Below are 288,358 nucleotides of genomic sequence, written 5' to 3'. Positions count from 1 at the left end.
AGAGGTCCCCAGAAGTTTTCAGTGAACTGAAAAAAGCAAGAAGGGGAAAACAAAATGGGAAAACATCAAGTTTGGAACCAGGCTGGTGAAGAGACAGGTTGTTGTGTGCAGTAAGAAGACAGATTATTTCTGCTGCCATTTTAAATCAGCTGAAGGATTATTTTCAGTTTAGTTAGACTAAGTGTGATTTTCCTGCTTAGACTGCTTCTCCTGTCAGTGAGCCATTACCTGACAACATCAGTCATGCCTCGCCATAAACTTTTCATTTGGTAAGGGACCCCATATTTGTCGCACAGTGCACGGACCCTCGGGGCAACCAGGTGGTAGTTGTGCCTTGGCATCGTTGGAAACAAACTTAAAAAAGAAAATTAGGAAACGATTAGAAGAGTCAGAGTCTGAAATAAAACCAGTTAACCTGTCAAATTAGAGCTTCGAATTTGATATTTTTTTATATCCAAATCTATTATACTGCATGCTGAGGAATGGACTTAAAAAAAAAATTTGCATGACAAAAAACATTCAAAAAACACAGCAAAAAGTGTTTATGGAGATTGTACCAATTTTCTGCCATCTACAATGTCTGGCAGATTCTTTGGTCTGAGAGTTAAGAGGTCAACAGGAAAAAAGGCAATTTTTATAGTACCTCTAGGTAGATTTGTCTGGCAAACAAGAGAGACGAGCATCCGTTTAACATGTAAATAAAATCCATTATATACAGAAAAGGTACTGTAGACTACTACAAATAATGCAAATATGAAAAATGTTGGTGCAAACATCACAGCTCAGTTGACGTGTGTTTCAGTGGCGACTCTATGGGAAGCCCTGGGGACAATGCCCTACAGCCCCCCAATAAATATTAATTTGTACCCAGGTTTGATGTGTTTATTAACATTTATTTATTAAAAACATTTATTTAGGCTGACAGTGAAACCACAGATTTACCACCACTACATTCTCACTTTTTGACAGTAAATCAAACAAGACATTTTCTTTTAGGTCAGCAAGGATTACCAAAATTATTTCTGTTTGCAAAATGCCAGAAGAGTGACAGAATTTTTCAAAGACATGTTGAGCTTTCTTCAAATCAACAAATGTTATTACCGTATGATAACTATGCCTTTTCACAATTTAGAAAAGTCCTAATGATGTCATGGCTTTGCAAGCTTCTGATAGTTTAATTCATAACAACAGAGTTAAATGGAGGCCCACTTGTGTGTGTATTTAAATGCAACACCTAAAACATACTTCCTTCCTGTGTTAAATCACGGAAACATCCAAATAAATTAACCAATATATCTTGATGAGAACTGTGGACCTCTTTACGTTTGGTTCTTCATTAGGTCCAATTTCCAGATATCTGAAGGTGTCATGTTCATCAGTATAAACAACTGTATGGAAGTCTGAACATGATAGGAGTGTCCAACCATCACACTGTTTAGGATAGAGATTGGGTTTTGTGTCCCAGAGATACGCAGGTCTTAGTGCAAAACATCTACATAAACCTCAGAACAAACACAACGCTGCCTGAAGAACCTGCCTCAAGCTGGTCAGAGAGTGTCATTATTTACAATGAACTGAGTCCTGTCCCAACAGAAGCTGGAAGGCCACTCAGAAAGAAGAAGTCATCACTCCGAAAGCAACAGAACATCAAATCATAGTTTGTAAATGCACACTGGGGTAAAAACTTTAATGCAGACACTTCTTTGGTTACAGCGCTCCAAAAACACCGTTTATTCATAAATCAAACTTTAAAAAAAAGATTTGTCTATCCACAGAGCCTATCTATGTGAAACAATTTCTTGATTTCTTTATTTTTGGTGTTTAACATTTTAGTCATTTGGACTTACTGGTGTTCGATTTGAAAGTTGAGGTGTCCGCTGAACCAGTCGTTGAAGAAGGACGGCTCTATGTTACACGTAGCTTGTAACTGAAAAGGAACATGACACAAAAGCATCAGTTTGTTAAAGCTGCGCTTCATTTAGATGTGGGGTTAGAGAAATGAGGCATTTAACATTTCATTAATTTCAACACATAACTGACATGTTTAACATGTGTCCTTTATATCCATCAAGACATTTCTGAGGACCATAGTGGAGCATTTCCATAACTACCGTGTAGCAAAATGAAATTCTGATTATTGATTTGAATTGGCCTTTTACGGGGTGACGGTCCTGTAACTGGAGGACTGCCGGTTCGAACCCCTGCTCTGACCATCTAAGTTGGGCGGTCCTTGGGCAAGACAATTCACCTGCAATGTCTACTGTTGTTGGTCAGAGGGCCCAGTGGTGCAAACAGCAATGTATGCAAGGCTGTCATACATCAGCAACGAGGCTACTTGGATGGAGAATGTATGAAAATATTAATTCTCATATCTTGCCAAAGTCTTAAATGGATCCCCATTTGTATCCTAGCACAGGAATATGCTTTGATCAAAGCCACTGTAACTGTGGTTGTATGTTTGCTGTGGATATACTGCTGAAAGAGGAACCTCCACCCCAGTTTGAAGTAGCAACTGCTAGCTTTTCTTCCTAGATTTGACTGTATTTAGCTCCATTCATTGTTCCATCAACTTCAATCTCCTTCTCTGTACCTGCTGGAGAAATTTATCCCCACAGTAGGATGCAGAACAAACAGTTTCCCTGTTGACAGATTCTTCCAGGTGAGCTGCAGCTCCTCCAGAGTCACCATGGATCTATTGGCTGCTTCTTGGATTATTGCTCTCCTTGCCCAGTCTGTTAGTTAAGATAGGCAGCCATGTTTCAGTAAATTTGCCGCAGGGCCATAGTCTTTCTCCATTCTTGGATGATGGATTGAATGAGATGTTAAAGCATGGGGTATTGTTTTGTAAACTTTGAATTTACCTCTCACCCTGTTTGTGTTACAACATCAATGCTGACAGCAACACCAAATCAAACATACTTCTTCTCTATTTGACCTTTGGAAACAGTTGGTTTTAGACAATGCAGGCTGTTTTGCTCTGTCCTTGCCAGAGTAATTGTGTTTTTGTGTACATTCACATAGACAACAGTGCAAGTTACTGGTAAAAATCTATCTAATCATGGTATAAATTTGAGTTGGAAAAACAAAAAAAACAAAAACAGATACCTGCATGGTAAGCCAGTCTCGGTGCTTTTCATGATCTATATTCATTGGAAGATGGTTCATCTGAGTCACCCACACAAACCAGTGACTCTCCAAAAACCTGCAAAATAAACAATTATGAAAATTATATGACATCTAAAGGTGATGGTCATTTAGTACATTGGCAGCTTTTGTTATTTTAGATTGAGACTTGTCGTCTACACGATGCCTTTTTTTTTGCACTTGTCTTCTAGTAATAATGTACACACTTTGGTAGCAGATGACCTGAAGTAATTTTTTAATGTCAATTCATAGTGTCCTGAATGGAAATGGGGTTATACAAATCCAATAAATACCAACAAGGTGTATCTTGTTGTCATAGTTCACTTGGTTTTTATCAGGGGTTAAATCCCTTATTCGGTGAGAACTGGTCTGTCCATTCAGGACTATCAAAAGATAGGGTCACAATCAAAAGATAGGTAATATAACATAAAATCTTTCAAAACTTGACATCACTAACATAACTTGTTATATTAAATCATTACTGAAAGCTGGGCATCATCATTATTATGGTAACACTTTACAATGAAGCTCCCCTTATATATGGCTAATAGTTTATACGTTTGTTATTAATTAAACCACAAACACTTCGGAACGCATTCACAAGTGTTTATTAAGAATTAATTAAGGGTTAGGAAGAGGTGAAACAAAAGTTTCTTACCGAACAAAGATATTGAGAGCCACAGAGCCAAAAAAGCCATATAGGGGCACGTAACAGAAGAAGTATCGGGCGTAGAAGGACAAATACCAAGCCAGATCCTTGAAATGACAAAAAATAAATAAAGAAATTAAACAATTTGTTTTAATGAAAAGTTGTTGTTTTATTTTACAACACATTTAACTCCATTCCCAATTTCCCATCCCCAACCCCAATGGATGTTTGGAGAATGGCAATGGGAATGGCCCATGTTCAGGACCCCTATTGCCGATGCGGCTTCAAGGAGCTGTGGCATGAACGTTATCAGTGCCTGTCACTGTTTATTTGTTTAAAATATACAAAGAGTACATTGAAAAAAATGTGTAAATATGCCAGCTTAGCCAAATGGGCTAATTTTCAGATGAGGTTTCCGGGGCAGGTTGCTGTGGCAGCAGGAGGACCCATTAGTGGACATCAGAGGTGATGTAAGCCGTCAAGATAAGAAAGAGGCCTTTAAGGTTTGGTTGTCTTTGGGGAACCAAAACAGTGGCATGGGAGGAATTTGGAGATACTACTGAGACTTTTCGTTGTTCTCAAGAAAGTTCTGGAAAATTGTTTGGCAACTCATAAAAACAAACAGGGACCATATTAAGCTTTGTATTTTCGAGGGGATATGTGGACTCGCACTGAGGACATCGTCGGGTGGAGTAAGGAGCACTTTGAGCCTTATGACTCAAGCTTATTTTATATTATTTAATACTTTTCAAAATTATGGAATGTTTAGACTCATTAATTTTATTTGAAAATGTGGATATGCAAATTTCAAATATATTGATTGTTTTAAAATAGCTAATGGGTTTCAGATGAAGCACAGATATCAGATTTAGAACAATATTGATTCACATTATTTTGTTAGCAGAATTTTTGGAAGGTGTCTTGAGAAACACGTATTTGCACATATACAACTTTTCACAAAAGAATGAAATTATTTCTGTTTTCTATGAAGAATCCATGAAGCCATTACTTTTCTTTCTAATTCACCATAATGCATATGGTGAATTGGAATATATCATAAAATGCAATGAGGTTTGTGACTGTAATGTGACATAAAAGCGTACTTAAACTTTTACTGTATGCTCACTCTAAAAAAGGAACAGCAAATATTTTCATGCACTGAATTTCAAATCATGACGCCCAACATCTTACCACCCAGTTTCGGCGAGAAATCATGACGTGCAATACTTGCAGGTTGAAGACAACTGGGACGAGCAGAGGCGGCCCCACTGAAACAGAGGTAAAAGATTTTTCTTTCATGCAAAAAAGTCATCGTTGTTCTTCTCCTTTCTCAACCTCAATGACCTCTACCAAACATACACAGAAAGAAGTACTGGTGCTGCCGATTGTAGGGCATGTGTTTGATCTTCTTGATGCCGTACTGCGAGAACAAAAGAAGACAGGAGTGTGAGCAGTTGGGCTTAATGGATTTCTTGATTGGTTTTGAAACAAAACTGCCTCTAGGTGCTTGCCTCCACAGGTTGAACAGATCCGAGAACAAAGATTCCCGACATGTTGACATCAGGATCCTTGCTCAGGACGTTTGGTTTGGCGTGATGATTGTAATGGAGGTGATTCCACCAGCTGGCAGCAGCTCCCTGTGAAAACCAGACTCTTAAAAACTGATACAGTTGATCACAATATTCTCCTGCAAAGACTTTAGCAATCTGTAGGGATTAAGGGGAAAGCATTAGGCTGGTTTAAATCTTATCTATCGGACAGATTCCAGTTTCTTCATGTTAATAATAAATCTTCCTCAAACTCTAGGGTCACCTGTGGAGTACCACAGGGTTCAGTCCTTGGACAAATTCTCTTTACGATATATATGCTTCTGATTGGCAAAATTATCAGACAGCATGGGATTAATTTCCACTGTTATGCTGATGACACTCAGCTATATTTATCCATAAATCCTGATGAATCCAATCAACTACTTCAACTACAGGCATGTCTTGATGACATCAAAGGCTGGATGACTTTAAATTTCCTGCATTTAAATTGAATGCAGGACAGAAGTTGTAATCTTTAGACCAGAGTCCTCAAAAAATAAAGTTCTTAACCAATCACTTAATCTGGATGGCATTAACTTGGCCTCTGGTAATAAAGTAAAAAATGTTGGTGTTATTTTTTAACAAGACATGCCATTTAAATCCCATATTAAACAGGTTTCCAGAGTTTCCTTTTTTCTACCCGGAATATTGCCATAATTAGAAATATTCTATCCAAGGGTGATGCTGTAAAACTAGTCCATGCATTTGTTACTTCAAGGCTGGACTATTGTAATTCTTTACTATCAGGAACTCCACGAAGTGCAGTTCAAAGCCTTCAGCTGATCCAAAATGCTGCAGCAAGAGTTCTGATGAAAATCAACAAGCGGGATCATATTTCTCCAATTTTAGCTTCCCTTAATCGGCTTTCTGTTAAATCAAGAATAGAATATAAAATTCTTCTTCTAACGTATAAAGCCCTTAATAATCAAACTCCATCATATATCAGAGCTCTGACTACCCCGTATGTTCCTAACAGAGCACTTTGCTCTCAGACTGCAGGTCTGCTGGTGGTTCCTAGAGTCTCTAAAAGTAGAATGGGAGGCAGATCCTTTAGCTATCAGGCTCCTCTCCTGTGGAACCAACTCCCAGTTTTGGTCCATGAGGCAGACACCCTGTCTACTTTTAAGACTAGGCTTAAAATGTTCCTTTACCCAAAAAACATTAAGACATCAAATATATAAAGGTAACAAAGGTAACATTTTAAGGGTTACCTTTAAATGTCCAATGACAAACTTGTGGGCTAGGTGGTTCCACTTGGACTTCTTGAAGACAGAAAGGTGACCAAAGTCATGCTGCAGCCATCCAGCCTGTGCCTGGAAAAAAAAATGTTTAAGAGTCATTTTTTTTTTATCTAATGCATTAATGCTGTGACGGGCAATTTAAGATGTCATAAATAATGTTGAACTTACTTGAGATGTCGCCAACATGACAGCGCACAGTAAGGTCAGAGTCCAGCTCGTCCCCCAGTACCAGACAGTCAGCCAGGCGAGGGCCTCCAGCAGCAGGATGTGACCCAGATGGAGGCAGAAGAATAAAGGTTTGGCTCTAAAAAGACCTTCCTTCTCCACCTGGGTGCGAAAAGTTTCTAAATCCTGTATGATGGCTGCCTAGGAGCAAAGAAAAGGGAAGCTGTCATGATGTTACATTGATGTGACGTTCGTGAAATGAAAGAAGAAAAGTGGCATCAGAGGAGTAATCTGAAATCCATGTGGGACGTGAACCCTCCTTACATTTTTGTTTCCGTCCTGACTCGGCTCTGTCGCTGCCAACTCTCCAATAAGCAGAGGCTTCAGAAACTTCTGCACAGACTTTTGATCAGGATGAAAAGCTGTGAAAGCTTCCTGGAAAATAAAAAAGAAAAATACATATTGTGAGTAAACCTTAGAGTAGAAAAAGCATCTGCAACACAAACTAAATAAAAAAAAGTTTAGACAATATTAAGGGGAGTTTGCATAATGCAAATTAGTTCATATGACTTTCCAAAAGAGGATGAAAGAGTCAGTGTCATCATAATCACAAGACTAAGGCATTGAGGCATCGTGTAAGTTGGGAAAACATTGTTTGCTGCCTTCACTATTTCTATATTTGTTCCTGTTCAGTTTATTAAAAATAAGAACATTTATTTTTAATGGACACATGTACTTCCTTTTATCCACCATCAAACAAATTAGTACATTTGCAATGAAATTATGAATTAATTGCAAACATTTAAATACATTTAGAAGCAGCTCTGTATAAAATAGTAAAAATAAAATGTTTGCCAAAAATACAGATTTGACCTTAAATTTTTAATAACCTGATTATCTAAAGGTTTATATTCAGAAATTGTTTTATTTTTGTTATCATAAACACTTTGCTTATGCAGAGCATGCAGCCTAGTATGATTGTTAAACCCTGACATTATTTGAGTGGCAAAAAATTATAAAAATCACTGAGCAAAAATATTTACCTTTACTAAGTTGTATTGACAAACTGTAACAAGAATATTACATGAGGCTTTTATGTAAATTTCAGAGTCATGTGAGATAAACGTTACATGACAATCATTTATAGGATTTGACATCACCTGTTATGTTTTGGAGTAGCTTAGTGAGACACAAATACGTCCCTCTGGGGGACCTTATTGAAAGAAAAGGATGTCTCTGGCTGATCTGTGCTAGCTTTCTTCATAAGGGCCGTGAGCTAAAACACTTTAGCCTCATGAAGTTGTCCCATATGCCATAACTCTAGCTGCAGTTTTGGCCTTGTCAAAATCTATGCAAATTTGGCCATTTTTAGCTTCTGTTTTGGCCTCTTTGCAAAAACAAATGTCGGCAAAAAAAAAAAAAAAAACCTGATGACTAGTCTTCACCACAGTCTGTGATGTTTTCACCCCGGAGGTCACTGTGTTGCCTCTCATACAACACCTGAATGTTTCCGGTGCTAATCAGTTCTTCGCCCTTCATTGATCCTTTATTACGACGCCTACAGTGATTATGGGACCAATGCATCAAGTCATTTGAATATTAGTCTCTCAATGTTCTTGTTGGTGTCCTTGCTGCCAAAGTCTGATACTAAAAAGTTTCTTCACGACGTAGCCTTCTGAAAAAAAAAAGTTTTCCCAACACAGATTTCTTCTGTTTAAACTTTTTGTAACAGTAAAATGTTTCACTTCGGTATCACCAAAAGAGCGTTCTGCAAATATTTTCAAACGAGTTATGTAAAAAAAAAAAAAAAAACTCTTAATTTTAATTTTAAAGAGGCGGAATATTTACTGTAGCATCCTCTCCTGCATAGTGCCCGATGACATGAGACCCTCCCGGGTGCCTTTTGGACCACTGAGTGATGTTGTAAACCTTTCGATTGATGACCAACCATCGATCATTCCTGCTGCGGTGCTTCTGCACCTCTTCCCAGGTGTAAACACCTGCGCCACCCCCGCTGTCTGGCTCCGCAGCCTCAGTATGTCGCCCTCCGCCTCCCATCTCCCCTGCTGTAGATGCAGGAACCTGAAGCCAGCTGGACGCTAAAGGACCAGTTCGCCAAACCTGAAGTTAGACAAAAAAAAACAAATAAGGCGCAACATGAACATTAATTGCGCACAAATTAAAAGCGAGTTACAAACGACTGGTGCATCTTAAAAAGAGTAAGTTGCGCAAAGGAAATAGTCAGTTGTTGTTGATGCCTCTCAAATATGCATAATATATTACTTATATTACTACTATTGCGAAAACAGCCTGGATATTGAGATAAAAAAAATCTAACTTACCCACAGCTCAAAATTCTGTTTCTTTCCCGGGGCTTCAGTCACATCCGCAGACCTGTTCACGTTATTTGCTCGCTCGGCAAAAACTAACTTTTAATTTAGAAAGAAAAAAAAAATCCCAAATAAGCAACCGGTTTGGTCCCTCTGTTTATTCACCCTCCGTCCATGCAACACGAACTTCGGGCAGATCATTCGAGCTTTTCGGACCAATCAGCGCGCAGCTTTCACACATTTCGGGTGGCTCGGTCGCGGCAAAGGAGGCGCGATAAACTTTACAGGGTCGTCTAATGGAGCAAAGGGAATCAGTCAGCAGGGGGTGGGGACGTGGTGTGTTTCATGGGTCTGAGCAGATGCTGGAGATTTCACAGAGATAAACTAAAACGTGCTCCGTAGGGCAGAGCGAAGTGCCTGTGTATTGTTCTAACATCTTCAGCCACCCCCTTTTATGCTGCGTTCGCTGACAGTGAGCTAAAATGCAGATAGTTTGCCTTTTAATCTAATGTTTTGTGGGACTTCTTATTCATTCGTTCTTTTCATAAAGGTTTGATGATCATGCGCGCAGAAGAAAAATGTATAAAACCTGATTACACTGTCTTAGTGATTATCAGAAAGAGGCTCAAAGCCGAAGGATCTGTCAAGTCTTGGCTGAAAGAACTGCAAACCTGGGAATTTGTAGATAAATGAATAAAGATAAACAGAATAACTTGCATTAAACTGCTCTGCAGATTTATGATCCTTTTTCTCACAACGCTAAAGCCAGACGCATCTATCATCCTGCACTTCTTGTTACTCTAATACGGTCAAAGGGTTTAATACAATCCTGTGGGTCTGTTTATGTGTTAGATGGGGCTTTTAAGTAAGTTTGTTGGATGTTGTTTTACATCAAGGTGGCCAGAACTCTGACCTCTTAAAACAACTCAAACGCAGCATAATCCAGGAAGAAAACCTTTTGAAGGCTACACAACACTTGGGAATGGCACAGATGTTCACCTTCCAACAACAAAACAACCCTAAACATATAGCCAGTGCTACAATGGGGTAGGACGTTCATGTGTTTTAATGGCCTAGTCAAAGTAGAGCTCCAAATCATTCAGAATGTGTTGCAAAACTGGTGATCACAGATGCCCTGCTTTCAGTTGGTCTTAGCGTGAGCATTTTAGCTAAAGAAATAGGTAGAAATTTCTGTCTGTATAGGTGCAAGGCTGCTTGAGACACAGCCCATAAGACTTGCTGCAGTTGACTCAGCATAGATGAGTACATTAGATAGATAAATAAATCACATATCCTCTTCCTTTGTCTTTAAACTATGCCCTACTTTTTTGCTGGCAGGAACAAGACAAAGTGAGTTCATGGGGCAAGAATACCTTTGCAAAGTTAAAACGTATATTGTTTGTGAACAACATATTCTTATGAAGGGATCAAAGTTTTTTTATTGTTTAGGGGGCAATCATGTTTCACTGGTAACAGAAGTCTGAAAAAGTTAAAAACTTTAATTTATTATTTTCTAAATGTTTCAACTTCTTGCTAACTAATTATGTATTTTTTATATTTCCCAAATACAAGTTTTCTTTTTTCAATGATCCACTCTAAATGTGTAAAGAATCACATTTCCCAGGACCATTTATCAAAATCTTTGGAAAAGTCTTATTTGAGCGGTGACATTATCAAGTGTGCTCCTCTATTCCAACTGTAGAACTGTCATACAGCGCCCTTCTTTTCTTGGCAAGGTCATACTTTCTGTATACCTGCCAAGTACAAACTTGCCAAGCACACAAAAACATACTTGGGTTTGGAAAGAGCCCATGAAGTAGTTCATTTGGATAGGACTTAAGTCCGAATGCACAGGATGGTGTTCGATCAACGTTTCTTGTGTACCCTGCATGATGCCTGTGACCCCATCATGTAATTTTGACAGTTTGTTCACTTGTTTATTCATTCTTTGAATTTGTATTTAAAGCATCAAATCCACATCCATAAATTTGCAATTTGTATTTATAATCATTTCTATTTGTATTTTCACAGATCAAATGCAAATTTCACCACTCATGTTGGATTTGGCTGTAAAAGAAAAAAAAATGAAATCTTATGTTTATCCACATCTAAAGAGTAACATTTAAAAAATTACTTTTATTTATTCTGTATAGGTCTACGGTTTTCATTGACAGAAACCGTACTTTGCTTTGAAGATGTTTTGCACGCAGTGCTGGCAACAAAGTCCAGGACAAATTAAACAAGGAATAAAATTACCTCATCCTGCCATGTCACACTGGACCTTAAGAAACTTCTTTAACAGATCAGAACTTTGTCATGCAATACGACCCTGAACTCAAGCACACCTTTATTCTGTGGAAAACTTTCCTGGAGAAAAAGGAGATAAGGGTGTTGTACAATCAGTCATGCCATGGCCACCAAAGTCTCCTGATATTAAGTGGACTCTTTGCTGTCTGAGCAGGCTGTCCACTCCTAGTCTACATATTTCCAATAAAAACATTAATACTGTTGTTTCTATTATTGTCCTAGATAGCTGATAATACCTTTCGTATTGTTTCTGCCGGCTGAATAAATATCGGATAAGAAAAAAACTGCAAAAAGGGATCTAAAAGTAATTAGCATTTTCTTTAAATGAGTGTATTTATCCTTGATTTAAGCAGGCGAGTTTAAATGATCTGCCAACAGATTGCTGCTCTTAAAATAAGAACAACTCATCTCCATCATCTTATTTCAAGTGCAGTATATCCAATTACCTTATTTTAGGGTTAAAAAGATTCATTCCATTGGCAGATAATCTTCTTTATCTGGTCAAATTAAGGACAAATGCACTTACTTTGAGAAAAATGTACTTACATTTAGTTCGCTTTTTGCAGTGAACATATTAGCTTTGGAACAGGTTTGTGTTTTGAGTTTATGTCTTTTGTATATGCAAGTGCAAGCACAAGCAGTGCGACCAACATGTCTGAGCCTGAGTGTATTTAGACAATTCCTCCTCAGTTTACTTTTCTGAAACTAAATTAAGTACTTTATAATATATTTTAACAGATTACAGTATTATGCTATTTAATTTTTTTTGTTAAGTTTCAAAGGCTCCTTAACCAATATCTACTGCAGGACCAAACTCAGACTGATTCCAAACCATTTAAAGCTAATTAAAGGTCAAAGTTGATTCCAGTTTGTTGACTTATTATCATCCTGCTTCTTTAAGAAAATGACCAAACTTTTTAAACGAGGTTGAGATTTGGGGAGGGTTTATTGACCACAAGCCTAAAAATCTTAGTACAATCTTAAAGTCACAAAGTTTTCACATTTGCCTTTTGAGGCAATGGTAGAAATAATCAGAATATGTGCTGGGCCAGATAGAAGACAGGTTTCTGGGAGGATGTTAGGGTCAAGGTCCTTGTTCATTGCAGCATTCTTCTGCTTTCCTTGATGAGAAATAATCTCACAAAGAGACATATTCAGTGCTGACAACACACAGGACTAATTACAGTGCTTATCCTCTCTTCTCCGAAGACATTTCTATTTTGAAATATTCAAAAGCATCATTAGGAGACAACACATCAGCACCAGTTTTCTGCCAGACTTTTTTCTTTCTTTGATGTTTGTGTTCCTAGATAGATAGATAGATAGATAGATAGATAGATAGATAGATAGATAGATAGATAGATAGATAGATAGATAGATAGATAGATAGATAGATAGATAGATAGATAGATAGATAGATAGATAGATAGATAGATAGATAGATAGATAGATAGATAGATAGATAGATAGATAGATAGATAGATAGATAGATAGAGGATGGCTGGAGGGATGATGAATGGATGGATGGATGATATATGGATGGATGTGAAATGTCATAACTAAATCTAAATTATTTCGCTGCCAAAATATTTGAAAATAAATCAGCATGCTCAGCCACCAGGAAGTGATTCTATAGGTCATCAGCAGTAACACTGAACTGCTGTCAACAATGTGCTTCTATTAGCTTGGAGTCTTTCAGCATTAGCAACGCAGACACGATTTTTTTTAATAACTAAACAGAACAAAACGAGAAGACATTCATTGTGCCATGAGTACTGCCCAATGCATCATTTTGTATGACAGTTGAAAGGAAAGAGAAGATACTGTACAGGATTGGTCAGCATTTTACTGTTTATTTGAAGATCAAATAAAGTCACAGATGAAAGTCTGACAGAAGAAAATTAAAATTGTATGTTTGATAAAATATTTTTATGTTATTCAGATTAAAAAAATCAACTTTTCTTACATTGCTCTTTCACAATAAAATACAATTATTTACATTAAGGTTCACCTAGAACATTTCACTACTGTTAATCAAAAACAACAACAACTAATAAATGCCCTATAAATGTAGCACCCTGTTGGGAAAAAACAAACAAACAAAGTTATAATTTTAACACCAACAAATCAGAGTTTTAATTGGATTCTCAGCAACACGGATACAATCAGATTGTGATGCAAGATGGAGAAAAATCTCCATCCATTTATATACATTTCATCATTTATGGAGGTATGCATCAAGCCACAGTTCCCCCGAAGTTTTCAGTGAACTAGGAAAAGAAGAAAAAAAGTGGACAAAAGATCAGTGGGTTGCAAAACATTTTGGGTCTGACAAGCAGCCGGTCACTGTTTCACTGCTGTCTTCACAACCTTTGCTCATTCTGCCTGTGAATTCTTACCTGACAACATCAACCATTCCTCGGCACAAAGATTTGGTTTCATAAGGCACTCCGTGCTTCTCACACAGCGCACGAACCCGCTGGGCCACCACGTGATAGTTGTGGCGAGGCATCATGGGAAAGAGACTAAAGAAAATGAAATGCATAAGAGGTCTGTAAATTATGTCATCATTAACCATGTCTCAGCATTTTTCACATTTGTTTTTTAGTGGATTTTTATTCATTTATTTACCTAACTGATGCCCCATTCCCTCTTTTTATCCTTTACAAAAAGCATATTTATCTATGAGCACATTAACCACTTAAAGTGTTGTCTTGTAACTTAATGTAATCTAATACATTGGATTTTTGTTTTAATTTATCCTGAAAACAAAATATGCAGAATTCAAATAAAAAACAAATATTTCTTCGTGGGAATTATATTGTGTCAGTCTGTAGCTTTTGGTAACTAATTTTACAATAGTTGCCCCCCATACTGTCTGAACCTTTTGGACCTCCCCCTTTTAAAGCTTTTTGATGTTATCTCTGGTCTCTGTCAAAAATCTGGCATTGGCATGCACGAGCAGTGTGTTTGAAAGATACTTTGGTCACTTCTCCGACAAAACCCATTGACTTACTGGTGTTCGATTTGGAAGTTGAGGTGTCCGCTGAACCAGTCGTTGAAAAGGGACTGCTCAATGTTACATGTGGCTTGTAACTGAAAGAGATCAAATGGGGAAAGAATCTGGATAAAGGAAAACATCCTTTGTTTTGTTTCATCTGCTGAGTAGCTGGAAACTACAGGCTGCATTAAAGCCAACGATAACAGAAAGCAAATTAAACACATCAACCTGAACTAAGCCAATATTTAGAATCTACAGTTCTTGTTTGGATTACTTCTCAATGACCATGTTTTGCTGTTTTTTTTTTTATTTGTTTTTTTTTTATCTTGAACCTGTAGTGTACAATAGACAGACTAATGAGCACAGCACACCTCTGGGTGGATCTTGTCAGAAGTTTACTATCCCATATAGTTTCCTTTCTTAATCTGGTGGGAGTAGATTTATTACCTGCTTCCAAAACGGCACAGAATATAAGGCACACGTTTTGTTGCTTAAAGTATTGGTTTAAACATCCAAATCATTGAATCCATAGCTGCTGGTGAATAAAATGCAGCACCTAGCTACGCAGACTACATCTACAAACGAGGAGCTCAGTGAATTGCCATGTGCAACAAGTCCAGTTGTGAAATATCGTCGGTGCTAAATATTCCACAGTTAGTGAGAGGCATTAGCTACTTATCTGCAAACTTCACCTGGCCTTGGGATGCAGTGGTGTAAAGCATGCAGCCACTGGTCTCTAAGGAAAAAGTTACCTATGAAGGGAATAATCTTTTTTTGTTTACAAAATTATGCTATTAATGACATCAATAACTATGCTCACAGAGCAAATGTACTGAAGCTTTTTGAAACCTATGCTTTATTTATGTAGAGAGAGTAAAGTAATTAGAATATTTAAATTAGTAATCCATGCCTTCGTGTTTCCCAGGGGTATTATGATGAAATATACATCGGATGTTCCTCTTGGCTCCTAGCTACTCATCTGAACCTGCTGGTATCTACAGCCAGAGCGTTGTTTTAACAATTTAAAACACATAAACTGTATCATGATCTGTTATTGTTATACAGCACGGGGGTGAATAATGTAATATTATATTTCATATAATACATTTCATTCATGTTATTCAAATATTGTTAAAGCTTCTTCAGGACTTGTTCTAATTGTTTATAAATGAACAATAAATACAGCCTTCAATTCTTTGGTAAATTAGTCCTCAGAGCCCCATCTTTCGAGTTATTAAAAAGATGATCTGTCCTGTGAAGCCGCTCAGAAGATTACAAGCACAAAATTGTTTAGGGGAAGTTGAGTCCTGCAGACAAGCAACGTCAGCAGGATAAAATCCTTTTTCATGACAGCTTTATGTTTTTCCTCTTTTTTTTATAAACCAGGTTACCTGCATGGTCAGCCAGTCTTGATTCTTCTCATATTGAATCTCCATCGGTAGGTGGTTCATCTGAGTTACCCACACAAACCAGTGACTCTCTAAAAACCTGCAACAAAAGCAATAGCAACCACATATGGTGTTAGATCATTTGGTTTAAAAAGAACAAAATTAATCATTCTTTTAAAACGGCAAATTCTTAGTAGTAATAATCAAATTTAATAATGAAATTAGATCAGTAATGGGACATATTTGTGACAAACAATGGGTTGTGATATCCTGCCAATGTTTTAGCTCTCTCACGATCAACTGAAAACAAACATGAAAGCAAATTCCATGCAATCCTTTTTTCCCCTTTTCCTTTAGAATATTTACCTGACAAATGTCATGAGTGCCAACGAGCCAAGAAAGCCATACAGAGGGGTATAACAGTAGAAGTAGCGGAAGTAGTACGAGAAGGACCAAGCCAAATCCTTGAAAAAAAGCAAAAGAGTCATATTATTTAAAATCTTTTCTGCTGTAAAGATTAATTTCTCATTCATCTGGCGTGCTGGCTAAATATGCAATTTTATGTAGGTTTAAATCTAAATCTGATATCCACTCATGAGACAACTCTACACCACATGGCGTCTGGCATCTTACCACCCAGTCGCGGCGAGTAATCATGGTCTTCATTATCTGCATGTGAAAGTAAATGGGGATGAGCAGCGGAGGTCCCACTGCAAAACAAATATGAATTATTTCCGGAAAGCTATTATCATTTTCTAATTAGGTTTTAATGACTCCCAACAAGCGTACCGAGAAAAAAGTATTTGTGCTGGTGATTGTAGGGCATGTGTTTGATCTTCTTAATGCCGTACTGTAACAGAGGGAAAGACAGAGATGGGTGAGCATCTTTATGACCATTTGCATGATTCAGAAACTTTTTTTTTTTTACTTTAAGCTACTTGCCTCCACTGGTTGAGTGTTTCCAAGTACGAAGACGTCCAACATGTTGACATCAGGGTCTTTCTTGAAGATGTTTGGTTTGGCATGATGCTGGAAATGTCGGTGGTTCCACCAGTTAGCTGAAGCTCCCTATGGAAACACTCTGTGAACACCTGTACAGAGTTTATTGAAATAAAGAGATGAAGACGAGGAAGGTTACCTTTAAATGTCCAATGACAAACTTGTGAGCTAGGTGGTTCCACTTGGACTTCTTGAAGACAGAAAGGTGACCAAAGTCATGCTGCAGCCATCCAGCCTGTGCCTACAAAGAACAAAGTAAATGAGCATTATGGGATGAAATATGTCAACAACAGAAAAAATTGCTCATGTTTAAAGTACTTGAGATGTTGCCAGCATCACTGCACACAGTAATGTCATCGTCCAGCTCGTGCCACAGGACGTGACCATCAGCCAGGCCAGGGCCTCCAGCAGCAGGATGTGACCCAGATGGAGGCAGAAGAATAAAGGCTTAGTGTGAAAAAGGCCTTCATTCTCCACCTCTGCTCGTAAAGACTCAAAATCCTTTACGATCGCAGCCTGGAAACAGAGAATGAAACGGTCCTCACAAGCTGAAAATGTAATATTGAAATTCAGCAATGTTGCAATGAAGTGAAGGTTTCAGCTGAAACTTTTAAAATTTTAAAATTATTTATATATATATATATATATATATATATATATATATATATATATATATATATATATATATATATATATATATATATATGTTTTCTCGAACGAGGTCATGATGCAGCGAAACATACACGCGAACTGTAGGCTCCTTCTCAGATCAGATGTTTAGCATAAAGACTTACATTTTTTTCCCCGTCCTGACTTGGCTCTGTCGCTGCCAGGTCTCCAACCAGTAGAGGCTTCAGAAACTTCTGCACATGCTTCAGATCTGGATGAAATGCAGTGAAAGCCTCCTGTAAAGCAAGAAGAACATATGTACTCAACCCACAGCTAAAGAGGAACAGAAAAAACCCCAGATATTTTTACACCATTATACTCCAAATAGTACCAAAATAAGCTCACTTTCTAAGCACTGACGCCACAGACAGTTAGATGTGCTAATATTTAGGTTGTGCGATACGATAAGATTTTGATTGGTTTCCTGCTAGCCACAGCATTAGTTTATTTTTTATTTCAGAAGCCTAAAGGTAACATTTGGACAGACAAAAACATATTGGACAATTATTGGAATTCTCCAGTTATTGTCTAAGAATATCCAACATGTACCATATCATACTATATCATTGTTGCACTTAAAAAAACAAGTGGTTGACAAAAGTTCTGCACAACAGGTAGTTTAGTCTGAGGTCATGGTGTTGAAAAGTCTGTTGTCCAAAGTTGTTCTTTAATAGTTTTCAATGTATTGCATTAATAAAAAAAATCTTGAGATTTCCAAAGCATTTTTTTTTTTTTACAAAAAACATGACTTTTGTTCACTGTGCATTTCTTAGAAACAGATGCATGCATGCAGAAAAAAAGAAAGACACAGATGCATGTAAAATATTTTTGATCAAAGCAGAAGATTTGAAACTCTCTCAGATAGTAAGCCAATAATTATTTTTCACAGAACCGCGTGTATTTGTAGTTCAGGATTTCACAGACAAAGTAAGAAGTTGGTCTCTGCTTTGTGTGTACTCCGCATCAATGATATCACAAGAGGCGCAATAACAGAGGGAATCAGTGGTCATTGGCGAGCTCTCCAGAAAGAATACAAGGAAATCCCTCTAAATCAGGAATTTGTCCAAAAAAAATATGTGAATAAAATGGACAAAGAAAAATATAGACATACCCAAAAGAATGCGTATTAGTTGCTTTATGCTTTCTATTTATACAGATATGTGAAAATTGGGAGTATAGATTATATTACTCAATAATAACAAAAAAGGGAACTAAATATAATTAATTGCCATAACATCTTGTTCGAAGGTGACAAACTATAATTAAGTTAAATTAAACACATCAGTTGGCATTCTTTGATGAGCTCTTTTATTTTAGTCGTCCATCTCTGTATTTCCCCATGTCATCATTGAAATCTGATTAGCTAGAATGGCAATAAAGAATAGCATAAACAAACCGTGATATCTGCCATGATGGTGTGGGGTGATGGGTTTATTACAGTTCACACTAATGCTCACGTGAAAGCAACGGACAAAGATCAAACTCGATTCATTCAGGAAGACGTCTTGGGAGTGAACTACAATAACCTCCAAAAACCGAAAGAGATATGGAATTACAACATCAGGGTGGCGTGGCATGGAGGCAATCAGCATGTAATGTTACTAAGGCCTGAATGTGACCTAGATTGCTTTAAAAGTAGGCCTTAGCTTGGTCTATCTCTTGACAAGACCCTTAGATCCTCAATGGGGTTTAGATCAGGAGGTTTTGCAGGCCAATCAGGCCACGGTGCTTCACAATCCTCTCCAGGCTGCAGTTACACTTTTACTGGTATACCTTTTTTTTCCCACACTTTTCCTTCCACTTGGCTTTCCACGAATGAGCTTTCATGCAGCATTCTGAGAAGAGCTAGCTTCTTCAGCAATGAATGATCTATTGAGGGGAGGTTGAGCTAATGACAGTCTGCTGGACAACTGCTTAGTCGGCAGTCTACCCTATGATCGTGTGGGCCATAACATTGACAAAACAAGACATTTCTGCACTAGAAACATTTATATTGGTTCTATGTGATTTCTATTTTTGTGACAAACTGATTTTTGGGTTTTCATGAACCGTAAGTATGATCATTTAAATTTGACAAATAAATGTCATAATATAATATCACTCTGTGTGTAATAAATTTATATGGTGAGATTATGAGGTAGCAGTGTTGCCTTGCAGCAAGAAGGTTCAGGGTTCAAATCCTACCCTGGGTCTTTCTGCATGGAGTTTGCATGTTCTCCCTGTGCATGTGTGGGTTCTCTCTGGCCACAGTTCAAAAACATGAGTGTTCGGTTGATTGGCTTCTCTAAAAAATTGTCCTTAGGTGTGAATGGTTGTTTGTCTCTGTGTTGCCCTGTGACAGACTGGTGACCTCTCACCCAGTGAATACTGGAGATAGGCGCCAGCCACCCCCACGACTCCATGAGGGATTAAGCGGGTCAGAAAATTGATAAATTATGACTTTGCCTCTTTGAAATGAAATAATTGTTGAGATGGACCTGTATCTAAGATGTTTGGCAACTGGATGTAAACACCTTAAATAGCAATTGCAATTGGTGTTTAGGATGAAAGTTGCAATGACTTAAAGAGTATATGGTGAAACATTTTTATGTTGCTCTTTTTAATACAAGTCTTCTTCTTGTTTTTGTCTGGATTCTATGTTGCATGTGTCCAAGTGCATTGTGACTTGCTGTCTTGACTGCAAACTCTGTAAATAGTAAATATTTTATTAGATATTTTCTTGGGACAACACTCAAAATATGACACTTGGATAAAAGTAGTCAGCATACAGCTTGCATAACAATGTCAATTTGCTGTCCCTTCAAATCAACTCAACACTCAGCTAAGAATGTCTAACCGTAGGCAACAAAAGTGAGTACGCCCTCAAGTGAAAATGTCCTAAATTGTGCCAAAAGTGTCAATATTTTGTATGGCCACCATTATTTCTGTGCGCCGCCCTAAGCCTCCTAGTTGCTTATTAGAGCTTCGCTGGCTGCCACTGGACTCCTCCTCCAAGCCTTCATGATGACATCCAAGAGCTGCTGGATGTCAGAGTCCTTGTGCTCCCGCCACCTTTGTGTTTGAAGAGGCTCCTCAGATGAGTTTAGGTCATGCTTGGTCAGTTCAGTACCTTTACCCTTAGTTTTCTTTAGCAAGGCAGCGGCCATCTTGGAGGTGTGTTTGGGGTCATCATCAAGTTGGAAAACTGCCCTGAGGCTCAGTTTCTGAAGGGTGATGCTCTGCTTCAGTCTGTCATAGTACATGCTTGCATTCATGGTTCCCTCAATGACCTGCAGCTCCCCACAGGTGGCAGCATTAATGCAGCACCAAACCATGACACTCTCTCCACCATGCTTGACTGTAGGCAAGGCACTCTCGTGTTTGTACCCCTCAATTGGTTGCTGACACACAGGCTTAAACGTCTATTTTAATTGGTTCCGCTCATATCTCTCCGACCGCACTCAGTTTATTCAACTCAAATCTTTCACATCCCACCCTTCCCCTTTCACTACTGGTGTCCCTCAAGGCTCAGTTCTTGGCTCCCTCCTCTTCATCACCTACCTCCTTCCCCTTGGCAGTATTTTTCGCAAATTCAACATTCATTTTCACTGTTACGCGGATGACACCCAGCTTTATTTATCCCTTACTAACTGCTTACTTGAAATTAAAGACTGGTTCACCTCAAACTTCCTAAAACTAAACAGTGATCAAACCAAACTCCTCCTCGTCGCCACCAAACCCACCCTATCCAAAATCAATAGTTTGTCACTACCCATTGACAACTCCTTGGTCTCCCCCTCCCCTCAGGTCAAGAGTCTGGGTGTCATCCTCGACTCCTCCCTATCCTTTCAGTCACACATAAATAACATTACCCGGTCTGCATACTTTCACCTTCGCAACATAAACCGCCTCCGTTCCTCCCTTACCACTCACACTGCCTCTGTCCTTATCCACAGCCTTATCACCTACCGTCTTGATTATTGTAATTCTCTTCTTTTCTCCCTGATAAATCCCTCCATAAACTCCAACTTCTTCACAACTCAGCAGCTCGTGTCATCACCAGAACTCCCTCTTTTCACCATATTACCCCCTGTCCTTCACCAACTCCATTGGCTCCCAGTTCAATTCAGAATACAATTTAAAATCCTTCTATATTATTTCAAAGCCATCCATATCCTTGCTCCTCCATATCTGTCAGACCTCCTTCACATTGCCACCTCCTCCCGCTCCCTTAGATCCTCCTCCACCATCCACCTCATTGTACCCTCAGCTCGACTCGTCACCATGGGGAGCAGAGCACTGAGCTATATAATACACTGGAGTGTATTTGTATTTTCATTTTTATTCTCTGTAAAGTGACCTTGAGTGTCCAGAAAGGCGCTGTTAAATAAAATGAATTATTATTACTATTATTATTATTATTATTATTATTATTATTTTCAAAAGACATGCTCAGTGTGGATGTGACGCGGAACACGTTCACTCAGCCTCTTAGATCGATCATGACGAGGCCTGTCCTGAGTGGAGCCTGTCCAGTTAAAGCGCTCTATGGTTTTGGCCACGGTGCCACAGCTCAGTTTCAGGGTGTTGGATATCTTCTTTTAGTCTAGGCCATCTTTTAGTAGGGCAACTATTGTTTTGTTTTTTTTAGACTCTCAGAGAGTTTGTTGCCACGAGGTGCCGCGTTGAATTTCCAGGGATCGGTATGAGGGAGTTTGATAACATCAAATTGACACTTGAGACCTTGTAACACTACAAGTCGCATAACACCAGGGAAAGAAAATGGCTAATTTGGCAGAATTTGGACCTTTTCATTTAGGGGTATAGTTACTTTTGTTGCCAGAAGTTTTGACATTAATGGCTATATGTGACAGCAGATATACACCGTTGAACAAGCTGTACACTGACTACTTTACATCGTATCAAACTGTCATATTTTCAGTGTTCTCCAATGAAAAGATATAATAAAATATTTACAAAAATATGAGGAGTGTACATACATTTGTGATATTCTTTGTAAAAATGTAGCAAAATGTAGCAAATGTTAAAATATAGATCTGATTTAGTACAGCCAGAGCAGGTTTTGCATGTAGGCATGGTCAATAGTTTGAATGAGGTCAGCCCGGCCGCAGATAAACAAGACATGACATTTTACACCTTCTCATTATTTATTTAACAGAAAACAAAGCCAAGCTGCCGACGCTGTGTATGGGATAATAAAGACACCCCTTGCTGCATTCAAAGGAATGAGAAAATGGACAGCCACAAGCTGGGTTGTTATCTGATCAGTAACTCAGAGCAGGTATGAGCTCATTCATGAAAGCAGAAGTCTCGGCAGCACAGTGCTTTCAGATGAGCATTTAGATATGTGTGGTAATGCCATGCGTGGGTGAGAAAACATCAGGAATTCAATCATTTCTTTCATACAGAGTAAAAAAAATAAAAAATACAGTAAGAGGGATCCGTCAAAATGGAAAACAGGTTTGTAGAGCTCAGGGGGGGGGGAACTAACAGGTGTCTGTTAACGTGAAAAACGTTAACGCTCTGTTTTATCAGGAAAACAAATCTTCTCTGCATGAAAAATAAGGAAGGATCAGGTCAGAAATTAAGATATTGATGCATGATGAAGAGGGCTATATTTGGTGAGAACCAAATGAAGCACATCTGCACAAACACCTCATAACCATACTCAAGCACAGCAGTAGAGGGGTGATGATTTTGGGCTTGCTTTGCAACCACGGGACCCGGGGTACCTTGCAGGTATTGAGTTGATTGCAAACTCTCCTTCACATCACAGTAGTTCAAAGTCAGATGTGAGGGTGTCTGTTTGACACCTAAAACTTGGCACAATCCCACGCAGAATTCTGCATTATAGTTTAGCTTGTATTGATTAAATGAATTATGCATTTCTGTAAAATGTCATGTATTATTCTTATCTGATGCCGTGTTTGTCTGCTAAGATAAGATTTAGTGAAGGTCATATTATTTTTCATGATGTTTTGTTAAGCACCTCATTGAACCTACAAACAGCTGTATTATACATTTTTATTTGATTCTTAAAGGGGTTAAAATTGTTACCGTTGCATCCTCTCCAGCATAGTGGCTGATGATCCGGATCCCTCCGGGATGCCTTTTGACCCACTGGCTGATGTTGTAAACCTTCCGGTTGACCACCAGCCACTGGTCGTTCCTGCTGCGGTGCTTCTGCACGTCCTCCCAGGTGTAAACACCTGCAGCCTTCCCGCTGCCCGGCTCTGCAGGCTCGGTCTGCTGTCCTCCACCACCCATCCTCCCTGCTGCTGCTGCTCGGACTCACCTGAAGCTCCGGAAGGACCACAGAGTTTCACACCCGGGTGCAGAACGCCGTCCTGGATAAAGTTAATTAAGACAGTGAGGCAGTAACATCCGCGTGATGAATTTAGGATTTAACCCTCAAACTAATTTATACAGCAACCGGTCAAGATTTATCATAAAATAAATAAAAAATAAACTTAAAATTACCCCCCCCCCCCCCCAAAAAAAAAGAAGAAAAAAAAAAAGATTGTTTTTCCTCCCTCAGATTTTTCAGCTGTCATGCAACAACATAAACAGGACAAATGTCTAAAACTTACAGACTCCGGATCTAGCTATTAATCGGATTTGGATGAGGTATCTGTGTCGCTGGGCTTTTGGTCTCATCACCAGAGCGGTTTTGTGCTCCCGCTCGGCACGAATCCATTCCTAACATCAAGCATCATAAAACCCATCCTCCAGCTGTCTCTCCTCATAGGCTGCGTCCATCGTCTCATTCGCCCCCTCCTGCTGCACGAACTTCGAGCGGATCATTCGAGCCTTTCTGGCCAATCGCGGCGAAGCCATCAGGAACCGGACCGCTGGTCCCTGCGCGATAGGCTCAAAGAACTGCTTCTCTGGATATTACCGGGTCTTTGTGATCGCGGAAAAAGTCTCTCACTCATGCACCGCCTCGGTAGATGCGGGCGGATTCTCAGAAAGCAATGAACAGATGCTTAGAATCAGCAGATCCTTCAAGCTTGATACCCTTGTCTCCAGTTAATATTGGAGACAGATGATTCCCCAAAATAGCTAAGTGAACTGACAGATGATAAAACGTTTAAAATTAAAGTCCACCATATGTTTGGAGCCTTTTTAAAATAAATAAATAAATAAATAAATATCTGTTTGGTCTTTTTGTGTGTTTTTATACAGTTTTCTTTCCTTCTCAGCATCATCTTTTGAATTTTTATGTCCCTCATTTCTAACCTTCTTTTAAATAAAGGTCATATATCGTGTTTTTTTCTTTTTCTATTTTATGCCAAATTGTATTCAGGGTGCCCTGCTATAGACTGGCGACCTGTCCAGGGTGTACCCTGCCTCTCGCCCATTGACAGCTGGAGGTAAGCACCAGCCCCCCTCGCTACTCCAGAAGGAATAGACGTGTTAGAAAATGGATGGATGGATGTATTCAGGGTTGCAACTCCCAACAGCTATGATATGTTACATTTCTGGGATTGGTAACTATTTACCAAAAATATTGTAAGTAGCTAAACATGTGAAAAGATCGATTGGAGAGAACACCTCTTGAGTTAGCACAATCCACAGACATCAGCAGATGATTTGTGCCGACAGACAAAACATAAAAAACTCATAAGTAAAAAAAAAAAAAAAAAGCTTTTTCTTACATGATTATATTTATGCCCACAAACATCAGATCTGATCGTCGCATTGGTCTGGCTGTTGAGGTCCAGCCGCTCTGGATTGTGTGTTTTTCCTTCAGCCTGAGGTTGTTCTTGCCCTTAAAACCATGGTTTCAATTGTTTCATGATCCTGGGGCAAAAAATGTTTCCAAGAAAGAAGCAGTTTTACAGTGTATGATGAGAAATTTTGCCTCTTGACTTGTTAGATCAAAAATACTTTACCCATGCTTGCAGTATAGACGAAAGTGCTTGCTACATTCTGCCCTGCTGCTATCGAACCTCTACACCTCTATCCTACACATTCCTGGTAGAAATTGTCTTTTTTTGTAAAAAAAAAAGAACTAGTCCATGTCCCTAATATGCCAAAATTTCATCAAACACTCCAAATGACTTGTCCTCATCCATATATGGTATTCACATCCTATTTATCAAAAAGAGAGTGGCGACTAAAAATGATTGGTGATTTTAAAAAAGTGTTTTAAAAATACTCATCCAGTTTTAAAAAAAAATCTGTTATGAAAGGATTATATTTTGTTAATATGTTATGTATTCAATGATTGCAAGTTCCAAATCTCTAAAATCTGATATTTGTCCTTCAATATTCCAGGTTCACATCAATTCCTTTTTATTATTTTGTTTGAACAGATAAAATTAATACTGTACACACAGACACGCAGACACACACCTTTGACCACCAGACCTGATAAATGTAGTAGATGAGTTTATAAAAAGATTTCCATGAACGGTTACTGTACGCTTTGAGAAATTGAGTAATACTCCTAATCTTTTAACAGTGAACCGTCCTTGATATTGACGTAAGTGTTACTTTGACACCTATGTGTTTGTTGGCAGGGCAAGGCAAGTTTGTTTGTTTAGCACATTTCAGCAATAAGATAATTCAAGGTTCTTTACATGATGAAAACTCAGGTAAATTGATGTGGCATAATAAGGGAAAGTAACAAAAAGTTAAACTACAGAGTGAAATTATTGAAGTTTCAATTAATAGTTTACATAGAACAGTCAAAGGCAACCCTATACAAATGGGATTTTAAGCTTGATTTAAACGTACTCAGGGTTTCAGCACTTTTGCAGTTTTGTGGAAACGTGTCCCAGATTAGTGGGACATGTTTCCACTAAACTTTTCCCACTTGATATTTTCTGTGGATGTGGAGAAGACTTGAACCAGAAGACATGTGTGGTAATGGGAGGGTGTTAAGACAACAAATATTTAATGTATTTTGGTGCTAAGCCATTCAGAACCACAATTATGTGCCAGGTATGTGTACATTTATGAGGAATTTGACAAAATTGTACAATGCTCACAATGTGCTTACTTATACAATAATTGAATAACACAATAATGCAGTAATACAAATCAAACAGACAGTGATTTATAAACTAACAGAAGTTTTTAAAGTATATCCTTCTCCTCACCTTGGACACCCAGACCACATACCTCTGTTTCTGACACATGCTTAAAAGCCTCTCATCTGCAGATTAAAGCCACAAGATAATGCACTGCTAGACTAAGAGGCCACATTATCTCTACAGGACAATTTTGAGGACACCACAACGGAGCTTTTTGAAGATTCAGATATTGAGCTTAATACATCCTCTATCCTGTCATATATTAACTTCTACACAGACAATATAATGACAGAGAAACAAATTTAATATTCTCCTAAACAAAATCCCTGGTTTAAGGACACTGTCAGGTCACTCAAGGTCAGGCATACAGCACTGAGGTCTAGAGACAAGTAGGTCTATAGAAAAGTGAGAACATACCTAAATGAAGTCATTCAAGTAGCTAAAAACAAATATAAAGTACAAATAGAGGTCAACTTCTGGGAAAACAACCTCTGCTCCATGTGGCACAGCACACAGAATATAGTAGACTATAAACAAAGATATAACACCCCCTCTTCTGCAAACAACTCTCTCCTGGATCAAGTTAACACCTTCCTCTCTAACTTTGATAGGGACTCCAGACAGGCAGAGGACACACTGCTGACAACATCAGAAGGTGTTCAGCCACTCATCCTCCAACAGCGTCAGATACCACCCTTGCAAAGCACCAAGCTCCTATGGAGTACCAGGGAAAGTACTGTAATCATGTGCTCATCAGCTTACTGCAATGTTTACAACCTTCTTCAACCATTTGCTGCAACAAGCGGTAGTTCCCACCTGCTTGAAAACTGCCATCGTAATGAAAACTGCCAAATGATCACTGGCCTGTATTACTTTCACCAGTAATTATAAAATGCATGGAGGTACGTGTGCTGCAGCATATGAAGACCACCATATCACCTGGTTTTGACCAACATCCATTTGCTTATAGGTCTAGTAGATCCACAGACAATGCTATTGCCCTGGCCCATCAGATTGGTCCCAGACCCTTGGATAACCCAAACACATAAGTCAGGGTGTTGTTTGTTGGCTTCAGGTCTGCATTAAATTCCATCAGCCCCAGGAAACTGATCAAAAAACTGCAAAAACTGCACCTGGGAACCCCCCTCTGTCTGTGGATTAAAGGCTTTCTCACAAACCGACTTCAGCATTTGAAGATGGACACTTCTACATTATCCAACAATGTTCTCAACACTGGTGTGCCTCAGGGCTGTGTCCTTAGTCCAGTTCTGTTCACACTGTACCACTCACTGCTCCAACACTATGATTACATTAGCTGATGATACAACCATTGCGGGACTAATCTGCCACAATATGAAGGCACCGTACAGGGAAGAGACCCAAACACTGGCAGCCTGGTGCAGTTGCAACCTTAATATTAGGAAAGCCAAATAAATAATTTTTGATTTCCAGAAATCAAGGTTCACACTGCACATAGAACTGAACATCAACAGAGAGGAGGTGAAGTGTGTTGCAGACTTCAAGTTCCTAGGACATTGTTTGGAAGACCTGAGTTGGACGACAAACTCCACCCAATAATTATTTTCACTGGGTCAGACAAAACCTTAGAATTAGGACTCAATTATTCACGAGTATTTGTTCGATCAACATTGATCAGAAAACACAGCCAAAAGGTACATCAAGAAAGCCCAGCATTGCTTGTTCTTCCTGAGAATGATGAGGAGGAGCAAACTGCCTTCAACTCCATTGAAGAACTTCTAGGGGTACCCAGCCCCCAGACATGGGAGGTGAACCGCATCATCAGGATTGGACTTCTCTCTTCTTTGTATTGTGCCAATTTAATACTCTGTTTTTTTACGTTTTATGTCCTTTATTAAAAATAACTTTGTTATTTAATTTGCAAAAAAGTTGTACAAAACTAACTTATTTCCTTTTGAAGTCTGACAACGACTTAGATTGTCCTGACATACAGATGCCCAGTGTGGTATGGAAGCTTCTATTCCTGCATAATTAAGTGTGGTATGACAGCTGCTCCACAGCAAAAAAGAAAGAGCTGCAGGGGGTCATTAAGTGGGGTCAGCGGATCATCGCCGACTTCAGCGCCTGGATGAAATCTTCTCAAGCTGTCTTTGGGCCAAAAAGATCCACGACTACCCAAGTCATCCAGGACACTCTATTCACAACCCTACCCTCTGATACATTGAGAGTAATATGAGAAATAGCAAGACTTACACCTTCTTCCCCAGAGCAGTGAAGAGGTTGCAGCAGGAAACAGGCTAGTCACCCCAACCCTTCATCTTCTCCACGCGCATACCCTTCAACAGGAATGACACACAAAAGCAAATAGAACACAAAAAGCATGCATACACACCCAGCCATTATTATTATTATTATTATTATTATTATTATTATTATTATTATTATTATTATTATTATTATTATTATTATTATTATTATTAATCTTCACTCAGTTCAATTTCAATTAAGCTTCTCCTTGTCACTAGTGCCAGTAAGTGTGACAGTTGGAATTTTTTACATTTTCTTTTCTTAAGGCAAATTTTTGTTTCTCCATTGATAAACATACTCTAATTAAAGTTGTGATTATTTATGTTTTATTTTTATTTAATCCAAATTTTAAATCCAATTTATTTATAAATCACACTCAAGATTGCACGATCAAACATTCAGAATGTATTTTAATGCAGTAAAAGGGGGAATTTATTTCAAGGAATTTCATGTGTGCCAATAGTGTGCAGGGTTTTTTCTGAATGCTGTTTTGATGTCTGTAGTTCCTTTAGCTACCAGCAAATGCTGATAAGCTACTTATCACGCCTCTTATCTTCATTTAACCCAAGGCTGCACAGCAGCAAAGATTTTTTTCCAGCCTTTGTCAGCTTTTTTCATTATCTATTTTATATGCTGAAAAGAGCAATCAAATGGCAATGTGTATAATTTTCTTTTAAGAACTTCATGCATAATAAAACCAAGATAATTTTGTATTTCCTTTCTTTTCTCCCATATGCTTCCTTTTATGCCTGGGCCATGCAGTACTTCCAAAACACATTAACCTCGGCAGCTGCGTCCTTTCGACACCCAAGGTCTCTGTCTGTCTGTCTGCCTGCCTGCCTACTGCTTCCAGTCCATTGTGTCATTTCAGGGTCGCTGGAATGCAATGCCAAAATCTGCAAATCAGCTGTTTTGGTTCTCAGCATATCAGACAGAATCATCCTCAAGCAGAACGCTGGCCCATGCCCCTGTTTGTCCGCTTCTTCTGCCACGGCTCATCAGGCTGACAGAAGTCCAGAAAAATCTGACCCCGGCAGCTTTCTTTAGGCTTTTTATCTTATCTCAGCCAATGAAAAAGACTGTCACCCAGAAAAACTTGTAGTCCTTTAGCTGAGGGGTCCAGTAGAAGATTGACTTACAGTAAAATAAGTTCCATTTTACTTTAGTACTTTTAGAAACTTTTGGCTTTTACACAATCACATCTAAAATGAAAATAAAAGGGAACATCTACTCTGGTGGTTCGAATGGGTGAGAATTGCCTTTTCTGGAAGAAACTCAATTACGATTGGTATTTTAGATTAAATTATCAGCAGTTTTAGAAATTTTAGTCAAGGCACAATTCGAATAAAATTTAACCTTAGGTTATTGATTTTCAGCAACTTTTACACAAAAACAGATGCGTTTTTCTCAAAGTATGCAGACTTCGAGGTTTGAAATAACATCAGTTCCTTAATAACTCCTTAATATTTGTACATCACTGTTAATTTGTTTAGTTTTAACTGTACGGTTCAATGGTTTGTAAGATTTGTGAAAATTAATGTTTTGTAAGATTAGATTCCCTTTTAACATGCAGAGAAATAATTATATATATATATATATATATATATATATATATATATATATATATATATATATATAATGTTGTATTCCTGTGCTGTATTTCAATCTTGAAAGTGACAAAGTAATTCAGATAAAGAGCTTGTAGGGGAGTTTAAATGTAATTGTTCGTCCACCAGAGGGTACTGTCGGGATCTAGAGCAGATTGGATGATGGGTGCGTGTTGTATGAATATCCAGCAGTAAAGTCTGGGGAGAGAAATACCCTCATGGTTAAGAAGAAAACAATTGATGGCTAAACACTGGTTGACTACAAGAAAGCATCCAGTTAAAAAAGTGTTGGAACCCTATTAGGAGAGGAGTAGGCAGGGGAAATCAGAACTGGCAGTGTTACTGGAGCACATCAGATAAGGGCGGGAATTGATCTAGAATTCAAGAAGACAGAGCAAGTGGGTTTTAACACATTCAGAATTGGGCACAAACAGCTGAAAAAATGTCTACATTCAATTGAGAAGCATCAACCTGGTTATTGTAGGTTTTGACATAAGGATGAAGCTGTGGGTGATGTGTAAGTCTGGGAGTCATAAGAGGGATATGTGTAAAAGACTGAACAAGCAGGGAAATCCTTCAACAACAGAGATCCTCCTCAGATGTGGTGAAGAGGAAAGACATTTATTTTTTTATGTATCTTGTCTAGCAGTGTAGCATTAAGAATCGCCGTCTTAATGCCATAGAGAGACCAACAGGTTTTACTTTCACAAGTGGAGCATTACTGCTGCCATAGAGCTCAGCTTTATTTATATGTGCAAAAACCTTTATTTGATTTTATTCTGGGACTATTTCATGTTCAATGGACACAGAAATGGGAAGGTAGAAGAGGAAAAAAAAGAAGAGAAAAAGATGAGACAAAATGCTAAAAGGGAGAAAATGTGAAAACATAGAGGAGAGGAAAAGGAGAGAACAAGATAACATCCTCAGAATCTGCTTCTACACCTGCAAAGAGAGATATAAAAAGAACAGCAAAACCAGCCAACCATAAAGTATTACAGGTACAAACAACCAACGCCTTGATGCCATCACTGAAAAATAAAGATAATAATAGGGGTTTTCTGTATAGAAGTGAATCTGTAAGCACCTGAATCCAAGCACCTGTAGGTGTTTGTGAGAGTGCACCTGTGTATATAAGGTTTAGCCATAAGAAAAATGCTCAGTAGTGGTTGTGGGGAGCCAACAAGCAGCCACCCAGAGCACCGAGGCAGACGCCGGGAAAACCAGAACCCCAGATGCTTGAGGGCACTCCCAGAGCAAAGGTGCCCAAGAGGGACCAACACAGGGATAGCTGTCTCCTCCATACCAGGGAAGAGCAAAGGAGAGCCCCAGGAAAACCCCCTAACAGCCACAGTGCCAAAGCCCCCAGAAGTTGCGTAGACGAGCCCGTGGGCTCCGCTGGCAGTCAGCTACACCGAAGCGGATCCAGCCATAGGCCCAGATACCTGAGGCCCAGGGGTGCCCTGCCACCCAGTGTGACCCCTACGGAGCCACAGGGCCAAGGCCCCGCGAAGCAGCCACCAGGAGTGAGCTGCTAGCCCACACCCGAGCACCCAGCCCATGGGCTCCACACTTGGTGGAGACTTGAGATGTCCCAGGAGAGCGGGCAGTTCAAACCCAACCTGACAAAAAGGCAAACAGAAAAGCAGGTACACATTCACATTCACATATCAAAAATTCATATTAAAAATCACTTTGTGATTTCATTTGCAAAAAGTTGCATATAACTTACTTATTTACTTTTGAAGTCTGACAGCGATTTAGATTTTTTTTTTTACAGTGATATCGCTCTATCAAACTTAAACTAAGCCTTCACTGTACCTTTTGGCTGTGTTTTCTGATCAATGTTAATCGAACAAATACTCATAAATAATTGAGTCCTAATTCTAAGGTGAAAATAATTATTTTAACAGAGTGCCATTTTGGTGCTAAATTGTTCAATGATTTATAAACAGAAGTATCTTAAAGTCTTTTCTCTGAAATACAGAGAATATACTTTCATGCCTATACTTTCTTAGTTTTAGTGAGGATGAGACCAGCAGAATTCTGGATCAGCTGCAGCTGTCTGATTGACAGAGATGCAAAGACGCTGTTGCAGTATTCAATTAGCCTGGAGATAAAGACATGGATGAGCTGGGATAATAGTCCTGGAAATTTCCTTCAGGTGATTTCAATTTGTCTTCACGTGCATCTGAAGGTTCAGGTCTGAGTCCATCATTACACTCATTGTGGCGGATCTCAGGCCTGATTAGTATTTTCCACCTCTAATAACTGAAGCTATGAGCTGGTTAAAAATTAATTACTTCGATTTTGTTTTCATTTATCTGAAGAAACTGTTGGCAAATCCACACAATGAATTGCCCTACAAGTCAATTGCGTCATTACTTGAATGGCAGTAAAACACTCCAACAACCTGACTTCTTCCTCCCTGAGTTACCGTTCAGCCCATGTGTGTACAAGACTCATTTTACTGTGAAAAATTATATTCTCTTACTAGCTTCAGTCTGCATCTTCACAAGGCCTTTTACTTTTGCTGTGGGGTTGATACTCACATTTCACAACAAAACAGTTGAACACACCAAACCGTTCTCCTTCCTTAATGGTATTTTGGCTGGATTTTGATGTGGCCCTTACCTGCATATGATTGTTTAACTAAATGAATATAACACTTTCAGACACCTGGAAAAAAATGTATGCTTGGACCACAGTCCTGTTTATGAGATCTGGGTAGAGCTCATGTGAGTTTTCCAAGACGGTACACAAGGAAGCAGCATGTTTGAGGTATTTCAGTCAATCAGTTAAGGGTTTACTCAATTTAATTTAATTAACCTATCAAACATTTAGCTTGATTCAATGTCAGACAGTGAGAAAAAAATCGGTGTGTTTTTAGACAGTAAATATCTTCAGCTGTACATTTAAGTACAGCCAAGCCTAACACTTTTTATATATTTATGCTTATACTTGTATTATTTCTGTAATGTCAATAAAGACTTTTCCATTGATCAATGAAAAAGACATTTATAATTTCAATAATTCTCAATAAAAACAAATACCTCATGTTTCTTTTTTTTAATATTGATACTCTTCTTATATAATTCTAATATTTTTTGAGAGATGGGTCTCTCATTTCCTATCATAAACAGACTTATTGGTCGAATTAAAATAATGTTAAATCAAAAGTGTCCATGGACTATAAATAATTCTGTGCTTAACTGTATAATATGAATTTTATTTTCCTTATTTATGTGCATGAAAACATGATCTGCATTAAAAGTAATAATTTTTCTAAATGCAACCACATAAACACTACTGTAATTTATTCATGAGAAAGGTAATAATAATAATAATAATAATAATAATAATAATAATAATAATAATAATAATAATAATAATAATAATAATAATAATAATAATAATAATAGCAATAATACATTTTGAAAGTGCTTTGAAAAGTTTTTTAAAGTCAGCTCAAAGTACCTGAGTGTCCTTTTTACTCTAGCTTCCCTCACACACGCACAAACTGACCATGTGATGTGGATGCCCCCTGTTCGGGTTACAGAGAGAGGGAGGCTTCTGCTGAATACAAACCTTCACACTAATGGAGAGAAGCAGCCAACATCGGGAGCAGTCCCTCAGTCACTCGGTGAGCGTGCTGTAATTTTCCAACATGCAATTTCTTCCCCAGCGCGGATAATAGCTACCACTGGGAGACCCCGGCCTGTAATAGGGAGCAGCTGCATTAACTCTTACATGGAATTCACTTTGACTTTTTTTCTTTGCCGCCGGCCAGGTCACTGAGCGGCGCACCAACTCTGCGTTTATCCAAAGACAGCTGCAGGCAAGATAACAGGCACAGAAGAACGACTCCTTCGTCTCCTAAAGGGGGGGGGGGGGGATCTTTCTTCTCCTGATCACATGACCTCAAATATGCCGGATTCTTTTTTCTTAACAGCCCAGAGGATGTGAAAAAGAGGATGGTAAGACCAAGAACATAAAATTAAGTCAAACTTCATGCAACCCTATCATCATTAATTCTACTGCTACCTTGTTGTTTTCATTCATTTTGCCAGAATGCACCACCTGATAATTTTCTGATAAAGTAGTGGAGACGGGGACACTTAAGAGCTGCTGTTGCATGGCTGTAGAAGTGTCGATTGGCCCGGACCATGATGCTGTTTGCAGCCTTTGGTTTCACATGCGAAACAACAGTAGCTTCCAAAACTGACAGTTCACTTGTCACAGACACTGCCTCTTCGAATGACTCCGCTCTGACTCACGTCAGAGTCAGGGTCTGCTTGGCACAGCATGGGCAACTCTTCCAGGAAGGGCGAGGGGGAAGAGGAAGAAGAGGGGACAAAAGATGGTGAGGAGGAAGAGGACACAAAAAAGGAGAAGGAAGTTGAGGAGGTAGAAGAAGAGCTTCCGCTGGGGGTGGAGGAGCTGCTGGAGAGTGGCGATCCTGTGTTGGACCTGAGCTACCGCAAATTCAAGCGACTACCTTCTCGCGTTTGGGAGCTGACGTACCTGGAGAAGCTGTATGCTTGTGGGAACAGACTGCGCACGGTGCCTGATAGCATCTCCCAACTGCAAGGTCTGCGGATGCTCGCCCTTGACTTCAACAAGTTGGAAGACGTCCCCTTAGCAGTGTGTGAGCTCACCAACCTCACTCATCTATACCTGGGCAGCAACCGACTGATGATCCTCCCACCTGAGTTCACCAACCTGAAGAGTCTGAGATGCTTCTGGATGGAGAGCAACTACTTCCAGACATTTCCACGGGAGCTCTACGAACTGCCAAACCTCAAGTCCCTACAGATGGGGGACAACCGGCTGAAAACACTGCCCCGTGACTTTTGCCGCATGGAATCTCTAAAAGGATTGTGGCTGTACGGAAACCGCTTCGAAACTTTCCCCAAAGTCCTGCTGGGCATGGAGTCTTTGGAGATCCTAGACTTGGACCGTAACAAAATAACAGAGTTTCCCAGCCTAAAGCGTCTCCGGCCACTCCACCTGTTTTCCTACGACCATAACCCTGTCAAGGAACCTCCTAAGGTGGGCCAGGAGGTCATTCTGGTTGGGGAGGGGGCGGCTGAGTTCATGGAGGTGCGTGAGGCCAGGAAGGAGAGACGACGAAAGGCCGCTGAGGAAGAAGCTGAGGAGTTGGCTCAGGCTGAAGAGGAACCAGTGATCCATGGAATCCTAAAGAACAGCAACTCCAACTCCAAACCAGCAACAGACGAAGCTGTGCTGGACATTGAAGACTCAGATGTTAAAGACGAAGAAACATTGGATAAGGAGGAGGAGCAGCAAGACGGCATGGAGCTGCCAGGGACAGAGTACGATGGTGCCGATCTTGACTATGACGAAGAGATGGTTGAATATGAGACAGAAGAGATCATATGTGAGGGAGAGGGGTTTGAATACGAAGGAGAGGGACTGGAGTATGAAAACATTCCAATGGACTATGAGTATGAAGACGGGGAGGAGCTGGAAGACACAGGGGGACAAGACGAGGGGGCATAAAACGCCCCCTCAAACCGCAGGATGTTTTGGTTTCAGGCGGAAACATGTGACGGACAGTACAGCAGATATGTGAACACAACATATTCTCAGACGTGCTGCTAATTAACCATCGGTAATCAACTGTGAAAATGGACTACCTTGATATTCTATTTCTGTAAAGCAACAACACCAGTGACATCTCTCTCGACTGCACATTATCAGGTTGGCTGTAACTTATTGTCGGTTCCTTCCTATTAAACCATTCAGCTGAATAAAGCCGATGCCAGTCCTTTGTCACGGAAGACACAGTGTGTTTACTCAAGAGTCGTTCCTGCTCATCACAGTCAGTACCTGTGTTATGTGCTTGTCAGGGCTATTTCTGTAAGGCAAGGCCATCTGTGCATTTAAATGAGCGTGTTGGTCAAAGATTTAAAAAAATATTTACGACATGGGTGTCAGTTCCAAGAAAGAGTGTTGGAGGGGGGAATAGTTGAGGTGCCTGACCATAAAAGGTAAGTCCTTAAGGAGGCTTTAAACATAAAGTGGACATGGAAAATGAAGAAGCACAATATTTTTTTTCTTCTCCGACAAACCCGAAGAACCCTGCCGGGCAGGAATTCTGCTCTGTCATGAATGCCGTACACTTCTTTTTGTCCCCGACGATGACGTTACTCTTTTTACAAACGTTAAGCAGGCCAGGCCCTGTTCTCCTCTCATCTATGAACAAATTATTCATGTGGGGCTCATGCGTAATCCGGCCCTTTGTGTCTGCACAGATCTTTTTCCTCGTATCTCATTAAAACAGTGAAATACTGATCCCAGCGTTAATATTAATGCTTGTACTCATGTGGCTGTATCTCGTTACTCATACACTGGGGACAATGCAGAACATACACAATTATATTTAAACATTCTGGTGTGCTGATAGTTTCTTCCTCCATGTCTAATAATAATGGTAGTATTAATAGATGAGACAGAAGAATGTGAGAAATGAGGGCCAAACAACTCCTAATAGTCTCCAAATTTCCCCTTGTGGGAATCTGATGGCATCTGTGGGAAGTTACCCATAACCTCACAGCCCACAGGACCCAAAGGATCTGTTGCTAACAGTCTGCTACCATTTCTTCAGATGTTTGTCGCCTCTGTTCCGACTGGTTAGATGTTTCTCAGTGTCATGAGAAGATCAATGTTCTTCTTAGGTGCTCCTACAAAAGTATTCTTAACCCTTGAAGATTGTTTACATTTTTGCATTCAAACAAGAAACAAAATGAATGTATTTTATTGTAGTTTGATGTGATATGAGGATGGATTTGTTCAAATAATATTTTGGAAGCAAAGAATGCATTTCGCAATCAAAGAACGAGTTTCGAAAGTAATTTACAGTTTGTATGCAAAAGTTGAATTGACACTTTTGTGGTTGGCTGTTTTTTTTTCAGATTTTACTTGTTTATTTATTTATTTTTGGTGTTTTTGGATACTATCTTGTACAAATAGCATTCTTGTCAAAACACTTTCTATAGATTGCATTCTCTGGGTTTCTTGTCTCCATACCTCCGGGGGCGGGGCTTCACCTGGAGGGTGGAGTGAAAACATGTATCTGTTGGTCAGCATGGATGTTAGCGATTGTATTTCTATTGGGCCATGTGTCCCAAGCGTGTGTGCGTGTTTCTATTCAGCAGCATGGACACAAACTGGAAAACATTTTTCTCAATATCCCAGTAAGCAAAAACTTTCTTGTGGGTTTTGCGTAAATACAGTTTAAATAACGTTTCTTGTTATTACAGTTGTTGACCTCATTTGGTATGCTTGATTGGTCATCTCTTTTCACCCCTCTGTGTGCTCAATGCCTTTTACCAAGAATAATGGCACTGTTTCTTGAGTTGAAACGGTTTTTGCTTTGTTCTTCTTGTGTTTGATGTTGTTCTTTGCTGTACTTGGAAAAAAAGGAAAGTAAAACCCCAGAAATCAATCATATTTTTTTAAAAAGGAAGCAGTATGATAGTTCTGCAGTTGGAACAGGGCGTATTTGATGGTGTCACTGCTCAGCTTAGATCTTTCCGGGAGTTTTAATAAATGGTCCTGTTTTATTTTGGAATGCGATTATTTTCACAATTATAATGGATAGTAAAATAAGAACCAATCTTGATTTGGCAAATACGTATCAAATATTTATAACCGTTAGGAAGAAGCGTCTCCCTTTTAAAATAACAGTAATAATAGTTAATTTTTTCTTTTTTGATTATAAAAAAGCATCAGTAGGTAAATAATGATGGCTTACAATGTTGTGGTGAATTCCGTTGATCTATCACAGACAAACACTAAAAAAAAATACATTTAAAAAATTGCAGTTTGTAGTTGCAGTGTTACAAAATGGGAACTAGTCCAATGTCTTGATGTCAGCACAGAAGATGTGCAGTGGTGTATAGATGTATTATGTACAGTTTGCCATGCCTGGACGCTGTCACGTTATTCAGTCCAGACTTGTTGGTCGCTTCTTGTCCTGCCGCTGTGGGTGGCACAGCAGCTTGACACTCTGCAGAGGTTCATGCAAATCAGCCTGGTTCAGTCTGAGTGGAATCATTTTTCACGTTAGTATACAGTCTTCTCATTCTCTGTAGGTCAGCGGGAACGAGGGGCCTATAAAGACTCTGCATCAACCTCTTCAGGCCTGCAGCTGATGGGCTTTACAAGTAAGCGAAAACCAAATGCAGTTTTACATATTTTCTTGTTGTACATGTGGTATTTATATTCTGCCAAAAACATAAGCAAATAAGTACCAAATAATTGGGTTACATAAGGAATTTTATTTTTTTTTTTAGATGAGAAGACGTGGTGAGGACAGCTAACCTCTTAATTGAACCTGTGGAATAAAAAAAAGGATGTGTGAGTTTTAGAAATTAACTTAATGTGGTATTATCCATGTATAAATGTGGGGATACCATACATGTCTGTGTCTCGATGGTTGTAGCTGCTGTCCACTGTCTGGGTTTTGCTGATTATTCCTGAGGCAGAAACAGAGTTCCTGTCCTTCTGATAGCCATGACAGAACCTTGAAAATGACATAAATCTCATTAAGTTAAAGTGCTCTGCTATGTATAACAGAAAGACATTCTTTCAGCTGAGATAGCAAGCTATGCCGCCTTTTACGGGATTGAACAACACATGGACCAACACAAAGTGGCGTGTATTTAAGAAGTTGTGGGGCAAAAACATGCTTTTGAAAATTCTTTGAAAATTAAAGTCTAAAAATAGCATTTGCATTCAGTCTCACTGATTCTATAGCTCTCTAGTTTAGGCAGCAAAACATTTTAACTTTGTCTCTACCAGATTAGCAGGTTTTCCTTCAAGATTGCCCTGCATTTAGCTTCACAAATCTTTCAATCAACTCTGATGGGTTTTCCTGTCCCTTTCAAAGGAGAAGATCCACCCATTATGATGCTGCCATCACCATGTTTTACGCTAACCGTGGAATGCTTAGTGATGTAAGGGGTCAGTTTTCTGACACATACTGTATGTTGTTTTGCATTTAGCCTCTGCCAAAATGTTCAGTTTACACCTGCTTTCCCATGTTTGCTGTATTCCTTACATGATTTGTGGCAAACTACAATTGAGCCTTCTTATAGCTCACGTTCAACAAAAAATATTGAACTAAGGGCCAAGAGGGGAATGAGCAATTTTTCAGTTCAACTCAATTCAAAAATACTTTATTAATCCCAACGGGAGATTACATGCTAATGTAACTCAGCAAAAAAAAAAAAAAAGACACACTTACTTGCTCTGATAGTGTGTGGTGAAGTGTGAGGTAAAATTGGGTCCTTTAGGTAAAAATTCATTTGGAGTATTTCGTATAAACCCTGTGAGCTCCTAAAGGCAAAAGCAGGAACAGATGGGCATAAGACAAAAGCTCTAATCAAAGAGAGACGATCCATTACACTAAGAAGATTTCAAGGTGCAAAAGTTTGACCTTTTTTCCAATAGTCTTCACAACTGATATGTTGCTTCCAGTTTCTAGTGATGGCAGGAGAGAGCTCTGAGATATAATAAAACAATACGTTATATAAGTTTGTACATTCAACATCAGTTTATAAGGAGATATGGGCTGCCGATGATAGAGACTAACCGGGATGGCTAAGGGAGCGATGGCGCCTCTTGTATATCCTGACTCCTGGCTGTGTACACCTTGTATGTTATCAGAAACCTGAAATAAAAGGGAGAAGAGACTTAAAGATTGATATGAAAACGTATTTGTTTAACATGAAAGGATTTAAAGTGAATGTGGCTCAACCTGCAGAGAAGACGGAGGCAGAAAGTCGTTCTTCATCACTGAGCTGAAGGTCTGACGAGGTTCCACCTGGAAATGGGCCACAGTTTGAAAGGGAAACGCTCCATAATTAGATAAGGCCACATTTGGTCTTGCAGTTTGTTGCCAAATCATTGCAGCTAGGAAAAAAAACATGGTAGCTTATACAGGTACAAATCATTCTCAATATCAGTCAGCTCTCTTAGGTTTGAAAGGACCAGAAGGAGAACAGAGAGGAGCTGAAAGATGCTTCTTTAGACAGAAGGTGACGTCAGACTTCGGTTGAGGGGAAAAAAAGATGAAAGCGTCTCCTTGTTAACGAATAAATATAAACGACCATATACATTTTATGATCTTATTTTTTGGCAGAGAATAAAGAGGTAAAAGTAAACGTAATGAAATGTAAACAGGGTGCCTTGCAGACATATTCACACGCTTTTATTTATTCATTTATTTTTAGATGTTGTCTCATTACATCTGCAAACAGCAAAGTATTTCGAGGAGATTGCATGTAACAGACCAGCAGACATTTGTTTAAACTGTGAAATGGAAGAGAATTGTTCATCTTGCATATACTTCCAGCTACCTTTCATTATGAAACATTGAAGCAGGTATCTGCAATCAATTCAACAGTCATGTAATTATTACATACGGCCTTTTTAGACAAATTAGAGTAAGTAGTCCAAGAGACCTGTTTGTCAGATTAAAAGTGCCCTTTGAAAGTAACAATATATATATATATATATAGCATATCTCAAACATACTTTTCATCAAGCCCACATTTCTGTATTAAAATATCCATTTAAATTGGTTTGATGTAATAGTCTATGCGCCCCATATGTTGTGTTTTTATTAGCTGTAAGCAGAAAATCATAAAGGCTTGAAAACATCTGTTTCAGTCTAGGTTTTTAACTCAGTGAACCAAGTTACTGAAACAACAGGAACTTTTAAATAATTTATTGAATCTGACCATGTTAAAATAAAAATATATAAAATGTAATACTTTCTCAGTATAAATGCAGCTGTTCTCTGTAGGCCACAGAGGTTTGTTAGACAACATTAGTGAGCATACAGCTCAGGGAACATATCAAATATATATATATATATATATATATATATATATATATATATATATATATATATATATATATATATATACATATATATATATATCCTTTTTCTTCCACTTCAGAGCCATGCATGACTTGGTGCGGCTCTATCACATAAAACCCCAGTAAATACTTGGAAGTTTGTCATTGTAAGAAATTTGGAAAAGTTTACAGGGTCTGTATAGTTTCACTGTGTTACAGTAATATGCAATGAATTTGTTTTAAGCAATACTCACTGTGCAGCTGTTTTTGTCCTTAAAAGTGTTCAACTGCAGGTTTGCTCCTTGAGTGAATCCTGTCTCCTCCTTTTGACCCATTTGCATGTAGTTAGAACCTGCAGCAAGGATAAGGGTTACTATTTCAACAATGTCTCATTTTATCATCTGTCTGCAACCTCAGCTTAAGTTTTTACCTGAGTGAGTGAGACGATGAGGAACGAACAATCTTTGGTACTCTGACTGAAGAAAGAAATAAGATAGAAGGCTTGTGTTTGTTTCATGTCCGTTGAATTGTAAGGATAAAGGAACATTTGCAGTACCTTTTTGTCCACAGGCTCTGTTTCAGAGAAACTCACATGGTGGAAGCCACTGACACTGGGTTTGTTATGGATGCTCGGCAAATGTCTAGAGCCTTTGGAGTGGTTGGGGGGCTGGTATTGCTGCTTAGTTTCAGACGTGAAATTGTCAAATAATAAGAGTCTGGTAACAGAAAAAGAAGAAGAAGAAGAAGAAAAAACACAACTATATTTTAAGAAACACATCAGAAGAAATGGCTATTTATTTAAATTATTTTGGGTAACTGAGTTAGAATATAGCAACAATTTCACCAAGAACATTATCTCATGTGGATTTCTTTAACAGAGATTATGCAGAGCTGGGTGATGTTTCATGTAGGGATTTTCTGATCCTGCTTGATCTCTGGATCCCGATGAAGGATCAGAATTCCCTAGTCCTTGTTTTGTAAGCTGCATTCCCCTTGCAAGCAGGGCAGCCGCCCTTTCTGCAGCCAGCCTTTAAAAACCATGACCTATTTCTGTGTGAACAGCTTGCAAAACTCTATTCTCGGCCATTCACATTAATTTGCTCACCTTATGAATCTGGATTTTTCCAAACAATCTAATCTAACAGCTTTACAAGCAAATGGTGGCAAGAAACCAGTTTCTGTTAGGCTGAAGTTGCGTTGAGAAAGCAGCTGAAACACCAGTGATTAAACTGTTTGGGACTCAAAGCAAAGTGTTTAGTTTATGAAGCAGGAGAAGAGCTTTTTTTATAATAACCAGAGACGTCTACGTTACGATTTGGCATTTACTAGGTCTACAGATGAAAGGTGTTTTTTTTTCTGACGTGCTTTTACACGCCTATCACGAGATTAACTGTCAGGTTTATTTAATTTATATTGTAAAATATGAGAAAAAGAGCCCAATGAACTGGATTTGAACTCAAAGCCCATCAGTTTAATCAGATGAGGTACATAACCATACAGATAACAGTGTGCTAATGAGTACATAACGAAATACGTTCAGAACAATTCACATGTACCACTCATAGTGGTATGTATTAATGACTTAATGTCTTTTTTTTTCTTTAGCAAACATGTTTAAAACTCTTTTGCTCATTTACTTACGAAATACTCTCCTAGCATTGCACCAGCTATGTTACAAGGGAACTCGATGAGTTAACTTCATGGACACAGGAGTGCTGCCTCTGTGCGACACCGCAGCAGTTCTGGCTGGAAATTATAGTTGAGACTGAAAAATTGACATTTTACTCTTATAAGCTTGAGAGTGCAACATCTGTTGTGTCATTAGTAAGTTAAAAGGGACACAGTCACACCAATGTTGCCCGTCTAATAATAATTAAATGCTGTTGATTTAACAGAAGTATAAGACCGGTTGGTAGAAGTGTAGGACTGAGCAAATCTCTCTTCCTAAATGCTGTGGGACTGGAATTGGGTTTCTATTTACGGAGGTTTTTTTCAGGGAAAAGTTCTGAAGAGAGCCATTGTATCACTTGGTTAGAGTAAGAGTGAGGAATAGCTTGCTTTCCCCCCCCCCCATGTGTGACTCACATCTCTGCCTGAGTGTTTCACAGTGGACAGTGATGACATCGGACAGTGAAAGCTGACACTGCGGTGGACAGTTCTTACCTGCCCTGACACTTACCCAAACTGAGGGTTGTCAATGAGGTCCAAACTGGGCCCGTAAAATATAACGGGTCTTTGGTTTGACGTAAAGCCGGACTGGTTGGTACGTCCGAGGTGGGATGTGAATGTCATCCTGTCCAAAGCTGCATCGGGAGATTGTTTGTTTTAACCCAACAATAAATCTAAAACAGTAAGATTCAAGCAGTTTGCCCTGGCCCTTCTCCTACTTAGCCTACTTTTACTCCCTCCAAAGGCCACGCTGTGAGATTTACCGGAGGGTCTGAGAGTGGCTTCGTTCAGTCCTCCCCGCCTGTCAGTTGCTCCAACAGGCTACGTGACAACCCTCGCCTGCCCATCCATCTGTGTCTGCTGTAATTGAAACCTCCAGTGACAACAGCGATGGATGGAAAAAAAATCCTGCAGGCACGTGCACACTGCAGTAATCGGAAATAAAAGCAGAGAGTGCATTTTTTTTTTAAGCTTTCACAGTCAATTAGAACAAACAGAATAACTAACAGTAAAAAAGAACTGAAATCTCCCCTCAGGTATTTACAAAAGCAGCATGAGTGAGCAGAAGTGACAGTAATAGCACTCTAACCTTATATCCCCTGAATATAAATTAGCTACAAACAGAATATATGGAGAGAGAAAGTAAGCACACAAAAAAAATAAAATAAAATAAAGCTTGGCACAGGACATACCTGCAATGCTAAGTTGTTTGTTCACCTCTCTGTCCTGAGCCGGTTTGTAGGTAAACACGATTCTGTTGCTAGGAGATTCAACACAACAGTTGAACATTACAGGCTGAAGAGCATAGAAATGATTTCAGGCGTGAGCGTAACGCTATTCCACAAAGACGCATTGTTAAGAGTCTCTTTCTTCCTTCCTGTGATTTGTTCAGTTTGGCTCCTTTTCTGCAGTTTGTAGTGTAATAAAGCAAAAATACTGCAGACGGTTCTTGGCTGCATTGGACCATGAAAGGCCTCTTGGAAGACCTCAGAAAGGAAAATGAGCATCATTAGTGAGTAAAAAAAAAGGAAGAAAAAAATAGGGACACGTGTAAGTATTGGAATCTGTAAATATCAAAGGTGAAATTAAAAGAAAAGAGCAAAGTCACTCATATGTTGTGTTTTACCCGTGAATTCTGCCTCAGTCACCCAACATGATGAAAATATTGCCTTGCTGACTAAGACTGACATAGTAAAAAAATATATATTATTGTGGACATAACTAAACATAAAGTAATAATGAAATAGCACTTCACCTATTCATTTATTACTTAGGCATACATATTTACAGTTCAGGTTCCTGTATGAAACAATATTACAGTAATTTGAGCTGTTTTAAATTCCTTTTATTCAAGTTACATTTCAGCACCAATCAAAGTGATTGGGGTATATAATTTATGCCATTTCTCAGCAATATTTGGTCTGTAATTTAACTTATTCCTCTAACACATAAAGTAAATCATATTTTTGCTTAAAATAGTAATAGCGAGGAACTTATTCAAGATGTAAAATCAATTTCTAGTTCTGTTTATGTGTTTTTTTTATTTGAAAGAGTTAATACATATATTTAGGTGGCTTTAGTACATTTGTGAATATTGTTACTTGACATTGTCTTTAGGAGCTTTCTGTCTGGTTAAACTAAAAAAAAAAAACATTCATCTGTTGCAGGACTTGAAAACTAATATTGTCTGACAGCTATTTTCGGAAAAATAGTTACAATTTCAGTTCTTACACTTGCAAAGCATACTCAGAAAGGCATGTAGCTGTAACAGTGGGAAAATATGCTGCTACACAGTGTTGTCTCAAAAAGGGAAATACAAATGAACGCCACACTTCTGAGATTTCTATGTGAAAAGAAAACAATATTTCTTGTACGCTTTCTTTCTATTTCACAATTATGAGCTAGTTTATGCTGATTCATCACACAAAATTGATTTTGGTGATTGTACCAATGGCAAAATTGGTTAAAAAAAAGTCAAAGGAGGAGGAGTACTTTCAAAAAATACTGCATATAGGTGGACAAATGTGCTTCAAAACAAAATGCTTTCAATTGATCAGCCAACAACATGCTTCTGCAGAATGCCAAACCCATTTGTTCAGGTTTATTCATTCCTTCGAATGTGTTGCAGCAAGGATGAACTAAAACAAGCCAGACAAAGAGCTCCAGGATGTAGAAAAGCTTGCATGCAGAACTGGTCTGGGCTGTTCCTCCTCGCGTCCACTGGATGGCATTGTGATTCCACCTTGGCTCTGACTTCACTCTAAGCTTATATAAAAATGATGGATGGTTTGAAATCTGCATGACACCTTGATAAAAATGTCCATCCAGCAAAGGGTACGATCATTCATCGCTGATAGCAGCCGAGGAAGGTCCAAAGATCATCCACACAATTAAAAACACACATTGATGTGAGCTTTTTTTTTAATTAAAATCAGAATTTTATACAATTTATTTAAACCTGGTGAGATAGAAGTCAAAGAAACTTACGTCTTTTAATTAACAACAAATAAAAAATCGCTCCATTCAAAATGTTGTGTTTTTAGTAAAATCTTGCACAAATCCTATATCCTAGTGCATGACATCAAACACCATGGTGCTTTATTCAGCTTTTTTTATCAGATTGCGCTTGAGCATCAAAAGACAATGTTTTAATGACAGTCTGCTCCCAATCACACCACTTCCACACTTTTCCCTTTAATTCTCACCTCCCGTTTCTTTTCGTGCCGTCTAATTTCCCCGGCCTCACACAGCTTTTTTTTTTCCCACCTCTCTGCTACATCACTTCTTCCTTTCCTTTCCTTTCCTTTCCCTTCCTTCCCTCCATCTGCTGAACACCAGCAGTACATGGATAGAGCCTGTCTTTACCAAGCTGTTGCTCGCATTTGCTGTTCTGCAGTCTTTCCTGCTTGACATCCTGTCACGCCAAGCTTGGAACTGTTTATTATCTCCTCCAAAAAATAACCGCGGGTAAACGCTTGCATCATTGAAACTGACATCTCATTTCCTGCTTCTTTTCTTCTAAACACAATGCGCACATTATTGGCATCTATAATTATAAATTCAACGGGGGATCCACACAGCAGGGTCAGACCGGATGCCTATTTTCATTCCAGTCAAAGATTACACCAGATGATTCGACTTGTTTGAGCAACTTCAATCTGACAGTCAAGAGTGGGGGAGCGGATGAAAACACCTGCTGTCCTGTATTTGAATGAGAATCCAGAGACTCTCAGCTTCCCTTTGATTGTTCATCCTGAGAACGCAGCAGCCGGTGTTTGTTCTTCATCTGCATAATTCACACATAACGTGACTGCTCCGGCGAAACATTCGGTCGCAACGCAAGCTTTCGATTCCAAAAAAATATTCAAGACAAACAGGACACCCTCCTGCATTTTGATGCACTTTGCACCTGAGGTAACAGGCTGAGGACAGAGAGGTGCAAAGACAAAAAGGGAGATCATGCAGTTGTACTAAAAATAGGCTGAGGTGATGCAAGCAAGGGTCTCCCGTCGTGATGATGCACTCGGCTTGCCTGCGGCTGTCTGTCGAGTTTCAGACCCTCAGTCCTGTCTGCAGGGGCTCACCTGTTCCTCCTGCTGCTGATAGTCTGCAGCCCTGGGAGGCGGCTCTCTCCGAGGTTTCTCTGTCAGTTCAATAACCCGCTCTCTTTGTCTGCCGTAAAAAGCATGGAATTAATGTTTAAGGATATAAAGAGCCTGCTCAGGCGCTCAGTCCTGTCTTTGTGTTGCCGGGGCCTTGGAGGCGCTCCCTCTGCTTCACTTTGCGAGGCTTATCTCCTTACAGCCTTCTTTTTTTTTACTTCTGTACTTAATGGACAAATCTTCCATGCATGGTTTAGAGCAAATTGCACTGTCATCTCTTTATGTTCTACGTTTCACTCAGCTTTTGGTGAATGCGCGCGGGGTGACCAGAATGGGGTGTGGAAAATTAAGGCATGAAATAAGACATTTCAAGTGAAAACAACAGCGTTTCTAACATCTACAAGACAGATGGTTAGACACACATCTGTGGAAGCTGAAGTGCACGGGTAGCTGAGATGCTCCTGAAGCACAAAACGTAAAGAGTAAGACAACCTGCAACATAATTCACCACCGAATTACAAAAATCATTTATCATCATTGCTGAAAAAGGGGGAAAAGTTCTTCCAGACTGCAGCATGAAACTGCGTGATTCATTTTCTTTCGTGCTGACTAATGTCTTGCTCAGAGCCAAAGCTGTCCACCACACGCTTTTAATTGGTCTTGAAGGCTAAAGCAACCTTTGCGAATTCACATTTCCTTCAGCAAATGATGTTAAAACTTTTTTGCAGCAGTCCCCATTAAATCAAACTGATTTTCCTCCAAACATGAGCTTCAGTGACATAATTGTTTGCAGGAATGCAGAGGTTTGCAAAAGCATTCATAAACCTTGACCTTGTTTTTTTTTTTTTTTTTTTTTGCATTTTATCACATTAAAATCAAAGCCTTTAATGTAATGGTTTGTGACAGAGGGTTTTCTGTCAGAAACCAACACAAAGACGTACGTAATTAGGAGTCCTAATAAAATCAAGTGTGGGGTTATAACATGACAAAAATCTTGAAATGTTGAAGGGGTAAAAGAACCTGTATGTTTGTAAACAAGCCTGAACAAAGATGGTACCTCTAACTTAATATATTGTTGTGCAAGCTTTTGAGGCAATCACTGCAGTCAAACAATTTCTGTAACCGTCAATGAGAACTCTGCACCTGTCGAAGGTATTTAGGTCCATTCCTCCTGAGCAAACTGCTCCAGTTGTCTCAGGTATGAAGGGTGCCTTCTCCAGACGGCGTGTTTCAGCTCCTTCTAAAAATGTTCAACAGGATTTACATCAGGGCTCATAAGAGGCCACTTCAGAATAGTCGTATAGCCGTTCTTAGGTAGTTTTGGGTCATTATGCTGTTGGAAGACCCATGACCAACAACTGATACCGATCGTTCTGACAGTAGGCAGCACATTTCTCTTCAGAATTCCTTGATATTCTTGTGATTTCATTGAACCCGGCACTGATCTGAGACATCCAGTGCCAGATGCCACAAAGCAGCCCATGAACATAACCGAGCCTCCTCCAGCTTTCACAGTGTTCTTTTCTAGGAAGACTTTTTTTTTTGTCTGTGAACATTGAACTAATGCGCCTTGTCAGAAAGTTGAAGTTTAGTCTGATCTGTCCAAAGGACATTGTGCCAGAAGCTTTGTGGCTTTACAATATGTGTTGTGGCAAATTCAAGTCTTGCTTTATTATGATTTGCTTTCAGCAGTGGAGTTCAGTTTGGCTCAAACAGTGACGGATGGCGTGATCTGACACTAATGTATCTTGACCTTGAAGTTCACCTTTATTTGGAGTATTTATTTGGAGTTTGTTCTGGCCTTTTTGATTACAATTCATATCTTTCTCTTCAATTTGTCATCCATTTTCTACCTGTAGCCACGTCCAGTGTGGTTGGCTTCAGTCCTGTGGACCTTAAACCTCTGAATAATATGTGCAACTGTAGTCACAGGAACATGAAGCTGTTTGGAGATGGTCTTTTAGCCTTTACCTTTAACATGCTTGCCTATAATTGTCCTTCTAATATACTGAAGTAACTCTCTCCTTCGCTTCTTGGTGTTATTTTTGACCAAGACATGTCATTTAAGTCCCTTACTAAACAGTTTTCCAGGGTTTTCTTTTTTCACCTTTGGAATATTGCCAGAATTAGACATATTCTGTCCAAGAGTGAAGCTGAAAAACTAGTCCATGCATTTGTTACTTCAAGGCTCGACTATTGTAATTTTTACTATCAGGAAGTCCACAAAATGCAGTTCAATGCCTTCAGCTGATTCAAAATACTGCAGCAAGAATTCTGATGAAAATCAACAAGAGGGATCATATTTCTCCAATTTTAGCTTCCCTTCATTGGCTTCCTGTTAAATCAAGAATAGAATTTAAAATTCTTCTTCTAACGTATAAAGCCCTTAATAATCAAGCTCCATCATATATCAGAGCTCTGATTACCCCGTATGTTCCTAACAGAGCACTTCACTCTCAGACTGCAGGTCTGCTGGTGGTTCCTAGAGTCTCTAAAAGTAGAATGGGAGGCAGATCCTTTAGCTATCAGGCTCCTCTCCTGTGGAACCAACTCCCAGTTTTGGTCCATGAGGCAGACACCCTGTCTACTTTTAAGACTAGGCTTAAAATGTTCCTTTTCGACTAAGCTTATAGTTAGAGTGGCTTAGGTTGAGTCTAGCCGGTCACCAAACAAGATATGAGGCAAAATCACCAGAAACCGGAACTGAACAGTGTTGCAGCAGAAATAAACCAGATACTTAATAATGTAAAAAAATGTAAAACAATAAAATAAAATTTAAAAAATACTTTTTCAAAGAACCAGGTTTATATTTACATTGTAAAAAACTTTTTGTATAGACCACATCCATTAAAAAATTCCAAAATAATTGCACAATTAAATCAAGGTACGTAGTTCTGTAACTTATATTAACACATTTTCCAAGAGTTGTCTTGTCCACTGGTTTGATATAAAAAAAAAACGACTACTTTATTGTATTTTTTTTTTCAAAATGGATACTCAACTGCCTACTACTTATTGGTTTTGCCATTATTAAGGAAACTAAAACATCATCATCCTCTTTTATTTTCTGCTTTTCATTAGGAAGAACACGCACTCGTACTCATCTTCTGCTTATCCAGGACCGGGTTGCGGGAGCAGCAGACTCAGCAGAGACGCCCAAACTTCCGTCTCCCCAAACACCACCTCCAGCTCTTCTGGGTGAATCCCGAGACGTTCCCAGAGTAATTCAGAAACAGTCTCTCCAGCATGTCCTGGGCCACCCCTTGGCCTCCTCCCAGTGGGACATGCCAAGAACTCCTCCCAAGGGAGGCGTCCAGGGGGCATTCAGAACAAAAGCCCGAGCCACCTCAGCTGACTCCTCTTCCCGAATGGTCAGGCTCCTCATCCTCCTTCTAAGGGAGTGCCGGGCCACCCTGGGGAGGAAGCTCATTTCAGCTGCTTGTATCTGAGATATCATTCTTTTGGTCATGACTAAAAATTTCATGACCATAGGTGAGGGTAAGAACGTAGAACGATTTATCGAATGGTCTACGTTGTGCTGCAGACCTTTGCCTTTTGGCTCAGCTCTCTCTTCACCAGAAAGGACCGGTGCAGCATACACATTACTGAGCCGGTGGCCCTGATCCCTCCATTGATCTACCGCTTATGTCTCCTATTACTCATGAATAAGACCCTGACATACTTAAACTCCTCCTCTTGAAGCAGGAATCTTATACCTGTAAAAGTATAAGTAGTGCATGTACAAAACCATGGAAAACCGCCTCCCACCCAACAAAAAGAAAAAGACTGGAGAGAACCTGTCGAGATCCCTCTGCATTCCATTCCAAAAAAGGTTTCCAGGTATACTGAACGTGGTATAAAGTATTTGTCTTTTTATTGGCATTGTGTTTTTGTATTGTGACAACCCTATTGCCATGCTTGTAAAGACATACCTCTAACGGACTTGCAGCTGTAATCACATCAACGCTGGTTCTAGAAAGCATTGCCTGAGGGATAAAAATGATCGCTACACTTTTCAAGATTTTGAAAACCGTATATGTTTTACATACACTATATAATTACTTCGTCCTGTTCAATCACACAAAACCCAAAAAAAAGTTCAAAGAAGTTTGTCTTTGTAACTTTACTAAATCTTTGCTAAATCTTTGCAAAGCACTGAAGGCTTTGAAGCGATGAAATTTGCAGCCAACAGCAGATTTATATTCAGTGAGTCACACTTTATTGGCCTTTAATAGTTATTTAAACGTTAATGACAGTGTGTAGTTGTTGGGATGTATCAGTAATTAAATGCCTAATGAACAATCAAAACCCTTGCAGATTGAACGATCAGATAATCAGCCGCTTTCAGGTGCCGAAGCAGCATAATTGCTGGTTACAGAACAAGATGTTAAGCGGGTATTAATGTTCTGGATGCCGTATGCTGAAATAACGCGCGAGACAGATCAATGAGGCGCTGAACACATGTGTAGCAAAAAAAATGATTCTTTAATATGGAACAACATCAGAGCTCAGCTCCAAGGCTCCGTCCACCCAGCACACTGTGTAACACTGACGAGTGGAGGAGAGCGAGAACAGAAAAACAAAAATTAACCAGTAAGATCACAGTCTGCTCGGCCCAAAAAAAACAGGAGAGGCTGAAAAAAATAAACATGGAACGCAAAACCAAAGTGCTACTGGGCTCTTCTTCTGAGACGCCCTCCCTCCCTTTGCTGGGTGCGACCGTAAGGACACGCCTCTCCGCTGCCTCCCAGGGCTCTCCCAACCCCTCCCCAATGTCTCACCCTTCTGGTCCAAACCAGGGGGAGTTCAGAGAGGAGGTGGGTCAGAAGGCCACAGGGAGTCGGGTGCGGAGGTGAGGCGGCTTTGCGGCCCTTAAGAGGGACACGACCAAGACATCTCGGTTAAAAATTATCATGGCTCCAGTGAAGACGTCTGTGGTTCGGTCCTTCTCTTTAGCTCCCAGTGAAATCCAATGATCTTTTTAGTGGCCGTTTGCTCCGGGTTCAAATGGAATGTTTGAAGTTTTCTTTTGTAAGGACAATGAGACGAGAACAGGAGGGGGAGGGCGTCTGCTGAGGCCGCCCAGTAAGAACCCTTGACTATACCAGTACGGGAACGTTAACAGAAGTACTACACAGATATGTACAGAGCAACCAAGCAGCACGCTGGAATACCAATTAATAAAGGTGGTGCAGGAAAGGGGAAGGTTACTACAAATGTACACATCCCACTACGTTTTTTTTTTTTTTTATGTGTGTGGTTGGTCCGATCTTTAAGGCATTTTTTTTTTCCCTCTCGCTTTTGCTACACACAGGCAGTCGTGAAGCCACCACAACATAAACTAGACTCTCACGTCTGTGCTTGACTTTAAATATGGCTGTTTTGTGTTGCTGCACGCTGAGCCGATACCTTTCCCGATCCTCTGAGGTTGCAGAGACGGTCTGACCTGGGTTGAGGAATATGGATCTCCTTTTTTTTTTTCTTTTTTTTTTTTTTTTTTTTTTTTTGCTTTTTAGATCATTCTCTGGTCCACAGAGCTGTGTAGAAAAAGTAATGTGAAGGGTGACGGATGGGAGATGCAAATGGACAAAGAATCTAAGATAGATGATGGGGGCGTTGGATGGATTACCAGGAAATTGGACTCTGGTGGTGTGTGCATTATCATCTGAATGGGATAGTAAATGAACAATCGAGCAGAGGAAGTGAAAATCTATACCTAGTGGAGGATTAAAACTAAGCGGCGTAATGAAGAAACAGAATAGATGTGAGGAAAAGAGAGAAGGAAGGAGGGGCATCGGCTAGACTCAGCACACACACAATTGTCCCGCATCTTAATGAGCGATCTGCGTAAGAGAAAAAGAGGGAGGAGGGAGGCACTGCACAAAGAGCACTAAGCACTACGATGGACGCACACCTAAAAAACACGCACAAATGCACAGGGTTCCAGTCTGCGTTCCACTGCACTCTCCTGGCTGCCAGAACCTTGCTGTGTCTTGTAAAATAAAAAAAAAAAAAAACAAAAGCAAACAAACTAAACAAATGGACAGAAAATGTCCCACTGGCTACAATAAAAAAAAAAGAAAGCAGGAACTTAGAATATAAAAAAGAGCCAGTGGCATCGGGTCTTACAGAAAACAAATGTTTGTTTTTTTTCCTCAGTAACTGGCTTTTGAACAGCTCTACGCTTTTTCTTTTAGTCTACCAAGTATATACTATTAACCTTACCAGGCAGCTAAAATCTATACAGTACTGTCATGGTTTGTATATTTATAGATATTTATACACTGTACAAAGTTGGCAAAAAAATACATAAATACATGGAATCAGATTGTACACATCACAATTGTGTGTTTAAAGTTGGAGCACTCTTTGTTGAAGAGGTGGGCCAAGGCAAGTGGAGAAAGGAGTTGGGGGAAAAAAAACCCAACTGAAAAGGAGGAGTGTTACCCTTGACATCCCTCAATGCAAAAAATAAAATCCCTCTCAGTTTAGATATACTTCAGTAAATCAGCTAAGAGTATTGCTTATTACCTCCCTGATTAAAAATCTCTGTAGAAATGGCAGGATTCTGATGCCGCTCTGCTTGCATCTCGTTTAAAACCAGCGACAGATTGAGTTCAGAGGGGAAAGTAACTGGACTTTATTTTTGGTTAGCCTGTGGACCGTCACAGACCTCATGGGACTCCCTCTGAGGGAGGGTGTTACAGGTGAAGGCAGAACTGCATCCACTGTCCTTTCTGGAGACAGCTGCCAACACTATCTGCTAAACCGTGTCACGTCAGTGGTAGAGACGCTCCTGAAAGAAACCCAAAACCGATAAGCTCCATCTCTGTAGAGTGCAGACGCCGGGCCGGATACATGAGAGCGTGGCATGTGGAAAAAACCAGGGGAAGTGAGATTTATACTTGACAAAAGTCCTGGTTTTACCAATGTTTTATAGCTTGCTATGAACATTAGGCAAAGTGATTTTATTTCTTCATTATATTAAAAGTAAATAAAGAGATGCATGCATGATCTACGAGACACACCCAGAAAAAAAAACATCAGGTGTCCAAACTTGGACTATTTCACAATTGTTCCAGCCTCAAACTGTGATTGGTTGATCAAAAGATCCAGTCTCTCTTTGGCTCAGAAAACACACCATACAGAAAAACCATGCCTCAAGTGCCACCAGGTCACACTGACAAAAACTCTCTTTGGTTTGGAAGTTGTTACTGAGCAAAGATAGCCATTTTCAATATAAGCGAGGCATCTAGAAATGAAGACAAAGGAGGCACAAAAGTTGTAAAAAAAAAAGAAAAAAGGGAGCTATTATGTATAGAGATATCAACAAGAGAAAAACTTAATGTATTGCAGTAAAGTAAATCAAATTCTCTCTATCAGGGAACATGCTGGATTTGACAATATTTGCTGTCTTCACAGCTAAGGTTGGTTTCTACCCACTCTACAGGGAGTACACAGGATAACTATTGTATACATTTTGTAAAGCTAAGCGAACTAATCATGCTAATTGTGCTACGTTCCGAACGCAATTACAAAGGTGCTTTGAGATGTCTCCTCAATATTTAAGGCGCAATTTGTTTTTATATAATTGTAAAATTTAATTAAACTGCAGAGCTGCGTAACACTGACTGCTCTATCTCACACACACCATGTGATGTTGACTTGTCTCCTAATATAACTGAGTAACGGTCAAGTAGCACAGACAGGTTCCTTAAGCATCATCTAAAGTTAGAAATAAATACACAAATTAACAACCCAACACATCTAACAGTATGTTGTAGAACTAGTCTTGTAGACTTGTAGGAAACCAAGGTATATCTTATCGTATGGCACAGCTAAAATCTGCCTTGCAGGAGAGATGGTGAAGGTGTTTTTATTTGAGTTCAGCACATATACCAATAACCTGGAAGTTTTTAATGTATTAGCAGATTTGCATTGATCTCTATAATATCTGGTTATCATGGAAAACATTAACTTTACTATAAACTTTTTTTATTTAGACAGCTACATTTTCAATTAAACTGGAAGATACAAAAATAAATATCTTTTTAAAGATATTATTTCTATTCCTTAAAGAGAACTCAGAATTGACTAAACGCTGCATCGGCAGGTCAAAGCTTTACAAAATCAGAAAGCGGAAGTCGGCAAAAAAAACGTCTCTGATCGGTGCATCTCCATTAAGGTCTTTTATATAATAATATGGCAGTTTAAAGTTCAGGCTGTCTCTCTAATTCTGGACTGTCCTTGCTGGAGTTTGAGAGCTTTCGCAAATAGTTTACCGAGCAAAAGACGACTTATTTGGCAAGTTCACGTCAGTCCACTTGGGAACAATGAGAGGCTAAATAACATGCATGCAAATTGCCCGCATCGATCCGCAGGATGATGGAACCCATTTACTCCTCCGTACACACCAGTCCTCATGTATGGCTCCATGCACATCGATAATGACTCCAAATTCAATGAGGAAGGCATCACGGGTGTCAGGACAGGGTCAATCCCGTCTAACACAATGGCATTTCAGTAAATCCCAGAGCCTGTAAGCTGACAGGGGGGGGGGGGGGGGGGGGGGTGTGATGCCAAGCGACTGGGTTGGAGTGACTCAACAAGGAGGCGTGTGCTGTTTTTCACACACTGCAAAGCAGGCTATGCAAATGCAACGATGCTTCATGGCTACAATTTGTGTCGCTGCGAGTTACCTGGAAGTATACGGGGACTTATGGCAGTGTTGCTACAGAGAACCTGGAATGTGTCGGGTACCACTCCTTCCCCGCCGCTTGTCTTGCCTTGACCTCACAGCACCCCCAACAAAAATACAGCAGACATCAAAAGCCCTTATTCAAGAAGGGCATGTTATATTCAGCTTCATTTTCATCAACATCACCATCGTTAATCATGTGTATCGTTGTTTTCATCATCGCCTTGAGTGACAAGCGAAAACTCGAAAGTACAATAAATGTTCATTTTCACCAACAATATTTACATAAAGTTTTTCTTTAAAAAAACAAACAAACAAACAAACAAACAAAAAAAGGATTCTTCTTCACAATGCTCTGTAAAGAAATAAAACACGAGAACACCAAGCACACACATATATGTACACACTAACCAACAGTCAAATATGAACAGAAAGGAAATTATTACTCGTTATTGTTTTTCGTATTCGTGTAGTAGCTATTGACACAACCCTGATTGGGAGGAGTCACACTGGTTTTCACCAGATGCTTAAAACAATTGAAAGGGTGAGTCGGGGAGGGAGGAGAGGTCTGTCGGTGCAGGGCGGGTCCCTCGCACAGACTCACACGACAAACAACAAAGGTGAGCCAGATGATTCTTTATCTTAGTCAGCCATCACAACATGATTCAGCAGAATGAAGCACGGTTTTCCTCCAGGACGGGATTACTACAGCCTCACTTTAATTCACACAAACACACACACACACGCACACACACAGCCATTAAGGTCTCCCAGAGAAAGAACACCCCTAATTTAATTTTGCAATGACTACGGCAGAGCAGGCACCTTTCCAATAGAGTGAGTCACCGATGCCTAACTTAAGAAATCCATCAGGGAAAACTCCTACAGAATAATAAGGGAAGGAGGAAAGAGACAAGGACAGACACCATCATCAACCTCATGAGAATATCAGGAACAGGTGAGACCCCTTCACCTGTGATAGATGGAAGTTATTTACGCAACTTAAGTAAACATGAGTACATTAAAAAAAAAGGGTCTGTCGATGAAAGTGATGAATTAGTGGCTTCACGCCCATGTAAAAAAAAAAAAAAAAAGAGTCAAAAGATGAAACTTTAAGGGTGAATTTTATACTCTAGGACACACAGTTAAGTCTTAAGAAAAATAACTAAAAATCAACTCAGCGAAGACAGTTTTACTTAATCTCGAGAAAGAAAATAATTGTCTCTGTTGAAATCTCTTCCAAAACTGCACATCTTTGGGGAACCATGATTGTCTGTGTCAATTTATCACCCAATATTTTATAGTAAAATAAAACTCCGTCTCGGTGAAAGCATCATACAAACAATAATAACTCTTTTGAATTTAAAAAATAAAAACAACTGAAACCCTTTTTTTAAGTTAAATCTAACTTTGAGGTTGATTAGAGCATCTATTAACTTTTAAGAAGTAATTGGTGACAATTTCTCCCCACTTAACAAATGTGCTTTAATTGAACTTTAGACTTTTATATATTTTTCAAATGCAACAATGAAAGGTAAATTTATTTTAAAGATTTTAGACAATGTGACTGGGGTGAAAATGTGTCTGGAGGGAGTTTATATTCAAGAAGTCTTAATTTATTGTTGAAAAAAAGGTAACATTTACAGCTGCAGTGCAGCAAAGTTGTGGGCAGAATTAAATGTTTTTCTAATTTTTTATTTTTCGCTGAGACTCATCTGCTCATTGGCTCTGTCAGGACCTGAATATAATGATGAGGGACAGCACTGAGGCTGAACGAACACACTGTGTCTGGGGGAGAAATGTCTTGACTGGGAACATCTGTAATGCTGTCCTGGTGTATTCATGAGCCCCGGCTTGGTGAAGGTCACTCCTGACATTGTTGGTGCCAAGAAAGCACAACACATTTAGAGGTGTGAGGCAGGTGGCATTGCAATAAAAAAAAACAGTATTTGAGAGCTGATTTCTTTATAATGTTTGGCTTTGAGCTTGCCATCTGTTTTATTGTTGTGTCTGTTTAGCAGTGAAAACATAATGTTAGGGGCTCCTGCTGATTTCATAGAGAAAAGCTCTCTAGGGGACTTGTACACTGTTTTCATAGTAAATACAATGTGAGGGCACAGGCCTTATTGCAAACAACTGAAAACAGCAGTTCTTATTCTATTTTAAAGGGAATTAAAGGAAATTCAGCTGAATGTGGTTTTGTACATGACCTACTTATACATTTCCAGGTATAAGATTACTGCTATGCTTCCTACAGAAAAATGTGCCCCATTTTGTTTGTCCCATTGATGCCATTATTCCTAAGTGCAAAAGTAAAGTTTTTGGTCAAAAGAAAAGTTCTGGGTTTTCCAGGGAGCACTTTTTAGCTCTGTAACTTGGCAACACTGACCAGTGTGAAGTAGAAAACATATCAGTGGATTTTCATTTAGGAGTTCACCTAGATTAAAAAGCAGTCGGTTCAGACTTCTGAAAGTCTTCGCTGCTTTCTGCCTTCTGGGATCAGTGGTTTCACACTCGTGTTACTAAAAATAAGGCTGCATCTCCGAGTTTACAGGGTAAATGATGACAGGGCTTTATAAAGCCTGGTAGCCAAGCCACCTGAAGAATATGTAACTCAGTTAAAGAGAGACAGTTGAGAAACTGCGTCGACATAATAGGTGCACACTTTGTTTTCACACCTTCAGGAGTGATTGCACTAATTACTTTCTGTCTTTGCCTGACAAGCCAGGCGGAGCAGTGGTTTGCACTGACAGATAACTGGAAAAGGGAGACTGCTTGGTCACCTGGGGGCCTTTCTGTGTGCCGTCCACAAACATCCATTGTTAGGCGTTGACTGTCTTTGTGTTAGCCATGTGATGGACTTGGCCACTGATCAGGGTGTAACCACCCCCTTGCCTAATTCTACCTGGGAAAAGCTCCAATATTCTCAAATATAAAGCAGGCCGAGCAAATGGATGGATTAAAAGGCATTTACCTCCAAACATGTTGTTACTTGTAAAAGCACTCTATGTCTCGTTTTATTCTTAGCCACAGTTAGTTCTGCAAATAGTAAACGCCCCTCTTCAGGTCCAAGGAAGCAGATATTGCTCCTTTCTGACCACCTAATGGGAGTGTAATGTGCTGTGACACTGCAGGCACTGGCTGTCAAAACAGTGAGCCCTGTTCCGTGGATGGCCAATTGTTCTGAAGGGCACTGGACTGGATCAGTGCATCACAGCGGCCAGCACTGAGGCTCACATGAAAGACGCTGCCCAGAACATACTCGGCACACCGCATGCTGCCCAGAAAAGCTTACCGACACTCACGAGGAGGAGTTATGCGGTGCTGGCCAGTTTACAACTGCACAGTTGCATGCTGACACCATTTTTAGCATGAACCAAGGGAGCTAAAGAAGCCGTGTTAACAGACGCTGTGCTATGTATGGACCTGCTTAGTCAATCCAACCTCAAAGGTATTTCTGATTTTACACCAGTATAAGCCAACAGCGGTCAGAGCGATTTCAGTGCGGAGAATCAGGGAGAAAGTTTCATGGTGGAGTTCAGTTAACAACTCTTCAGACTGGAGGTGCATCTCAGAATGAATTTCAACTATTGGCCCGGGAGATGGGGGTGCTGCAAGGGGCACATATGAGACTGTGTGTTTTTATTTTTGCCTGTCTCCATAGAAATGTCTATTTTTCCCCATTGCAAACCCTGAAAATTTCAATATTTCAATAGCAAACCGGTATGGAGATGTTGCTATCAGTGCCACTAGCTAACTTCCTTCCCTGCAGGCAACAAAGAAATGGGTCTGCTGCGGCTGCTGCTGCAACAAAAAAAAGTCGTGGCATATATCTGGGCTACAATTTGAAATAAGTAGAATTTAAGGATACTACCGCCAGCCACCGTCCAGTACATCACTTGGTAATCATGGAGACTGAAAAGAGGGTGGTGAGCAGACATTGCTAACCAAGCAATTATATTGATTTTTTTTTTAAATGATGGCCACCTCATTGTTACTATTTTATCTCTAAACCTCTAAAGGAAAACAAAACTCCATGAATATTCTCCAGAAAAGATAATTACTTCTTTTTTTTACATTATATAGTTACATTATTACATTGTAGTCCTAGTATAAATGACATGATAAACTAATTAGTTGTTAATTAGCAACTAATTAGTAATGTAATTGACATAAATAATTTGATTCAATTCAATTTTATTTATATCGCGCCAATTCATGAAACATGTCATCTTAAGGCACTTTCCAAAGTAAAAAATTCCTATCTAAGGAAACTTATTTAATTGCATCAGTGTCTTGACAAGCAGCATTCACTCCACCTGAAGGAGCGTAGAGCCACAGGGACAGTCGTCTGCATTGTCCATGGCTTTGCAGCAATCCCTCATACTGAGCATGCATGAAGCGACAGTGGAAAGGAAAACTCCCCTTTAACGGAAAGGTTCCAGCAGAACCAGGCTCAGTGTGAACGGTCATCTTCCTCGACCGAATTATATGGTAATAGCTTTTGTATTTTTTTATGGTAATAAAAAAGCTAACTTCCTTTTTTTATTGTTATTAGTGAATTGACTCCTCACTATGTGTACCTTCTTACACGCAAGCAATTATTAGCATGGCAGCACAACTGGCAGATTCAGAAAGTTAGAAAAGTAACTGCATAAACATCCCATGAGACATGGCTTTAAAAGTTGTGTGATTATTCAAAATCAAACCGTTCTAATGTGTGATGTTAGTTTCTTTAACAATTTATGAGCAAAAATAATTCCTCCACAAATGCAGACATCCAGAGTTTGCAGCACAGAAAGGTTTTAGTATAAAGCATTAGCACTATTCTTTCTGTAGTGCTATGCACATAGAAAGTAAAATATGTGTAGAATATCCGTTTGAAATTGCTCACAGGCCTAAAGTTGCCGTGCTGTACACTGGATTTCAGGAGTCTAAAAAACATCAACAAGACATCTAGAAAACTTTAAAGTAATTCAAGAGACCACCAAGTTATGGGTTTTTCTAACACACAGCTTTACTATTTTCAAGGTATTTTATTATGCATTAGGATCCAGTCTGAGTAGCAGTTATCTTGACTTCATGAGAGTTTCTCCCTGAATGTCCAAACTAAGAATTATCTTACTGTTGTTTGCTGATAGTGATATACGGTTATGAACATGGTCGTGAAACAAAATATTCCAAATATCACTTTAAAGAAACCTTCATTTAAAAATGAAAACAAGCAATGAGAATAAAGGAAAGTGCTTATTAGCAGACCAAATAAAGCTAACATATAACTTTTGACCCCGAGCCCCTCACTATTAGCCTGCATTTAAAAGGTGTAGGGTGTCCTAGTTATTTACGGTGAGTGGTTAAAGAGACATAAGCTTGAAAACAAAGGGAGTAAGAGCTGTGCTTCAAAATCCTCTGAAAAGTCTAAATGCTGTTTTCTGTTAACATTTTTTCAACCATCAAATAACCACTATAGTTCTTAAGTTGTCCAACATATTATTTTGGTTTCACAGTTTATTGTTGTTATCGTTACAAAAATAGTAATATTAAATGTTTCCTAATGCAACTAAAAGCATAAATAAGGATAATATTTAAAAGATTGTCACAAGATAATTGTGTTGGGTTTTGGTTTCTGCATTGTACAATGCTGTGTGATTTATTGGGTTACCCTTTTTCAAGCACTTTGTGCCATATGTTTGTGAAAACACGCGAGGTAAATACATTCTAACTTACTTAAGATTAAAACAGGAAATACACTGATATATTTATATATTTGAAATACTTAAAGCTATAGTTGGCATTTCTGTCCAGATTCAGAAACAGTTTTTGTTATACTGGGTGAAATCGGCTTTCCATCCTGACAGTAGTCAATACACTATGTATTCAGAAAAAGGAGGTTAAAATTTGATCTCTGGGAGCTGCAAGCCTGTAAAAACTCTGACCAATCACTGTCCTTTGAGCAGTGATTGGTCAGAGTTTAGTTCCTGTTCTCACCCCCATCTGGGGGTGTCGTTTTATCTACTGGTTGTCCCACATGCTAATCATTCTGACGCGCTCACATAACACCAGTGTGCGTGCTCGTTCCTGGTGAGTCTCCGCTTGCTGGCAGCGCATGCGCACGTCTAGTGTTTATATATCCGGTTAGCTTAGTGGTTAGCTTCTTTGTTCATTGTAGTTCCACTGCTCTCACCGTATACTTTGAACATGGCTGAGAGTCGCAAGAAGCAAACCACGTACAAGTTCAAGCGAAGACGAGGAAGGCCTCAGTAGAAAGAAATAAGACCAGAGTGGATTTGGAAATTTCTTTCATGCGATCACCCTGAGGAGGGAAAGAGCAAGGTAAGACGGTTTTTGCAATGCACGGTTATTCTAAAGGAATTTGGGGAAACTTCAGAAAAAAAATCGCAGACTCTTTAAGTATTTAATATTTTTAAATGCTTCAGCACATACAGTCAGACCAGAAATAACTATACTCCAAGTGTATTTAAGTATACTTAGGTGTATAGTTGTTCCAAAATAGCATGTGTCATGAAGTTTTTATGACTTCACTCTGCTATGTACAAGTACATATCAAGGACTGTATATACTTTTTGTATAGAAAGTTGTTGTTATATGGTTGTAAGTTATTGAACATTTTAATGTTCAAATATTCATTTCTCATTACAGTATATTCGGTATTGATTTTAGAGCATCCTTGACAATCATAAATCAAATGTGTGCTGCAGGATTGCATGTTGTCATTTTAAGCCACGTCCATTTATGTTACAGAATTTTGTGAAAATTGAGTGACTGGTCTTGCTGCTTGAAGGAGTGTCTCATTCCTCCGCAAAATATTTTAGCCACCCCCTGAATAAAGTGCTAAGGTATAGGAAGACTGGGGGGGCCCTAGTGTTAGGGAAAACTCTGAGAAATGTAATTTAGCCTAATGCTTCATGGGGTTTATTACAGGTCAACTGCAGACTGCTGGAATTGAGGGCAAACCAGAGTTGAGGTCTCTAGAAGCCTCTGATTAAAGACAGTTTTAAGGTTGCGGCTTTATGACAGCTTTATTTGCAGCGATATTGAGCTCGGCTGAATGTGTCTGACAAACTGGGCAGCTACTACTGCATTAGAGGAGATAACATCTATCCACTCCTACAGTACCTCACAGTGGCAGATAAGTCAATCATCTAATATCCCACCTGTCGTCCGTGATTTATAATTCCCATGAACAGCAGCTAAAACTCAGAACGTGGCTAAGAGCTGACTTTTTTCCATCAGTACATGTATCTCTATACATATATATACTGTTCTTTCTTGGACTCATACAGAATAACAATGTGCAGGCTGTGGCTTAGAGCTCTGACAAGCTTGATGTTAATCGACAGATTGTGTAATAGCACTGTTGTGCTGGCCAGTCTCCATGTGACAAGCAGACGTGCCTTGAATCTCCATCCTGGCCTGACATTTCAAACATCAGTAGTCTCCCACCAGGAGTCCTTACAAATACACACACATGCACACATAAGTACTCTGAGATTTAAAAAAGAAAATACATAAAAAGGACCAAGAAGAGGAGGATGAGAGCCCTACATCCTCTTTGTCCTCCGCTTCAACTCCAAGCCCTGAAATCACTGAGCAGACGTCACCTCTCCCCCCGACTGACGCCGACCCTTCCAGATTCTCCTCCCTTGATTTTCACCACAGCTATAATCATCATCATCATCATCAAAAACTATAATCATTATTATTATTATTATTATTACATTTTCAAAAAAGTGCAAAATGAACTTCCCACGTGCCCTCGTTCAGAAGGCAGGGCAGTAGAGGATGGGGAAAAAATGGCAGTAAGAAGAGCAAGAAGAGCGCGAGAGGAGAAAGAGAAAAGAGAAGAAGATTTCTGTAGAGTCTGAAGTGTGTCGCTCCTGTAAATGCACACTCATCTGGCAGCAGGCGTGTATTAACACAGCAGTCTAACTGTACAGTCCAACCTGGTGAAGGCGGACACCCACCAGCATGACAGAAGAGCACAGGGCGAAGAGAAGTGTGCGCACAGAGGCCAATGCATGTGCACAAACTTTGCTTTCAGCCTCTATTTTCCTGTTAACATTGGAAGATTTCAATTAGTTCCTCAGTTGGCGATGCAATGAAAAGTTACATCATGGGATCTCATCTTCTTTTTTCTCTCACTGTGTCTTTTTTTTTTTTCTGGAAAAATTGGGACGAATCCATGTCACAAGTTTGTGTCCCCTCGTTTCCCAGCTTTGGAAAGTTTAGTTGCTTTTTTTTTTTTTTATAATCTCTATTTTTGTTGGAGCTACAGCACAGCACCCACAGCACACAGACGACAAGGAAGGCTCCAGAAGAGGGGTTGTGGCGAGGGGGATGGTGGGGCAAAGTAAGTCACTAATATTGTGCCAGATGGAAGAGGAAAAACAGAGACTACTGAGAGGAAAACAGAAGGAAGAGAAGAGACAATAAAGTGAACCAATTGATCCTGAGTTCAGCTTGTTTCATCACAAACCTATTATCGATCGCTTTAAGTGACTTCAGCTGAACATTAAACCATTCTAGATTAAAGCAGAAAAGGACTGCTATGAGAGAAAATGTTATACACTTGAGACAAATAACAAGAATATGAGGACCTATGAAAAGACAGATGAAACAGGGAAACAGGTGACACACCATGGCTAAGAAACTGTTAGGTGGTCGTGTTTATAGGTGACGCCCTGACAATCTATATAACTAAAATATAAGATGTATACAGGTGCATCTCAGTGTCAGAGAAAAGTCAACTCATTTCATTAAGTCAATTCAAAAAGGGAAATTATAAAGATTAATTATAAACATGATATATTTGGAGCATTTGTTTCTCTTAATTTTGATAATTATGGGTTACAGCTAAACGAAAACCAACATTTCTGCTTCTGAGGAAGATAGCTACAACCAGTGACAGTGGACGTTTATCATATGTCTTTTTTTTTTTTTTGACAGTGACTGACATCCTGTTCAAGGTTGGTAACCCACATAAATGTGTGGCTACCCATATAAAGGAAAAGTTGAGTAGGAGGGAAAAAGGTGGCAGAAAAGGGCCCCATGCATCAGAGATAACTGCAGCGTTAAGAGGGTTCTGAAGCAAAGCTCATTCAAGATTTTTAGGGTGAAGTCGGAGCTTGAAAAGCCACCACACACAGTTGTGTTCAAACTGAACAATGTCAGACTCGTCTTGTCTGGGGTAGTAAGCAACAAAAGGACATGTCCTCTTTTCTTTAGAAAAGTGCATTTTATGTTTAATTGGGATATCGAGGTCCCAGAATCTAGAGAAAGAGCCCAGATATTTGCCAAAACGTGCAGGAGCTTCACTCTGCTGACAAACTTTATGGAGATACAGATTGGATTTTCCAGCAAAAACTTGGTACGCGCCCTCATTGCTGTAAGTACCAAAATCTGCTTTAATGACGATGGCGAAACTGTTCCTGATTGATCAGCAAACTCTCCTGATATAAACCTGAAATATTGTCAAGAAGATGAGAGACACCAGAATCAGCGATGGAGAGGGGCTGAATGATGCTATTAATGCAACATTGGCTTCCTGGACCTCAGGCCAAGTGATGAGTACATACACTGTATAGTACATAGTATAGTAGCACCACATTTCTGTATTAAAAATCTTTTTCATTGTCTATTTTTATGACAATTCTGTGACTAAATTTTATGACACAATTTAGTCGTTATTAGCTGTAAGCCAAAGTCATCAAAATTAATAGACGTAAACACTGGAAATAAATTACTTTGGATCTAATGATTGTATATAAAATCGCTAAAATAAATGAGCATCACAATGGTATTGTAATATATTTTTAGATCCACCTGCATTTTGTGTAAGTGTACCGTTTATATAATTGGATTAAACATGTTCAAATCATCATGATTCTCTGAGACACCGACTTATTTAACTGGTCAGGGGCTGCAGGGACGTTCATAACAAAGGGGTTGGCGAAGAAACAGATTATTAGACCTCCATGGGCCAATAGCATAAGGACAGAAAGACGGACATACAGACAGTCAGAAACAGGGGAACTATTGGCAAAGTGGTAGCGCAGAACAAAACACACGACAGCATGAGAGGAGAGAAATTCAGAGAGAAGTGGAAGAGGAAATGGAGATTCTAAAACAAAATAGAGAAGAGTTTAAAGGTTTAAGAGAGCAGATGGCTAATTGTACCCGTGTTTCGCAGCCTGGCAGCAAGTCAGTCTTGTGCATAAGGACGGGAGCGGGAAGAGGGGAGAGAAGGGGGAACGGGAAGTAGGAGACGGGAAGTGGCCATGGAAGAAGCTGGGTGGTGCGATCAGGCCTTAAGAGCGTGCCACTGCGCGACGTTAGTACGCGGCCGAGCGAGCATGTCCTTCCAGTGCTTTACTTCTGCCGGTCCGCTCTTCCATGATAGGTAGATCTGAGTGGGGGAAAGAGATGACAGACTGATCATGTTCACTTCAGAAAATAATCTGGAAACTGTTTAAGACCAAAGAGTCATGGTATGGTTCATTTGCTTGCATTTTACATGCTATTGCAACATTTAGCCAGCTGTACAGAGCCTCATAGCAGCAGATGCTCGCACTGGAGAAGAAACTACATTCCCCAAAGTACTAAAAGTCACAAAGTGTGAGAAGCACGGGTGAGAAAGAGAGTACAGAAGAAAGCTAGCATATATCATAACTAATACAGTCATTGCAATATTAACAAATATATTTGTCATCACACAATTTTCTAATATTGTGCAGCCCTACTATCTGGGCATATGCCTTTGGAGGTTTTCTGGGAATGTCCCATTGAGCACCTAGAACTCCCTGGATGGACTCTATTTCCCTACTGGCCTAGCAATCCATATACTGTAGGTCCATCAGAATGAGCTGGAGAGTTGCTGGGGCGAACGATGGTAGAAGATTCACCTGAATCGACAGCCCGAACTCAGAACAGCGATAGAGAACAGATGAATGGACATTCCTCGTGTGTTACATTTCGTTAATTTCTGCTGTGTGTAAAGACATTCTTATCTATACAAAAAAAAACAAATTTGGTAAAAAAAAATGCAAACGTGGAATAAAAGTATGCAAGTATATCACAAGCTTCTCCAAGAATATACTACTATATATGTACTGACTGCCGCTAAGTAATGTATGTGTGTATACTTTGCTCACTGACTCCTATACAGTCTATGTAGGTAGTGAGCAACACATACAGGTTCTTTTTCACACGCGATACACAGAAACCTGTCACTACTTGGATCATTGCATTCACATGGCACTTGAGCTAACCCATGACACCAATCTAAAAATCTCAGCAGGCTCCCCCCCTCAGATGACAATGACATAAATTACCTTGCCGATAACATCGTTGCGACTAAGCCTGTCCTTGTCCATGACGGTGATGATGATGGTAGTCTCCCTTAGCACATGGGCAGGGACATCAAAGGGGAATGACTCGTTGAAAACTGGATTCAGACAGCGCTTTATCACCGGCGTCTTCTTCTTCTCTACACGCTTGTCCTTGTGCATGAGCCACACCTTTACGTAAGGGTCTGCAGAAGGGATGCAAAGAGCAGGAGTTAACAGAGGGGCAACCAAGAAGATAACCATTAAAGTATTTTTTATTTTATTTTATTACTTTTTTGCTTTCAGGGTCAGCTTTGCAATTACCCTCTTAATTGTTAAAGTCAGGAAAGGCAGCAGGAAAGCTGAGACCTCGATTGAGCTCAAGGTCAATCTATTCCCTGTGCTAGCAAACATACAAATGAGGAAGTATTTATGGAAACGGGGCTTGGGATTTTGTACTGCAAATTCTGGAGCAATTTTATATCTGGCAGGGAACTCTAATTTTACACAAAGAAAAAGATTGCACTGAAAGCATGTCACAGCAGGGCTGGATATTTTTGCTAAACCAGAAGAGACCAGAGTGTGCGCTGATGCACGTTTAGCCGGGAGGTTCAAGATCCTTAAAAAAATTACAGGCAGATAGAGGTCAACAGATATGCTTGAAATAATGTCACCTTGCAGCTACGAACAGTGGCCAGTATATAGAGTGCAAAAGTCTCCTTTAACGTTTCCACCTTTTGTCACATTACAACCACAAACATCAGTGTATTGTACTTGGATTTTATGCAATAAACACAAGCAATTCACGACTTTGCAAAGGAAATAAATTAAAGATTTTTTTTGCCAAAGACAGAAGAGGGTAAATCTCACTAATCAGATTTCTGATCTACTGTGAAAACTTCATGGAGACAGAAACACTTCAACACTTCCATGACTTCATCAGTCACTCAATCTGAAAACTTCATTGTGAACGGATAGCACTTTGAATATACTTGAAAGTGTTCGGAGTTGTCCTCCTGCGAGAAGGTGAACATTGACTCCAGTGTCTAGTCTTTCATTGCCTCCACAAGGTCTTCTTCCAGTGTCGCTTAGCATGCAACTCCATCCATCTCCCCCTCAATCTGACCATGTTCCCCATCACTGCTGAAAGCCACACATAGCCACTTTGAAAAGTTTCCCTCTTGGTCTCATCTGAATACCGTCTTCTACAAGCTTGGTGCATCATCTACACAACTTGCATTAAACTTTAAATGAGACTTCTAACAGCTTAATCTCAACTATGGCTTACTTTTTATGACCCCCTCCATATCAGCCAGATTCGTAGAGTGCATGAATAATAGTTGTCCTTTTAACAGATTCTCCCACCAGGGTTGAGGGTTCAGAGCAACCTTGGACCCTAAGGCTGATTCTCTGATCAGTTCCCCGTTCTGTCGGTTTAGGTGGATGGTCATGTCATAGTAGCACTGCGGTTTGACCATTTTCAGATGGTGGATTGAGCACCGGTCTGTAAAATGTTCAGATCTTGGGCTATTGTTTTCTATAATTTTAATATTTGCCTCGACATTCTCTGTAACCTGTCTGGTTTGTTTACCGGCCTTATGATGCTCTTACCAACCCTCTTAGGCCTTCACTGCACAGATAGAAACTAGGGTTTATTTAGATGTCACAGAGCAAAGAGGTATTAACACATACACACACAACATTTTTAAGAGTTTTCATATATTTCAGAAGCACTGTATAATTTTCTTTCCACCTCACAACTACGTGCTGTTTTGTGTTGGTCTAAACACATAAAATACATTGAAGCCTAGTGCTGTAATGTGACACAATTGCCAAAAAGTTCACGAGAAACTCATATGTAGGTGCTCTATCTTCTGGGCAGACAGGTAAGTGCCTGTAAACACAGTGAAATGAGAAGCCGCGAGGCTTTGAAAAGTCATGACAAGGGCACCGGGCTGATAAACACCGATTTAAGAGAGCTGAGACTAAACAAACACAGCAAAGTCTCTACCTGAAGTGCCCCCGATATCCATGGCTTTAAGGTGGCGCGCTTTGATGATGTTCACAGTGATGGTGTTGGCAGTGGGATTATAGCAGAGAGACACCAGCAGGTCCCCTCGTCTCCCCTGGAAGAAAAAAAAAAAAAAAAAACACCCACACAAAAACAATGGTGTGTGTGAATCATCCGGTCTAGGATCAGATTTCATCAGGCGATATCAAACTCCAGATTACTCACTGCCTGGTTGTGCAATGTTACATCACTGCCCTTTCTGCTCTAACTCCATGTGCCAAATACAGATGGTCCAGTGACCGGGCTGGCTTAGCTATGATCATTGCTCACCCAAAAATCACATCAAACACGCTGAAAGCTGTGACCAAATGTGTCACACTTGCTTTAACATATTACACTGGGATTAAAAGCGAGCATCGGTCGTGGTCCTGTCTAACGGCCCTCTTACACTGCCATCACTGCAGGGCTTGAGCTCCTTCCAGAAGGTCTTCAGCTGGCCCAGTTCCACCTTATTCAGGGGGATGGACACCTCTCCGATGGGGTCGTTCCTGCTGAAGCGGTCGTAGTCCAACACCTGGAGGTAGAGAGTGCGTTCTCTTACCTTCTCGTAAGGGAAGCCTAAAGCAGACAGAGGAAACAGATAACACTGTGGGCGGAGAGGCACAGCTAAGTGGCAGATTGCAAAAAGCATGTTCCTGACAGTACAGAAGGAACAGTAATGTGCAACATGCTTCCAGCGAAGAATCTGAGAAAACTGCCACAGTGCAAAGCAAGCGCTGTGCTCCTGTCACATAACTAATCCAATAAAAGCTTTAAGGGGTGATAAATGCTATGTGTGTGGAAAAGGTTGGAGAATATTTCACCCTGCTTTTTTGTTATTTTATCATTTCACACTCAGCCAATCGCAATGATCATAAAAAAAAACGTGTTCCTTAGAAGAAGAAAAAAAACACTTTTAGTCAATGCCAAAAAGCCTCTGGATTTTACAAGATGATGATGATGATGATTATTATTGCAAGACAAAATAATGGTCTCTGGGTTTGAGGTTTAATCAATAAAAAACTTGCTCTAATTTCACACTTTGGTATTGAGTTTTCACACAAATCACACAAAGCTCCTTTTCAGTGGCGAAACAGGTCTTTTTGAAATCTGCCCAGCTTTTTGCAAATGAGCTTTATTTCTGTATTACCTGATGAAAAGAAAGAAAGGAAAAAAAGGCTGTTTTATGGTCTGCAATTTGCAGTTTCTTATTTAGTTGAAGATTAGTAGCATAATATTTACATTTCTGTTAACGGTGCCTCATAAAGCTGCAACTTCATAAAGCAACTTTCTTTATGCTGTAAATTTCTAAAATTGTCCACGGGAAACTTTCCAACAATTAAACACAATATGCTCCTCTGAAGCAAAAACTAGCCCTACATCTGTTTACTTTATCTGGTTAAAGTAAATATTTTGACTAAACATGTGGAAAAATTTCCTTACCATTAATAAAAGTGTTTTTCATGTTTTGCATGACTGGAAAGCCCAAGATTCTCTCTCTTTTTTTTGTAAGAGAGGTAAAGGTGTAGTAGTCTTTTTTCAGTCAGCTGACTGGCAGTGCTCAGCAACCTTTGTGTAAGACACAGTTCTACACTGATGTATGTTCCATACAGTCATAGATAAGGCTGGTCACTCTGGGACTGTCCCTGGCATCTCATTAAAGGAAAACCTTGTGAATGGTGAGAAAATGTTAGCAGTTTGGAAATAGAGTAACTTTCTAAAATCTTGGGATACTTAGATATGGAAAACCAGCCCAAGCCCATTCCTGATATAGATTGCTGGTATATAGTGCATTAATTCATGTTAGCCGTACCCGTACAGTTAGTCAGCGAGCTATGCAACTAGAAAACTCAATGCCAATTTTTTTTTTATTCTGTCTTTTTTAAAACACAGTGTCTGTTTATATATATATATATATATATATATATATATATATATAGATATATATATATATATATATATAGATATATATATATATATATATATATATATATATATATATATATATATATATATATATATATTCTATTTTATTTTTTATTTCAACCAATGGAACTGTACTGCATGCCATTAAAATTTTTTGTTGATCTTTAAAAATCTGGGTTTAACAATTTAATCATGTTTTACTACAATGATTTTCACAGTAATAGAGAGACTTTATTTGCTGCTGCAGTTTCACTTCTTCCCTACAGCTGCCCAGATCGAAAACTGAAACCTAAACTGAAAAACTACGTTTGAGCAGGCGGCGGCAGGTTTGGGGTCTCTTCAGACCCTTGTTCTCTGTCTGCCACCAGGGCTTTGAGGCTAGGAGGTGGAGCGAGCCATCTAGCCAGGGTCTGTGCTGGGGTTAAGTGTCGGGGGTCAGTCAGGGTTGGCTCGGTGCAGTCTTCATGGCAGGTGTGTGCCGTGCATGTGTGTGTGGGGGGGGGGGGGGGGGTGTTGAATTGGGCAGCTGGTCTTTGGCGGTCTGCTCTCCTCCATCCTGGTGAAGGGGATGTCCTCCCAGGTCTCGGGGCTGGTCGCCCCTCTCGGGATATCGGTTCCTGGACCTGGGAGTGTGTTATGAGTGTTTGTACAGAATCCATTCTTGTGTTGTATTAGATCTAATGGATGGTTGTAAGTGTGGGTGTTAGGGTGGAAACGTGTGATTGTGACTGCGTGCCTGTGACTGTGTGCTTGTTTCTTTGTCAGGTTGGGTTTTGGGCTTGCCCCTCTCCAGGAACATCTCAGGTTTCCACTAACTATGGGGCCCATCTCCTCCGCCAGGCTGCCTGCCGGTGGTTGGCGCCTTGGTCCGCTGGTGCGTTGGTGGTTCCGGGTCTGGATGCTTCGGGTGTCTGCTGGCTCACTCCCGGCGAATGCTTCATGGGGCCTGGATCCCCTGGCTAAATACATCTTGTATTAAACAATACTGCGTGTTTTTCAGTGATGTTATCATAAACATTGGTTGTTTGTACTTGTGATACTTCTTCTGTTTGTTTTGTTGTTCTTTCCATCTCTATTTCTACAGGTGTAGAAGCAGACTCCGAGGATGATATCTTGTATCCTCTTTTTCCTCCATTATGGTCCACTTTTTTGCCTCACCTCTCTCTTATCCTACCTTTCTTTCTGTTTTACCTTTCCATTTCTGTGTCCATTGAATTTTAAATAATCCCAGAGAAGTGTCCGTTAAAGTTTTTGCATATGTATCAAATGAAGCAATATAGCAAAAGCAGTAATGCTCCACTTGTGAAAGCAAATCTGTTGGGCTCTCTGTGGTCCTAAGAGAGCAATTTTTTGTGACACTGCCAGACAGGACACACACACAAGAAAACAAACTGGAACACCAGCTATTAAACTATTTGACACCCAATGCTAAGTGTAAATTTCTGAAGGTTGAAAACAACCTTTTTGGCTTGTTTTGTCCACACATGATCAACTGGAACTGCACTAAAGAGTTACAAACCAAATCATGAACAAAGTCTTATCAAGCAGAGAGAAAACTCTTAGTGGGACAAAATGTCTGTAACTGTGAAGAAAAACAGACTGCAAAGTCTTTAACAACACTGATTAATTAAATTGGGTATAGTCACAATGCCAAGGTTGACTATGAAATACTGATAAAGTTTACTGTGTTATTTTTGTGCACTTTTAGGATACTGACAAATGAACCCCACTGATTTACTTTAACGCTAATGTAGTTTCAGACTGGGACTTGGTATGTAAAAATGTCTTTTTTTAATTACTCCGATCACTATGGAGACAAAAATGCTTATAAAGGTCAAATAAAAACAGCTTATCTTTTGTGGAGGGTTGGTAAAAGAAGATATTGCATACTTTACTTGACCAATAGGAACAATAAAATTGCTAACCTGAATCTTTTTGGTTTTCTGAGTCAGATTAACCAAACACTTTGTATTTTTAAGTTAAAATGTAACATTAAATTACAGCAAAAAACTTCTGTGCCTGTTCAGAGCCTCTTATATTGGGAAGAAATCTGTACATCAACGTGTACAGATGTTTTTTTTTCTGTATTCACAGCAAAAGATGATAAATGATGCTAAAAATTGTTCTGCCTTAAAAAAGAAAACAACACTCTGTCAACAACACTTTTTATCTTTGTAATTTTGCAGCCATTGATGGTTTAATCAGGCAAAAAACTGGCACCAAAATAAAAATGTTGCATGTTTTAAAAGATAAGAACTACCTGAGATAAGGCACAGAAAATAAAGGAAAATTTGATAATGGGGCTCAGTGAAGGGTATTAATACCAGAGGAATTAAGAAGAATGTATTTTCTGTTCAAGCAAACAGACTAATGAGATTTTAACAGTGACTCACCGAGAGCATTGCCCGAAAACAAAAGTGTGGTTGTAATGTGGTTTTGTTTTTTTATAGGACAATAAAAATCTAAATGATGTGTATTTGTCTCTGTTCCAAATTACTAGTAAATCTATAATTATTGGACAAACTTGCATTGCTAATTAATTGAAAACTAAAACTCAGACTAAACCTTAATTAGAAGTGGTTATGTTTTTCAATAATCAAGGTTTTTAATAAAACAAATTCACTTTTAAACACTCCCATGGCTAATTTTCAATATCTAAAAAAAACTAGGTTCAAAGAATCAAAAACACACAGTGTTAATAATCATTCACATCCTTAAAAGTGAGTAATTAAAATGCAGATTTAATTAAATTCCAATGCAGATGTGACAAGTGGTTGTTGGACAAAGATATCTGTGTCTGTGGGGTCCAGTCTGGTTGATCTGTATTCCTGCTACAAGAAGATTTCCAACTCACTCTACACCCTACAAGAAACAGACTGGTTAGAGAAGCCTTATCTGAAGGAGTTAAAGGCTTCAGTGGCTCAGATAGATGAGACTGTGCATTAAACGGCGCTTTCCTGGGTTCCTTACAAATTGAAGCTGTATGGCAGAATGTCAAAGAGGAGGCTACTGTTATAAAAAAAAAAAAAGCTCATAAATCTTGTCTGGAATTCAGCCCGAGGCGCGTGGGATAATCCGAGAATTATCATAACGCGGTTCTTTGGACCGATAAGACAAACACTACTCTTTTTGGTCATCAGACTAGACGCTATGTGTGGCGTACACCGAACACAGCCTCTCCACCGTAAAGCTCAGTGGTGTCAGTAGCCTACGCTGTGGTTGCTTCTCTCTAGCAGGCTCTGGGAAGGTTGGTAATGTAGAGGGGGGAAAGGAAGGCAGCAGAAATATCACCACATCTGACCAGGTCTATACAAGAACTACAACAACAACTTTAAGTGTAAAGCAAAAACTCCACAGCAATGGTTCAGTGATAGCAAGCAGGATCTTCTAAAGCCACGCCCAGATCTCAAGTCCAGTCAATAATTTGTGGCTGAACTTCAATATCTGTTAATACATGATTTATTTTTTAAAGCTATAATAAAGTAAAACATGAAAAAGCTTTTATTGGCTTCCTGACCCTTAAGATTTATTTTTTTTAACCTGGGTAAAATTACAGAATCAAACGCTAACGTGGGAAGAGGTCTTTATGGTATAAAAATAAGACAAACCCTCAAAGAGGAAGGTTTCATTCCAGTGAGGGTTGAGGTTCTTCCTCTTGACCTTGGTCTCCAGCTTGTGCTTCTTATCGGGCAGCAGGTAGATTTTGACGAAAGGGTCTGAGGTGCCGGAGAAGTCCTTGGCTGGCAGGTCCTGGCCCTTGAGGACTTTGACAGTGAGGGTCGTGTTCTGGAAGCTGTAGCCGATGCTGAACTGGATCCGACCGAGCTTTTCGCTGACGGGCCCTTCGCCGTCGTCGTCCTCTGAACCTGGGGACAACTGCAGGGCCACAAAGGGCAGATCGATGAATGTAAAACGGTCACGTACCCATTAAGAGTCACACACGGTAAAAGTTAGACCAAGGGCACGGACTGTCTGTATCAACCAGACCTCGACAGCGAATAGCCACGAGGAGACAGGATTTCAGAGCCTCGTTTTTGATCACGGCATGCTCAGGCAGCTGCTCAGAGACATAAATTGGTTCAACGTTAAGAAGACTGTGAGAGCTTAATTTCCTTACTAATGTTCTTAAGAGGCAGGAGATGCTCAGATTAAAGATACGGAGCTTTAGGCCACCTGCTCTGTCTCTGCCAGCCTCTCTGACTGCTTTATCATTGCCCCGCACTAAAAAGGCAGCTATCTGATAAAAAGCAGCAGAAAGAGAGGGAACGAGAGAGAGCAAGAGACGAACGGAAAGAGGAGGAGAGAGACTGGTGAGAGAGGCACGGGAAGAGTCGGGAAAGCACAGCCCGATGTCAGCTTTCTGCATCTGAAGCTTTCCCCACTGTTTGCCTATCAGTTCCACACGGTCTGTCCCTTCTCGTTATTTTTTTTTTTCTTCTTCCCACATAATAAAAACAATCGGGGAACTAATTTAAATACATTGCGTGGAGCTAACCAGCCAGCACAACGTTAAATCCCTTTGTGCAGGAAGTTGAAGAGTGTTTGGTATGCAAACGGTTGCTCTGAGAATTACCTGAAAATGCTTTCATCCAAAACTAAAATGACAAAGGCTCACTCCGGATTCGTCAATAAGGCTTTTAGAGGGAGGGGGAATTCTAACTCTAATTTGTCAAACAGTGTGAGTCACCTTGGTTGGCTTGGCTTGCTTGATTGCCACTGTAGGAACTGCTGGTGTGTTATTTTTTTTCTATTATGACTCACTCATCACCAACCCCAGCTTTAGATCAACCTGCATTCTGAACTTACAATGACTTTGCAACACAAGTCCTTGCTGTTAACAAGAATTACCTTAAAGCGGTGGGATTTTTCCATTGTTCAGGTTTACATTATTGGCACAGATAGTAATTTTAAATACGTTTTTAAGGACTCTGACCAGAATTGGTAATCCTTCTCATCTTGAAAATAAAACTTGGTCTGTGTGCTTTCTAAGTCTTAGAAAAGAACAAATGGGCTGGTATCGGGATTTTCAAAGATTTGACCTGTAGATTCCAACTTTTAAATACAAACGTTTGCTTTTAAACTAGTATTTAGAAGAGACAACGGTTTAAGGCAACTGAGGTGACCTGGAAAGTAAAACCATCTTGTTAACTGTTGATTGTTTCTTTGGCTAAACTACAGCTTTTAAGTCCCAAAATCTTTAGGCCTCTGAAGTGAGTTTTGTCCAGTAGTAAATACAAAACCAACAATACAATAAATGTATATGTTAGACATAGACTTAGACAACTTTATTTGTCATCCTGCATGCACAGAGTGCGTACACAACGAAATTGCGTTTTCATACAGCTTGTAAAATCACGGTAAAATGCATATATGTTGTGTATATATGATAAATATCTTGCACTTTAACCCTATAATCATAATCAAAACTGTCCCCTATGAATCTCAGTGGATCTCAATGCTTAGCATGTCAAAAAAAATCTGCATTTTATTTAGAGGAAAGGCCATTCAGGTCTTTATTTCTTAACTTCAAGTCAATTTTAAAACCAACAGGGAATCAAACAGGGAGCCAGTGTAACGAGTCAACCATTGGGAACCGGATATGGTTTTGTTTTCTCTCTGTAGTGAGTCTAGCTAGAGCATTTTAAAACAACTGAAGGTGGTGGGAGTGCTCAACTATAACGTGAATCAGGCGCGTAGAGACACCAAATAGAGTCCTGCAGATTTTACCTCAGAGGCTGTTATTGCACAAAATGTAAAAACAATAAAAACATTGTACAACTTGTAATCATTCAGTTGGAGAAATGTGTGTGAATTCCAGGACTAATTGTCAGAAGGAAAACCTGGGAGATTTACAAGAAAACTCAGTTGAGTGCCATCTCAATGACAGGGTCGTCTTACCATCACCATGTCTCCGGTGAGTGAGTTGGCCAGGTCGGTTACAGAGGAGTGGCCGTCAGCATCAGGTGGGTGGCCCTTGGGGCTGTTTGCTGGCTTGTTGCCCCTGCAGGCGAAAAAATTCAGGTTGACAAACGGAAAACAGCTCAAACATTAATGAGCAGTCTACTCATCTACAGAAAGCGTCTGAGCCCACAGGGAGTCCAGCCTCCACCTGTTTAGCAGCAAACCGCCTCTCTAAAAACGATCAGTTCAGTTCCAGTTTTATGTTGGATTGAAGTCACTTCAAAGCAAAAAAAGTTTTTTGTCTTTTCTTTTTTTCAAGCCATTACTAACAAATCCAAATAAGATCTGCCAGGTATTCCAAAGATTAATGACGGGCACAAGACCTGAGAGGTGTGATTGATGAGAAACTGAGCCTGAGACAATTTTAGGTACATCTTCAAAGACAAAGTTACCGCCACTTACAAAGAAAATAAGCACATTTTCAGACAGAAAACACAGAACAAAGCCAATAAACTTAAAATGACAGGAACCAAATTATTTTCCCCAATCCTTGGAGAATGTTTTGATACACATTTATTTCCTCTGAGGACAAAATACACATGTATAATGACATAGATATAACTACAAGAAACACCAGACAAACATGTATAGCAACATATAGAGGACAGACATTGCATGTTTAAATCTCTCTGACAAACAGCTGATTTTACAGAAACAAAAACAGGAGAGACACGAGATCTTCACCGGCATGGCCGGCACTGAGGTACAAATGTTAATAGATGTTACACTGAATTCCCTTCCACACACGCTTGGAGAAAAAAAACTCTAGGTACATACATCATGAAAATAAGAATCACAAAGAGAAAAGCAAATCACCAAAAACAATAGGAAAAAACTAGAAGAGAAGACAGAATGAGAAGAGTAGAATAGAAAGGTACTTGTTGATGTACACCTAAGACGGCACTCCATTTAAATGACAAGTCAGGACACATGAAGAGGTTAAAAAGTGAAACACAGTTAAGAGACAAACAAGCAAGAACAGAGACATAGAGAGTGAGAAACGATGCGCAGACAGATAGATTCACAGGTTACACACACAGAAATCATTTAGACGATAGAGAGAAAAGACCAAAAAAATTAAAATTAAAATGAATGAGAGAAATAGATAAGCAAGCTGATTTTAAGAAATCTGTTTTAGAAGAGATAGCAAGTATTAACGGCATGAACAGTATGACAACAGAAACCATAGAGGAGAGTGAGATTGTAACACACAGCAACACGTTAGAGAGAAAAACAGAGCTGCAAGAAAATATAGGGAATGAAGGAAGGAAAGCCTGCAAACACAAGATAGGCTTAGTTTGGTCAGTCTGATAAGAATCAAAGAATAACAGACAAAAAAAATTAAAAACAAAAACATAGAGCTATGCACACATAATATCTTTAAGAGGAGACAAAGGAGCAAACATGCTAAAAGGAGAAAGAGAGAGCACAAAGAAAAAAGAAAAAAACACAATAAATACAATTGATCATCAGGATAAAGAGCACAAGAAACATATTTTTTTAAGAGTTTAAAGTAAGTGATAAATGAGATATAGAAAGAGAAATAAGGTGATATACCATTCAAAAGTATAACTTCACTGAAACCATGAAAAAGGGACAAATAATAACAACATAGGAAGAGCACATTTAGAGTGTTACAAAAGAGGACGTCTCAAAATTCAGCAACTACAGATGATACAAGTTTTTTTTTTTTTAAACTAGCCTGATTTTCCAGCATTTTAGCAACACTCTAAAAGTGTGGAGTGGGAACACAGGGCCAAAGCACAAACTGGCATTGGCTACATGTGCATATTTCATATATGCAAGTAGTTGTCACTCGGAAAGAGTGAAGGCAATGCCCTGGGCAGGCAATAAAAAACAAGGAGCCCATAAAACGTCTGTCTGTCTGGCCAGCATTCTCTATCGAGCTTTTCGCTGGGAGGATGTGCGCACTCTTAGTTGGGGTGCGCCAAAAAAAAAAAAAAAAAAGAACGTCCGAATTTGGATGAGAATCGATGTTGAATGCAATAATGTCTGCATTTTTGCAAAGGACAAGGACATAACTGACTGAAGGAAAGTATACTGACAAATAGACAGACAGAAAAGGCAAGCAAACAAGACAGGCAAACACTTCAACCGGCCAAAAAAAAAAGGGGGAAAAAAGTTGGGCTTGAAAATTGGGGGGTCGGGGGGGTGTAGGGGTGGGTAGGGGTGAACATTTCAAGAAGCACAGGGATTGTTCATCAGGGATTGTTTTTATTAGCAGTGGCTTTGAAAAGCGTTCACACCTCGGTTGAAACTGCAGGTGTTAATAACTTAATAAAACTTTTTTTTCCCCTCCACATATAATGTGACATCTATCTTCTACGATTCAAAAAGGATGCAAAAGTTAGAAAGACAATGATCAAATAAGCGTGCACATCCTTTCGCTCAAACGAGCCCCATTAGATTTTATCTTAACAGCGAGTCTTACTTGGTGGGAGGCGATCATCAGCATGCCGTTTCCTGACTAGTTAATATTTGCCCGCTCTGTCTAGAAAAGGTTCTCCAAAGTTATCAGATTGGGGGGTGGGGGGTGGTGCATCTCTTGTCTAAAACCATCTCCGGATGATTCCACAGATCTAGTTGTCAAGTTGAGCTAGGGCCTTCCTAAACTTAAACCTCTCCCCCATTAAGTTATTCTTATTTATGTATGCTTGGACTCACTGTGACATTTTAAAAAAATAAATACTGTTTTTTCCTCAACATTGTAGCAGGCGACTAAAGGTTGTGGGTCATAGTTATTTGAAACAGATCTTAATATCTTTCACCGATTATGGGAAAAACATTTACATCTGAAGACAGTCAACGGCAGAGCATCATGCAGCCACTGCCGTGGTTTACTTTGCTTGCAGTGCTTTCATCGCTTTGTTTTTTGTTTGTTTTGTGATTCAAAAATTTTTTGTTTTTAATTGCTTTAAACTTTGACCTTAGTTTGATTGGACCGTTTTGGAAGATATTGATCATTTCTTTTGAAGAGAAAGGCTCCTCTCTCTCACAGCTCCAGTTCTTTTCTCAGGCATATGGAGAATACGGGAGGGAGATTGTTTTTACATGTAAAACACGACCAGCATGGTTTGACAATCCTGGAGCTTCTTCAGTGGCACGTCCGCCTCCTGTGAGGCTCCCTGACCTGTTTCTATGTAACATAGGGGTGTAACCAAGATATAACATTATTCTCCTTTCAGGGCATGAAAAGTATTACGCTGTAGTTTATTGTGCTTTTGCAGCAGACTATATTTAGTTCCTCTACAGACAAAAACCATGAAGAGATAGAGCATGGTCCCCCCCACCCACCCCCAGCCGACACATTAAGAATGCGTAATCATTACTTTTGTGAAAAATTATAGCCTTAACTAACCCTATAATTACTTTTAAATTAGACTTGACGCGTTTTGCATTTCAATGTGGGGATATTTTGCCAAAACATCCTCCTCGTTTGCTGAAATCCCCATCAGACCGAGCCTGAAGCCATGAAAAGACTGTGGTCGGCCCTCTGTGACACTAAAGGGTGGCGAGATACTAGAGAGACTGAAGTCTTGTGCCACAAAGGTGAGATTGTTTATTTTACTGACCAGAGGAAGATTCAAGAGCAAGGAACCTACTGGGATGGACCGCACCCTTCGTTCCTTTCTTTTCTCTAGTCTTCATCCTCGAGAGTTAGATAATTAGAGAAGGCAGTGAGACTTTGCCACACAATGTTGAGCAAGATTCTTGTAAGCTATAAGGCCTTGCAGCTTTTTACGACCTGAACTTTTTAATTACAAAATTGATCAAAGGGCATCTATCATTATAGCTAAAGCCATTTAAATTGTGATGTGTAGAATTAGATGTGTTTTCATTATTCTAGTTTGTAATAATTCTGGTCAGTAAACACCTAAAACATAAATTGGTTTCACTAATAAAGTTAAACCTTGTTACTAGTAATAGCTCATGTTTACTATTCTATCAGGCCTTAGGGCACATGCCCTAATCTCTGATAGAGACAATTCAGAAAACTAAAAATTGATTTGCTTTTTAAACGTATATTAGTTGACATTAATTCCCATGAGATCGATAATCACATCTTTTTATTGTGGTTAAATATAGAGTATGAGACTGAAGTCCCTAATAAATGGCATACAGTAGTACTGTGATTTAAAATAGTGCTAGTCTATGCCAATTGCTCTATGTAGTACAAATGTTGTTGTTTTTTAAATGCAGCTGTCCCACATTTTCTCTAATTATTACAGTTTTCACTTTCCCATAGTATATAAATAATGCTTTTGAACTTTTTTTTCTTCTGGCCGATACGTTTGTACCATGAGATTCATCTGATCGTTTGTAACCTCGCTATAAACGATGACTTTAGATAAAGGATGCAAACATCAAAAGGTGAGAAAAGCTTAATTGTGACGGATGAACTTTATGTCAGGTTGATCAGACTCACTATAAACCGCGGTAGATATGAACCAGGGGCCATCTGGTCCAAAAATGTCCTATAGAAAGAACTCAAAAAATAAAAATTAGCTTTCATCAAAATTGCAACACTTTCTTTTTTTAGCTGTACCTGTTCAACAAAACACACAATATTTTAATGAAACAAACAGATTAGTCTGAAATCTGCAGAAAAGGGATCTGCAAATCATCGTAGATTTCAGACATGGCAGGTTGGTTCGGTTTAAAAAAAAAAATACAGCAAGTGATATCCAAAAATGTTTTTTGGGGTTGATCATCTTTTTCTGTAGTTTTTTTCTTTTTGTGTTTCTTTTCAGCAACAAGAACATGATTTTGGCTCGCTCTTGCTTTATTTTACCAAGTTAAATAACGGGACGCATTACAGCAGCTTTTTGGAAAAATGTTTGTGATCCTTATTTGTTATTTTAATATTCCTTTAAATTAAAAAGCAAGTTAAAAGATAACTTGCGTTGCACCTTATGTTTTCTTTTTCAAGAGGATGGTAATTTGTCTTTTTGGAAAGGTCTTGTGTCGGTGAAAATTTCACATTTTTAAAAACGTTTCATCGACATCAACTTCCTGAACTGACAAATCCAAATTTAGACTCTTGTTGAATTGTGACTGAGGGCCACCCATAGTTGTTCAGAGGGCCACAAAGGACCCCAAGGTCACACTTTGGACACCCCCTGGTATAAACTCAAGAAGACTGAGTGCTGAGATTACATCAAAAGGGGCTTCAACACAGTATTAGTTTAAGCATGTGCAAACTTATGCAACCCAGTTATTGAACCTTTTAATTTGATAAATATCTCCTAAACATATTTGTTGTTTTTTTTCATTTGAACTGTACATGGTAGATGTCCAATAAAAGGGGAGAAAAATGTTTGGTCTAACTTTTTTACATCACAAAACTCGAGGGTGTACACGCTCTTGAAATCCACTGCATTGTATATATTTGTTGCTAAAGGGTGTTTTTTTTGTTTGTTTGTTTGTTTTTGCTTCCATTTCTTGCACTAATTCTTAACTGGAGTGTGAGAGAAGAGGGAAACACTGGGTGAAGATGTGAGGTGCGATGTACTCCTCAGAGAGGACTGAACGGTAGGGATTGAAGTAAAGCAATGCACCTCTCTCTTCCTCCACCTCCCGAGTATCGATGGGAGAGTGAACGTCTTCAATTATTCATTCTCCCTAGTGCTTCATTCAAGGGTTCAGTGCATTCTCAGGCAAGAGCTTGTGCAGCCAAAGTTGGTCCTCGGCTCCCTGCCTCCAGGCTGTTGAAACAAAGTGGCTGGGGCTGCAGCTCTGCTGGAGGAGCTAAGTTTTCTTCTCCAGATTGCACTCTACATCAAAAAATGAAAACCCGTTCCAATTTTCTTTTAATTTCTAAGAAAGCAATATTAATTTTGGCAGATGGCAGAACAACAACTGATGCAATTTCGGTGCCAATGCTGAATTCATCGCCCAACCCTTCAGGGGGCTGATATGTTAGATGTGATTCGGTAAAGCCTGCAGTAGCCTACAGTGGCCAGTGGGAGGCAGAGTGAGTTCAGATCAGATTCTCTTACAGCTAAGACACAGAAACTGGGCTGTTGGCATAGCAACGACTCTTGAAATATAGACCATATATATGGGGAGGGGGGGTCTGACAAGGGGCTGTTGGGAGTGGACTCAGGGGTGTGTTTGAAAAAGGGGGTGAAGGGCAATGGGGGGGGGGGGGGTTGCGACACACAAGCAAACACACTGAGAACAAAGAAGATAAGGTTTAGGATATATGACAGGTACGGGTGAGAGCCTCGCAGACACATATTCACGTGAACGGACATATGGAGGCAGGCAGGCATACTTTGGGTTTCACCGTCCTGTGATACTATCCTGTTTCGTTACCTGACTGGGGGGCCAGCAGCTCGAAGAGAGGGGGAAGGGGGGCAAAGACACTCCACTTCTAGGCTGGAGAGAGACGCGAGAAAGAGAGCCAACCCAGACCCTGCACCCCCCCTCCCCACTTTTTCTTTTCTTTTTTCAAACATTCAGACCTTCCGCTCTTCTGCAAACACTCAAACAAACATGCTGAGACCATGGAGTGATGTATTTCAACATCTATGCTCAATTTCATTGCCACCCACTTTATCTATCGTGCTTTAGGAGTGCAGCTCACTTCCAAATATCACAGTGAGAACTGCTGCACGTTGTTGCTTACATAAGTTGTCGTCCATTTGAATCACATTAGCATTCACATTAGAGTCGGACATGGTGTCTCATTTTAAAAGCTGAAGCTAATTCTTGGTACGGCTTGATAAATAAGGTTACTTCCAGTGTCAGCTAAGTACTTCCAGCATGCTGGAGCTGTAATTTAGACTAAAATAGCTTTATTTACTCAAATCCCACTTCACTAATAAACAATAAATACTTCTGACTCTTTCATTGAAGACAAACCAAAAACAGAAACCATGAAAATTCAAACACTTCTGCAGTGCCTTGCAGAAAAAGATAGCATTATTTAGACAAGCAGAAGAGAAACCCATGGTAACTCTGCACAGATCCACAGCTCAGGTGGGAGAAACTGTTGACATTGATAAGAAATAATCATGGACTCTGCTTTTCTCAGCGAACAAGTGGCTTGAGTTCGGTGTTGCGGTTCACCTTCTATGGAGCTGCTTTCAGCATAGAATGCTTCTAAGAAGTATTGATTCATATGAATGGGTCTAAAATTCAATCTTTAGATGTGCTAAGCTGAGAAAGACATCCTCTAAAAAAATGTGATTGCAGCAAAATGCAGTTCTGGAAACTATTGACTAAATACAAAAACAAGCCACACTTTTTGATTTGATAAAAAAAAATATTAAAGAAACGTACAAATTTTCTTCCACTTCACACTTTTGTGCCACTTTGTGTTGGTTTATCACAGAAAATACCAACAACATACACTGAAGTTTGTTGTTTTTATTTTACTTTGACAAAACAATGAAACGTTAAAACAGTATGCATTCTTTTGTAAGACACGGTAAATGTAGATTTTTAAAGCTGTTTTAAGACATTTTAACAAACCTGTAAAGTAAAGTTATTCACTGAGCGCCAAGAATTGCTAGCGATGAACGGTAAGCATAATTACTCTCAGCTAGCTGTTCTGCTTCCTTTTATGGCCTCCCAATACTCCCTGCAATTTCACATTCATGCCTCAGAGCTCAATCACAGGCAACTGCCTCATCATCCCAGGCAATATCAGCAACACAAAGTCATGAAAAAAACATTTTCAAAGGTCCAATAAAACAACAACCCCAAATAGAGTTGGCTGTAAATGTTTTTAATCTTGATTTATTTCAGAGATTGCCTCTAAGGATGAAGCGGCTGCATTTATGAAAAATGTTCTTAGGCAGGATATAAGACTTCTGGGTTAATGCTCCTAATAGCTCCTCTCCAACCATCTAGCCATCTGGAAGAACCGTTTAAGAACCTCTCCCTGCTAGGTAGAGAGTCACCAGTCTGTATGTGTATATATACTGTATATATACACACAGTATATATGGATTTGTACTTTTGACTTTTAACCACACTGACCTGCAGCTGTATGCACTGGTGTATGAACACACCAGCCCCTCTTGATTTCCCTTTTGTAACTCCTTTAGCTGTGGCTAAGTGCAATCTTTCTACCGCTGTCTTGCAACGCAGCTGAATGCATTTCGACATTCCTCCAGTGATGTGCGGATTAATGCGGTGGCCACAGGGAGCGACTGCCTAGGGGACAGTCTTAGGCAGAGCCCCTAAAGACCCTGTTGATTAGTCAGGCTTAAAAAGCCCTTGTCACAGGAGGTAGGCTGTGTCAGACTGGCAAGGCATGGAATAATCAATTTACATCTTTATGTACAAATTCTGATAGAGAATACAAGCGTGAACTTTTTTTTCTGCAAAAAATAATAAGGCCTGTAGACTCAAGCTGTTTTGTGAAGATCCACATAACATACGGTGGCCTACAGCTACAAGTAAAAAACAAAATATAACATGAAAAAAAAAATTTTTTATGAATAATGTGATTTACATACATACATACATATATATATATATATATAGAATATATATATAAGATATATCATATAGATATATAAGATTATACTATTATATATATATATATATATATAGTATTATCACATTAATATATATATATATATATAATTATATATTTATATACCACCCAATACTATATATACATTATATAAATAATATATTCTCTATATATCTATATATTACTTACTATATATAGATATATTATATCTATATATATATATTATATTAATATCTATATATATACATACATATTACATATCATATATATCTAATACATATAATACATCCATATATATAGATATACATAGAATACATATATATATACATACATATATACATACATATATATATATATATATATATATATATATATAAATCACAGTCTATACCAAAGTTAAAAAAAATGTACTAAGTAGAGAACTGTTTTTCAAATGAAAACCAAGGACACAAAAAGAAGTACATGTTACAAAGCAGAAAATAAAAATTAAAACAAGAGCAAAACACATAAAATAGGAGCACATATTTCATAAAGAATTGTGAAAAATATGTATGAAATACACAATTTTTAACAATAAAATAATAAAAAAAAAAAAAAAAAAAAAAAAACAATCACAAAGGGCAAATTAAAAACTACTCCCCCCCCCCCCCCCCCCCCCCCCCCCCCCCCCCAACTACGGTTAGGATGACCAACAGCTATATCAACGTGTACACAGAGATCTGCGGAAGAAAAAAAAGCTCTTTATGAGACGAATGAAATTAACTAACCATTCTGAACTTAAATAAACCCACATTAATATTGATTTAGCTCATAACTCCCGTCCACTGTCTTTCGGATCAATTAAAGCAACCTAATAAGCTCATTAATAATAAAAAAAAAATTACACGGCCTACATAGCAATAAACAGGATGAATTTCTCTGAGTGCATCGTGTCTTTAAGGCACACAAATATATATCCATGTCTATTAATATCTATGAGGGGAGAGAAAAAAAAAAGCCTTCACTGGCTTACACTGAATTACGTAACGTGCATGGATGAATAATTAAAGGACCACAGGCAAGTGGATTGAATGTTAATGTAGCACAAAGATATGTATCCCTTCTCCTCTATTCTGGGGCCCTGTTCTCATTGGACCGCTCAATCACTGCTCCGAGGGGATCTGGACTGAAAGCTCTCTTTACGGCCATGAGAGGCCGAAAAGAACCTGCAGAATATGTTCACTGAATTGTAACTGAATTGTTTGAGCAAAGACCAATGAGGCATTAAGCATCCACTCTAGCATACTAATTGGGCATTCTTAGAAAACACAACTTATGGATGCCTGGTAGATTAACATCTCACCATATAACCTTTCCCCTCCCCTGTCACTGGTCAGAAAGTCTTCATCAGAACGGTCCCAGACTGCAGCTCAAACTGTCAGTCTGCTCTGATGCGCCTCATAAATGCGCCACCACTGAGAGTGTTTTCACCAAGCTACTGCACACACAAGGTTGTGGCATAATGAATATTGCACACTGCAACGCCTTCCGCATCTGGATTGCCTTTAACCAAAGACACAAGGCAATGAAATATTAACGGAATTGTTCATTTTGTTTAGGCCTCCAGTACTTTAGATACATTTCACCATGACCAGGATTAGATAATATTAGTAAAAGGCCAGGGGAAATGTATTTACTAGCGGAGGAATAATCCCCAAGCTCATTTACTTAAATTACCGTTCCAATGCAACAATGAAAAAAATACTTCACTGTTAGTAAAAGCCTCTAACCTACAATATAATTATAGTTCATACTGATAAGCTCAGTCTTTCATGTAATAAAATGATATTGACAGTTACTACTGATTATACAAATATATGTTAGTAGAAAATGTCCACACTAATCTTATATTTTCCATATACATCAAAAGAAAATTTTTGATATTTTTTTTTTCCTAAAAGGGTTCTATGGAGCTTTTCTTGCAAGCAGTATCTTAACTGATCTGTTGTTCAAAATTAATTTTAACCTAACTAGCTTTTCATTGGTAGCTGATTAAAGTTTGTTTGTGTGGCATTTGTTGGAATTGGAGAATCATTTAGATTGTCTGTATGCAGGTAATTGTGTTTGTGTGGGGTACAGCTAACACCAGAGGTATCTGGGATGCATGTAGTTTTACTCGCAAATTTTGGCATGAAATATTTACAATGTAAATATTAGAGTTAAGTCCCAATGTAACCATGCTACAGTTCCCAGTTTAAAAGCCAGTGAGCATGAAAATTAAAATTAGCATTAGCACTACAAGCTAGTAATGATGATTTTGTACTTTTCAAATGTATGAAAAATGTACTGATACACAAATCATCAGACATTAAAATAAACTTTTTTACTGCAGCTGCCTTGCATATAAACAATGTTTATATGCAAGGCAGCTGCATTAATCCATTTTGGATTAAGAGGTCAGGGTTCGTGGGAATAACTAACTTTCCCACTTGGAATTTCGACTACGGACGGACCACGCTGTTAATAGCTGAAACTTAGAAATTTTAGCTTGAACTACTATGGACGACCAATTTTGGAAGACATGATTAAACTGCATCCTTCAACTACAAACCAGGGCTAAAGATGATCATGTTTTTTCTTTGTTTTTATGTAACATTGTGCAACTGTTTTTAAATGTTTTTAGTCGTAAAATTTAATATACACTTAGGTGGTACTTTTTATAAAAAGTTTGAAAACCACTGATGAAATATAATAAATTGTGCTGTCTGTGGGCTACTCTTTGGTAAAGACTGTTAACCAGTAGGGTTCTTAGTGTAAATAATCATTAATTTCCATCTCAGTCTTTCTCATGTAAAAAAAACAGTGGTGCTAAGGTTTCTAAAATCTTGCTTGTCCACAAGGGAAATATTGAAATTTGTGTTTGTCTGACCAGTGCAGGCACATAACTCGACTCACCAGTGAGACTATTATTCACTGAGGGCTCTTTGAGTGCTGCATGATGCAGATAAAACACTGACTGCCGATGACAACTCCACAGAACCCCACTTTTAAAAAACCCAACTGTCCATTTAAGGTATGTATCCTTTAGATGCAAACAAAACACTAGAGAAATAGAAACATTAGAGTTTAATAAAAATATCTTTCTGTCTTTTTTTTAACAGAGAGCAGTGTTGTCAATTCTATGTTGTTGTTTTTAAAAGGTATTACTTTTTGTGTGTGGTGGGGGTTATGAATGTACTTTTATTTTGTAAAACTGTTATCCTGTTCAATTCTGTTTTTAGGGTTTGGGAAGTTTGGTGTTTTTTTCCTCAATGTTTCAGTTGCCTGCACCTCAAGGATGCTGCAACTGTTTCTTTTTCTGTACTAAGTGACAAGCCTTAAATAATAGAAGATATTGCACACATTTTTGTGCTACTGTATGCTGAACGTTGCCTAAAACAGGAGCAGATGACAGAAACCAACGTATGTGTTTGAATAAACCATCAGTTGCTACTGGCTGCTTGACCAACCAGTTTTAGCTGAGCACCTTGGCTCTTAACGAGTAGAGAACATAAACTTTGAGCCTGACACTTAACATGTTTTAGCTGCATTATGCAATCACAAAAAAACACAGAGATTTAGTTCCTGGCTTTGCCAGTGACATGTTTAAACAAAAACCAATGAATTTGTGAAGTGTAACATGAACGATGCAGGTGGAGATGACTAATAAGAAAGAGTCCATGTTTGAAAGCTGTAAACAGGGTGTTCATGGAGGGGGAAAGATGAATGAAAGCGTGGCTCTGTCCCCTGCTTAAGTGCCTCCTTAGAATCAAAGATATGCTGAGAGTGTGATTGATTACGTCATTCGTAGACATCTATGAAAGCAGCACTGACTCCAAGAGGGATGATGTACTCTCTTTAATACTCTCTTTAATTGGGCAGCCACTTAAAGGGTATAAAAAAAGCTAATTTTACACACAAATTAGCTTTTTCTAAACGTAACAGACAAAAATATTAAAAACTAAATATTTGCAAATGCAAATAGTTACCTACTAAGGATGGACAGGTGAATCCATTCAAAGTTTTCACTGAAGTCAGATTTTTAGGAGTTCTTTGTTTTGCAGAGACTGTAGGCTGCAAATCGTTCCATTTTTAAGTCAAAGAAATTAAATGAATCACAGTTTAATCCTGAAAATGCCACAATGCACTCAGTCACTGCTAATCAAAGTGGATCCTGGGGGCCGCACGCTGGTTCCCACTTGCTGTTTAGTCTATTAGCAGATTTCACAACCCATTTGTAAAGGTTTCTCAGTACACACAAAAAAGCTGGGAAGTACAGATGCAGTGTGTGTGCCAAATGGAAGAGAAACAATTGTTTGCAGGCTTTTTGGCTGTAGCAGCATTCCTGATCGATAAAAACATGATTTCTGCACACAACAGCAACATCTGGGTTGGGTTGTGACGCCGCGGCTAAAAAAGAACAAACCAACCATCAATGATACAATGATGGATTTTTATTTTATTTCTTTACAAGGGATATTATTTGTTCAAGAAGCTTCCTAAAAAAAAAAAAGCCACACAGATCGGCTAAGACACTATTTAAAATTATGATAAACTTTTAAAATTTATTTGCTTTTCAATTTGAAAACTATGTAGGTCTATAATTTTTCGCCAAATTCACAACCTTGTGAGATTATGTTGACATTTGCGATTGTAAAATGACAAAATGTGAAAAAGTAAAAAAATATTAACTATTTTGACAAGGCACACAATGTGTTTTAACTGAACCCTCATTTTAGATTTTAGTGATAAAACTAGAACTGCATCAGGATTCATTCACACGATTCAACCATTTTGTATTTAGCTGTGTCACCAAATTGTTACAAAAACAAAAGGAAGGTTAAAACGGCCTAACTTGACTGCAAATGAAAATCGGAGCATCTCACATGCGCGAGAAGGCGTGAGAATAGACAGGATTTGACATCGACTATGTGGAGCAAACTCCAGATGATCTGGACGACCATACGCGGAAAAAAATGGCGAGAGCTGTTTGTTTAACGCGACGCTCCCCTTGTAGTCTCTTTTAAAATTGGTCCTATTCCACAACAGGATCCAGAGATAATTATTTCAGGAGACGGGAAGATTGCAAGCGAGCGAGGCTGGTGCATCCTCATAGACGAGTGGAAATATTTTTGACTCGGAGTGTGTAACTTGGCTGACGAGGAAAGAGGCTATTTTTGGCTGCATGTTTATGTAAGTGACTAACGTGTTGTGGAATAATGAGGAGGCTCTCTGGGCCCTCTGCGGAGCTGCAGAGACGAGACTCTCAGAGCGGCGGAGGGTGATTGAAGGAAGCTAATGAGCACGAGGGAAAAAGAAGAACACAGGAGCAGAAAGGGCTGGGATAATAAAAAGCATGGAAATGCAAAGGAAATACGACAATTACCAGCGGGAGGGCCTCAGACAGGCGGGAGTGAAAAGGCGTGGGGGAAAAAAAAATCGGGAGGAAAATGGTGAGGGAAAATGTCATTGTGATAGAGAAAATGATTATGGTGATCATGGAAAATAAAAGACCACTGGCATGGGAAAACACAGTTTTATCTGATTGTTTAAAATGTTGCCACTAAAAGCGTAATAGAGGAGTGGAGTGCCAATGAGCATCTCACTCGGGCGGTTTATGAGCTCATTACATCTTTTCAGCTAAAACCTGGAACGTTTTATCTCTTTTACTGATCTCACCATTACGTGAGTGTTTTCTTTTTTTTTTTATATTACAGAGTCTGGACTTATTTTCATAACTGCAACACACTGGTAAAAGGCTATTTCAGGTGCACAATCACTGGGAGGGAAAAAAGGACTGCTCTACATCAGTGCTGAAATCATGTCACATTTCCTTTCATGCAGTTGCCTCACACACATACTCACAAACGCTCTCTCTCTCATACAATATCTGATACCTCTTCTCAGGAGGGGGCTCCTGATTGGCTGGTGGTGCTGCCTGCGCCGTTTCCTGCAGGTCAGGGATATTGGCAAAGTCATCTTGCTCTGCCACACCAATGGCCAAAGCCAGGACCACCAGCTTTCCTTCACTGGCTCCCAATAAAGACAAAAAAATACAGTAGATAGAAGGAAAGGCAAGAAAAAGAACGCAGATGCCCAAAAGGAGAGTGGGAATTGGCGTAAAGAAGGAAAAGGAGAGGTCATTTCAGGTTGGCAGGAGGAATACAGGAAGTTTGAAAGTGGCGGTGGAAAAAGAGACCAAATATTAGAGAAAACACAGACAAAGTGGTTAAAATTACAAAAAACATAAACAAACACGCCTGCAATAAGCAATCTGTCCAGGGAAGGATATTAGGAAGAAAATCAGAGGCTAACATTAAGAATATCTGAATGACTTTGTAGCACACACACGTTGTGCTTTACTTTTCACCCACAGGAGCTCATTTTTTTCAGATAACTTGAAATGGCTTCACTGGGCTTTAAGTTTCTGTAGGATGGCATGTTCAGCTGTGCAGTTCTCTTTGAGGAAACCACCTTCACCTGCATTCCTTCGGGTTAAAGCTGATGGTAGATGGGCAAAACCCTCCTGTTTTCATAGGAATGGGAGACTCGGCAGAAAAATCAGATGTGATCAACATGGTCGTAGCATGGTAGTGAGAAACTAGTAAAGGTTTTCACCCATGTGGGATTTCCAAAGTTTCTGATTACCAACACCACAGAGTATTTTGAATCTTGTGTGAAGTGGTCACAAACATTTTAAGTTTTTTGTATACTTGGAAATATTAGGAAGTAAAAACTAGTATAAAGCTTAATTAGAGCTCCTACACAGCCTGGGAAAGTCTGGAATTTGATTATTTTGTCATAATAGGTATGGAAAAAGAAAAGATCATGGAAAATATATGTATTTACAGACATAATTAGTTTTTCTTTTTGTCAGATGTTTTGACCTTCCTTCCTTCCACACTCTATTCTGTCTTTCAATCTTTATTTTATGTTCTCAATTTATTTATTTTTTGTGTAATCCCTTTCTTTCATTATCATATCCTCCCTCTTTGTCTCCCTTATTCCCTCCCTTTGTTTTACCAGATAAATGAATAGCAGACTTCTGTTTTGTATTTTAAAGGTAAATAAAGGACTGGAAACTCTGGAAAGTTTCGAATGGCTGCAAGAACAAAAAAACATTAGGATCATTGCTTAACCTACCAGGAGAGGAAGCTGAAATAAGAATATACAAATCTGTTTGTTTAAAAAAAATACTATCAAATGCAAAAGTAAATGTAACAGCTATATTTGGTTAGCTGAAATCAATAAAAATGTGAAATGATGTGTAAATGACCTAAATAGAATCAGGATAGTATAAACTGAAAAATTACCCAAATTTTTTTTATGACAGGTGCTGTCTGTGACTTGTGTTAATCTGAAAAGGGGTTTATGAGACCTAAAAAGCTCAAGAATCAGCCAACGTATAACAGGAAGATTATTTAACAAACTTGGAGTCAATGTGAGAAAAGCTTAATTTGTGGGGGGGAAAAAAAGATGAAATTGTGAAGTTCAGGCTTATTTCTCCCCACAGCTTGACAAGCAACGTATTTTCTCAGCCCAAATACAGCAACGCAGTCAGGGGCTTAAGCTATAGAACGGCGGGTTTGGATGACGGTAAGGAGGGAACGGAGGCAGTGATGAGGAGGCCTGGGACTTAAGGAGTAAGGGGATGAGGGAAAGGAAAGTGGTAGGATTTGTAGAGCAGCTGTGGCGGTCTAGAGAAGATGAAATGAGAGGAGTGAGAGAGCAGTGACCCAGAAAACGACGACACACGGCGTACACCTCCAGATACTCCATCTTTCAAATAGAAACAATTAGTCCAGATCTTCCTAATGAGGCTTAATGAAATCTCAACTGTGGAAAAAGACGCCTCGGATGTTCAGTGGAAAAAGGCGAATGTGGAGGGAAAGAGGGAGGAAGGTAAAATAACTAGACAAATTACCGAAGGTGTGTGTGGATATGTAGACGTATCAAGCGTGTGTAGAGGCTGACACGCAAGCTGCTAAATATCACAACCATTAGGAACCATTAACTAATCATCTTGTTGTCTATCGCATGTAAATACAGACTCCTCCTGTTTTTAACACACTTCTTTAAACCTGTAGTGATATAAAGCCAAATTACATTAATGTTCATAAACCACTCAATCACAATCTAAACAAAATGCCACAAAAATCTGAAGGATGAACCCTTCTGATTTCCAGAGACCGACCTCAACTGCATTTTAAAAGAATAGGATGTCTGAATTTATCTCAAAATTTACAATATTAGAGTCAACACCAATCGTTTTAACTAAACATTGTGAGGTAAAACCAATGGCAAGAAATTTTTTTTTCTAAACCACCAAATATCTACTAACCATGGATTAGCAAAAGAAAGCAGAACAAATGAAACAAACCTAAACCGATGACAACTAAACACATAGCGCTAGATCTACTCTTCAATCAACTTTTTGAATAATCATGAAACAAGCAAGAAGGGGAAAGAAGAAATCGAAACCAAGACTTTTCTGCAATTCATCAATTTAGGAGCAGACCCACCACATACATTAAGAACCAGAAAAGAAAGCTTTGTTGGCACCTTCTTCAACTTTTCCTGAACCTGCTTCTGTCTCTGCTAAGGTAGTTCCCCACTTCAATCTCTCTCATATTGAGGAATGGTCCAGTTTTTGCTCTGACAAAGGTTCAGTCTGCCACAGGTCGCCAATCCTGCAGAAAACTTTTTTTACTTACCAGCCGTAGTGGTCTGTGTCCCTATCTCAAAGAGTGCTGTGCCAAAATGGAATTGTGCCAAAAGCTTTTTTTAAAGGGGGCATATCATGCTAAAGCAACTTTTCTAGCCCTTAAATATAGTCTCTAGGAGTACTGATGTTTTTTTATGTAGTCTGTCCGGGTGCTGCGCAGTTATCTTTATATTCTGTTGGGGTCATAATTTTCAAGGCATTCAGTTCTTTCTGTGCTCTGACTTGAAACTTGAAAATGTTATACTAAAAAGTGGCCAAATGGGCGGAGTGGAACACTGGAGGGGGGCGGGTGTGTAGTGCCTCCTTTAGATTTAAAGAGACAGTGCCAAAACGAGTTGCCCTCAGAACAGGGGGAAAAGGGGGAACGTGGGGGTAAATTAACAAGGAATTCAGGCCAACACATTGCAGTTCCACTTTATATAGACCACAACTGAATGATTTTAATGTGAAAATGAATAAATAAAAAGTGTATGTCCCTGTTAAATCATCCTCTAGCCTGAAATTGTTTTCCATCCATTGTTCCTAGCTACTGTAAAATATATAATGTTCCCTATGATCTACTTCTTGCACTAAAATCACTTCTTTTCTTACCTTATCATTACTAAATACGATTTCCTTTGACAGTGTGACAACTGCACTGTATTTTGCATATGAACTGCTTGTCGCTTCGTCTTCGGGCAGTCATGGTATGTCCAATTTGGATGTGTGTGTTTTTCTCCACTGCTCCCCATCTCATCACTATTTCAATTTCAATGCTTGCTAAAAGCTGTCAGTGAACTGTCACATTCTTTGCACATCCCAGAGGACCAATCCTAAACCTAACATATACAATCAAAGTTAGGTTTTGTTTTTAATGTCTTGGTTCAATGAGCAAGAGGCTTTAGTTACAAACACAAGTTGCTTTTTCAGCTATTTATCAAGATACATTCAAGTTCATTTTAAATGCAATTTGAATAATGAATGCAGACTTAAAGTGCAGGCTGTAATTTTTTTCTCACACTGCTCACAAACACATTTTTTTTTTTGTTTCTATGAAGCACCCTCTATTTCAAGGGGCAAATTGCAATATTCAAAAGCTGTTTCATGAACAGGCGAGTGTATTGCATTATTATTTTCTCCACCCCAAGCGCATAAAAGGGTCCAAGCTGATTCATAGTGGGATATGTTTATTTAGAAGCTAGTGCTGTGAACTCACAATATGCAATTAAGAAGCTCAAGGCATGCCATACTTAATGAGAAACAAAGAAATCAGAGAGACGGCAGGAACTCCAACGTTGGCCGAATCAACAGCAACAAGAAAAGGTCTGGATGCTTACTGAAGACAACAGTAGGTTGATCATAGATGAGCTTCTTTTCAGGGTAGAAATGTAAATAAACCCCTCAGAACATCCAGCCAAGTGGGGACAAATATTCTTTTCAAGAGGCAGACATATCATTTTCAATGTCTAACGTGGAAATCCTTTATGAACCTGAAGCGTAGAAACGCTAAATTATACTTAGCCAAAAAAAGAGACCAATTCACCGGCTAGAACAGCTCTGGAACATTATACCTGGGCAGATAAAGCTTATCAACATTTAGCAGGCTGATTAAAAAAAGAAAGATTGGAGAAGGCCAAAAAAGATCTGCTGCACACAGTGAACCACATGTGAAGGCAAAAAAAAATAAATGCCAGCTGGAATCACTGATTACTTGACAAATAATATCCTGAATTTCCATTTTTATAAGTAGACGGTGTCTGCTCAAATACAAATTCCACAAAGTTGATGAGACATTGCATTGCAGAATAACTAGGCAGAGACCCAAAAATATACTATGAAGGTAGGCCAAGGCTTTTTAAAAGAAAAACGGAGTATAATCCAGCAGAGGCTGAGCCAAACAGCTGATACAAGATAATGGAGATGTTCAAAGCAAAACTCAAGGCAGCTCCAGCAAAGCAGGAACCCCATTGTTCTGTGTGTCATTCATACATTCAGGACGTCAAGTAGTCACTCTCTGCTACAATTCATAACTAAAGGAATTATTTGAACCTAACATTTTATTTATAATTGTCTTGATTCTTCCAGCACGTATACATTCACTTGTAATCATCACAAATGCATTCATTTTGAATAGGTCTTTTTCCAGAGGGCAATGAATTATAGAACACCTTCAATTATCTTTAAAAACCGGAATCTGTGGCAATAATTTGAATTTATTGTATATTTTCCCTAATCCTGGGCATCATTATTTGTATAGTAATTAGAGTTAACAGCAAATACTTAAATAGACAGTATTTAAAATACACACACGCAAACAAAATGGCCAAATAAAGGAATGTATTCACTTTTTTAAAGTCTGGTGTTTCTGAGATAAATTTGCCTTTAAACAATTTGGGAAAATCTATATGAAGAAGGTTTTATCGCATCTGTGGTGCATTCTTTGTGTGTCATGAAAATCAAAAAATCAAAAAAATCAAGCAAACATATCAAGGAGAGAATTGTGGACTTTTACAAGTCTGGTGTGATCCTTGTGAACAATTTTCAGATGCCTGAAGGTGCCGCCGTTCATTTGTATACACAGTTGCATGCAAGTATAAACACTATTACACACACTGTTAAGGAGGGAGACAAGTTATGTGTCCTGGTTTGTAGCTAAATGTGCAGAAAGGCATCCAAAAGAGGAGCAGTTGCTGTCACTGTGCAGATTAGGTGCTGAAACAACCTCTTTGCCTCAACTTTGAGTAGAAATGATCGCGCTCGGCCTCACATCACCTCTGGTTGGGCATTTTTACTGAGCAGGGGAGGCGCGGTCAAGCTAGGTGCTTGCTAGAACCGGTCATGGCTACTCGTTTTCCAGGACAGGGAGGGGTTGCTGCTGTTCGGAGAACAGCATGAATCATGCAAAATACCATTTTGGGCATGATTTTAATGACGGAACAGTAACATAAAGTTAAACGCTTAATAAAATTGATTTTGCATGACACAAGCCCTTTGAAAGACATTTCAATGAACTACTACAGGAAATGTATGTAAACCTCTGAATTTAAACAAAAATATGAAAAACTAAAACTGTAAAAAAAAAAAAAATCTTAACATTTTCCCAATGACTACCACCAGTAATACAGTACGTGGCGGGCATGTAGACTTTTAACCTGCACTGTGGTGGAAAAGGGGTTTCATCACCAGTTATAATTGCATAAAATGTCCTCAACTGAAAACATTACAATTACATTTAGCACGCTGTGATTTAAACGCTCGTGCATACGAAATTTGTAACAGCAATTGGTTTTATATTGCCAATTACTAAGATAACAAAAAGCTGTGTCCAGGACCAAATAGGCCTGACTGTATATATTTGTGGAGAAGAAATTGCTGGCTACTTGTAGCCCTGGTAAAAAAAAAAAAATCACTGGATTATGCAATATGATATGGTGCTTACATTAATACAGTAAGTATAATGGCTGTTGGATCCCTCTTCTCTCATTACCCTTTAAGTACGGCCATTTACACTCAGGACTCTCATAAAACCACTTCACTCAACGGAGCCAGCATTAAGGAAGCTCAGGTGAGAGAGGGAGGGGACGTCAATGAAGCCGGGGTGAATTATTGATTTCAAGCCAAAAAAGAAATGGAGATAGGTCTTCAAAGTAATCCATTTAGTGGAAGTTCTCCAAAGGCAAGGGATCTGTGTCAATGACATCAACACTTTCATTTGGCAATGATTCACCCAAACAGGGAATCCGGCCAAGATTAAAATTAACTGTCTTGAGCAAAGGGTCATGTCTATTACCGGCCCCTCGGTGCAATCAATCATATAAGACGTTGACGTTCCGGAGAAGGAAACACACCAACAATGACCTCAAATTCACATTTACAACAATGAGCGCAACGGCTGATGATCACGGACCATACTGTCAGTGACCTTGGTGTCTCGTGGTGTGCCGCATCGCTGATGCCCACTTTAGCCACCGGCATTATCTCAGCTGTGACGTCCATAGAAAGGCTTCAGAGAGCAGTAAAAAAAAAAAAAAGAGAGGGAACTGATGGAGAAAGTCTACAGTAAAACTGATTCAGTGCACATTGAACACATGCTGCACCACCACAGTGTCCTTGCTCATCCATCCCTTCATCCCCCCTCTTCCTCCCTTATCTGCTCTCCCCACCTCCTCCGGGCAGGGAGTAACAATATGTTGCAGAAGTAATGGTGCCGGTGACATAAGATCAATGCGTCAGAGTTAACTCAAATCTACACAGCTGCTTAGCTATTGCCCTTAAACTGATGCACGGTGACGTGCCGGGCAGTCTTATCCTCACCCGCTTAAACATGCTACCTTACAAAAAGCATCGATACCTTTTCACATTCAGTCATTTTAAAATCCCCATCTTCAGCGCATCTTATTGGGCTTTTGTTTGATAAAAGTAGTGCATAATTGTAAAGGCGATGTGAAGTAATAAATCTTAATATATATATTTTTTAAATAATTTAAATTTTTACAAAGACATAAGATTGGAGCGATCTTTTACTGCAGTTACAGCAGTTTTTGGGGTATGAGCAGTCAGAATGGAGGGGGAGTTTCTACATCTCTTTTCAAGTGTTGCCACAAATTCTCCTTGGATTTAGGACTTGACGTTGGTTCGTAATAACACATGAATATATGTTTATCTGGAGCAATACATCGGCTGGGTGTAATTCTTGTAATTCTTGCAGATGGAGGATCAAAAAATACTCTAAGATATGAAACACTATAGATATTGTTATATGCCCTGCTTTAAACTTTTCCACACCTTCATCCTTTACTTGCCTGCTGCATCCCTGGTTCTTATTTTTGCTGGTTGTTCATTAATATTATCTAACAAACCTCTGAGGCCTTCAGAGAACAGCTGGATTTATCCTGAAATTAAATTACAAACATGTCAACTAATAATCAGGTGACTTCTGTAGGAAATTCGTGTACGGGGTTTAATACAGGAGAATCAGAGTGAAGAGGACTGTATTCAAATGCCACAGTTTACTGTTTTACATTTGGCAGAAGTTTTAAATTTGTTAATTTGTTGTGATTAAACACAAAAAAGATACAGATTTTTTGTGGTTGTAACGGTACCAAAAGGGAAAAATGTTGTGAACACTTTTACAAATAGGTCAATATATAATGAAGGAAGTGGACACAAGAAAGAAACCAGAATTTTTAAAAGTGAACAAAACTGCAGTTTTATATAAAAAGTGGATGAATATAATCTAACTGAATTATCCGTATACAGTTTGAAAATAAATATGCACCAAGACTTCCTTATGCCATTTTAGGAATATAATTAAGTAAACGCTGTTCCGTTACAGTGATTGCAAGGCAGACAGGCTGAATGCCATCGAAACAGATGTTGCTGTTTAGCAGAGCATGCAGTGGAACCATTTAACAATTCTCCCACAGAACGAGAGCCCACAGTATGTCGCACCTTCCTGTCATTTCTCAGGCACGACTTTCTAAAAATAGACTCAATACCTTTTTTTTAATGTTTTCAACGAGAAGCTTTTTGTTTTATCACATCTCATTAGAGGCACATCATCTGTGCGTTGTAATGGAAACTTACATTGCTTAAGAGATATTAAAATACGTTCCCTGGGACGGCTGACCTTTAAAATTAAGTTAAATAAATGTACACAACATAGTTGTTTATTTCAGTGTCTGATATGATGTTTTAATTAGGGCAACAGTCATAGTAAAGACTTAAAGCTCAAATACAACAGCTTATTTACCTTTATTGCTCCATGCGTATTAACATTTTAATTGCTCCTTTATATGAGCCCATTTATTGACTCCTCATTTATTTTAAGCTTCATTATCCTACATTACCATGATCAGCTCCTGTAATGTAGACTCAGCTGTCCTAGTTTGCCCTATGTATGGTACCTCCCAAAGGTTCCTCTAAAACACATTCGTTTTCCATTCTCTACATCTTTTATGCCAGTGTTTTTAATATTCTGGACATTTAAGTATTTAAGGTCATTCTGGACATTTTGAAAAGCGCAAAACAAAGGTTGGTGTCTATTTCCCCAATGTGATAAATGTTCCATTTTTTGGCCAAAATTAGATCTTTATTTCAAAATCTATAATACTTGGACTGGAAAAATGTGGATGTTGCATGGTTGATGTATTTATTTTAGTTGTTAAAAAAAATGTAAAAGATGAGTATAAATACTTTGGCCTCTGAGGCCGAGCCAGTGCTATTAAACCAAAACATATTGAAAACAGAGATAAAATATAACCGGTCTTCTGTTTTTTATCAAAGCAGGCACGTCATTTAAAAAGCCCTGCTTAACAATAAAAAGTCCCTGCAGCCAATTCTCTCTGAAACCAAGAAGTATTTAAATTATATGGATGATAACATATCATCTGGATGCAAGGTGTCAGATGGGTTATTGCTGTACATGTACACAGACTGTTTCCTTGATAACAATATGGACCTTTTTAGCAGCAATATGTCAAATGAACATGTGGTGACACAAAAAAAGATGGATTGCACACTTTTTCTACAAGATTATCAACACAGGAAATGTTTGTCAGCTAAGAGGAAGCAAACAGGTCAAGGGGATGCGTTTCTCCCTACCTACCAAAAGCAGTCTCTCTGTTAGAAACTGTTTTTTCCCAAGGATTATGAAGCAATATAATTTAAAAAAAGTAACAACCTAAAACTGAGGAAGGAGGACAAAAAACAGTTAATATAAAGAAATATTACCAAAGCTCAAACAGGAAGTAAACAGCAAGACCGCGAAGGAGTCGAGTCTGAGCATAAAGTTAATTAGATAATTAAATTTCTTATTTTACAACTGTTTTAACCTGTTTTTGTCCTCTGTAAGTAGAAAACGTATGATTTCTACAGTTAAGATTAGACACAACATAAAAAGAAGAGAAACCTGCACAACCACTGTTGTCCGGCTTATGTATGACAGTGCACACAGGAGCAAAAAATTGAAAGATCTATTTGAATGCTGCCAAAACCTTTGTGTTTCAAGTAAGAGGTTTTGTCATAAGCAGGCATGAGTAAGAGAGCGGAAAACAACTGAAAAGAAAAAAAGTTGTTGAAATTATTACTTTTTTCCCCCATTTAATTGTTGTCCCCACAACTCTAAATGAGTTTTAGTATCTCAGTCACCAAAGCTATATATCAGGTGTGGGCATTGAGGGGAGTTAGAGTCCATCCCACAAGCCAAATATACTACCAGTACACAAATTTAGTATCCTACCAAACATTACATCCAAGCAGGTCTTTGCTTTTGTGTTGTTGCACACACTGATGTAGTGTTGACATTTGCAATTAGATATAGTGTGGAGATTTCATCTAAATACACTTTAGTTTTCTTAAATTCATAGTTTTATCGTGTAGCTATTGGAAAAGAGAATAATGTCAGAAAAATGTCTGGAATTAGATTTTTGCATTTTCCAAAACATAAAAAAGCTCAGTTTAGATCCAAGACTTTTCCAGACTTTTAAAGACTACATATGAAGCCTCTATACCACATATTTCTCCCAAACTGTTGATGAGATTTACTAAGTTACTGCGGAAGAAATTTCTGATCTCAGCTCCACTCTCATATTCTCAAACCTACATCCACACCCTTGTATAGAGACAACTATGCAGTTCATATTTTGACAGAAACTAGTAATATCCTTCCCTGGATATCAGTTGCAAACATACAGAAAAACACCTGAGGGACGGAAAAATGTAATTGCACTTAAATACATTGCTTATTACTTAAACATCTTGTGTTAATTTAATAAAAACATTCAACTTCTTAAAAGTTAAAAGCAAAACAAAACATACACACCACAGAACATGCAGTTTCATAGATAAAGGCTATTCATGAATATTTATGAATTAAAAAAAAAAGGCTTATTGAGACTTACAGGAAAGATTTGACATCCAGGCCTCGGTTCTTCATCTGGTCCATCATGTAATCCCAGCTCCCAGGATTGCCACGAGTGCGCCCTCCTGCTCCACCTCCCCTATAGCGTGAGGCGGCGGCTCCCACTGACCCGCCCCGTGCACCCCGGGCACTGCCTCGAGTACCTGCACCCCCACCCTCACCGCAGTTGCCGCCTCCTTCTCCTCTCCCCGCCCCTCCACCTCCCCCTGGCTGTCCAGGTGCAGTATGTAACTGTCCCAAGCTCTGAGATGTGGTAGGCGGGTGGCTGAGACCTGGACCTGGCGGGTGGATGAGGGGCTGCTGCAGACTCTGCTGCCGCAGCAGCGTCCGAGGCCGGGAGGGAATGTGCTCCAATGTGGACGCGTAGGATAAGACTGGATCGCCAAAGCTGGGAGGGCAGAGGAGTAGGGAGGACAGAGTGCGTGTTGAGGGCCAGGGGCGGCAGAGAATCGGTTTATGAGGAGGTGAGAGGGAGCCCGACGTTGTAGAGGACGAGGAGGAACCCCGACAAGAGGAGGAAGTTTGGTCAGTGCAGGAGGGGATGAGGAGAGGCGAGGAATCGTCCGAGATTAGACAAAGAGGCCGAGAGCATTGGGGAGACGAAGTCAGGTTGGCATCAGGACAGAAGCAGGGAAGTTCATCCGAACAAGAAGTTGAAGATTGTGTGATGGGAGAGGAGGGAGGAGGTGCGGTGGCATTTGAGGTCAAAGTAGAGACAGGAGCATTGGGAGGCGGAGAGAGGAGAAGGAGGAGAGAAAAAGAGAGCAACATGAGGCAACAGCTGTAACAGCAGTAGCAAAAATAGCAGTAAAAGGTGCAGCCTGAGTGATGATCGCCATGTGACACGTTCTGCTCGTGGGCCAGAGTCGGGCAGTGAGTCTGCGTCGGACGAGCGTGCGCCTTGTGTGGCTGAGCGAGCCGTTTGCGTGCAGGTGGGTTTCGCAGCGGCAGCGGTCGGATGTTGACCGTCCGTACGGGCGTGGAGCGGCCCTGAGCGGCACGGCCGCATCGAGGTGTCCGCGTTGCAGTTTTGCCGCTTCTGGGCCTCGCCGACGAGGGTTTCGTGGTCTGACGAGAAATCCCCATATCCGCTACTTGTCCGTCAACATCTCCACCTCTAACAGCCTCTCCTCGTTTCTCTCTAAGTATTTTTGGTCTTTTAAACACATGCCGGACCTCCAGAGAGATCCTGACAGCCAACCAACTTCTACGGCAATACTCCCTCCCTCTGTCAGTCTCCTACTTTCTACTCCTCCCCTTCATAAATACTGTTTAACTGATTAATTGCCTCTCCTGAAACGGCTCAAACCGCTATTCTACAATGCAATTAACGTTTATTTTTGGATGGCTCGACATACATTACCTTTGCATTTTGCAGACGCTACAGTACTTCTGATCTCTTTTTCTAGTTTGTTCTCCCAACTAAATATAACTTCTCCTCTTAGATCGCTGTGTAACCCAGACTACCAGAACTGGGTCATAAAAGGGATCGGTTTGGTGCAGTTCGCATTACCTCATCTGACACAATTTACACGCAGCTTTTCTCGGGATATTTGGCGTACCTAACAGTCGCGCTGATAAGGATGAAGAAACGGTGAATGGAAGCTTTGCCAAAGTGAACCAAGTTAGTAAGAAAGAGGGGAACAATGGAGAACGAGGTGGGAGCTGTACATGGAGACAGAGCGATGCAGAGTGATGCACAGGGTGACGATGGAGGAGAAACGGTAAAAAAAAAAAAGAAACGGGGTGCGAGACACAAACACAGGAGACACACAGACACTCATGGCGGACTGAAAATAGAATCCAATTACAGACAGGGGCAAAAAGAAAGATGAGAAGAGGAGAAAAGCAGGGAGTGAGGTAGTGATGAGCGTAAATGTGTTGTGGAGGAAGAAATCGCAGGCATGAAGTGTCAGAGGAATGTGAAGAAAATCACAGCACCCGCGTTTAACTGCCTCATTTACAGGAGACTGAATATAGACCCGACATCATGTCAGACGTCACGGATGAGGTATTTGTACAGTCAGTGGCCAACACATAGTTTACATTGTAAGTTCAGATCTTAATTGAAAAGTATTAGGACGTGACGATTATTACAGCCAGAGAGAGAAAGGGAGGATTTCCGTCTCTCTGGATTTTACATTAACCTTGGAGGCGGTGTGTAAATCCTGCTCTCCTGCAGGTTTTACAGAAACCCGAGCACATTTTAAATCTACATGCCGGTGCTCTTGTATCTGAGCACATCCTGATCCGATCCCAGGTATCGTCTCAGGGTTCTGATCGTTGCCCTTTTAAATGGTCAGCATTGGCTTCAAGTCCGATTATTTGTTGTTGGTCCACTGTGTCTCCCCGCAAACGTGTTTTAACTTAAATGCAGTGCTCCGTCTCTTTAATGTGTCACAGTGCCTCTAATCAGAAGGAAGTCAGCACAAAGATCCATGTTTGCGTTTCTGCGAACTGATCACTACACGCCGATCATACAGGTTTCCGAAAGCCCAAAGTGAATATTGGTCCCTTGGCTTTTCTTCAGTACACAGCCCCACCCTGTATGCAGTCTGAGAAGAGAAAGCACCACTCATAGCAGTTAGCATTACCACACCTGCATGCAATCTTAGTGTGTTTTAAGCCCTTTTCTTCTCAGGTCCACTAGCAGATAGATAGCTTCAGAAAGAGCTGGGTTAGGAAGAACAGTTTTTTTCCATGAAAACAAACACAAATTGAGTAATAATACACTCAAATGCAATGACCTCTGTGATAACATACTGCGTAAGACTAACTGATGATGTAAAAGCATTGAAAAAGTCTTCTCTACACTAAATATTTAAAGGAATTCATGATATCTGTTTTTAATACTCATTCACAGTGTAATTCCACTATATACCACATAAGCTAACATGGACTATGGGCTCATTTGTTTTGATCTATCTCCTTTTATGAGCAGATTATTTGTGTTGTTTGAACTTTATATCAATAGACTCATCAAAAATATACGTACTGAGAAGAACAATAACATGCTCAATAAATACTACGACTGCATGAGTTGTCAGACATTATTTATCATCCAACATGCAGTCTTGCATCAAAGGAAAACTTAGACAGGCTTTGACACCAACCGGGAGAAATAGCACGCATGAAAGGGAAGGTGCTTCTGACTGAGTGCGCAGGGTGATGTTGAGAGTCTTTTGCTACGTATTATTCGTTTCTCCCCACAACAAAGTCATTCATGTCATTATTAGTGCTGCTAAAGGGATAACTTTAGCAGCACCAATACATCTGCACACCTTACTTGAGAGTAAGGTGTGTATTTTGCTGCGACGTCGGCTCTGGTTCTGAACTCACTTGGTAGGTCTCAATCCTCCGGAGTGCATGTGGCTCTGGACAGTCTGCCACTTCCCAGCCTTCACTCCGTCTGTCACCATGCTCTTCACGCTGTCACTGCGATAAGGACCCCCCCCAGCATCCCCATACCCAGCTGCGGCAGCCCCCTTCTGGCCCCCTGACACTGCCCCACTGATGGGGAAGAGATGATGCAGAGATCCCAAAAGTAGACAAAAGGGTTGAGAAGAGGGGAATATTGACAGGCAGAGGAGAAAAAGACCAAAGAGTGTGAGAAAGACAGACGCAAACAAAACAAAACAAAAAAAAGAAAACACAGGAGAACAGATTAAGAAACCACATGGCTAGGGAGGTGAGACCAATCGGTGGACTGTGTGAAGGGGCAGGCGCAGGTTTCGGGGGTCAAATAGAAAGCAGGTGGATGAAAGTGGTCTGGAGTCCAGCGTGGAAAAGGACAGGGATGGGGAGAGGACGGCTAGGCGAAGCAAGAAAAGGAGGAGGAGAGGGATTTAGAGGTACCCTGTGAAGGATGAAAAACCAGCAACAAGCTCCTCTGTTGAGCTTCGAGGACTTACACATGTGCAGAAAAAGTGTGCAGACGGACCATTTAGTCATCACCTTTTTAATTTGAGCTTTTTAGGCCTGGAGGAGCGCTGATATTTAGTATGACGTCATGAGAAGTAGCTGGCGCTCATAAACCACTGAACCAATTTTGTTTTTGCACCTTGATGTGTAAAAGATCCCTTTTGAAATATCTGCTTGTCATCTAGGCAGCACTTAAGACTCAGTGACAGTGTTCAGAAAGATAAATGCACCTCGCTGCAAAGTAGAAAGTGGTGTGCTGCTAATCACACCGGCCTTCAGAGCAGGCACTAGGTACGGGAATTAATCATCGTCCCCATTAAAGGCAGTTGTCAACTCAAATTTAATCTTAAAAAGGGTGCCGTGGTGATCAAAATTAAAAGAACATTAGTGCCCTCTGGTGACATGACTACATTTCATTAATATGCATGGCTCCCCTGCTCAAGGAGACACAAAACACACGGCTCCTAAGACTTTGCATGGCAGTGTGTATGCCTCAGAGCTGAGGGTATTAAACATGCACCAGGGTCACCTTTTATATTTAACTTTGACCAGCTGCCATAACGCTGCATGTTTATACATAATCAATCCCAACTTTAGCATGGATGGTGATGGCAGGGGGATTGTCAGGACAGGACACGGACCTCATCTGAGCCGAGCACAAGGTGAATGTATATTTACCTTTTAATAGGGGTAGAATCAAGCAACTAGTTAGGGCATTATAGAAAATTATTAGGAAATGTAGATGCAACTCCGGTGTCTCCCTAAGTTTCACGAAGAGTGGAATGTATTGTTCTATAAATATATACGCAATTTTTATAATTTTTTTTTTTTGTTAAAGCTATCTAGAATTATTGGCAGCCCTGACATGAATTAACCTTTTATTGTGATAGCGTGAGATGCATGCTGGATACAAGTTTGTCTTACCATCATGCACAGGGAGGAGGATGGTAAGGGATGTAAAAAAAAAAGTCTGTACAACAACCACAGTTAAGCCCAATCTTAATCACGTGCCTGGCACAGGTTTTAGCACAGGTTTTAGCACAGGTTTAGGTTTATAATAAGTATTTAAATTTGCCAACATGTTTCTAACGACTGAAAGTTAACATCTTGAAGTGGCCCCGGGTGTTTAAATTTAAAAAATGGTATTTTTGAATAAAATGAATAAGTTAGGAAAGACAAAGGTACTGACCATTTGGACCATTCTTGATTTAGCATTTTTGCAGTTTAGATTGTATTATGGTGATGATTATGATGAACTAAATGGTAACATTTATTGTGTATTTTAGTACACGGTAGGGGTATGTGTTATAGTGATTTTGATAGTATTGATAAGTAATATTCTTCTCGTAGTCTGCTGTAATATTACTCCAATAATAATAATAATAATAATAATAATAATAATAATAATAATAATAATAATAATAATAATAATAACAACAACAACAACAGGAGTTATTCTGGTTACATCAGTGGCCCTTATATATATTTTAACAGTCAAATGTATAGGAATATAATCCTATATAAAAATTTTCACATGATAATATACAACTTAATCAAATTATAAGGAAGATGTTAGACTTTTATAACATCTGATTCTCAACTGTTCATCAAAATACATAAATACAACAAAAGCTAAAATAAATCAGCAATATTAAAATACATGAGTATGAAGTAACACATCTAAAGGTGCAAAATGGAGATAGTTGGCGATGGGATGACAGTAAGAAAAGTGTGTTTGATTTTTTTAAATTGGGGGTGAATGGACCAGCAGCAGAACCAAATCATATGTCTAGTAAAGCTCAGAATACAGTCTGTATTAATGTTCTCAAAATAAAGGTTGGATTTGTCTGCGATGTTGTTATTTTTCTATTTTTCACACATTGTCACCGGGGTTGCCAATAAAAGTGGAAGTCTTTCTAAATACTATTTCATTAACAGAAAATACTTTTTTTTTTATAAATATGACTTTAACATTCCAATAGCCATAAAGCCTTTTCAAAAATGTTGTTATAACAATTGAAAAATGGTTAAAAAAAATTAACATTTAATCCATTAGATCTGTTTTACAGGAAGACTGACTAAATGAGGCCTGGTGTCATTATGTCGACAGAAAGCTGCTCATCTCAAGAGAATCTCAAAAAGGAAATTATTTCCCAGCTGTCTGTTGGCTTTAGCGACAAATTATTGGTGGCAGACAAGAGGTCGTCCCCGTCTCTCCTTGTGCAAAATCTCATCATTATATAGTCTCTCTTTGGCTGAATGTCACTACTTTTCAGGCCAACGCACCGACCATTTAGCAGATTAATTTAGCTAATTGTGTAGTGAAAAAAAAACCCAGATGTTCAGGAAACACAAAAGCATACCTGAGGGATTTCTTAAAACGCTGAGACTCAAAAATCTGGACGATCTGACAGGAGGTCCTAACAAGATTGGTTCTGTTTAGGATTACCAGTTTATCAGAAGTTTTGTCAGATTCATTGAGCTACCTGTCCCTGGTAGCTAAATGTCCTCTCAGGGCCCAGAGGCGACCTTGCCGGAGTTTCATTGGAATCAAGTGAGACGTTGTATAACAATAAGGAGAAAAAAAATTGTGTTATATCTTCTCCCAAAAAAATGATAGAAAGCAGATGCAGTTCAAGTGATTAAATGTTAGTGCGGCACACACTGTTGGTAGTACATCAATGGGGGAGAATTCAAGAGTAAGCCACGGATGGATGTTAAGTACAGGTGAGAAGTGGCACCACACTGCAACCTGGTGTTAAACGGTCAACCCTCCACAACAAAAGCAACCACCACAGCGCCACACAGATAGAAGAAACACAGGCAGAGGACAGGCAGATTTCATACGTCGTAGAAAAAAAAAGTTGGTTAAGAGAGTTTTTGGAGAGGAGGAAAATGAGGGTTGTCCGTCTCCATGGTCACACCATGGGTAGAGAGGTGCGAGGTTAGAGATTAGGGGTTAGTGTGGAGCGGCAGGGCTGTAGGGAGTGAGGGGGCGTCTGAACGTGTGCGTCGCTTAAACGCGACAGCACACGTCTTCCTGCAAAAGTATTCACCCCCCTTGAAATGTTCCACACTTCCTGAACTAAAGACTGCAAGCTTAAATGTGTCTTTATGTGATAGGCCAACACAAAATAGCGCAAAGATGTGAAGCGCTAGAAAAACAATACCTGGTTTTCAGCCTTTGCATTTAGTCAGTAGCTTCAAGAATCTAATTTTGCTGCAACTGCAGTTTAGTAGAGTATGTCTTTACCAGCTTTGCACATCCAGAGATTGAAAGTGACGCCCATCCTTCTCTCCAGACAGCTAAAGCTCAGTCAGATTGGATATAGAGGATCTGTTAATATCATTTTTTTAGGTCCTGGCACAGATTATTGACTGCATTAGGATTGGGACTTGGACAGGTTCATTCTAACATGAATATGCTTTCATTTAGTGGTGTCCAAAGTCCGTCCTCAAGGGCTGGTGTCCTGCATGTTTTAGGTGTTGTACTGGTTAAACACAGCCGAACATGAGTGCCTGATTAATAGGCGTCCGCAGTCCTTGATGACAGACTGAGAAGGTAAATCATTCATTTGAATCAGATGTGTTGGAGCAGGGACAGATCAAAAATAGGCAGGAGACCGGTCCTCGAGGACTGCCGTTGGACATGCCTGACCTAAACCATCACATCGTAACTCTGGCTGTAGTTTTAGTGCCATTGTACTCCTGTAAAGCTAAACCCAATCCAGTTTTAGGATTTTTTTTTTTGCAGCGTCTAAAAGGTTCTCTGCCATGGTTGACCTATATGTACTTCCAACCATCTTTCCATCAATTCAGACCAGGATTTCTGTTTCTGCTTAAGAAAAGCCTCCCTTCGGCATCATGCTAACAATACCGTCCAGCACCATGGGGATGGTTTGTTATTTACATGCAGGTTATGTATAGGTTTTGCAGACTTCATTCAATTTGTCTGTAGTTCATAGAGTTAAACCTTTTAGCTTTTTGACTAGCCAGGACACAATCTTCTGCACGTTTGCTCTACACATGATTTCTTATGGCTTTTCTGTTTTTTTCTATGATTGCTTCATTCTTGCTATTCCTCTGAAAAGGGCCAGATTTTTGGAGTAAATGACAGATTCTCCCTCTTAAGTTGTGGATCTCCTCAGCTCCTCCAGAGTTACAGTTGGACCAATGGCTGCTTCTCTGATTCATGCTTTTTTTTTTTATAATGGTCAGTTTGTAGTTCTGCCATTTTCTTTCCATTTAAAGATAATGGCCTGAACAGTGCTTCTGTGAGATGCTCAGTGCATGGGATACTGCAACCCTGAATTACATGTCTCTAAAACATATCTTTGTCTTGTCTACCTTCTTTGACCAATGACCCCTTCACAGTCCAACCATCAGACTATGTCAGTGTACTACATTTTGTTTAGTTGCATATGAGTAAAAGGGAAAGGGTGAGGGTGCAAATAAAGATGCCATTTCACATTATTTTCTTTGCATCTAAATGGAAAACTGTTTCGGGGTTGTTGTTTTTTTCCCCGCTTTAAAATTATGCTCTACTTTGTGCTGGCTCATCACATTTTGTGGTTCCAACGAGAATACGTGTGGTAATAATGAAAGGGTATAAATACTTTTTTTAAGGCACTGTATGAGGAGAAGCAGTAGACACATGCTGTTAGGGGCTACATGACTCTGCTACTTTGTTGATGCACTAATAGTCAATTGCCTTTAACAGGAAGCTATAATGTACATAAGTGGCATTTGCCGTCCTCGGATTTTCCAACCAGACCCATCATTAGCCGTCATTTGTGCCCTCCAGTGTGCCAACAGTAGTTGGGTTATTATCATCATTGTTTTTGTTGTTGTTACTAGGGATAATGGAAATGGCATTATATAACAAATGCAGGTCAACGAATATGCGCATTTTGATTACATTGATGAGATGGGTGTTTCAGTAACGAGCCCCGTTATCTGTGAGAGGATTTGGTGTCTACGTATGGAAATTAGCCAATACCAATCATAATTTGGATGAGCTTGCTAATGGTGGTGACAGCAAAGCAGGTGAGGGGAATATGTGGGACGGAGAAGCTAGGAAAGGCAAAAGGAGGAAAAGAGAAGAAGGAACGAGAGCAGCGCTGCCCCTGCCTCATTACAGCCCTGCTCAGAGGGAAGTCTCTTACCAGACTTGGACCAAGACTCACTTGAGCGTGAGGCGAGGATCTCCATATGGGGCATAGGGAGAAATGTTTAGTACAAACTCCTTGGGCGGATAGGAGCTCCACCTCTGCTGCACTGTGCTGCTGTCATTGTTATTCCAAAAGTCTCTGTCTAGATCACTGCGGCCAAAGAGAGAGACAGGTCAGAGCAACACAACTACGGGCAGACTTGGCACCAACCGAGCGTTCAGATCACAGGCCGTCCCGGGGGCTTGGCTGGAGGACGGAGGTTGCTCTCGCATCGACGGAAACACAGCAGGCCCAGATTTAAAGTCTGTTTCTCTACCTGAAGCAGACAAGTCATCGTAGAGGTTGAATTTGCAAACACATTGGGGGTTATTCTGGGTATTCAGCTGCACAGACAAAATTTCAAGAAAAGACTCAAACCAACAAAGCACGCGTTATAATAACAGATAAATCTTGAAGCAGACGGGAAGTCTGCACCCCATCCTTGGTGTTAAGAGAAGTGAGAAAGAAAGCATGAGCACAAAAAAAACACAAAGCAGAGAAATTACACAGACACACAGTAAGAAAGTGCAGTGAGCAGAATCACTAATGCCATACAAGTTGCACAGCAGCGGTCAGAACCGTAGCACAGGGACAGGACAGAAAGGAGAGAGGAGTCGGAAGCTGAAATGACCAACAGAGCACACCAATGCTGCTGGAGACAGAAAATAACAAGACTTAAGAAATCCAACACACCAAGTCAGAATGCATATACAAGCTGAAGCCTGCTTTGGTGCTTAAAAACCATCCACACACAAATAAAAACCAACATTGTGAAAGTAGCTGAGGCAAAACCAGGCTACAGAAGTGAATGAGCAGGTTAATACAGCAGCACATACAGGATTTTAAAAAATACGACATGTCAGCTTCATTTACCAAGACGATAAAATGCCTTTAGCTCAGTTAGAATCCTGCAAGAGATGTAAGATTAAGATCATCCCAAAACAATCAGACTTCAAGCATTTCACAGAGGGCTCAAGCCTTCGTCTTTTGCCTTGAACCTGCAGCATCTCGAGCTGTCAAAGGATTTCATCAACAGCAAAGATCTTCAAACGTTAAACAATGCAGATTACATCTACTCTGAATGGATCACTGTCCTTGCATTAGACTGCTCTCCAAAAACAGGATCCTTGTGGAAATCCTCGCAAACAGAAACAATACAGGCTCATTTTCTGTGTTGTTTGCGTCGTCGTTCATCGGGGGGACTCGAAGCTGAACCAAATCGAGCTCATTATCACCAGACTGTTCCACCCCAACCAGTTACCAGACACTTACTTGATGGCTTTCTTCTCCCCTCGCCCACGTGCAGAGTCTGGAGTGTCGGCTGTTTCCACTCCCGGCTTGTTTCTTTTTCCCTGGAGGCAAATGAAGAACGGAAGGGAAGGGATGACGAAGAAAACAAAGAGGCAAAAAAAAAAGGTTAGCCTAGATTTGTCCTTGGAAGCTGTGTTTTTGCCGTGCTAATTTCAAGAGTAAATGCCTCTCCCATTATCTCAGAAACACCATGCCATCACTCTTTATGGTACTCTGATTACACTAATCAAAGTCAAATCAAATCTGCTGTGAAGAGTCATTTCTGAATATGATTATCATTCACACCACCCTAAAATTTACATGCCGATTGCCTCTTTGAGGTAATCCGCTGGGTCCTGGAAAGTGGCTTTCCTGAAAGCCACGCTCCAAACCTGATTTCAAACAGCTGGAGCATGACCTGCAGTAACCATGGAAATAATGGCAATTTAAGGGGCTCCAAAAGTAGGTTCTGCTGTGCGCTTTCTTCTGGAAAAGCTCATTACTGTTAAAGGTGTCTCGCACGTGTCCTGCTGCAGGTAATCTCTACTGACAATTTTATACCAGCGGAACGGGTTGGGGATCAGTCCACAGCTGCCCTTCCGCGCAAAAAAAAAAAAAATGTGGATGTAACACTGAAAGTGATGCTCTGATACACACAAGGAGGAGGGAAGGATTCTCCATCCCTGCAAAACATTGAAAGAAAAACATTCCTATTCACCTTAACCCTAACGGCAAAGCTGGGTTAGGCTTGGATCTTTAGTTGCCACAATCCCAGAGGTGAGCTTGTTTGCCGGGAGTTAATCAAACTTACAGCCTTAGACTTTTGGGTTTATTATAAAGCAGCACATGTCCCCAGGGTCATACAGCTATACTGCAAAAAAGCCTGAACCGCAGTATTTTCCATTCCAATACATGTTATATGACTGAGACCCAGGATAATAATAATAATAAAAAAAACAGTTCAGCACTTTGATGTTGGTCTGGGGGGGATTTTATGTGAAAGAGCAATAAAAAGTAGTGCCAAGTTTGGAAGTGGGAACAAAAAAAAAGTGATAAATGGTGTTAAAATGTGTTACAAATTAAAACCTGTAACATGTGCTAAGCGTTTATAATTAGTCCCCTTCAGTCTGACACTCGCAAATAAAATCCAGTTCAGCCAAATGCCTGCAGAAATGTTCCCTGACAACTGAATGTCAGCATAAACACAGAGGCTCTCTGAGGATCTCAGAGGTTTGTTATGGAACATTAGTGGAGAAACATGACCATGAAGACCAAGGAAGATCAAAGGTCTGGGTTAAAGCAACAAAATGCTTTAAAGCAGAGTGAGGTTATAAAACCACAACTCAAAATTTGAACATCTGAAATAAAATCACAAGATGTGCCTGGACCTTATGGAGAAGCAAAAGCTGGTTGGGACTCTACGTCAGCATACTGAAAAAATAATGTTCACGATGAATATGGACGTTTAAAGATGGTGAGAGAGAGAAAAAATGTAATGCCTTGGTTCAATTGTTATTCTCTCCATTTTACATTTTTTCATTACTTCTGTCTTTTTTAAATCATTTTATAGATAGTAAAAATATATATTGTTTGAATATTATTACATTTTGTTCCTTTCTTACTGTCAAACTCTACATTTTTTAAATTGGTTTTCTTTTATCTTCCTCAAGATATCTTTCATGTATTCTCAGCAAAAAGAACATTGACTCCCTTTTTTTTTCAAAACTTTTCAAAACTCTTGCTTTATAAAATATAAATAGTTGTATCTTTTTCTCCCCTTTTTTAACCTTTTTTGTTGCCAGGGAGTGCATTTGGAATGAAGCTCATCCAAAAACTGAAACCCCAAACCAGAGAATATGTGACTTATGTCTTGTTGCAGAGTAAGAGTTTACAAAAAGCTCTGCAGAGGACAAAAATGTTAAAGGCCACAGTAGCGAAAAGGATAATATCGAATACATACACAGACACTAAGCCGATCATGTCTTGTCTATTCAGCTCTAATCTGAACAGGAAAGGTCAACAACTGAATAAACAATGATGGAGTAACCAGCTTCCTAACAGAGCGGGCCGCTGAATGACAGACTGGATTTCAAATAAACTGCTCCCTGACATAAGGATACATCCGTGTCGCATCCTATAAAACATACAAAAAAGCCAAAAGGGCTTAAAATGTTTCAGAAAAGTATGTATCAGACTACATATCAAATGTAAGGGCAAGAGGTGGCCTCTACTGAACAAATAGGCAAACTACAACAAATTTTCCTACATTTCTGTTTTGTGTGCAATGAAGAAAAAAAAACATATTTCTTCATTGCAATGATAAAAATTTCCACACAAAAAAAGGGAGCAAGTGGTCCAGTGCAAAAGTAAGAGAACTGAAAACTGAAAATGGAAATGAAATTGAAAAACAAAAAAAAAAAGAGAGGCCAGACCACAAGGAGTGAAAAACAATGAGGGTGAAGGGCAGCTTGTGAAACAATGGGATGGAAGGTAGTAAGAGAGAGACAGGTGCAAATGAGAAGTGAATGGAACAGGGAGTGAAAGACAGTCCCAAGTGGATTGGATTTAAAACCAAGGAAGGACTCATACATTCTGCAGTGAGAGACGCATTCGTCTTTCAGAGCACACACACAGCTTCAGAAAGGAAAAATAAAGAAGTTCTCCTTTACAGCATCCTTCAGGTCCATTCACAGAGGAATGGATAACTAAAACTCGCCCTCTTCTCCTTTAAGGGAGGTAGAAAGGCAGCAGAAATCTATAAAGGCCGACGTGACAAAGCTCAGCAGTTGAAACGAAATAAGATGGAAAACAATGGAGAAATAAAATCAATAACCCCAAATCTAGGCTAGAGAAACCAATAGCAGATGGTAAAACCTACCACTGGGATTTTTTTTTTCATGTTGAGGTATGCTGTAAGGTATTGCTTTGAGTCACCACTTCATAATACATTTTGCACAAAAAAAAAAAAAAATCAAATGATGAAATAGTCCGAACAGATGCAAGTTTCCATAAAACGTCCGAACACTCAGTCATAAACGCTCCTGGGGGGGATTTTGATTCATTAGTAATGGTGGATAATTTAGTCACATTAAATTCTAACAATAAAGTCCCATAATTTAAAAAAAGTTAACCATTTGAAACATAGTTAGTGTGTTTCAAACATCCAACTAACATCCAGAGTTAGTTTAACATACAAATCAGTATAATTAATTAATTGCAGAAAATATTTAATCCTAAATCCTGGATTTTGCATCAACCATGAATCTAGGGGTTTTATTTGACTTAAGGAATAAAGCGTTGCAGCAATCCTTACTTATAAATATAAGTATATAATATATATATTATAAAAATAATATTTTATTTTGAGAAATGCCCTAAAATAACCAGCTTAAAAGAGCTGAGAATATATTTTAGCTTCAGCATCGATCATGACAGGAACATAGGAGGATGTTGGCTCATAATTGTATTACAGAATGCTTAATTCAACAATTGTGATTGTAGCTTTAGTTCAATTTAAAAGTACAAGCAAAAAAGGTTTTATTACAAATAATATGAGAAGTGTCCCTTATTGCAGATGCTTATTTCAATTATTTCACTTTTCTGATTTTAGTAAAATAAGCATTAGCCCCCTGATAGACTCTAAATTGATGAAGCAGTGGGGTCCAAACCTTTTGCAACAGGGGCCAACGCTATCAAGTTAAACGTGCGTGCGGGCCAAAAAGACCTGACTTGTATTCATTAAGCAGGCAAAAAACTAAAACAGTTTTTCACCCGGTCAATAACAAACCAAATCCACTATATGAAACAAAACAAAGTACTCTGATTTTTGTAAACAGGGCATGTGTAAAGCTCATGTTTTGTTTGTGTAGAGCTCAAACACAAAGAATCCTGCATGTTTCTCCTGTTTAAAAATTACAAAATAAACAGGATTCAATCATAGATTTTGGGCTTAATTGGTTTTCTTTTATCTTCCCCGATATATCTTTTATGTATTCTCAGCAACAAGAACACTGACTCCCCCTTTCAAAGCTCTTGCTTTATAGAAATAGTTAAATGTCTTTTTCACCCCCTTTTTAAGCAGGTTCTAATTTGTGCATATATGTTTTGAAAAGTCCTGCATCAATTTAAATGTTTTTTTTAAACCGTGTCTGCATCAACCTCAAGGGCCGATTAATTACATTTTTGCCATTCTTATAATGTGGTCCAGGGGCCACACAAAATCATTCCAAGAGTTGCAAATGGCTCCAGGGCCACACTTTGGACACCCCTGCATTAAGGCATCTAGACGTGCTGAATTTGACTTGCAGACATTTAAACCCAGCGTCTGAAAGGGGATCTCATTGACTTTAAATTCAATGAATTGTTGTCGGTACCAAAGAAGGGGCAAATTTCAGCAAGCGCTGATCTGCTACACAATGCACTACTATCTTCGAGGTTTGAAGAAAAGGGTTCAAAAGTAATAAAACAGATTAACAGCCAGCAGGAGCGGCGCATTAAATCGCCTTGATAATGTTGGCTGTCAGAGGAGAATGGGCAGATTTGCTCCGAACGTTAAAGAGGCTCAAGTGACTGCTGATTACAACCAAAGTATGCAAAATATCATCTATCAAACATTGACTGGTCCATATTTCAGCTGGAGGTATTCAGATATTAGGGTCAGAATTAGGTGGAAACAACTTGGACCCATTCTGAATGGTACTAGACTAATGGTAATGTCATCCAATGGGGCGATATTTTCTTGCCACATTTTGTGTCCCTAAGGAACAATTTATAAGCCCCAGCCCAACAGATTACTGAGTGCTAAACCTGTCTATCCCCTAATAATCATGGGAACAGCCTGCATGCTCATTTTCTGACTGTTACTTCCACCAAGATAATGCACCATGTCACAAAGCTCTAACAAGGACAAGCTGGTTTGTTTAACATGGGAATGTGTCCACTGTACTGATCCCCTTGAGGATTCTGTGCACCATGATGTGCATCTGACCAATCTGCAGCTATTGCTTGTTATGTTATCATGTCGATGTTATCATGTCGATATGGACCAAAATCTCTGAGGGAAGTTTTTTTTTTTGTATATATTTGAAGGAGAAACCACTTTCATAATGGCTTTAGGGAAAACATCGTGGAGTATTCACCATCGTGGAGCATTTTGCACGGGTCCAATCACCCCACGCAATGCACAATTTATTCTACAGAACGCCTCGCAGCACCAGTGTTGCCGTCTCAAGGCTGGCCAGTAAAATAAATACATTTTTCTGCTTGTGCTTAAAAAGCTTGGGACAAACGTGGAATAACATTGAAATATCACAGCTTTATGCCTCCTTGGACAACAGTTTTGATTGGGTGATGCTACACACAGATGGTTTTCAAATTGCACATACGGACATCTTTTAAGGTTCTCGAGGACACCGCCCCTCGACCACATTTCTAAAAAAAAAAAACAAAGTCAAAGCGGCAATAAATGTTTCCGTATCTGAGGCACTCAAAAAAAAAAAAATGTTTTTGCTTAAAAGAGACAGAAAGACAGAAAAGGCTTTATTCGGAGGAAGCAGGAAGTTTAGTTTCTGCTGCAGAAGCGCCGATGAGTAAGACAAGAAGATGTGGTCTTGGACTGCCTGCGGTGATGCTGAGAGAGTTTTCTGAAAGAGTCCCAACATGAGAGAAGGCAGAGTTAAAAGCACGGCTCTCTATCTGTCTCGCCTGGCAGCGCACTCGCCTACCAACACCCAGCTGTGTTTGTTTGCCACGAATTACCAGCCAACAAGAGCCGACACGCTCGCTCAATATTACCAGCATCACACCACAATTACAGAGGTGCTATTAAAATGGCTGTCTGCCGTTAAATCAAGTGATGAGTTGTATTCAACACCAGTCAAAATCTTTATCTATCTATCCATACATCTATATGCATTCTGCTGTTGCTTTTTTTTACACTTTGTATTGTATAAAAGCCACCAAGAACAATGACGATTTCTCTTTAAACGTCTTTGAATTAGCGATCATCTCAATGATGTAATTTCAGTCTTTCCCTCTCAAACAAGTCATTACTGCAGGTGGAATATTCAGGGAAAACGGTGAGTGAGCACTGCTCACGCGGTCTGTTTCCGTCCTGACCTCGCTCTACTATGTCACGGTTTAAACAGCAACAAGGTACACAGGTGCAGGTGGGGGGTTTTTGAATGCCAAGCGGCCACTGCTGCTCAAACAGATGTTAGAGCTGCACCGCTTCTGATATCTGGAAATCTCTCCCACCACCGAGAGCACAGGCCCCTGCTGACACCTAACAGCCCCACCGCGGAGGAGCCCAATAATCACATTATAAAAGAATATCATATTAGTATTTGCTGTGTTCTTGTTGTCTCCACTGTGATTGAATCAGGCAGGAAACGACACCAGATTTTCTGCCAGCTCAAAATTCATCATACCTACAGATCTTTAAGCAACAATAAAGCGCAGTGTTCATTGCGTAATACATCAAAGGGGAGTTTTTTTTGTTTTCGTTTTTAAGTAGGAATGAGGCTTCAGAATGACTTTGTCTGAGGACCGTTGAAACAAAAGTCATCGCACCGGTTTGCCAAAGCTAAAATACCAAAAGCAACACTCGCCCAAAAACATCTTGTCTATTAACCTATGAATCATACCAGCAACGGGCATGGGCCCACTCGCAAATGACACGTGAGGCTTCAGGCAAGCCGCTTGTTCTTATCAAAGCTGACGCTGTCTAAGAGTACACTCAGAAAAAAATCCAAAACGAATGCTTTGGACTTGAGCTGGGGAAAAAAATTCATGGTGCTCAGCCGTGTAGCAAACCGGATACAGCGGCCTTTTAATAATGAAAGGTCTTCGCTTAAAGTGAGCCTGTTTAAGTGAATTACCTTATTTGCACTATAAAATGAACTCCAGGAACATAACCCTACCAAGACAAGCGGCATATATAGATTTAAATGGTGGGGAGGGGTATGGAACAAATTGCCTTTACATATAAAGAGCATCTATGCGTAACACATAGCACTACACGTTTTGTACTCGTAAAAACCAGTGATTTGGAAGGAAGAGGGCGGGTGGAGGAGAAGGAAGGGAGAGCATTTTAAAGAATGATTTTGCTCGATAATTAACATTACAAACTAATACGTAGAATATCTACTAATATGTAGAAAGCTAAAAATGATGCTTTATAATATAGACCAGCATATGAAAAATTATGAACAAGTAGGAAAACGTTACTTGGCTGTCTCATTAATTTTAATTTGCATTATATTATGCCCATTGTTAACATTAACACAGTGTTACAAGGAGGATGCTCCTGTGAAGTGGCTACTTGAACAATCCTGCTCCCTGCACCTTTGTAGAGAGCATCGCCTCTTTTGCACATAGTTCTGTTTTATGGAGAATATCTGATGCCTTATTTTTATCTTATTTATTCAGAGCAAAGTTTTAAGTTTGAATATTTGTTGGTGTTTATTTGATTTTTTTTTTTTTGTTTATAAAAAAAAAACTTAAAAAGCAAAATGGTTCTAATTTGTCTTCCTTGCCTGGAAATTCTTTATTTACTCAATTTGATATTTTTTAAGTTACCCTGTTTGATCAAATGCAAATTTATTTGCTTTAACAAAATAAATATGCAACAAAAAAAAATCTCTGTGCACGTGCCTGCACTGGGTGACCCCACAACATAATTCAAACTTGTAATATTCTTGCTGCAATGTAGCAATCATGGTTCTACCATGCATCCTTTTCTTAGAGAGCATTAGTAAACAAACAGCATCATGAAGACCCAGGAGCAAACCAGACAGATCAGGGATAAAGTTGTCAGGAGGTTTAAAGCACATCTGACGGATGAGGGAAGATCTAGTACATCATCTAAACTGAAAAGCCACAGGAGGAGAAGGGGGAGCTTTAATCAGAGAAGCAGCCAATATGCCTATGGTTGCTCTGGAGGAGCTGCAGAGATCCACAGCTCAGGTGGGTGCATCTGCTGACAGGACAACGACTATCTGTGCACTCCACAAATCTGGAGCTTATGGAAGAGTGACAAGAAGAAAGACGCTTTTGAAAGAAAGCCTCAGAATAGTTTAAGTTTGCCACAAGCCGTGAAGAGGACACATCAGCCGGGGCGGTAGGCGTTCTTCTCAGATGAGACTACGTGGCCTACATGCAAAATGCAATGTGTGAACACAAACAGCGCTACACATCACTCCGGTCACACAATCACTGCGGTGAAATATAGCGCCGGCGGCATCATGCTATGGAGGTGCTTTTCTTTAGTAGGGACAGAGACGCTGGTAAAAGTTGATAGACGCATGAATAAATAAAGAAAACAAAGACAGTGCAAAATACTAGATACTAGGATTAACCTTTCAGTAGGACAACAACACGTAGCCAGAGCTACAATGAATGGATCAGAGAATATCCATGTGTTAGAATGGCCTAGTCAAAGTCAAGACTTAAATCCAGTGAAAACCTGTGTTTAGACTTGAAAAGTCAATATTGATAGATGCTCTCTATCCAGTCTGGCTGAGCTTGAGATACTTTAAAAAGAGAAATGGGCAAAAACTTAATAGAGAAATACACCGGGAGATTTGTAGCTGTTGGGATGTGTCAGTATTGACACAGTGGGTCTGAATACAAAATGCTTGCCATATATTATATATTTCTATTTGTAAAAAAAAATATATATATATATATTTGAGCATCCTTTTATTTCTTATGTGGCCCTATCACATGAAATCCAGATAAAATGTGTTTGTAAGCTGACAAAGTAAATGAGGTGTGAATACTTCTTTTCAGGATGATGATTACTTAAACAAGATTAACGTTGTTTGTGCTTCCTCCGAGTGCCGCATGTCAATAGTAACACGTTTCCCATCAGAGAAATGAGCGCGATTCATCTCAGTCAAACTTAATTATTTTGTACATTAAACAGCTGCGTTTAATGTGGTTTCACACCAGTGGGCTGCTGACATTTTTTCCCCAAAGTAAGTGGTCTGAAGACTACAAAGCGCTTTAATTGACGTCTTAATTCCTCCCACCCAGTCCGCCACACACACACACAGTCACACACCCAGAAGGTAACTAGATTCTTGGATATTAAAACAAAAGAGTTGCTTTGAATGCCGTCTCCCGAGAGAGAGAGAGAGAAGAAGAAAATCTTTCCGTGTGGTGGACGACGGCCATCACAGTGTCGTGAGGCCAGAAAGATTGTCACTTAATCTCAACCCGCGGCTGCAGCGGGACTTTTTCTCGGCACCGTCGGAGGATAAAAATAAGATTCATCTGCAGCGGTGCTCAGAGGAGGACCTTAGAGACTTCCCAGGATGCTGGCAGCAGAGCTACCTCCAGTCACAGCAGGAGACTAGGAGGAATTCACTGCTCCATTTATTTTAAGGTGGAATATCAAATATAATGTGATGCTGAAACAACACAGAGCTTGTGCTCAACCTCTGTCCCATTTTAGCAAGGATCATTTCCCCCCACCCCCACCCCCTCCCCATACGTTGTAATGGCATCAGCAGGTAACTCAGGCACAGTCGCCTTGCTGGTGATTGTAGCACTGCAAATGGCCGTAGACAGAGAGGCCCGATGTGTGTGAGACCTGCTGTACTGTCAGCTTCTGTTCTTTGAGGGACTCGGCCGAGCGACGCTGCGCCGAAAAAGGAGAAATTGACAAGATATTAAACGTGAAACAGTTGTTCTTTGGTTGACTAAGAAACGAATTAACTTTACAGGCATAAAAAAAATGTGAAAAGAATCCTTTAAGATGAAGTGGCATTCAGGCTTATAGGTCTGTCTGTGTGATGAATGGTGGCTCCTGTTTAATCAATTACATTTCATACCACATAATTCCAATGACACGCCCTCTGTCAGAGGTCAGCCTGCTTCATCTGTGCTGTGCTACTCCTCAGAGAGACAATTTTACACACATCCTCTGCCTGCACTGTTTACTCATATAGGTAAGAATTGTTTTGAAGAGGGTCCAGGTGCCATGAAAACCCCTAGAGATGGACAGAATAGGGTTTCCCCGATCTTGAGCACTTGTACGTTTCAGTCCTTTATTGGACATTAAAACAGAAAAACAGCGCTGCGTTTTTTTAAAAGAGTGATTTCCATCTCGTTTAAAGTCCTTTAGATGAGAAACGGTAAATGGCCTGTACTTGTATAGCACTTTATCAAGTCCGACGATGACCCCAGAGCTCTTCACACTACAGTCAGTGATCCGAGTTATCCGAGTCTTCTCTGACTGTGGAACCAAGGTCTGCCCCACCACACACACACACACACACACACACACACACACACACACACACACCTGCTCTTTGCCGGTCAGCTGGCAAAAGAAGATTGCAAAACCTTGCCTTTTCTTAGAAGAGGTCCAAACTCAGGAATAATTTATGTCATTGCTTGAAAGGACAATAACAAATTGAAGAGAAGGGGCTCCGCCTCAGGGTAAGTAGACAAAGGGTTAGATACGCTCTAAAAAGAGAATACAGCAAGTTGTAGCAAATAAAGCAACAATCAGTTGGATCAACAGTGACCTTCATTGAAGTTGGAGATGTATTCTCTTTTTAGGGCATAATGAAACAATTATACTGTACATGTATCCTTATTTATCCATTGAAACATGACCCTAACTTTTCTCTGATTTCTACTAAATAAATAAAAGAAATCAAAGCACATGTTGTTGGTTCATGTATTTATAGACCTATATGGTGGAGGTTCTTAGCTTTGATTCACTTAAGAATCGATTGGGTACTTTGATTTAATCGCTCATATTGTTCATATTTCATCCATGCTTCCATATTGTGCCCATTGTTCCCATAAACAAACATGATTTTGTACCAGTGTACTCAGTAAACAAGAATCAGTTTTTCTCATATTGGTTTTTTATTGCAACAAATTATTTAGATCTATAATTGCTTGAATTTTACTTGAAATTCTATTCCAATTTCCTTTGATTACGTCCCTGGTTAAAGCTAAAGTATGTTTTGATATATCCCTGCAAACAGATTAGTAACATAATGTTCTTGCAGCTGACTATGAAAAATATAGGAAATTATCTTAAAATCACTGACATGAAAAGACTGCATAAGTAAGATGTGTTCCATCCATCCATCTTCTATCACTTCTATCCCTCACGGGGTTGTGAGGGTTGCTGGTGCCTATCTCCAGCTGTCAATGGGCGAGAGACGGGGTACACCCTGGACATGTGGCCAGTCTATCGCAGGGCAACACAAAGACAAACAGGACAAACGACCGTTGTTGCACATCGCACTCATCTAAGGAGAATTTAGAGAGGCCAATTAACCTGACAGTCATGTTTTTGGACTGTGGGAGGAAGCCCAAAGTACCCAGGTCAAGGGTAGGACTTGAACCCAGGGCCTTCTTGCTGCATGGCAACAGCGCTACCCACTGCGCCACTGTGCAGCCCTAGGATGTATTCAATAGGGCAAAATCAGCAACCTTCTTTGATGCAATAATATTAAATTCCGCAATTAACTTTATAATAATTTGAATAGGGACATATCAACACAAACCGCTTTCAGGGTTTCACATATTTCATGCCCACATTCCACACTTCAATTTCTAATTAGGAGATTTAAAATCTGCACACACTCCAATGTAAGCTTGAATTTCTGACCTGCTGAGAAAAAACGTTGGCGTCATTTGTTTTTGGTTCAGTATTTATAAAAGAACTAAACCTGAACCTATGGCAAGGTGTATCAGGTCTTCAAGCGATTACATTAAGACATTTTTACTATGAATGACTTATTTTCTCCTGCTCCAAAATGCTGCAAAAAGAAAAGTTATCCTTTCAACTGACAATAAGGACTATATTTCCACACCTTTAGAGAACATTTTGCATTGCAAACATTTGACAGGACATAACTAGTACGTTCAAACCTTTTTGGGTTGCCTTTTAGAAATAAGCTTGTTAGATTGGAGCCCCCTGTCAAAGGCACTGATACAGACTGCATGAATCCAGTCAGTGGAAAGCTTACGTTTGCAGCCACAGGATTAATCTGCTCAAGTGTAAATAAATGTGAATTAGGCTGATAAAATTAAGCTCACACAGCTGCACAAATAGAGAAATATCACGCATTTAGGAATACTGACAGCCTAATGGTGAAATAATTACCAATAGATCAGTTATAGAAGACATTACCCAAAATGAGAGCTTTTTTTCATGCATTACGTTCATTTTAGGGTCTAATCATACATTACAACACTTATGATTCTGAAGGCCTGTTCTGGTAACTTTGCTGATGGAAAACCTTTTGCTCGCAAATAGTTAGAGGCAGAACCTCCGTCATCTAGCCAGATTCATGTAGTACTGTGGATCTTCAGAGTACTGGCACCCAGGTTTAGTAATGTACAAAATGGAGCATATTTCTTTTTTTCACTTCACTGTGACATCTGTTCTGTTCAAATGTGCTGGAAAAACACTAATTCATAAGAAGTGGCAATGTATAAAATGTAAAAAAGGTATTATAATCTGGTTCCAGGAGTGAGCGATGCCTTGTTAAAGCGATTCTGATTCATTTTCAGCTCTCAGTTTTCATGAGTTCCTTTCCACCATCAAATGCAGTGAATGTGATTAATCTGAAATAAAGTTCAACTACACTAGTTGGATTTTTCTGACATTTTGCCTTTTCAAATCATTTAACTTAAGCCATAGTTTGCCGAGACGTTACAAAGGATCAGAAGAATCTCATTGTGCAAAAGGTCAGGGGAAGGAGGCAAAACGCTCCGCTGCAATATATCTACACCATTACACATGGAAGGTATTCACCAATTATTAGAGGTGCGTGGGACAACAGGGACATTACAAAAAGCCAACAAATCTGCAGAACTGTTGGAAATGCATGCCGGAAACTGGTCATGGAACAGTAATGCTGAAGTGGATGAGGATATTTCTAGCAAGTAGCACATTCTATGTTCTACATGTGACCAAAATCTCATTTATTTGCCGGAAGATGAATGAGAAGGGTCATAAGATAAAAGCCATTTCTTCCAAAGAAAACATTCAGGTCAGGCTAAAATCTCCCTAAATCAAGTGGGAGTGGTATACTCACTGAGAACAGCATGTCCAGAGTGAGTATGGTGGTGTCAGTATGATGCTTTGGGATTCGTTATCTCCAGATAGAGTTTTTGAAGGTGGAAGAAATACTGGTGGATTCTAAATACCAGTTAGTTTTGACCAAAAACCTTAAGGTACCTGACAAAAAGATGAGGATTTTATTTCAGCATCATTGTGAACCCAAGCGTCCAGCCAACACCTCAAAAGAATGACTCGTTGAAGAGAATTGTGTGGCCAAATAAATCCTACAGAAAAAGTCAGACTGGGGTCCCACGAAGGGCCCGAGGACAAGAGATGTCCACAAACGGTTATAGATTCGGCAAACATTCGCAGAGTGGGCAAATATTACCAAGTAAATGTCAATTTTGTACATATTTATGTAGCATGTTTTTAAAAAGACAAAGTTGACTAATGTGCTTCACAATTTCAACAAGGACATAAGAAAATGGAATAAAAAATAAATACAAGTTAATTATAATACATAAAAGCCCTAAAAATAATCAAGACATAAATACTATTTAGTGTCTAATGGTTTATCAGTCACAGGCAAAGCAAGTCAACTCAACTCAAGATGTGGGATACTGACAGACTCCTACTAAATAATGAACTACTGCAATTAAATCACAAATTTAAGGTGTGTACACTTATGCAACCAGATTATTGCACCTGTTTTTTTTTACTCAGACAAGTGTATTTGCTCTACAGTTGTTCACTTGATTTTTTTCCCCCCCATTTATGGCCTCATTGTTTTAAATCCCCCAAAAGTACCTTTTTTAACAGTGGCGTGTGCACTTTTAAGAGCCTTTGCATGATTATTCGCTGCTGTTTGCAAAGGTGCACCGACCATTTAAGTATATTAGGACCGCTAGGTTGCGATGTAATGCGGCACAGATCTAAACCTTTTGGCCTGGATGTGCGTGTAAACTCACCAGCTTCCGTTGACACCAACCACAGACGCCACAAAGAGCCACCAGCCAAACTGCACAAACTGTCACTGCGAGGGAGACCAGGAAGACACTGAGGGACACTGAGCCTGGATACACGCCAACACACAGACAATAAGAGAAAGACAGAGAGGAAAAAAGATTAGTGATGTGTTGTATTTTGTGTTTTTTTCTTGTTTCTGTCTTTTTTTGTTTTTTTGGTGGTGGTGGTGGTGGAGTGGGAGGGGTATTCTTTTATGTGAGTAAAATGAAAACATGGGTTGATTACATGCCACTGTAAATGCTGTCAAAAGGAAAGTGTCTCAAAATAGAGCCGTGCCATCTCTGATTGATTAATTCAATCACTAAGCCGGGTTCCGATGTAAAAAAAAAATAAAAATGTTTGTCATAAGAAGCTGAGAAATGAAATCTCACTGGCCTCCGTGCCGGAGCATTTCAATACCTTTTCAATAAGGACCCGAGCCGGCATCAGTCAGCCGCACACACGTCACTGTCATGGTGTCGCAGCTTGTTAACTGACAGGCTGATAGTGAAAGGGTGGGGGGGGTGGAGGGGAGGCTGAGGTGACAATGCAAGAGAGCTCATGATTAATGGGCATCAGAGGGTGCCCAGGGAGCATGGTGGCTCTGAAAGACGAAGACTCATAAAAAAAAAGAAGCACCATCCGTTGATTCGTCTAGTTGTTTCGATGGAGGGGCGTGGGAAAGGGGGGGGGGGGACACTAATAAATTTAAATTTGTGATTTCCTTACACAACAGCTCCTAAAGATGCAAAGACAAATGTATGCCAGAGTACACCTCCAGCCCGCTCAGTGCCAAAATCTGACAAACAGCTCAGCCTGGCTACAACAACCGGGTCTGTCTTCTTCCCCCCAACAGCCATCTCTCTCGCTTTCTTCGCTTGTCACAACTGGCCTTTTCGTCATATTTCTCCATCCCATCTTTGCGTTTATTCTCCTCTCCACAGAGACCCGTGGGAGCAGATTAGCTCAGAAGGGAGCAAAAGTGGCAGTGAAGTTGTTTCATGTGGAAAAGCTGCCGCTTTCTCTTCAGCCTCAGCTACTGTTTCAGAGCCAGCGTGAGTCCACTTCAGAAACCATGACCTCGCACAGAACGGCACCGACCGTGGAGGGAAAAAGAAAAAAGTAAAAAAAAAAACGGAAAAAAGAAATTAATGAGAAGCATTGAGCGATTAGGCTTCTAGTTCCAGGCACATTTCCCGAAGAGCAAAAGACATTTAGTTGGCACAAAATACAACAACTAAGAACTCTTTGCTGAAAGAACTCTTATGTAATATATTCTTATAGCTTGAAATTATAAATAGAAATTTCGTTTAATTTATTGATTTATATCAATAAGCGCTTTAAAACAACCAACTAAGGCGACCAAAGCACTGAACCGTAAGACATGAGTGGTACAACAATGTCCTGTTTACAACCTGCCATTGTTGTTCTGATTCGAAGAAAGCATTGGCCAGTCACTGGGAGTTGTCAAGGTATAGGGAGGTTTCAAATCTGCTCACATTTTCTATCATACAGTTCCCTTAAAGTTCCCTTTAACACCTTTAATTTAGATTTCAGAAAGACCTTGGTTTTCTCTGGATATGCTCAGGTGAGACCCATCTAAAGAATTACTGACAGTGGCTCCTGAGCACTGGGGTTGAGAAACACTGACCCACAAGGTTTCTGGCAAACTGCAAACAGCATGAGGGGTTTCTGTGTTATTTCCTTATTCTTACTTTATGTTATTATACAATGAAAATATCACACCACATACCAAACTTGTCTTTATATATATATATATATATGTATATATATGTATATATATATATATATATATATATATATATATATATATATATATATATATATATATATATATATATATATATATTTTTTTTTTTTTAACTCTTCTGGCCTTCCTGCATCCCTTTCTTCATCATCTCCATCAACATATATCCCCCAGTCTTCCCTTGCTCAGTATCAAATCCAGGAGCCCAGTTGGCACTACTTCCCTCACTGGATTTTGTCTTTGTGTTTCTCTTGTTACAGGATTTATGGTTTTGGATTCCCTGGTTTGAGTTTTTGTTTAGTGAAATAAAGCCTGTATCCAGATCTTACTTAATCTGTAAGCCTGCATTTCTGGGTCCTTCCAACACTCCTCACAAACCAGTCAGTGCTATACTACAATATTTTTATGATGACACGCATCATATTTGCTCATATTCTTTATGTCAGTTTTACATCCTCAGTGGGGGATTATAACTGAATTAGATGCGTTTGGGAATATGTGATAAAACATACTGTTATGTCCCTGCCTCCTTAATATTAGATGGGGATTAGATGTGATTTACCGAGGCACTTTTTATGTTTCAGTCAAACTACTTTGTATTTCCATCCACTGATTAAAGCCCAAATAAATGTTATGTCTTTCACTTTTAAAATATCGACAGTTAATTGGTAAGTCATACTATCAGATTCAATCAGGCTGTTCAGCCACTTGGACTCTATTTATTATCCATTTGAGAGCCAAATTTTTGCAGGTGCTTTTAAAAGATGTCTTAATCCAAAGTTCAAGTGAAAGCCATGATGCAGCTTTTCTATGCAGAACTTTTTATTGCAACTAAATGAGTAATATAATTCCACTTGTCCTTCAGTGTTCTTAATATTATGGTGTTTATTTAATGAAAACAGTATATACCAAATGTGTTTTCAAAGGATTAATACACAGTGGGTCGGTAGACAAGTGAGAATATGCACATTTAACAAACCAGCAAATTTTTCTCAATGACATTCAGCTTGTTATGGGCAAAAGAAAAAAACAGTCTCTTTAGAAATAGGTAGGCTCTTTGCATTTCAATTAGTAAATATCTATATTTGCACATCTTTTTTTAAATAGGTGACTAGGAGAAGAAAGAAAATCAAAGAAGCAGAATTAATTTACGGATGTACACTGTAGATCTTGCAATGAACAGATAATTTGTGGATTATTTTTGATATATTGATTTTGGTATATTTTTAGTATAAACTTAAGGTCAACTTAATACTGTCTTGAGCGCTGGAGAAGTGACTCCAACCGATCACCTGACCACAAATCCACGAGGAGCAGTGTGACTTATGCTCTGGCCACTAAATTATGGACCGGCTCTTCCAGGAATCTGCAGAAGGCTCCAGAACCCACAAGAGATTTTGTGAGCTGTGCTGCAGTATGGGGTGCTAGGGATACTTTTAAGGGCTGTCCAGTCCTCAAACCCCCAGAGGAAGACCAATGTCTGCATTCTGAGCACAGTCAAGAAGTGCAAGTTGGACTCCAGCAAGGCTGCTCCAAAGCAGAAAGCTGTTTGTGATGTTTATTGAAACATCGACGCGTAGTTGTTGAGAGCAGTTTGTTAAATTTGGAATCGTCAGATTTTTGAAGGTGACGTTGTTCTGCTGGGATCTTTAGACAATTTTTTTGAGTGTTTTCACAACTGAATGCGAACCAGCCAGAATGAGGGTCAGCTCCTCTCAGACAAATAGACTTTTAACAGCTGGATTTACAGTGAAGATGAATACTGAGGCAGAATGTGATGCAACAAGTGGTTTATTTTTCTGCCTAAGGCTCAACTCCATGGACCATCAATGGCAAATCAAGCTTCCCAACAGCAGCAATCGCAATGCGTAAGTTTGGAGTGAGATGAACTTGGCTGCCCTGCACAATATTGTCCTGAACCCGTCCTTTGGATAAACTAGAGGGAGCACTGCAAGCCAGGCTTTCTCACCCAAAATCCCTGCTCAAATGCGCTTCTCGAAGAATGGTCCAAAAGTCCCATAAACAAACTCCGACACCTTCCAGAAAGCCTGCCCAGAAAAGCTGAAGCTGTTACAGATGCGTAGGGTGTGCCGACATCAGAAAAAAACTGCAAGGATTAAGAGTGGGATGTGGCTCAAGTTCCTTCATGTGCAAAGGTAGACCAGTGAAATCCTTTGGGAATACAGTAAATATGTTTTGTGGACTGGGAAAGCCACGTGTTTCCGGAGAAGAAGTTGGAGAGTTTATCTGGAGAGAGGGATATCTGGGCCTTGTAAAATCTGAGACCTGCTCTCAAATACAGAGGACGATGACCTCCATAAACCAAAAGCACCACAGCTTGAATTGTTCATTGCAAGTTAAGCAAATATCGTGGTACAGTCAGCTAAATTCCTGGAAACCACAGTTAAATATTATTTTTGCTTCCCTCAACCGAAAGACCCAGGTGTTCTGATGTTGCACAACTGCACAAGCTGTTTTGCACTTAACACTGCTTTATATTCTAGCCTTAACAGATGAGGAACATTTTCTAAACCTGTAGGATGCATATAATCATGGAGATAAACGTCAGGGTAAAATAAGGGGAGAAGGACCACAGTCTCCCTGGTCAATGCGTGAGAACTACTCAGCTAGCCTGTTGCCAGACAAAGAAGACTCCCGAAAACACAACAGGGTAACATCTTACTTGCAACTGGTTTAAAAATAACCCAAGATGCCTTTAAAAAGAATAGATAGATGATTGCAGATGTTTTTCTGTGGTCCTTAGGTACTCCAACAATGCTTTCTCCGTTAACCTGGTCATGCAAATCTAAAAAATTAACACTACACTCCACCTTTGCTCATCTCACGGCGACAGATGGAGATGACCCAGCCATGAAAGAAAATACACTTGATCCGACTCCCCTGACATTTGTCTGGTTGTAAAGAGGCAACCAGCATTACAGTCATTACGAGCGTCTCGCTCATTATTTACCCGTCTTTACCTTTGCTCAGACGGGCCACAGATGGCGAGCTCGAAGTCTGAGAGGCTCTGTAAGGATCAGCCTCCTCCAGGAAGATAAATATCTACCTATTCACAGATGTTCAAAAATAGCATTTGTGGTCCGCTTGTGTATTCTAAAAAGAGGTCAATAAAGTCGAGTCCATTAGAAAGCATGGCATTAGTAAGAGTAGCAATAAATCTTAAGCAAGGAGAGCCGGACTGTTGCGAAGCTCTGGGCATGTGAGAGCAGCAGTCAGTGGCTCAGTGATGAATCTTTGGATGTGTCAGGATCCATGGAAGCCAGCAGCTGATGAAAGACCCCAAAGTCCTGCATTTTCCCTGAAGGTCATGGGGTGGGAGGGTGGCTGGTGGTTAGGGGAGGGTTTATGAGCTAAATCACTCATATGGCTTCCAGCTGAAAAAGGTGTATTTAAAGCAATAGACAGCCCTACTCTGCTTTCCATTGCATGCATGCCCCTTTTTTTACAGCAAGTTGTAGCGTACAAGCTGGGCTCAAGGAATTAAAGGAGGAAATACACTGTGTAGAGGTATTAGGGAGATATTCAAATCTTCTATGGGTGTGCAAAAAAAAAAAAAAAAAAAACGAGCATCATTAGAGTGAAATAAGCCTGGAAAACCTCCAGTGATCATGGCACTCAGGTGGGGGAAATTTTTATCCTCCCCGCTCCATACAGCTCTTACTTTAAAATACTTCAGCAGGTGCAGCATTGGAAGAGTGAAAGGTTAAAATGGTTATTTACATTCTGAATATGTAAACAGAGAAGCAATATCCTAACATACATATAGCTTAAGCCAGCAGTGTTGAAAAAAAAATTATAACAAGGGGATGGTGCTGAATCCCATCTGAAATGGCACCACTCAGTAAAAAATGACAAGTGAGGCGAACAAGCCATTGAACCCTTTGATCAAAAGCCTTTAGAAGTCAGGGCACTCTTGAACTTGAAAGTCCCTTGTTTGTTTTAGATTTCATTGGCTATCTCTTTTATATGCACATAAAAGAGGAAATAAATGGCGCTGTGTACCGGTGCAAGTGCTTCCAGTGATGCTGCAAATGAGCTTGTAATAAACCCTTCTCGCTGAAGAGGACAACAAAGACCAAAATCACGCAAGAGGTTAAGTGTGGACATTTAAGAAGAAAGGCAGAGCCATTCTTCAGCTTTAAGTTTAAGATTCTGACTGGTATGAGATTTCCATTGTCTGATAATCTTGTAAGATTACCATGGTTTCATGGTAAGCAGGTAAAGATTATAAATTTTTTAAAAGTCAAGATATTACACGTCGATTGGAGAAAAACTAATTTCCCTTGATCAGAGCTGAACAGTGGAAAAATGAAAATCTGATATTTTCTGATTCAATAAAACACACAAAAGTAACAGCTCGCACTATTTTTGGTCTACGATTGCATCAATTAACCATACTAACGCTGGTATTTAGTAAAGCCGCTGTAAGAATGTTACCTCTCCTGCCATGGATGCAAAGAAAATGAAAAATGTGTCACGCTATATTTAAACATTAGAAATGTTGCAGATTTAATGGAACATTTTATCTATTTACAGTATAAACACATTTAAGCATCACCTAGTAGGGAAAGTTTAAAATCTCCCTCAGTTCCACCAAGTGACCAGATAATTATTAGCAAAATTATTGATAATATAGTTCATGCCATCAGTTTCAGGAATCTGAGTTAATTTTCATCAGCACAGAATGTCTGCATAGTGTTGCATGACTTTAAGTAATACTATAACACTATCGAGTCATTATTGCAATATTTGAGTAGCACTTGCCTCATACACTATGCAGGAATGACAAACAGGTTGTATGTACATGTTGTGAGAAAGCTGCAGGACGCATACTTTGGAATCGTCCGTCTTATTCGAAAAATTCATGTCAGCCTATTGGTATCAAAGTGCTACAGTGGTAAAGGGGAAATATAAAGCTAAATCCACTTTTTAAGCCCTTAAATATATTTTGTTGTGTACTTGGAGTCTCTAGGAATGCAGAAAATGTGAAGTCTATCCAGTTACTGCGTAGATAACTTTATATTCTTATTGGATCCTAGTTTTCAAGCCGTTCAGGTTTCTGTTTTCTATTTTTTTTTTTTTTTTTTTTGGACAATTTGTACATCACACTATTTGCTGTGGAGCTGCTAAACAAGGTCATAGACTTCCAGCTAACAGATTTCACGGATTGGGCATTTTTATATCTTTGAGCGCCTTTGTAGTCCAGGCTGAAGGATGCCGAAGCTACAAGGGCCTAAGTGAAAATGTTCGGTTGCTCATTACACCGTAGCTCAGCATACTACAAAAATGGCCGACTGAAGTGCAGCGGAGCACTGTGCAACCTGGAGGGGGGCGGGGGGGGATGTGCCTCCTTTAGATTCAAAGAGACCGCACCAAAATGAGTTGCTGTCAGATGTACCTGGGTAAAAAGGGGGAACATGGGGGTAAATTAAGAAGGAATTCAGACCAAATTATTGCAGTTCCACTTTATATAGTCCATAAATTAATGATTGATGTGAAAAGGAAGAACTGAAAAGCTTGATATGTCCCCTTTAAATAAGTTCAGAAGTGTTGCTGGAGTGTTAATACCTAAGACAACGTATGGTCCAATGCCAGAGAAATGCAAAGATACACAATAGAGTTAGAGGGGCATAAAATCATACAAAAGTTAATCACATATACTGTAAAGCATAAAATTAAATAATTTACTGTTCAAAAGAAAACAAATCAAATTTATTGACAATCTGAATCAGCAGGTTAGAGTTCAAAGAAAAGCAGAAATCTGTATTAGCCAGGAAACGATGGATCAGTGCATCTCTAGTACTGACTATGAATCCTGCCTCGTCTTTCTTGTAAGACAGGCACAAGTGTTATTCGTTTGCTGGCTGCCATTGACAGCAACAGGTTGGGGATTTGCAGGGATGTGTAACACTAGACTCCATACAAGCAGAGAAAACTCCAGCACATTCATTAACAAGTCATTAAAAAAGTATTTTCAGGCACAGCAACTATATAATTGAAATGTTTTAAGCCGTTTAAAAAAAAAGCATTGATACACCTTTACAGCAATAATAGGCCTATACCTGCTTTTGACATTAAGCATTGTTGTGACTGTGTAAAGGTGATCTGGTCCACATGGACTGATCTCAGGCACAATGACATGCAGGTAGCAGTCCTCAGGGGAAGAAAAAGGTTTGCTAATTGGACAGGCGGATCTGGAACAGTGTCCAGTCATCAAAACTGCCACAGCATATCTGTGCGCTCTAAGTGAGGTGAAGAGGACTGTGCCTCTGGAGATCTGGGTACAAAGCTCGTAGCCTATAAGCGCCACTTCAAAGAGCCTGCTTCTTGTATTGGAGCATGGGTTCTGCACCTTTTGTAGCCACTGATCTGTGGGGTAATCCTCAGATGTCACTCCACAGTCTCTTCTGCCTGCGGGAACTGAAACAGGATGTTTCAGCAAAAATTTGTTTACCCGCAGCAACAGTACGATGCTTAGAATTGCAAATATGTTCTGACTAGCTTCCGGTTCCATTCAACAGAGTAGTTTTTTTTTTTTCTTTATCTTGCTGAGTCTGAAGATTTGGTGATGGAAATCAGCAGATTTGAATTATTTCAGATTTACTACGTTAAGCTGCACAGTTTTACTAGAATAACGTGAAATCATAGACAAAAAAAACATAATATTCATTTTAGATTAAGGTATAAAAAGCATGTTTGTCAAACTGATGTGACACATTTAACCTACTGAACTGTGAGCTGGTTTCTAAGATCACTTTCCCAGAAAACGAACCTGCCGCTCTGACATCCCCTTTACATTATAGGTGTAAAGTTGCCATTCCATCATACCTCAGTGGGCATTTGCTTTCCAACAGACTGCAATTTTTACTCTGATTACAAATAGACTGAAAGGTCTCCACTTCAAGCAGCTAACAGCACATACCACTTGATGGCTGGATGTCAGCATTTGAGAAAAACATGGCAGACTTTTCTCAGAAACTGCAAGCATCTACTGACCTGTTTTGTCATGTTCACATTAGAACACATCTGTTGCTGAACCGACATTAGTTGATTTGTATAAGTTAGTTTTGAAGGGCATTGAGGAAGATACCCACACTTTCTATATATGCTTGTAAGGTGGTAACAGCAACACTTTTGTTTTGTTTTTTTTGGTTTTAACTCAGCAGTCACAGATATAATCTATTCTTAAAGGATCAAATGCAAAGTACTGGAAGTGTACACAAAAAGCATAAAAAAGTAAGATATAGTAGCTACATATACAGTGCTCCCCACGTTTTTTGGGCACCGCTGGAAAAGGGATGTGAAAAGAACTCAAAAGAAGTAGCAATAGCATATTTGCACTCAGATAAATATTGCTGCAGTTCTTAAGTGTGAGTTTTAGTTTATGAACTCAATCAATGGTGGCACGATAAACTTTGGTCCTTGTCCAAACCTTTTGGAATTATTACGGTGATTATATAAAGCTCTAAAAAAGTAGATCCAAACTTCCTTTGTTTTCTTTTGTAATTTACATGAAGCTAACCTAAGCAAATATTAAAAAGCTTTTTTCAGCCGATGATTTAAAAAAAAAGCTTTGTGTGTCCACTGTGGCTACACACTTCTTCAGATGGAGTGAGTGCTGTTTGTCAAGACTCAATGCAATCTGCTGGGTTTCCTTAGATAGGAAACTTTTTGACTTGTCTGTCTGTATGATTTGATTGAATTAGACTTTGTAAAGTGCCTTGAGATGACATGTGTTGTGAACTGGTGCTATATAAATAAAATTGAATTGAATGGAATAACTTTACTAGGATTAAAAAGGCTAATAAAACAAATCACACTGAAGACCCCCCCCCCTCCCTACACACACACCACCACCACCACACTCCAATGGTTTTCAATGTTCAATGGTTTTTGAACTAAGTAAACTTAGCAGATTGTAACAGTCATTGAGTAGCGGCATTCACTCCACCTGGAAAAGCGTGTAGCCACATAGGACAGTCTGCATTGTCGTTGACCTAGCAGCATTCCCTCATATCGAATATGTAGAGACAGTGGAGAGGGAAACATACCCTTTAAAGTTGCCATGACATAACTGTATAAACTATCTATTGTTGTTGATATTGCTGCATATGTAGATTATCCAAGAAATTTCACTTATAACGTCAGCTTGTTATTTTGTCAGGCCAAATGTTCCTCCTCAGTAAAAGGGTTGGATATGTTAATGATATGCGGCTGCACCTAGTTGACGTCACTCTGATTGGCTGATTGTCTACAACCATATTTGGAAATATCTCTTGATTAGATGATTAGATGCACGATTCATCATCCACACATCTTCTCTCTCTCTCTCATAACATTAAACAGGAGGTTCATGCCCAAGAAAAATGTTCACTGTGGCTGGATTTCAACAATGGCGTATCCCAAAATCCCAAAGTATCCCCACATTGATTAAAAAAAAGACTCTCTCACAAACTCTTAACGGTAGTTTTTACCTTCATATTACAACCACTTAGCAAATATAGAGGGTAATCACTTTTTTATACAGGGCCACGTTAGTTTGGATAGTTAATTTCCCTGAATGAATGAACTCATCATATAAAAACTGAATATTGTAGTTACCCAGATTATCTTTTTCTGAACTTAAAACTTTAAGTGACAAAAAAAAGCAAAACTTTATTTTATTTTTTTCAAAAATCTGCAAGAGGAAAAAAAAAACTTTTCACATCACTGTAGACATAATATGAAGCCAACTTAGTTTCAGCTTTTTCTACACAGCCATTTCCTGGCTTACGTGAATCAACATGTTCTCCTGTCTTTTCTATTCGGAAGAGTAGCTAAAAGAAACAAGCCTCTTTGGCATATCACATTTATACACATGGAAAACCGGGAGTCAGGGATTAATAATTAACAATTCCTCGGATCAATTTAACAGAAAGAAATAAAATATCTTAGTTCCTTTTTAGTTTCAGGGAAATGTTTTTTGTGTCATAAGATTTGGCACTGGTGAGCTTGTTTCTATTTTTGCCCTACTGAATAAACATACTCAAATTACAGTTTGGATTTGACTTTCTTTTTTTCCTTTCAAAGACTATGCTGCTGAAATAAAAGATGAATTTAATATCTTTACCAGGGGTGCTGGTAAATTTGGCCACCACTGTATTGGAGATCCTGTTGCCTTTACTCTGCTTTTGGAGATAAGCAAAACACCAAACCTTACCATGTAAGAACTGAATGTGCATATTTGTTCACATAAATAATTTATCTTTTACAAGCAGCGAGTCCTCAGCAGACATTTGAGTGCCACATGCAGCATATCACGGTAATGTGTTGCGGATCAGTGAAATTTCGGTAGGTGGACAGCACATGTGGTGAAAGCGAGTGTCTCTTGGATCCCCTGTAGGCTGCAGGGCACTTTGCCTGTTCTCTGGTCCCAATATGTTCCTGGAGGCTCAGCTGCAGCACTGCTGTGCCCCTCACAGACACCGTTTCAGAAAAATAAAATAAAAAAAAAAGCAAGCGGACCGCCACCCACAAATGACTGGCATGAGAGACAAGCTCCATCTCGCCCCAGTAACGAGGCGCGCTTCAGTTAACTAGCAAGGCATCATGTGACACATGCAACGTGTCACCTAGAAAGGCACCATCTGTTATGTGCTGGTTATAAAGCCAGCCCAAATGCCATACAAAGGCTGTAAAACTCCAAAGGAAGATTTAATTAAAAGCTTTTTCAAGGGATCTAAAAATCCAAACAGGCAAAACATAAAGCGCAGGAAACGGCATGAAAGGGATCTAATATTTGATAATAAAAAAAAAAAATTCCAAAAATTAAATAAAGGCATCAAAAGCAAGACTTAGAGACAGAACTGAAAAGATAGTGCAAAGGGACTGATAAAGGAAAAATAACTTTTTTTTTACATATCGGTATGTTACAACCACAAACCTCATTGTTTTGTTTGTTTGCTTTGCTTATTGGTAGGGATTTTTCAAGGTAAACCAGCATAAAGAAAGTCCTAATTTTGAAGTAGAAAGATAGATGGCCTGGAATTTAAATTAAATAGATGTAATGTTTTTGTGCATATGTATTTATTGAGCCCCCGATTCCAGTGCTCACCCAGAGACTGATATTTTTGTGTGTTCTCTTTTACAAAATGGCCCAAGCTCAGTCAGATTGGTCACAAATGTTTTTAAACAGAAGCCTTCACAAAACAACTATATTTATACTGTGTCTAAATTAGACACAAGTTGGCTCTGTTTACTATTTAGATGACTTCTAGAGGATGTTTTTTGCTATAATGGCAATCACTGCCATTCACACTGAAGGGCGGGATTTGTCAGGGTTTTGGTCCTGCTTTCACCCCCCCTCTGTCCCTCAAGTTCTCGGGTATTACCTTATCTATTGGTTGTTCGACATGCCAATCATTTTGACACGCTCTGACGTCCTAGTTAATTTCCGCTTGCTGTCTGCACATGCGCACTTCTAGTGTATATGTATCAGGTTAGCCTAGCGGTTAGCCGTTCATTCTAGTTCCACTGAACATGACTGAGAGTCACAAGAAGCAAACCGTGTTCATGTTTATGAGAAGAAGAGGAAGGCCTCAGTAGAAAGAAATAAGACCAGAGTGGATTTGGGGGATTTTTTTTTTTCATGAGATCTTCCTGAGGAGTGAAAGAGCAAGGTAAAGCGATCTTGTGCATGCACAGCTATTGAAAAACGGATTTGGGGAAACTTCCGGAAAAATCGCTGACCCTAGCTTTAACTATAATCTGTCTCTCGCCAGATGGATGTCGTTTTCGCCAAGCTCCACACGGCTCCACACATCCATCTGGAATCGCTGCCGTTGGGAGAGATTTCAATAGCTCATAAAATGGACGAGCCAATCAGAATCACAAGGTGGGATGTGACCAGTGACGTGCAGTCAGGGGAGGCAAGTGAGGCCAGGCTTCACTTGTCATCATGGAAAGAAAGAAAATCTATAATAATGATAACATAATATAAATTGTGATTCACTCAGTCATTTGTAATAGAGTTATTTTTCCATCTAATTTCATAAATTTTGATCATATTTTCTTCAAAATCGCAGAATGTTCGCTATTTTTCATGTAAACCCTTGGTGGCGCTTGATAGCGAAGCCGGTGAGGCCGCAGCGAGCTTGGCCTCCCCTGGGATTACGCAATCCCATGTTGCCTGCACTGGCTTCCATTCTGTGAATGAGACTGAGAGACTTTTAAAACTGAAGAAAGATAAAGACTTTTAAAGACTTTTATCGGAAAGTGACCGATATTTTTGTTCAGAAAGAGTGCCACATGGACTTCATTTATAACTGGAGGTAAGACAGCGATAATTATTCATGTTTTGTGTTTGTAATGAAATGTGCGTAATGTGGGTTCTAATTTTTGAATGGGTTACAAATGCAGAAATCCATCATAACTCATAAACTGTTATCAAATGACAAATAATGTATTTTTTTTTCATCAACGAATCAGTATTTTTTCCATCTCTCTTGGTGAATTTATTTGGCACAATCAGCCTCCTTCAGCACGATGAGTCTACTCTGTAGAGTGTATATATTTGTAAATCTGACTCTGTGACATCAGCGCCTCACCAGCTATGAACCCTACCGCGCGTCACTGGATGTGACATATCAAAGAAGCAACTGTTTGGATCCAGACAACAATGGTGGCTTGCAGCGAGGAAGCAAGCAGTAACATTGATGCTATTTCATCAGTGTTGTCCAGTCTCTTCAATATTAATTCTTTAAAAGAACACCAGAGAGCGGCTTTGAAGGCTTTTGTTAGTGGAAACGACGTTTTCGCCATTCTCCCGACCGGGTTTGGCAAGAGCTTGATCTTCCCTAAAATCAGCGTCAAGGGTTGGCTTTGATGTGAGTGGTTGAAGTAGCATGTCAGTAAAGATGACGGACAAGTGGTTTAGTCAATCATATGCAAGGATTTTTAACATTTTCTGAACTACATCTCCAATAGAGCAATCCCAGATGGAAGTGTGGAGCTCTGCAGAACGAAATCCATCTGGCGAGACTCAGGTTACTTTAACTAAGTCTTGTTGCAGATGTACCTACTTGGATTAAATACATGATGGATGCACTTTTCAAGTTTATTTTGTCTCATTTATCTTCTACTTCACAGTTATGCTTATGCAGAACTATTTCCTGGACTTTCACTTGAGTTTGTATTTAAATTGTGACAAAACGGGGAAAGGCTCAAGGGATTATAATGCTTTTGCATGAATAAGGAGTTGACTGTGTAATTTGATATTCTTTAATACAAGCCCCAAACCTTGGCTTGAAGAGTTGGAAAAATCCCAAATATGCAAACTGACAATCCATCCATTATCTATACCCGTTAATCAGTGCAGGGTAAGTGGGTATAGATAGTTCCAGTAAGCTGACAATGAACCTAAAAAAAAGTTTTAATTCAAAAACTACAAAGCATTATGTCCACAAACCTAAGCTCAGCATGGATATTTTTAGCAAAGTTTATTCACTGTCATAACCCCGGTGGGAGGTAACCAAATATCATCCACTTTCAATCCCATCTAATCAAGAGATAAAGTGCACATTCTGGCTGCATCCATCTCTGCCCTGCCTTAGATAAGAGTTGCATTAAACCATAACGTATATCAGATAATCTATCACTGTCCCTGGGATAATTTTCTTTTCCCAGCTCTGGCACCGAAAGACAGAATTAAGAGGCAAGATTGAAATAAATTACTTTAATGTGTAAGCCATCCCGAGCCATCGCATTTACAAAAAAAGGCTGCTTCCCATGCCGTCCAATGAGCAAACTCATATTTATAAGGACCAAAGGCTTAAGTGGAGCACACATTAATAATAGATTACAGATTTATATCACAGAATCGCGCTAAATGTTGCTTTAACAAAGGCTAATGCACCTTCCTGCCTTTTTAATCTTACTCTTGGTATTTGTCAGTGCAGTTCATCTGTGATGAATCGTTAATAAATCATGGATTTCACTTCTAATCAACTGTACCTCTTGACTTCTTGTTCTCCAGGTCATAAGTACAGACCACACCTTGTTTTATAAGTACCACCTTAGACCTCCTGAGTGTCAAACAGAAACAAATGAGCAATATATTACTGGTACCAGATCAAGCTGAATGAGCTTCTCCTGTTCTCTAAGCTATTGGCTGTTCAGCTCCAAATAAGCCATTATTCACCAGTCCCACTGGTGGCTTTGAGTTTATTGATTTAAGTCTACAATGTGGCTGCTGATACTCTGGAGGTGGGCTAGTGTCTATCCCAGTAATGAGCTTGTGAGCTGTAAACTAAGTCCGCCATGGCTACCATTATTCTGGAATCAGGGCCATTAAATTGCCTGTTTTATGTGTTCAAAGCACGGCCAGGCTTCACGATAAACAGAGTTCTGGATTGTTAAATACGTCACTGCCCTACTGGCGTCTCGCACACGTGTTAGGAATGCTTGTTATCACTTAAAGTTGAACAGGAAGCTGTATCTGGCACTTTTTCCATTCCTTCCCTTCTATCCAAGATTCCAGTTGTTTCATAACTCTGTGGCAAAAAAATGTTTCCTACAGAGGAACTGTTTCTAGCGGCTGAGGAGAAATCCTACCTCTTCACCTGTTTACTCCAATGGAACCTCATCAACTTTCCTGTGTAAGTGATATTTGTAACACAAGTGCCCACAATATACTTTGCCAATGAGCAGTCACACATCCATTCAATATGTTCTTAGTAAAACATCTCATATGTAAAGAAAACAATACATAGAGAGTGGCAGGATTCAAGAGGGTGGAGTTAAAAGTCACTAAGATATCATCCCTCACATAGTAGCATCTTGCTGTTTTAGCAGGTGCCCATGAGAAAGCTATTCTTAGGTCAGAAAATGCGTGGGATTTTTTTTTTTTCCTAATTGCTAATCACATTGTAAAAACAATGAGAGTCAATTGTGATTCATTTATGTTTTACACTGTGTATCATTGCGTTTCAAACAGAACTCTGGCTACTTCCAGTTGGAAGAAACATGCTGGTAAAACCAAAATATTACTCTCATCCTAAATCTGGCATTGGTTGTGTGAATAATTTAGGGCTTAATCGCATAAACAGCTACTTTCCTGTAAATGCCATAAACTAGTTTTACATTACAGCAGTGGTTCAGAGTGATTATGTTTTGCATCAGCCCAACAAAATGGTTGTATGGACGGTTGCAGACAATTGCTGCAATTAGTTACCAACCGATGAATATTAATTTGTTCCTTATCCTCATTTAAATTCAAAGTAATGCACGCCAACCATTAATCCTGGCATTTCTAACTTTCTACACCCACTCACGGCAAACTTTTTTTTTATCACCCTCACCTAATGTGCTCAATAGAAACTTGTAATTTATTAAGTATCACCCTTAAAAGGACACAGCCTTCCAGAAAATGGGAACCCACACTCAGAGTTACAAACATCCACACAGCCACGCACTCTTCCACTTGACACATCCTAAGCCCAGTGACATGAGTGGGATCCTCTCAGAGCACTTTTGGGATGTGAAGAAAGCGAGAAAATGGAGGAAAAAGCAGCATACGAAAAAAAAAAAAAGCAGAGTGGGAGTGAGGGAAGAGGGACTCAACTGTAATGCTATTGAAAAGCGATTTGTGAAGCCTGTGCATATGCATACAGGCCTACAGTCCCCATCTGCCCACATCAACAGCTCACTGCTGGTGACATCAACCAAGACAAAGAGGTCTTGGATGCTCCAGATGTATCATGTGGGTGGTATAATATAATCTAATCTAAGTCGAAGTCAATTGTTTTTGCCTGAGGATACGGAGTCGCATGCAGGCAAACCCCATCACTTAGATACCATTGTCTGATTCCTGTCCTTCTGGTCACATTGAACATATTAGCCTAAATATCCCCTGCCTTTTAAAATGGGAAAACAATTATTGAGGGTGTAATTAAAGTATTGGCAGGACAAGTGCAACTTTAATTGAACGGCAGCTAAATGACAGTCAAATGACGGCGAAGCAGCCTATTCTCGGCATATTCGTTATGGTTTATGTGAAGTCTCGTCAGACACAACACAAGCGGAGTATGAGCTTACAGCTCGAGGCATTTCGCATGATTATCCAGTTCCACGAGTGACAGATGTCGACTGAACAAAGTTAATATAAGAATGCCAGAAAGACTCCGCATGGCACAAATGAATTAATTTTGATTCATGACCACCGAAAGGGCTCTACCGCTTGCCTCTTAATTCAAATAAAGATAGCTTGTAAAAGTCACTTTACTACCAGACTAGAGAGAAGAAGCATTAAAAAACCCTGCAAACTGGAGCCAATAGCTGGAGGTTAGATTATTGACTCAGCCGCAGCCTGGTCAAAGTCATCTACCTTTAGAGTCCATAAAAAATCCACTAAAAGACAGACCTCAAGTGACCTGAAGCCAAACCTCTGTGTGTGCATGCATGTGTGTGTTTTAGTCTTTACACACTGTCCCTGGAGTCAAATCCTCACACTGACTAACTTAGAACGGTGTGATGAGAGATCACTACGCCCCGCCTGTGACCATAACCTTCTCACGACTGGTGTCAGGAGGAGTCGTTGAACAAGTGTGGTATTGCTTAGTGAGAAAGAGCAAGAGGTTAATTCAGGGAAAAAAATTGATCTGGTGTTTGTATGTGGAAAAGACAGTTACGCATTTGTGGGGGTACAACAAGAAGGGCATGCTAACTCCAGGATACGATGCTTCGCATAAGATGGCAATTCCTGCTCTAATCACAGGGAGGATAGAATATGAATTCTCCAACAGCACCCCCACCTGACTAGGCAAGAGTTCATGCAAGAATGTAAACAACATTTTAAATACAATGTCTAAAATCATATAAGTACTGTAATTTAAAACAGTAAAATCATGATTCACAATGCTGCAAAAATAACATACCATATCGTTATGGATCTTCAAAAGATTGACTTACATTTCACACTGACTGACTGTTTGACTTTTGTTGATGACCTTCATCATGACTTTAAATTGAATTAACTCTACACTGCAAAAACAGAACTTAAAATAAGTAAAATATTCTTAAAATTTTGTATTTGTCCTTGATTTGAGCAGGTAAATAAGATGATTTGCCAATGGAACAAGATCTTTGACCCTAAAATAGGAACAACTCATCTCCATCATCTTATTTCAAGTGCAGTTTATCTAATTATCTTATTTTAGGGGTCAAAATGCTCATTCCATTGGCAGATAATCTTATTTACCTGCTCAAATCAAGGACAAATACACTAACTTTAGGAACATCTTACTTATTTTTAGATCCGTTTTTGCAGTGTAACAACTTCGCTTTGTCAAAAATCTACTACTACTACTACTACTACTACTACAGCTACTACTACTGTTATTATTATTTATTTATTTATTTTTTTAGCCAGGTAAAATCACATTGAAATAAAAAAAAAAAAATTCTAAGAGGGATCTTGCAAGACAGCAGCAGAGTTACCTTAAAACAATGATAAAACAGAATACATTCACACATACCATAACGCATCTCAACAAATCTGAGAGGACTAGATCACGGAAACCAACTCATAGACAATTAAACGGGGTTTTGAGTTTGCCATGATACAAACAGTCACCAGCTCTGATCAGCTTTGAGTCTTTCTAAAATGTATTCCAGGCAGAAGGGGTGGTATGGATAATGGTCTCTTAACCAGTTGAGTTCTTATTTTGGATAGAGTTTGGTGATGAAAAAGCCCGAGAGCAAAATCTGGGATGATTGAGGAGCCTGGTCATAAAAGCAGACAGGTGGGAGAAAAGTAGTCTCAGAATACAGTTAAACACAACGAGGAGCCAGTGTTAGTGTCTACGGACAGGCAGGGAAGGGCAGGTAGCAGCAGCATACAAATGACAATGGTGGGTACAATGTCTACAGCCAGTAATGAAACATAACGCAGGGTGGTATACTGAGTATAATTTATTTAGATTTTTTTTCCTGATTACGTGATATTTAAGTCACATAGTCCAGCAAAGGTTAAAAAAGGTTTCTGAAATTAAATCATCTCTGGCTTTCTAAGAGAAGCAAAACTTGTTTCTAAAAGAAAAAACCCAGCTTGACTTTTAATTTAGACAAAAGACTGTTTATGTGTTCACTGAAAATTAGTCTTTTATCAATGATAACAAGGTACTTATATAAGTTAACAATTTCAAGTTATGTCCCATGTATAGTTACAATTCTAGGAAGCATTGTTGATAATGATTTAAATGACTGCATCATCTACATAAAAGTGAGTGGCAAATTCTGAGAAAGATTATCAACATAGATAATGAACAGCTGTGGTTCTAGCGTTGAGCCCCTGAGGAACACCCATTGTTATGGGGACAACTGAGGAGCAAGACCCTGCTGGTCTGTATTCTGCCTGACGAATAGTTTCTAAATCAGCTTGGCTATACAGAACAACTTCTAAAAGCCCATTTAAGAGTACATTGTAATTTGTAGTATCAAAAGGTTTTGGCAGATCCATAAACAGGGCAGTGTTTCTTGTAAACTAAAGAGTCAATATCATTGACCACTATGTTTGTTGTATGCTACTTTCAAAAACCACACTGATGATGTGATGAACATCAGTTAGATCTAAAAAAAAAAATCACTGAGGAAGAAATTTTTTTTAGGTATCACACTGTTAGCAAGAGAGAGAATAAATATTCATCCATTCTTCATTAGCCAATAGTTCTGCAAAGATGTCAACAGCAACCTTTAGAAAAAAAGAGCTCAGGACTACCAGTTCCCGCAGATTTGCTAGTGTTATTTTTTTTAAACTTTCTGAAATGCAGACACGATAAAACAATTTAAGATCAAAGACTAAGCCTTAGAGACATAAAAGGAAGGCACCAGATGAGCGCCCTGTTGTGCTGATTGATGAAGATTAGGTTTTTTTCAGAATACAACGAGTGCCCAAATGTTTGTTAAAACACTCAAGAATCACAACCCTGTCTGACAACGACTCTTACATGATTGGATAACATCATTTGTGGGGTTTTCTCCATAGGTGGATTTGATTACTGTTGAGTTATGTTCCTTCACAGCCAATGTCGACTGCCTTGGGTTTACTCTGAAAACTTTTACTTCAGCCTTTCTGCCATTAACACTCTTTAAAACAGGATACAGCTACACTACAGCCTTAAGGTGTCACGAGCCCCATCTCTAATGTGATGTCATCCAAACTAGTTTTGCAAGACCTCTGCTCCAACCATCTGGTAACGACCCATGAGCTACTAGGCAGGGCTGTACCCTTTATTCAACAGAGTGGCTCCATAAGCCAGTAAGGCACAAAGCAGTTATTTTAAGCAGTTTTTTAATAGTTTGACCAGTGCACTCTACCTTGATATAATCTGTATCAAATTTTTGCCCATGTCCGTCAGGAGGTTTGGTTGGCATAAGAGGTTCTTTTGAGTTTGTTCTTTCTTTGATGCATTCCCTGCAGTTTAGGACCAGCTCACCAATCTGACAGCTTAGTCCAGGCCAACTGTAGATCCATCACTATATAGACTTTCTCTGTTGTGCTCATCTCTATGTATGAGAGGGTCTCCATAGCAGGCCCTAGATAGTTTTACTCCACCAGGACTAATAAGTGGTTTCTGGACTTTATCTAGCTTTCTGTTCCCATGTATGGCACTTTTAAATGCTTGTTTGGGAATGACTGTAACATCGGCAACAGTATCTATTTTGAAAGTTATTGTATTGTCTCTTATGGCGCTGTCAGCCATCCATGGATCCTCATCAGAAGTCACTTCTCTAAACAGTTCATTCATTTCCCTAGCAACTTCATTCACTGTGCTGGCTGATTTACAGACTTTTCCATAATCTTGTTTTCCACAGCCATGACACTCTATACTCTTAGCTAGGCAATGAAATTCTGAGGGGAAGTGTGATTTACCACATTTGGGGCATGTTTTATGTTTCACTCTGCTCTCCACTGTTTTACTAGGTTTTTATTTGTCCCTGTGTCTGTTCCTTACTGTTGTATTTGTGTTGTTTCCTACTCCTGGTGTTCACAGTATCCATAGCAGCTTTAACACTCATTTCTCCCCTTAAATCAGTCTGTTGTGCCATTTTATCTTTTCTGATTGCCTACCCACCATAATAATTTTTGTGAGGGTGAGGTCTTCATCAAGTTTCGTTCACACTGACGACGGTGATTGTCCAAGGCCCACAGCTTACTGTATCTGTCTATAACTTTCCCTTGTGACGTCATCAACTAGCGCCCACTTATAACATTACACAACAAGGACTTTCCAGACATTCTTGAGATTCTTTAAGTTACTGGTTGTTTTTAAAATATTGTCCTATGATTTAGCCTTATTGACTTAAAAAGTAAAACAATTTCTTAGCTGTCTAAAAGGATTTTCTGGCTCTTTCTAATGCAACATTCCTTTCATATTTCAAATAAGAAAGTTTGGAGGAGAACCAAAGGGTAGAATGTTTTTTTTAATACAAATCTTTTGAAAAGGTGCGTGTTTGTCTATGGCTAGCGTGAACGCATTATAAAAATGATTTCAGGTCAAATCTACGTCATTTATCAGAAAGAGGTTTCTGAAGTCGATTACCCAAAGGTCACAAAGAAAGAAAGCCCTGACCACAAAAATGTCCAATATACTTTTTGAAAATTGTCCTTTGAGAGTTTACCATGTTTAACTGCTGCTGCAACACAATGGTCACTTGAATCATTTGCAAAAATTGCAGAAACAGAAGAAAACCACCAGCTGATAAAATCTCATTAAAATCCAATAAAGATAAAGTTTTTTTTAAGTATGGGTAAAGCTTCACTGTTTGCAGAAGGGGGTCTATAACAGCGTGTGGCCACCACAGTAATAAAATGGTCACCTAAGCTGTCTATCTCAAGACTGAGGAAATCAATCATAATCATTATCATCGCCTTTATTTGTCATTGCAACATACATTCTAAAGAAATTCGTCCTCGACATTTAAACCATCGCTTGGGAAGCAGTGGTCAGCTACTGTGTGTCACCCAGAGAGCATTCTGGGGCTAAGGCTCTTGCTCAGGGACCAAGTGGTAGTCTGTAGGATTCAAACTGGGGAACTTGCACCCTTCTAATGTTTACTGAAAGAAACTGATGACAGAACAACATAATTAAATGTGTTTATCCTATATTACCCGCCCACTGCCATAATTTGGGCAATCACAGTGAAAAAAACATTATTCCCATCAATGTCAATGTCTTTATCAGAAACTTATTTGGTGAGACATGTTTCTGATACAGAAGAATTTCAGGATCAGATGTCTTCACCCACATTTGCACCAGATGCAGTTTGGGAAGTAAACATCTGATATTTATGTGAATGACACCAAGTTGGTGTCAGATGGGCTCTGAACCAGCATTAAGCTGGACATCCACTGACATTAACATTAATAATAACAAAGAATGTCTTTTGGTTAAAAAAAAAAATCCCAACACTAATAATCACTGATTTAGTAGGGTTAGGGTTAAAAAAAAGATTGAACGAATCATAAGAACAAGTGTAAAATCTAAATATGATAATGTGTAAAAAATGTGTATTGCATGTCTTAGACCTTGCATTACTCTTCCGCTTCTGGCCAAAAAGACATTGTAGTCTAAGTTTTAGAATTATCTCTCCACTCAAACATAAACAGAAAAGTTAGAAAAGATAGATAATGTTTTCTGCCTCGATTGTGTAATGTGTTACACTGACTAAACTCCACAGGTGACCTGTGATGGGGCGACTTCTTTGAGCTATCCAAAGGCCTCTTAGTGCTTTGCAAGAACAGATAAAATAGACTCTTTTACTTGAGGAGGCACCATTAAAAGCAAAATTCTCTTTAGCCAGAGATACACAAGACCTCAGGTGTAAAACTCGAGAGTGGTCATCATGGGTCCCTCCCACTGTACCATCTGTCAGTATAATAGCCACGCCTGCATTCAGTTTACGTCCAATTACAGAGTCAGACAACAAAAATAAACAAAGTTATGCCCAGAAGCTGCAAGAACGTCCAGGTCTGGCCTGCAACAACAGAATGATCTAATTTTATTCAGAGAACAGTCATTTTTGTTCTTGTAGCTGTTGGCCTTATTCCTGAATAAGAGAGTCAGGGAGAGTGATGGACCGACGAGACTGAGAAACACATGGGATCAAGATGAAGCCCAATCACGTTTATTAAATCTAGTCAACTTGGTTTAGATTTTAGTTCTGTGTTTTTCCTCCTTATTAACTTTTTGTCTTTGTTTTACAGCTTAATGTTCTTTAAAGCCTGAGCAAGATTTATTTTATTTGACCTTACCTTTGCAAACCTGCAGCTTATCTAGCAACATTTCATTGTAGCTGTTACTGTTATAAACTCAGTTCAGAATACCAGAGACAAACCTACAAACATCCAAAGCTTGGGGCAGATAACAACAGCCTTCCAAACTACCTTGGAGATACGGCCTTAACACTGTTAGTTTTCACCAGTCTGTTTATTAATTTTGTCTTCTAGCAAACTGAAGCACAACACCTATTTTTTTTTGGGTAATGTTTAGGGAATTTCTACATGAACAGACAAAGTTGTCTGTTTGTGTAGGATTAATTCAGCCAGCTGTCCTGCAGTACACAGCAACATGCTGGGGATGGGCAGGACTGCACTGCTCTGTACTACACAGCCGGAGAAAACCCCCGTCAGTACGGTACTTTGTCCGGCATGCTCCTAATGGAAATTCAAACAGGAAAGTGGTTGCTTTTACTGTCATTTTTCATCTTTTTTTTTTTTTTTCAAAAACTTCATATCACCAGCCGTCCCATGCCTTCAGAAGACTTATTACATCCCTGTGCTGGGTATTATATAGGTAAAGCGCTGCTCCGGTCCTGTCCTCTTTAATGCTGTGGACTGAGGAGAAGCTCGAGGGACGACACTGTATTGGCAGTGTGTCAGGAGAAGATTTAAATATCCCTCCGCTTTTAGACTCCAGCTGGAGTGACACCACAGAAAATAACCCTCATTAGCATCACCCAAAGTCAAAGGAAGAGCAAACTCAAGTAATGCAAAAACATCCAACCACCTACATTTATCTTGCTTGAATGCTCCGTAATGAAAAACAGACATGAAAACAGAGAGCCAGCCTGGCAGAAAACGTAATTCTTCAAATATTATTAGTAGTGAATGATTAGAATCGTAAGCATGGGGATCATCTTGTCTGAGAGAGGCCTTCAGCTCTGCTGTCTGTAGCCTGACAGCTCATTGATGTGTTTGCTCGTATAGCTGTCAACTGTTTACAGCTGGGTAGCACCCAGCAGACAGAGACTTATTGATGATGCCATGCAGCTGCTCGCTCGCAGCAGGATGCAGTCCAGAGCCCATGGGAAATATAGTTTTCCACCACTCCTGGCCCTTGTGGCCTTCACTTTCTGCAGGGCACACTCTGTAATTTTCCTTCCACATTCACTCAGTTATTACACAGCACCTAAGGACATTTTAACCCAGCTTTATGTTGGAGCTTCTCTTAAAGAGATAGTTCAAGATTTTTAAAAGTGAAGCTCTGTAAAAAAACAACAACAACAACAACAAAAGTTGGCGTCAAGAAGGGATAACAAGGTTTTAGAAAGTTGTGGTTTCAATATCATATCGTTCCTACCATTGACAGTTCTTTTCAAAGTAAAGCAGCACTACCCTTCCCCCACCTGTTGCTGACCAGTGCTCAACTGAAGTAAAGGTTGGTAATATTTCCGATTGGTAATTGTTCGAGGAGGAAACTAAAGGAGTGCATCCAGCAGACTCCAACTGCACAAACATCAGTGAGAACAGAGGTGGACCGTAATGCCAGGCGTCCTTTGCGACCGCCTGCTTGAAGCAGCTCAGTGTGTCAAGCTCTGTGTCACATATAAAACAGTTCAATGTAAAAAACTTCTTGCCCTGAGAAGTTTATAATGTGACACGTACCTGGATGCACAGAGTCCATCGTGATTATGTAAGGCTTTTATGTGTGCTTTATAGTCCAAAAAATACGTACCACTGGACTACTCGGGACCACTTCTAGTCTAAAGAAACGTGTTGGTAAAAATTAAAAAGATTGCTTTAAATCTGTCTGGGACATGATTAATGCTGGTCCTCAACCATATCTCCATTTTCAGCGTAAATAATCATCAGCTACAGAGTAAATAATGCAGTCGACCTGTTCCAAAGGTTGATAAAACAGCGACGGCAAGATTTACTACAGTACATTTGAGATGTAAATTATTTAAAGAAGCTTGAAGTCCACTTTGGTCTTGACTGTCAACTTCAGCCTTCAAGACTAAGTAATCTGGATTTATACTAAATACGCAAGACAGTTATGGCCTTAAAGTAAGATATTAGCTTCGTATAACCTCTCAACATGTCCTTCCTTGAAAAATCTTAAAGCGTCCATTTAATTCATCCTCAACAGCACTTGAACAGCAGCCATTCAAAAAGCAGAGCTTGGTCCCGTAAGTATCATCTCAGCATTATTGCAGAGAAGCGGCGATGATAACTGCAGTGCTTTGTGTCAATGTTTGTCACACCTACAGAGACAGTAGAGCTTCTCATCTAGCTAGCAGGGCTGGGGGAGAATTAATGGCAGGAATGGCCACTATTAAACACAGCAAGATACACACACACAGGCACACACGCACAGAGGGCTCTCGCAGCTACTTGACATTATCACCATAACATCATGACGAGGATGTCATTTGGTTAACTTTTGCTGGCAAAGCTGACGGTGGGAAATAATAGAGTGAAGTGTGAGATCAGCCTGGAGAGGCATTAAGGCAGAAAAAGAGAAAAGATGGAGATCACATCCGCGGACACGTCTCTTCTGGCGGAGTAATAATGAGCAACAGAGTATTAATGCATCAAATATATAATTAATCGTGGAGAGCATTTTGCTTCCCATCCCTCTCTCTCGGTTTCTCGACATCCTCTCGAGGGCACTTCATTCTGACCTGGCAACATGCAAAATACCTTGTCACAAACAATCTCCACAGCGGTGCAATTATTATTTATTGTAGCAGGAGCAAAAAAACAAAGGGCTCTGATCTAACTTGATCCGTGGCTGATTAATTGACATACTTGAAAGGGCTATAATTCTCGTGCTGTGAAATGGGGACTGATGGAACAGGGGATGCTGTTGAGGCAGCCTCTCAGCTCCATGTCTCTACCAGGCCCGTTAGATTTCTAAAAGGACAAACGGGGCAGCGGTGCCAGCTATGTACAACCTGACCTTTAAGCCAGTCGAGGGGCTCTCGAGAACACTTTCACAAACAGTCTGAAAACAGAGGTTCCTGTTAAATCAGATTTGATTGAATTGAACAGAGACCTTTCTGGATCTACTTCCTCGGCTCTTCAAGTCGCCGTATTTAGGGAGAGACACTTCAGCTCAGGTCTCTAGCGGAGGACGGGCTCTGAGGGGTGAGGAGAGTTTCTTTCCTGATAATAAGGCAATAACTTCAGCTCTAGAGAGCCACGTCTTCCCTTCTTTTAGTTCAGAATGAAGTCTTAACTGTAGAAGTTTAAGTAATCATGGCTACCACAAGATTAGAGGTATTGACTTTGATGCTTTGATTAACCATACCTGTGTCCAAGTTCTGCTATCAGCCTCTTATCAGTACTGTAGCTTGTTGAAGGGACAGGCTAAACAAATCTGTCAGTATTCAATATGTGACCTTGGGTTAGTCATGGGAAGAAGGATTAGTGGTTTTCTTGATGAGACCTTTTAGTATCACAAAGCTGGTTCACTTCTTAGCTGGGTCTGCCGACATGGAACATTATGCTGGAAACCTTTCAGACTCCCACAGAGAAAATATACAAATAAGAGGTCTGGCATGTTCATGAAAAGTGTTGTTTTTTTTTTTCTTTTCTCAAGTTGCAGTTACGTCTTACTTTCATCAGTAAAAGTTTGTCAGCGGTATCTCAGCAGAATAACACAAAGTACTTTAAACTGAGACTGATTACGCTGAAATTTGAAGACAGATTTCACATTGTGAATTAAACGTTGAAGAAAAACATCAGGTTAAAAAGTAGGAAAAGAGAAAAGAAAAAATTTACAAACAAATAGAACAAAAACAACATAATTTAAAAAAGAGACAAATTAAATTTTGCATTGCGCACAATAATGAAATAAAAAAAACCTTTGGAGTTGTTTTATAATAACATAGTGGAAGTCTATTCAAGTTTTTTTTTTCCTCTTTGAATCTCAAGAACAGAAATTAACGTTGATTGTTTCTTAATTGAAATTCCTATCCCTGAAAAAATATCCTCATCATTGATAAAATGCATCACACTGTAACAACTGTGACATATTGCGTCTGTGCATTTATGCACAAACTCAAATTGTTCGTATGGTGTTGTGTTTTTGAATAACAGAGTCTGGATACACAAGGGCAAAAAAGATTTAAAACAGTCAAGATTGTTTCACCAGCAGGTGAAATCTGCACAGTATCACAACATCCTTTCCAATGACAAAATATATTTAACGCATTATTTGTCAAATAAAACTAATAGTTTTATTTATTTGCTTTTTTCTTTTGTTCCTTTTCCTTTCTTTCTCATCAATGTGTTTGGCCCTCTTATTCCAACTCCGCTCGTTTTACATAAACACACTTACATCCAGAGCCAAAGGCAAATTAATTAAACCTGTTGAAAACCAGCTTCATGGTACCGCTTATAAAAGATCTTCAGTGTTACAGTTACTTTACCCAGATCCCTCAAATAAAATCTGGATATGTTGAAATTGCTTCAGCGTATACCTCCCAGTTCTGAAAACAAAAGTGTATTTTTTTCCCCCAGAGTGGGCACAACTCTTTAAGGAATGATTGACATCTTCAGAGCAAAAACATTTTAAAATATTAAAATAACTACTGATAGTACATGCACAATAAAATGACAGCTGTAATAGTCTCTCCGACGAAGTAGAAACCAGTGTTGTATAAAGTACTAAAATCTCTGAGTCAAGTAAAAGTATAAGTACCTCTCCAAAATATGACTTTGGTAAAAGTCCAAGTCACTGACTGAAATGTTACTTGAGTAAAAGTCTTAAAGTAGCCTATCTGAAATGTCTTGTACTTAAGTATGAAAATTACTGTAAAAATAGATGTACTCAAGTAATGTAATAAAAAGTATAAGTAAAAAGTAAAACAAAGCAAATGCAGTTTGAATGACATTTTTTAGATTTTGGTAAACTTTGAAAGTCAAATTCACTTAAAATAATATAAACAACCAAGTGCAGGAGAAATTTAGACCAAGTTTAGACAGAAAATACAACCTTTTTGTAAGCTTTCAGTTTTCCTTCTTTAAGTAAGGTCAGTGCTATGCACTTTAAAATTGTACACAACCAAGTGCAGGTAAAATTTAGACCAGGGAGTGTATATTAAGAATATGGTTAAGTGATAAACCAGGCTTAGTTAACCTACAGGAAGTGGTAAAGTGTTAAACCTGTTAATAGATACACCTGCAGGTATCATTTAGTTAAGAAAATTAGGACTCCTGGCTCTGCTATCAGATGCTTTACCTATACCACAAGGTTAATTTAACCTGCTTTACTACTGAACCAGCTTGTTAACCTGTTGGTGGTGATGAACAAGACCAGGCAAGTCCCGACTTTGTCGCAGTCAATCAGTAGGTGGGGTCAAAACACTTGCGTGCGTCTCTCTCTCTTTTTGTAACGAGTAACTAAACCAAACATTGAAAATGTATTGGAGTAAAAGTATCCAATTTAGTTCAGAAATATAGTGAAGTAAAAGTAAAAGTTATTAAAAAAAATTATACTCGAGAAAAGTATAAAGTACTCCAAAATATACTTAAGTACAGTAGTGAAGTATTTTTACTTCGTTACTATACAACACTGGTAGAAACCAATACACTAATAAGTACAAAGTAGCTATGGTGAAGGAAATTATTTTTTAAAGAACAGTTGCATCAATATGTAATAGAAATAATAATAAATAAAAATGTCCTCCATAAGCTGGTCAGACCACTGTGAAGAGTTTTCATCTTGTAAAATTTTTATTCAGGCCAGATTTGAATTTTCCTGCTGTGCAAACTTTATACCCTATTGGGACCTGCATAACAACCACATCTTCCACCACAGCTGCTAAGGATGGTTGTCAAGCAGAAAGACTGAAGATGGGTCCATTTAAACTAGCTAGCCCCAACATGGCTGCACATGTAGCAAATGCTGCACCTGACTCAACTATGCACAAGTAGTAAAAATGAATCCTTCACTTTGTTTACGCACTTTATATAGTCTTTAATGTGTATAACAGTGGACTTTTATATCAACTCTTTGACTACCGTGCAGGCATGTTATATAACGGAGGTGACAGCAGCAGAATATGGAAATCAGAAATCAGTCAAATAGAAGACATCAAACAGGAGTATAAATAGATTAATACAGGTATAAGTACAGATGATGATCAATACCCTCGTTGACGTTTGTTTTAGTTTCCTCTTCACTTTATATTCTTGTACAACCAGAAAAGGACGAAAATATAAATAAATACTTGCAGCAAGAACACTCCCTCTCTCAGAGCTTCCGTATACCCTCTGTAAAAATCTCCTCTGACTGAAAGAAAAGCTTCTAGATTCATGTTGGATTTGGTAAAAGTATAATGACAGCATAAAGACATCAGGTGACCCAAATATTTACTATCCGGAAACAATAGTTGTTGTTTTTTCTTTCTTGATTTTCTTTGCTTTGAGAGGGGGGGGGGGTTGTTGTTCATCACACATCATATTTTGTAAATCCTGCACTGCAGATTCCAAATGTTCATATTCTGTTTATTTTTAGAGCAATTGTACTGTTTTTGAAAAAGTGACGCCTCTGCAGGCCATTTACTTAAAGAAAAAAAAAATAAGCCTCGTTTAGGATAAAAACCCTTGTGGCGCTCAAGGAGAGAAACCATATCACTCATTTCAAAAACCGACAATGTCATGGCCTGAAAGCCTCGGCTGGAACTCGCATGTTTAAAACACCCTGTGCGTAGTGCCCCACAACCTCCCCAGTCCAGCTCCGTCAGTGGTTTCAAGTGATCATCCTGCAACGTCAAACCTATAGATTACGTTATTGCCTTAACAAAAATATCAAATCAAGCAATCAGAATCGAATCCAATGGTTTAAAACAGCTCGTTTGTTATACAATGGCAGTTTCTAAAGTGGCCAACAGCCTAGCTTTTAGCACTAAATAACACACGGCCGAAAGATAGGGTTCAGGGAGGAGAACATGTTTGGATGGGTATGTGTCTGTGCCTATTAGTGTTAGAGTCAAACATGGCTCAGCCGTGCTCAGCCTGATGAAGGGTGATTCACCAGGATGTTCTGGAGGATTTCTGTGTGGGCTTACTATCATGGAGAATGGGATTCGAGACAAGACGAATTTGTAAAAGAGGAACAGCAGGAGGGATATGTGGTATATACAACGCAACGATTTCTGCTCCCTCCTGCTGCAGCAGCAACTGGCACTTTTATCAACATTCCTGGGCAATGTATGGTTTGAGCAGTGAAGTGGTCATAACCAGATTATATGATAACATGTAAAGGCCGAGGGGGGATGGGGATGCTTCCCAAAGTGTCCTCTTTTCTCTGTATCTGGACCGGATGATTGTGCAAACCTTTGCTGAAAGATGAGCGCTCAAAATAGAATTAAAAAAATGCAAGTGCCAAAAAAAAAAACATCAAACACAGAGGACTGCCAGTATGCCCTACCTCCAGGCTCTGCTAGTTGGGGGCTGGCAAGGCTGAAGGCTGTGAAGGGGGGGGGGGAAGGGGAGGAGGAGCGGGATGCATAAGACTGGATGTGGGTATGCAGCCTGGCTGGAGGAAGACAGTGTGCAAGTCTGGGCATGCAGGACAGCAGATGCTCAGGGCTTTTCTTTAGCCTGCTTCAACAAAGCCAAATTACACGTATCACCAATATTCCTCCAAAAAAACTCTTGAAAACCGCAACTCTCTTCCTTATTTACTGATGATATGTCCGTTATGGGTGCAAGAAATAAAAACGATTGGGTTATGGTATAGACATAAATCTTAACAACTACAACTAAATATGTGCAGTATTTGTGTACTGGAAGGATGAAATTACAGCTGAGACCAAAAAAAAAAAAAAGGATTCATTCATTCAAGGCCTGATCTCTCAAAACTACTTTTGCAATTCTCACCGAACAAATAACTTGTCATGTTTTGTGCAGGTTGTGAAACGTTGAAGTTGAAGCCCCGGCTTGGAGTCAGGCAGACACTTGCTTTCACACTACACTGAATATGCAGCCATGTGCATCGCTGATCACTCCTTTTAAAGCTGTTTGGGTGCAGTAACACCTGCATTTGGAGCTGTTCACAGGTGATTAGAGGTGCATGTACAGATATGAGCATATACACAGCGGAATAAAGCCCCACAGTATTTGTGGATACGATCTCAGTATTTCCTGAAAACATTGGACCAAAAGTAACATAGAAATCTGAGTTTTATCGAGGAACATGTAATGGATAAACTGTCTTCACCAGTTGTTTTCTAAGAATGATGCATCAGGCTACATGTTCTGTATCTAAGTATGAATGAAGCAGAACGATTAACCAGATTTTTTTTTAACTGACAATGACAGCAACATTCAACAATTAAAGCAATAAGAATGACAGACACTGGATCACAACATCCACAACTAAGGCTTCAACAACTGAAGCAGCGTGATGAATTGAATGCAAGCGCTGGCCTTTCTTTCCCCATCAGTGCACACAGTAATAACCTCAGGTCGGGACTTCAAATATGGTCAAATGCACAAATATGTCCACAAAAAAACTAGACCAGGTTTCTCTGAAGACGTGCCAAATGAATGTGTATCAGTAGCAATGTATTCTATCACTTAAAACACTGCTGAAATGTAATTGCTGTTTTATTATATCTCTTCAAACTTTAAACAGAATTAACGTCAGATGGTCAAGCTTAAACACATTTGTAAGGAGCTACATGCTTTACTTATAAAAAAGGATATTAAGGTCTGTTCAAATGTTCTTTTTTATTAATTTATTATAACATGGGCCCTATAGATTCTATGTAAATGCGTCAGATTGTAGCCTTTTGGGTAATTTCCTATCTGTTGTCCATCAGTTGGTGTTGCTCACAGTAACAAAGTATAAAACATTTTATCCATTAACTGTCTTGTCCACCATATAAATCTAATGTCACATCCTTTTTCTGAGATGGACATCTAATGCATGCTTCCCTGAGTAGCAAACCCCATAGCAAGTAATTTAATCTGGACAAAAATAACAAACAAACAAAAAAAACTGTATTTTTTGTTAAATTAAAGGTTGTCAACAAAGATCCTTTATTATCTGCCAAGAAGAGTTCTGACTACAGACTCTAGATTGTGGAAAGAACCTATGTTTACTGATATCCATGATAGAGATTCAGCAAAAAAAAAAAAAAAATAATAATACTAATAATAACAATTGGAGGGTAAACAGAACTAGACGATTTTCAACCACACGAGCCCAGACTGGTGACTGGCCAGTAGGAAATTCAAATGTTACTTTCTATATTGACCAGTAAGAGTATAACTATTTGCTACCAGAAAAAATGTCAGGTTAGACACTGTGCCCAAATACTTTGGTTAGGAAAAGAAGAAATAGGAGTCCTGGGGACGTTTCGTTGAATTGGCCACGTGCAAACTAACTTGATTTTGCCATTGCTTTAAAATCAATTAAACCTTGTTTTAAGCTAACTGCTAACTCACACAAACAGTGTGATGTCACCTTTGCTTCTAGCATATGGAGTTAAAAACCACTCACAGCAGGAAGGCCATTAAAACATTTTTACTGCTGGTAATTAGGCCTACTGTAATTACCCAGACATGCAGGAGACCTGAAATTCCAGCCGGACATGGTGTTGCATTTAAAAGCTTTATCAATAAAGACCAGGCATAAAACATCTACAGGAGCAAGCAGGAGAGCTGACTTATTCACTGCAGAGGTAACAGGCAGAATGGTAGATGCTTGGTCTGAGTCCGAGGACCAGGCTTGGGTCATCCACGGGTGATCTCGATGGAGAGAGGCAGTTAAATCCAAAGGGAAAGGCAAGGGTCGTACCCCTGGTGCTAAACCCAGATCATGGTCCAGAAGAGGCAGCCGAGATGTACAAGAAGAGCAAGGCAAGGCAGGGAAATCCAAAAGACGACCTGGTAATCAGGCATGAAACGCTGCACATCAACTAACAAAAAGGCTTTCTATAATCTGCAGCGTGCTTATGAATGGCAGGAAACGGGTGTGTGAGATGAACATGATTGCAGTAGTGGATTGGTAGGCTCACAGGGGCTTTTAAATCATCCTTGATGAATGCGGTCAGAGGATATGTGGTCAATTGCAGACAGCAGACCAAAATCATGACACCCACAGATCGTAAATATATTGGAATTCACTGCAAAACAACCAAACATTGGTTGTTTGTACCTTGTATCACAGGTACAAAACAACCAATGCCTTGATAACATAACTGGAAAATATGTAGTATTATTTTTAGGGTTTATCTGTATAGAAGTGAATCTGAAACCAACCTTTGGTAGGCGGGCACTAGATGCCATTTTGACTCAATCAACTCTGAGAGTTAAGCTGAATGTTCTTCTTTTCCCCAAACAATTGAAATGGAGCAGACCATGTGAAACGTTGATCATCCTTGATTACGTTTAACCAAAACACATAGTGCTTTATAAGGCTCTTTATAACTTATTTAGGCCTGTATCCCAGTTTAACCTCCTAGTCTTTATTTATGTGACTATAAATACAGAAAAGAATAAGACCAACACACTGAAGTAGTGTTTAAATAATTAGTCTCGTACTGTATGGTAAACACAATAAAGTATATGAGTAAGTAAAGAGATTAATTATGACAGTCTTACTTGTGGAATATTTCTGAGTAACTTGAGACAGATTCACATTTCCTGTGTCTACCTGCTTACCTTCCTTCCATCTCTTTTTGATTTACATCCACTGTTCCATAAAAACCTAAGAGACTTAAAACATGTGCTTCAGACCTTCTGCCAGACAGTGAACGTACAGGAGGGTTTTTTATGGTCCCCTTCCAGGCTGTCAAATCTTTTTGGAGCACATTACACAAAGTGCTGCTGCAAACAGTGGGTAATGAACACTGGGGAAACCGAGCACGGTAGGCTGTGTTTAGAAGAAAAGGAAGAAAATGGAGCAGCTGAAAGGACACAAGATGCATTTTCACTGAACTTCCCGAAGCAATCCCAAACACACGCTGCACACTACACACTCCTGTCGCCTCTCCCAGCCATCATCTGCTTTTCTGCCTGTTCCATTTCTGAAGGTAATCTGCTGGTATACTGACCAGCAGCTTATGAGATATAAATATAACACAGAGATAAATATTTAATACAAACAGCCTATTATATTATATTAATAATTTATACAGAAGAGTTAAGGAGCCGGGGTACCGTGGATGTCTCCCCAATGCTGGATAAATGCCAAGTTTATTTGAAGTAAAAAGATAAGATCATGATAAATCATTTGATATATACTGATATATAGTGTACAATTAATAGATCTTGTGCAATGCAATATATGCTGTTTAATTAAAATGGTTAGGAATCACACTGCTTCCCTACGTGACATCACTGAAAAAGCAAAAAGGAAAGGAAAAAAAACAGATCTGCACAAGTCCAGTTCATCCTTGGGTATAATTTCCAGATGCCCGAACGTGTCACATTCATCTGTTCCAACAAAGAGATGCAAGAACAAACACCATGGATAGGTCCGACCATCGTACCATTCAGGAGGGAGATGGGTTCTTTGTCCCAGAGATGAAGGTGTTTTGGAGTGAAATGTGTCCGTAAATATCAGAACAAAAGCAAGACCTTGTGAAAATGCTAGCTAAATCTGGTAAGAGTGTCAACCACAGTGAAAGTGGCATGACATCTATTTGTGCTGTAGCTCATGCTTGTGTTTGTATGTAGTTGATTTTAGTGTCATTATTGTCTTTCCACACTCCTTTGTATTGAGCTTCTTTGTTCTTTCTTGTGTCCCAATCTGTGCATTTTGGTTTTCATTATTTTGTTGATAATAGCCCTTAGCTTTTTGTTATTTAGATCCTCTTTGTTTGCATTCAGTTTGTCCTGTACCCATTATTCATTCTTCCCTCAGCTCCTCTGCATTCTGTTAATTGTTACAACCTGGTGTTCTCGTTACTCATCATATTGACACAATATTTAATCTCCTAAGTTTCTTTCTGTCACTGCTGGGTTCTACTGTTGCTCCCACTCTGGATGCTGTGTGAATTCAACATGATCTGTATTTCCTTGAATTTCATCAATAAATTATTGCCTTTATCTAGTGTCTGCCTCTTACTTTTTGCCAATTGTGTCCCCATCAACAAACCCCAAACATAACAGAAACAAGTCCTGTAACAATAGGTGTTGAAAGGCCCCTTAGAGTGGAAGAATTAGTTATGCAAAAAGTCAGAATAAAGTTTCCAAATCCACTAGAGGATACAGACCTGAATTTGTTTTGTAGAGATGTCTTGTAGTCTGCTGAAACTTCAATTAAAAGATTTGGTCAGAGTAACCATTCTCTAGAGAGAAAAAAAAAAGGATACGCTTGTAAGCCTGAGAAATCTATGCTAACTGAAGTATGGAGATGGCAGCATTATTTTGTAATATTGTTTTGCTATATGACACACTGCTGCACCCCACAGAATACATGGTGTCAAAGGACAGAACATTAGATTGAAATACTGACGCAACATTCCAAGACATCAGCTAGGCAGTCTTGGCACAAAATCAATCATCCAAAAGAGGAATAATCCTTATAACTAATTTCATTACAAATAGAAACTTTGTGGGCCGAGATAAAAAAAGTGTGTGAGAGCAAGATGGTTTACAAACTAGATGCAGTTACATGGAGGACACACAAAACATACGGCTCAAGTCATCCAGTTTAAAAAGGTACTTCTATTAAACACTAAGGATGCTTGTCTAAACCTCTGAATTTAAAGAAAATTAAACAGTTTTCTGAAAAACTAATTCTTTCGCTCATTATTCCAGCATGTGACGAACATAAATAATTTGGATAAGCCTAGTTTATTTGGATTTAATATCAGACAATGAGGAAAACAAGCGATGCGGTCTTATCCCCAGTGTATGCAAATATCTGGTTTTAACTAGGCAGATTTTAGAGGAATGGATGCTGAAACTGAATCAAAAAGTGTTTTTAGCAAAGTAAAAGTATGCTTGAGGATGTGCACAATCATCCACCAAAATAATTGAATTTTTTTGTTGTTTTTTTCTCCCTGAAATATTTTTTATTAGCTGAATTAACTATTTTTATGATTTATCTTGGTCTCATTTTTCATGTCAAAAGGCAGGCATTTTAAAAGGGGTGTGTGTTAGCTTTTCAAATCCACTGTACATGGTTCTGGGTTAAATCTGGATTTAGTCAAAACAAAAGCACGTCGGATGTAAAGCAACCTTAGGGACTGGCAGCAAACACCAAAAATTAGTCAAATTTACTCTGTGTTTAAATTACCGGTGCTATGGCTGCATGTATAGGTTCTTCTGTAGGGTGTCAGGGGACTCACGTTTTAGACATGACTCTGTCTTGGTATGTCTCCTGTCAATAGACCCTGTGTGAGCTGCCCTTAATGAGGTCTGTCAGGCGCTTTAAGAAAAAGACGGATTGTCGGAAGAAGCCAGGAGCCACATGGCTGTCAACCCTCAGCCATGTCCGATGTGCAGTCATTATACGTTTACCTCACAGGGAGAGTTTGGTCAGTGGGGCATCTCAAATCGCATTGGTCTAGAAACATTAAGAAACATTTTAGGTGATTCTAAAAGCATCTTTTTTTTTTTTTAGAAATTCTGTCTCGTTTCACTTTTGCACAGCTGTATTCATTTCCACAATTAAAATCTATAGGAGTTGTTCTCCCCTTTTTTCCCTGTTTGCCCTCACCTCATTGTGTCCTTTCCTCTGTAATTAAGAAGCGTTTTTAGGGGACAGTGGCAAAGGAACAACACATTAACCCCAGGAAACAATGGCGTCAAATACTCATTATGACGACCCGTGCATGCCGTTGTTCTCTCTGATAGCTAATTAACAAGTGAAGATCTCCATCATATCACTGGGGCGAGTTGTGAGGCTCACTGTCTCCACGATTCACTGTCCTTACATTGACTTAATTGGTAGAGGCAGTTCCACACAAAGGGATGTTATGAACATACTCTATTAGCTTAGGACTGTTAGCTTTGTTATTTGTCCTTTGCTAATGATATGGTTCAAAGATCTAGCTAGCAGACATTATTGGTGGTGAGCAGAGTTTAGAGGAAAAGGCTTTGTTTGAGCTATGACCCGATCACAGCAATGTTTTTGTTGGTGGGATACCAAGAGACTTAGATTGGGTAGCTACATAACATGCAGAGGATGGCATCTGGTTAATGCATACAGTTTTATGTGGCATGAAAACATCTTAATCCTATAAATATCATTTGAAGTAGAAATGGAATAAGAATATTACATTTTAGAGATACACATCACTGTAACAGATCAGCTGGTTTCTCACTTTAACATCAGGGCCATACAAAAATCACAATCTGGCTGGTGTCTATCCCCAGCAGTCATTGGGCTAGAGGCAGGGCATATCCTAGACATGTATAGGGTAAAGCAAAGCACAGTTTGTTCATTAATATCAGTGTGATGGACCAAGCAGTAAAGGCATAGAGGACACAGAGTGGGTTCTTTATTCCAACCAAAAGGAGTTCATCGAATAATCACAAACACAGACCAAGGAACCTCCTTCACCAAGCTCCGCCCCCTTCAAAGAGTTCAGAGAGCATACTTTCTTTTTTTATTTTTAAAAAAACTTGCAGTTTTGGTAAAAAGATGGTTGAAAAAATGGTTGAGTTTGAATTCAGTGTTTGTGTGTCTTTATCTAAAAATAGATCACTAAGCCACAACGAAAAATGGCCAGGGCTGCACTTAAAATATGTTTTGAATTTGTTGATAATTATCAATATCGATCAATATGATTTCTATTTTATCAATATGCTTTTTTTCTATGTAGTTCAGCCCTACAACTAAGTATAACTCTACTCAACTTCCAGAGTGTTAACTAAGCAAACACAGCTTTACTTAAACTGGCCTAACATAAGGACACAGAAGTGTCCTTATGTTAGGCCATTTAAACTATTACTGGGAGAACAGAAACAAATCATCAATAGTAACTAAAGGTCCAGAGAGGTCACTGAACCCACAACACCTCCATAAGGACAAGCCAATGGTTGGTCCCTGCTGAGCTGTCATTGAGCTCACAAAGATCTACACCTGGGCCACGCCCCCTTTCTCCAAACAGGAAGCAGCCAACTCCCCAAATCAGATAACTCAAGAATTCAATTCAATTCAATTCAATTTTATTTATATAGCGCCAAATCATGAAACATGTCATCTCAAGGCACTTTACAAATAGAATAGTGGGAAATATTACATTTCAAACCCACAGTGCTATCATGTGCACACATCAAAATGGCACTAACGTTAAAATACCTTAATTGTATTGCTAATACATCTGAAAAACAAATATATTTAATGTGTGGACTATTTTACTAATATGCGGATGGTGCCGTCACAATCAGACTTGAGATCAATAAATAATTCTAACATACAACTAGATCCTTTCATCTTAATTTACATCAGATATGCCGCTACTCATGTGAAACCACTGAGAGGCGATAAGTAAAGACGAAAATGTGCTTGGCAATGACCAGGGTTGTCAACTCCACAATAATCCTGGATGTTTTTCTTTAAGATTAATCTCTGGTAAAAACAGCTGCACTGAAGACCTTTGACAACCACATTATGTTTGTGCCACATTAAAGAATTTCTTGTTTGACAAAAACTGACATTGCCATAAGTAAAGCAGGAGTTTTTGCGCTAGTGCTGGCTCTCAGCAACATGAAGTGACAGTAAATTTTAATGCAGCAAAGAGCAGCAAAAATAACACTAAGACAATGCTTTACATAACGAGCATAATGCTGAGGCAGGGAACTAGAAAACATCCTGGGACACACCATTTGTCAAGATTAAGCTTTCAAATTAATGTGTGCAGAGAGATAAAAAGAACAATACCTAATGGATTTGTAATGGCCAGGCAACACTTCTCAAGCCTTTCAATGAGATAATAAGGAGAAGAACAAAAATAAAAATAAGAAAACTATAATGTGCTGAGTTTTCCACCTTGCTGACACACTTGGGAATTTTCAGGTGCAATTCAGTCCGAGGCAGTCAGTCATTCTGTATCGTACGTGCAGTAGACAACTCTCCTAGTGCCTTCATTCATTATGAATCCAGATCAGGAGGTGCAAGAGGTTTAGGCTAATGGCCAGTCAAAGAGCGTCCAAGACCAAAGCTGGTCTTCTAAAGTCTTAAAACCACTCCAATTTCAATAGTTGCAGTTCATGCAAATGCAAATTAATTACCTTTAAACGGTTGCCTTGTTTGCATTGGTTGGTTATTTACACAGAATTTGATGATCAGTTATGCAGGAAATTGAGTTAGGAATTAGTGCACCCCAAGTATCTTCCTGTATGAAACATGAGGGCAGCATGAGAAGCACTTCAGGGTCAGGGTATCTCACAAAAAAAAGCAAGACAGTGTGATTATCAATAAAATAGAATTCAATTAAATTGCTATATTGTCGCTTTTTACACAGCCTCCCTTTCATTTCACAGAACTAGTTTGACTCAACTTGCTGTACAAGTTCCATTTTCAAAACCTGATAGATCCTTGACCCCTGCCCACTATTTCCCACTTAAACCATCCCTACTTTAAGGCAAAAAAAGAAAAAAAGCATTCAGGTTGCTCTAACTCAAGCTGGATAGTTTCACACTGAACAGAGATTATATAACACAGTTTGAAATCTATTTTACTCCAAGAAAACAAAAAGGGGATTCTTAGTTATCCCAAATATATGGTTAAAACCTCATCTTGTGTTGTTCTCCTGAACTGTTTTTTGTATCGTCTCGTTTCATGAGCTTGATGTGTCTTTACACCCTTGGACATTATCTTCCTGTATGGACATTATCTTCCAATCACGTAAGCCTAACCTTGATGTGTGTGTGTGGGGGGTGGGGGGGTGGGGGGGGGCCAGGAAGGCTTGTATTTGACACATTGTCACCAATTCAACAATAAGTTTGTTGATTCCTAATGTTAAATACCCTGTTTTCTCAAATTTATTTAAGGTCAATCCATGGAGGTTTTGATACACAGAATTGCTTTTCACTAAAAGCAAATCCTGCTTTTTCTCCCCAAATTAGTATTGATCAGGGAACGTATAATGCATTGCACTGTAAAGCAGATTCAACACCTCTTATATCAGTAAACCATACACATACAGTATCACGTCTTATCCTAGAAACATATAGGGCTCATTGTAAGGATATTAACTGCACAGACACGTTCTCCAAAACGAGATTTTCTTTCATTAAATCAGTTTGACCATTCTTCCTAATTCTGATACGGGTGTGGCTAAATGGTTAGCAGCTTCTTTGCAACAGAAAAGCCAGTGCAAACAAGTTTTTAAAAAGGATAATACAATAGAAATGGTCAACAGGATAGAGCCATCATTAACAGATATGATGTTTTTGAGAAAGGAGATGTTTTTAGACGATAGAAGTTTGATTTGATCTAGACCGCTCTAAGACTAGCGGTTAGCTTCAGACGACTAACCTTGATTTACACTAAATGAAAATATATCGTAACAGAGGCTGGCCGACCACCCCCAACCACCCCCAGGGGTCACAAAGCACATGGAGGCAGCAAAAAGGTGCCTATATTTTATAAGTGTTTAGTGTGAGTAATTTTAGGTGCAGTAATGGCCTGGTGATATGCGGGCTTTTAAAAAAAAAAACCTGCTTTCACTTTTGTAACAACCTTGCAGACGTTTTTTCCCCTATGGAATTACTTAGATGTATTTTAGTACTTCACTCCCATCAAAAAGCCAACAACATGAAAAGAAACAGCAAAGTAATTAAGACAAAGTAATTATGCATAATTTATTTTTTCCTCTCAAATCTACGCTATCACTCACCGCTGATATTAATAAACAGCCACAACATATTGAATTCATTTTACGCCACAGTGATCACACCGTGAAACACGAAACAACTGGAAAGTAGAGGAGAGAGGGTGGAGCTTTACAACCTAAGATTAATCCTAACAAACAAACAATACCACCAGGAAGGAAATGGCACCCCAGGCGGGACTCACAATACAGTGGGCAAACGGGAAAGCATTGCGACATATACTGTACCGTATAGTAGCTTCAGGCAGTCCGGTCTCTCGTTCTGACTGCATAATTGTGTGCTTCAATTTGGCGGAGGCGAGCCGACCAGAATCATTTCTAAATGCCTCAGTCTGACCCTTTGTGTTTGTGTCAATGCGAGCCGTGCAAAAGCATTCTGCCTGCGATCCTGTGAGTGCACGGAAAACACGCGACGAGACTGGAAAGTCAAGATTTCACTGTTTACTTGTGCAAATGCCCATCTGAAGGGTATTTGAGCATGTGCCAACTCTCAGGGCAAATAGACTCCAAGAGCGAGTGGCCAAATATTGAAATATCACCCAATGTCAAGGCTTCCAGAGTATATAATTCGTTGCTTTTTTTTTTTTTTTTTCATGACTCATTACGAGTATCAGTCACTCCTCCCCAGCCCTGAGAGCCACAATCATTGGGAACGGTTTCAGGGCGGTTGGCGCTAATCAATGGATGTTGTGTAAATGAAGCATGATCCATTGGTGTAAACAAAGTGGGACTGGCGATAGCATAAGAGTGCATGTCACACAAAAGCCATGTTTCTGCTCAATAGGCCGGGCCAATCAGAATCGTTTTGCTTGGTCGAGTCAGCCCAATCTGCTGTGTCTCGACTCCACCGAGTCCGAAGCTGGGCTCCGCCGGCTCACACCCGTTCATGCACAATTGCTTGAGTCCAATTCAGCGTGCTCCTCCAGCTGCACAAATTAAGGCCGCTGCCAAGGCAAACAGAACGATGACCACAACGGGCTCCACAACTGGTGGAGGCAATGAGATAAAGCCACAAAAAGCAGCTAGTGCAGGTAATTTTGGAAAAGGAAGGAGACGGGTTTGTGTCAGGCGCACTCAGTCAGAACCGAATATGCAGCTGATAAACCCAAAGCCACATAAGTCCTGTGAATCTGACCACACAATTAGGATCAAGCCTAAATCTATTTTTGTGTTAAAAAAACATTGTGCGTTTATTTTGTCTCTGTTAGGTTTTTCTCATGTCATTTCTCCTTCTTCTCCTCAGTCACTTCGCCGCACTCCTTCCATCATATTCTCAGCGGGAACTCAAAATTGTTACAATGGGGACCTCTGATCCATCAACGGCGGATTCTCTGAGCAATTCATTAAGAGACGCTGCCTTGTTTTCTCTGACAGAAGCACATTACCAGAAGAAAACTTGCAATAAGCCGGAGTCATTAGAGAGTGGAAGAAAGACTCCACGGCTATCTTTTACAAAGACGAATGACAGCAGCGCTTCTTGTAATGGCAGTAAAGTGAAGATTTCAAGTAAGCGTGGAAACGCTGGTAAAATGTCAAAAAGAAAATCTGCCAATGTGTGGTATATGACATATATAGATGTAATTCCTGATTTAATAATAACGTATTCAAGGCAAATAGGCTCTGCAGCAGAAGAAAATGTTTAGGAAATAAATATTTTTATTTAAATATTCTCTCGCAAGAAGGTCAACCTCCACCCCGGTCTCAAGTGTTTCACAGACTTGTTTTCTTCCACTATTGCCGTATATTTTATCAGTCTTTCCATTAAGTCTGACCTGCTTTCTTTTTCCCTGCTGCAGAAAACATCCCCACAGCATGGTGCAACGACCAACCTTGTCTTACCGTGTGGACAGTATGTTTAGGTTTGATTTGCAGTGTTAAGCCGTCCACCGCACACATTGTTTTGCATGCAGTCCAGAAAGTTCACTTTCGGTCTTATCTGACCTTTTTTATAACAGCTTTTCTGTGGCCACTTGAGACAAAGTTTAAACTGGACCTCTTACGGCTTTCTTCAAACCAATGCTTTCTGTTGTCACCCTTCCATAAAGGCCACATATGGAGTGCATGACTAATTGTTGTCCTGAGCCCAGAGTCTCCAAACTGAGCTGTTGATCACCTCCTTCAGTTACTGTGGGACGCGTGGCTGCTTCTTCATTCATTCATTTTCTCTTTGCCTGGCCTTTCAGAGTATAGCTATGCCCAAAATTCAGATTAGATTTGGGTTTAAAGTAATCTTTTAATTTGACCAACATGTCTCTTTCGGCTGGAAGTAATATCTATGTTTTGGATTGGCCCAGGAGGACTCCTGATGAATTTGATAAAGAAGCTGTGGAGGGAGCTAAAGGGTGACGGTAAGGAGGCCTTTCAAGATAAAAGATTTATGCTGCGTTAAAATGAAGCACGTTTTGAGCACCAATAAGGGTGCTGATCCAATAACTTGGATGCTTGTGCACATAAAGGTCAGGCGTGCTGTCTAGAGCCTCAACACTCTGACGGCGCGCCGTGTGGACAGATGCGTCTGGGAGAAGTTACCCTCTTCTTTTCCTCTGGTGGATGAAATCGAGAGAGTGGCTTGTTTTTTTTTTTATTGAATAAAGCTAGAGAACGTCATTGTCGCATGCCTCTGCGCCGTGTCTGGATTCACAGCATAATTCAGAGGCGTTCTGAGTTTGATGACTTTCACCACCTACTGCAGGAGCTACGCGCTGTTGAGCGTCGCTTTCAGCGACCCGCATCGTTGTCCGCATCTCCCACCAGGACACCAACTACAGGCGCCTCACATTTCAGCCCAAGAGCGTCTGTCCATCTGTCTCAGGTTAGAGGGCATCATTCAGGAGGCTTGATGTTAACATTTATCAGTGGTAAGAAGTCAAAGTAGTTTTTCCCATCAGAAAATGCCTCCACTACATCACATAAGGGAGTCTCACTGATTGGGTGACGCGCTATGTCCAGCTGCAAAAGTTCAGATACTCCAAATCTTGCGTCAGCCGCTCTAGAGGCGCTTAACCTACGTCAAGCCAAACACACAGTACGAAATATACGGAAGGCTTCAAAACGCGCAGCGCAAGACGACGTGGCAAAGCCCCTTGAGGCGCCTCCATCGTAGACTTTGCATGTAAACCAGACGCCCATGATGCTCAGAATGCATTCAGTCTGAACGCAGCATTAGAGCTCCTCTCCTGGTCTTGACCAGAAATCTCCAAATGACCTGTGGAAACAGGCAAAATGTTGGCAAGGAACATTTTATTTTAACATGGATTGCTTCAGTGCCAATTAAATATACAATGCGTGAATTCCAGTGATTATTGAGAAGGATGTAAATATGTGTGATGTAAAAAAAAGGTTTTTACAGATTTCACACGTTCACTTTTGGGAGATCCTATCAGACACATTTCCTGGTTGAACAAACATCCTGATTTCGGCGAAAACAAGCCCCACAGAGACAAACATGACTCCAGCGACTCCTATTCACGACAGACCCCGGCGCTACAGAACAATACCGCTCCGCCTCATCATCTCCAACATGTGTGTCATTTCTGCTCAGTATTGATGCACATCCACAAGCTGCTAATGGGGGAGAGTAAAGCAAGGGCACGCAGTGTGCTAGCTGCCATCTCTGACACTTTAACCTCACACAGTCAGAAGCGACCCCATTGGCTCGACCACAGGCATGACACTCCAGGACGGCTGTTCAGTTGTTAATTAATACACTATTGAAGGGAGGGGGATTCTTGACATGGTTTTAGGTATGTGTTTAGAGGTTGATTTAAATATTTTATTTGGCATTTGTCATGTTATCATTGTTTTTTTTTTCTTGTTTGGATTCATGTTATTTCCCATTCATATCTGTTTTTTTGTCCTTCCACGTCTTTTAAGATCATCACTGGGATTTCAGATTTTGCATCCCTGAATTGCACTACTTTTCGTTTTTACAGGTAACCTTATGTTCTTCACCTTCCAAAAGCCCCCCAGTTGCTGGCATTAACTTCCTCCCTTTCAAATTGTTGTGACTAAACTCACCTGAGAAAGCCAAACGAAAGAAAAAGAAAAATTGTCTGTTCCCCCGCTGATCACCACTGAAGAGGGATATAAGGAAATGAAATGCGGGAGGGGAAAAAACGACGGAGAAAAGCTCACTCAGCCAAGTCGAGGAGATGGCACTCATATAGCCCAATCTGTCAGTCTGAGTACCTTGCCAAATACCGGGTGCCTCACATAGAATCACACTATTTTCTTTTTTTTTTTCTTTTTTTGTGCTAAATACCAAGAGACTGCTGCTACACACAAACACAGAAACGACTGCTCTAACAACTAGCATTCAAAACAAGTCAAAGAACATGGTGTCCCAAAGCAAACATGTTACTCTGAATGTATCAACACTCGTTACTTAAATGTATGATTAAAAATGTCACTGTTTCGAAGCCATATTAATAACAGTTCTGAATACAACAGACAATAAAGGGATGACAAGATCATCCCCATGCATGATAGCATATGTCCCTTATGTTTAATAGTTATTTATTTAACTCAAAAAGTGCATTAAAAATTGGTTGGTGCATTTGCAAGGTTAAAATGGCTCACCTGCACCACAGACACAGGCCTAAAGTCACACAGGCATTCTGACTGATACTTTTTTGCAGGTCCCACAATCATCTCTCAACTGTACTCCTTTTCAGTTTACTTCATCCATCTTATTCAAATATTTCCTATTTAGATAGCATCATTTGTATTATTTGAGAAGCAAATAAGCGTCTTCCTTTGGAATGTCGTTTTCATTAAATGGCCATTTGGGATATTGTTCACAGCCAAACAGGCATTGGGGCAATATCCAAAGGCTCTCACTAACTGTGGCGATTCCAGGGAGCTAATTAGGTGTGCTAACAAACCAGAATGTCATTCTCCGCTCCAAAAGCAAAAAAGGGTCCAATGGAACAAGGGTAGTGGTTCAGTTTTCGAGTGGACTTGAGCAGCAGTGGGAGGTATGCGGGCACACTTACTAAAAACCTGTTTTGTTTTTATAACATTTATATATTTTCTTAGAATGATATAAATCAAACTATTGCACTGAAAAACTTTTTATTATGATTATGCTGTTGTATACATTTCTGAACATGTGCAAGTCATTTGCTAATTTGGTTTAATTACAAATATTGGAAGCAGCGATAAGTAAAGAGCTGCTTGGAGTTTAAAAGAAAACAACTTTTTTTTTGGTGAGCTGAGCCAAATGATCCGGCTCATTCAAAACAGAGAACTCTCCTCACTGCTGATTCCAAACGCAAGTTTTTGGCTCAAGTCCTGATATTAAAATGCAAATCTCTGAGGGAGATTTTACATAAATGCAGCGATATGGTGCTGTGGTTTTTCCCACTCACTGGCACTTAATGTTGAAGACGTTTTACGTAATTCTTTAATTAGAACCCATAAAGCTCTTGTTTGTACTAAGGATAGCAGTGCTTTTTATGGCAGGTGGGTGGTATGGTGGCCATCCAAAAGACATACAGTTCACATAAAGTAGGAGTCTTTTCCACCCCAGAGAACAGTATGGTTCAAGTTGCTCTTTCTAGCTTCACTTTCCACCATAAGCAGTGTATTTTTGATCACCTGTTTATTTTTGCCGCCTGTGTGAAGCTGCTGGGACTTGAGACGCTCCACTCTTGATGGATTTAAACGGTAGTTATTTTCAGAACAAATAACAGCAGAGGAGTATGAAGTGGTGATTACGCTGGATGAGTTTGAGACAGGCTTTTAGTGCATAAAGGTTTGAATATCTTTAGCGTATAATCATGACGATTGAATGTCACAACGTTTCACTATCGTAAGCAGAGTAAAAGCTATATCTGTAATATGTAAAGCCTAAAATCATGTTCCTGAATTCATTGGTCATGCATATCATTTTAAGACCAGAAGCACAAATGACATGTATCTAAATAGCAGGACAGACTTTCAAGTGACCCATGAAAACAATGCGAATGTCCAGGTGGGTGCTGCAGCAGAGATGCTGTGATGGTATTCAGCATCAGCTTTCTGCTTTGCTTCCAATGCATAGTACAAGTCTGGACAACATTATCCTAGACTGAGGTCACACCCACAACAATTATTGGTTGGTATTTCCTATGATTATTCTTTACAATAGAATATAACATACCAAGTCTGATTCTAGGAATGCACTAATGAATTGGCTGGTGAGTAGAATTGGATCGGTTCTAACATGATTAGACCTGACCAGAGACTGGATGACTGGAAACTCAAAAATCTAACCTTTTCCTGGAAAGTGAATGCACCCTAACTAAGAGCTACCAGGTCATCCTGACAACAGTTTGAGGTGTCAGCGCCATTACTGAATGAAGAGGTTATCACAACAGGGGTTTTTATTCCATTTAAAACTAATTTTACCCCCTTGGTGCAGTTCGACTGTGTTGATGTAAACACAGCACACAAAAATTGTTTGGAGGATCTTATCTCAGTCCAGATTTAAATACTAGGTGTTTTCTCTAAGCTTGAGCCAAATGCTTTCCTGTAGCCAGCTATATGTTGCATTGTGCAATTTTATGAGTAATAAAACTGATAATCAAAGGCATCTTTTTCATCAAGCATTAAGACATATTTAACTTTCAAGACTTTGTCTCAGAATCCATTTGGAATTCCTTTCAGACCATTTTAGTTGATATAGTACCCAGAAAAATACCAATATTGTGATTAAATTTAAAGTTTAATCTTTAATAATTTAAAGTTTTCAATTAGCTCGAAACACAGCGTTTTATTCCTGCATTTATATTCTGCACTCCGGTCACAGACATATCTGACCAGTAAACAGACCATATGAGCTGACGATTTGTCATAACAGGTTTTGGTGTGATTAGAGTTTTCTCTGAGTTAAAAAAAAACAAAAACAAATCACCAGAAAAGGTTACAAGTTAACAAACTCATCCAACTGAATTGGACACAAGGTTTGAAAATGTCCTAGTTAGCTGTTTGCACTACCAAAGAAATGCATGAGGTCACTTAAAAGGAAAATATATCAAGACATTCAGACCGGTTCATTGAGGCTGCATGAAGGCAAGAGAGCGCAAGACTTTCACAATATATCAATAAGGCAAACAACACCTCTATTTGATCTTTTTGAGCTTGTTCTCTGTTGTGGAACATGCCACCTGGCCAGATCACTGTTACAGAATCCACTATTATTTCATGTGTGTATCAGAGGATGAGCAACCATCTGCAAAATAAAATCTAAGCTGCAGCAGAAACAAGACCCTGCCACATTGGCCCAAAACATACCAATAAATCCACCTGAATGAGAATTAAGAAATTAAATATCCTGTAATGGAGTTAAAGGGCCGCTTTTGATCTTATCGAATGTGAGATGAAATGGGCTGAACAAGCCAGAAACCCATAAAACTTTTCACAACTCAAAGTAAAAAGTGTCTTTCCTCAGACCGATAGAGTCTAGAATATGTCTTCAAGAGGCATCTCACTGAGGTTATTTCATCTAAAGTGGGTAAACTAGCTATTAGGAGGGTAGGGTGTCCTAATTTTCTTTTCGGTTGGAATATACATTTTTGTTTAGATCTTTTATGCAGTAAATAAAACTAAGTAAATTTTCAGAGCTGGCCTGTATTTAAATTACTTGCTTTTCCAAAGATAAATGATGCAAAAATTAGACACAGATGTGTAAACATGTCTTTAGAAAAAAACTGCATATTTATTGGACTGTCCTGATTTATTACTTTTTTCATGTGAATGTAAAATGTATCATCGGTACTTAAAATTTTAGAAAACTTTCTTGTGTAAGCGCACTTATAGGCCTTCTGCCCCCTCTCTGTCTCTCCTCACTGGCATCCATGACAATGTCTATCCTGGATACATAAAATTAAGGTCTGTGGCCTGAACCAATTATTTCTAGAGCTGCCACTATACATCTGTAAGAAATCACAGTGTGAATAAGATTAATTACGCAGGGAAATTGTAATGATGTCTGTCAACAGGATCGTCTGAAGAAGATTTGCTGGGAATCATAAACCAGAAGTGATTGTATGACCACTGGTGGTTTAATGCAAGGATTAGCGATGATTGCATTTTAGTATGAAATCCTGGAAGAAAGGAAAAATGCTCCAAAATCTAGACAGCATGAATATTGTGTTTAAACTTGTTTTAATCAAAAGCAGAAAGAGCTGGACGTGTTCTCTGAGGTCCTGCGTAGGGTGACTTCTTGGTCTCCTACAAACAGATGGATCATATGCTCTCATGACTTCATACTTAATGCTTTGGGGAGATAAGTCACAGAGCACCAGAGTAACCTAAGATGTTGCACATTACTTCATTGGTTCTCCAAAACACTATGGCAACTGCTCACAAGCATAATCTCTCTTGGGTCTGAACTATGAACAGGGCTGATATGTTTGAACATACAGCAAGGAATGCATTTCTAAGTGGCATTGTGCAAGAGTAAATGAATGAAAAGTATTCCTAAAATGACAAACACCACGAAATCCATTACACAAAGCTCAGCGTTTCTTCAGCACTAAAAAGAAAGAATAGCAAGTTTTCAGGTATGCGATGAAAAGTGTCCTCTTCTTTCCCTTTCGCTTTTAGGGCACAGAAGAACAGAACAGAGCTACAGCGATTCATTTTCAAAACGCACTCACTTTATTGTGGCCCCTACTGACAGCTGCACCCTTCAATGAGACAGTGGAGGTCACCAAAGGCAACGAGAAGAATAGAGAGTAGAGCGGAAAAACACTGTTAGGAGTAGACGTGTAAACACAGTCACTGGGCATGCACGCGCATCCTTTAGACAGGATAATGTACGACCACTACTGCTTATTTCCGTCAAACACCACAAGAGTTACAAATTAAACAACTTCCCCCTGCTTTTGAGGAGCACTTTGTGACGTTCTCAGACAGACGGCTCTTGGAGGGCACAAGGGACCATATATTGACAAATTCACGCCATTATGAACCTTGTGTGATGACTTCTCAGACTCTTCGTCCTTTGACAATGAGCTGTTGAGTGACAAGCAATCCAAAGTGGTAAACAAAGACGTCTCCAGCAGCGGAGCCACTGACGCTGTTCTCAGTGGACCAAAATCTGGTTGATAAGCAAAGTGCTAATGTGGAGAGAATTGTTTATGGGCCTTTTAAACAATATGGTGTGAAATTTCTATGAACCAATTATATTCCCTTTTAAACCTGGCAGCCATATGGTGGACCAAACTCAACCAGAGCCAGTTCTTTATGAGTCTCAGTCAAGACCTTCAGCTGTTTGTGGAAGCAGAAAGCCTGTCACTCCCTGCTTTGGTTAGATTTCAACAGGAATTCCAATAGGGCAGCTCAAGCATATCCAGTCCAACCTTTTGGCTCTGTCAGCACCTAGAACTTTGGGCTGGCAATATCATAACTCTCTCTCTCTCTCTCTCTCTCTGCAATATTCACCAGCAATTACTAAACCTTCTCCAAATCTTGGAATAAACCAGAAAACTTTGGGGAGGGTAATAAGATGGACTGTTCAATTAGTCTCTCGTCTGAAACTCAGGTACCCTTCCCATCCATCCATCCATCCATCCATCCATCCATCCATCCATTTTCTGACCTGCTTAATCCCTCATGGGGTCGCGGGGGAGGTACCCTTCCCTTCCTACGAAAGTTTCATTATGCTAGCGGCTGACTTTCAAACTTATACTTTGAATCAAGTAGCCTCCAGCCAGACATCTCTGAGCTATAGATATGACTTGGCTCCAAGGGTTAGACCCAAAAGCCCCTGAACCACCTAGAGCTTTGCCGCTTTGTAAAAGTTTTGTTGTTCAGTCCAAGAATAGCTACCACTGATGAAGGATCCTGAAATCTAAAACCACCTACACGCCATACTACCAAGTGCGTAAGGATAACTATGGTAAGAGTATGAACCTCTCGTGAGGAGCTGTACAGAGACCCTTCCTTTCTTGGAAAATCTGAATACCAAGAATGGCCTGAGTCTGAGGATCTTTTTTTTTTTTTTAATTAGGGGGGAAAAGAAAGAATAGGAGATTTTCAGCTTGGGAATACCAGAAAATCCATTACACATTACTCTGTTTCTTCAGGACTAAAAGAAAGAATGCCAAGTTTTCAGGACTACAATGAAAAGTGTCATCCTCTTTCCCTTTTGCTCTTAGGGTACCAAAGACTAGGACATACAGTCAGAGCTACAGCGATTAATTCTCAAAACACATTCACTAACGAGGCACCTACTGACAGTGGCACCTGCAACGAGACAGTGGAGGACAATAAAGGCAACGAGAAGGATAGAGAGCAGAATGAAAAGGACCAGACGTCTAAGCACGGTCACTGGGCATCCAAGCACATCCTTTAACCATGACCAGGACAAATGCACCACCGCTACCTCCTATTCCAGTCAAACACGAGATTTACAAATGAAACTGCACCTATTAGGAGACAGCTTGATATAAAAGTAAAGCACTTATTGGCAACCCTGGAAAAAATAAAATTATATATATATATATAAGTTTGATGAGCATAGGTATTTAGCACCCTTTCATTAGTTTAATTAGCAATTAGAGTCTGTAATTGTGTGTAAATCTGGCTAATTCAAACTCAGTACAATGATATAATGTTAGAGCTCATTAGTGAACAAACCACCTCATACAGAACAATAAACACAGCAGACAGGTCATGACAAGCATAAAGCTGTGGAGAAGTTTAAAGCAGAGTTAGGTTATAAAACAATATCCACAGCTTTGAACATAACAGGGAGCTCTGTTCATTCCATCGCGTGCTCATGGAGGGTCTATAGCACATCTGCAAAACTACCAAAACATGGTCGTCTGCCTAAACCTACAGGTGTTGTAAGGAGAGCGCTCTTCAGAGAAGCAGCCGACAGTCTCTCAGTAACTCTGGAGGAACTGCACAGATCCACAACTCAAGTACAGACATCTCTTGACATTGCAACTATTAGCTTTCATGAAAAGTGGGAGGTTGAAAACTATGGTTGAGAGAAAGTCATGTGAAGCTATGTGGAGGACAAAGCAAAAAAAAAAAAGGTGCTCCGGTTAGATGAGACCAAAACGAAACATATTGGTTTACAAAATGTTCGCAATATGTGTGTGGAAGAAAACTAATACTGCACATCTCTCCGCAGACACTAACTCCGGTAAACATGGTGGGGGCAGTATCATGCTGTGGATATGGTGTTTCTTCAGCAAGTGCAAGGAAGCTGGTCAGAGCTGAAGTGTAGATGGACAAAACTAAATACAGTGCAACACTGGAAGAGAAGCTGTTAAAGGCAAGCAAACACTTGTGACAGGGCCACAGGTTTACTTTCCAGCAGGACGATCCCAAACATGCGACAAAAGCTAATATGAAGTGGATTAGATTAATGTTTTTAATTAATGTTTTTAAACGGCCCTGAAAATCCAATGAAGAATCTGAGACAAGGCTTAAAATGGTTCTTGACAGATCCTCTGAATGTCATGATGTTTGAGTTAATTAGTTAATCTCACTTAGATGTGCTGAGCATTTTTACATTGATTCCCCGTTGTATTTAAGCTCCGGGTTTTTGTTCCTCCTGTGTGGCGTCGTCGGTCTTCGATCCCTTTTCCTACGTTGTTTATTTCTTGAGTTGGCTCCATTAAATACTATTATTTCCACAATGCGCCTGCCGCTGTATTGGTGCCGCTTTGGTCCTTCAACCCAAACCATAACAGAACGACGCCACACCGGAGGAACGAAAACCCGGAACAACGGGGAATCAACGGAAAAATGCTCAACACAGGTGAGTGAGATTAACTAATTAACTCAAACATCATGACACTGAATGCAATCTGACTGAGCTTCCATAGGAAAATGGCCAAAATATTTAGTCTTTAGATGTGCCAAGTTGGTTCTATTAACTGTAGCAAAAGATGGCTTGAATAAATATGAGTACGACACACATATTTTTATTTCTAAGATGTCCCATTTTTCTTTCCACTTCACAATTAGGCATCACTTGCTATTGGTCTGTCACATAAAATCTCCCTGAAACACATTGAAGACTGGGGGTTGTATTGTGACAAAATGTAAAAAGAGTTTTCTAACAATGAGTTTTATGATTTTCTCACCTGGAGTATCATCCGCTTCACGGCATGTGGTGGCCAGAGAAATCTGGGCTCTCATGAAGCCTAATTTGTCACAGTCCAAAGTGTTTTTTAAAGGGGTCATTACAACAAATTTCACTTTTCTGTGGCTTTGGGGGTATAATATGACTGCTCCACTTCAGAAGAGCATGGCTGCTAAAAAGTGGAGCTAGTATGTCTGAGGGTGCTCAAAAATTGATAAAAGTTTCCACTAACTCCCGAAGGATGAGAGAATCAAAATGGCTTAAGTTCATTTGTGGGGAAGTACCACACAATTATAACCCCGGTTTGAACCTCGGTGAAGTTAGTTTTAGGTTGGATATTCGTGCTCCGCGTCTTTATCGGCGTCTGCCTCCGGTTCGAGCCGGAACAGGGAGGCTGATCTGGGTCTGCTGCTCTCCGTCTGCTCGCTCGCCACCGGACTCTAATATCCAGTATCCAACCTAAAACACATACTGTGTTATGTCCATATATTCAGTGCACTTTTTACTAAAGTGAAAAAAACTTCTGTACCAACATTGCGGGTGGCGACCACAATGCTGTCATTTAATTGAATTAGTTTATTTCATTTCTAAATGCTGTCTCATCTGATAAACGTATGAGCACTGTCTGAAGCAGCTGGGCAGAGAGGGGTGGGGTTGGAGCCAATCACAGTGAAGTCAGGTAGGTACAGTACCCAACCCTTTTACTGAGGAGGGATGTCTGGCCTGCCAAAGCAACCCCCTGCAGCACTTTGAATCGTCTTGTTACTGAAAAGTGCTTTATAAATGAACTTGCCTTGCCTTACAAAAAGTTGACATCATATTTTTTACATTTACAGTAATACTAACAACATGACATAGTTTAAACAGTGATGTCATGGCACCGTTACTTTTCATGTATTGCTCTGAATGCAGATAACAGAGCGTCCGCAGGTTTTCCCTTTTTAGCCATTTCCTGACTTATGAACTCAGCATCTCCATCCCGGACTGAACCAGACGGCCGTCACCAACCTGTCTCTCATTCCTGTACCGGCCTTCCATTTTAGCACTCATGCTTTCCAACACACACACACACACACACACACACACACACACACACACACACACGCACACACACACACACACACACACACACACACACAGGGCCTCCTATCCTCTGTGTGACCTTGACTTGCTAGCACTCCGGGGCTTGTTCTTTGCTTATACTGTCCGCCTGTCTCACTTGTTCTCTCCATCTTTTTCCCCCCTGTTCTCCCCCACTCTATTGTGCTCCTCTCTAGCTTTTGTTGTCTATCACTCATCGTGTGGCTGGCTAATGTTAACCGCCGTGATTCTTTTTCTCCTTCTCCTTGAGACTCAGAGGAGAAAGGGAACGGAAGATGGCAGAGAAAGGAGAAGTGAAGGACCTCCCCTTCCTCTTGAGTCAGCTGAGAGAGAATACTATAAAAATAACTCCAGCACCAAGACACGTCTCAACAAGTCTGCTGTACGGATGGTAGCTATTTTCTATTCTTCCACATTTTGATAGGTTACATAAACTTTTTTTTTTTACATATGAAAATCTGAAACCTGGATGTGTATTTACCCCTCTGAGTCAATGCTTTAAAGAACCTGAAGCTCCAGGCACAAGATTTATGAGGAATCTCTCAGTCAGCTTTACACAGACACAGAAGTTATTGCTCTTTCTTCTTTCTTTTTTTTCTTTTCTTTTCTTTTTTTTTTTTTTTTTTTTGCAAAACAAGCTAAATCAAACTGAATGGAGCGGATTTATGAACAAAGGTTTTTAAGTCTTGCCCTAAATTCTCAGTTGCATTGTCCCAGTGGTTCTCAAATTGTGGAGTACACCCCCTATGGGGGGCGTGAAGGCATGACAGGAGAGGGCATCCGAGAACGGCCTTGCCAGAAAACGTTTGAGAACCACTGCATTGACCTAAGCCATTCTGCTGCAGCTCTGGCTGTACAAGAGTCATTAATCTGCTGAAAGGTTGACCTCCACGGTGTCAGTCTTTGTCTTTGCAGTCTCTGTCTCCCAGTATTGCTGCTTGTAGCTTCATCTACCCTCCCATCTGCTCTGACCAGCGTCCGTGTCCCTGCTGAGCAAACAGCTCCCCACATAATGATGCTGCCACCACCATTTGCTATGGCGGTGTTTTGTGGATGATGCGCCTCATTAGATTTGCAGTAAAAAATTGCATTTTAGATGCAGGTCAGGATGCTCAAATCTGGTCTTATCTTTCCACAGCACCTTGTGGCAAACTGCAAAGAGGGCTTATTATGGCTTTCCTTCAGCAACGTCTTTCTTCTTGCCACTTAGTGTTTTCCTCGTCTGGCCCATCAGAGTTTGCAACTATGCCATACCTTTTCCATTTTTACATGATGGATATAACGGTGCTCCATAATGGTATGTTGTCTTTATTTCTGACCTGCTGTGTGCCTTGATCTTCATGATGCTGCTTGTTCACTGATGTTTTCTAACAAATACACGAGACTCTTCGCAGAAAAGATGAATTTCAGTGGAGATTAAATTACACTAATCTGGGCTACTTATTAATGAGGTGAATTCTGAAGGCCACTGGGTCCACTAGATTTTACTTCTTCTTACCCCCTTTATCATTGGGGCAGAAAGGAGAAAAGTGAAAAAATGCAAGTGATTGCCCCGCATTATATGGTTTATTAGTTAAAAAAAGAAAAAGGAAAAAAACAAAGAAAGAAAGAGAATAAAACATAAGATTTTTTTTCCCCACAAAATATCAGAGTTATGCACAACCTAGTGTTGGTCTATGATAAGAAATCCAACTAAAATACGTTGAGGTTTCAGTTTGTATGTCACAAAATGTGGAAAAATAGGAGTCCAAGTATGACATCAATAGCAAAATAAATAAATAAAAAACACTTACCCTCATTCATCGATTTTAGCCTTACAATATTTTTTTGGCAAAGTATTTTATCCTATCAGGTCGCCTGCATTACTTTATCTAATGTTCACCAAAAGAAAATAGTTGAACTTGGTACAAATGCATTTCCGTTTTCTTGTACGGTGTTTTTTACTCAATTCAAACTTTGATTAGAATTTGCTCAATCAGTTGGCTGGCTTCCTGTTTCCACCAGGGGGGGTTACGAACACAGCAGGTTCAAACCCACATTTCGTTGCAGGTGTTCCTACAAAAGCATCTAATTGCCCTCTGGCGCAGCCTGTTCCTCTGACTCTTGCCATCCTCGAGATTTTCCCTGCGGGTTGAGCTCACAGCACACACCCGTAGCCTTAATTTAAGCCGTTAACCATTTAATTAAGGTAAATAAACTTAAGATCAAATGACAGGGTGCCCATTGAATGGCAAAATGTGGTTTGTTTTCTGTGCCGGTTTTCATTACTTTCATACCCAAAGGTCTCTGTTGTGACTGTGTTCCCTATTATAATGCGCGCAAGGGTGAATGTGCTGTGTTTAATCCAGACTTTGCATCTGATATCAATGCAGCAAGCTGACAGGACAACGGGGTGGCTCGCAGCTGCTTTGTACTGTAAAGAATATAATAAAGGGAGTCATGAATCGAGATCTCAGCTAATCCTCCTTTAAAGTTTTGATCAAAGAAAAGGAGACTTGTTGAGCCCAGCTGCCAAGCCAGATACCTTTTTCTCTCGCCATCCAGCTCTGTTTCAATTCATCTTGCCCTAAGAGGCGTGGACGTTACAAGACTGCCAGACCAATTGCCCCCCAAATAATTTCCCATCCCACATTAGTAAAACAGCCATGAAGTAGAGGAACATCATCAATTTCTACAGGGCAATAATAACAAAGAGGTTAGGAGCTCGCCGTCTTCTGCTGACACTTACACTTCATACCATGTTAAAGACGCCCCACAAATCCGCTCAGTTTTCTATTTCATTTCCTCTGCAGTTAAAATCCTTTGATGCTCACTGCCAATTTACAGGAACCAGAAAGTAGATGGTCTAAAATCCCGGGGTGCATTGAAGACACTCTAATTAAGAGGTAGGTCGCTGTCTGGATTTATTAGCCACAGGTTTGACAGTCTATCTAAACATACTGCATGTTGAACTGGATTCATTAAAGCCACAAGAGAAACTATTTCTACATGTGTTATCTGCAGGTCTAACTAAAGTTACATTATTTAGTTCAGTTAAATTTAATTATATAGCACCAATTCAAAACAATTGTCATCTCAAGGCATATAACAAGGCAAACAGATCCAATTCATATCCAGTTACTTAGAATCCAGTTCAGTCAAAATCCAGTTCAGATGAATCTGATTCATCCATTATAACACAAGCATTTCATGACATTCAGCACAACTTACATACAAGCCAATTCAATCCTAATTATACCACCATACAGTCAAATTCAGCTGATTATGTGACGCAAATTAAAAATGTATGTGTCTACGTGAAGATGTCCGGCAAATTGCATGACCGTCATCTCTGCTAAAATCCTTCACCCTGAGCAAGCATGTGGTAACAGTGGAGAGGAACCACACCTTTTTAACAGGAAGAGACCTTCAGCAGAACCAGGCTCAGTTGGGTTTTAAGAGAACGAGAACGTGACATAGAAAAACAGCACTGGTCTTGGTGTACTTTCAATGACAGAGAGTGCACATGGTTTATTGCAACACCAGTTCCCCAAATTGTTTTGTCCAAGAAAAAGCCACACCTAAAGACTGAACCACTGGCCAGGAGGGATTTCTAAATAAAGACAGAGGGCTAGGAGTACTTTCAAAGAGAAAGACAAACAACAAAAGTAAAGTTATAGGCACCAATAGGTCTATCAATAACTTGGAAGCACTAAGCTACAAGCCCTTTCTGTGGAAACAACTACATAGTGTTACAGACAAGGCCAGCTCCCTCAGTGGCTATATAATGGACAGAAATACAGAAGGATAGCTAAAGACACAAGTGGTACTAGTAGTACTTTTATGTAAAGGACAATAAAGAGAGTAAAAAAAAGTATTTTGCTCTATCAATGACAATAGTAGAGGTGTAGCTGAACCGAGACTCCATGAGCCAGGGGTACTTTCTTTACGAAAGAGTACATTTGTTATTGTAAGAAATAATTCCATCAATGACCCACAGCTGGAGAGAGACACAGCTGAACACAGCAAGACTGACCCAGGAGTACTTTCCGAGTCAATAAGTTAATAGAAACAGTTGGTATCTTAATTACGTCTTCCATGAAAGAAACACAGCTACAGGCAAAAGCAATCAGCAAGAAGTACTTTCTGTAAGCACCATACATACAGCAGAAAACGTTGATAGGAGCAATAGCTTTTTCAATGACACCATCCAGAAGAGAGAAACAGCAAAACACAGAAGCAGTGAGCCAGTAGTACTTTCCACTGGAAAGAAAAATAGAAATAGTAAACAAAGATAATGGCGGCAATTGCTCTGTCAATGACTGTAGAGGACAGAGATAGAGCTAAACACAGAAGCACTTGAACAACAACTCTGTTCGAAGGGAACAAAAAGAGCAGACAGCTCGCATAAAGTATTTCTTATCTATCTGCTGCATAATATTTCCTACTTGCAGTTTGCAAATAAGTCAGAAATGCCAAAATAAACAAACAGCCTCCACCTCTTGCTCTCTTTAGTACAGCTCCTGCATGCCAAACATAAGTCATTTAGACTGCAGGCCTTGACCAGAGGTTTGGACTCTGGCCCAAACCCAAAGAAAGCATCAACCTAAATCAATATAGAATCTGGTGGTGTTACAAAATTGAATATTCTAGCTGTAGAATGTGGAGCTGCCAAAATGCAAGACCACACGGTAAATAAAGCTATGGAAAGTTTTCCCACGTGCACACACTCTGTTAGCACAGAAGATTGAAGACAAAAGAGATGAAGCTCTGCACTGAGTTATTGTTTTTAGATAGAAAAACTATTGAGGTTTGCCTGCACTAAACTGCACTTCATTTTGGAGTAAGAGAATAGTCTCCTGAGCAGAAACCAAAGCCACCATATCTTATAAAGTTCTCACAGTCTTAATGCTCATTAAAGGCAAATGTCAACTACCTACAAATCTCAGTTAATTAAAAGCCATCAACGAATAAAGCCTGACAAGCTTGAATTTCTAACCTTGTAGCATTTTGGCATGTATGAAACAGCTCTGCCATTTAGTTGGAAGTTGCTCCGCTGTCAAAGTCCCTCCTGTAATAGCAGCAAAGCGCTGGCTGTTCACAAGCAGGCAGGCTCAGGGCTCTGGTTATCTATGGGGTGATGATGCTTGCCCGCGCTCTCACTTTCACGCACGCAGGGGGTGTTGTTAAAATGGAAAAACACGCCCTATTATGAGCGATGCAACACAGAAACGCTGTGCAGTGACCTAAGTTGAGTTCAGTTCCAGTAAATATTGATCTAATAAAACAAAATCTTGGTCAGTTAGGTCCATTCATTCGTTAATTTTCCATACCCACTCCATCCTGCGGGGTTGCCTGGGGCCGGGTGACGGTCTCCAGTGGTCAATAGGTGAAATGAACGGTACAAAAAAGTAAAACGGCCATTAATACTAGTTCAATCCAACAAGGACGTTATGAAACTGTGCATACAAAGAGCATAAAAATCAACAATTCATAAGAAAATTAATCTGCAACTATTCTGATAATAAATTGAGATTTACTGTTGGGCCCAGAGGGGAGACTTCTGGCCATCCTTATAGCTGCTGAATGTTTTCTGAAGGGTTTAAATAACAACCCATTCCGCCATCAGCATGAGTAGACAATAATAGGGTGCCACAATGAACTCATTATTCCCATTGTTCTACATAGTATAATGTACTTTTTTCTGCTAAGAACAGTATTGGTCAGGGGCACATTGTGTCCGATCAGCACACGTGTTGGACTTTTAAGCTTACACATGACCAACCTGTTTGACCAGACTCCCCTCTAATCCTCTAAGGAGCAGTCATCAATATGTCAGCGGTGGACCTTTCTCCCTCTCCCTTCAATCCACCTTGAGACGCAGCATGAATTCAAAGGACACAACAGCACAGCGAGGGAAACACCTGCTAATGTGGATCGAGTAAAAGCATCAGTCAAACGCTGAGTTCTTCCCAAGAGCAGAAAACACTTGTCATTCAAAACTATTATCTATTCAAAACTTTCCTCGTAGTCCACAAAACCCCTGATAGCTGTTTTTTTTTTGTTTTGTTTTTTTTTGTCTTTGCACAGGATGAATAATCATGAGAGCCAACAATTTGCTAAAGGTAATGAAATGACAAATACCTAGTCTTTCAGTTGACCTATTAATGTAAACCAAGTTCTTGGCTAATTGTTAGAGACGAACCACCCTGGTGGGCCAAAAATACAACAGTAAATGCCAAAGATGTTACACAATTAAGGAACATGCAGAGCAGAGATATGTACTGTATGTACAAATAAATGACTTGCAAGGAGCTGACACATCTTTCACAGGCAACAAATAATGTTAAGTTCAGGCAGTTGCAAAAGCGTCTGACAGTCAATCCTTATAGGGAGTATAGATCATTAGATACAGAGGATGTTTCATACAGGCAACTGGACAGTAGGGGTGGAGAAAGAACTTATGATATAGGATTTAGCAACTTTAAAATGCCAAGACATTACAGTCAATCAAGTTTTTTTTGGCATTTAATGCCATCTAGCAAAATAATGCCTGGCTCACACCGAATACGGTGCAGATACGGTTCTGGCACTGCAAGGAACCCAAATAATTAAAAATCAATGAGTGGTTGTAGCTCCGGTTACCGTGGCCATGCGCCGCTGCAAAAGATTCAGCAAGAAGGAAGTTTGACTGAACCCTGCAGCGATCAAGCTCCCGAATTTCACGACCCAAACAGAAAACGTCGGGTGCTAGACAGGATAAACTTCTGGTGAATTTCAAAATAAAATCACCCCACCAATTTACGCTAACTTGACTAGTGTAGATAAAACGTCAGGGAAAGACACACAGGGACACAGAGGGACTTTTGAAGGTTCCATCCATCCATCCATTCATCCATCCATCCTCTTCCGCTTATCCGGGGTCGGGTAGCGGGGGTAGCAGCTTCAGTAGGGAGGCCCAGACGTCCCTCTCCCCAGCCACTTGGGCCAGCTCCTCCGGGGGAATCCCAAGGCGTTCCCAGGCCAGCCGGGAGACATAGTCCCTCCAGCGTGTCCTGGGTCTCCCTCTGGGTCTCCTCCCAAAAACCTATCCTATTTCATTCTATTTGAAGGATGAAGTAGGATATTTATGCACACGGATAACAAGTGTTGCCCTAAAAAATGACAAACATAGCTATTTTTTTAATCATTTATGAGGGATAGCAACAGAAAAATCATGTAAACTTCTGTTCTCACAAGCTTCCTTTTCGCAGCGGGACCCACAGCTGAACACTGTTTCCCTAGGAGCAGTGCGAGTGGGGATTTGCGGCAAACCAGAACTGGTAAACATTACTGTCTGTAGCTACAAGAGGGCTCACTAGGCTTGTGAAAACTATATGCTGCTCCTGTACCACATAAAAATCTATTGAAACATTAACTTATTGACAACAAATACTGAACATGCTTGTATGTTGTTTCATTGGTTCAGTATGGATTCACGCAGTGGAGCGTTACGTGGCACAGCTCGAAGGGCTCAGACCGCAATGGATCCCATTATTGCGTTGTCCATGAAGCTAATAACAGCTAGCACTAGCTTAAAGTTCTGTCGTCCATGCGGTTTAAAACTTCGCTGTGATGCACATGAGGTTTATGTTACTCTGAAACATCCCTGTCATACTGTTAGCTTAGCACGTAGCACCATTACACTCACGGTCTGATTTCAGCATAATTTTAACAACTTTCAGCATTATGGGCCGTTACGATGAAATGCGCTGTCCAGAACTTTCCCAGTTGGAGTTACTGGTTTACGCTAATTTGCCCCATTCTACCTCCCAGGTATATACCATGTAATTCAGCCGGTTGTGGATGCAGTTTTGTAATTCAATAAATTGCTTTACCAGATTAAATGTCAGTTTTTAGTCTTGGACTGTGTGGAATAAATCTCTAAATAAATGTGTGATTTATATATCTTTTTTTTCCTCTTTATGTCACATTTCTCTAAATAAATGTGTGATTTATATATCTTTTTTTTCCTCTTTATGTCACATTTTTTGACTGATGTGAATTTTATTTCGGAGCGATTTATAGTCCGAAAAATACTTTTCATCAGGTTGGTGACAGTGGGACAGAGGCTAAGGGGTTCGTCTTGCAATTGGTGGATTGCTGGTTCGATCCCCTTCTTTGACTGTCTCTGTTGTTGTGTCCTTGGGCAAGACACTTCACCCATATTGCCTGTTGGTGGTGGTCAGAGGGCCCGGTGGTGCTGGTGTATGGCAGCCTCACCTCTGTCAGTTTGCCCCAGGGCAGCTGTAGCTACTAACATAGCTCACCACCGTCAGGGTGTGAATGGGTGAATGACTGAATGTAGTGTGAAGCGCTTTGGGGTTGTCAAGACTAGTTAAAGCGCTATACAAGTACAAGCCAATTAACATTTGACAACACAGCCAATCTTTTAGACAGCATCAAAGAGACCCTACTATTTTTACATTACTTGGTAAACACTATTTCTGTTATAAATGGAAACGATAACAGGAATAACTGTAAACATTGTGAAAATACTTTAACTGGATGCCAACAAGGCTAAAGTTAGCCTCTGTTTCAGGGATTCCAATCTGTGCCAGATTAAAGAGCCATTTCTCTGTTTTTGAATATGCCGGAGACTGAATTTAATCAAGTCTTAGATACTTGCGTTGATCAAACTTGAACTGAATAGTTCTACACTGCATAGAAATTCTTTACATAGCAATTAGAGTTTTATGAAGCTTTTCCTTTTATCTTTTAAAACACAGAGGCAGCGTTTGAAAATGTGTTTTCCTAGTTTTCCCACAAATATTGATAAAATCATGTCTCATCCTTTTCTCATGAACACATTATTGTGTATCATCTCGTCTCAGCTAGATTTATCACAAGGGAACTATCTGACAGTGTTACCAGCGGTCCATGACTCTTGGTAAAATTGGATTGTGGACTTGCATGAGGGTTTGTGGTTGCATCATGCAACTGCCTGGCATATGGTCTGCATCTATATCACAGTGTAACACATGTGGGTGCCCTTTGAATGCCCAACAATGGGACGCTATGACATGTGTGTCTATTCTAGACAACTCGGGTTCTTGTAAATCAAATCATAACACCTTCAAATCAGTCTTTTCCTCAGGGGTGCTTAGCTTATCTTTATCAGATAATGTATTTAATGGCTCAGAAATGGAACATTTTCATACGTTCTAAATAGATATGCAAAACAAAAACAAAAAATCCTGTGAGATATGAATCAGTTGTTGTTTTTTCAATCACTGATGGAAACCTAACCAAACAAACAACATTCATTTTGGAGTTGGACTGGTAAGAGCACAAGACTAAAGCTAAACACTAAAGAATCCAAGGCACAAACAAAAGCATTAAAGGGCTTTTGGATAGCCTCAAATATGCAATGTAAAGCTACACATTACATCAAATAGCAATCGATTGTAATATCGATGTTTCCAATGTCGCAATCGCAAAGAACTTTGACACAGTAGCTATTAGGATATTATGTTCAATGTGTCATGCATGCAGATTCTGCGTAACAATATTATATCTAGTCTGTTGGTTGGACTGTCCTGTCCTCAGTGGCCACACTCGATGTGTATTTTACTGGCTAATACATTAAATCTCACAAAAGGTGTCGGGGTTATTAGGAAAAGAAAAGAGAGTGGGCAAATCATAATCAACATCATCACTGCGGTGTTACTAGTCACGTTTCCCTGATCTCATGCTGCCTTAATTCAGTACATCTTTAAAAGAATTGTACACTCTTTGTTTTCTCGGTAGCAAAACATAAGCAGTTCAAGCATTTCCATTAATAAAGCCTTTCAATGAAGCCACAACCTGACAGCTTTATCTGGTTCATTATAAATGAGATCAATGTTCAAAAAAAGGAAAGAAAATAAGAAGTGTTTAAACTCTAACAAGTATTTAAGCTCTGACATGAATAGAGAAGGGCAGTTGCTTCCTATCTCAAGTATTTTTGGGCAGCAGGAAAGGGGAAACAATTTTGACAATTTTCCACCTCTAAACACAGGGAAGGACTCTATTGGTACATTATTACAATAGTGTTTTGAGTTAAATTTTATTCAGTGTCAACAATAAGGCCAATTCAACATTGTCAACAAAGTTTGCTGTGTGCTTCTTAGTACTAAAAGACAGAAGAGAAGGCGTTGACCATGTCAAGCATAAATTAGGGTAATATTCTTACAAAAAAATTACGTGATCAAACATTTATAGAAACAAAACAAAAACAATGCAGTCGGCTTTAGCTGAAAATCCACAAGCTAATGTCAATCAAGATCGTTTGTCGAGGTGAAAACAACTCCATTTAAAAAAATAAAACTGTGTGTAAAGGATACAGCTATTGTAATGTAACCCACTCATCCATGGAATACACTATCAATGTGTCAGTCAAAAAGAAGCTGTTGTCTCCAGCTTTATTGAATGGTTCTCTCTGAATGAAACAAGTATAAATAGATCTCACTGTACTGAAGAAAATGTGTTCGTGACAATAAACTGCTCAAACTCATGCAGTAACTAATTGTGTTTAATTGTACAGGCAGACCTCTGTGGTCAACAAGACCAAGTCTCTACATTTAGTCTTCTGAAAGAGCACAGATGTGAAGAAAGATTCATGGTAAGAGTGTCAATATTTCCTTTATTTAAGACAAAACTTCCATGCATACTTAAACAGTCTACAGTCTTTGTGGTCTTTTGACTCCGAGGATAGTAGAAGGTCAATGGAGGAACACCAATGACTTGTCTGGATGTGGATGCCAGAATGATGTCACACGTCTAGTCTGAACAAAACTCTATGTAAACTTACCTTATGTCTAGTATTGACTTCAATAATCGGAATGTGCGTAGAGTCAGCTGCTAACAAATTTAAGTAACAAATAGTGATGGCTGACCGATCGACTAGTCATTGTTCAAAACTAGACAGTTTTTCTTTGATTTGCTGTTCAGAAGTGAGATACTGGGAAATCTGATGTTTCAATGTCCATTAAATGCTTCAAAAATTCCTGCTTTTTTATATGTAGATGCATCAACAAAGGTCTCTCGTGTACTGTGTTTTTGAGCTTAGCAAAAACAGTCCCGCCGTAGTGAAAGTCATTAATGGGACCATGAATCATCATATGGGGAGGATATGAAATAGCTAGAACCTGTTGGTCAGCATGGACAAAAAGATGAGATTATCTTGTTATCCTATTATTCCTGAGGTTACAACCTGAGCTCACAACCTTTCCCATCAGCATCTGTGAATTAGAAAGAGTAGATAGCACAGAGTTCAAGGAAATGCAGCTCTGGTTGAAGAACACCACTGGGGATTGTGAAACGCACCACAGAGAATGCACTTTCTAGGAAGACTGAAATAAACACCACCCCCTACCAGCCTCATTGCAACCTTCTGCAGGACTGAGATTGGAGGTGTTTTGGCGTACTTTGAGTCTGATCCTCCAGCTACAATGTGGCGGACAAGAGGGCCCAGCAGAGGATAGAGAGGGGAGCTGAAACTCCCTTTAACATCAGAGACTTTTCTTGTCCCCTTCATTAAGAATTTGCATTGTAGCCATCAGGCAGTGGATACTACAGCATCCAAAGCAGAACCACCAGGCTGCAACATGGAGAGCAACCTTCTGCAAAAAGTTTTTTAAATCCTGAACTGCTGTTAAAACATGCATATATTATGCATTTGAATAGGACTGCAGTACATAGGTATAGGACGCATGATTTTTAAATCAGATTTGAAATTAAAAGCTTTTATAAGCCTAATGAGACCTATCCTGGTCAACTTGGCCACCTGCCTTGGCAAAACCATTATTATTATTTGATTTATTTATTTATAAGATGGTTTGCAAATAAACCTGCTTTCAGGTTGTTGAAACCAATCCACCCTGATTTGATTGTGAAGGACTGCAAACTTCAAAAGCTCTATTTAAAAGCAATACTTTTGAAGAAAATCAATCTTATCCTCCAGAAGAATACATCTGGGGTCACTCCTGTCAAGAAAAAAAGGATATTGAGGCTACAGTTCCCACGTGCTCACCACGACTTGGGCAATGACAGATTGGTTAAAAGCGTTCAATAAGTCTCGATTTTAGCAGAAGCATTTAGATGTTTTGGTCAGAATTAGGTGTAAACAACATAAAAGTATAAGTCTATCCTGCCTTGTCACATTGGTTCAGGCTGGTGGTGGAGGTACAGTGGTGTTAGGGACACTCTGAGTTTTTGATCCCTTTATGACCACAGTGTACCCTACTACTGATGGCTACATCCAACAGGATAATGCACCATCACAAAGCTCAAATCATCTCAAACTGGCATCTTGAAGGCATGATGGATTTACAACCAACAAATCTGCAACTGTGTGACGCCATAATATCCAATAGGCAACAGTTATTCTGACAGCTTGTTGAATTTTACTCATCAAGAGTCAAATCAGACATAACGGGCAAAGCGTGTCTCCAATCCGGACCGGGTGAAGGGATCGCTGAGTGTATTTCTTCTCTTTAATGTAATTGTCTTTACGTGTATTTCCTATAAAGTAGAAACAGCGGTATACAAAAAGAAAAATTGGATTGTGTAAGCTTGGTGCTGTACGCTCTTGTTTCTGGTTCTCCAGAGATCTCCGCTTTGGAGCTGCCACCGTCACCCTCTCACGGATCTGCTGCTGCATCTGCTTCCCTCTCACACTTCCCCGTACAGTATCCACGGTGCTGTGGTCCTTCTGAGATCACGTCTCACATCATTGCGAGGGGGAGGGGGGGGATGGGGGGTGAACAAAAACGGCTCCTCCCACTCCACCTTTTGCGCCCTCTTCCACACCACCCTCATCCCTCCTCATCCCTCCTCCTCCTCCTCCACTGGTCCCCAGTAGCAGCAGGTGTTATACCCGTACAACCTGAAGATTTAGGTGGTAATTAGCATTACCTCTCCGCCCGGGAGAGTTATTTGTGCTTCGTGGGGAGCAGCAGGGGACGGGAGTCGAGTGTGTTTCTCAGCAGCCGTGGAGAGAGGGAATCACGCCTCAAAAACACGTGGGAGAGATTACTCAAATATTCCTCCTTTGTACCCCTCTTTACCCCTCTCGCTGCGGCACGGTTATCTCTCCTTACAAGCGCAAAGCTGCAGCCGATTCCTTTGGTATTTTTTTTCTTTCTTTCATTCTTTCTTTCTTTCCTCCTTTATTTCTTTTGCAGGATGCGGCAGAGCGCGGCGGATAATAACCTATTTGTTGGACCAAGGGTTTTCTTCGCAGCTCAAGGCTTTGACCTTGTGCTACGTTGCCCTTAATGTCCACTAACGTTAAATAAGCACGCAAACACAACGCGTGCACACTTGCACATTCCGCGCATCAGTAAAGTGGATGCGCCCACAGGCAGGTTCACAATTGACTGGCTTAGCGAAGAAGCAAAAAAAAAAAAGAGAAGGGGGGGAAAAAAGCCGGATCGTTCCTACAGACAAGCGTCCTCCTCGGGAGGCAATTAACTGCACCGATATTACATAATGACAGCCCACACTTTTCAGCCACATCCCCTGTCCGTGCGGAAAGGACGAGGCTTCCCAGTACGAGCCCCATTAAAGGGGAGGATGTGTGACAGAACATTCCCACCTTTTTTTTTTAGTGTCACCTCCAGCAAAGGAGGCGCGCTGAGAAATGAAACACCTTGAAACTGTCAGGATGCTCTCCCAACAAACAGAGTGGCAGTTCTTGACAGGATCTCCTTACCTTTGCTGTTGTCCTCTTCCCTGTTCAGATACATGGCTGTGTGACTTCACTCCCGGCCGAACACAATGGCGTTTTGTCTCAGTTGTCTGTTAGTATTACTCCTGTTTTTCTCTCTCTCTCTCTCTTTAATGCGTGTGCCGTGAACTCCGCCGATGTGGTTTGTAGTAGTAGGTGTTTGTTGTTTTGCTGCTGCGCGGCTGCCTCTCCTCTCCTCCTTGTGGATAGGTAGGCTAAGCAGTCCGAGACTCTCACTACACTCCCTCCCTCTCTCCTCTTCTCTCCTCTCTCGCTGCCTCCTTCGCTCTCCGTACTGTGACTTAGAGGACAAAATGGGGAGAGTGACTTTTGCAGCTGCGTAAAGTCTCCAGCGCTTGCTCTGCTGCTGCGTGAAATTGTTGGATCCTTATTTTAGGCATCATGTTAAATTCATACCTGCACCCGCAGCTTGTTGACGGGGTTCATGCTTGATTTGAAATCGCATAACTTGTATTAGAAAGCACCCCTTGTAAAAGTAAAATTACATCAACGAGCTTTGTTTCTTGACGTGGAGGGCATGGACCATCGCCCAGGGCAGCATGGACTGTGGGCGGTAGGAGAGGTTGAAGAAAGTCATGTGTCAACTGAACCGGAAAAAGTTACCCATCCATTATTGGCGTGCCTGGTTTGGTGTCACCTCTATGTGTTTCTCTACCGCAGGGGTCACCAACATGGTGCTGAAGATGTGGAGCATCTTCACTGTCCCGTCAGCAGGGACAGTGAAGATGCTCAGCGAAGAAGACAGTGTGGACATTTATTTATTTTTCATGAGCTTTTTAAATTTATGAAAAAGGCAACTTCAATCGCTATTGGGAGAGTTTACTTGAGTTAACTGGAAATTGGAGCAGTTTTGACAAACTGTGACAAGAATAAATATTAACATTTTGTTAAGTCATGGAAAGACTTTAATTTAATAAAGCTGAATACAACAGAAAAACATTACATTTCAACAGCTTCATTTTTAAGTTCAACACATAATAGGTTTCCTAAACAATCTATTATTTCATTGAACAAAACCCTGATTAAATATAAAACAATAATACATTTTATTTGAAATCACCTTTCATAAAACTCAAGGTCACTTTACAAATGAACAATTTAAAGTCAGGGAACAACATTCCTATGAGTATACTGGTTTTACAAAAGGATCAAATCTAAACAACACTCCGGTCCGTTCATTACTGGTCACTTTTTATCATGCAATAAAATATAGAAATCTAAATCTTATAAGAAAGAAACATCATAGCCTTGAGTGAATAAATGATAAAGTCAATGTGCTTCAACTGTGAAACTCTATATTTAGCATTTTAATTAAAAACTACTTCAAGCAGACTGTTCAGCACCATGGACAGCGGCATCCCAAAGGTCAGCCCTAAACTAGACTGGAAGTCTGTTGGAAATGTCTCTTTATGAACACTTTGTTTTTATGACCATTTCAATAAAATTTCAAATCACAATTACAAAGGAAATACTTTGTGTTAAACAAAAGGATAAAATCAGCAGATTACATCAACCTTTCAGTATTATTCACTTACTCTTCCCTAAGTTGTTGGGCCTTCCTAGTAGCTGCTTGTCCATTTAAAAGAGATAGACACAAAACCACTTAGCTAAGAATCCTACTTAAGATAAAAAATCATGTTAATGACAACCAGCTTATACTAAACTAAGAGACATGATTACATTTGATGTTTGGATTAAGACCATGTTTAAATTTGCAGCAATTTGAATTAGTCCTGTTTAGGCATTTAAAAAAAGCATTATAGAACTACACGGGCTTAGGACAGATTTTATTTTCTTATAATACCAATGTACAGTACAATTTGTTTTGCAGTTCTCAAAAATTTTGTTTTGTCCAACATCAGGCTCAAACATCCCAAGTCTTGTGGCTTGTTGATGATGAACATGCTTGTGTCTGATTCACAATTCCTCATTCAGTTTTTACATTACAGAGCTATTTAAAAAAGAATTATACATCTGGTCTGTATTTGATCATTTCTATATCCATTTATTTATTTATTTATTTAAAAGTTTGCACCCACCAAGGTATGCAACTGTTTAGATATTTTGTGGAAAGTTCAGATGACAAAGTCAAGCTTCTGGGTTATTCCCAACATTTGAAGTAAATGGAGGCTAACGTATGGATTTATTTAAAGGCAACACCTCAAACACAAGGCCCCCTTGCATGACATCTTGGGAAGATCAACAAGAAGTAAGCAAAGAGACCAGGCAGGCAACTGTGAACCTCTCCAGGGCTGGTTCCTCCTTGGGCGCCCTTTTTGGATGCCAGAATGTGCCACGTTCATCTGTACAAACATTTATATGCAAATACAAACATTGCGGCGAGTTTCCAGCCAACATGTTGGTCAGGAAAGAGATGTGATGTGTCCCAGAATGAACATGTTTTGGTGGGAAAGGTCTTGCGTGAAAAAGAAAAAAACAAAAGACCTTGTGAAGACGCTGGGGTTTAGAATCCTCATGAACACCATTGCAATAGTGAAGTTTGGAAGTTACAATATTGTGTTGTAGAGGTTATTTGCTACAAATTGGGATGCTGTACCAAACATGTTGCATCATGAGGAAAGACAGTTATGCAATATTATTGAGGCAATATATTATTTCAAGACAACAGCCAGGCAGGCAGAGATTAGGCACAAATGGGTCTTCTAAAATGAAAATTACCCTTGTCAAACTACTACGGTAGTTGCATAGTGGATTAAAGAAAACCAAGTCGGTGTTTTGGAATGGCCATCACAAAGTCTTGATCTCAGTCCAACAGAAATTTTATGGGCAGAGGTATACATATAATTAAAAGATGTGAGCAAAACAACCTAAAAACAACTTCTCAGTTACACCAGGTCTGCAGAGAAAGTAACCTGTTCTGAAACCCTTATAGAAAGATACCCCAAAAAAATTAATTGTCAGATATACAATTCTACCACACATTAAGGAAATGTACATAAACTTCTGAACTTGGATACATTTTCTATCTTTAAAATTGTCTTTCTCAGTACTCTGATATTAAGCAAGTGTCTTTGCTTGATACTTTTAGCACTCCTAACTGACTCAACACAGGAAAGTTTGAGTCTGATATAATGTCAAACAAAAAAGGCTTCAGATACATATCCTTCTCTGTCTCGCTCTCTCCTTCATTCACTCGTTTATGTCTGCTTACATAGCAGAGCCTGGAGTTTTATCAAACATGTAGTTTGCTCAGCTTGACCCTAACTTCCTCTGTGGTAGCCAGCATCTGGGTCCTATTTGCCTTACTGACAACATTTACTCTATTTTATTACACCCAGGATACTTGTGTCGTTTTTAATTCAGGAGTCTCTGAAGGAGCACAAACTCAAAAGAAAATTAAGCTTGCATTTTCAGTGTAAATCAAAAGGGAAATAAAAACTGCATCCAGAAGAAAAGTGTCATTGAAGACACCGGTGGCTGCACGGTGGAGCAGTTGTTGCTTCACAGCAAGAAGGTCTAAAGTTTTTATTCTGGCTGGGACCCTTCTGTCACGCTGAGGCTTTGGTTATTGTTGCAACATCTTAATGGATCAATTAGTGAAACTCTATGAAAATCTTGCTGTATTGTTTCATGTTGAGCACTGGGATTGACGTCTACCTGCCTGTTATCTACTATATCTCTGGAAAAAACAACAACTAAGTTTTCTGAAATAAGCGCCTTTGCATGTAACAACAATGCTACAGTGGCGCAAGAGTTAGGGAGCTGCCGGGTTGCTGGTTCGAGCCCCTGCTCAGACTGTCTCAGTCGTGTCCTTGGGCAAGACACTTCACCCAAATTGCCTGCTGGCGGTGGTCAGGGGGTCCGGTGGTGTCGATGCATGGCAGCCTTGCCTCTGTCAGTCTGGCCCAGGGCAGCTGTGGCTACTAACAGCATACCACCATCAGGGTGTGAATGTGCGAATGACTGATTATAGTGTAAAGCGCTTTAGGGATCATCGGACTAGTTCTACAAGTCATTTACCATTTTACTGAATGAGGTACTGAGAAATTGATCGACTTTATCGCGTGTTACTCAAGAATGAAACATGTAAAACTAGAGCTGTGGGCCACACTATGTATTTCCAATAGGACTAGCAGGGTTTCAAAAACTGCGCGACTGCTATATAAACGTAACAGGAATCAAAAAATAACAATCAGCTACACCAAAATAGTTGAAGAGAACAGTTTTTACTGATGGAAACAGTGGTTTGAATCCGGCTATACTGGGAGAGGGACAAAGTGAGGATCCATCCTAAAGTGCAAAGGAACATGATCAATAAATATACAATTGCTGTGGATCGGGGGAAGGTGATAATGACTCCTCCAGGACCAGGATGACCGTCAACTCATTCAAATGTTACCCAGCAACCATTGGAGGACCTACAAAGAGGATGGAAAATGGCAGCTGGGGTGAAGCGCATGGCAACAATGGTTCAAAACGAAATCCTCCAGTTATATAAAGCTATAAAAAAACTAATCCCTCCTCTCTTCAATGGGCATCAAAGAAGAGCCAAGCTAAGGTTTGCAAAAGGCCATTAGGAGCAAAAAGTCATCTGCTCTGATGAGCCCAGCTTTCAGCTTTTCCCAACACCTGGTTATCTAGCAGTTCAGTCGGGACCTGAAGAGGATGATCTTTGAGGTGATTCGGCGGGGCTGGATGTGGCATCATCATGAGGTGCACATAAGTATGGCCATATACAAGGTCATTATGAAAAAAAGCATCTCTCCTCTGGAGGTTGGGCTAGCCCTTGGAATAACATGGGTTGTTCCAATGGCCAGCACGAAGTTTGGATCTTTCAAAACATCTAGAATGTGATAAAGAGGAAGATGGATGGCGGCAAGCCATCAAACATTGCTTAGCTGCTTAAACTTTTCCTCCTGCTTTTACTTTTGCACCAAGAGCGGCATATTATCACCCAGCTGCAAGGTGAAAGACTTAATGTAGGTGTTAATTTGCACATAGTCTACTGTACGAAATGTGCTTAAATAAATCCTATAATAATAAATACAGTCAACGCCTACCAGCAGGAGGCTGCTTAGAGTTATTCTGGTTTGATCAGGGATCATAATATGTTGTATTTCAGTGCAGTAGATGGGTCTAAAAGCGGATTAAATCCAAAATAAATGGAAATACTAAGGAGTGGAACACAGATTTCAGACACAATAAACAATTAACAAACAAAACTGACAACTTTCATGATTGTTGTGCTCAATAATTATAATACCAAGCTGACTACAACAATAAACTGACATGCAGTGGTTTAAGTATATAGGTATAAGACGGAAGTGGGAGGGGGAGAAATAGCAACATTTAGGTACAAAATGACGGTACAGAAATGCAATCGAAAATCTAGTTTATTCTATCAAATACTGATTTCTAAGCTCTTAAAACATTAGACCCATGTAGTTCAGATATTTGAACTTGTTTTGTCTGTCGGAAAACTGAGCAACTTTTTGCCGTTTTCAACCTGTGTCACATCCTGCAAATAATTGCTTGTGATCATAATACTGTATTTGGAATTTAGGGGAGAAATGTCAGTAATGTCTGCAAAAAGAAATTTAAATAAAACTTGTCATTACACTGTAGTTATGAATACGTCCTTAAATCAGAGAACTAAATAATTTTGCTGTGGTCTCTTAATGTTTTTCTAAAGCTCCACATATCCTGAACTTTTACGCTCCTAGGCAGAAGGCAGAACTGCTCGAGGCGACCAGATCAGGACATCTCAGAAAGTATAGCTAACTGTGTCGTCTCTCACATTTTGGTGCAAGATGGGTTTGCGGCTTTGCACGTCCACTCCGAATAAGCTGCAGAAATGAAATGTAGATTATTTGAGCCCTTGGTAGCCAGGCAGCCTTACATCACAGTCAGGCAGGCAGGCAGGCCCCTGGAAGTGCAGCAGGACTGATTTGCCCCTGACCTTGACACAGTCCCAGAAAAAAAGCCAGTTATAGGAAGCAATTTAAAACAATTTCTTTAATTATTTCTTTCCCTCCATGTTCTCTGAGCAAATTGCCAATTTGTAATTGAACTTCTTGGTGCAGAGAGACGGAGTGAGGGAGAGACATGGAGGCATTAGAGAATAAATAGGATGAGGAAAGACAGTTATTAAAAAACCTCAGCGAAAAGAACGCGGCAGTACTTTTGCCATTTGTTAAAACAGATGTTTTGTAATAAATCTATAATATTAAACTCAATGGAGATCCTAGAACGACTCCTGGCACGTTCGAGACTTTGATTTATAAATCTGCGCATTTTTCCCCCCTCTCTCTAAAGCTCTCGAAACAGAGGCCGGATATTTCATTCAATAATGTGTCTCGCGTGATATTGCAGATTAGAAACTCAATAGGATATGAGTAAATCAGCAGCGATGATGCGAACGCTTTGAACCGTTTGCCTGCGTGTTATCAATAGAGCCGAGAAAGTCATTTACCCAGAGCATCCTGTAGTGATTTTCATTTGATCATATTCTGCCGTGCGCCGCACCGAGCCCTCCGTGCTATTTGCACTCCGCTGAGCATCTTTTTCCCCCCGCCGGTCGGGGCAGAATTCTCAGCAGACTAATTTGGCTGCACTCGGTTCCCCCCCGCCCGATCCTCCTCCTCCTCCTCCTCCCCCGCCGGCCACACCGTGCCTGTCACAGATGCATCTGTCTCCACTGTTATCTAAAAATACCACCTTCAAAAATCTGATTCCCATTGATTTAGTGACCTATATAAACACCAGCACCATCCCCGTGCCGCCTCTCCAACCTCTTGCTTTCCTGCCTCACCTCCATCACTCAGCTCAACTTAACTGCCTCTCCCTTCCTCCTCTACTAGAGAGAGAGAGAGAGCAAGAAAAGGCTAATAATAGTTCACGGTGGAAGCTTAAGTCATGACACATGAAAAGGATTTGAGCGCGTACAGGAACAGTGGCTTGCTGCTCGTTTCTAGAATTCAAAGTCTGGTCCAGCCTTTCTATGAGCTCTCTCTTTAGGGTGAGTGTGTGTGTGTAAACACCCGAGTAGATGGTCTGATGACAGCTGGGGTCTCTCGATATGAAATCTGACTCTTTAACAAAAAAAACGAGCAGGCCAGAGGAACGCAGCGAGACCGTAGGGGCGCGCACGTGCGCGTGTGTGCGCGCGCGCGCGTGCAGGGTTACATGAAAGTGCTATGATGTAATTATGCTGCAGGGATGTGCAAAAAAAACAGCACTCTGGATGCTAACGCCATGAACGGTGATGCTGCTGGATAAATAAATGAAACGGGATTAAAAATGAATGAGTCCTCCTCTTATGAGCTCTTGTTAAGTCAAAACCCCAAACGGGAGGTGGACATTTTTTTTTTTTTTTTCATCTTACGGTGCAAATCTTTTGTATTTAAACAAGCTTAATTAATCAAGCAGATTAAGAAGGTGAGGTGAGAGGGCCGCTTGTGTTTAAGCCAGCAGGTTGCATGTTTCAGGCACCTGTAGGGCCTGTTGGGTGACGCTCGATCTCGTCCCACCAACTCCACGGCGGTCCCACAGCGACACCTGGTGGCCGTCCAAGCGAGCGCTGCAGCCGCCATCCCCCCCGAGGGTGTCACACAGTCAGGAAAAGACGACTGTTTCCGCGGCGGTGTGACAGACAAACGCGCCCTGTCAGTTCTTTTGTACTCTGTCAACTAACTGCTGGACCTTGAAAGCAGATACAGAGATGAGTGGAAGGCTTGCAACCTCCAGGACAGGCAAACACAACAGGCAATTTGAGGACAGTCAGTTTATTGAACAGTAAATTGTGACAGAGAACACAATATCTTTTTCTTTTTTCTTTTTTTTTCCATCGCGTTGCACACAAATGTTAACAGACAACTGTGCCTTTCACCACACTACCTCACAAACGGCCTCTGTGATAGAGAGGCCTTACAGATTGAAGGCGGAGGGGGGGTAGAGGGACCACGTTTTTTTAAAGTGCTTTTTTGCACACTTCCTCTCGGAGGAAGAGAACAAGGGCTGCGAGGCGAGCTCAGAGCCCGAAAGGCCTCCGAGCTTCACGGCTGCAATAGTCATACGCTGTTGTGTGATGCTGTGGGTTACTTGGTTGTATTCAGTGGCTCCTCTCCAACGCGTGAGTGTGTGGCTACTTATTGCATAACAGTAAGCTGGCTCATGTTTCAGTGAAAGTGTAAAGCACACATCTTTAGGTTTAAAATGTCATAAACTCTTCACATTTATTAGAATACATCTCATAATATCTACGTTACATTCTTATATCTGATTCATATAGAATATGTGGGCGGTATACGTCTTTGTGGCTTACTGCTTATAGCTAACATTGTGGACACTATCATGTGGGGTTTCTGTCTCGGCCCTCTGGGTTTGCAGACAGATAAACGCACAGCGCCGCTCAGGTGTTTACGTACACTCAGAACAATTTTGTTTTTTTTAATTGATTAATTTAAATCCATCTTTTTCCAGGGAGGAATGATGATACAACAAATAGCTTTAACTTCTTAAGACCCAATAAGTGTTGTCTAAACATAGGCTTTGTGATGCCTGAAAATGGTAAAACGGCATTCTTTAAAAGTCCTAAACTAAATGGAATGATTTCTCGAGCGTAAGTAAAGTTCTGACTGGCGCTGCAGATAAATACGATTTAAAAAAAAATTGCATTTATAGCAACAGATTCATAGAAATAAATCAGTTTAATATATGTCCTTGAAATCAGCATGTGGATTATTGAGAGAGAAACATGTGCTATCATATGCCTACTAATTCCCTTGTGCTTTCTTTGATTGTATACACTCCAAATCCTACTTTTGGTGTTTTTTGTAGAGGTTCCTCTGCAAATGACCTGCGTCCCGGCAGCGCAGGCCGGATCGAGCAGATGGCAGAGGATTGTGACAAAACACACAGAGGGAGTAAACAGAGAGAGGGGGTAAAAAAAAAAAAAAAAGAGAGAAACCACAAACAACTACGCTTCAACTACAGCACAACACAGTCAGACACGCACGCGCACGTACACCGCCGAACGCACGAGGGTCGGTGGAAGAAAATTCACAGCTGATGAAAAACAAAGCCAGGAGAATTTCAAGATTCAGCTTGAAAACCGATGAAAACGGTCTAAAGAGGGAGGAGGAGGAGAAGGGGTTAGGTTTTAAAGCAAATCAGAGGAGTGATATCTACAACACTACAACAGGCAACGTTACCACAATGACAGCGCACAGGTTCTGGAAAGAAGTTTACATTCACTGACGAACGTCATTTAGACTTTTTAATGACGCATTTGAGCTTTTCTTTTCCCAGGTTGGAATGATGGATGGATCAGACAACTTCAGCGATGTTTTGAACAAGAACTGAACAGTATAGTGTTATACTGTGTATTTTATTACTACTTCCCTTTTGCTTAAAACTATACATTTAGGCTCAAGCATTTTTACATCCAAACTATTTGATGTTTGGATAAATGCCCCACGGTCAGTTTGGCTGGATTTTTGGCCAATGTCTTTAACAGAATTGGTCATTTAGACTTGTTGGGTCACTGCCAATAATCCCACATTAAATAGTTCTCACATCTTTAATGGAGTTGGTCCCGGGTTTATTCCAGAAGCCTTGTGTTAGTCTTACCACAATGGTAAGAACAATGTTTGGAGGAGTCACCGGTGAGGCCTTCAGATACGAGAACCGACTGACGGCCATGTTGGCGGCAGCATCATGCTAAGGGCCTGCATTGCTGCGAGTGCTTCTGGTGTGATTAACCAAATATAAGTAGGGACGTGTGTACAAATGACAGGCTGTACATATTATTTTTACCCGGTAAGGATTACACTCGCAGTAAATATAAACCAAAGCACCCGGTTCCTGTTCTCTAAACCCTGGAAAAAGAAAATTTTAATGAATTGCAAGCCCAGAACTGCGTGTAAATTTCTGACCAGAACTGCATGTAAAAGCAAGTCGGAATGTCAAAGAAAATAATAAAAAATAAAGCCAAGTTCAGATGAGTTGGTGGGTCTTTTTGCCTTTTTCACACACACCCCCTCAGACCTATTGTCTGCTTCCGCCATGGAGAGGTGCCGCTTGTGTCAAGGTGTCTAGCAGTCCCCTTCTTGACTTATGGCTTTCAGTTACAGTAAGACGAAGGGCCTTAAAAAAAAGGCTGAGAATAGCCCGCGTGGGATTCAGGCGGCAGCGCCTTGGTTTTGCAGCAGCCACATTGAAGGAGCACCGTTCAGACGCACGTTATGACATAACGGCCGCTACAGAGGGCGTCTTGGTCGCTGTGCATTTCTTAGCGTTATGCCATTGGCTGGAAACTCCACTTCTATCAGCAGTGAGATTCTTCATTTGGTCCTATGTTTGAGCAAGTGACTGAACCCACGGACTTCTGGGAGAAATGGCACATCCAAAAAAAAAAAAAAAAACGTCCTTCTTAAAGTCTAGCAGTGTTCCCCTTGGTGTACAGTAATAAAAAAAAACGTCTCTGATGTTCCTTCATTTCACCACATCATCACAACATAAAATCGCCACAATATGAATGGAAGGAGGGTGGGGGGGTGGGGGGGTGGAGAGGTAGGTGTGCAAATAAGCCATCATGTACAAAAACAATACATTCTAAAACAAAGCTCATTTCATCTGCATATGTACAATATAGATAAACTGGACAATACGACAGAAAAAAAAAAACACATACAAATAGATAACGCTATACTGCTTCTAGAAGGGAACATCTATAAATAAAGCTCACTCCCACAAACGATACCACACTGAAAAAGTTGCATCAGAAGTGCAACCGAAGAGCCGAAGAGCCGTTTGACCAGTGGGAGCGAGGAAGGAATGTGATTGGACAAAAACACATCAAAGTCACCTTGATCTCCGACCAGATAAACCAATGGCAGCATGCCTCAGTGTTGGTGTGATGCGTAAACAAGATACGACGGAGCTGTTGTTGTTTTTTCTTCTTTTCTCGCCCCGGGCAGCTTAAAGCAAACAAAACCTCTAAAGCAAACAGGCAGACATGTTTGGTACAAATCCCACAACACCGAGAGCACGGCAGGCTGAGCGTTCAGACGAACAAAAAGGTTTTTCATTAGCTCTTTGGATCCCGTCACCGAATGAGAGTTTGGACGAAGCGAGAAAACTGAGCGCTAAGTCTTGTGTAAACTCAAAAAAATGATTTGTACGCCTGCGTCTAAGGAGAAAGGAAGGCGCTCAACAATGGCCGACTGCACCTGTAGGTTTCAGTGACGTCTGACGCCCTTCTTAAAAAGATCCGCCAGCAATCAGATGGCAGCAAACTGCAGCGCACAAAGGTCTTAAAGCTCCATCCCCTCACTGAACGTTTTCTTGATTTTTTTTTTTTTTAATGCAAACTTCTGTAACAGGTAGGTTTTGTGGCTGACGATCAGAAGTTGCACGCGGTGGGAACAAAAAAAAAACAGACATTGTTCTGGGAGGCCAAACAGTCGGAGCATTGTGGCTGCGCTAAGTATGAGATGGAACCTGATCTCCTTAAAAAAAGGCCAGGGCATCAAAGCCTGCTCTGGGCTGAACCACTGAGTTCATTACAACCACTTACTGTACAGGGGGGGGGGGGGGAAGTGGGTTCTCTGGAAAGATCAGAGGGAGAGAGCTGGTATCACATCAGCACGCTGCCCCAGGACTAACAATGAAACAGGCTCCCACTGTTCATTATTTTATCGTTACGTAAGGTCTGTTTGATTTATTTATTTATTTTTTTTTTTTTGTATTCCAGTAAACCTTCACATTAGGCATGGGCTGGTTACTGAACTTAAGGTATTACCCCAGTTGTAAAAAGTTAGGGGTTTAAACTCTCTGAGGTTTTACATCACGCTGTCCTTCCAGTTTAAAGACCTTTTAATGAGGAGCCAGAGAAACTACAGGTGTGACCGCAGTTTCCCACCCTCCCCCTTCCCCCACCTATTTCTGCACACTGTCGGTCAGCTGGCTGAAAGCAGGCTGCCATACTTTCCCTTTATGTTCAAGAAAAAACACATTTTACTGTTCACGAAAGCACAGGCATTCATTGTGCTGACAGCAAAGGACCGCCATGCATCACTGGTGTCACACTTTGGTATGTTTAGCAGCCGACTGCCAGCTAGCAACCAGAGCTGATAGCCTGACTAAGCCGTCGTTTCTCTCTAAACAACAGAACCACTAAATTATCTAAGATTCTGCACAATAAGAAGTTAAAACTTTTTTTTTTGCTCAAGCTTATTGATCAAAATTAAAAACAACTTTAAAATATGTGATATATACCAATATTAATACCGATTGTATTGTTTTTGCACGCAGGAGTAGCACTATTTGTTAGTTTTCTGTTTCTAATAAATATAATTAGAGGCGTTCTTGTTTCAAACATATGTCTAAAGCAGTAATAGCATGGTACTTGTACGCAGGGCTATCATACCATGAGAATCTCATTCTGGCTCATGCCTACTCCTGATCTCCTACACATTGCTAACTGTAAATTACATCTTTATTGCTCAATTTAGGGCAGTGGTAACTTGTGATTTCAAACATATTGCAAAGGGATTCTCTGTTATTAAAATGTTAATGAAGCCTGCAAAAACAATATTACCGAAGAGCTTGCAGAGCTGCAACAGCCAAGGGCCGTACGTCTAATTTGCAGAATAGGACAATCGTGTTTGAAAGTACAGTAAAATCTTGTAATTACAGACCTCTATTTGTAGCGTGGTTTCCAGAAAGCTGCTGTGGCTGAGCTTGCCAACTGGAATTTTGTGCGCTGCCACAGGCATCTTGGCAAAAAAACAAAGGCTCCCTTCTGAACTTTCTGAACATTCAACGCAGCAAATAAAAAAAACAAAAACAAAAAAAAACACTTCTCTAAGAATCAGATGAATCCGGATGGAGCTGACGTGACGCGTCACGGGAGGGAAGGCAGAACCGAGGCGCCGCTTAGATGTCTTTTTTGGGCAAGAAGCTGAGGATATATTCGCCCACGCCCAGGAAGTAGACCACCTGGGCAATGCCGAACAGAGGCGCGATGACCAGGGCGCGGCAGTAGGCTCCCTTCAGGAAGGCCGAAGGACCCTCGTTGCGCATGATTTTCCTAGAGAGCACAGAAGTCATTACTCACAGCAGAACCAGCATTGATAATGTGCCTGCAGAGATAATAATGAAGACTTCACACTTGCTTTAGCAGTACAGACATAATGAGGTCACCTGATACAGTCTGTCACTCCAGAGTACGTGTCTTCTGTGCTTGCCCGGTTCAGGGACTGCAGTCTAGTCTTTATTACTGCGATTCAACAAGCCCGGGTTAGAATGTAACGTCGGGTATTAGTGCGCGCTTCGCTGACAGAAGTGCCCGAACGCCGCAAGCTCACCATCAACGGGGTTGACGGCAACGGCTGCCGTGCTCCCTGCCATGCAGCCCGACACGAACGACACGTAAAAAGGAGCGGGGCCCTCCGCGCCTCTCTTGCCCAGGTTATTCAGATTGGCGAAAAGAGGGAAATAGATCATAGAGAAAGGAACGTCCCTGCATATGCAGAAAAAAAACAAAAAAAAAAACAGAAAGTCAGGCCTGGATGCAGAAAAGGGATCAGAGTTTGTTGTAAAAACCGGCGCTCATTTACCTGAGCAGTGTGGCACCGAGGCCTTTATAAAGTCCAGCAATGCCCTTTTCCCTCAGTAATTGTCTGGTAATCTGCATGGCTGTCGGGCTCTTTGTCTCCACAGTTCCAGCCGGCAGCGACTCCGGCATGAGCTTCCGCTGAGCAGCTGAAGTTAACGAGAAGCAAAATGTTGAGGACAGAAAGAAAAAAAAATTGCAAAATTCTTATGTCATCCAATGGAAAATGTGCAGGGATACCATAAAGTGTAATCCCTGCCAACACCACACGGGGGCGCTCTTTCCTAACAACACTTCCGGCTGGGTTAAAGCAACAGATGTGTTTGATTTCCTCTTACCCAGCCTCCCGGCGTCCTGCAGCTGGATTTTCAACATCTCCATAGGAGTTGTTACGATGACCTGTGAAAAAAGAGAAATAAATTGGGTCAGACACAGTGCCCGCACATGCAGCACAATTTTTTTATCTCTGCAAATGGCAGAAATTTGGAGGGCTAATTGAACTTTTCCACATTCTGTCAGGGTAGAATACCGCAAGCTGTTGTTTTAAATGATAGACCGACACAAAGCAAAAGCAATTTATGGCATGGGTTTTTATTTAGCTGCCCTGGGTCAAAACTTGAGTCGCCGCAATTACAACTTTAAGACGTTTGGGGTATGTTTCTACCAGCTTTACAAAACCTAGAGACTACATTTTTTTGCACCCTATTAGTTGCAAATTAGCTCAAGGTTAGCCCAAGTGGATGAAAAACATCAAATTCACAGCTGGACTTTGACTAGTCCATTCTAACACAGGAATTTGGCTTGATCTAAACCACTATTTCTCTGGCACTGTGTGTTTAGGGCAGTTGTCCTGTTAGAAGGTGAACCTCCACCCCAGTATTAAGTCTCTTGTAGACTCGAGCAGCTTTTCTGTACTGCTCCGTGTTTAGTTTCATACATATTCCTCACAACTTTGAACAGGTTTCTCTGTTTGTCGCTAAAGAAAAGGATTCCCACAGCATGGTCCCAACAGCACCATAATTCAAGAAGGGGATGGTGTGTTCAGGGTGATGGCCAGCGTTACTTTTCCCTCCCATGCATAGCGTTTTGCATGCATGCCAGAAAGCGAGAATTTGGTCTCATTTGACAAAGGGATCATTCTTCCACGCCTGCTATGTCCCCTACATGGCCTGGGGCTAATTGCAAACAAGATTTCTTATGGTTTGCTTTCAACATTTGGTTTCTTCTTGCAATCCTCTTGAGGCCAGATTTGTGAAGTCTGCAACTATTTGTGGTGCTGATCCACAATTCATCTGGTCTGTGGATATCGCCGAGTTCTGCAGGAGTAACCATGCGACTCTGGGCTGTTTCTCTGATTAATGCTCTCCCTGCACGGCCTGACCGTTTAGGTGGACGGCCATGTCTCGGATGGTTTGCAATTGTGCCATACTCTTGGATTTTTAGATGATCGATTAAACAGCGCTCTGTCAAATGATTTTGTGATCTAAACCCGCCCTAAACATTTCCACAACTTTATCCCTGAGCTGTCTGCTGTGGCTCTCACCATGCTACTGTTTAACACTATTACACCCCAAACAAACCTTCAAAACGTTCATTAGACGTCTGTACGTATACTGAAATCAAATTACACACAGTGTGCCCCTATGTACTAATAAAATGACTTCCTAAGGTAAGTGGTTAAGTGGATTTTATTTAGGGGTATCAAAACCAGAGGGGTTAGAATACAAGCCAACATTGCACATTTTCCTTCGCGAAGCATTTTAAAAAGCCTTTATCGTTTATCCTTCCACTTTACATTTATGCACTACTTTATGTTGGTCTTTCATATGATATCCCAGTTAAACAGATCAAATGTTGTAGTTGCAACATGACCATAGATACTTTTTCTCCCACTGTGTGAAACTGAATTTACATTAATACAGAAAATACATTTTAAATATCTATAGTGTATATAAATAAGACTTTTTATCTTTCCTTTTCCTTTATTATGCCACGACAACAACACTTTTTGTGCGTTTTCTCTTCCTATGTTTCCATCATGTAAAACACTTTGCTGCTGTCTTGCTGCTTCACAAATAAACTCGCCTCGCCTTAAAAGACTTGGACTGGAGGAGTGTGTGTCTGGTGTAAATCTACTGGCATCCATTGGCTCAATGTCAAGTCCTGGCCTGCCCTGCGGCTACACTATAGTAACTAGTTAACTAGATTAAGGGTGAGACGACCACGTTCTCAGCTGCGATCGTAATCCGAGATCTGCTGCACTTAATCTAATCACGGTCCTAAGGCTCGGAGTCTTTGCCCTCATTGACGAGTAGCTTTTCCCTCGGACTCGCTCGCTCAGCACACACGGCCAAGCGCTCTCACAGCGTCTCCTATCAGATGGCGCACCCGTCCACACAGCTGGCCGTGTGTCTTCCAGCTCACAGCGCAGCCTCACGGCGACTGGAGAGCGCTCATTAGAGCAGAACATTACGGCTCGCTATCAGATCCAGATAGCACCATCTACAGACTCCAAGCGTGTTTCCTTTGACGCCCGTGTCCGGCGTTAATGTGGCCGCGGCTGATCGCAGCAGCGGGGACAGAGACAAACGAGGCGGCGGCGCAGGTTAACTCGAGTGTGCTGAAGTCAGTAGTTCCACGTGAGGGAAAAGAAGGGCGCAGTTAGAGCAGCGGCTCATTTTTCTTTTTCCTCACTGACCTGGCATGTACCCGCTCCGCACCCAGCCAGCATCTCTTTGACCAGAGTGAGTTTTCTGTGGGGGAAACAAGAGATAAGAGACAAAGATTAGATGTAGATTCAGACAGTGCGAAAGCTGTCTGTTAGTAGCTTCCAATCCTTGGAAATAAAAATTAATTAATTAATTAACAATAGGTAAGCACCACTGGTGCTTTTGATGCTAATCTTTGTCTTCTGTATCAACATGTCAGGAACAGGAGCGGATTAATTATTCACGAGGAGAGTAACTGGGACTAGACAAGTCAATCATTCATCAGCCTGCTTGTTTGTTTCCATGGAAATTGAGATAGATGCCCTAGAAAGCTTCAGGTTTATCGTGCATGCAGCTTTCCGGGGTGGACAATGGCTTCATGCTTTCAGCAAGACCAGATGATGGGTGCTAATGTTGGAGACCTGAAACCATCATACGCTACCTGGTAACCGGACGTCAGATAAGACTGACTGCTGCTTTATCAGGTCCAGGAGATATTATTTATAGCGCGCCTTGCAAAAGTATTCACTTTTCTTCACGTTACGACGACAATTTTCCATTTATGTTATTGGGATTTAATGTGACAGACAATACAAATAAACGCAGAATTGTGAAGTGGAATAAAGTTGTACAGGTACGGCTCAAAAGATTAGAATACCATGAAAAAATCTGGCTTTTTTGTCACTCATTTAAAAAAAAGAAAAGTAGATTGGATACACACAGATTACAGATTTCAAGACATTCTTTCTAAAGATAGGTTGCTAAGAAACAGCATAAAACGGCCAGGGCTGCACTTAAAATATATGTTCTGAATTTGTTGATAATTGTCAATATCGATTGATTTCTATTTTAGCGATATGCTTTTTTTTCTACATCGTCCAGCCCTAATTGAGAGCATGTATGAACAGCACATGTGAAGTCTTTACAAAGATGCTCACTTGCATTCAGGTCTGGCCCTGATTTCCACACAGGGATATGCTTAAATCCAAGGGGCTGAACGCATATGCATGCAGCACTTACAATTCTGTGCTACGCTATATTTGTCAATCCCATAGAAACCCAGTAAAACACATGTTTTATTTGCATTTATGGTAGTAATGTGTTAAAAAAAGGTGAGAAAAACTAAAGGGGTATGAATGCTTTTACAAAGGCACAGTATAAACCAGACAGTTTATAGGAAAAGGTGAAGGATTAAGTGTAGCCTTGGGGGGGGAAGCACAGGCAGCTAATGTGTCGGGTTAGAGATATGTTAGTCAACACGCCAGTTATCTCCAGAGGGAATTAGAGGACTAGCTGAGTGTGAGCCAGGCTGTCAGCACTTTATGCCTCACCCATCCTTGGTGAGGTGATGCCTGAAGAAGTCATTAGCAGCCAATTTGATGGCCTTCTCTGGTGTAACTAGGGTTAGGTTCACCGCGGCTCCTAGGAGGAGAACCAAGACAGAGAGCCATGAGGAAAAACACGGCGCCTTCTCAATGTTTCAAATAAAAAAAAATGGAAAAAAAAAAATCTTCCACATACCTCTATACATCCCAAAATACCCCTCCGATCGAATGGTCTTAATAAGGCAGTCCGACCTGAAAGAAAACAGCAACAGTGTTGGACAAGTTGTAAGAAAATCCAGATTGGTTCTGAACACGGCAGAACCGTAAACTCTGCTAGGGTCAAGATGGCGTACATGCTGGTATAAAGGCGAGATCCATTCTGCTGGTTCTGCAGGCGAGTCTTGGCCAGGTCGATGGGAAACACGCAAGTCACTCCGACGATGCCGGCAATCCCTCCATTGATCAATTTGGCAGGCAAACTGCACGAAGGGAGACACCGCAGAAAAACCGGTTCAGGAATGAAAGAAGACACAATCAAACACCTTTTTACCCTTTAAATGTCATGATGCCCGTTCATCTTTACCTGATCTGTTTATCAGCCATTTATCTGAACCCCCGGCTGGTCACAGGTGAACACGTCGGCTGGCTGGTGCACTCAGGAGCTGCTTGTTTCTGTCGCTTGATAATTCCAGCGGCCTTCTGCCGTCTAAGGGGAGACAAAGCGGCGTGGTCCTTGTTTTCCCACTCGACTTAATCCAGCTGCGGTTCGTTCGGGTAGGTCTGCGACAGGAAAGAGAGGAAAAAGCTGCTCAGATAAAGGGATTCTCATAACGAGAGAGCCCAACAGAAAACAGGATCAGCGCAGCCTCCACAGGCATTTCTGAAGGGACGAGCGTTAAAATAGCACAAGTCAGTCAATTCAATTCAATGAATGAAAGTCATCGTTCCCATATTCACTGATTTGTCCAGCATTTTAACACCGTTTTTAAACTTTAAAAAAGTACTTCACAGCAGCAGAAACCAGTTTGTAAATAATCTAAAACGTGCACATTTAGCGTCGGGCTCTGAAAATATGATGCGTCTACTGAAATCAGCGAACGCCGTCACCCTATATCACAGCAAAAGAAACACAGCAGTGCGAAAATCCAGCCATGTGGAGGAAATCCTTGGCAGTATTTCTCAAGAACTGGTCTTTGTTTCTGCAGCACTTCAACTACTGTGCGTCTCTAAGGGGATATCTCAACATGGATTCATTTTGGTACATTTCTGACGGGGCGGCGGGAGAGGCTTACAGCACACCGATCAATTATACTCTTGGCTAAACTTCACAAGGTAAGGAAGGTAAGCTCTAGAAAACTGCAATAGCTCAAAGGGTTCAATGTATAAAAAAAAAAAACTCCCTCAAAATGACCAAAAAGGCCCTTTCCTGGCTCTAACACTGGAGCCACTAGAGAGTTCCTCAAATTTATGAAATGAAAACTGAAAATGATCAACATTAGTTTCATTTCCCTATTATCACAAATACAGCCAGTCAGACATGGCATTTTTTTATGTCTGACTTCAAAATGGGTAAGAACCGAGAACATGCCGTTCAACTAAAACAGATGTGTCTTGATGTTTGTTAGTCAACAACTGGTTAAATGGCTAAACTGTCATGTATTTAGTTAGAACAGCTAAAATTAAAACGTCCTAATAACCAAAGCTGTGACTAAAAAGGCCAGATCCCAGTGACTGATGAGTATCTTGTCACCGTCCACAGGGAGGAGATTGCTAAGGTAGGGAAAGAAGAGAAAAAAAATCTCCAAAGATCACAGCAGCAAATCTCCTGCAATAGAATGAGAAAAGACATTTCCTGTTTCTTTGCACATCTGTATCAGGGGGGCCAACAGATGTCAAAGGGGCTGTAAGTGGTGCAGCCTCTGACTGAAGGCACCGTTTCTGACAGTTTCTCAGCATAAAGTTTTACAGGGTTCAGCTAAATAACACTAACTACTACACTGTTTGCATCATGTGACCTTGAAGCGCTGTGTTTTATGCAAACACACTTCCACGGGGAAACTGGAGCCCAGCAAGCACAGCTAGATCTATCCGTTTCAGAGACAGTGTTCAGAGGGAAAACATCCAAGATGTGTGTCAGTATTTTTGACGCAGAGCCTCTTTGCTGTGAAAAGATGCTTCCAATTTCCCCTTTTTCTTTCTCTCCACCCCTCGGCACACCAATCAAAACCCGCCTGTGCTCTCCTCCTCTCTCCTTCCCACCAGCCCTCCCCCATCGCTTCCCTCAGTCACGAGTCACGACTCACCGAACGCAGCTTTCGCATCTCAGATCTTTGCTGACTCGTGGCTTCGCTGAGGGAAGCGCATGTGCGCACGCAACGGCAATTGCCCCAAATTCCTCACGTCTTCTTTCTGGGGCACTCCAAAGCGGCGGGGGACGTTTAGGTTAGCGGTAACCCTATCTGGCACCGAGCGCTGATGCGGCATCAGGCGTGTTTAGGTAGATGGGGGAGTGGAGGCTTCCACTGGCTGCTCCAGGGGTGGAGTAAGGAGGAGGAGGAGGTTCAGAGGAGGTCAGAGAGTATCGTTCTTTCAGCCTCCTGGAGCTTAGACTCCACAACCCACCTCTGCGGCTCATCTTGCTCTGTTTTCTCTCACAGCGGTGACTTTTACCCTAAACCTTCATTTCACAGCGTGTTCCTTTTGTTTCTGTCCTCTGACACCTACTTCCCCTTGAACAAACACGTGTTAACTCCACAGTCAGCACTTTTTACGGTAAACCACCGAGCAACAGAACCAAAGATTACACGTACTGCCTTAAATGCTGCTGCAGATTACTGACGCCTCATGAGATGCAGCGTCCATCCTTCATCCACCACGCCATCAACATACGCGTGGCCTTTAGTCCACATGGCCGTGTCTGTGCTTGGACACGTCCCCTTAGCCAAAGAGTGCATGGCTGCAATGTCTTGTCATGACAATCGGAGTCTGTGATTTGGACACAACAAGCTCCACTGTGAAGTGTCCCACACTCCTCGTCATCCAAGGCTGCAAGACGGCCTCTTTATATTCCAAATAACTGCGCTCAGAAAATAGTGCTTCTCTGAACAAAAGGTTCTGAGTTACACTTAAACAGGAAGGCATATAGTAGGTATGACGCAGCGTCTGTTAACGGCACAGTGAGGAACTAATTGTTTTGTTTGCAATAATAGTGAAACGTTGAATTGCTTATGCAGCCGCTTACTAATGCGAATACAAAAAATGCTAATACAGCGAGCACTTCTGCCACAGAGATCGTCTATGGAGGAAACTCCATGAAAGTAAACGGGCGGAGAGAATGGATTTACATTTACCGGTCAAACAAAATCTCGCAAAAGGACACGACAGTTCATCGTCTCGGCTAGGACAGATGGTTCGGGCAGGGAGTAAACAGCCAGACCACAGAGGTGACCACAACTATTCAAGAAACTATACAGGAAAAGGATTTATTGTACCACTACTTAGCTGTAGGAGCATTTGTCTTCTGCTTCTGAGAATTTCAACTTCCCTTCCATCCGCCACGTGCAGCATGACTTAAGATGACTTAAGAGCCAAAGGACATCCTGTTGTGTACAAACTAAGTGTGGACAAACTCACGGCGGGAGTTCAGTTCCAGGCTATGTCCTCAAAATAAAGTGTTGAAAGCTACTTTACTAGAGCGCAGTTAAACCCTCAACAATCGGCGATGAAGAGAACAGTGAGACGTGAGCCATCACGGCGTGACCCCCCTAATAAAAAGCATTCTGGTGACACAGGACGTTTGGAGATATATAGGAGCCCTGACTCCCGTGGGCATCAGAGTAACGACGCAGATAGGAACCAGAGCAGACACTGCAACATCCCTCTGAACCATGCAACAACTTTTTAGGGTTCAAATTCCAGCTTTTGACAAACTGGGATAAACTACAGGCAGAGTGGGCTGACCGCAGAGCACTTCAAAATCCGGCTCATCACACCTTTACTCAGAAATCTTCACTTTATAAACTGGAGAAAATTAAATCTGGAGTTCAGCCTCCAGAACTAATCCTCAGTATTTAAGGCAGCCTTGTGCTTACTTTTTTTTTTTTTTTTTTTTACATATTTCTTCATTAGAGCAACTACTGTTAGCTATAAGTCTGAGCACAGTTGAAAACAAAAGCTGAAAAATGTATACATGACTTAAAAAGCGTATCGTCTATCCACAAATTAAAACACCTCGCCTTCTTGAATATATTTAAACAAAGGTCATGTTTTAAATTTGAACCACCAGCGCTGATAAGCACTGAGGAGTACACCACCAGTGATTATGCAACCAATGCAGAACCTTGAACTTACCTTTCGCCAACCAATCAAAGCAGCTATTGGATGCAGCCGATTAAAGAGCGAGCACACTGTGATGGTGTGGCGAAAGATAACGGTCCAGTTTTTGACCCTTGCTTATCTGATCCAAGTTATTCAATAAGAATGTTAACCCCTTTTTTTCCCCTGAGAGGAAGTAATGACCAGTCTGTACGAAAACATGTTAGAGAACTTCGGGGATCTCACAGTTAAAATGAGATGCAGCAACCTGTGCATTCAAGCCCGCTTATTATAGGGACGTTTCATGGCCAATTTTCTCTTCTTGAGGAAAATCTATTTCAGTGTTGCAGCATGTGATTAATAAGGTGGATTTAGGGGAAATATATTGCTTACCTTAAATAGAAAAGTCTGCAGCCATGAATAAAGGGGTCTAAGGAAATGATAGTTGTGTGTGTCTGTACTCACGTGTATAAAGATAAGTTAAAGTCACAGGTATCTTACCCTTGCATCAGAATTGAAGAGACAAAATCAGGCCTTAAGAGTCTGCAGATGAATCCTCCCCGGTGTATTGCAGATGCAAATTGCATTCAAAGTATATTTCTTTTATTCAAATCACCCAGTCAGAAGCAAATACCTTTTTCAATCGAAGCTCCTCTCTTCCCAAGTGCCGACAGAGTAAAGGTCTTGGTGAATGAATGACAGCAAGGTCTGGTCAAAGACACAAGGAAGTGAGTGGCTGTGGCGACAAAGCCTTGCTGCAATCAGCAATAAAAAAAAAAAGAAATCACGTGACTCGGGAAGACGGCAAATAAAAGGAAAAGCCCACGCGGCTTCTCCATTAGCTCCGTGCAGGCTGTTGATACCGGGCCATCTGTCTCACATCAGCCGGTCGGACTGACACACTGAGCTACCAACAGCAGATCTTCATGCTTTAACACACAAGTGTGTGTTTCTGCAAGTCCCTATCGGAAATATTGGATCACGCTGTGAGCTGCAAGATCACAGAGTTCAGAAGTAATGTGAAGCTCCATCTGTTTAAAGCTACGTTGTCTCTTCAAACGTGATTAGTTATGTTTCGGATTATTGTCATCAATAAGCATCATTGTGGAAAAAAAAGCATCCGCCCTATTTTTTTTTTGCTATTCCCTTATTTCAAACACTTGAATGTTTCAGTTCATCGCAGATATTTTAAAGGTGCATAGCCTATAATTTATACGTCAGTAACTCACTCTGGTTGCATACAAAGGTTTTCCGAAACCTGCTAGCGTATTTATTATTATTTTGGTGTTTTACGCTTTTGTTTTGCTCAGTTTTTTAGTAAATAAAGCCCTTCATGTTTATTTATAACAACAACGTAAGTACGACACTGCACATGTGTGCAGGGGATAAGCAAGGAAGCAGGTAACTGCTATTAGCATCTCCCAGCAAAGTGAGGAAACAATGAAGAAAGGCACTCCCAGGTTCTTCATAAATGTAGGCATTTATGAAGAACCTGGGAGTGCTGGTTTTCTAGATTGCATTGCACCCATATTCCCCTTTGTTTCTATTTAGAGTAGTGCATATATATTTCCTTCCATTGAGATCATATTGGCCCTATGTGAACACAGAATTTCAGCAATTGAAGAGTAACTGCAATTAAGTCTCCCAGATGAGACTCAGGCTTGATTACTGCCTGACCTCTAAAATAAAAATAAAAAACTTAGACAGAACATTCTGGCAACATGAAGTAGGCAAAAGGTCTCATAAAGCCACCAGTCTGAAGAAATTCCAGAACAGATGAGGGATAAAGCCACTGACGTCCATCAGTTTGTAGTTACAAAGCCAGCTCTAAGGCTGTGGGACTCCAAGAAACCTAGTTGAGTGCTTCTATCCTCAAATAGAGAACACATAAGGCAGCAGTAAACCTTTTCAGGATTGATTAAATCACGGCTGCATCGACAAGTTAATCAGCACGCAAAAAAAATAAATCATCTAAAGCACAGCATGCTTCACTTGTCTCTGCTGCTGTCGGTACCAGTGCCTATAATCAGAAAGAGACCGGACAAAAATGTGATTCATGGGATCTTTCTGAGAGAAAAAAACAATGCTGATAAACATCACACATAACTTTCTAACCAACAAAAAAAAAAAAACGTCTTGATGACTTTTAGGAAATATTCTGTAAGGAAACAAAGTGTACATCTTGGTATGTGTGCATCCCATTACATCTGGAATAAAACTAAAGCACCATTTCAGAAAAGGAGCATAGTTTCAACAGTAAAGCGTGGTGGAAGAGTAGAAGTTTGGGGCTGCTTTACCGCTTCGGGGCCTGGGCAACTTGATGGCACTGACAGAACTCTGAAATCTGCTCGCCGGCGAATGATCCTGAAGGAAAATGTCCGGGGACATCACTTCATAGACACGACTCAAGCAATTTTGATCTATGATCCGGAGCACACCGGCAAGTCTACCCCTGAATAAGGCTGAAAAAGCACAGTAAAGTGTTTAGTGTGGCCTAGTCAAAGTCTGGACTTAAATCCAATTTTGATGCATAGCTGTAAACAGGCACCACAATCCTCCAGTGTGGCTGAATTAAAACAATTATGCAAGGAAGCGAGGAGCAAACCGCTCCACAGTGATTTACGTAATAAAAGAATAGGAAAAATACAACAAAAGAGAAAGAACTAAGTAAAATCAATAAGATGACAGTCATAAAATCTATGTAGGGTCTCACAGGTTACTCAAGTCCAAGGCCCAATCAACAAGATATGTTTTTAACAGACATTTAAATGAACCCAGGGTTTATGATTCAATTTAACTTTATTGATATAGCGCCAATTCACAACATGCCTACCTGGATCTGCAGAGGTAAGGTATAAATAGAAAAGTAATGTGAAAGTGCTTTTGGAATAAAACGATTCATGCAGAATCTACAATTAGATTTAGCTTTATGACAACGTGCTCATATCTGTTGCATAATTCTTTATAAAAAGGAATGATTTTAATAATCCTCCAGACTGACATCCATCTGTGCACTATTTGGATGGGTTTTTATTTTTATTTTATTTTTTGTAGCTTTTTTTCTGCACTGCTGTGAATAGTTATAGATACGGAATATTTTTAGACCTACATGCTTAAAATATGGATCAAGGGATGAAATTTGCGATCTGTCAAATCTGATTACCATTTCCTCTTCCCTGCATCGTCGGGATTATAAACTTATTTACGGATTTAATGAGAGCGCGCTCCCGACCCCTACCTAGAACCAGAGGAGGGAGACGCGGGGGCGTGGAAACACGTTTGTGCAGCTGATGCTCTGCTCAGAGATCATATTGCAGCAATCAAAGCAGAACAACGGACGGCTTTTTGGAATCACCTGTTGCGAGACAGCGATATCGGGTTGAGTCGGGCTTTTATGTGTTGGGAAAAAGGCTCTTTGTGCAGAGGAAAGGTGAGGCGTTTGCTCCTTCCTCTGACGCCACAGGTAAATGCATGGTGGCTTTGTTTCTGTAAAACCATCTGGGGATTTCTCTGTTTTCACGCTATCGCCTCCATCTTAGCTTTCTTACTGTTGGGAAAAAACAAATAAAAAAAAAGGGGCAGCTGGTGGACAGAATAGAAGCAGCGATTCAGCACCTCCAGTCTGCAGCTCCCTGTAACTTGGAGGGATAGCTTTCACACTGGGGTGATGCAAAAACAACCTTCTCATACAGTAAGCACGAAACCTGCTCGGGTGATCTCAGTGCATTTTTTTTTTTTGTGCAATAGCTACCTGCGCTTTTGCGTGCAAGCTAGTGAGATTAAACAAGGTTTGCATGTTGTGCTGAACCGTGGTTAAAAAGCTATTTTCTAAGCTCTGGCCTAAAACGCCAAACAGTTCCAGCAGAAAGCATGAGATGTCACCTTACACCCAAGAATGAATCACCTCATCAATTATTTCCAAGCAGCAGAATGCTTTATTACACTGTGTGGCCGGAACTTTCCATACGTACACCAACAAAACTCACCGTGCAACTTTTCTCATAAAATAATAATAATAATAATTGTTAAAAAAAAGAAATAGATTTATCCAAGTTTGCAAGTCCTGCCATCCTGCTCAGCTGATAAATGCTCCCATGTGCGTGTTTTAGGAGACTTTGAGGCCTTGGAGGCAGAATGCGTCGGGTCACAGAAGACGTAAAATTTCTTTATTGCCATTCAGATTTGCGTCACCAAACATATATCTGGACTAGATTGCGTTGCAACGGTTCAGGAAGAGTACAGAAACAAAACAGAAGCATTATTTTGTATTTAGATTAGCATAATTACAACAAAACTATCCCATATATATATATATATGTCAAAAAACTTTGCACATACCCTATATTGCACATTGTGAATTGATTGAATATTGGGCATATTACACCCCTGGAGCGAACCATTAATCAGTCTTGAGAGAATGGTGGTGGAGGAGGGTGTGAGGCGGGGGTTTGGGGTCAATTTGAGTCCAGCAATGTTATGCATTAGCGGAAGAAGCTGTTGTAGCCTTAGATCCTGCAGGCCTTGCAGACATTGATCTTTTTAATGTGTGTTACACCAACACGATGCAGTGCATACCATTTGTATTCAGTCCCCTGTCCTTAAGTGCATTCATCCCTTGTCTATACCTGCTTATTCTTGCACGGCCATGAGCCGGTGCCTATTTCACTAGCACTCATTTGGCGAGAGGCGGGGTACAACCTGAACAGTTGCCAGTTGCTTAGGGCAACATAAGGACACACATGGCGTGCACACACACACACACATTTATACCTATTACATTTTGGAGAGACCAATTAACCTAACAGTCATGTTTTGGGACTGTGTGAGGAAGACAGAGAACCCTGTCAGAACCCATACATCCACAGGGAGAACATGCAAAGTTCATGCAGAAAGACCCCAGGCCAGGACTCGAACCCGGGACCTTCTTGTTGAAATGCAACAATGCTAACAGTGCTGTTCTGTGACGACATCAGAGATTTGTTGGGAGAACATTAGTGGGGGAGAGCTGTGGCTTGATGGGTTGAGTAGTCATCTGGTAATCAGAAGGTTGTGGGTTCGATTCCAGCGTCCCCTTGCCACATGTCGATGTGGCACTTAACCCCAAATTGCCTACTGAAGTGCATCTTGGTGTATGGGGAGTGTTGGCCTAGTGGTTAGATCAGCGCTTGCACTCAGAGAAGGATGCAAGTACCTGGTTCGATCCCCAACGCCTGCACTCTGGGTCCCTGAGCAAGACCCTCAACCCCCCCCCCCCCCCCCCAGCACCTCAAATGGCAGCCCACTGCTTCCCAAGGGTGATGGGTTAAAAGCAGAGAACAAATTTTGTTGTAATGTATGTTTCAATGGCAATAAAGATGATATTACTATATTATTATTAGTGAGCAAACAGCACCATAAAGAACAAGGAAGACAGAGGTCAGAATTGAAATTGTGGCAAAGTTAAAATCAAGGTTAGGCCATTAAACAACATCCCGACTTTTGAACATCTGCAAACGTACCAAGTCATGGCTGCCCGACGAAACTTTCCAAAAGCAACTTAAAAAAAAAGGTCTCTCTGGAGGATATGCAGAGATCCAAAGCTCGGGTGGTAGAATCTGTCTAAGTGTTAGTGTCCTTCCATCGGGCCTTACTTCTGAAAAGAAAGCAATCAGAATTGCTTCCAGCCATGTTGCTTCGGTCATCATGGCCTAAACCATCAACGCTCGTTACCCTGAACACACCTTCCCCCATTATGAAACACGGCGGTGGCAGAATCATGCTGTGGGGACGCTTTTCTCCAGCAGAGAAAACTAGTTGGAGCTGATGGGGAAGATGGAGGCAGTCGGTCCACAGAATACGCTGAAGTTTTGCGGATGCAGTGGCCGGTTAGGGGTTCAGGGGTGATTATGAGTCTTGCAGGCGTTACGTTGTAAACATGGCTGCTCACATATTTCATCCTGAAGAACACAGCTCTAGTTTTCAACCATAGTGCTTCTGCCACCGAGGAAGAAGAAAGGAGGGTGGCTCGGTTTAATGAGCGCATATATCTAAACAACAATGGCGCTAAGGACGTCCATAAACCCCCCCTCAGACCGGCTGCCCCCGCGTTACAGCCGTTACAACACCTGGACGTGACCAACGGCTCCACGGTCCGGTGCAGCGACACGATCTGCCATATTTCACGGCGTCAAACATCAAAACCCCACGGCGTTAGCGGTGCACGTTTGATCCCCCTCCCTCCCTTTAGCTGGAAAGTGCTGTACTCGCTGCGTGACGGGAAATCATCTCCTTCCCGTTACTCGATGACAGCGCGACGCAGACGGGCGCATCTTAGCCCCGCGTCACACCGGTTCCTGCCGCGATCTGCACTCCGCCACCGGCTAAATTCAAGCTCAATCTCCCGGTTATCACCAGATGAGATTAATTTTTTATTTTATTTTTACATACACTGCACACTCCCTGCATTGGAAAGCCGTCATATTTTATTTTTATCCTTCCCCCTCCCAAAAAAAAAAAAAAAAACGTCAACGAGCATCACCGTTATGTACATACCGCAGAGTCGTTTCCGCTGCGTCTGCCTCCGGGGTGAAATCAACGCGTTTTCACTCTCCTGTCCTCGGCTGGCACACCGACAGCAGCTAACCTACTGGAATTACTAGCATTTGAGCCCAGAGGAGGAGGAGGAGGAGGAAGAGGAGGAGGTGGGAGAGAAAGCAAGCAAGCAAGCAGGCAGGAAGGCAGGCAGAGGAGGGAGGGAGGGAGGGAGCAGACTGACTGGTAACGGAGAAGCTGCTACAAACCATAGAAGGCAATGCGAAAGCGCCCCCTAGTGGAATGTAGTAGAATTACACCCCCGTCCTGCGAGTGAAGGAAAGGTGTAAAGGGGGCTGGAGGGGAAGGAAGGGAGGGAAGGGGGGGGAGCCTACGTCATCACGAGGATTCATCACTGCACAGTGACCTTGGGGATAAAAAGATAAAAAAAATGGCTGCAACGTTAGGGTTGAGAGTGGGCATTCAGCACTAACACAACAACCACTACAAAACTGCACGCATTTTGCAGAACAGGACTGTTCGGTGTTGTCTACTAGCAACAATAACAAATACAGCTCCGTAACGTGGTAGTAGAAATTTCATTAAAAGGGGGGGGGGGGGGGGGGGAGTTTTGAAAAAAGTGTTCATTGTTTTGCCCATGGTGCACAGCGAAACAAAACAATAGAATAAAATCAGCCATGTGCCCTAATCATTTTTCTTATTGAACGTATCTTCCAGTCAGCCAGCATTTGTTCTGCCTAAACGGGCTACGAATGGATAGCTTTTAGAGGCGACACAAAACTAAGCATGACAAGTAAATAAAAACCTTTGGGACCCAAAAGGATTCATAGCCCTGACAGATTTAGATTTAAAAATTATTTCCAAAGACTTTGTCTCTTGCATAAAAGTTTGTCTCCGATACAAAATGACACAGGCACCACCCAAATGAGAACAAAACAATTAAAATCATTAAAGTAAAATCATCAATGGTATTTTGACTATTTATGCTGGATGATGAAAGTTTGAATCTTGGAGGTGCCGAATGGCCTCATTGCCATCGCCATAATCGCAGAAAAGCTGGTTCATGCCATTGTCTCCTCCAGACTGGACTATTGCAACGCACTTCTCACTGGGATCTCTAGAAAAAGTCTGCAGAGGCTTCAGTACATTCAGAACTCTGCAGCTAGGGTCCTGGTGAGAGTACAAAAACATGAGCACATTACCCCCATCCTCCATTCACTACACTGGCTTCCCATCTCCACCAGGATTGAGTAACAAGGTTTCCCTTCTCACACATCAATGCCTCCATGGACATGCCCCCGCCTACATCAAAGAACTTATCAACCCACAGAAGACAACCCGGTCCCTTCGCTCCACTCACTCAAACCTCCTCCACATTCCCAGAACCAGACTCAGGACAATGGAGATAGGGCATTTTGTGCTGCTGCCCTGCATCTGTGGAATGCCCTCCCTGACACCTTGAGGGCACCTCAGTCCACTGAGTGTTTTTAAAAAAAGGCCTTAAAACATTTCTTTTTAGCAAAGCTTTTGGTCCCCTTTAGATGTTGTATTTTTTTTCTCTCTCTCTCTTCTAAGAAAGCTTTTTTTAAGCTTTTTTTCTTTTTTACCTGTAGCACTTGGAGATCTTTTGATGGAAAGTGCAGTATAAATTAAATGTATTGTTATTATTATAATCTTTAGCTCTACAAGATTCAAGTTGGACAGCTCCAGTACGTGATTATCACTTCCAGACAAAAGAGCAATGTGGGTAAAGTTAAAAGATTGCTCCAAAAATGAATTGGCCAGGGGCTTCATTCATTTTGAGCCTATCCGCAGCCGGGTATAATTGATGAGGTGGCGAAGGTCCGGCAGGCGTTTAAAATGCACAAACGACCCCTGGGTTATCTCCTAGACCCTGGTTATGCTGCTGGGTTTAACACACTGATGCAGTTTGTTGTGTTAGACGAGAGACTGGACTGAGCCTCATCATTCTTACTGTGTGGAGCTACAGAGGAAGACCTTCAGGCTGACAAACCATAATAACAGGGACTGAAACATTTTTTGCTTATTAGACATTTATATACATGCACACGTTTGGTCAATTGCATTGGAGTATTTTCTTTTTTATTATTACCATCATAATTTTAGGAAAACCAAGATCGTCTTAATCCCATGTTTCGTTCAAGATGTTCTTCGGCAATGTTAGGTACCAGTTTAAAATTCTTCAGAAGAAACTGTAGGATCCTACAGTCTAAATATTTACACATCAATGTTATATAAAATGTATACAAAATTCCAATAAATTATAGCAGGTAGCTTTATAAATTATCTTCAGCTTGCCAGCAGAACCATGCAACAGGTCCTGATTCAGCCCATCCACTTGGTTTACAAAAAGTCTTATAAAAAGCTCCACCAGCTGGTGGCGGGGGTCTCTGAGTGGGTTTTGTGCGTTATGGCGGTCGATCAGAGACTCAGACAGGATGACCGGGGCCTCGGCGGAAACGAGCGGGTTACTCAAGTGTAAACCAGCCACCTGGGCCCAGTGTGGGCTCGTCTACTGCTGAGCCTCCCCGAGAGACGAGCTCTCTGCTTCCAGACCAACTCTCTTCAGCGACTCTGTGTACTTTCTCCTTCCAAGACTGACTATGTCCTCGATCTCCTCCGCCAGATCCCTCCTGCCGCTTTCGACCATGGCGGCCACGAGCCTGGACACCGACCCAGGTCCTGCGTTCCTCTGTCCCCGGGCCCAGTGAAACAGCATGTCCAGCACTAAGGCGCCCAGGTTGTCTCTGGAGAGAGCGAACACAAACAGGAGAGGCTACGTTATAAAAAAAAAAAAACATATACCACGCTAACATGCTATGGTCATCACTATAAAACAGAACATTTGAAAGAAATGCATGCTTATTATAGATTTAATTGTATCTATTTGGATAAACCTGCCCTCTAAGTGTAAGACATTTAGATTTCTATACAATAATCATTAAATAACACATTTCCCTACATATTCCTGCGGTGAGGACACGAATCTTTGATTTTACATAACGCATTATTTTTTTTCCCCCCCACCTACAGGATGCGGCATGAGTGGGTTTTTCAGGGCTTAGGAGAAGGGGGAGGGCCAGATGAGCAAACAGCCTGTGTGTAATCTCCTGTAGTGTCCCAGATGGCTCAGTGATGGCTGACAGTGCAGATTAAAACCATCAAAATTATCGCTGCCTCCTCTCCCACTGCTGGTTCTCCATACAGTTATATACAGTCTCACTCCATCTTGATCCCGCAGAGGGTTTTTTTTTTGTTACAATGTTTGCGCACAGAGGACATAGTTCAGTCATGCAGGGAATTCCTTTACAGCCAATGTAAATACTAGCAAGATTTCAGCTGCAATCTCAAAAGTTTCATTTCTTTTTTACAATCCATACTGAAGGACTAATAAAAGATGTTCTTTCCTAGTATTATCTTGACCATACAGAGGCTTTAAAAAGTATTTATGCTCACTGAATATTTTGGCATGTTGTCATATTGCAATTTAAAGCTTTAATGTATTTTATAAGGATTTATTATTAGGACTATGTGATCTACTGCTGATAGTTGCAAAGTGGGTGTGAATACTTTTGAAATTATCTTGTTTACAGAAAAGTGCACGGATATTTAAAGACAAGAGTGGCATTCTAATAGCTTTTCAAAATGCTTAGGAAAGCTGATGAAAATGATTTCCCTTTTTAGGAGGATTTAAAGATCAGTCGGCCACAATACAACACCTGAGAAGAAAAAATACGACTGTTCAACATTTCAGTGTCTTATTCTGCGGGATAACACTAAAGCATAAGGACTGACGTGGCAGCTAAATATCTCTGTCAGATAAAAATCTACAATTTTCTGGTGGCAGCAGCACTCTGCCAGGGGAGTGCATCCCTCTATTCCAAAAATATATTAGAAACATCTCAAGCACCATTAAAAAAAAAGTGAAGCTACTGAGCTCACTTAAAAAAAAAAAAAGAAAACAGTTGCAATCCTGTGCAAGAACCAGTCAGATTCCACCAACAATGCACAGAACTACATCCTGCACCTGCTGCTATAGTCTATGAACCCAAACAGCATGAGCCAACATTCAGTCTGCACACGTCTTAGTAAAGATAAAAAAGCACAAGACAGGTGGTTTGATGTTGTGACTGATCTGTGTACCGGTACTTGAACTTAGACGCATCCAAGTCAGGTTTCACTTGATAACCTAGACCACAACGTCTGACAAAAGGACTCCCTGTTGATGTTCAGACAGCTCTATCACCTTGAAGCAAAGAAAACAAAACCCCATTCCAACATCCTTGTGTTCCTGTTCAGCTTTGGAGGAGGGAGCCTCGCCATGCACAGTTTTGCCTAAATTCCCCTCGAAATGCCCAGGACTACTTCCTTTAAGCCCACTGCAACGTTGCTCTCCTCTAATGTAGGTGATGATACTAGCTCTTTTTTTTTCTTTAATTAAATCTAATTTTCTTTGGCTGATTTCTAACAGTCAGCCCACAAACATTAAATCCTGTTTTTATTTGCCTTTATTTCCTATGATGCATATTTTTTATTTTCTTAAGAGAAAATAAATGTGTTTTGTGTTTAAATCACTGCACTGTTCCATCAGGATGTTTCCCCTCACTAACATTCTGCCTATTCTGTTCATACTTAGATCCAACAGATTAGAAACATCCAGCTTTTTCTGTCACTGTTTAAGGATTTTGTTTTAACTGATGCCTCTCCTGTCAGGCTCATATTTTCTGTCAATCATTAAGGTGCAACAGCACATAAGGCTCTGCAATACCCTTCTCTTGATTGCAAACTCGTGCCATAATTAGACTAGTGTAGGAATTTGTGTCAGAAATGGAAATTAAAGGAGTATATATATATATATATATGCTACTTTAATATTAAGTAATGCAGCTATCAAGATATTTTTTACAATAAAATTGTATCATATCTGTATTGAGATGGAGTTTTCTGGCTACATAAAAAAACTCACAAAAAATCTCTATAGTGTAGTAACTCCAGTTTTTTGTAGAAATGTGATTAATTACAAAACAAATTGCATTATTTGTAGTCATGAATCAAAAATACTGTTTGCTTCTCAAGCCACTGCTAAAAAAGAAACACACAAAAGCATTTGACTTTGTATGCGCCAACCAATCTTCCAACAAAACTTTCACATGAACGTCTGTAATTAGCGATGGGCAGCTTACATGCAGGTTAGCTGTGTTTCCCCTAATTATTAAATGCATTAAAACTAAGACCTCCAACCATTTTCAATCAATAAACCCATCAACCAACACCCTGTAGTTTTATGTACTTTTTGAGTTTGGTTAAAAAAATAAATAAATAAAAGAATTAGGGGGACGCATTAGCGCATAAATAGGAATTATCTTGCAATCCTTTAGTTTAGAAGAAGAAATATTTGTCATTGCAATTGTATGTTCCATTGAAATTGCCTGGGGAGCAATCTGGTGTTAAGGGTCTTGCCACCTAAGACTTCTGAACTGCTACATCTATCAAAGAAACAACAGGACATCTTATTCTTTTTTATATCTCTTAAAAAAAAAAAAATCAGTATTAAAGCTGCAGTAGGTAACTTGCATAAATGTAGTTTTTTTTTTACATATCTCTTAAAGCTGTCTCTATGTCCTCCTGACAGTATAATATGAGACAGATAATCAGTGCTGCCAGATTGGGTGGGTTTCAAAGAAAATTGTATCTCTAATTTTAACCAGTTGTTCAAGAGCGCCGTGTGTCTGTAAATTCAACCAATCGGAGGTTTTACAATAACAGTATAATTACAGTTTTAACATGATGCAAAAACTTAGCTTTTTTAGACTTCTCACCTGTATTTGTACTGTATGCGGTCCAACTCTTCATAGCTCATCCCGAGGTTGATACCGATAACCCGCCAGTCCTGTCCGATCTGCAGAGAAATGGACAGCAGGTTGGCCTCCGTAAGGTAGCCACTCTCTGGGTCTCCCAGGTTCAGGGGAGGATACTGGAGCTCCTCCGTCGTAAAACCGTTCTCTGAATTTAGAGCCTGCAAGAGAAGTGTGGAAACATTCCCCCTCAGGTGGTGTGTGCCATTTTTCATAGAAAGTGGCCTAACAAGGTGGAGGGAGGTTAAATTTAAAGGCTAACTCACCCCCAAATATATATATTTTTTTTCTTTTTACAATAAACTGTTAACGTGGTTGTATTATAGCACTGTCAACATATCCTGGTCATTATTTTGACAAATTAGTGTATATTTGTCAAAATCCCACTTTTATGTCTAAAATCTTCAGTGTGGCAGCTTCCTAGGGTTATACGGTGGCCTTGCAGACTTTCGAATCCGTATTGCTACTGGTTATAAAAGTTTTTGTGGAGTAATTTGGAGAAACGGACGTAGCTCTGCCACGGTGGGGTTAAAAAGTAGCTCCGTCTTAGTGAGCGCTGTTGCCCTTTTCGGACCCATCTAGTGACATTTTTGTTCTTCAAAAAAAGCGATACTCAACAAATCTACCAACTTTTTATGTTATTGGCAACTTTACGTAAAAGCAACATTTGTTCTGCAGTTACTGACTTAAGGCAGCAGCGGGTTCTGCCATGAGCCCTTCCTACTGCCCTGATAGACCCGGGGCAGACAGCTGCTGCCTCGTCCTGAAACCCGCTTGCAGTCAGAGCAAAGAGAGCAGAGAGGAAACCATTCACACTCTGTTTCCACATTGCAAATGAACCTTGCTAAGCTATCGGTCATGATGTATAACCGGACCGATTCTGTCCTCCACTGCCTTGGCAGCACCGGCTTAGGGCATTGCTGAGTCAAAGGCTCCCTCATGCCCCGGTGATGAGGGGGTTGAGGGAGCCCGAACCTTGGGGTAACTACCAGCGTCACTCTGCTCACTTTCTATGATTCAATATGGCAGCTCAAGATAGCTGCTGCTGATTTCCCCCATCCTGAACACAGCCTCCTAATCCCCGCCCACTTTGGTGGAATATTTCAAATTTGCTTTTACATGGGGGTGAGTTACACTTTCATAATACTGTAATTCCTTCAGTTTAATATATATCGTAACACTTAAAAAAGTACTTTAAAAAACAACTGCAAAACCATTTCTCATTGAAATGTAAAAATTAATAAAGAAAGATGATAAAGAAAATAAGAGGGATAAAAGAAAAAAGCATCTGGCTTTTGAACTGACAGGAAGTCTTAAAGGCAAAGTGGCGAGCCACTGGGTGTCAGGTCCTTTCCTCTTTCTGGCTACTTCCTCTGGCAGATTACTGGGAACGTCCCCTCTGTAAAACGACACCTGGAAAATGAACGAAAAACACATTTAGACGGAAAACCGCAACATGCACCGTAAACATTGGCGTAGTCACTTGTCTGAGTTTTTGTTTCAATACGTGCAAAACTCCCTAAAATGTCAAACCCAAATCATGGACAGAATGACAGTAGGTTTGGCAAAAGCATGAGTTGGACAAAAGGCTCAAAAATCACATCATCTGACTTGTTTCCTATAAACAAATACTTCCAACCTTTACCCCACTGAGGACATTATGACAACCGTTTTTAGCCACAGCCCTGAGAACACGCTGATTTATGCTCTTTCCAGCTTCCAAGAATCACTTCTCCGATAAACAATCCACAATCCATTCCTGATAACTGCAACTACGGTATATATATTATCTTGTAGCCAAGCAAGTAACCAGCATGAAAGATGTGAACTAGATAAAAAGCTACCATATAAAACTAGTGTCTATCATCCAATTAGTGTCAAATCAGAGGGGTGAGATGTGGCAATTCAGTACGGTTTTATCCTGTTCTCTTTACCTTTAGAGGAGCAGGTTTTATCCGTTTTATACAGAAATCTTGGGGTAGAGTCAGTGGAGAAGTACTGATAAGGAGTACTGAAGGACCACAAACCATATTTAGCTGACACCAGTTCCTGCAGCCTTTTATCAGATTTATTATGTGCAGCAAGGGCGGCACTCCCAGTGGGTTCCTCGCTGATAACACCTGCAATCTGGTGCAAAAAATAGCATCTTGCAATCCTCCATAGGCTTTAAGCACCTTAAAAAGAATCTCTATAACAGATCAGTATTAGCCAGAACCCATCAGTTGTTTCACCAATATAAGAGTGTTAGACATGACAGAGGGCACTGAGCAAACAGTGGGAAGCAACGTTGTGACTTAACAGGATATTTCATTACCTTCTAAAGCAGGGAGGCAACTATAGACCGTAAAAGAGAAGTATACTCATGAGATAAACCCACACTATTGTAGCACACACTGATTATTATAAATTATTATATCTTCTCTCTTAAGGAAAGTGGAAAAAAAATAAAACATCTGATTTCCAAGGTCACTGAACATGACAAGAAACCGTTTTCTTATGCTTGTCAACATATGCACAGGTATCTAAAGGCCCTTCTATTTTAAAAAAAAGAAAAAAAAAGAAAAACCTTTCTACACTTAACATTTCCAGTTTAGCATCTTGGTGAAATTTGTGAAGGATTTAAAAGTAAATGATTCCCAAATAAAAGTGGAATGATCCAACTTTTCTTTAATTAATGTCCTTCTTGGACCGATCCAAGCAATCTTTATTTTAATCAAACAACTGCAGTTTATTTTGTTATTACATGTTAGTATCATATTTAGCTATTTCTGTTTTTATTCAACTATTTCATGGTAATTTTGCTGCACAGCACCCTGAAACCATTTGGTGCTGCTGTGGCTTGTCTAACATGCTGAGCCGTCTTCACAATAACCAACAATAGATCAAACATCTTCTACAGAGCTATTACACCACTGACTTTGATTGGAAAGGCTGATAAATAAAATAAAAAAAAAGTCATAATGTGCTTTAACACGACAATCAGATACATAATAAAATTAATTTTTTGTATACAAAATCAAAACAATATAGATCTCTTAATTGTTAAATAGCTAACAGATATTTATCCTGTTTTAATTAAATTAAATATTGACACATTTAAAACAACCATCTAATTATTTTTTGGATCATTTTGGGATCTCTCTAGCTGTGCTCTGGCAACATTTAGACTGGAAAATGGCAAATGTTACTGCTGGAATTATCTGTTTGTTTGTTTTTTCCTAAGTTGCAAATTTTAAATTCCAATTGTCTTCAAGAGTCGTCTTTGGCTCGTAATAAAAATCAACCAAAGTTGAAGCAGCAGCCAAACGTAAAGCTAATCAAAGTGGAGCAGAGCACCAGCCCTGATCCTAATTAATCTTGTAAGTACTCAATGTTGAACTAAACTCTTTTACTCTTTGTAGTCTTGGAACAGTGGCCACCTAACATGCGCAATCAGAGATGAAAATAAAAGACCATACCGTTATCGTGTTATTCACCCTCCTGTATCTCTTACCTGTCCCCTCACCGCTCCTTTTTGTCCCCGAGCAGGACAGACGTAGACCTCCTTCACATTTTTCAGACTGGAGTAAAACACAAAACACAGACGCCCCTCAACACAATCCGGTCTGTCTGAGAACAAAAATACAGAAATAAAAAAAAATTGGACTACATCAATACAAGAAATCTAAAAACGAATCACTTGTTTAGGGTCGACTTTAACACGACCACGCATGATCCAACATTCGGGAGCGGCAAAGTTGGCTTCCAACCTGTGACGATGTCTAGGCCCCTCTCAAAGCCAGCGAAGAACTGCTCTCCTTCCAGCAGGTCGCACAGGTCTGAGGGCTGCGGCCCGTCGTACTGCTCCGACAAAGACTGAACTCTGCCCTCCATCTGTGCACAAAGCCCAACAATTACTGCTCAGTATCGACGCTAGGGCTGAACGATTTTGGAAAATAATCTAATTGCGATTTTTTTATCTTAATATTGCGATTTAATGCGATTTTTCCCCCCCAGTTTAATTTATCGTGTCTTTTTAAACATATACAAAACAACAAATCAATTTGTTTCTTTGCCGTGTGGATTAGTTGCTAAAAGACCTACAGCATCTCAACTCAGAGCAGAAATGATTGCGTTCTGCCTACGATATTTTTCAACCAAAATTGCAATTTTGACTTTTTCCTGCATTTACCACAAGCAACAAAAATGGCCTCTAGATAAAGATGTTTGTAAACAAGGACTATTTAAAAATAAGAACTTTTAATGTTTTTATAAATCAGAATATTGTTCAAGAGAACAGCTTTTAATTGATTTTGACATCGATCCTTGTTGAACAAACAAGTCTATGTATTAAACTGATTGACCAGAACTTAATGCTATGTATGATTATATAAACTCTAAAACAAGTAGAAAAGTTAGATTATCTCACTGCTGCAACTGTCTTCCCTTCCTTGTGGAGGCAAACCCACTTTAAGCATGTTACCGACACCTAAAACGGGTCTGATTCACTAATTGTTAAATAGCCAAAAATTGCAGACCTCTGCGATTTGGAAATTGCATTTTTTTTTTAAATCGCGATTATATTGAAAATGTGATTAATTGTTCAGCCCTAATCGACGCTTCAGGTCGAATGAGGTGAAAGAGCACAGCAGCAGGATGCTACCAGGCGGCTGCTTGTTGGGACGGAGGACGCCAAACCTTGTTAGCGGGGAGGCACTGCAGCAGAACCTGAGCGGGATCCGTCTTCCGCTGGAGGACGAGGAACTGGACCTTAAACTGCTTTAGACGTTGATAGACCTTTCTGACCACACCGCTGACACAGCGCTGTGTGGTGTACCACAGCCAGTACCTGTAGCGGAGCAGATAACGCAAGGCTGCCATACTGCTGCCAAGGTTCTAGAGTATGTCGACGGGGAATTTGAGGAGTACGGCGCCGAGGCTTACCAGGAGAAGTGTGTAATGTAGAAAATGGCGTACAGATGGGTGACATACAGAGACGCGTGTTGCGTGATGTCGGTCCAGGTCTGGGCCGTGGGATCTCCGTGAAGCAGATGCAGTCGGGACAAATCCGCTGTGTGCCCTGCGGATGCGCTGCAAAATGTTAATGCATGCTAAAATATTCTGCTCGGGCACACGTGTGAAAGGCCCTGCTCGTCGAGAGTACCTGTGACTCCCGGCGGCAGAGGGATTTGCACTTTAACTGGCTGCAGGAAATGTAAGGTGGGAGTCTGGGAGAGGCAGAGGAGGGGGCTGGCGCTGGCCTGAGGATCACCGCACAGAGCCTGCAACTCTAACCCAGACACCTGCAGCACCTACAGAAAGAGAGACGCATTACATTGAAAGGACTGTTGTCATTTCAGCTTTTAACTTTTTGTTCTCTCTCTTTTTTTCTTCATATTAGGTACACCTGGTCTGACGTTCTGTTAACTGTGACATCATCCAGGGAAGACGGCTCACCCGCTACTACCATCTAATGTAGAACAGATTACTAGATCAATGTGTGCTTCTGTGCTTTTTTTATCTCTCTTGTGTCTCTGCTCTGTTTTCTCTAACCCCCAGTCGGTCGAGGCAGATGACCGTTCATACTGAGCCCGGTTCTGCTGGAGGTTTTCCTTCCCGTTAAAGGGGAGTTTTTCTTTCCACTGTCGCTTCATGCTTGCTCAGTATGAGGGATTGCTGCAAAGCCATGGACAATGCAGACGACTCTTCCTGTGGCTCTACGCTTCTCCAGGAGTGAATGCTGCTTGTTGGGACTTTGATGCAATCAACTGGTTTCCTTATATAGGACATTTTTGACCAATCTGTATAATCTGACCCAATCTGTATAATCTGATTGAATTTTACTTTGTAAAGTGCCTTGAGATGACATGTTTCATGAATTGGCGCTATATACACTGCAAAAACATGACTAAAAATAAGTAACATTTTCTTGAAATTAGTGTATTTGTCCTTGATTGGAGCAGCAAGTTTACATGATCTGCCAATGGAATAAGATTTTTGCACTTAAAATAGGAGCAACTCATCTCCTTCATCTTATTTCATGTGCAGTTTACCTAATTATCTTATTTTAGGTGTAAAAATACTCATTCTATTGGCATATCATCTTATTTACCTGCTCAAATTAAGGGCAAATACACCAATTTCAAGAAATGTTTACTTATTTTTAATTCAGTTTTTGAAGTGTAAATAAAATTTAATTGAATTGAATTGAGGCCTAGCAAGGTTAACGCTGCTATTCCTGCTCCCCTCCACTGCTGCTGGCTGAATTTACCTGTAAGGTTATAGTGCGAGTCTGCACCGTGGAGTCAGGAGGGAAGTGAAGCTTTACTCCAGGGTCAGAGCTGGACACCAGAAGGGCTCCCGCCGGGGTAACGGAGCAAGTGTCCCGTACAGGTCTGCACACGGCCATAAACCAGGAGAAGTGGCTCACAGAGGAACATGCCAGCTACAAGAACAAAAAAAAAATGAAATTTTATTCCACCAATAACACAGACATCTGTATTAAGACAGAGAAACAAAGTTCCCCTTTTACACTGCATTGTTTACCCTGGCCGGACGTCCCCCCGGATGACAACTATGCTCCTCGCTTCCTCTCCTCAGCTCAGTGGGCAGAGTGCTCCAGGACTGTCCATCAAAGGTGCGCATCACCACCTCCCCTCGTCTGGTCCGATGATACGGCACACACACCTCCACAGGCTGCAAGAGATTAAAACTTGATTGAAACATTCCTAACAGTCTGAACATTAAATACACTGCAAAAAAGGACCTGAAAATAAGTAAAATGTTCTTAAAATTTGTGTTTTTGTCCTAGACTTGAGCAGTTAAATAAGATTATATGCCAATGGAATGAGTATTTTAACCCCTAAAATAAGATAATTAGACATCCTGCACTTGAAATAAGATGATGGAGATGAATTGTTCCTATTTTAAGTGAAAAAATCTCATTCCATTGGCAGATAATCTTATTTACCCGCTCAAATCAAGAACAGATACACTAATTTTAAGAAAATTTTACTCATTTTTAGTTCCGTTTTTGCAGTGTAGACTCTCTGCCTCCGCCCTGCACAGCCCGTCTCCTGCCCGTATTGGTTAATTCATTAATTCACTTCAATAAATGTTTTAAGCGCAACACTGTTCCCGGCTAACTTATTGGGTTCTCTGCCTGGGCGAAGCGTAAACACACATGGCTCCCTTTTCAAATCCAGTAGATCGACAGGTATAGATACTTTTCTTTTTCTCCCCCAGGCGCTGTACAAACGTGCTTGAACGTAATTAACTCTTCCGAATCCCTCTCCCACCTTTAGGAACGTAACTCCGTGAGGACGAAGTTCCAGCGGACGGCTCAGCAGGACGTCGTGCTCCTCCAGCCACACCCACTTGGTGTCCGGCCTTTTCTCGGCCCACCTCAGCTTGGTGAGCGTCGGCAGGCATCCCGGGGGGAAAATCAGCTCCGCTCCCCCGGGGAGGAACGCGTGGCAGCCGGCGGACGACACAAAGAAGCTGCGGAGCAAAAAAGGAGAGGCACCCGTTTGGCCGCGGCGTTCAGAAAGCTGGAGACGACGCGTTGCTGCGGAGCTGTACCTGTGCTGGTTGAATCCAAGGTGAACCTGTGGGATTTCTGTCTGTGTGTGATCTGGAAAGACAAAACAAAACGCAACGAAAAGTAATTTAAACATTGAGCGATTTAAAAAGCTTCTTTTTTTTTTCCCTCTGCTCACCGATGGGGGGCAAAGGAGGCGGCGTCGGCGGTTTTCCCAAAGGATTGTCGCGGACGTCCATCTTAAGCAGAGGGAGTTTGTTCAGGCAGTCTGGGATCACCCGGAGGTCATTGCCGTAGATGACCAGCTCCCTGAGAGAAAGAAGAGAGCCTGTGCGATAAATAAAAAAAAGGAGTTACACCTTTTAACGACTCGCCACCGACTCCCAGCAAATAGAATATCCGGTTTATTTCTGAAGCTCTAAATCCCTGAAACCTTTAATTCCCCCCCCTCAGCTCCTTACCCATGCTCTCCGGCAGCCGTGTCAGCTTGTTGTTAGACAACTCCAACCGAACAAGCTGCCCCAGGGAACCGATTTCATCAGGCAGCTGCTGGAGAGCGTTGCGCGACACGTCGAGCCTCTGCAGCGCCTTCAGCCGGCCCACGCTCGGGGGAACAGACGGCAACCGATTCCCCATCAGGGACAGGTAGGTCAGAGACGACAGCCGGCCCAGATCGGGGGGCAAAGCCGAGACGCGGTTGTGACAGAGGAGCAAGGTGGACAGCGCCGGCAGCAGGAGCAGGCACGGCGGCACACAGGTGAGCCGGTTGAAGGAGAGATCTATGTGTTGGAGGTGAGACAGAGCTGACACTGAATCTGGCAGAGCGGTGAGGAGGCCCGGCAGGGGATCCCCTCGTGGGTCGCAAAGGCAGCGCCCTAAACAAAGAAGATGGTTAAAGTCAGAGAGTGACGGACATCGTGATTCAATTTTCTCAGAATTAGGATTCCTGGACGTCAACAATAACATTTTTGTTATCTACAAGCAATTATTCATTCAAACTAAATCCCCTCTTCCAGTGACAAAAAGGCACCCCAAAGGTTGGCAGTTTGAAACTCAGTCTGTCACTCTACGTTTATGAGCAAGACCCTCGTCCACAGACTGCTCCCCGTGCGCCACTCTGTGCTGCAGCAAACCGCTCACTAAGGCGTGGGTTAACTCCAGAGACAAATCTCTCCTCTGTGGGACTACAAAAGGAAAATACTTATACTTATGTATTTTAGATATCTGGTAGACTTTCTTCCAGATATCCAATTAACATTTTAATGTGAATACGAACGTGCATTCTTTAAAATGCACGCCCCCCCCGATTACATTTCTACTAGTCCCATAATTTTGAATTTTCCAAAGTAGGGCTGGCCGATAAATCGATTTAATCGAATAATTCAAGTTTACATGTTTTTAAGAATAAATTTTTGGAAGATCGGGATTTTATTTTTCCAAATTAATCATTAGGCTTCCGTGAAGAGATCAGCACGCAATGCTGAATTTATGTTTAGGAAAATATATTGTCAAAATAGTGTAAAAGGAAACCTTTTTTTTACCATAATGCGAGGCATTTTAATTTATTTACTTATTTTTTTAACCTTAGTTTGAAGTTACACAAGTGATGTGAAGGCTGCTCCTAAAAGCAAGTTTTTAAATTAATTTTTTTCATTTCTTTTTATGAAAAGAAAAGGAGGAAAAAAAGAAATCGATTAATCGGATTTGGTAAAGTAAAATCGGAGATTTTATTTTTAAGCCATATCGCCCAGCCCTATTCTAAAGTGAAAAACTGTTTCCAATATTTCTAACATAACTGAGTTAAACATAATCGGAGCCTCCAGTGTTTTATTCTGGCTGCTCAACAAAAACAAAAAAAGAGAGAAATTAATAAATTTCAGACATCAGCAATTAAAATAAGGAATAGCAACAACATCATGACAGATAACAGACAATTTAGACATCTGCCAAGGACTTGACGGAGGGGCAATCTATTTATCTAAACTGGGGAAACTAAAACACGGCGTTACAAGATTAACGCAGACAGACACCTAAAACGTGAATTTCCAGGGCCCAGTGGTGGAGAACGTGCACCATATGTGGAGGCTGTGGATATCTAGAGCAAAAAGTGACATACGTCCTGAAAATGAATATGAAAACAGCTCATATGGGATACATGAAAAATTGTGTTTGGTTAAAAATTTTAAAAATACGTTTATTTCAACTCCACTCTAGCCATCCAATTCAAACAACACCTAAGCTTTCTTCTTATTCTCTTAAACGAGAATAAGAAGCGATGGGGGGGTCAAGATATCTCTACTTTCAGCTCTGTCATTTTAACAAGAAGGAATTAGAGATCAGAGTGTGATTTTATGTCACAACAACCTGCCACAGCATCAAATCACAGTTGATCCGTGTTTTTGTCTTCAGCAGAGTTTTACCTGAACATGCAAACACGTTGTCATGAGATAAAAGTGGTAAATTGGTGCTGGTAAAATTATATCATGTTACCCCGGATAGCCAGTGAGCGGAGCCCAGTCAGACGGGGAAGGACCTCCAGTGCCGCGCCGAGCCCAGCTTCATCCTCGGAGCCCAGTCTCAGGTACCGGAGGCCCCTCAGCTGCTCAGGGACAGACCCCCATAAGGAGGGCAAGGCGGCTGCTCCTCCCAGGTACACATCCAGGGTCAGCCTTGTTTCTGTCAGCACCGCCGACAGCTCCACGGAGCGGGGCAAGGGGGGTGTCAGAGACAGGACGGGGCCGGGGGAAGAGGAGGAAGACGAGGACGAGTTAGGGTGGAAAACTGACGAGAAAGAGGAGGACAGGCTTGAGATGGAGCGATCGCAAGTGTCCACGGGGGAAGCCTCCCTCTCTGGTCCCACGGCTTCAGCTTCGCCCCCAGGCGCACGACGCCCCACACAAGCCAGCAAGGCGCCGGGCACCCGGATATTTTGGGACGCTTCACTTGACGCGTGGCAATCAGGTGTAACGCCATCATCTCCATCCTCTGACCTGCTGAGGGTCCCACGAGGAGCGTGGTCTCCGTCTTCCTCGCGAGACGCTGCGTCCTCTTCGATCTTTCTCTCCATAAAAAGAAAAAAAAAGTTTAGAACAGCCCTGACATGTGGTCGACTAGTCCAATGCTGCCTCCGGGGTTTTCTCCCTTCATCGCTTGTTACATGACTGTTACGCACATATTTAGCTCATAGCATAAAAACACAAGTACTGAGAACCAATTATCGAGAAAACGTCACCGATCAATGAAGAAAGCGTAACCGTTGTTTGCGCGAACACTGTTCGTAAGTTAATGTCAGCCATGACTATCTTTAAATTGTCAGCCAAAGATATATCGTATTGTTCTGTGTTTAATTACAAATATTTTCTCTTAGCTGACACGGGTTTACATAATAGAAAACTGGAAACTTTGGTCACTGGCTTCACTGTTCTCCGCCGTGCGACGCCACTTCCGGGTCTCAGAACGTTTTTAAAGAAAAGTCGTTGCGTCAGTGTGGCGCGCTTGATTTATGTTACGTGGTGTACCGGGTACAGCGGGGACTAACGCGGTTATCAGAATCCATAGGGTGCAGACGGCTCCGCCCCTCTTAACGGACCGTGTTTGTTCTTGTGTATTATAACAAGTGTTCATTTGGTAGCGCCGCCAAAGTTTCAACTTAGGGCGGGACGGCTTTGTGAACCCGTCTCGTCGATGTGCAACTTCCCCTTTAGCCGTATGGTGGCGCTGTTTATTCCCACAGAAGATGTGGTAATTCAAAAAGTTGTCCACAAAATGTAGGTTTTTAGTTTTGCTTTGGTTTACTATTCATGCAGAAGAACATTATGTTTCTTGTGTGGGTGTTCCTATCAGAAATTAAAACTGAACTTTTGGGGGGAAAAAAATCAATACTGTTTAAGTAAACAGAATAAATATGACAGTAAACAGCAAAATGTTATTTGAGGAATATGTAATTTCACCTGTTCAATAATACCTTGACATAAAGCTCCAGGCCATTCTGCAAATCAATCTGACACTGGTTGCATAGTTGTTTTTTTATTTGATTTACAATTTTGTGATAGTTATTTATTCAGTATAAATTCTGCCAAAAAAAAAAAATTTCAACCCATACATCCCTTTAGTTCAATCACGATTTTCTTTCGTTTTTCAGTTCACATTTTTCATCAAATCAAGTGTTTACCTGCATTCTGAACATCTGCAGCTAAACATGGGCTGCATCAAAGAATGATGTATGAAAAATGTAGGAAAAATATGGGAACAACAATAACACCTTGGAAGAACTTTATGATAAGGACCGGAGCTGACCGGAACAGCCACATTTTATTAAATTAATAAGTGTCTTGAGATAACATGTGTTGTAAATAAACTGATTTGATTTATTATTAAAGATCTTCATCGATCATTCCAGTTGCGTCGTTGCTTCTTTAAAAAGCCAATGTTGAAAAGGATTCGTGAAGTCCTAACATTCTGGGAGATAAATGCCGCATCAATCTCGACTTCTACTGAAATTTATTGCCATGCAGACAGACTAACAACGATCCCAATCCTCCTGTTGGCCACCACCCATCATGTAGGACTATGAACACCGGAGGGAAATATGCAGACAAAAATGTAAATACAAATAGATTGTTGTTATTATTATCGTTCGCTTTCGTTTCAAAGGCAGTATCTAGCATGGCTTTTGGGGGGCATCGGCTCAATCGAAATAGGTTGAACCCCTTTGCTGCTACCAGCTTGATCATTTTAGACTACATGCTGAAATCTGTCAACATGCTGACAACATGTTGTTTATCTGCCATAATGGTTTCTAATGTTTGCTAATGCTAACATGCTTTTAAATATACTGGTGCAATGCTGCAGTGCTCATTTAAATACTAAGCTGCATGGCTTATTGTCCAATTTAGTGTCTTACAGAGCAAAAATGAGCCATCGTTGGGTAGTTGGGGCTTAGGGGTTACATTTTAGTAACAGGAACTGTAGTTGCTGCTACTTTCACAATAGGATGTGCTAATCTGAACCTTTATCCCTTCCCTACGGGGACTCTGTTGTCTTATTCTGTGAACCGTTTATGCAAGGAAATGATCAATCAGCAGAGTTCACTTTCCACACCAGATATTTGGAGTTTTCTTCTCAACTTTCCATTAGGGACTAAACTTCCAAAACTTTTGTTAGTGAAAGTAGGAATATTCTACGTAAACATTTCGCTCTCCACTGTTAGAAATAAGTCACCCTCTTTAAATGACACTATTGTGAATTAAAAAGAAAAGAAAAACCTTTATTCAGCGATCGATATGTAAACAGAAGGTTCCAGAATGACATACAGGAAATCAATACACATTTCTTCAACTCTATTTTCTTCTCTAAACACACATATTGTGAAATAAATTTCCAAATAAGCCTTACTCTGGTCCCTGGAAAAAAAACATTACCAAAAAAAGGAGGAACACAAACACTGAACAAAACAAAACGTGGAGTTCCGCCTGGGGAAATAAGTTTTGCCAACGTTAGAAAAAGTCACCGCGAACTGAGTTCACCCACAGTTCAGCGATGAAGACTCTGATTGGCTGGAATGCAACTCGGCTCAGTGCTGATTGGTTAAGATTGTTTTAAGGGTAAAATGTAATTGGACAAGCAGCCCATCCTGTACCCGCCCCCCTCGGTTATGCAAACAAAGCGTGTGAAGTAATAACAATCGCCCCGAAGTTTACTACGTATTTATTTCCTTGGACCGACCTGACTTTAATACAAAATAATTGCTAACAGCATTGAGGGAGCAGCGTATCTTTTTTTGTTTTTCCTAAATTGTGTTAACTTTTAAACACCAACGTAGGACGTCTGCTGTGCGATAACTAACTAACTTGTTAAAGCTTTAAGCACAGCAAGCAGAAGGGAATGGCATAAAATAGAGATTGTCTTTAGTTGCAAACAAAGCTGTAAGTTAGGGTTAGTGAACGGTAACATCTGTACTCGAAGCGCGGCTTTTCCTTTTGCTGGGCTCAGCTGTGGACCAGCATGTTCCCGTTAGACTCGCCCTGGAACATCTCCTTTGCGGGCTGCGGCTTCCTCGGGATCTACCACATCGGCGTGGCCAGCTGTCTGCAGGAGCAAGCGCCTTTCCTGGTGCAGAACGCCAGGCACATCTATGGAGCCTCTGCCGGGGCCCTCACCGCCACTGCTTTGGTCACTGGCGTGTGTCTTGGTAGGTAGCCTACCTGTCACTGTCTCTGTCTATATGTGTGTGTGCACCTGCATGGGATGAAGGGACTAATGTTGCATCCAACGTCGGAGGCAAACTTTTAGGCTCCAATCAAATCAGTTGCATGGATTATAGCCGTAAAACTCACATAACGTACTAAAATATGACCAATTTTAAAAGGACGTTTAGCTTTGGTCGTTTAAAATCCTTCTTCGTGTAACCCTTAAAGCAACATAAGTATCTTCTAAAAAATATATAATAATAACATTGATGCGTTAGTATTGTTTTTTTTAATGCGGTCAGTTAGTTCGTTAATGAGGTAGTTTATTTCAAATGTGATTGGAAAATAAAAGAATTACTGCAAAACATTTTTATTTAAACTCCTGCTTTTCAAATCTTCTGCAACTCATTTTCTTCCACAGTCAAGGTGATGGCAAAACCCAAATGATGACTTGCTAAAGAGCCTCATCTCTTAATGCAACATGTTTAAACACGTCACTGTAAAACTCAGCAGAAAACTCTATGCAGGAAATAATAGCTACCACAATTTTTCACAAAACAGTCCGTTGGGTCCATCAGTTAGCTCTACACTGACAATATCGTTTTAATATTAACTCTTTTGTTTGGATTAAACTTTCATTTCTGCTTATGTTTAGGTTAACCTGAGCAATAATACCACAGCTTATTCCACTAGTAGAAGTAGTATTTTCAGTGTCTTTACAGTAAAAAATACAATCTGACGTCATTTAATGTGCATGTGTCTAAATAAACATTTTTGTTTGTAAATGGTTGATATTACGTAAGTTAGCTAAGGCAACCAGTCTCCTCACTGGAACTCAGCTGCTGCATATAAGATTTAAGTTGGCTCATCTTAAATGATGCATCGAGGACAACCTAATAATATTTAACTTAAGTAAATGTAAATTCATTATTACAAAATAAATGACTCAAAGTTAAACTCTCCTAACATTATTCACATACTGAACATACTTTTAAACCAAACACCAGTGGTTTAATCTAGGTGTAACTATATTGTTATATTACTGTTCGAGCAATGACTCAAGATGATTAAGTCTCCACCAACTTTGAGTTGAACATTGTTAGCGGGTTTTATTGAATGTTAAAATAACATCAGAAGAATTTTTCTTTTGCTTTTTTTTTTAAACAGAGCCATGTTGTTGTTTTTCTCTGCTGTCTTCTTAGAATGAAATGGATCACCTAATGACGTCATTAACACCAAACGATGGTCAAAGTCTCTTTATTTGTCTCCCTTGGGAGAAACTTCCCTCGAGAGAGGGGTCACACTGCACCGCCACGTTGCACTCTTCCATAACATCACAAGGATAATAAATACATGAACGATTTATTAAAATCTATATTTAAGGGGGGAAAAAATCATCACTTCGTAACTTAGTGTTCTAAGTTACTTTAAACAGTGCCGTTTACTCATGGTTAGAAAAAAACTGAATCCAACCTATGAATACAATATTGACAGACTAAACTGGTTAATGAGGAATTAGCTTTCTATTCCTCTGGATATGTTTATCTCTTGCTCTGTGTTTATTAATAACTATAACAGATAACTGAAGGAACCGGTTATGCTTACAGAGAAGAACCCTGTACCTTCGTCTCGAGTTTAGTAAGACTTACTCAGAGTACAGAGTGTAGGAAGGATGTGTGATAATACAATCTGTCTGTCTGAGGATGGTCTGTTCAACCAGTTGTTAAGGAGTTAAAGGAGCTGTCATGCTCATAATCTTTCCTGCTGTCTTAATCATAGTTGAAATCTGAGCTTTCAATTTTACAGCCAAGTTACCAAGCCAGCATGCGATGCTATACTTTAAAATTGACCGTCGTGCTGTGTAAAATCATTATGTCTGTACAAACGGCACACATAGGACAAGAGATTTAGAGCAAATATAATAAACAAATCAGTGTATAAACAATGCTAATTGTTGTTCCAAACTGCACCTTATTGATCTTATTACTATTTACTATTGTCATTGTTGCTTATGTTTTTTTAAGACTCTAGGCTCTACTCAATGATACCTATGTATATAAATGAAGTGTATGCATATGAAGACCTTGTCTTATTTTTGCATTAATCTCAGAGCTCTAAAATGTCATCAGTCTAACTGTTGCACCACTAAAACAATACATGTTGTCCAACCCTGATCTTTGGTTGCAGTCCACATGATCACAAACACTGTTCCTTCGATATCCTGCAGGAGATGCAGGGGCAAGCATCATTGAAGTTGCTAAGGAGGCGAGGAAGCGGTTCCTCGGACCCATGCATCCCTCTTTTAACTTGGTGAAGATTGTCCGTCACGTACTGAGCCGCACTCTGCCTGCTGACAGCCACCAACGGGCCAACGGGCGACTGGGAATCTCTCTGACCCGGGTCGCAGATGGAGAAAATGTCCTGGTGTCTCACTTCAACAATAAGGAGGAGTTGGTGCAGGTATTTATTACATAAAATTAAGTATTAGACACCTACTTTTCAGGATGTCAACTCTGGCTTTTCTGCAGTGTAACAAGCTTTTCCTCTAACATTTATCTGGGCAGAGTAGGAGTCTGCCCAGATAAATGTATTTCGAAAAGGACTCAATGAAAATCCTGATGCGCCTTGTAATGGCATTGATTTCTTAAGTAAAGCAAAAAGCATGGACCCTAAGCAGAATTTGATCCAGAGCCCCAATTCCACTTTTGATCATTCAATGAATAAATAGCAGTACATTTAGAGTTAATTTTATTCTGAATAATCAACATTTTAAAGCCAAATACCAATACAAATAGAAAAAGGAAAACATTGTGTTGTAAAGTAAGTTTGGTCAACTTGTCAGATAAGTCTGGCTAGTGACATTCATGGCTTTTGTCAATGAGCTGTTTTACTAACAGACTCATGGACTCTTTAGAACCATAAAGATGTACAGTGCAGATATCTGAAGGAACAACGACCATAGGTGATGTAATTTTACAGCATGTGGTGCCATTAGCATACACCACTTGGTCTCTGTCCATCTGTTTTTTTTTAGATATTTATTCTGTTTTTGGACATGTATTATTTACTCGCATAGCAGCAGACTGTATTTATTTAATATCCCTTTAAATGGGACTAATAAAGTGTCCATTTCAATAATTAATTCATTCATGCATTCATTTTAAATCATACCAATAAACTATATAATATTTCCTATTTATGGTAACAGTATAAATTACAGTTGCTAGTTGTTTAAAATACAAATTTTAAATTTAAAATAATTGCTCGAAAAGGTGAGAGTAAGTAAGTACATCATTAGGTATGGTAGCTATGCACAAAATTCATTGATCAGATTGAAAAGTGTTCGGATTGAAAAGAAAAAAATTATCCCAATACATCGTTCATATGGACACAAACTCAATTGATCCGATCATGATGTTTCTTTACATGCACCAGGTTTTATTCAGAATAGTAGCACTCTGACTCTGCGCTCTGAGGCTTTATTGTCATTATGTAACCATAATGACATCTCTGTTGAGCCATGGGCTCAGAGTTCACATATAACAAACAGAAACAAAATAGATACATAAATGTTTAAGTTGAGTGTGCCAAACAACACCTCATAAGAAGCTAAAAAGTGTGAAAATAGCCCATCTGGGAAAATATAAATGTTCAAGTCAAAGAAAAAGCCGGGTAGCAGTTTATTTACAGAGCAATATAAAATACTGTGCAATTGCATGCACATTGAAATGTTCAAGTTAGTCAAAAAGTTCAAGTTAACTATGACTCAACAAAAGCAGTGGAGATGAAGTAAACAAGAGAAGAAACAGTTGACGTCACACATCCAAAGTGGTCGCGTTCAGTTTTGCAAACACTCGTGAGGAATGGCCGGTGTGTTTGTAACAGCTAAACAGAAATAAAGGCTTAGAGACGTAGAAGAAGATGGCATGTTCACCTGTTGCAGACAGAAAGACATGAAGACTTGAAGATGGGGAATACAGCCTGTCTCTAAAGCCCATAGGGATCTTTTAATAAAAGGGGCGGGGACAGCCCATTTGCGTCACTGTTCAATGTGTCGAGCATAGACTTAGCTTTAAGGTGGAGGTCACCTGGTGCAGCTGCAGGATGTGAGACTGATGCTGCACCTCTGGTTGAGAAAGATGTTCAGACCTTCCACTGCTCGAAGAGTCGAAGTGTGCAAAGCTGTTTAAGGTGTCAGAGAAAGCTGGGCCATTATAACCTTATAATCTATGTTGGTCCTGATGCCTCTACACATGTGACGTGGTTTGCTGCTGCTGGAGTGGTCCTCAATGTGCTGCTTGTGCCTGTGCTTTGCCTTCTGGATGCCCCTTTTCAGCTCACTTCTAGCCCTACTGTAGTCTCCTGATCTGTATGCTGCCACTGCACTGTGCTGTCTACCCGTGGTTTCTGGTCAGAAAACGTTCTGATCGTCTTCATGGGTAGGATGTCTGAAAGATGTCACATCAACATGCAGCACACACGCGTCTGTGCAGTTTGCCCCAATCCAAATGGCATGGTTGGAACAAGTATTTAGAAGGATGCTGTTTGAAATAAGGATCGGCATAAACCACCTGTCCCATTGGGAATAGTTTAATTCCAGTTGAGCTTAATCCGATCACAATATTCTGACCGCCGTGTTTACACGTATTTTTATTCTGATCAGCCCTTTATTCCATTCTGCTTGAGTCAATGTAAACATAGTTAATGCTTGTTTTCAGATCTACATATTCTGTGTGAGAAGTCAGGCACCCAAGAGAGGTCGGTTGCTGGCCTGGAGGCCCCTATTACTTGTACTTTGGGCCAGCACTAGAGTCCACCTGCACCTCTTCTCAAAATGTATCTACCCTTTTACTTTAATTTGGTGGATGACAAAGTTAATATCAGGATGTGCTCAGTTTCCCCGGAGGGCTTTCAGGCTTTAGTTGTTTTCCAGGTCAAAAAGAAAGTTTCCATATAATGCATCCATCCATCCATCCATTTTCTAACCTGCTTAATCCCTCATGGGGTCACGGGGCAATGAGAAATGCAATGAGAAATAAATTATATCCAAAATGATATCACAAGATCAGTAAACAATCAATGACTTTATACAGTCAATTTAACCTAATGTAATTTTTTTAGTGTGTAAGCAATTGCTCTCTGTCTGATGTTATGTGCTTTTTTTGCCAGGCATGTGTCTGCAGTGCCTACATCCCGGTGTATTGTGGCCTCATTCCTCCCACACTTCAAGGAGTGGTGAGTGAATTCATTCGGTTTCCTTTTTCTGTCGTTGCCATTCTCCTGTTTTCAGACTAATTAAGTTAAATTTACCTCGGGGATTTGGGAGTATTGATATTAGAAATGACAGTGCATGGGGATTTTTCTGATAAGATGCTGGGGGAGTCCAGTTGTTATATAACTTAGTGTTTCCTTTCATTCTGTTTTGTTTTGGTTGCTTTTGGCACATTTTCTTCTGTAACTGTGCCCACTGGGGCCCTCCCTTTCTTCAGAATGTGTTTGCTCTTAATGGCATGTGTGTAAACAGTGATTATAAAATCGCCTTAACGTTAGTGTTTGTCAGAAATCTCTATATCTCTCTTTCTTTCTCTTGGGAGTTAGGTGCTTTTTCCACGCTCTGTTTTGTTAGGCATGTTTCTGGTGCAAAGGTTTTTTTCTGAGAAATATCGTTGAACAGTGCCAGCAGCAGTCCCGCCCTCCTACTGTGACCTTTACCATGGGTTTTTCAGAGTTTACCACAGCATGAGTGCGTGTGTGTCTGTGTGTGTGTGTTGGGTTTGAGGCAAAACTTGGAGAGTGGCAAAGCCAAAATGTGATCAGGTGGCCTTGCGCATGCTTTGATGTTTGTTCAGTGCCCTCTTGTGACTTAAATCCTGATGTCACAGTCTGTCTACACACACTGAACCTACCTCAGTGTTTAAAGGCACTAACCAGCGGTTTATTTTTTTTCTTCTCACAAATACGCACTGATGATATAAAACCATGGAACTGTGGGTTTCCACAGAAGGACTTCAGAGAAGTCTTTCTGTGAAGTCGATGATGTCCTTCAGGACTTTTGGCAGATTTTGAAGCACTTGAGTTAAATTTGAGTTGCAATGTGCTAATTTCTATGCGCCTGAGCCAGATTCTGACTCAAGGTATACTTAAGCAAATGTTGATGGCAATAATTGTCTTTTCATGCACGGTTCTAACAAGTGCACACCTTTGAAGAGGAATTTTGCTTGGAAACAAGATAATGAAGAGGTCAAAATAAATTAAAAAAAATGACAAACTGATGTCGTTAAGACACCTGCGATCAGTTGCCTTTTGCCTTATGTGATGTCACGAGAGGCATCTTCGTTTGGACTCTTGCGGTAATATTTCATCTTGATTAAATAACGCAAAATAGCAAAGCAAATAACAGACGGAAATGGTATTCTGTAGGGGATGAACTATATCTAAAGTGAGTCTGATTGATTTTGCAGGAAAGTCTGGCTTTTAGCTTTAACTCTTCATAATCTTTGATAAAAACAAGCCCTTATCAATACAGAGGATATGACCTCACTATTATCGCATCCTGTTTCTTTCCTGCCTTGCGGATGAACGTCCCCTCAGTTCCGTTTCTGGAAACCTTGTGCGTTCATTGATCCGACTCTATTTGCTCTGCTGCTGTTTGTCTTTTGTCCGTTCAGCGATACGTTGATGGAGGAATCTCTGACAACCTGCCGCAGTACGAGATGAAAAACACCATCACCGTGTCCCCCTTTTCCGGAGAGAGCGACATCTGCCCCCGAGACACCTCCACCAACATCCACGAGCTGCGCTTCACCAACACAAGCATCCAGTTCACCCTCACCAACCTGTACAGAGTCTCCAGGGCTCTCTTCCCACCAGATCCGATGGTAAGCCTGTCTCATAGTGCCTTGCAAAAGTGTTCATACCACCAGTACCGACCAAAAGGATTCTTGGTTTTCAAAATGTTTCAAAAAACAAAAAGGGTGGTGGGCATTCAGCACACATATGTGTCCATCACACATCTCATTACTGAAATATTTGGTTATTCCTCTTTGCAAAAAGTTTAAGCTGAGTGAGATTGGATGGAGAGTGTCTGCAGACATCAGTCAAGTGTTTCAGAGACTCCCAAAGGGATTTATACATGGACTCTGGCTGGGTCACTCTAATACATCAATATGATTTAAACTAAACCACTCCATTGTTGCTCCAGTTGTATTTTTACGGCCGTCGTCCTGCTGGAAGGTGAACCTCCGTCCCACTTTCAAGTCTTCGTCACCCTCCAATATGTTCTTTTTTGGGGATTGCAACATTTAGCTTAATCCATCTTCCCATCAACTTTCACCCCGCTGGAGAAATGCCTTGCCACAGCGTGACACTGGCGCCGGTGTTGTCACTGTGGGGATAGTGTGTCCTGGGTGATGTGCTGAGTTACCACACACACATAGTATTCTGAATGTAAGCCAAAAAGTTCATTTTGGTCTCATCTGACCAGATTTCCACATATTTGCTCTTACATTTACATTTAATTCAACATTGGCTCACCTCTTTCCCCTCATCCATAAAGACGAGATTTGTGGAGCGCATGACTATTAGTAGTTATCAATCAATAAATGTGCCATTTATTTATATAGCCCATTACACAGCCAATAAAAGTGACCAAAAGGAGACTTAAAAATATCTAGAGATATACATAATTAGGAATAAAACATTGCGGTTCTACTTTGCTATTAAAAGTCAGCCTGAATAAATGAGACATGTTGACAGATTCCACCTGAGCTTCAGATCACTGCAGCTCCCCAAATTTACCACTTCTTCTCTGATTAATACGTCCTGCTAGTTTAGGTGAACAGTCGGGTCTTGTGATGTCTAAAGCTTGGGATACTGAATTATAACCCAACCCTGTTTTAATGCTACATAACTTGGACATGATGCTGTTTGTTCAGTGATGCTTTCTAACCACAGACAGGTAACTTCTGAAGGCAATTGGTTTCCTGGATAATTTTTTTTTTTTAGCCATATCAGATTTTAACAGGCATGCACTCCATGCTTTTATGATTTATATGAGGAAAAATGTAAACCATTGTCCTTCCACATTACAAATATGTGCTTATTTGTGTGGTTCTAACCCATAGAATCCCAATAAAATAGTTTCAATGTGAGAAACCGCTAAAATGTTTAAGGGATGTGAATAGTTTTGCAAGGCTTTCTAAGCTGGAGTGAGCAAACTGGACGTCTTTGGCACATGTGGGATTGATATATATGTGTGTTTGAATGCAGGTCATGAAGGCCATGTGCAAGCAGGGATACAAAGATGCTCTGCACTTTTTAAAGAGAAATGGTAAGAGTCTTGTTTTATTCTGCGAAAAGCCTCAAAGCTCTTTAATAAATCTCGCTCACAAACCAGTCTCATCGATTTCTTGTTTTTTGTCTCATGACCACAAAAGTTTTGTTTGTACACAGCGTGTAGCCCTGATACGCTATCAGTACTCATGCTTCCTGTTACCATGTCAGCAAATCAACAGACTACTTTTCCTTGTGATAGCGCTCAAATTTCTCCCTGTAGTTATTTATGTGCACACAAACCTACACGGTTTCCCCAGGTCAGAATGCAGTGATTATTATAAGGTTGCTAAATAAGACATTTACCGGCGATATAATTTTTTTTTTCTGTGCAGATTGATGAACGATTAAGGCTAATGTCCATTTTTTTGTGAAATTCAGGATTGCTTAATTACACTGGGCCTCAAACAGACAGACCATTGCTGGCCAACAGAGAAGAAAACGAGGCTCATGATGAAAAAAACAACCAGGCAGAAGAGGGGGCAGAGATGGAGGCAAAAGTGGTGCTTCATGCCAGCTCCTCGCTGGATGAGCACATCATGGAGTATCTTCCACCCGCCGTGCACAAAGGTAAGGCCAGTGTCAGCATTAGTGGTCTGACGTTGGCTCAACCTGACAGCGTACCATATCTAAAATGTCCATTTACTTTATATAATTTATTCAGTGTCCAATTAAAATGTAAGGCAGCCTTTGTTTTGTTTTTGATCTCTGCTTCATCGAGTGTCTTTGTTTACCTGCTTGTTCGGTAACTTAACAAATATGTTCTTGTCGTTTCTGGTACACATAATTTTTTTTCTAATGAACAAATTTCCCTTCTTTGATCTTCTTGATAATTCCCTCTGTGGGGGGGGGGGGGGGGGTGTCATTCTGACTTCAGTTTCTTTAGTTAGTTACATTAGTTAGTGACAAAAACACCTTTTTCTAGAAATGGTCATGTGTATAGACTGGACAAAAAGCAGGATTCCCGCACCACATTAAAATCAATGGAAAATTGGTAGTTTACATTTAGTATGTTGCAAATCTAGATTAAAGGGAAAATGAACATAAACTTTTGAAAAATGCTGTTGTTTCCAAACTTTTCCATGTTATGTTTTCTAAAAGACAATAACGTGGATTTTGGAAAGTACAGTTTAATTTAGAAGTTTGCAAAACTCATCATCGGCATGAATTTCAAATTCATTTTAGGAAGTTAATGATTTCTTTGAGCCATTCCTTTTTTTCGGGGTGGAATGACCCTACAACAGAAAACTTTGGTGATTTAAAAAGGTAGATGTAAATTTTGAACATATTTACTTTGTATATAAATTTTTTCTGTAAAATTGTATATACGGGCTGAAACATATAAATACATTGGCAAATGTATGAGCAACGCTTAAATTCAAATACATCATCAAATGCAATACATTCATGCTCAAGATGAGTTTGTATAACACGGATTCCAACAGCGGCGGGTAAATGCTTTTATTCAGATGGGATAAATCATACCCACTAAACTAAGCAAGTCTACGCATAACAAAAAGAAAATCATGTATCATGTGCAATTTTATAAAATTTTTACTAAAACAAAGATGGTTAATTGTGTCTGTTTGGCGCCCCCTGCAGCTTTACTCGAGGCGTGCATGGAGAGGAGGAGCCTGGTGCAGTCTCTGGGCAGCCTGCTCCCTGTCAGAATGGCCTCTGCCATGATGCTCCCCTACACTCTCCCTCTGGAGTCTGCCATGTCCATGACTCTCAGGTGCTGTCTGACTTCACCACATCTCACCCTTTTTCCCACTCCTTTTGATAAGCAGTGTGTCTGATTGTGCGTTTAGTACCTTAAGCCATTTTTCAAGAAAAAATATATATATATTTTTATGACTGAAAATTCTTAGATTTAAAATGTATTTCTTCTGCTTCTCATTGAAAATTTAGAAAAATACAACTTTGAATAAAAAATCGTGTTCATAAACACTACTGCAATATAGGCACCTGTGAAAATGTTAGCTTGCTCTTTTTTTAAGTTAATCACAGTTTCTAGCAACTTTTAATTAGTAATACATGACTTCCCTATTTCCCTGGAATATGAGTATGATGATACAGTTGGCCCATTTCTCTTGACCACTTCTCAAAATGGGTAAGACAGGGGAACATCTAATTGTTTTGTGTGTTTTGGAGACAGAAAATTACTAAAAGACAACTCCCAATGGCCATAAATTTGCCCATATTTAAACTTATGCCAACAATAAATACATCTAAAATAAATAAGACTGGGACAAACGAGGCTGGATGAAAACTCAAGTCTATCTTGAGAGCATGAACAGTGAAGAGCATGGTTTAAAAAGATGGTTTAAAACAAATTACCTCCTGACGTCACCGAATCCCTATAACCTCATAACCTCATTTTAAGCCTTTTGTGCAAACCCCACTCGTACCATTGAAAGTTGAAACCAGTGTTTATCCCTATTACTGCGGATGCCTACTTTGTGCACTGACTGATGATGATGATGATGTCTTCCGTGTACAGACTTCTGGAGTGGCTTCCAGATGTGCAGGAGGATGTGGGCTGGATTCGAGAGCAGATACTTAAAATCCTGCAGCGTATTCTCCGTCAGGCTTCCAGAAACTTTTCCCAGCACGTATCTGCCAGGTAGTTAAAATGTCTCTTAAACCAACAGACTCAGCAACTTACAGCTACAGACTAATGCGCCATAACATGTCGGTCTGTAGCCCTGACATGTCTGTACACACCGGACTGACAGATGCTGCTATTGAAAACCTGTCATCTTCACATGATTTCAGCTTCGAAGGGCTTGCAGAAACATAACATTTTAGGCATTTGGGGGTGGCAGGAACATGAAATTACTAAAACGTTAGCAACTGAGCTGATGCTGAATGAAAAATTGTTGCTTATTTGCACATTCAAGTTGTCACTATTTCAGAGATAGACAGTAAGCTTACAGTTTTAGCTGCATGTTTGCCTCAGCTCACTCCTTATAGAATAAAATCTTGCACTACTCTGCTCCTTAACTGCATTGATACCCATGTAGGGAAAGTCTGGAGCACTCTAGGTATTTTGAGTAGTATTTTTTTTCCTGAAAAGCTGAGTATGACACTGTGAGATTAAAGTTAGGTCCGTCTAAAGGTTTACCTATCACTCAATAATAAGAAACTATTTTAATGTGCATTTATTTACAATAACTTGAGCTGACTTTTAATTCGCAACCCCTTCTGATAGGCTGTTCTGGCACCTGGAGCTGCACCATTACAGGTCCCTTCCATCCAAGTCCAGCTCCACCAGCCTCTTTCCCACCTGGATGAACAGCGGTGGCTCTTCAGTGCAGGATGTCTTCGACCACTACAAGAACCGGTTTTTGTCTGGGGTTTTCTGCATCGATATGGACCTTCAAGGCTCCCTGAAAACCGGAATGATGCCGCCAGATACCAGCCGCGTGGCCAGATTTTTCCTACAAGACGTAGCAGAACGCAAAGGTTATTTCAATACTCCTCATGGGGGCAAACCTGCTAAAACTCTGAGCAGATCTAGGAGCTTTTGGTAGGCTTCTGCTGTGACCGTACTCCTGATCCAGGAAGAGTGAACAACAGATATAAGGCGCATTTCTATGTGTGTTGTCTCTTACACTAAAATAAGAGCTGCATTGTGATTACAGTTCAAATGCAATCAGCTTCTTTGTGTGGTGTTTGGAAAGGGTCATATAGTACTTTGCAAGAGTATTTATACCTCCGTGAGCTTTACACCAACACACAGTTTTGGTTAACTTTAAAGCGGAAGAAAAACTGTGGTTTAACTTTTTTTTTCCACATGGAAATATTTTCCACATAAAAATAGCATGCATTTGTAACAAGCCCCCCTGAGTCAATAACTGTAAAATCACCTTTTGCTGCATTTGCATTTGCTATCCCTGCGGAAGAAAAGCATCCCTACGCCACACCATGATGCTGCAACTGTCTGGACGATGTGTTCAGGGTTATGTGCAGTGTTAGTTCTCTGCCACACGTAGCAATTCTTAAATGCATGCCACATTTTTCAGATTTTTCTTTGGAAAATAATCCCTGAAAACCATGTATTCTTTTTCTTCCCCTTAGCAGTTATGCTCCACTTTTGTTTCGTCTCTCACGTGAAATCACCAAAAAAGAAATACACCAAGGTTGGTCGTTGTGATGTGAGAAAATCCTTTCTAAAAAATGTTTAAGATGTATAAATAGTTTTTCAAGGCACTGTAATTTACTCAGTGCACACTCACTGCGTCTTAAGACTTTGTTTGGACCGATGACTGACTCTGAAATAAGCCATTAGCTTTGGAGAGTCAGACAGTATTACATCAACAGAAGCACAATTAAACTTTGCACAGGCACTCAGTCGTGCACAAACTTGAATTACAGGATGTTACAAAGAAATGGCACGGTAAAAAAAAAGAGTGTTGACGTTTTTAGTTGAAGCCAGTCAGGCACAAAGTGAAGCAGCATTTTCCTGCTTCCAGTTATTTCTGGCTCACAGGAAGTGCGGAACAAAACGCAAAACACTAGAGTTGGGTTTGTTACAGGCAGTTACTCCATTTATGTGATGCAATTTTCAGTGCACTGTGCTTAAAGAAGGCTTACTTTGTCAGTGTGTTTTAACAAATGTACTAATGTAAATGTCTAAAACAAATTGATGTGTATAAAATAAATTACTGTAGCGAATAAAACGCTTTTTATGATTGTTCATTGTTGTTTTTTTAATCGCTACTTGTTGGGTTTAAGACATCTCTGGTGTTTTGTTCAGTGTCATTTTGTAGCTAATCAATCATTTTTATTCTGAACTGCAAATTTTCTACTGATGGTGTAACCAAGTTCTTTAAAAAAAAAAAAACGCATCATGTTTTTCTTCTACGTTTTAATTTGGCTATTGGGCCTTTTGATTTGCTTTAAACTTATTTTTTGCCAAGTCAATGTAATGTGCTGAAATTGTCACCAGGTGTCATCATGTTTGCAGTTTATGATCTTGAAATAAACTTCTGCTCTTCCAGATAAACAACAGCTCATGACTACAACTTGGTTAAACAACTATTACTCTCTTTGAGAATGGATGAAGCAACAAGACACTGACAAACAGGAGCAGCAGTTTTCATATGCTGCAGACCCTCTCTCACTGGTCCAGGACACACATGGACTGTAGCGAAGGCGTGGCTTTCAAGTAGAAAATGATAAAATTGTTAGTCTGGTTGAACAAAAAGGAACAGCAGGAATAAGTTGCTGACAGATTTTATATTTTTATGCATCAACGTAAGCTGGATCTTCTTTCGGTGACCGTTAAAACCGCTGCAAGTTTAGATTGCATCACACGGATACACAGACACACACCGGACAAACAACCATCCAATTTAGAGAGTCCAATTAACCCAGCTGTCATATTTTTGGATTGTGGGAGGCAACCATAATATCCGGAGAGAACCCACATGTGCATGGGAAGAAAATGCAAACCAGGCTGGGATCCAAACCTTGGGCCTTCTTGCTGTGAGGCCACAGTTCTGTAGCAGCACATGTTTGGGACAACATAGTTATCTAGGCTAGAGATGTTCATGCAATTCAGTAAACACTAAAACAAAAGAAAATATTTTAAGTGCAAAAAAACTTACAATTTCTAATGCAGGAACATGAGGCTTTTTTGTGCTCATGTTTAATAAAACTAACATACAGCTCTAAAACAAATGCATTATATATATATATATATATATATATATATATATATATATATATTGCATTTGTACAAAAACCCCTTCCCTATATCGTTTTGCAAAGTTTTATTTGTTAATGCTTTATTGTAATCAGCAAAATAAGCAAAACAACGTCAAACACTCAAGTAACAGACACGCTGTAAGGTTATTGTATAGCTGGTAACTTTATGTTAAGAGCACAACTTCATGTGGTCTTAACATTTGCTCAAGAACGATGCTTAGGCCAAGCAGCTGCATCCAAAACCAACAGCACCAAGTGGCACAGTAAGCACCAGATGAAGTGGTCTGCAGCAGGAATCACTTTCACTATAACCCAAGAGTTCACTGTCCCTTTTTGCAAAATAAACATATTTTTATAGTTTTTTTAACATGTCATTTTTGAAGCTATATAAATGCAAGCGTGCTTAAAAGGGAAGAGCAGCGGAATAAAATACAAGTGTAGAAGAAGCTCACTGGAGGGTGGTGCTGGATTTTAGAACAGGCTCCATGGTGGTGACCCCTGGTCAGTAGCATGCCACTGCCACACTCAGGAACACAAGATATGCGTTCACTGAAGTGATGAATTACACTTTTCCACCAGGAAATCCCATTGATTAGTCTGGCTTTGACATTTTGTCCACTGCGCTTCGTCAAATCTAAACTTTTGTGCAGAGGGGATAATAGTTTGTTGCTTCAGCAACACCATGGCGCACTAGTGCACAAAGGACCTGCAGAGTCTTGACCTAGTGTTTCATAGAATATATAATGTGAACATAACATAATTCAGCTGAAGTGTGTCCGTTCTAATTATTATAGATTTAGTAGGAAAGCGGATAAAAGGTGACTCAGTGTCGTTAAATACAACAGAAAAGCCATTTCAAGTGCTGCAACTAAAGCAACCATTCGGAGGCTAACTTAGGCGTCGTTAAAAAGCTTCTCTTAGTAAATTCCGAGCAGCCCCTGAAGGCACCACGGGGAAGTTCTCAGCAAAGTTTGCGGGTTCGCTTCTAGAGTTTGTCCACCAGGGGGCGCAGCACGGGACGGGGGGGTTGAGACGGCTCAATCTAAACACCGCACTCCGCTGCTTCTCCTCCTCGTACCATGAGCTGAATCTGTCCGGGGACACACCAGGGGAAGATGGCGGCCACTGACCATTCCCGGTCCGAAGCTGCCAAACAGCGACGGCAGGATCAGCTGCAGCGATGGCTGGGCTCGGAGACGGACCGGACGGGGTCGGAGGCCCGGAAAACCACGGGCGGCGCTGGGACGCGGCGGGCGAAAGTGCAGTTCGCGCAGGGAGCCGTGTTTATGGCCGCCTGCTCCGCCGGGGACCGGGAGGAGGTGTCGGCGCTACTCCGACAAGGAGCTGACATCAACCACGCCAATGTGGACGGGCTGACAGCGCTTCACCAGGTGGGCAGCTTTAACTTTGTGTTATCGGGGGAGTTTTTGTGTATTTTACTTTATTTTTTCTTCAGGCGTCCGACGGTCTCTAAACTAACCGCAGCGTTGATCCGTTAATGAGATGAGGCGTTCAGGTTATCTAACCAGTGAGGTAAAATGCGATGCTTTCTAGGAAACCAGGTTCTGCAGCTTCAACGAAACGCTTGGGTTTGTTCAGGGAGGATCAGGCAGTATTTGTGGCCTGTTTGCAGATCACAGTTTCTTTGCTTTGGTACGAACACGTCCGCCTTACTTTTTTTTTTTTTTTTTTTTTTTTTTTTTAGCCTTGCACCGCACAGTAAAAATGGGGTCATATCTAAGCTGCTGGGATAATTTTTATTTCTTTATAGACGCAGACTGGCGAGGTTGGGACAGACACTCCCTATGAAGTGAGATACTGTAATCATCTAGTCAACAAACTGGTCCTGACGTAGAGAAGCGTGAATCCACGGGAGAGAGGGTTTTGGGAATGATTTCAAAGAGGATGCTGCAAACTCCGCGTGTTGATTGTTTATTTTCATTTATTTAACTTGAGCGCAGTGCAACTGTCAGCCTGGTCTCCAAAGTTTTTATCGGGCCATTAAATGAGAGTTTTGTGAATAAAGAGAGTAAAGGTTATTGATTAGTTCAACTTCACTCGCAAAGTTTTATTGCGAATGAAGTTCAAGTTCGTCCTGAGTAAAGTTCACGTGCCCCTTGGAAACTTTGCAGGACTGGGTGCAGAGCAGGAAATTACATCACTGTTAAGGTGAAGGTGAAAACAGATTTCAAAACGCGTTGTTCCTGGTTATTTTTGATAGACAATGGTAATGGGTCAGGAACTCAGCCTTGTGGAACCCCTTTGTGGACTAAATGCGAGGTTTGGAGCTTCTGCTCTCAAGAAAAGTAAACCAGGGCAGTTTAATGTCCAGTTAAAACACATAAAAAGGTGCTTGTTGGGTTAAATTGATTATTTTTCTAGTAAACATTATGTAACTGTAAGCTTTTTTTTTTTTTGCACGTTAACTGGAAGTGATATATTTACATAAAGGGGACCGCTGCCCTGCTTTACTTTTTTTTTTTTCAGTGAACCGCTATATTTGCAAAACCTCCAAATGCTTGAAGAAACAATATGTGTAAGACGTCGGTTTGAAATCGAGGGATCAAGCGATATCAAAAGGCTTTCAAACAATCTAAAGGCATAGAAAGATGGCGGCCGTTTTGTAACTTCATTGTTGGACTTCGCAGCCGCAGTAGAAGTGCCATGATGTTTGGCGAGGGATGAAACTAGCCAGGTATTCTTTCATTGGTCCACCGACTGAGGATTACGGCACTTCAAGAACTGTTTCTGTCTCCTTGTGACTTCAGACCCCCCCCCCCCCCCCCCCTCTTTCTGCCTGATGTCAACAGTGAGCCACTCTCTGGACAACATCACTGTCACACAAGCCATCTGCGACGCTGCATTTCCTCTTCATTTATAACGCAGGGTGTCAAACACGTTGTTGCTTCGTTGCGCAAGCTGAAGTCAAGCCCAGATAGTGTCGCATGTGATATTTAAGAAGCTGTAAACATTTTTTTTTTTTTTCTTTTTTTCCAGATTTCAGGTTCCCAGAGGAGCTATAAAAGCCCCGCAGTCATTTATAGCGACTAGTGGGACTTTTCTGTGAAAGCAATTAAACTCACTATAGTTTTTCCCCCCTATAGAACATTATTTCCTGGTCAGGTTTTCTATTTATTTATATATTTTTTGCTTTTTCTTGGTGAATCTTTATTTGTTCAAGAGCTACCACAGTCCCAAAATCAAGCCTCTGGTCACACCGAGACGATTTTCAGACCCAAACGATGTTTCTTTTAGAACTTCTGTATCGCCTCCCACCAGGGCTGGGCGTATCATTTTATCATTATTATGAAAGAATTCTCATAACGATAAGAATTTGGGTTTATATTGACGATAAATTCCTATTAGAGATGTCTCAAAAAAAAAAAAAAAAAAGCTGCCAGCATTGTCAGGATTTTTACTTTAGCCATTTTCTCCACTGTTGGTTTCTTCAGAGCATCAATATATGAAAAAAATACCTAATTAAAGCCGTTACTGTGTGCAGTTTAGTCATAAAAATCCCATTTCTTTATGTAACTTGTTTCCTGATTAAACATATCTTTGTTTTAATATATTTTACATTATTAAATGTGTTGTTGTTTTTTTAGGACAGTATTTGTATTTAAGGGGCTATAATTGACATGAAGTCACAACCTAGACTAAAAAGACTACAAGAAGCTGGTAATAGTCTTTTATCATCACTTTTCTCGTTATAGCAATAGTCCCACAGTATATCATGATAAAATTTAAAGTCCTCTTCGTCCATCTCTACCTCCTCTCCTGCTGGAAGTGATCAACGAGCCCAATACTACTACCGGTTAGCCCAGAAAGGCCTACCCGCGGCGTACAGCCTAAATGGTTATACTAGTGCCCAATGTGCCCAGACCCTAACCCACAGGCTACATAAACCAGATTTGTACCAGATAAAGTTCCTCGTCTCTTTTTGCTTCGGCTTTGCCATCGACAGCAGGTTCCACCACGATCTGGGGCTCAGCAGAGTCTTAATTCTGGCTCAGGTGTGTGAGCTGGAGCCCCCGTTTAACTCGAACGCGACTGTTTTAAAATCGGAGGTCGTCCATCCACCATGATGTTTGATGGTGTCGGCGGTTCATGCTTGATAATTGTGCCTATTGGCCCAAATAAACACCAAGCAGAACTAGGGAGTCCATCGGGAACCCCCAGTTAAAAGCCGCGTGACGGATTTAGTTTGATGCCCCATATGGTACCACGTACCGAGCGTCTCTATCCTTCCCTCCTCCGTCCAGTTTCTCCCCTGTTGCTCATCTGTTGCCTGGATACCCAAATCAAATATAGGCCTATACTCTCTCCAAACTTTCCATCCTCACCAACCAAAGACTTTCTCCCTCAGCAGAGACTTTTTCCTCCTCCTCCTCCTCCTCCTCCTCCTCCTGCTGCTCGGGCTGCCTCGCTCTCCCCGTCTCCTCCTCCTTCCTCTCTGCCAGTTCCCTGTGGAAGGGACTTCGGGGGATTTCGGATGAAGAAATGGAAAACATTCCTCAAACAGCACAAGCTGCCGTTGTCAAAAGGCGATTTTCACAATGAGTCACTTGATGACTTGGGGAACAAGTCTGCTCGGAGGTCCCGCGCGCACCTCCAAAGCTTTTAGGGTGAGGGGGGGGGGGGTCGAGAAGCTCCTTCTGTTCTTTCATTCAGCCTGGAGCGGCTACTTGTTCAGATAACCTCCCACCGAACAGACACACAGCCCTTAGCTGTGGGTGAAAAACAAAAAAAACGAGCTTTTGTTCCTCGTCTTCTGCTCTTACAACAAGCATGGCCACCTTAGTGTGTCGTTATGGCGATGAAACGGACGAAGGCTTGTAACAGCTTTGCGATTAGTTGATTTTTAGATGTAAAGCAAAGCCTCTTAGGTGGCTTAAGTCACTCCTGCAGGGCCCGCTTCTGTGTGAGGCTTTAGCATCCCGTAAACATGCTCATTTACTCTGGGCTCAGTTTGAGATATGAGGATGATTCCCGCTGGTTTGGGCGCTCCGTCCGGTTCTCAGGATCCAGCGGTCGATATCTGCGGTTTCCGTTTAAACTCATCTAGACTTCCTGATTGATTGCCATGACTTCAGGGATCCTTTCACCTTTCATCTGGAAACTCTGCTTGTTCAACACATTAGTCCGTTGAGCAAACACTTGGGAAAGCAACAGCATCCTCACGTCTCAAGGGTCTCCATCTTTTTTTGTTTTCTTTTGTAATGTCAGGCTATTTTTAAGCAGGGCGGCCTATGTATGGGCTTGGAGAGCTTTGAGCGTGCGTCGGCGGAGCGCAGATGCTTTTCCTGAAGACGAGCGCGGGGACGTCCTGCGCGGTCAGCGCCGCAACGATCCCGCCAGCAAGCGAAATGGGACCCAGCTGAGGTTTTCTTAATGAAACTGCAAAAACAGAACTAAAAATAGGTAAAACTTTCTTTAAATGAGTGTATTTGTCCTTGATTTGAGCAGGTAAATAAGATGATTTGCCAATAGAATAAGATTTTTCCACTTAAAATAGAAACAATTCATCTTATTTCAAGTGCAGGATGTCTAATTATCTTATTCTAGGGGCAAAGATACTCATACCATTGGCAGATAATCTTATTTACTGGCTCAAATCAAGGACGAATAGACTAACTTTAAGAACATTTTACTTGTTTTTAGATCCGTTTTTGCAGTGATATATGCCGCTCATAAAGTTGGGAGACAAAAAGGCCATCCTGCAGTCTTGTTTTCATTTCGGGGGTTCGTTGGAAACCAGCGAAGGGTTAATTGTCATAAAAGGAAGATGCGCGGAATCAAACCACAACTTGACAAATTCATTATAGGGATGCGCTTCAAACCATCTCTCTGTAAAGGCCAGATTCGTGCATCTAATGAAGTCTCCCTTCCACTGTTTCTCACCACCTGAGCTGAGGATTTCTACAGCTCCTCCAGAGTTCCCATGGACCGGTGCTCGCCTCACCCGTCGGTTCAGGTCCTACGGCCTTTACTTAGTAGATTTGCAGCTGGGCCGCATTCTATTGCATCAATTAAATTATCCATGAATGGATGCTATCAGTGCCTTCAGTTTCTTCCTATATGTTATTGTTTTTAGGTATAATAAAAAAAAAAAGTTCTAAGTATTTTTGTAAGGCACTGTATGCAGGCCTTACAGTGTTTTCCTCTGTCGGCCGACACATTGCGAGCGCTGATGGGTGAAGTGAGGAATCTTGATTTTCTTGCTAATGGTTGTACAGTGCTACAAGAAAACGGGTGAGAAACATTAGGCTGCAGAGATATTTACACACAGATGCTAAAAGCAGGGGGAAAAAAAGGACTCTTGTAAATATTGGATTGTACCTGAAAAAGCCACATCATGGTAGAAGGATGGGGTTATAGCCCAAATGGGCTCTTTTTTTCTTCTAATCAAACGGATCATTGCTGTGACGGTTGTGTGGAGGTACAGACATTGAAAAAGGTTGGTACTGCTTTTAATAGGAATGCAGGTGTTCATAGTGTGACTTTAAGCGTGTGCATTGGGCATCCGACCACGGAGCAGGAGCAAAAGAATCCTTTGAGCCGATGCATCCAGTGGGATATGCAGGGGACGGAGGTTTTAACCGTGGGGCTGGCCTACGATTTCCAGAGGTCATGAATAAAGTCTGTGAATGTGCAGAACGTGAGGAATTTTTCAGCGTGTTTGTTAACCAAGTGAGGATCGTCTGGTATGTTGTGTTTCATTATTGCTCATGTGCGCTGTTAGCAGCACCGTTTGACAGAAAAACGGCCCGTCCGACACCCGTTATTCAATAGCCAGGTTATCACAAAGAGATCTAGTAGGAAACAAGCCCACTGAGGCCAAAAGTATGGCATGTAAGCAGGTGCTCAGATCGGTTGGTTAAAAAACAATGTAGACTTTAATTTAAAACTTTCATCTATTTGAAAAATTATCCAGTCAATTTTAAGTATTTTTGTTCCCCCCCCAAGCTGACTAAAGCATGTTTTTGGTGCACATACTTTGAAGTATACTTTACTTTCTTTCCTTTTATTTCCTGAAGCAAATCCCTTATTTTTGTGTAAGCAGGTAACGTGCGTTTAGGTGCCGAGTTAAGATGGGGGAAAAATCTGAATCTCTCCAGCAGAGATGAAAAGCTCAGTTCTTGTTGAACTTAACCTAGTTTTTTCTTTTTATTTCATTATTTTTTAAGTTTTATTTATTTTGAACAAACCTGATCTAATGTAGCCTCTGTAGCTGATTGTTGGTGACTTGATTTAAAGTAATTTTTAAATTGAAATCCTCAGTAAACTACATTTTCTTTCGCTCCTCGCTGCGTTATCATCCAGAGCGGTTTGCTCATAAGGAAGGCTAACATTAGCATGCTGACCCTCTGTTTTGAGACGTTTTGATCATTCAGCTTGTAAAATATTTCACTGCTGTTCCAGTTCATCAGGTGTGAGAGGAAAAAAAACTTCCGAAATAAAGATGTTCTTCAGTTTCACTAACTTTGTGTTGAATGATATGGGGGGACAGGCAGCTGCAGGAGCCAAAACACTCTCTCACGCATTGGGAATGTCCTTGTAGAGGGTGAAATAATGGTTAAAAAAAAATAATGTGCACACTATAATACAGTTTTGCAAACCATGCACAGGGGAGAAAGACGTTAGAAATGCAAGAGGCAGCCCTGCGGCTCTCTGTGGGAGCAGCTAAGGTAAAATCAGAGGTGGTGCACCAACCACAGGTACCATGAGTGGAGCTACGTCAGGGACTTAGAACACCAGCCGTTCAGAAATGATTTAAATACGACATCCCTTTCATGTCCCAAACCATGCAAAATATGCATTGAACCCGTTTAGGCGTTAATTTCTACACAGTGAGCAAAACAAGATAAAATAACAGCTTGATAAGCGCCGGTGTCGCCATGAAAAAGGGGAGACGGACACAAATCCACTCAATGAAAGGCATCAAATTTGTTTTAAATACTTCTATACTTTTTAATTCAAAGCTAAATAATCTACACCTTCAATTTTCTTACATTTTTCCTAAAACTAAGAAATCAATGTGGTGTTGTTCGGCTCCTTTTGATCAGCCATTTGTTGTCTTCTTCAGCGTTTTAATCAGACAAATGTTGAATCAAACAAATAAAGGATACAGAGAAAGGGCAGACAGGAAAGTCTTAAGCCTGGCAGTCCTAAAAGTGTTCATCTGTAATGTGATCCATGTCTTTCATCAAGAATCCCGTCGGACTGGACGGTCATGTTTACAGAATTATTCATATATTCAGCTGCGTCTTCTTCACTCGTAAAGACGGAGGGAAAAACAGTCGCCGCATTGTCTTTAGAGGAGGAGCAACTTTTCCTTCATTTTGATGTTTTAGGAATTGATGTTCTGCATTGTTAGAAAGGTTTTTTTAATTTTGTTTTGTGAAAATGATTACAGATATACAGGGGTGTTTTTAAAAAAAAAAAAAAAAAGTGTCTTCCCCTCGCAGATTAATTTATTTTTTCTTCTTCCCATATTTCGGATCAAGAAATACATTTATATATATCAGAAAGCATAACCTGAATGAATAGTGATTTTTCTCAATTAGGCCTGCTTCAGAGAGTAATTGCACTCTAAACCTAGTGACGCTTTTGCAGCAACAACTGCAGCTGATTCTTCTGAGTCTTATTTATTTAACTGTTTTCTGTGGGTTTTGACCCGTTCTTCTCTGCAGAATTGCTTTAATTAAGTCACATTTAAGAGTTTTTAAGCACGAACCCCCCGTTTAAGGCGATGTTGTGGCATCTCGGTTGGATTTAAGTCCAGACTTTGACTTGGTCAGTCCACAAACTTCAATTTGGTTTATTGTTGTTCTTTGCCAGTCATAAGTACACTTGTTGGAGAGCTTTGTGTCATAGTCCATATGTATAATCCTGATCTTCATGAAATCTTTTGGCTCAATATGAGATGGTCCTTCGTGTTATTTTTAGTCAGGAGTGGTTTTCTCCTTTGAAATCTTCCTTTTGATCTTTCATCTTCTTGCTGTATCATGAAAACTGAAATTGTCTGAGACAAATGAAGCTTGAAGGGCTTCAGATGTTTTCCTGGATGAGTCGTTGATGCGCTCTGGTAGTAATCCTGGTAAACTGGCCACGCCTAAGAAGGTTCACTCATTTTCTTCTGTTGTGGATGATGTTTCTCACTATGAACCACTGGAGTCCCCAAAGGGTTAAAACATGACTTTGCTAGAGTCGTACCTTCCCATCTTTTCTTTAATTCCTTCAGAGCGGACCGTGATATGTTGCTTTTGAGATCTTTTAGCCTACTTCATGTTGCCAGACAAGTCCTACTGATGGTTTCTTGATTCCACAGGTGAGTTAATAATCAGGCTGGTGAAATTCAACCTAAATTAATTCATGATTTAACTAAGAAGGTGATTTTTTTTTTTTGTTTAATAAATTAAATCATAATTTGAAGAAAAAATTAAATAGTCAGATTATCTTTAATAACTTTTATGTTTTGAAACATAGAAGTGTGACAACAAAATGACCTTTAAGGGGACAAAAAGCTTTTCGCAGCACTGTTACTAGCTCAGACAGTGCATCGAACTGCATCTAATCTAACAGCTGTCCCTCCAAACATTGTTTGCATTTGCTTGGACTTCATATTATAATTGTGTTTAGGCGCTTAAGTCTGCAACTTACCACAGACTAATGTGAAGCAAACTGTCGTGTTTCAGAGCGGCCAAACTAGAGATCCTGTCTTCTGATTCTGTTCATAAATATTAAACGGCATAATAATCCCATGAGATTCACACGCGATCTATCTCGAGTCTTTGGTCGGATCACATTGAGATCTTTAATAGACCGCTCCTCAGGGGAGAGCTGCCAAACAGATCCACTGTTTCATTCATGGCACACAACGACCGTTTTTAGAAACTCCTGCAGGGCTTTTAGCAGCCCACTTAGCAGAAAGCCATTACAGCGAGTTATTGCCTTAGCTCCGCTGCTTTAATTGGGTTTAATAGTTTTTTGGAAATGTCTGGAGTTGTTCCCTTTCTCACTGAAAATTTAAACGTTTTTTTTTTTTTTTTTTTAAGTGGGTCAGAGATCTTTGCGAAACAAACAGCTGTTGAAGTTCAGACTTTTCTGAAGCCAAGCCCCTCTGTCTCCCCCCTGTCAGGCCTGCATCGACGAAAACGCAGAGATGGTGCAGTTCCTGGTGGAAAACGGCAGCGACGTCAACAGAGGGGACAACGAGGGCTGGACTCCTCTGCACGCCGCCGCCTCCTGCGGCTTCATCCAGATCACCAAGTGAGTCTGTGCGCGCCTGTCTTCCAGGTTAAACGTGGTAAACCGAGACGCGTTTTTTTTGCCTCCGGTCTTCTAACTGCTTTGTTTTGCAGATTCCTGATAGAGCACGGAGCAAATGTCGGGGCGGTCAACAGCGAAGGAGAACTCCCTCTGGACGTGGCCACCGAAGACGCCATGGAGAGGCTTCTCAAAGCTGAAATCAAAAAACAAGGTGGGAGCATTGCCACGTCCTTTCACCACTTCACGTCTGGGGTGGAGCCTCCTGAGTCAGGGAGGTGATTCCCACTTTAAAATGAATAATAATCGGAGATGCATTTGATTGCAGTTGCGCCTGCATAAGCTGCTCGTTTGCTATTAATTTGCGTGTTGAACTGATCCGTTTTCATTGATCAGGATATAAGGAGATGTTTGATACGGGATCTGATTTGATAAGTGTAGCAGCAAATAGTCAGTTTCTGCAGAGGTTCTTCATACAGTGAACAATGTAGGTTTATAAATACTGGAAGTAGCTCTCCAGTTCTTTGTTTTGTTAGTTTCAAGTTGAGTTTGTAATTAATTTTGTTGCAAGGAAAGAATCTATATGGCTTTGTTATAGTTTACCTTATAGGCTATATACTGTATGTTGTTGCTGTATATTATATTTCTATTATATCAGATAAAACAAATCATCACGTTAGCTGTAACTGTGATATACCTTTTTGTTTATCATGAAAATGTAATGAAAATTTAATGACAGGCACTGTGTACTTCTACTTACTACAAAATGAATCAATATCTAAACATTTAAATCAATATCGAATTGTGAGGTTCTTAGCAACACCCGCTTTAATTTTTTACAGTTCTGACTTCTTCTGGTCTTGTTGCGTCTCTAATATCACGAGGCGACGCTGTTGGAGTATTTTAGGAGAAAATGTAGATTTATTGGAGAAGTCAGAGTCTTTTTTTCTTAAATCAACTTAAGAAAAAAGTAATTGTTTTATCATAGTTTGCATAATTAAACATAAATTAGGGCTGTGAGAAATTAGAAAAGCGTGTAATTGCAATACTTTACCTGAATATCGTGATGGCAATATCGATTACGTTTAACACACATTTCCTGGCTTTTTTTTTTTTTTTTTCTGTCATCTCAATGTTTCTACCCCTATTTAAACTTTTGCATCTCAACCAGTAAAAGTCTACATCAAGTGTGTGCATCAAGGGCTGGCAAAGTCAATGCAACGTGCCATGTATATATACTACTGGCATGCAGAATTTGTATGCACGGCACCTGAAATGAAATGTCCAGCCGAGTATTGCACACGTTGATGTTGCGCTCAAGTTTGCGACGAAACGTGTTGCACGGCTCTAAATTGAAACGGTCACCGCCACCCTGTTCATTTCGGTCCCACAGGGATAGATGTGGATAACGCCCGGAAGGAGGAGGAGAGGATCATGCTCCAGGACGCCACGGCGCTGCTGGAGGGAGGCGGCTCCCTGACGCCTCACCCCAACACCAAGGCTACAGCTCTGCACGTCGCCGCAGCCAAAGGTTACATCGAAGTCCTGAAGTAAGAACCAGAGCGCACGCGTAACCGTCCAGGGACTCCGGTCTTGTTTCGGCGTCGGCTTTTGTTAACAACCTTGTCCGCTCCTCCTCCTGTTCCCCCGTGGCCTCGCCAGGGTACTGTTACAGTGTAGGGTGGACGTGGACTGCAGAGACGTGGACGGCTGGACGCCTCTGCACGCAGCGGCCCACTGGGGACAGGAGGAGGTGTGCACCCTGCTCGCTGACCACATGTGCGATATGGCCGCCGTCAACAATGTGGTGAGGCCGGCTGAAGTGACCTTTTCACGTGGCATTAAATCAAGTCGCTGGAGTTTTATCACCTGTTACAGCTGATAAAACGCTGCCGACTTCCTTATAGGGGCAGACGCCTCTAGACGTTGCAGACGAGAACCTCGTGGACACCCTGGAGGAGCTGCAGAAGAAACAGAACGCTGTGAGTCCGCCGCCGAACGAGCGGCGCACCTCCAATCGCCCGCCTGGATGAACCCGATCTGATTGATGGCGCTGCAGCAGAGAATGTTCCCTGTGTTTATGTCTGTTTATATTCCTCTTCAGTTACGCAGCGAGAAACAGAAACAGAATCCTGTTATTGAGACCAATCAACCAATCTCCATGGTACCAGTCCGCACTCGCAGGTTAGTGCCACTGTGCGTGTGTGTGTGTCGGTACACGCTTCGCTCATCCTTAGCTGATCCCATAAAGCCCAGTACCAGTCGTCTGCATGCACGCAAGTCTGATTTGTAACTGTCCAAGCGTTCCTGTGAGCTGTGCAACTTCAGTCCACTGAGGCTGACCTGAATAGATGTCCTGTTGAGGTAATGGTGTCTGTCTTGGTGTCATACTGGGTACGCTGAGTTTAGGGATGCCGCCATTAGAAGTTAAGAAAAGTATGAACTGTAAAGAACATATATACTGGCAGATCTGCACATCACATTTTATTTGGGAAGCCCTTTGTCCTTTATCGTGATTCCGAGTAGTAGTTTTTCGAGTTCATTTGTGTGGGAGTGATCGGGATCTTTGTTGTGTTTTATGTGAAGTACTTTATAAGTCGAACGTCTGGTACGTTGCTTGTTATCGGTTCTTGATCAGCCGTTCTAAAGTGCCCACTTACTGCCGTCAGACGCTTCTGGCTCTATTCCCTTGCGAGGCTCGTACTGAGAGCTGTCTGCAGTCGTGGACGGGAGGTGCAGATCAAAGCATGAAAGGGGCAGAGGACACGTTCTGCTATTAGTCTCGTTTACAGGCTTCCAGTGTAAACTGGAAAAGTTTAAAATGTAAGTGCTACTCTGGTTTATGTAAGCGTGGTAAAACGGATACTTGAGTTCTTGTTCCAGTCTCTCCTTTATGGACATCTGAATTTCTTAAAAATAGGCCGTCTGTCTGTCCATTCATCCATCTCCATATATTCCCTTTTATCCGTCCAAATATTTTTCCGACTTTTTGTCCACCCATCAATCCATTTAACCGTGTCGTCTATTGGGAAAATGCATCTGTCCATCCCTCCTTTTGTCCATCTATTGGTCCGTCTTTTCATCTGTTGGTCCATCCATCTTTTGAAACCAACCGTCCGTGGTCAGTCCCTTCTGTTATCCATCCATCTATCAATCAGTCTTTTATTTATCCATCCTTCTGTCCATTCATTTCCTCATCCTTTATTTTATCCATCCTTCTATTGGTCCGTCCATCCATCTATCTATCCTTTTGTCCTTTTGTTTCGGGGCAGCAATTGGTTTGGTTATGAATAACAATAAGTACCAGTTAATCAATTAATAACAAAGTTAGTAATTTGATCAGAATTAGCAGGTCAGGGCACCAGTTGATAATCATGAGATAATTTCCAAAAAACTCTGTCTCTGCCAGCTCTTATCTTATGAATACCTACCTGGTGAGGTGTTTTATTATCAAACAATGGAAGGAGTAAACTTGGGGTACTGCCATTCTCAAGCGACAAGTATTGCACACATATGCAGAATAAACACCAACTCTCCAAAATACAAGAATCTATTAACAAAACAATTTATTAACAGAACAATTGACAATTAACAATTCAACTTCCAGTTAAATTAAATCAATAAAGTCAACAAACTATTTAGCTAAGCTACTAACTTTTTAAAGGAGCAATAAGGGAAATTTCACCACTAGGCGCGCTGTTTAGCACCGTCTGTAGACCAACACAAGATGCGTGGTAAGCCACACCTCCTTTTACCTCCAAAATCTAAGCAACAGACCGGTTTTAATTTATTTATTTTTTTGTCAAAAAAAGAATGCTCTGAATGTTGCCGAGGACCACGGTGTGAAGCTCACTAGCCCGTCGGGCTGCATTAAACAATGCTGACTGCGTTAGCTGGGCTACTGGCTACGCGCCTCACAACAGTAACGCCTCGCCTATTGCTGGTCAAACTCCAACAATTAACCCGCATGCCATAGTTGTAGCATTACATTACAGAGTCAACATGGTAACACAAGTCCAACAAGACTGTAGACCCAACAAAAACAAACATTTGGCTTCGTGCTGTTACTCACCTGTCCGGAGGAGAAAAGCTAGAGTCAAACTGGAGCTGCTTCTGCTCTCTAAATGCTCTCCACCTTGGAAACATAAAGCCAGCGTTAATCCTCGTTTTGTTCGTTTCCTTGTCTGACAACTTATTCACCAAACACTGTTGGTTTTTGGGGTTTTTTGTTTTGTTTTTGTGGTAATAATGGGTCCTGATCGTCTGCAGGTAACAGCATCAGTAGCATTTTAAGGGGATGGGAGGGACGGGCTAAGCCCTGAGTGGCAGCTGTTCACATGCACCCGCGTGCAACCGGGCTGCACCTTATAATCCGGTGTGCCTTATATATGATTACTGTACTTGTGCTTACTGACCGATTCTATGCGGTACAATGCACTCAGAAATCTGTTAAAGTTAAACAGACTTTGGTTAGCAACGAAGCCGCTCCGCTCAATGGCTATTCGGAGCATTACGGTACACTTGTGTCACTATCCTTGAGTTGTCTACAAGACTGCCTGACCGTAATGTCTAAACTAAAAGTGCATTCATGTGAGCAACAATAAACCTAGTAAGTTAGTTCAATATAAAACTTAAGGTTATTTTGCTTTATATTAGAAACAGGGCAGTGTAGTCCACTCTACTCTGTCCTCCACACAGAGATGGTTAGCTCTCCCTCTCAGGAGAGAGCTGTGTATGTGGAGGGGCAGAGTAATATTGCACACTTGGGAAGAATATTTAATGTGTTTTATAATCTGGTGCACCCAATGGTCCGAAAAACACATTTTTTTTTGTTCTATCTGAAATAATGTAATTTTGCATATTGCTCCTTTAACTAAGCTAAGGAAAATTAATAAATTATGGGGGGGAAGAACTAAAACCTGTAACCAAAGTGTGCAATAATATCAAAGTGTATTGTGATTATTTATGGTTAAGAACCAAAGTCTGTTTTTGAAGAGTTTGGAATAGGACCAGATTAGATTAAAAACAAAGAATAACAATTGGTTTGTGTTTAAACCAGTTCACACTGCAAAGCAGAAAGGAAAATAAAACATTGAAAATATTTTCTTAAAAATTTGCCGAATTGGAGATGAATCCCCTTTTGGACAATTGATTCTTAGCGTTGTCCATCAGCCACCACAGTGGTTGATTGAATGGCGATGATGGACTCACAAGATCACAAACACTAGGGAGCGGTTCAACACGGAAGACATTAGCTTTAGCTGGGGTAGCGAAAGCTAGATTTAACACGCTTATAAGGACTACCAAAACACATTTTATTCAGTTTAGTGAGACAAGATGTAGGGAAAACACAGATAAAATGGAGTAAGTTCATGTCACCGATCTGTCAGTGTTTAAACACTAAATAAGGTTTGCTCTGTGACTTAAAAAGCAGAACCCAAAGCTAATTTTGTAGCATCAGGGCTCAGGCGCTTGAACTTTTGTAATTAAAAATGGATCAAAATAGACTGCAAAAATTTTAATTTCAAAAAGCGAGAAATATTGAAAACCTGTTTTTTTTTTTTTCATGAAGGATGGTGGAAAGCATGTTGTTAGCCTGTATTTCCAGGCCAAAAGAAAAGGTTAATCAAAACAACTGGACTTCAGTTCTTGTTGTTGAGGTGTCGATTGGTTTGAAACTCACTGGGCATGAGCCATAAAGCTGGACTGTACATTTTTAAAACCTGAAATCTAAAGCCTCCACCTCTATTTAGTGATGTCCATTTTTTTTTCTTGTTGGACATGGATTGCTTTCTTCACCCTTTTCTCAAACCATCTATCTTTTCTGTCGAAGAAATACGAACAACTTGGTCTTTAAAAGAGTGTCCCTTGCACAGCTGAGTTTTGTCCTGAGGACCTGGCTCTCCTGTGTTAAACCAGGCGTCTGTGAAAAGGTTGTTTACTTTCCCCAGTATAGCAGTCTGGACATTCCTCACTGCACTGAACTGCATACACCACACCGTCCAGTTTGTGTTTGGGGAATTTTATCCTTAGGATGAACCTCTGAGAGTTGTGCGAGATGTGTTTTGGAGCAAATCCTTTTGAGCCATGCTAACAATGGCACTAACAAGGCCTTTTTGTTAGGGGAGTCCAATCTGCAACGCCCCAAACGAGCTTTTAATTGAGGAAGATCAAAACGTTTTCAACTACAAGAACTGAAGTCCAGTTGTTACATTTATTTAACCATTTTTGCATTTGCCATATACTGGTTGTCTCTGCCAGCGTTAGCTTTTATTCTGTTTAATCGTTGTTAATAAGGTGACAGTATATGCTCATCTCTCTAAAAGAACTCCATTGTTGGCTTTCTGTAGGTCCATTTAACTCAACCGATTTGACATCATCCATGAGACTGTCATACGGCATACTAGTGAGGAACAAGTTTCAGTAAAAGTGACCGCGTCACATGACAAAAATCCAAATGCAAAAAGCAGGAAGCAGGCGAACCAACTATTAAAAAGTCTTAGAACTTAAAAACATACCAAATCAAAATTGTTAATGCTCTCCACTGCTCTCTCAACAATGATGTAATATAAGAAAAAGACTATAAATATATTTGTCTTTATGGGTTTTCTCCTTTACGTCTTTAATTAAGGACATTTTTAAAGGCCATCTGTCCCGTTTTACTGTCAATACTTTTGGGTTTTAGACCGTTGTCAGCAGCAGTGTTTTAAGTCAGGACAGGGATTACTTGTCTGCTTCCCAAACCACCCGGCTCTCTCAGAGCCTGTTGTTTATAACGTAACAGCTGCACTTTAATTTCAACCTTACCAGTTAGTACAAGGTCAGCAATGCTTATTATACGGCTGCATGAATAACATGTTTCCTCAGCTGTCAGCTTTGACTCAGCAGAGGAAAAGGCCGTCTTTTTTTTTTTTTTTTAGATTTGAATCTAACATTGAGAGCAGCTTGTATTGTATTGAGAGCATTGAGACCATCAAAATTATCCACTTAGCAACTGAATAGAAATCTTCACAGAAACTCTGTTTTAGAAGTAGTAAAACTAAAAACTATAAAGTTCTGTTTGCAGTGCTTTGCAAAAAAAAAAAAAAAAACACAGCTTCAATAGATTTTGGCTTGTTACAACCACAAACTTTAATGTATTTTATTCAGATTTCAGGTGATCGACCAGCACAAAGTAGTGTAAATTGTTAAGTGGAAGGAAAAAGATGGATGGTTTTCAACATGTTTTTACAAATACATTTTTTAAAAAAATGGGCTTTCTTACTTAGCCCCCTTTTTAAACTTGATGACGCTAAATGAATTCAGGTGCACCCATTTGTCTTCATAAAACGACAAACTAAAGTAAGAGGCTGCGCAAAGAGCAGCATTCATCAGAGCAGCAGCCAATAGGTAGGAGATTTTCACCTTAAATAGGAATATTTTTGCAGAACTCAACTACTGGCGCGGCAAATCTTCTCCGCGGCAAATCTTCTCGTCTGCAAATCTGGCCTTTGTGGGTTTGCCCCTAATAATATATGGGAGAAAGCAACATCTAAAAGCAGTTTATCTGCTCACACAACTCTTTTGCTATCCGGCAAAATTATGCTTGGTAGGAAACCAACATCCCCCTGAACACAGTATCCTCCTGGTAAAATCTAGCGGTGGCAGCGTCATGTTATGGGGATATATTTCTGCAACAGGGACCAGGGGGCGACCCAAGAAAGTGTGCGGTTGTAACATGAAAAATGTTTAAAGGTTAAAGGATTTTTAATACCTTTGCGAGACACTATATACTGTACCTCACTGCAAAAATGGAACTTAAAATAAGTAAAATGTTCTTAAAATTAATGTATTTGTCCTTGATTTGAGCAGGTAAATAAGATGATTTGCCAATGGAATAAGATTTTTGCACTTAAAATGGGAACAACTTATCTCCATCATCTTATTTCAAGTGCTGGATGTCTAATTATCTTATTTTAGGGGTCAAAATACTCACTCCATTGGCAAAAAATGTAATTTACCTGCTCAAATCACGGACAAATACACTAACTTTAAGAACATTTTACTTATTTTTAGATCCGTTTTTGCAGTGAAGGTGGTGATTGTTGTTATTAGCATGGCACCGAGACATGACATTATTATTCATTTTTGTTGGTGCTATTTTGCTTCTTTTTTTTTTTAGCAAATCAAGTCAAAAGAAATGATAATTTGAAGTTACAAATAAAAATCTGTTGACAACTCAACAAAATGCATTACAAACAGAGTCCAGCTGTTCCACCTGCTGATGTTTTGGTTGACGCTTGCTCGCTTTAGTGGGCTGCACGTTGTACGGTCGCCCTCACTGATTGGCTCCCTGCATGCCACCTGTCGTCCCTCCCCACCTTTGGCCACGCCCCCCCCCCCCCCCCCTCCCTCGCAGGACTTCTATCTCTCGCATGAGAAGCAAGGACAAGATAGGCCTCCACGAGCGGGAGAAGCACCCGCCTCCTGCCCTGCCGGCGAGTCCGGCCGAGGATGAGGAGGAGGAAGGCCAGACGGGGCAGAGCCAGGCGAAAGCCTCCAGCAGCTCCAGCTCAGAGGAGGAGAGCGAGTCCGAGAGCGACGCCGAGTCAGGTGAGGGGGAGCTGCTGCTGGGTTTTGTCTTGGCTTTTGTGACATCGCCGCTAAACTGAATGTAGGGTGGTGGAGGTGCATTATGATTCACCGGCTCATCCGATGTGTTTGTTTTTCGCCCGCTGTCACCGTTTTAGAGAAAGCAAAAAACAGAGAAATCATAAACAACTTGAACAACAAACGAAATACCAGCAACGTGCTTTCTACCTCCATGTCAGCGAGTACCGCTACGAGCCAACTGAGAAAGGTAGCCTGAGGCGATGTCGCATGGATACCAAAGCCTTAACGTGCTTTAAGGCGTTATGTAATCTTGGACTTTTCGCCTGTGCGGCAGGAGCCCAGCAAGCCTGCAGCCACCGAGTCTCCCGGCTCATGGAGAACGTCCCTGAGAAAGGCGGGCAGCTCCGTGACGCTGGGCTCCGCCGGGCTCTCAGACTCCATACAGGACCCGAGCAGGGCCGCGGAGTCTGGCCTGGGAATGAGCCGCTCCGCCTCCAGCCCGCGCCTCAGCTCTGAGGTCAACACCAAGGTACGCACTCATTTCCCAGATTTATGCGCCGACAAAAGCCCGGCCGCTATTTCACTTCGACGAGAACCTGACGGGCCAAATAAAGGCGTGTTTTTACAGCTTCCACTCGCCGAGCTTCATAAATATCTGATAAACAGACCAAAGTACACCTCCTTCGTCTTTCCAGGAGCCAAGGCTCGCTCGAGTGCCGCCAACTCCAACCCGGAGACTCTTCAGTATTCCAGATAACAGCTCTGACAGGTGGGCTTTAATTGTTTGACACAGAGGAGCAGAATCTAAGTCGCTGCCTATGTGTCCCTGTCACCCTGTCTCCCTCTCTCTCAGCTGGCTAAGCCGTAGCTCGTCTTACACTCGACGACTTCACAGTCAGTTAGGGAATGAGTTCACTAGCTCCACTCCATCTTTGCTTCACAGGTCAGTCACGCTGCTCACCGCTCGTTTTCTACATGTTTGCTCCGCTGCTTGTGTGTGATTGTGTTCGCATTGTCACAGCTCACCGCTGCATCCCCCCTCCCCCCCTTCCCTCCATAGCTGCAAATGCTAATTTATGTCTACATGTCACTGTGAAACTTGTGCTGTTGTTTACCTTTCCCATTTTGTCCTGTTACTAGCTCATCTTACGTAAAGAGACTGGATGACGCCAACGTGACCTCAGCAAGTACAGGAACAAGCTCTGCTGGACTCAGCCGCCTTAATAGTTTGTTAGCTCAGAGGTATTCTACGTTAGAAGTGCCACTATCATTTCCTCTCAGTTGTGTTTAAGGTTGTAGCTCCTAATTGTTATATTAATTGCAATGCCTAAGGTCAGGAGATGTGTACATAAGAAAAGCTTGAAGAGAAGAAAACAAGCACGACGCAGCCAAAAGTGACTGAAGGGAGATAAAGTTGTTTGGATTGCATTCAGTCAGTGCATAACATCAGGTCCACCTTAAATAAAGGTTGGGATCCAAAGTCTTCAGTTTAAGCCAAAAAGCTGTATGGCGATTTATACCTTAAGGAGGTTTAAGTTTAGTTTGAAGATCTAAAATATCGGCACAGACAGAGAGATTTTAAAGGGCTCTTTAGCATTCTCCTTCTGTCTTTAATTCACCACAGATTATTTAAAAGCTCTTCCGTTTTGGCGGCATTCACACAGCCTTTGTAGTTTCTGCTCCCATTCTGACCAGCATTGTTGCTCTGATGCGCGCAGACTAACAAGTGTGTCAACACAATAGCCTGCTTCATGTTAGCAAACCATGCTGTGATTATGTAAATCTGCACATTTTACTCGTTAGTTTAGCTGCACCACAGTAATGTAGTTGTGAAAACATTATCCGGGGACACCATAGTTTCAACGAAACATGTTGTTGGGCCATTAAAATCACCATAAGCTAATGCTACAAAGGGAAGAAGTCGTTGATAGACATGGAGGATAAACACCTCTAAAAGCTAATTATGGGTCTAGTGGATTGTTTGGAGGTAGAAGTTACTGATTTAATGCTAAACTGCAAAAACGGAACTAGAAATAAGAAAAATGTTCTTAAAATGAGTGTATTTGCCATTGATTTGAGCAGGTAAATAAGAGGATTTGACAGTGGAATAAGATTTTTGCACTTAAAATGGGAACAAATCATCTCCATCATCCTATTTCAAGTGAAGGATGTCTAATTATCTTATTTTAGGGGTCAAAATACTCATTCCATTGGCAGATAATATTATTTACCTGCCCAAATCAAGGATAAATACACTAACTTTAAGAACATTTTACTTATTTTTAGATCAGTTTTTGCAGTGTATCTGTGGACATCAGCAGATATTTTGGACCAGCCGAGGAGACAGAAAGAAAGAAATGTTGTACAATAAATTATTTTTTTATCTTATAAACCTGTGACTGCCTTCTTGCTGTGGCTGGTTCCTCTCTGGCAATCAAAGGGCAATCAAAAGGTTGCATATGATTTATTTAGGTTCCCAACTTTCAATATTTACATTTTTTTTTTCTATCTGGTAATTTACCGTTTCAGCTCTGTGTTATTTTTCCATGTCTAATTGAAAACATAAACACCTTCTCCCAAAGAAACCCTCAGGAACAGATGGAAAAAAAGGAACCACCATCCACTAACACCTCAATCTCTCAAAGCACGACGACAAGCGAACAGGAGAGCAAACAGAGGCGCAAGTGAGAACAAAACCTCTAGCTAAAGGAAGATGGCGGCGCGGCCTTGTCACTAAAAGCGCTTTCTGATCACGCAGGTCGTATCTGACACCCGTACGAGATGAGGAAGCGGAGGCGCAGAGAAAAGCTCGCTCCCGGCATGCTCGGCAATCCCGGCGCTCCACCCAGGTAAGGGGGTCACCTGCCCACACGTGTTCCCCCGCCTGTGATCCTCTGGGTCAGGAAGCGTGTGTCTGGTTCACCGCCCGTTTCCTTTCATCCGCAGGGAGTTACGCTGACAGACTTGCAGGAAGCGCAGGACAGCATTAAAACGACAAAGACCGACAACAAAGGGAGAGAAAAGAATGAGGAAGAAGAGAAGGAGAAGGAAGCGAAACAGAAGAAGGCAGACGAAGGGGTAGGAAACCCTATTGATAGATTATACAGTCCTGTTTGAGTTTGCTCCTTATTCTTGTGTCATGATGCGAGATGAAAATGGTGCCTTTGCAGGAAGTGAGCTGGAGATCCCGTATTGCCAGCCTCCAGAAGTCGGACCTGCTGGGTCTCACGCAGCCGGCTGGCTCTGCTCGTCCTCTGACGTCTGAAAGAAAAGGTAGTCTCTCTTCTACAGCGTTTCATTTCCAAACTTCAATGCATTGTACTGGGATTTTATGCAACCAATAGAGTGTAATTGTCAAGAGGAAGGAAAGTAATTCATGATTTTCAACTTTTGATGAATAAAGATCAGCCTCTTTTTGTCTGACACCACCAAACATCCCCCAAGCTTTTCACGTGTCATTTACATCTGCTCTGTTCGTCATCTGAAAATGTGAATTGGCCCAATTGCAAACCTACCAAAACGTGCAGAGAGAGCATTATTCAGAGAAGCAGCCAAGAGGCCTATTGTAACTCTGGTGGTGCTTCAGAGGTTCTCAGCTCAGGTGGGAGAATCTGTCAACAAAACAACTAGAAAAATATGGCCTTTATGCAATAATGGGGAGAAGATGAGCATAAGTATGGAGACTCAGCAAACATGTGGAAGAAGATGCTTTGGTCAGTGGAGCCCAAAATAAAACACATGGACTCCTGTGGGAAACTAGCACTAAAAACAATGCCTGGCCCAAAAAAAAGTCGCCACCTGGATTTAACTAACCAAATAGGTATAACCCTCCCATTAGATAATAACTGCACGGGCGATTATGTTTCAGCTGGCAAAAAGTTATTTAAGCCCAACTGGAGCATTTCTTAAACAACCATGTGGAACGACACATCTCGTGATCGTGGAAAAGATGTCAGTGTGTTTCAGAACGCCACGCATCAAGCAGAGAAAACACCTAAGTAGATTGCAGAAACTACCAAAATTAGGTTAAGAACTGTCCAACGCATTAATAAAAACTGGAAGGATAGTGGGACCGAAAAAAAAAATCCTGAATGATCGTCGATCAGTTAAACGTTTGGTGAAATAAGAACAAAGAAAAACAGTAAAGCTCCGGGCTTTGTTTAATAGTGAGACTAGGAGCATTTTCCACACGCACAATGAGAAAGGAACTCAAGAGATTGGGACTGAACAGCTGTGTAGCCTTAAGAAAACCACTGATCAGTGAGGCTAACCAGAAAAAAAAAAAACTTCAAATTGTTAGAGAGCATAAATATTGGACTCTGGCAATGGAAGAAGGTCATATGGGTCCAGATTTATCCTGTTCCAGAGTGATGGGCGCATCAGGGTAAGAAGAGAGGCAGGTGAAGTGATTTACCCATCATGCCTAGTACCTGCTGCACAGGCCTGTGGGGGCGGTGGTTCAGCAACAGTATGAGCTCACAGAAAGAGGTCAGCTGACTACCTGAATATACTCAATGACCAGCTTATTCCAGCAATAGATTTTCTTCCCTGATGGCACGGGCATATTCCAAGATGACAATGCCAGCATTCATCAGGCTCCAATTGTGAAAGAGTGGTTCAGGGAGCATGAGACATAATTTCCACACACAGACTGACCACCACAGAGTCTTGTCCAGAATCTTGGGGATGTGCTGGAGAAGACTTTGTGCATCATCTGATACAAGATCTTGGTGAAAAATGAATGCAACACTGGGCGGAAATTAATCTTGTGACGTTGCAGAAGCTTATTAAAACAATGCCACAGTGAATGCATGTCGTAATCAAAGCTTAAGGCGGTCCAACGCAATATTATATGTGTGACTTTTATTTTTTTGGGGTGACTTTTTTTGGCCAAGCAGTGCATCATCTTAGCAACACAATGGACTGATGGATCAAGCTAAATACATGTCAATCTTAGGGGGGGAAAAAAGTGTGGAGGCTGCAAAAGACTGAAGTGGAGATTCAACTTCAAACAGGACATGAACCCTAAACCCTATTTAGGGTTCATGGATCAAAGCATATTCAACTGTTAGAACGGCCTAGTTAAAGTCCAGACCAAAATCCAGCATAGAATCTTACCTAGGACTTCAAAATTGATGTTCCCAGATGTTCTCTTTGCAGTCTTGCTGTGCTAGAGCTGGTTTTCATAGAAGAATAGACTGAAATTTCTCCAGATGTGCAACGCTAGTGAGGAACATACCCTAAAAGACTCGCAGCTGTAATTGTGGTGGAATGTGGTTCTACAAATTATTGACTCAAGGAGGTTGATCACAAATTCACACCTTTATTTATTTTTTTCCTCTAAAGAACAAATTGTAAACCACGTATGCTTTTCCTTCTACTTCCCACAAGGGAACCATTTAGTCTTCGTCCATCACATAGAATCCCAATAAGATGCATTAAAGTTTGACAAAATAGGTAAATCTCAAGTAATATGAAGGCCATTTATCTTCCTGTTGTAAAATTACACGATCCTTCACTTCCCCCCTACGTCTGACATGCTGTGTGGTTCTGCTCAGACGTGGAGTCCGTCACAGGAGAGAGCGAGACAGAAAGATGGGCCAGAGAGCGCAGGGAGAGGAGACAGGCTCGGGCCAGGAGGAAGGCCCAGAGGCCCGGGGAGGTAAGCGCCGCAGGGTGAGGTTTGTAGCAGCTAGAAGCCGGGCTTTGACTGTAAGGTTTAAATTATCTTTTCTACCATGTGTCATCTTCAGGGCGAAGACATCGAGCCCAGCGGAGAGGAGGAGTTCTCAGGGAGTGGGCTGGATCCACAGGTTGTGCATCGTGTCTGTAATCAAAGAGCTCTGTACAAATACAGCAGCTGTATTCATCTTTTTTTTTTTTGTTCCCTGCACGCAGAAAGACAAAGACACGAGTTCAAGGTTGGACACCTCGTATAACAACCGCACCCTGAGAGAAGGCTCGGAGGCTAAAGATTTTAAAAAGGTCGGCAGCGGGAGCTGACGGTGAGGCTATGGGGCGACATTCCAATCACTGATCGCCTGCATGTGTATGTATGTGTGTGTGTGTGTGTGTGTGTGTGTGTGTGTGATAGTTGTTTGAGGAGGTGTCCAGGGAGAACAGCCAGCTCCAAGCGCAGCTGCAGGACACCCAGAGGATCATAAGTCAGACCAGGCTGGAGCTGGAGAAGGCAACACAGGTGATGAAGAAGTCGGGTTCCCCCGTTTTCAGCTAAAACCGTTCTGAAGAACCTTCTGCAGCGCTGACGGTAATTTATTTGTTTTCTCCCCCCTAACAGAGACAAGAGCGCTTCACTGACTGCTCAGCACTATTGGATCTAGAGAGAAAGGTAAAACCAACACCCCCCACCCTCCCTGTGTGTTGCCCGGTTTGTGTTTCTGTAGCTTTGTGTGCCTCACTACTGCCACTGTCTCACACCCTCTCCCCCTCTTCCTCCACTCAAACCACTTCCTCGCTTGTTTTCACTCGATGTCTGCCTTCCTCCTCCTCTGTGTGTCGCTTCCTCTCTACCCTCCACCACCGCTGCCACCCCACGTTTCATCCACACCCCTCACGTTTTTTCCTCCCCTCCCTCCCTGACACCAGGACCGGAGGATGTTGGAGCGGCGCATGGCAGAGCTGGAGGAGGAGCTGAAGGTGAGGAACGGCTCCGGAGCGAGTCTTATCAGAACCACTGGCCCTTTGCATGCTTCTCTGCTCGACTGGCCTGGCTTTGGCTTGTGGGAACACGCGGCAGAGAGCTGCCTCTCACTGCGGTCAGGAGATGCGATAAGGTCGGCGTTTAACACCTGCCTAGCCAGTTTTACCCGCGCCTTATCTGAGCTCTGGGCCGTCGAGGCTTTGACTCCAACACCTTCACGTTTTTTGTAGGGTTTGCAGTCATGATGGTTTCACAAGACGACTGGGGAAACAAACAATGCAAGTTCTTCTTAGAGAATGTGCCCGCTGTAGTGTAGGGCTGGGCGATAAATCGATTTAATCGATTAATTTGAATTTACAATTCTTTAAGATTTCATTTTTGGAAAATCTGGATTTTATTTTGCCAATACACTCATTGGGTTTCCATGAAGAGAACAGCATGTGATGCTGAATATATGTTTAGGCAAAATTAATAAAGTGGAAACTTTTTTTTTAACCATAATGCAAGGTACTTAATTTACTTATTTACTTTTTTTTTTACTTAGTTTGAAGTTCACAAGTGCAGTGAAGCCTGTTCTTAGCTCAATGTGTAATACCACTACCACTGTTATATTTTCATTGTTTATAATGGCACGGCTGCCATCTTGTTTTGCATGTTTCAGAGCTTGTTTTTAGTTGCACTTTGAATCCAGGTCAACTCCCTGACAAAATGCTTGACATAAAAAGCAAGGTTTTAAAATAATTTCTTTTAATTTCTTTTTATGAAACAAAAAGGAAGAAAAAATCGATTAATCGGATTTGGTATGATAAAATCTGAGATTTATTTTTTAATCCATATCGCCCAGCCCTACTATAGTGTACCGTATATATCTCGGCTGCAGCCGCCTTTTGAGTTGTTCCTGTCACCCTATTGGTGTTTGGTGCATGATTTTGTAACGCAACAGAATATCTAGCCTTAGATCTTCGGTGCAGATTGAAGTGTCGATGAAGTGTTGCCAAACTTGCCAGGTGGCTTCAAGAACCACAAATTAAACACGGCAGATATTTCCTGTCTTTGAAGCTGCCAGGTTGCCTGTTCTTCCAGCTGTAGCTTATTGTCTGAAAGCAGACTCTTCATTTTGTCCCTCGGATGAAACACTTTGCTGATGTGAGGCAAAAGAGGGACACTGCTGTTAAATCTAGTGAATATTTGCAAAGTTTACAACTAGGCATTAGTAGGTGACAGCAATTGTGTCATAAGGGTTTTAAAGTTTTAAGGTCCTGTCAACTAGATGCCAAGAGGAGAGTATTGCAATGAGTGCGGTTTTCAGAGGCTGTGAGGAGTGTATGGTGATGCAGTGCCACCCCTCCCCCACCTGTTGCTGCAAACTCCTGGTCTGCTGGCTAAAAGAAGGTCACTACACTTTCCGCTTTCTCACAAGAAAGACTAATTTGGCTGTTTTGGAAATATTGTTGTTTATGAAACACAGTCAGTCATGGTGTGAAAGCTAACGGAGCGCTCGAGGTGATCTCTGGTGGTTTGCTCAGATTTTTACTCTTAGCAGGGACACCATCAGTCAGAACACGCACTGCTTATAAGCAAGGCTTGTGTGTTTTGTTTAATTTCCTTTAGGTTTTTACGAAATCCTTCAAGTTATTCCTGATTAGCTTTAACATTGTTGCACAGCTGCTGCAACAACAAGATTTCTGGTTCAGTGTCATGTACTTAAACGCTGGTAAAATATATTTCTGGACTCCAGATTTGCGTTGTCGGCCTTCTGACTGGCGAAAGCTCCTAAAAGAGGAAGCAGTAACTCGTTTCTGAATATCCAGTATCCCGATGTCCTGTAAGAGCGAAATGTCAAATGATCACCTTTCTCATTTAATTTACCTACATTTGAGAATAAAGGAATTTAAATAAAATCTGACAACATGAAGTCGTCTAAAGGTAAACGATGTGCTCTAATTTAGAGAAATTGCAAAATACATAAATTTAAGGGGCATCATTTTATTTTTTATTACCGTGGCCTGCAGAAGTATTCCCCGGCCATGTGTTGTTGCAATAGTTTTCGGCATTTCTTTTATAGAACATGTTAACAACTTTGAAGGTGTTATTTTTTTTCACTATGAAGCAAACAACAAATTGAAAAAGTCAGGACTTTGTAGAGCAACTTTTGGCAGCAATTCCAGCTGCAAGTCTCTTTGGATCCATCTCACCACATCTTGTCCATTCCTTGAGACTAAACTGCTCCAGCTCCTTCATGTTGGATATTTTTTTTACTTGTGAACAACAATCTTCAAGTTTAAACACAGACCCTCAATTGGTTTGAGGTCTGGACTTTGACTAGGCCATTCCAACACGCTTAAATGCTTCAGGTTATTGTCCTGCTGGGAGGTGAACCTTCCTGCCAGTCATATCCCAGCCAGACTGACAGGTTCTGCTCCAGGATATCCCTGTGTTTAGCACCATCTGTATTTCCCTCGACAGGGACCAGTTTCCCAGTCCCTGCTGCTGAAAAACATTCCCACAGCATGATGCTGCCACCACCATGTTTCACCGTGGGGACGGTGTTCTTGGGGCGATGGGACGTGTTGGGTTTGTGCCAGGCATATTGCTTTCCTTTGTGGCTGAGAAGTTCAGTTTTAGTCTCATCTGACTAGAGCACCTTCCTCCATACATTTGGGGAGTTGCCCACGTGCCTTTTAGCAAAACTCAAAACCTGCCTTCTTACTTTTAACACTAAGTAAAGGCTCTAGTCGCTGCTGTTGAGCTCAGCAGCTCCCTCAGGGTCAGCTCTCTGATTAATGCCGTCCTGGCCCGGTCTGGGAGTTCTGGCGACCCTCTCTTGGCAGGTTTGTTGAGGTACCATCTGCTTTTCATTTTTGGATTTGATGATGCTCTGGTGGAACATCAAAGATTTAGATACTTTTCCCAACCCTACCCTGACTTGTACCTCTCAGCTTTGTCCCTGACTTGTCTGGAGAGCTCCTTGGTCTTCATGGTGTGATGCGTCTTGCTTAGTGGTGGTGCTGCAGCCTCTGGGCGCCTTTCAGAAAAGCTGTGTATTTCACCAATTATCAGAATTTTTGGTATTAGTTGCACTTAAAAATATTACTTTTTTTAGGGGCTGCATAGCTAAGGGGTGGATACATATGCACCATTTTCAGATTTTAATTTTGCTTTCTTTTTTTAAAAATGACTTTCTCATTTCACTTCACCAATTTAGGCCATTATTTGCAGATGCACCACTTAGGATAATATTCGCAAAGTTTATGTTACAGTTTGTAGAATGTAGACAGGTAAAAGCCAAAAGGGATTGAATACTTTTTCAAGGCACTTTATACCATTCAGTTATACAGAGCTATTCTTTTTTTAAACATGAATAAAATAGAAGTTTTAATAGTGCTGTGATCCTCGTTGCAACCAAATAACTCCAAATGTATACCTTTTGATACAAATATTTCTTTGACCTCTTAAACAGTCATTATTTTTCTTAACATACAATTAACAACGTACAAATCAATATATTTTACTCACCTTCTATTAAAAATGCAGAAAACACAAGGACATTTATTTTTTTTGTTGCTAATTACGACACAAACCAACCAAAAAAGAGATTTTCTTTTTTTCTTCTTAAAACCTGAAGTTTCCTAACAATTACCTGTATCGGGCTTTAAAGGGATTTATACTTGTTGCTGGATGGGGTTTTTCATCTACAGTAGACGGTGAGTCCAGTTAACGGCTGTGAAACATACCGAGCGACTACACTTAAACTCTGAAAACCTCCCGCTCCGACCCGATTTAACGCGACCTTCAACTTTCCACCTGCAGGTTCTGGTTGACCTGAAAGCAGACAACCAGCGTCTGAAGGATGAAAACGGAGCACTGATCCGCGTCATCAGCAAACTCTCCAAATAGACTGAAAGAGACAACCGCCAGGGAGCACCCACCCACCCACACTCCTTTCATCCATCCCACTGCTTCCATACATTCCTCTCAGTGCCAAAGAGTGAGAGGGGGGGGGGGGCGGAGCCCAGCAAATGGAAAGTTCTACGCACATGAGCACTACAGCTTCACTCGGATTGTGATGCCTCTTCATGAACAGCTGGGGTGTATTTTGTGTGCCTTTATTACTCAGTTGCCACAGGAGGACCTGTGGACACGCTTCTCCCCACCATGATGCAGATGTACTGCGATTATTGGTCAGGGAACCTGCACACACACGCGGTCCCGCCGAGTGCGTCCTTCCTTCCCACGGTGCACATTCCACTGAGCACACGACATGGCTCGGTACTTAAGGCGTCCACTTTGTATTTATTCGTTGTGAACACATTCACGTCACACGTTGAGAAAGTTTCCCCCTCACCAGGTCCAAGTGTTGTGGCGTCGTGTTATTTTTATTATTTTTTCCGTTCTCCCCCTCTTCTGTCACCGTCCTCCGGAGCGCATCGCTGGCTCTGCCTTTTGTATTAAGCCGTGCCATGAAGGCGAGGGGCATCGGTGAATCTCTGTTGGGTTGTTTTGCTGCCACATGCAAGTGTTTGGACCCACCTACCTCTCTCCATCTATGCACTTCCTTGCATCTTTTTTTGTTTGTTTTTTTCTGTAATCACAGACATGCTCTTAAAGACAAACCGGGTCGGTGGACCACAGCACTTTACTCTCTGCAAAGCAATAAAATAAAAAGGTATGTGAGCCTTTTCCCGGTCTTTCAGAAAGACACATTTAGTCCACAGCAGCGTCCTCGCTGAGGAAGTAGCCTGACAAGATCCAAGCTCAAAGGTTGCACAGTTGCTGAAATGACTCATTTGTCCAGGCGTATGATGCTATGAATGGTTTTTAACTGTTATGATAGATAATATTATTTCATCTTTTTTTTTTTTTTCCTTTTTCAGTTCCTCCTTTACTAAGAAGCATGGTTATTATGTAAATGTAAGTCTATAATATTACCCTTTTGAAGTCCATTTAGCCTTGCTTCACATGTTGGTTTTCTAATATATATTAAATGGATCTCTGCACCCTAATAAAAAAAGTGTTTTTCAAAGCTTGCTTTATTATTATTATCTGAACTGTCAGTTTTGTTGTATGAGGCTTTTTTTTTTATCAGTCAGATGTTTTTTATTTTATTCTTTGGGTCCATCTCAGTAAATTAGAATATCATCAAAAAGGTAATTTATTTCAATAACTTGGTTCAAAGAGGTAAACTCATATAGATTTATTACACAGAGGCTTTAATTTAAATTTTTAATTCTGTTAATTTAGAGGTTTTACTGTGCTGTGCAGTGTTTACGCCTTACAGAGTTCAGGGTTTGTTTTTTTTTCCAGATCTTTATACAGATACAAAAAAGCAGTTTTCTAATGAAGATTTAATCCATTCAGGGAATATGGATTTTTAGCAAACGTTATTTAAAAGCCCAGACGATCATTGGGATACATGCTGACCTAACAAACACTGAGTTGGGTATCCCACACAAGATCTTTGCTGAAGAAGAAGATGCTGTCTGTTCAGAGGCCTGCTTCCCTTGATATAAATGGAAAGTTTAGTGGAAGAAAAAGGTTTGGGAGGAAAAGCAACAGCAATAACGAGGAAAAAGCTGATTCATGAGTTTGGGTAAGATTCACAAGACCTGTACTGCGTCGGTGCTTCAAGAAACATCGCAACATGTTTCTAGGATGTGGGCCACAGCTGCCACATTGCTTGACCAAGTCAAACAACAAAAATACCTTTTTAATACAGAAATGTTGGCCCACTAAAAAGTATTTTCATGCACGTACCTTACAGTGCATGGATATTTAGGGCTTGTTTTGCATGGATTACTTTTACCAATGTGGCGTGGCATGGAAATCAGCGTGTCAAGGTGTAATGGAAGCCCGCATTCTTTTGAGTCAGTGACTTGAAGCAGTCTGCTGGGTATCCTTGGATAAAAAAACATTTTAAGCAGTTTGCATCAGTTGATAGAAATGGTAAAGTGTCTTCAGACGACGTGTTGTCAATTAGCGCTGGATAAATAAACCGACAAGAGCTTCTCGTCATTTGTAGACCAACATCAGCAGACAACACGACTCCCCAAAACCATCCACTGATGTCCAAATGAAACGCGAAACTTGCTTTAATCTGAAAAGAGGACTTTGAACCCTTGAGCAACTGTCCAATCTTATTTTCTGTCGGGTTCAGGATAAGTTTAACGAGGAATGCGACGGTGGTTGTTCATGTCCGGGGTACAGCCGTGTTAGGAGATTTATATAGCTTGTTCATCTTAGACCACAGATTTTCCTTCCACTCAACTTTCCATTGAT

The 288,358-nt window shown here is 40.5% G+C and overlaps 9 protein-coding genes and 1 long non-coding RNA gene across 21 annotated transcripts in view; 4 read left to right on the top strand and 6 right to left on the bottom strand.

Annotated features, from left to right (window-relative positions):
- The window catches only part of LOC105927915 (fatty acid desaturase 2), a 9,397-nt gene extending 91 nt beyond the window's left edge, over positions 1-9,306 (bottom strand). Inside the window, exons 1-13 of the mRNA XM_036148888.1 lie at positions 9,133-9,306; positions 8,637-8,909; positions 7,113-7,223; positions 6,792-6,989; positions 6,594-6,695; positions 5,305-5,430; positions 5,153-5,213; positions 4,985-5,061; positions 3,803-3,900; positions 3,106-3,202; positions 1,848-1,927; positions 229-354; positions 1-26 (exon numbers count right to left, since the gene is read on the bottom strand). The exon at positions 1-26 is cut by the window's left edge and continues 91 nt beyond it. Coding sequence (XP_036004781.1) covers positions 1-26; positions 229-354; positions 1,848-1,927; positions 3,106-3,202; positions 3,803-3,900; positions 4,985-5,061; positions 5,153-5,213; positions 5,305-5,430; positions 6,594-6,695; positions 6,792-6,989; positions 7,113-7,223; positions 8,637-8,846 — 1,312 coding nt within the window. The 5' untranslated portion in view covers positions 8,847-8,909; positions 9,133-9,306. The remainder of the gene's footprint in view (positions 27-228; positions 355-1,847; positions 1,928-3,105; positions 3,203-3,802; positions 3,901-4,984; positions 5,062-5,152; positions 5,214-5,304; positions 5,431-6,593; positions 6,696-6,791; positions 6,990-7,112; positions 7,224-8,636; positions 8,910-9,132) is intronic.
- Positions 9,307-13,262: 3,956 nt separating this feature from the next.
- On the bottom strand, positions 13,263-24,262 carry fads2 (fatty acid desaturase 2). The gene is made up of 13 exons (XM_036148890.1): positions 24,073-24,262; positions 23,540-23,829; positions 17,608-17,718; positions 17,132-17,329; positions 16,953-17,054; positions 16,757-16,882; positions 16,604-16,664; positions 16,448-16,524; positions 16,181-16,278; positions 15,818-15,914; positions 14,442-14,521; positions 13,825-13,950; positions 13,263-13,695 (listed from the first exon to the last, which is right to left on the bottom strand). Exons 2-13 carry the CDS (start codon positions 23,747-23,749, stop codon positions 13,644-13,646), a joined length of 1,338 nt encoding a protein of 445 aa, XP_036004783.1. The 5' UTR covers positions 23,750-23,829; positions 24,073-24,262; the 3' UTR covers positions 13,263-13,643.
- A 9,717-nt stretch (positions 24,263-33,979) lies between these two features.
- On the top strand, positions 33,980-36,761 carry LOC105917242 (leucine-rich repeat-containing protein 10B). Its single transcript, XM_036144671.1, has 3 exons — positions 33,980-34,056; positions 34,204-34,390; positions 34,484-36,761. Exon 3 carries the CDS (start codon positions 34,719-34,721, stop codon positions 35,934-35,936), a length of 1,218 nt encoding a protein of 405 aa, XP_036000564.1. The 5' UTR covers positions 33,980-34,056; positions 34,204-34,390; positions 34,484-34,718; the 3' UTR covers positions 35,937-36,761.
- Positions 36,762-38,732: 1,971 nt separating this feature from the next.
- On the bottom strand, positions 38,733-44,232 carry ppp1r32 (protein phosphatase 1, regulatory subunit 32). 3 transcript variants are annotated; one of them, XM_036148878.1, is made up of 12 exons: positions 44,168-44,232; positions 43,694-43,900; positions 43,486-43,609; positions 41,863-42,022; positions 41,737-41,782; positions 41,561-41,658; positions 40,201-40,266; positions 40,036-40,113; positions 39,880-39,945; positions 39,688-39,779; positions 38,860-38,964; positions 38,733-38,775 (listed from the first exon to the last, which is right to left on the bottom strand). In XM_036148878.1, exons 3-12 carry the CDS (start codon positions 43,596-43,598, stop codon positions 38,766-38,768), a joined length of 834 nt encoding a protein of 277 aa, XP_036004771.1. In that variant the 5' UTR covers positions 43,599-43,609; positions 43,694-43,900; positions 44,168-44,232; the 3' UTR covers positions 38,733-38,765. The 3 variants fall into 3 exon arrangements, with proteins under 3 accessions (XP_036004771.1, XP_036004767.1, XP_021165973.2); XM_036148874.1 differs by having other exon boundaries at positions 43,703-43,900; XM_021310298.2 differs by having other exon boundaries at positions 43,739-43,900.
- Positions 44,233-65,595: 21,363 nt separating this feature from the next.
- syt7a (synaptotagmin VIIa) lies at positions 65,596-194,733 on the bottom strand. 4 transcript variants are annotated; one of them, XM_036148860.1, is made up of 12 exons: positions 194,439-194,733; positions 126,641-126,744; positions 112,616-112,695; positions 105,552-105,722; positions 102,193-102,600; positions 91,485-91,616; positions 76,995-77,097; positions 74,705-74,972; positions 69,580-69,749; positions 69,132-69,246; positions 67,127-67,326; positions 65,596-66,201 (listed from the first exon to the last, which is right to left on the bottom strand). In XM_036148860.1, exons 1-12 carry the CDS (start codon positions 194,470-194,472, stop codon positions 66,097-66,099), a joined length of 1,890 nt encoding a protein of 629 aa, XP_036004753.1. In that variant the 5' UTR covers positions 194,473-194,733; the 3' UTR covers positions 65,596-66,096. The 4 variants fall into 4 exon arrangements, with proteins under 4 accessions (XP_036004753.1, XP_021165971.2, XP_036004737.1 ...); XM_021310296.2 differs by lacking the exon at positions 105,552-105,722; XM_036148844.1 differs by lacking the exons at positions 105,552-105,722; positions 112,616-112,695; positions 126,641-126,744; positions 194,439-194,733 and having other exon boundaries at positions 102,193-104,543.
- A 7,666-nt stretch (positions 194,734-202,399) lies between these two features.
- slc25a22a (solute carrier family 25 member 22a) lies at positions 202,400-223,130 on the bottom strand. 2 transcript variants are annotated; one of them, XM_012851999.3, is made up of 11 exons: positions 222,932-223,130; positions 212,670-212,866; positions 212,440-212,565; positions 212,283-212,338; positions 212,093-212,183; positions 210,752-210,806; positions 208,392-208,452; positions 208,058-208,202; positions 207,806-207,960; positions 207,642-207,717; positions 202,400-207,528 (listed from the first exon to the last, which is right to left on the bottom strand). In XM_012851999.3, exons 2-11 carry the CDS (start codon positions 212,687-212,689, stop codon positions 207,375-207,377), a joined length of 939 nt encoding a protein of 312 aa, XP_012707453.2. In that variant the 5' UTR covers positions 212,690-212,866; positions 222,932-223,130; the 3' UTR covers positions 202,400-207,374. The 2 variants fall into 2 exon arrangements, with proteins under 2 accessions (XP_012707453.2, XP_036004725.1); XM_036148832.1 differs by lacking the exon at positions 222,932-223,130 and adding an exon at positions 214,390-214,797.
- LOC118566550 lies at positions 208,459-209,621 on the top strand. The gene is made up of 2 exons (XR_004933104.1): positions 208,459-208,943; positions 209,083-209,621. It is a non-coding gene; the product is annotated as an uncharacterized LOC118566550 (long non-coding RNA).
- Positions 223,131-224,986: 1,856 nt separating the features above from the next.
- Positions 224,987-239,816, bottom strand: pidd1 (p53-induced death domain protein 1). The gene is made up of 15 exons (XM_012851996.3): positions 238,817-239,816; positions 236,788-237,201; positions 236,505-236,654; positions 236,368-236,419; positions 236,085-236,286; positions 235,333-235,482; positions 235,058-235,231; positions 233,951-234,098; positions 233,731-233,866; positions 233,485-233,635; positions 232,557-232,680; positions 232,301-232,416; positions 230,113-230,220; positions 228,772-228,968; positions 224,987-225,699 (listed from the first exon to the last, which is right to left on the bottom strand). Exons 1-15 carry the CDS (start codon positions 239,391-239,393, stop codon positions 225,465-225,467), a joined length of 2,934 nt encoding a protein of 977 aa, XP_012707450.2. The 5' UTR covers positions 239,394-239,816; the 3' UTR covers positions 224,987-225,464.
- A 2,164-nt stretch (positions 239,817-241,980) lies between these two features.
- pnpla2 (patatin-like phospholipase domain containing 2) lies at positions 241,981-255,861 on the top strand. The gene is made up of 9 exons (XM_012851995.3): positions 241,981-242,516; positions 244,742-244,974; positions 247,684-247,749; positions 249,183-249,392; positions 250,783-250,843; positions 251,227-251,415; positions 252,448-252,580; positions 253,349-253,471; positions 254,060-255,861. The coding sequence occupies exons 1-9, from the start codon at positions 242,330-242,332 to the stop codon at positions 254,379-254,381; spliced, it is 1,524 nt and encodes a 507-aa protein (XP_012707449.2). The 5' UTR covers positions 241,981-242,329; the 3' UTR covers positions 254,382-255,861.
- Positions 255,862-257,547: 1,686 nt separating this feature from the next.
- Positions 257,548-287,105, top strand: zmp:0000001167 (protein phosphatase 1 regulatory subunit 12A). 6 transcript variants are annotated; one of them, XM_036148790.1, is made up of 24 exons: positions 257,548-257,951; positions 266,702-266,832; positions 266,925-267,043; positions 268,223-268,379; positions 268,492-268,636; positions 268,737-268,811; positions 268,934-269,013; positions 275,252-275,421; positions 275,559-275,668; positions 275,753-275,950; positions 276,117-276,190; positions 276,275-276,364; positions 276,562-276,663; positions 278,004-278,105; positions 278,180-278,270; positions 278,368-278,499; positions 278,592-278,694; positions 280,980-281,083; positions 281,175-281,234; positions 281,320-281,406; positions 281,516-281,620; positions 281,720-281,770; positions 282,028-282,078; positions 285,893-287,105. In XM_036148790.1, exons 1-24 carry the CDS (start codon positions 257,676-257,678, stop codon positions 285,977-285,979), a joined length of 2,700 nt encoding a protein of 899 aa, XP_036004683.1. In that variant the 5' UTR covers positions 257,548-257,675; the 3' UTR covers positions 285,980-287,105. The 6 variants fall into 6 exon arrangements, with proteins under 6 accessions (XP_036004683.1, XP_021165965.1, XP_012707447.1 ...); XM_021310290.2 differs by having other exon boundaries at positions 257,549-257,951; positions 275,228-275,421; XM_012851993.3 differs by having other exon boundaries at positions 257,676-257,951; positions 275,228-275,421; positions 275,756-275,950.
- Positions 287,106-288,358: the final 1,253 nt, after the last annotated feature.

The sequence above is a fragment of the Fundulus heteroclitus genome, chromosome 2, assembly GCF_011125445.2.
Source record: "Fundulus heteroclitus isolate FHET01 chromosome 2, MU-UCD_Fhet_4.1, whole genome shotgun sequence".
Classification (NCBI taxonomy): domain Eukaryota; kingdom Metazoa; phylum Chordata; class Actinopteri; order Cyprinodontiformes; family Fundulidae; genus Fundulus; species Fundulus heteroclitus.
This window is presented reverse-complemented; position numbering and strand designations above follow the sequence as displayed.

Bases quoted from the DNA above. Each gene is read 5' to 3' on its own strand.
- fads2 (XM_036148890.1), bottom strand. From the start codon at position 23,749: ATGGGTGGTGGAGGACAGCAGACCGAGCCTGCAGAGCCGGGCAGCGGG. The intron at 17,719-23,539 runs GTAACAATTTTA...CTTGCTTTACAG, and splicing joins ATGCTGGAGAGGATGCAACG to GAGGCTTTCACTGCATTTCA. The intron at 17,055-17,131 runs GTACTTTAAACA...TGTTCTTTGTAG, and splicing joins TGATGCTGGCAACATCTCAA to GCACAGGCTGGATGGCTGCA.
- LOC105917242 (XM_036144671.1), top strand. From the start codon at position 34,719: ATGGGCAACTCTTCCAGGAAGGGCGAGGGGGAAGAGGAAGAAGAGGGG.
- ppp1r32 (XM_036148878.1), bottom strand. From the start codon at position 43,598: ATGACATTCACATCCCACCTCGGACGTACCAACCAGTCCGGCTTTACG. The intron at 42,023-43,485 runs GTAAGTGTCAGG...TTCTGTTACCAG, and splicing joins ATTGACAACCCTCAGTTTGG to ACTCTTATTATTTGACAATT. The intron at 40,114-40,200 runs GTTGAGCCACAT...CTTTTATTTCAG, and splicing joins TGCCTCCGTCTTCTCTGCAG to GTTTCTGATAACATACAAGG.
- syt7a (XM_036148844.1), bottom strand. From the start codon at position 103,298: ATGGGGATTTCTCGTCAGACCACGAAACCCTCGTCGGCGAGGCCCAGA. The intron at 77,098-91,484 runs GTATCAGATATT...TTTCGCCTGCAG, and splicing joins GAGCCCCCTCCTGAGAAGAG to GGGCAACAAGCCAGCAAACA. The intron at 74,973-76,994 runs GTAAGACGACCC...GTGGCCCTGCAG, and splicing joins TCACCGGAGACATGGTGATG to TTGTCCCCAGGTTCAGAGGA.
- slc25a22a (XM_012851999.3), bottom strand. From the start codon at position 212,689: ATGGCTGATAAACAGATCAG. The intron at 212,339-212,439 runs GTACGCCATCTT...GTTTTCTTTCAG, and splicing joins TCTCGCCTTTATACCAGCAT to GTCGGACTGCCTTATTAAGA. The intron at 212,184-212,282 runs GTATGTGGAAGA...TTCTCCTCCTAG, and splicing joins GTATTTTGGGATGTATAGAG to GAGCCGCGGTGAACCTAACC.
- pidd1 (XM_012851996.3), bottom strand. From the start codon at position 239,393: ATGGAGAGAAAGATCGAAGAGGACGCAGCGTCTCGCGAGGAAGACGGA. The intron at 237,202-238,816 runs GTAACATGATAT...TTCTTTGTTTAG, and splicing joins CCGCTCACTGGCTATCCGGG to GGCGCTGCCTTTGCGACCCA. The intron at 232,417-232,556 runs GTTGGAAGCCAA...TTTTGTTCTCAG, and splicing joins GGGCCTAGACATCGTCACAG to ACAGACCGGATTGTGTTGAG.
- pnpla2 (XM_012851995.3), top strand. From the start codon at position 242,330: ATGTTCCCGTTAGACTCGCCCTGGAACATCTCCTTTGCGGGCTGCGGC. The intron at 244,975-247,683 runs GTATTTATTACA...TTTTTTTGCCAG, and splicing joins ATAAGGAGGAGTTGGTGCAG to GCATGTGTCTGCAGTGCCTA. The intron at 249,393-250,782 runs GTAAGCCTGTCT...GTTTGAATGCAG, and splicing joins TCTTCCCACCAGATCCGATG to GTCATGAAGGCCATGTGCAA.
- zmp:0000001167 (XM_021310290.2), top strand. From the start codon at position 257,676: ATGGCGGCCACTGACCATTCCCGGTCCGAAGCTGCCAAACAGCGACGG. The intron at 267,044-268,222 runs GTGGGAGCATTG...TCGGTCCCACAG, and splicing joins AGCTGAAATCAAAAAACAAG to GGATAGATGTGGATAACGCC. The intron at 275,422-275,558 runs GTGAGGGGGAGC...TCACCGTTTTAG, and splicing joins CGAGAGCGACGCCGAGTCAG to AGAAAGCAAAAAACAGAGAA.